The following is a 288358-nucleotide window of genomic DNA, read 5'->3' as shown; positions in this document are numbered from 1 at the left end:
GTTTGCGACTGACAAATGCAGGTTATGTATGACATAATGTACTGTAGTAAAAATGACACAACGCATACCATTTTGTCTGTGTGTTATTCTTCAAACATTTGTTGTGTGATCTGTTCCATAATGTAATGATATATGGGCAAGGTATTGGTGGAAGATGCTGTTGTCTCAAATCTGGCCCGTCCGAGGTTGTGGAACTACATATTTCACATATTTCCACATAGGCTGGTTGGTATAGGGCTATGTTGTGTAACATGCAGCAAGCCTGGACAATCATCACTACTTTTGCAGGTTGGTAAAGCAGCAAACCAGATGACCGGTCCAAACACCGGAATCTACTTTTCAACACTCCAAACGTACGCTCCACCACATTGCGGGTTGCAATATGGGCTTCATTATACCGGTGCTGTGCAGGGCCATCGGGGTGCGCAAAGGTGTCATGAGCCAGGAAAGACACCCATATCCTGAGTCACCTAAACCAAAGAAAGGAAGTTATTGCCTTATATGGTAAGGTATGTGCAGTGGGCAAATAGTACAGTATTTACTTGGACAAGAGTAGTCGGCTGGTGAAAATTGAAACACACACACACATTTCAGCAGGTACAAAGACGAATAGAGAGGGTAATATGTAAAAATGTACTTACCAAGTAGCCAGCCCTCTGGCATTTGTTGGGAAGACTGGGATATATATTTGTCTGCGCTAAGGGATTGCAGCCTGGTGTCAAAAAGAGATTAAAGAGGTGTCACCACACCCCTAGACAGATACAATGGAACAAAAAAGTAAATTTCAATGTCACTGACAGTAGGCGCTTCGGAAACAAAAGGAAAAATTTCTTACTCCCCTGTAAACGTCTTTTACGGTCCCCTCTCCTCTCGTGTGTTTTTTTCTCTCAGGACATATGAAAGATATAAGGGAACACAACGCATGTATCCTCGTGCAATACTGAATGGGGTAATCAGAGGGTGTATAATATGATTTTTATGAATACAATACAAGTATATGAACCACCAATATGTGGTTTTAGAGTGCGGAGGCAACCCTCCTACACAGTCTACTCACAGTGAATCACTGGAAAAACAGCAAGTCATGGGGGTCTTTTTTTCTCCACTCCACTCTTTTACTCGCAATTAATTTTCTACAGTAAAAAGTAGGTGCTGAAGTAGATCCTTTAAAATGATTTTTATTCATAAAATATACAGATAGACATGGATAAAAGTATGATGGGGGTACTTAGCTCCAATGGTTTGGTCAGGTATTTTCCAAGGTGTAAAGTTCAGGAAAAAATCGGGGCCCCGATGTCCTTCCCGCTTCCAATGAGAGCCAGTCCCCAACACTGCAATGGCAACAGAAGAGTCCCCACCAACGCGTTTCGATCTGTTATAGATCTTTGTCAAGGTGTGTAGGTACTCTTCTGTTAGGGGTTTATATAGCACACTAATCATTTAATGTGTGGCAGCTGTGATATAAAATGTATACATAATAACTTCCTCATAATAATGAAATATCCTGATTTAACTTAGGCATGCTCCGGGGTCCTGGCAGCCAACTTCCTGGGTAGTTATACTCAGTCCGATGTGTAAATAACAAGTCTCTTATGAAAAACAGCGTTCTGATTTGCTTTAAGCAGGTTCCGTGGTTCTTGCGACGTACTTCCGTATAGTTGCGATACGTCACTTCCAGTGACGTCATATCCGCCGCTGCTTTCGTTTCTAAGTGTATGCGGCTCATCACTTCCTAAATGCTGCGTTCCATTTCCAGATCACATGACTTTGTCCGGTCATGTGTTTGTGATTCTCTATTCTGGTGGCCATCTTTTTGTCTAGGATCGCAGCATTTAGGAAGTGATGAGCCGCATACACTTAGAAACGAAAGCAGTGGCGGATATGACGTCACTGGAAGTGACGTATCGCAACTATACGGAAGTACGTCGCAAGAACCACGGAACCTGCTTAAAGCAAATCAGAACGCTGTTTTTCATAAGAGACTTGTTATTTACACATCGGACTGAGTATAACTACCCAGGAAGTTGGCTGCCAGGACCCCGGAGCATGCCTAAGTTAAATCAGGATATTTCATTATTATGAGGAAGTTATTATGTATACATTTTATATCACAGCTGCCACACATTAAATGATTAGTGTGCTATATAAACCCCTAACAGAAGAGTACCTACACACCTTGACAAAGATCTATAACAGATCGAAACGCGTTGGTGGGGACTCTTCTGTTGCCATTGCAGTGTTGGGGACTGGCTCTCATTGGAAGCGGGAAGGACATCGGGGCCCCGATTTTTTCCTGAACTTTACACCTTGGAAAATACCTGACCAAACCATTGAAGCTAAGTACCCCCATCATACTTTTATCCATGTCTATCTGTATATTTTATGAATAAATATCATTTTAAAGGATCTACTTCAGCACCTACTTTTTACTCTAGAAAATTCATTGCGAGTAAAAGAGTGGAGTGGAGAAAAAAAGACCCCCATGACTTGCTGTTTTTCCAGTGATTCACTGTGAGTAGACTGTGTAGGAGGGTTGCCTCCGCACTCTAAAACCACATATTGGTGGTTCATATACTTGTATTGTATTCATAAAAATCATATTATACACCCTCTGATTACCCCATTCAGTATTGCACGAGGATACGTGCGTTGTGTTCCCTTATATCTTTCATATGTCCTGAGAGAAAAAAACACACGAGAGGAGAGGGGACCGTAAAAGACGTTTACAGGGGAGTAAGAAATTTGTCCTTTTGTTTCCGAAGCGCCTACTGTCAGTGACATTGAGATTTACTCTGGCATTTGTTGTTGGGTAAATCGGTTCCAGAGGCCGGAGTGTCTCAGAATATAGGCGTCATGGCAGTTCCCAGGGAAGCCTGCAACCACACTTAGGATTTTGAGATGAGCATCACATACAACCTGCACGTTCAGGGAGTGCTGCCCACTCCTATTGACATAGACGTGGCCCCGCACGTGCGGTACCCTAATCCCAATGTGTGTGCAGTCTATAGCTCCCAGCACGTGAGGGAATGCTGAGAGTCTATAGAAAGCAACCTTGTGGTCCTGCCACTCTGACTCTGAACTGGGGAATCTGATGTATGTCCGCTACAACTTCTTTAAAGCAAGTAACACTTGAGTCAAATGCTTTGAGAAAGTGGCTTGTGATACCCCCAAGGACCATGAGGTCACGGACTGAGTGGAGCCAGTGGCCAAATAGTAGAGGGTACGCATTCATTTCTGCAGCCCAGACACTGCATAGTTGCCCCCCCCCCAAAAGGGTCCAAATCATTTTCTCACTTGCTCATATAAGTTCAACAAGTTATTGCGGTTTAGCCTAAACATCCCCACAACCTGTTGATCCGAGAGGGAATCCAGGTACAGCCTAGCACGATACATACGTGGGGTATGTACTGTTTGTGGTGGTACCTGGTTCTGGTGCGCAGCTTCCTCCCTCCTGCCCAGCTCCACCAAATGGGCCAAATCCAAAATGAGCAACTCAAATCCACTCTGCACAATCTCCATGTCTCAAACCCTCACAGGTGTCCTTAATGATGTGGGGGTATATGTAGGAGTGTTTGTGAGTGAAATTAAGGACACCTGTGATGACATTAACCATGTGTGCACTTGACCAAATTGAGTTCTGGGCCAAATCGCCCAACAGAACCTGGTCTGAAAAAATGGCGATTATTAGACACCTTCAAAGTGCGATTTGCGAAATCTCATTCCATTAAATAAGCGAATTGTATACTTTTCTATTGGAAAACATCTGGATGCGATAAAAGTGCTAATTTTTACCGCACTTTCAGTACGCATGACTTATCGCAAAAAATATGCGATTTAGGGACCTTTTCGCATCAGATGAAATATGCGATTTCACGGTAAAATGCGAATTAGCCGTTTTTTGGAGGAAAATTCGCCAAAAAACACAACTCTCATTCCATAGAATGTCACCCATAGTATCTTATATCAAGAGGATGGTATACTGTACATAGACTTAGTACAATCTTAATACTGATATGTTTATAGGTAAAAATATAAGGATATATGTTTCCCAAGGTATTGCGTTTTGAGAGTGCGCAAACAGTATGAGAAACAATATTTAGGGTACACAATTGCAATCGGCGTTTGAAAATACACCAATCAATGAATTAACAAATAATTCAGCAGTTAGCCTTCCACATAACTCAATCTAAATAGTAATTTGCACTTATTCATATGCAGATACCAAGTGGCAGGTAATTTTATATACACAGATTTGCAGGAGTGTTAATGATAGGTAACGGCAGTGTATGCCTCTCACTCCCGCGGGAAGTAGGAGGGGGATTGGGAAAGGGAGGGAGAGGAAGCAAAAGGAGAGAGAAAGGGTGGGAGAGAGATAAAGTGGGTTGCAAAACTGGGGTAGAGGCCTGAATCTCACAGAATAGGCATGGGTGATCCCAACCGACTTTATATACCGGTGACAAGAGAAGAGGTGTCTGGTTAAAGATGAGGAAGTCCCCTTTCCTATTTAGCAGAAAGCCCCACTCCGATTGCCAGCTGCCACTCGGTTGTAGTGGGCTTTATGGGTATTGTGGGAGAAAACCCTTAGAGATCAGGGAAATGCTGGGAGAGAAAGCTATAGGGTCCCCTCTGTGAAAATATAAAGGTTTTAACATAGTACAGGAGGGAAATTTTCCTCAAAGGAAAAGAAGTAATAGAACACAAGGACATGCACTGAAACTGGAGGGAGGTAGGTTCAGGGGAAATGTTAGAAATAATTACTTCACAGAAAGGGTAGTGGATAAGTGGAATAGGCTCCCATCAGAGGTGGTGGAGGCTAAAACAGTAGAACAATTTAAACATGCTTGGGATAGGCATATGAATATCCTTACAAATAAATAAGGATCAAAAAGGGTTGAGATTACCTGAAGGATAAAAAAGGGGCAGACTAGATGGGCCAAATGGTTTTTATCTGCCATCAAATTCTATGTTTCATGAGAACTGATAACCAGTCCCCTGAGATCATCTTAAATGTGCTTGGAGAAGAAAGAACTTCTTTCTGTATGTTCCCATAGCATGAGCTCCAGAATGCAGGGTGCAAGGCATTCTGGGCGCAATTCCGGAAGTGAAGTCTACAATCAGAGACCAGGGATCCGGGGAGCCAGGTGCGGCCAAACACATTTTCACACAAATGGTTAAAGAACACTGCAGTTAATTGTCCATATGAGTTGTAAGCATGTCAGATTTGAGTTTTACATAACTGAAAATACAAAAATACAGAGTATAGGGTTACCACCTTTCCCCTTTAATTCCGGACACATATTAATTACACAGGTTCTGTGGAAGTTTAAAACCAGGTGATATGGAGTCTTGAAGTCAGCCAGCCACAGAACCTGTGTAATTAATATGTGTCCGGAATTAAAGGGGAAAGGTGGTAACCCTAACAGAGTACTATCTTGATGCTGTAGAACTGGGGTAGCCAACCCTAGTCCTCGAGAGCTACCAACAGTGCATGTTTTGCAGGTCTCCTCGCAGAATCACAAGTGAGCTAATTAGCTCCATCTGTGGATCTTTTAAAATGTGTCAGTGATTAATGAGTGCAGCTGTGCAGCAGCTAGGTTGTCTGAAAAATGTGAACTGTTGGTTGCTCTTGAGGGCTAGGGTTGGCTACCACTGCTGTAGAATATAGCAAAGTCCTTCATCAATGTGATGTTGATAAGTGTTGTATCTTTAATTATAAAAAAAATAATTAACAAAGGGCCGGATGTAATGATAATGTAACAAAACAATAGTATAGTCATACAGAAATCAACATCTCCCATTCCTCCTTGTCAAGCGGTGCATATGAAGCCTTTGTTGTGTATTCAACTTACCATTAGTCCATACTTGTTTACCTGACCCTCTCCATGAGGGACACAATGCTCTGTTAATGTATGATTGCCATCACCTGTGGTGAATCACCTTTCTTATCAATTACCTACTCTAGCTCCCCACAGGTGATGGTAATCATCATACATTACCAGGGAACTCCTGGAACAGAGCATTTTCTCCCTCATGGAGAGGGTCAGTTAGGCAAGTATGCATTAGTCATAATGACCAAAAGACATAAATATAAAAAAAAAAAAAATAGTGGTGTTTTAGAAATTACACAGTGGTACAGTATTAACACCTAATGGTATATTCTCCCACGTAGGTTCCACTCCCTTTAAGGTAATAGTGAAAGAGGAGACAGACATCTCTCTCTAAATACTCCTATACGCTTGGATTGAGAACAGATGGTGCTTAAGTATTGCTTACACAGAATGAAGTGTGTCCAAACTCATAAATTTAACTTTAGCGGTGAAAAACCATTGACCATCACCACATGCCAATTACTTCATACATTAATGTTGCGGAGATCACACTCAAAAAAGGCAATTGTGAAGCACATCTGGGTTTCTTTATGTCCTCATCTATGGTAACATATGCAATGGAACAAAAGAAAAAAACCATGGTGCAGTATTGCAGAGAAAACAGGGTTTAATGTAGTAATAATAATAATAATAATAATAATAATAATAAAAGCAAAAAAAAAAATTGAAACAACCCTGTTCCATTCCCTTTTTTAATTAAGTTGTCCAAATTGCTGAATCCCCTCGGAAACATGTGAGGGGATGTGTATGAGAATACATCCCCTCGCAAGTAACATCATGTGACTTCAGCCGCCCGCCCCCAGCAGTCATCGCCCACCTGTGTAGCCATGGTAACGCCCAGCGTTATCATAGGGATGCCCATAAAAAATGCTGGCCATTCCCATGGCCCAGAGCCGTCACCACCCCCATCCGCCATGGGCCCTCCCCGCTGCAAACAGTCCGGCGAGTGTGTAACTCACCACGGCCAATCACTGCCGGGGTTTGTACGTGCACAGAAATACGCATGCGCAAACTCGGACTGTCAGAGCAGGGACTGAATTTGGATCACTGTGATCCTGAATCAGACCCAATATTTTATTTGCAAAATTGGTTGCCTTTTATTCCTAGACATTTTGTTACTAAATGTATGTACTTCAAACAATATTTATTTTAAATTATTCAAAAAATTCCCTATTTGGTGTTTTATTTATTAGTACACTTTCCCAGTAAACAAGCTCCAATGCTTCTCTGAACTCATAACACATTGGGCGGTATTCAATGAGGCAGAATCGCCAAGTTTTATGGCGATTCTGTGTTTTTTTCATGTGTGCCGGTGATTTTTTGAGCTGTATAAGCGAATCACCCTATTCAACGTCTTCTATTCGCCGATGACGACCGGTGAATGAAGCACCAATCGCCAAATGTTATTCTCTACAAATCGCCGTTTTTTGTGTATAGGGATTTTCATGGGGATTCGCCGGTAGTCGACGGGAATCGCCAAAAGTGTATTCAATGAGAAGTTGGCGATTCTTATTTCTTGTTTCATATCGCCGTTCCTCACCGAGTGTCCCTCGTCATCTTTTTGTGGTGAACTTTTATCGGAACATGTGAAATAATTGGTTTTAAGTGTTCAATTTAACTCTGCAAGTGTAATATAATATTATTTGCTGCCCTTGTGTGATGTGATGGTCGTAGAAGTGCTATACAAATATATATTTAATTTTTTCTCGTTTTTTTTTTTCTCCCACAAAGCAATGTTCTTACCCATGGTGCACCTCACTTACCCATGATTCTCCTCCCCACCTCACTCCTTCGTTTGGCGTTTGCGGAGATTACACAGCTTTTGCAGTCTGCTGTATAGGAATCGTTTTTTCAGGGTAATTTGCATTTTTCTTGCATTTCACTGCAATTTCTTACAGTACTGAAGCTGTTTAGGGAAACGCCGGATTGGCTGAGAATCGCCGTTGGGGGCGGCGATTCTCAGCCACGTTGAATAGGGTGACACAGCTAGTCCCGGCGACTCCCTACGCTTGGCGAATCGACGTAAAAAACCGGTGAATGGCTGGCGAATGTAAAATCTGAATCACTGTGACCAACGATTCAGGTCATTGAATACCGCCCATTGTCTGTCTAAAATCCATCGTTTTTCTATCTCACTTTCATGATGTTTATTGAATCTGAAGTTAAAGTTACCATGTTGTGATCACTATTCCCTAAATGTGCCTCTATATGTATAGTAGATATTATTTCTAAACTATAATACACTTTAGATGCACCGAAAGAGGAGAAAAAAATACAGTGCAGCTGCAGCATGGTGTATAAAGTGACACAAACTACACCCATAAATATCAAAGGAGTTACTAAGGGAGTGTGGGAGTGCAGATTACATCTGGTTGTCACTGTTGGAGGGTACAACACCAAAATGGCAGCTCCTCCTCAGTCACAGGAAGCCTGGTGCTGCACTGTGCACTGCAGCATGCATTGCCCTACTGCTATCTCCGAGAAGGAACAGGTAGTGCAGGGGGAGTCTCCAGAGGCAGCTCAGCATCTCCAAGAATACTGGACATAGCCCTGAAGTGATGAAATTGGTGGTGTGCCATGATGACATGCCCATTCCCATGAGGTCACACCTCTTGTCAGCGCTCTCTTGCTGTACCAGGTATTACAAGACACATAAATAAACATAAATAAACAAAAAAATGTGACAAAGGTTTAGATGGTCTTCGTATAATTTATCAACATCTATAATTTAGACTACAGCATGTCAACATGTTAGGCATTAAGAGGAGAGATAGGGGTAGAGATTAGGGTTTGGAAAAGGGGAGAAGTACTGGAATGTCAGAGGATCAAAGGTCTGAACAGAAAGTGGTGGTCACATGACCACTGGAACCTGGAAGATTTAGCTGGTGCTAATTCATCCACCAGAAAATCATTGCTGAGAAAACATCCATTAGCCCTAGGGTGTACAGGCCCAGATTGCCCTGATAGTTGGGGCCCATTACTGACTCCACATTACCAGGCTCTGCACATACTGTATCCTGGGCTTGAGAACACCACCAATGAGCACAAGATGACTGGAAACTTTAAGAATGGTCAGCCAAGCCTATGTTTCATGCATATAGAGTCTACACAATTACACATGTGGGGGAAACCCCACAAGGCAATATTATGATGTAAGGTGTTTTCAACTGGAAAACATTAAGACCCATGATAAATCTGTGGACATTACTGGCTAGCGGGTGCAACATTACCTTTGGTTAACATTAGTTTACTACATAATAAGTGTCTTCTTATCCTTTTTTTGGTGCATGAGTGCATCAGTCAGCTCGGAACAAGCATACAAATAAATACACAATACATATGGGTTAATTTGGCATAGATAAGTGGAATAGTGGATAAGTGGAATAGCCTCCCATCAGAGGTGGTAGAGGCAAAAACAGTAGAACAATTTAAATAGGCTGGGGATAGGCATATTGATATCCTTACAAAAAATAAGGATCAAATATGGTATGAGGTAAAATGTTTAAAAAAGGGGCAGACTAGATGAGCCAAGTGGTTCTTATCTACAGTCAAATTCTATGTTTCTATGGATCATTAATGTGAGAATTTGCGGTTGACTGCAAGGAGACTGCCACTTCCCAGCTACAAACAGAAAATACCCCTTGCTAAATTGCTAGAGAATTGTAAATGGATCGCAAATAGCTATGCATTCACTAATCCATACTCAATTCCTGAACCATCGCACAGTTTTTGCCATCTGTGCAATTGTAAGAGTAACTCTGAGGCTTCCACTAATCTGCTACTGAGACAGGATGGAAGTGGTCAACGCTGACATCACAGATCCTCCTCAAAAAAAGCCTGGGCATGCTTGGGATTTTTTCAAACACACCCAGAAAACAGCAGGTTTCCACAACTAAATGCCGGCTTCCTGTCAGTCAAACTGTGGCTCCATTGCGTTTATGATCCATATGCATTTTCCATTGCTATTACATATGCAATGCATGCGCAGTCATTTCATAATCCATTGATCTGCGCACTAATCATAGTTAGAAAAATAAACACAGTAGTAGAAATATGATCCAATATTTCAATGTATTAACTAATGATATTCCTGAGGAGAATGTGATAAATACATTGAAATATTAAACTTAATTGTCGTTAATTGACTTTAATGACTGCATGCCACTGGGATTGGTTAAGTGCGGATTGCTTGGCATAATTTATATGGAAGTGCAATGGTTGAAGATCTTGGGCAATCTGTATTAGCCATGTTTTCTTTGGCACATTACATGCTATTTTCCATCTATGCGGGCATGTGTTATTTAGGTACTAGTATGGTATTCTTTTAGGCTCAATTCTGCAGATATGTCCAAACCACTTTAAACCCTGTCTTAATATAGTATTCAATTGTATGCTGATGTTGGCATAGTTTTCAGGTGTTTTAGTTTGTCTAACTGTATGTTAGTTGTACTTGTGATATGTGTTATAAGCATCTCACTCAGAAACATTCCAGCATTGTGAGGTTGTTTTTAAGGATTGAGAAATATAGTATTTAAAAAAAAAATAGGTCTAAAAATATCAGTTGACCGCTCCGATGTGTGGTACCAAGCTGCTGTCACTATACAGGGAAGTCACACCCATACATACTGTATACAGAAAATAAAAGGTGTGTGTGACTGCGCTAAGAGATCCAACATTAAAACATGGGGCGAGATGTAATTACGTGTGATTAGGGATGTGCGATCTTTTGGCCAAAAGCGTACATTTACCAAACATCGCACATGTAGTGTGCGATGTGACATGTGCGATTTTTTTTAGCTGTCTATAAAATCGTACATGGTGCAAGACTCACAATATAATAATAAAACACATGCACACATCATGCACACATTTGATATATATTGGCACATAAAATAATAATCACCAAATTGGTTGTTAGTCCCACTGTTGCGCTATGAAGTTCAATGAGTGTCCATTCCTATAGCGCCCTTTCAAAGGACATAGACCACTATGAGGGCAAGGTATAGATCAGTGATTTTCAACCTTTTTACCTTGCGGTTCACTAAATAAGATTTTGAAAATTGCCAAGGCACACCAGGAGATCCCCACAGGGCAAAACACAATGGCCCCTACAGGAAAAAAAAAAACCTATTGGCCCCCATATAAAAATCAATCACACTGGTCCCCACAGGTAACAAAATAAAATACATTGGCCCTTTACATGAAAAGAAGAAACAAGTAAATAACATTTGAACTGGTGGTGGCTGTAAACTGGTTTGGGCATCTCTAGATCTGGGGGCACACTTGAGAACAGCTCAAGGCACACTAGTGTGCCACGGCACAGTGGTTGAAAAACACTGGTATAGATGTTTGGAGCACCTGATGGCATTTGGTAGCCACTAGAGGTTTCTCCCAAGAATTAGGAGCAAATTCACTAAAAAGGGGGGTCCTCACATACAGTATGTGCTTGATTCCAATGTTAAGCTCTCAATAAACTGTTCCAGGGCCACATATGCAAGGGTCCAAGAGCTACTTACCAATCGGGTGAATATTATTTTATGTGCTAATATATATGGAATGTATGCATGTGTTTTATGATTATATAAATACATTAGTATATTGTGAATCTAGCACAATTTTTTAATATTGAATCTCCTTTTATTTTCGGTTTTCAAGGATTGTCCATGTTCTAACTCATGCATTGAATACCTTTATATTGTGGTGATGGAAATGTCCTGTTGGTTCCAGAGGCCTTTCTTCAGAGGCGCAAAGGTAGCTGTGACACAACCTATACAACTTATGAAGTCACTAGTAGCGGCTATCTGTTGACCAATCACAGTTGAACCCAGGTATTTAAAGGTATTTAGTTGTTCATTGATGTTTTCATCTAGGTTTAGCGGCACAGGTGTAGTTCCATTAAAAATATACTGGTTTTCTCTACATTAATCAAAAGCTAAGCTTTGCTGCATGTGTGAGGAGCCTATTTAGGATGCCCTGCATGTTTTCAGCTAGAAAGGCGATATCATCAGGGTAGACTATATCTGCAAGGGGTGTACAGTATGTTTGCCAGTAATGGTGCCCATTTAATTTCAAAAGTTTTTCCTGAGAATACAGTCAATCGTTATGTTGAAGAGCATTGACAAAATTATACATCCTTGCTCGATGTCAGTTGAGTAAGTGAAGGGTTGGGATATTTGGTTTGCATTTGCAACTTTGTTTGATTCATTGTTGTAGAGAAGCACCTTTGTAAGGATTCTGGGAGTATCCCCGGCAACCTAACTCCGTTGCCTCTGGCTGGGTTTGACGGACGTGTGCTGTGCTAGGCTTCACCTGGGCCCGTCTCGGCTGAAGGGCGAATTAGGTCCGCCCCACTCCGCTACAGGCAGGTCTTAGGAAAATACAACACATCCGCCGAGGCCAGGAGAGAGCAAGGGGACAGCCTAACTAAACCCCAGAACCGGGGAACTCCCAGAAACCCCAGGGGAGCAATACTGCTCAATAGGTGACACAAAATGGAAACAATGCTTATGAGATGTTATATATAGAAATGGCAACAATGCTTGTGAGATGTTATATAAAGAAATGACAACAATGCTGGTAAGATATTATAAAGAGAAATGGCAATAATGCTGACTGAAAAGCCCAATACGAAATGATGCCAAACAGCAGGGGGAGAAACACAAGGTGACCCCTGACTTATCTGGAAAGATGACAGAGATCCAGACAAGCCTCTGCAGACTTCTGAGGATGATGAGTCACAGCTGGGCACACCGACAGAATTCCAGACACCGCAGGACAAAGCAGGCAAGGCAGAGCAGGCGGGGAACAGCAAGGGAACTTCCGACATGGACCAGGACCAGGAACACGAACTTTAGCAAACAGCTGACAGAACGCTATAACCGGCGTCAGTGAGAGAAAGACGCCGGCTTATATTTGAAATAGCCGCCCCCTGTGGTGACATCACTTCCTTGTACGCTCTGCATAGTCTTCCCCCTGCAGGAGCGGCCGGAGCGGAAGTTCGGGGTGTTGCCTAGCAACATCCCTGAAGCTTCCTGATGACGCGCGTCGGAAGATGGCCGCCGTCCTAGCAGCGCAGATGCTGCCGAGGGACCTGGATGGCGGCGACGCCAGGTACGGTGCCTAACAACCTTAATGGTGTTATGTGGGATGTTCTCTGCCTTGAGGCCACATCAAATAGGTACTTGGTCCATAATGTCAAAGGCACATTACAATGTCCTTTAATGCTTCTGGGATATTATACATACTTTACCTGGTGCTTTTCTATTCTCCAGATTTTTATTTGCTTGTCTTATTTTGTCTGCATTTGGGTCTGTTATCCATTATGTCACTACAATATTGAAGATCATTGTTTTACAGTAACTTGGGGTTTACGTTTTGGGGTTCTGGGCAAATTAATAGGTGTGTAAAGTGTTTTCTCCATCTTTCCAATTTGCCGTTCATTGATTTAAAATGTTGGCCATTTAGATCTTTGACGTTTGTAGTGGAGGTTAAAATTTTTCCATTGTAGCTCTGTAATATGCTGTACAGAGTCATGTTTCTACTTGCCTCTTTCATTTCCATGCTCCTTTATTTGCATTGAGTTGTTTTTAATATGTGAAGGTATATTTTATGGTTATAGTTTTTAACATTCTTACACTAAGTCTAAAGGCCACACACGCTGCATTTTGTGGGTGCGATCTAGTCCAAACACATCCAATAATTGTACCATGTATGGGGACCTTAAGGTGTTGTTATAGATCCATGGTTTGATCTTTCTCCATTTAACTTGGCATGTCTGTGTGAGGGACTCATTTGTTGCCAGTTTTGTGTCAGTCCAGCAGTGCTTTACCTCATCATTTGGTGATGGGGTCTAAATCTATTTTTTGGCAGATTTTTAAAGCTGACCTGGGTATTAAGGTCTTTTAAGACGTTAAAGTCTAAAATAGGAGGTTTTCAAGGAGTTTGGCTATATTAGGTAAATTTTCTGCTCATACTAAATGATGATCTGATCAAAGGGATGCTCCACACATTGCTCTCATGTCATGGAAGACACTCTGAACCCATTTTTGGATAAGGAAATAATCCAGCATGCTTTTGTCTCTTCCATTGTTGGAAAACATGTTAATAGATGTCTTTGTGAGTGTTGGAACCAGGTTATACATATTGCAAGATTGTGGTTCACAAACGTACCCTAAGCAAAGACAATTATCATATATGTGACCGCATTCATATAAACCTAGTTTTCTTTCCCAGCCCAGTCAGGGCCAGTTTGTGCATTCAAATCACCACATACTATGGTTCTGTGATGTCCATATTGGTACCGGTCTGAAGTTTTCTGAAGGTGCATCATAGAAATAACTTTATCTTGCCCATTGTTTGGTTCTGTTGGTGCATAGACTCCAATAAACACCCTGGGTATGGAGTCAGAGACTTTGAAAATGGCAATATGGTCTGATATTGCCTGGCAACAGATAACTTCTTTAGTTTGGAATGTAGCATGAAGGTGACTCCTGTAATAAACTTATCTTTACCGAAATAGTACATATTAATGCTTATGGTTCATTTGGAATTGTGAACAGCTCATTCTCTTTGACTAGAAATTCTAGCTTCTATTAATGTGGCCAGATCTATGTTGTTTTCTCAAGTTTATCAGCTAAAAGGTTCATTTTGCCTGCTTGGCAGCCATACCAGATATTCCATGTGCCTAGAATTTCAGTTTGTTCTGCAATTGACAGCTTTTTGTTGCCAAGGGCCCAGCTGCCTCTGATGCTTTGGTCTGCCATATGCTCTAGTTTTTGCTTTGGTTTCTGAGAGTTATATTTCTATTGGTTACATAGCTGGGTGTTACGGTTCCTTCGCCATGGGACCATCAAGAGATGTACCTAGCCTGGGTTGGAAAACATCTTATACACGCTCCAGTATCTACTGCTCTAACTCTGAGTTCAATAGATTACAAATAAGTAGGTGGAACTGAAAGATAAGTGATTGAAGGTAGTGAATTGTTTTTTCCTAATCGCAAGAGAAGGGGTCCTTTTGAATACAGGAGGAACTGGGTGGATGTACCTAATGGATTGAGCCTGCATTGTTGATTTTTTATATTTTTTGCTTTGTTATATATTCTTATAACACATCATTTTGGTAAAGCTATTGTTCAATTACAGATTTGTATGTGTGATTATTTTATTGCACTTGTAAAATTATATCATAAGATATACTGTAAGTGTTCCGGATCTCTGAGGCACAATAAATATTTACCCTATTTAGTGGCATCTACAGTACCCTGTGTGGTCTATTTATTATTATGCAATAATAGAAAAGATTTTCTTCTTATCTCACTGACAGCCTTTTGTTGCAGATACACAAAAGGACCAGAATAACAAAGGGTTGGCCAGTGCAGTGGGGGTCCCCACAGTGGCATTTGGGAACACTGTGGGCATATGAAGGACATTTGTGGCACTGTATGTACTCATGGTGAACTCTGTAACATAATAGCAGACCTCCCAACTTGTGGCTTTCAATAAAAGGAAAATGGGGAAAACTGTGGCATATGTAGGGACGCTATAATGTTTTATAGGGGCCACTGTGTGACATAACAAAAAGTGACAGTGTGCAACATAACAGGTGACACCGGGTGGCATATTGGGATACTGTGAGTAGAATGGCACTGTCTGGCACAACAGAACTCACTGCAGCATGATTGTCATGATGTCATTCTATTGGCTAGGGCCCCTGCATTCCTTAATCCACCATTGGTCAATAAAAATCACCAGGTGACCGGCTTGTTGGGCCATTAAGGTGTTCTTCTTATTAACAGACAGGCTCCTATGATAAATAGTATAGTAAATTTAAAATTCTCACTGGTAATTTGATACATACAATGCAAAGAGCTGTCTGTAAACGTATACAAAAAGTCTGCAACAGACATTCATCTGGTAACATTCTCCTTTCCCAAACCTTTTGTTGGCATGGTTATCTGTTCTTAAAAAGATAGCCATGCCAGTTGGATTTAATGCATACACACATTAAAAATAACTTTACAAACATGAATTTCTTTTGACAGTAAAAACCATTCTGCTTGCCAGCAAGTGACTTATACAAGGCAGAATTGGCAGCATGGTCAATGCATTAAATGAAAACAAAAACTTTATTGTGTTTTTAAATTTGTGAGCAGTCTGATTTAGAGTTATTGTGTATTTTCTTCAAACCAGCTCATATTTGTTCAATGCTGCCAAGTGCAAATTTCCACAAATGCTTCCACATAATGAGAGCTTAATACAGAATAACTAAACCATGAATGTTACATTTTTTTTATCAGGCATGGAAGTATAATGCCACTTTTAGTCTTAAGTTACCACACACTTTACAATCACAATTTAAATTGCAAATGGTTTCAAATGTCCTACAATTTCCAGTGAAATTATGTTTTAGGCGCTCCCATCATAAATTATTTGATTACATCTAGAAAAATTAAAAGATTGCCTGATTTCCTGTTTTCATTGGCAAGACGTGTTCCAGAAAGAGAAATGCAGTAAGGTAAGCTTTTATTTTGCTTCCAAATACTATATTATATAATTTTATAATGTTTTATCCTCTAGGGGAAAAAATTAACTGCTGCCCCTGAAAATCAAGAAGAATCAGAAGAACAGAACAAGATGGACACGAAGAGAAGAGTATGAAGGAAGACAGGGTGGGTGGGTTGATGTTCAAAATCAATAAGGCTATATACTGTAAATGGGGGCACCAATTAAATATTTTTTTTCTAAAACTCACATTTCTGTCTTGCCAAATCTCCCTTAATACTCAGAGTGGCCCAATTAAAATAGGAAGCGGTACATCTGTCAGAATGAACTTAGGTCTACAGTCATTAGGTCGACCCCACTAGGTCGACTGGCAGGAAGGTCGACCTGACTTAAGGTCGACATGGGCCAAGGTCGACATGACTTAAGGTCGAATTTGCATAAAGGTCGACATGAGGAAGGTCGACTGGTCATAAGGTCGACATGGGTTTTTCACTGTTTTTTGATCCGAATGTCGAAACAGTCGACATGGACACAGTTGGCAATGAGAATCGGACCCTCGCATCGCTCGCTTCGCTCGCAATGCTTTCGGGCACGGTGCCTCGCTGCGCTCGGCACACTATTTTATTCTCCCACCACGCCCTAGTGGATGGTAGGGCATGAAATACCGCCTGTCGGCACATGTCGGCTCAAAAAACAGTGAAAAACCCATGTCGACCTTATGACCAGTCGACCTTCCTCATGTCGACCTTTATGCAAATTCGACCTTAAGTCATGTCGACCTTGGCCAATTGTCGACCTTAAGTCAGGTCGACCTTCCTTCCAGTCGACCTAGTGGGGTCGACCTAATGACAGTAGACCTAAGTTCATTCTAATAGATGACCGCTTCCCATTAAAATAATACCACTAACTTGCAGGGTATATTGAAAGCATGGTCTTTATTTATTGAAGCAATATAATTATTAGCCAAAGGAAATACCAAAAATATACGAAAAGGGAAATATAAAAAAAAAAAGAGGCATAAGGTAGCCTTTGAATCACTTAAGGAGCGGGCCTGTAAAGAGTCTTGAAATAATATTGACTTGAAACAGTTTTGGCTTGAAATACTGTAGTATTCACATTTGAGACTGCGGAACACAATATTTTCTCCAATATCCTCTTTTCTAAGCCTAGAGGTTGTAGCATCAAGCAAGGCATGGAGTTTACAGATTCTGCTAAGACTGTGATCAAACTCAGTCCTCGGGACCCCAAACAGTTCCCATTTTCCAGGTCAACCAGCAGGAACACAGGTGCACTCATTGCTCACTGACACATTCTAAAATGGTGGAGATAATTAGTTCCCTTGTGATTCTGTGAGGAGACCAGTAAAACTTGAATTGTCTGGGAGTTTGAGTTTTAGAAATGACATTTCAGTAGTCCACAAAGAAAAGAGTAAAGAAGCTTCTCCGTCCTGAAAGTCCGGATTAGGAAATAGTGGAAGAAACAGAGAGTAATGACTGGGAGTTTTAGGATTCTAGCATTTTTTGGTAAAATGGATAACTTCAACCTCGAGCTCCTGCCTATGAGAGTGGAGAAATTAAATTACATATTAGATTCATGGAGGGAGCTCGTTTGGGGGGGCTGCATTTACACGTTCGTTGAGCAGCAGAAGAACGCTGCTTAGCGAGAGGGTCTGAATCATGCCTGTGATTCACATTGTGGACAGTGGATATAATTTACTAAGTACTGTGCAGCTATTTATTTATTACCATAAGTTATGGGGGGGTGTTATATACAGTATGTATTAATTGAATTTTTAACACTCATCAATAAATAATCATTACTATTTTTATTCCATTCCAAATACTAATCTTCCAAAGCAATTACTCACACTCTCACAATCAGGATCGCCTTTCATCTTTTACTATTTTGTAAGGGCAATTATAGAAACCAAGGAGCCTCTCGTAAATGCTCAGCTGACTACATTTATGGAATCTATATCTGAAATCAGAGATTTCCCTGTATCATGGCTAAGAATTTGACAGAGGAAATATAAAAACATACCAAATACTAAGAGAACCTTACTACACTGGTCAATTTCAAACAGGCATTACTAAATGGCAGACACACTTCCCCAACCTAGATGAAAAAACTATTCTAAATACTTTATTGTATTCTATCAAAACAATTTCCGCCACATCTTATAAAGATATGGTTTTTAAAATATTTTTATAGAGGATATTTATCTCCTCATCGTTCTAGCTTGATAGGCCTTACCAACTCCTCATCATGCCCTAAATGTAACCATTCTGACGCAAATTTATACCATTTTTTTATGGGAATGTACAAATATCCAAAGATTTTGGATGATGGTGAGACAATTTGCAGGGGACCACTTGGTAAATTACCTATTACTAACACCAGATTGGCCGCCCTACTTCCAGTGTGTATACATACACAATATATAGTACATAGAAAAAGGCTGAACACTCTGCCACTACTGACTTAGTTCTGACTTACTGTATAGGGATAAGTATACGTATCCCTGCTTGATCAACCTATCATAAAATGCTTCAATGATACACCTTTAGCTTCTATGTTACTTTTTACAAGAACTAATATTATTCATCTTTACCCCTATGTTGTATGATCCTAGTTTTGCTATTATTATTTTTTAGGTACTTGTTTCCTAGCACGGCGCCCATCGCATACCATCGCATGCTATAATTAGTGGTATGCGATGGGACCCGATTTTCAGGTCCTAAGAGCAGCACTGTATAATTTTAAAATCGCATTGCATGCCATTAAAATGGCATGCGATGCAATCGATGCGATCAAAATGATGATTTAATTGTACATGCACCCTGATGGGTTATTAGTATGTTATATGCACCCCCATCGTTAACGCCACCGCCACTATTAACGCCAACCCGAAGTGTGGCGAGCGCAGGAAGCTCACGAGGGAAGGCGTTACGCGTCCTCCGACCTTTTCATACCCCCACTATCCACGTCGTCGTGGAGTTGATTTTATATAGCTCTCGCCACCGAGCCCGAAGTGTGGCGAGCGCAGCAAACCCCGCAAGGGGACGCGGAATACATGTGAAGTTATCCACGTCCCCTCAATGGCGCTCGCTGCGCTCGCCACGCTTCGGGTTGGCGTTAATAGTGGCGGTGGCGTTAACAATGGGGGTTATGGTCACATGCGATGCAATGCGATCAAGATGATGTAATAAGATTAAAATCGTGTACCGTTTTTTATATTACATACCTGATTGACAAGCCAACCTGCAGTGGTGATTGTTAGCCCTAGTAATTTGCCACAAATGCAGTCAATGTATTCCTAAAAAAAATACAAAACTTGCCATGTTATTACATAAAGTTTAAGCATTTGCATTCAATTTTTCAGAAGCTGCTATCCAGAATCATTTTGCAAGTAGCAGGTCACCATATTGTGGTTGATCTGTTTGGCCATTATGCTACAGTTGTTAAACAAAGATATACTGTATGATTGCCAATATTTATGAACACATTAATATTGTTGTTGTTATTATTAGAATATTTGTATTTACTAGGTGCTACATGGATTCTGCAGTGCCTATAAACAATGAGCAGGACAAGAAAACAATGACTTACAGTACAAGATCATGTAAGACAAGTACAGTACATGGTACTGTATATTAACATGGCTGCATCATGGGACAGGACACTGAAATAACCATGGGGGTGGCCAAAACCAAGGATTAGGAGCTGTTGTAGGGAGAATGGAGTAGAAAACAATGAAGAAAAAGCAGATGACGGGAGAGGGCCCTTCTCGTGAGAGCTTACATTCTGAAAGGGAGGGGCAAACAGACAGTGGTGATACAGATGGGGGGAAAGTGAGCATGTAGAAGAGGCTTAGGGGCAGATTTATTAAGCTTGGAGAAGAGATAAACTGGAGATAAAGTGGAAAAAAAAGGTAAAAGGAGATAAAGCACAGCCAAATCAGCTGTGTTTGAAAAAGACAATTGGGAGTTGATTGGCTGGTGCTTTATCTCCCTTTACCTTTTCTCCGCTTTATCTCCAGTTTATCTCTTCTCCAAGCTTAATAAATCTGCCCCTCAGTATGATAGAAAGAAGTGAGCATGTAACAGGGTTAGGATGAGAGATGGCTGGGTTTAATGAATAAGTGGGTCTTGAGAGCTTGTTTAAAGTTTGGTAGAGGTGGAAAATCTCATAGGGAGAGGTAGAGAATTCCAGAGATGGGGAACACCATGACCAAAATCTTGGAGGCAGGAATGCAAGAAAGAAAGGAGAGGTGGTATGTGTTTTTCGAAGAGGGCAGGCTGAATTGGAAGTAGTACATTTGGAGAACGACATAAGCCAGGCAGCAGCACTGAGGATAGATTGGTAAGAGATGTTTGTCAAGGAGACCAGATAGGAGAAGATAACAGTAGTCCAATCTGGAGATAACCATAGAGTGAATAAGGGTCTTAATAGTATTCAGGGTGAAAAAGGGTCTGTTGCTGGAAAAAATTTTGAGATGGAAATTGCAAATTAAAAATGAAAAACGTTCTCATTAAGGGTAATATTCTTACTGGCTGTGGAACTGGAGAAACTGTTTTCATACCCAGAACCCCAATGATTCCCTCAAATTTACTGTTTCATTTTAAATGAGTCCAGTTCCCGAAAACAGTTTGCTTTGCCATGACCATAACTAAAGCACAAGGTCAAACACTTAGGAGGTTATTCTAGATGCCTCACGTTCGCATGGGGGAGTGATGTTTGCTATCTGACCATGCGCATTTATGCGCATGTGCAGATGCCTGGTGCGAGCTGGCACAGGTAATTGCTAGTTTGCCTTCCAGTTTGCACCCACCAGTGTGGGCATGGGGTGGTGGCGAGGGGTGTTCCCATGAAAATGCTGTGCATTCCCATGGAATTCAGGAAATGATGCGGGTGCCTGCCCTATTCCCGTAGAGGGAACACACAAAACTAAGGCACCTGCGAGTGGCTTAGTTTTGAGTACTCATTCCAATTTATTGGAAACCATGCAAAAACATCCATTTACAGCCCTGCGGCTGAAATCAGCGAACAAGGGGGGGTGGACAGTTGTGCAAGTTTAATCCACGCGCAACGCTGTGAAATTCACAGGGTTGCGTGTGGACCAGAATAAGGTTCTTAATGTAGCTAGAGGCGAACGTCTTTCCCATGGCCAACTTCATGTGGCTCTTTCACGTATTACATCAAAAAGAAATAATTTCTTATTTTTTATTTACTAGAACAGAATGTACCCATGCGAAGCAATAATAATATAATCAAAAATAACAAAGTTATTGATATACTGTAGCATTTTAATCCTAGTTCATATGGGACAGGCATTTAGTAATCAATATGTGAACGTTTCTAACAGCTACAGTATATTATAAGAAAGGATATTGGATGGTGGCCACAGCATCTTGTTATCTTTATATCATATTAGATTTCCTCCTTAATATAATAACATGCTGTATTCAAATCTCACCTATGTTCTCTCCTATCATTTACTGTCTTCTGATTTTCTGATCCACAGAGGCATTGCTCTGGGCATTTGCCCATTAACCGCTAACAACTAATACTCTTTATTTTATACATTTAGGTCCTTAGGAACTTAAAGATTTACTTAATCCTGATGTCTGCAAATTTGCTAAATCTACTTCGCTTATTTTACATATTATTTAACTTTTTGGTTCTCATGCTGGTACAGAGTCAATGATCAGAAATCTGAGGTTCTCTCCATCTTCATAAGTGAAATTATATAACTGGGAACATGAAGTATACAGAACATTTGTAATCTGCCCCTTGTATTAGGGAGCTGCAAGTGACATAATTAGATGATATTTCTTTTTTTAGATGTGTTGATTTTGAGAATGATCAAATTAAGTTATAGGAAATGGGAACCTTACCTTCTCAATCCCTCTGTACAAACTTCTATCTGCAAAGTTTTGAAACAACAACTTGGTTTTCGTAACTCCCCATTTTCCCTCTGATTTTGCTCCGCAACCCTTTTTCTCCTATTTTTGTTTTACTTTATCTTGTTGTTTATTGTCATCAATTCTCCTCAGTTATATGTATATATCCCTTTTCCTGTAATGCACTGTTTGTGTTCTTTGATATGTCATTCTCTGTAATGTTCTACTGTGAGGTGCTTCAATAAAATGTTTTTTTTTTTTTTTTTAATAAAAAGCTTCAATAAGCTTGTCTGTCTCTGTCCCTTATCCCATTTATTACATTATTCAGATCATTCATGCCTGAAGTGTGGTTCCCTCAGAGCGGATCTTACTCAATAAGTAAACGATTGCCTGTCTATTTAAAGGATCTGGACCAGCATATGGAAATCACAAATGGCTATTTGGTGAATTACTGCACATTCCCCTGACATTAGAATGGGGTAATTGTTGGTTTCGTTCCTCAAGGTGCCAAAATATCTACAGGTGGTACAAAACTCTTCCTAGCATCAACTGAAAGAAAACAGTGCTAAAGATGTGTGCCCAGATCATCCCCTCTACTCCTGCTTTACTTCCAGAATAGCACTTTGCCATTTTTTGCAAATATTGAGTGAATCTCAATAAAAATAAAATCCCATAAAAATAGCCTCCTGATTGTTTTGCGAATTCGATATCGGAGAAGCTACTGTCAGAATCTATATATATATATATAACGTAGAAAGAAATGGGGCACTCACCGGGTTTTGCTTGCAGAAGCGATTTTTAATCACATACCGATCATAACACCATTGTGTGACAGTGGGTACAGGTCAACGTTTCGGTCCTCCCTGGACCTTCTTCAAGACCCCCTTTGCTGCCTCCTCTGCATGCAACTACCCATCTGTCCCCATGGTCCTTAAATACCCAAATCCAGTATCAGGTGGCCACTCCCCTTAATTCATACAGGAAGTCAATCAATTGCATAAAAAAGACTACTCTTTACACTCTCATACAGCCAATAATTGTGCTGTGTGTGAACAGCCATCAAGACACTGCGAGTCACATCTCAAAAGCAAAAGAACTCACCCACAAGCTTGTCTGTATCCACTTAATAGTATCCATCATGCGTTTCAACCATCACAGCGTGCGTTCCACGCCTCCTGTTGAATTGCCGCCCAGTAGCCTAGCAGTAGTAATACACACATCGTATGCGCCAGCTTCATACTGAAGGCGCCGCCCGGAAATAATACAGAAATATCTGAAACGCTGACTTCCGCATTATGCGGTTCACGTGCGTTCCAAATCGCCGCTGAATGACATCAGCCAGCGAGACAGGGCTCTTACGATGTTACCACTGCTGGTAAAATATGTGTAGCGCTAACTTCCGCATACCCAGTGCGGTTCACATGCGTTCCAAATGCCGTTAACCAGCAGAACTGTGTAGCGCTAACTTCCGCATACCAAGTGCGGTTCACATGCGTTCCAAATGCCGTTAACCAGCAGAACTGTGCTATTTAGATGTAACTATTACTGGGGAAAATGTATAACATAATAAAAACCTACTGTGTATAAATATAGATACTAATATATATCATTAGAGACGTAATGTAATATATAGACGCTAATACTCAGATGAGTAAGAATGCCTCAGAAACATGAGCGCTAGTGTCATCTATGGCTGAAACAGAAAAAATAATTTCTATTGCTTTTTTTTATTCCTTTAAAAAAAAAAAACGCCTACAGATACTGGATGTGGGTTATCCAACTGGCCATACATGGGACAGAATCCTATACAAGTGCTCCCATAAAATAAACATAAAAAATTACAAAAAGAAAAAAATATATACACAAAAATATATACATATACTACAAAATTCAATTAGCGCTATGTGTTGAAGTATTGCCAGGCGCAAAAAAAAACAGAAAAAATCTTGTCTACAAAAATACACTTAGTGTGTTAGACTCATTAAGGCCCTTTGGGGCAATGGTGTCCAACCTCATGATCCATTTAGCTTCTTTTCTTAAAAGCAAAAGGCCTCGATCTCCTCCTCGTTCCAAAGGTGGAACCCAATCGATTATCATATAAGACATGGCGGATATCTGGTGCTTGAGCCTGAGGAAGTGGTCTGCAACCTGTTTATGAGTCGCGGATGTTGCATATGCCAGTCGAATGGAAGACCGGTGCTGATTCATCCTCTCCCTGAATGTCCGTATGGTCTTGCCCACATATATGAGCCCACACGGGCATTTGAGGATATACACCACATGGTCCATAGTGCATACCAGATGGTGTTTAATCTGTATCTTTAGACCAGAGTGCGGATGGCAGAAGGTGCTTCCCGTGATCAGTGCTCTACACGTGGTACACTTAAGGCACTTGAAACAGCCGTTCTTGTGCTGAAGCCAACTGCCTGTATTGCTTGTGTGGCGCATATTCGGGCGCATCAGGATGTCTTTGAGGTTTTGGCCCCTCTTGGCTCCTATCAGTGGTGGAGCCTGACTCACTGATTTAAAGGCAGGATCAGTAGCCAACAACGGCCAGTGCTTGCGTACTGCTCTCATGACACTGTTGTACCCACTGTCGCATTTCATCACAACGGTCAGTTGGTCTGAATTGTTGCTTCTATGTCCAGTGGTGCCAGAGTCCTCATTGATCCTTCTGGCTTTTGTCAAGCACCGCTTAATATCCTTTGTCTTATAGCCCCTTGCTTTGAAGCGCTCAGCACAGTCTTTCAATTGTGCCTCAGCAAGTGCTGGCTCTGAATTGTTACGCATAACTCGCAAAAACTGCGAGACTGGTAGGTTGGACTTGAGTTTTTCAGGATGGTGACTCGTTGCCCATAATAGGGCATTTCTGTCCGTTGTTTTACGGTACAAAGTATATTGTAGCTGGCAGTCCTTTTTGATTACAGTTACATCCAAAAAATCAATTTTGGTAGCGTCCACTTTAGCGGTGAACTTAATCGGACTTTCAAGTGCATTCAACTCATTCACCATACCCAAGAAAGACTCCTCAGTGCCCTTCCAGACCATAAATAGGTCATCGATAAATCTTTTATAGTGTACTATATTTGCAGCATACCTGTCTAGGATATGGACCTCTTCAAATTCCGCCATAAATAAATTGGCGAACCCTGGCGCAAGGTTTGAACCCATCGCCGTACCAGACGTTTGCATAAAATGCTCGCCCTGGTACTGGAAATGGTTCAATGTTAATACCTTTGTGATCAAGTCACAGATAAATTCAATAGGAGGGCCACTATATGGACCACGCTGTAATGCTTGTCGTACTGCACACACCCCGGCCTCGTGCGGTATTACCGTATACAACGAGGCCACATCAAGGGTAGCTAGTAGACAGTCATCATTAATTTCCACAAGATCCCTCAGGCCCCTCAGGAAGTCCCCTGTGTCTCTGATGTAACTTGGCACCACCTGGACGCATGGCTGCAAATAAAAATCAACCAGCTGTGCCAGGGGTTGTAAAATGGACCCACATGTTGAAATGATGGGCCTTCCTGGGGGTCCTGAAGGGTCTTGTGGATCTTGGGTAGGGAGTATAGCAGGGGGCACTTCGGATGCTCTACCACCAAAAATTTATGAAGATGCTCATCAATCCAACCCATATTCAATGCGCCACTTAGCAAGTTATCAACTTCTCTCTTAACGCGAGGCATAGGGTTAAAATCAATCTTCAAATAGGTGTTAGTATCCCCTAACTGTCTCCTGATTTCTTTATCATATGCAGTGAAATTTTGGAGCACAATTGCACCCCCCTTGTCAGCACATCTGATAACTACTGACGTGTCTTTCTTCAAATCCTCCAATGCCATCCTCTCCAAACGCGTAAGATTATCAAAAGTGCGCTTATGGCTCATATCGGTTCTCACGTCCTGGTCAACCATGCGCAAATATGTTTTGAGACTGGCATTGGAGGATTGGGGGTCAAAAGTACTAGGTTTTTTAAAACAAGACAGTGTATCCACATTTTGAGCACTTTCCTTAGTTGAAAAAAATTCTTTGAGCCTTAATTTGCGCCCCATTTTGAAATGGTTAACTGTCCACTCTGTTTTATCAAAACCACAAGTCGGCACAAATCTCAGACCCTTCATCAACAGACTTTCTTCAGAAGCAGACAATGTACGGTCAGACAAATTAAAGATCAGTTGTTCTACCTTTTTCCTTTGTTTGCAGTACCTCCCCCTCCTCAGGTGCGGTCTCTGCCGCCTGCTCGACCCCCCTGGGTCTGGCGCCCTGGTCTAAAAAAGACGTGGAGGCCTGGTCACGCCCCGAAGGTGGGCGGCTGCCTGAGGTGTCAGACTCAGCCAATGAGTCAGAATTCTGAAATTGGGAATTAGAACCCTGGCCCCTTCTATAGTTTCTGGTCTTAGACCTGAATCTATTGGCCTGGGTATCACCACTTAGCCAGCGATAAACTGAGTGGTGCTGGTAGTCAGATTCAACAGTATCCCACTTCTTGCGTTTGAACGCAATTAAGTCGGTCCTGTATTTATCCACTAATGTTTGTATCTTAACCAGCCAATCCTCAGTTTTATCCTTAGCTAACGTTGTTTTATGTTTTTTCTCAAAATCCTTATTTTCAGTTTTTACTTTCTTTAATTCACTTCCCACCTCATCTATTACCAGAATTAGTAGGTCAGCAGAGCATTTGTTTAAAATGCCACACCACTTTATACAAAATGCTGAATTTTTTCGCCCAATAGTGGGTGCGTTGCTGACCCGGAACCCCCGTGGAATGCGCTTTTTCCTGTAATATTCTGAGAGGAACTGTCCATGAAGGATCAGATCCACCTCACGTTTTCTGAGTCTTGTTAATTTGTGGTGCAAATCCAGGGGGGTTTCAGCAGGCAACCGATCAAAGTCTATCTGATCAAACAATAGCGCTACACAGTTTTGAGTACTACACAGTTTTGAGTTAGCGCTACACAGTTTTGAGTACTCATTCCAATTTATTGGAAACCATGCAAAAACATCCATTTACAGCCCTGCGGCTGAAATCAGCGAACAAGGGGGGGTGAACAGTTGTGCAAGTTTAATCCACGCGCAACGCTGTGAAATTCACAGGGTTGCGTGTGGACCAGAATAAGGTTCTTAATGTAGCTAGAGGCGAACGTCTTTCCCATGGCCAACTTCATGTGGCTCTTTCACGTATTACATCAAAAAGAAATAATTTCTTATTTTTTATTTACTAGAACAGAATGTACCCATGCGAAGCAATAATAATATAATCAAAAATAACAAAGTTATTGATATACTGTAGCATTGTAATCCTAGTTCATATGGGATAGGCATTTAGTTATCAATATGTGAACGTTTCTAACAGCTACAGTATATTATAAGAAAGGATATTGGATGGTGGCCACAGCATCTTGTTATCTTTATATCATATTAGATTTCCTCCTTAATATAATAACATGCTGTATTCAAATCTCACCTATGTTCTCTCCTATCATTTACTGTCTTCTGATTTTCTGATCCACAGAGGCATTGCTCTGGGCATTTGCCCATTAACCGCTAACAACTAATACTCTTTATTTTATACATGTAGGTCCTTAGGAACTTAAAGATTTACTTAATCCTGATGTCTGCAAATTTGCTAAATCTACTTCGCTTATTTTACATATTATTTAACTTTTTGGTTCTCATGCTGGTACAGAGTCAATGATCAGAAATCTGAGGTTCTCTCCATCTTCATAAGTGAAATTATATAACTGGGAACATGAAGTATACAGAACATTTGTAATCTGCCCCTTGTATTAGGGAGCTGCAAGTGACATAATTAGATGATATTTCTTTTTTTAGATGTGTTGATTTTGAGAATGATCAAATGAAGTTATAGGAAATGGGAACCTTACCTTCTCAATCCCTCTGTACAAACTTCTATCTGCAAAGTTTTGAAACAACAACTTGGTTTTCGTAACTCCCCATTTTCCCTCTGATTTTGCTCCGCAACCCTTTTTCTCCTATTTTTGTTTTACTTTATCTTGTTGTTTATTGTCATCAATTCTCCTCAGTTATATGTATATATCCCTTTTCCTGTAATGCACTGTTTGTGTTCTTTGATATGTCATTCTCTGTAATGTTCTACTGTGAGGTGCTCAATAAAATGTTTTTTTTTTTTTTTTTTTTATAAAAAGCTTCAATAAGCTTGTCTGTCTCTGTCCCTTATCCCATTTATTACATTATTCAGATCATTCATGCCTGAAGTGTGGTTCCCTCAGAGCGGATCTTACTCAATAAGTAAACGATTGCCTGTCTATTTAAAGGATCTGGACCAGCATATGGAAATCACAAATGGCTATTGGTCAATTACTGCACATTCCCCTGACATTAGAATGGGGTAATTGTTGGTTTCATTCCTCAAGGTGCCAAAATATCTACAGGTGGTACAAAACTCTTCCTAGCATCAACTGAAAGAAAACAGTGCTAAAGATGTGTGCCCAGATCATCCCCTCTACTCCTGCTTTACTTCCAGAATAGCACTTTGCCATTTTTTGCAAAGATTGAGTGAATCTCAATAAAAATAAAATCCCATAAAAATAGCCTGTGTAAGTCAGGATTCCAACTGTCAGGCTCCTGATTGTTTTGCGAATTCGATATCGGAGAAGCTACTGTCAGAATCCCATAGTAAAATAATTATATACACTTTGTAGTTGTAGAATAGATTTGTATTGTACTGTGTGTGTATATATATATATATATATATACATATATATATATATATATACAGGGCAGCCGAGAGGAATTCCGGGCCCCGGTAAACATTTTGGGGCGTGGCCTAAGTGTGGGAGGTGTGGGCACCTCCCGCACTTAGGCCACGCCCCCAAAATGTTTTAAGGAGGGTGAAAGGAAACTCTAAAAACTGTAATCTCAGCAGCAGCACACATGCACAGCACATGCTGTAGAAGTGTGTGCTGCTGTTGCTACCCGGGAGGGACGGAGGGGGAAGGGAGGGGTCGGACCAGGGCCTCTGCGGGGCCCCCCCAGCAAGCCTGGGCCCGGGTAATTTGTACCCGCTCCCCCCCTCTCTCGGCTGCCCTGTATATATATATGTATCCCCAATATTCCAAATCGCGCTAATAGCCTATTTCACAAAATTCTGAGAAGAGGCGCGGAAGATGAAACATCTCTGCGCCTCTTCAGTCCGAGAGCGGGTACCAGCCGGGAGCAGTGCGTCTGCCGGAGAGGATGCCGATGTCGTCGCCGGGGACCAGGTGAGTAGGATTTCCTTCCTCAGGTACCCCTGAGGACTACTTCGGATCCTGGACCCCGGATTCTTCAGCCCAGGAGCCCCGGAACCCCGGACCAGCCCCGGAACCAGGACCAAGGCCCCGGAACCGGACTCTTCTGCCCTGGAGCCCCGGAGCCCGGACCCAGGATCCAGGGACCGACCTACGGGCTCAAGGTAGGTAAGTATCAGTATGTGTGTGTTATGTGTGTATTAAACTTTTATTTTTCAGGGTGTCAGTGTGTTTTATTTAACTATTTTTTGTACTGTAGAACTACAAGTGCCAGCGGGCCCTTTAATGCCCCGCATGCTGGGACTTGTGGTTCTCCAAGTCCCAGCATTCGGGGTAGGCTTGCTGGGACTCATAGTTCTACAGTAGAAAACAATAGTTTATATTCTTTTTTTTACACTTTACATCAGCCCGATGCCCACCGCCCAGGGGCATCGGGGACAGCCCCGGACTTTCAGCATGGGCTGGTAAGTCCGGGAGGGGGGGTCCCCACTTCCCCAGGACCCCTGCCCATGCTGACCAGCCAGGGGGTTAATGCTTTGGCCGTGGGACCTTATATAATAAGTGTCCCCCGGCTGTGGCATTACCCTGCTGGCTGGTTGGGTCTGGTGCTGGTTCTTAAAATACGGGGGACCCCTAGTCCTTTTGTCCCCCGTATTTTGGGAACCAGCGCCGGACCTTGAGCCTGGTGCTGGTTTCATTAAATCAAGGGGACCCCTATTTGTCGGGGACCCTGATTTCATGTCACCAGCACCGGCTCAATGAGCCAGGGGCTGGTTATGCTCGGGCAGGGGACCCCGCGCTCGTTTTTTTTTTTTTTATTTTAACTGTTTAATTTTTTTTTTACACCAGAACCCTGCACAGAACATTGCGATCTGTGCAGGGTTCAGGCTAATTCACCCATCAGAACCTGGTCTGATTTTTGGGCGAATTATAGACACACTTTATATAAATCGCATACCATTAAATATGCGATTTGTATACTTTTTCATGTGAAAACATCTGGATGCGATGTGCTGCGAAAAGCAGCCATCGCATTTCCAGTGTGTCCAACTTGTTGGCAAAAATCGCACTTTTTTCACATTTTCACAGCTCATTAAATATGCGAAAATGGAAAAAAATGCGATTTCGGCTGTTTTTGCGAAAAAAATCGCAAAAGTCTATTAATCGCATCCCATAGAATGTCACCCTATATCTTCATACACTTGTTATACACTTGTCAGTGAATTACATGCCTAAAATATTGGAAGGTAAATTGTTCCAGTTGGCCTCCTCTCCTTACAGATTTAATAATTATACCTAAATTAAAAATACATAATTTGGCACTTAATTGTCTTGAAGACTTAAAATAAAATAACCATGTGATATAAATCTTATTTTTTTATATTTTATTTTCTATATATTTATTTATTTTATATTACATACCTATAAGGTGGACAGAAGGTCATTCATCCGGGAAATGATAAAAACTATATAAATTAAAATATATAGCAATTAGTTTAAAACCTATCACATTTTCCAATTTCTTATTAAATGAATTAATGGTGGATCTTACCTCCAATAGTGCTTCTGGTCTCTCCAGAGAAGGCCAGCAGAATGAAGGCTACCTGGGCCTGTTCTATATTTATAGGGGATGAGGAGTGACATCACTTCCTCCTTGTTTCTATTGGCTTCTCCCTATAGTATTTTTTTATCAATATTTATAGTGCTATCCTCATTAATTTTATACTTACTACTGATGTCTTACTTGATTTTATATTAATACACTAAGTAGGGTTGTTAAATGAGGTTTATTATTGTTTTTTATGGGAAAAAAGGGTTCTACCCATGATCCACTGGGTTTACCCATAATGCATCCCGATGGCTTATTTATATATATTGGAGGTTTTGCGCTGTTAAATTGGGCTATTCCTATTTAAAAATAGTGTGTTTCAAATCATTGGTGGTAGTGGAGTTGCTGGCCACCTTCTGATTGTGGCCAGCATGTTTAGATCTTAAGTTTACCGGACACGCCGTCTCTTCAGCGTGTCCGGGACTCTCTGTATCCGGCTTCTGGCTTGCGTTCCACGCTAGCCGGAAGTGCATTCCAAACGGGCGCCATTTTGGATCTCGCATCAATCTCATGTTATCCTGCTTCCTAATCTTCGGTTTGCGTTCCAAATGGACGCCATTTTTAACCCTATTAATTTCTATGGTGTAGGGCTCAATTTTAGCATTCCATATCTATAGGGGCTATAATGTTATTAAGTGGCTTCTAAGTATCAATGGAATATCCTTAGTTTGGAGCTAGATTCCCCTAAGGCACATGTATATGTCCATTAATGTATATTTAAATTAGATTACTTACAGTATCTGGTTTTACTGGTAATTTTAGGAAGTCGGAATATAGAAAAGTATATAGAGAATTCATTACAGACACAGCAAACGTAGACTATCTACTATTAAAACACAACATGATATACACAATTTGTATATAACATTTTTTTTAGGTGGAACATTTGGAGTCCACATGACATTATTAACATAATGCTATCATACAAATTTATATGCGACATGAAAATAATTTATAATAGTATTATCATTATTTTACCACTATAGCGTTAATTACATACAATTATACCCCCAAAATATATTTTACAATTCCAAATAGTACATATAATAATGGTATACATTTCCCAACCCTCATTCAATGTATAGATATAAACCCTGAGGTATACCCTGATGTCTTCTATTTGCTAATTTTCAGTTGTATAGAGAAAAAAACTCTCATTATGTAAAAAAAACTCTTGTTATGTGAATGTACATTGATACAGTTTTTATACTTGTAGATTATTGTATTCCCTGATGAAGTCTCTGTGAGACGAAACGCGTTGGAAACTATCTACATGCTATTTTACTCTGATAATCCTGTGAAGACAAATAAATAAGTGTTGGAAGATATCTCCTATGTGCTTCATTGGATGTGGATCTATTATTTGGACATTTATATTCTAATTGTTGGCGCCATACCACTATTGGGTAAAAATTCATGGATGACGAAACGCGTTGGGGGTGTTCTTTCTGACGTGCTGTGTCTGAATCCCATCGCTTCTATCGTGGAGATGCTGACGCTTCCGTGATTCCATCCTGGCTGACGTATGATGACCGTCATGCTGCGGTTGCTGTATGAAGTGTCCCACGTCGATAAGTGCTAACTTAATTGTATGTGAGCCTTAATTATTTTAGTAAAAGTTCTGATATATTACTTGCTCATCTGTGCGCTCCTTCTTTTTTTTTTTTTTTATAGATATATATATATAAATATATATATATCTATACATAGGCGAATCTAGAATTATGGTAATGGGTGGTCCCAGATCTAGTCATAATAGAAGGGGGACCTTTGCACGGCTTAGCCGCGCCGCAAAAAGGGGGCATGGCCTCATGGGCAGGAGGCGTGGTATCACAAAAAGGGTGTGGTATTACACTTTAGACCAGTGGTATCCAACCTTTTTCGGGGCGTGAGCTACTCAGGACAAAATAAACCACCTGAAGAGCTACTAAAAAAAAAAGATATCAGCATAATAATTGGAAAATGCCCTTTACACATTATGCCACACACTGTAATGCCCCTGACACATTATGCCACATACCGCAATGCTCCAGACACAATACGCCACACACTGCAATGTCCAATATGTAGCAAACATACCTCCCAACACTGGAGGCAAAGGAGAAGGGACATCTGTGCGTGCCGAAGGCATGCACCCGAAATTAGGGTGCATGACCTACTATCGTGGTACTCCTACGAGGCCACATCCCCTATTTCTTCCACTATGGGGCATGGCCAGTGCTCTGAGAGCTGCTGACCATGCCCCCTAGCCTCTCTGAAAATACACTGTGCCATATATACCATGCCACCAGTTGTGCCAGTTACACAATGCCCCCAATACCCGCAGTTATGCCATTAACACAATGCCCCCCAGCAGTGCCAGATAAACAATGCCCACCCAATTGTGGTGCCATTCTAAATAAATACTGTGGCGGTACTGTGGCAAAAAAATGGGTGTAACTACATGGGGTGCGGCCAATAGTGCAGTGCCAGATATACACATGTCCCCAAAAGTGCCAGATACACATGTCCCCAATAGTGCCAGATACACATGTCCCCAATAGTGCCAGATACACATGTCCCCAATAGTGCCAGATACACATATGCTCCCACTGTGCCAAATATGTCCCCACGGTGCCAAATATGCCCCCACAGTGCCAAGTATGCCCCCACGGTGCGCAAGGTATGCCCCCACTGTGTGCAAGGTATGCCCCCACTGTGTGCAAGGTATGCCCCCTCTGTGTGCAAGGTATGCCCCCACTGTGTGCAAGGTATGCCCCCACTGTGCGCATGGTATGCCCCCACTGTGCGCATGGTATGCCCCCACTGTGCCAGCAGCACAACTAACCTTGCTTGTTGCACCAGCAGGGGGGAGGAGAGTCCGGTGTGTCCCCCTGCTGGCTGGCAAGTTGTCGCCTCCGTCGGCATCCGCGCTGCTACTCTTTAAGCTCTGAGCTGAGGACAGGAGAGCACACACAGCTCGGCGCGTGTCTCCCCTCACTTCCCTCCCTGTGACAGACTGGGTTGTCAGCAAATCAAAGCTCGTGGGCCGGCTCCTGATTGGCTGCCGGCCCGCGAGCTCTGATTGGCTGACGGCACAGTCAGTCACAGAGATACACGATGAGGGGAAGGAGAAGCGCGCAATGTGCTCTCCTCACCCCATAACTTAGAAGGGAATCGGGCAGCAGCGGCGGGCAATGGAGGGAGGGAGAGAGGAATGGGCAGGAGGGCAGGTGGTGGGCTGCAGTGGTCGAGCCACCCGCATCGCTGCCGCGAGCTACTGGTAGTTTGCGAGCGACGGGTTGGCGAGCACTGCTTTAGACCATACTCCGTAATACCCATTACACATAAAGCCGTACGCCGTAATGCCAATTACACATAAGGCCACACACCATAATGCCCATTACACATTGTGCCACACATCATGATGCCCATTGCATACTATATAAAAAAACGTAATGCCCATTACATATTTGCCACATAAGTGCTGCTTACCTACGTGCTTGCTTGATGGCACCATAGTACCCATTACACATGATGCCGCACACCATAGTACCCATTACACATGATGCCGCACACCATAGTACCCATTACACACCATAGTACCCATTACACATTATGCCGCGCACCATATTACCCATTACACATGATGCTGCACACATAATGTCCCATACACATGATGCTGCACACATAATGCCCCTTACACATAGTGCTGCACACATAATGCCCCTTACACTTGATGCTGCACACCGTAATACCCCTTACACATTAAGCCACACATTATGCGTAATGCCCCCACATACCGCCACTTGTAGCGTCCCTTAAGCAATGCCCCCAAAAGTGCCACTTACTGTAAATTTTTATATGAGCCTTCGCTGCAGCTGCTTCTATGGGGAGAGGAGCAGAGCGCAGTGCAGAGCACGCTCCACTCCCCTCCTGGTGTCCCCTCTAGCCGAGTGGACATTTGAAATATTGTGCGCGCTGTTGTTGTGCGTGACATTGGGGGAGCACGCCGGGCGCCGGCACCACATGATTAAAGGGGGGCGGGGGGGGCGGGCTGAGGTGAAAGCAGGAAGAATTGGAGCGGAAGCTGCAGGGGTGACAGTCATTGACAGCTGGGCAGAGAGCAAGGGGTTGCCCGGCTGTATTCAGAGCACTGCAGGTCACGGCTGTTTGAAATAATACCCCTTTCACAACAGAAAATGCAGGGATTTACCCGGGAATATGGTCCCAGGACCATGCAGGGACATTCCCAGGCTGACCCCTTATACACCAGCCTAGTCCCTGCATTTTCTGGTGTGAGGGGGCGAGACAACCACTCCCCTCTCCCTACCCCCTTCAACCAACCAGCTATATCTTCGGAACCAACTGACCCCCCCAAAAAAATGGTTTAACCTCAATATCCCTGGAACCAATTAACCCATATGGATCCAGCCTGGTATCAGATTGAAGGCCCAGCGATTTGGGTTCGACTGAGATCAACCTCGAGCTTTAGTGATGCCGAAGGGGGAACTGGCAGCCGTTGAACTGGGTGCGGGTCGGAATTAGCGGGTCCCATGTTATCCTATAGGGAAAACGTTCCAGCTTTGCCTGGCAGTATCTCCAGTTCCCAGGGGGCTAGAGACACGGGGCTGGGTTCGTTGGAAAGACCCCCATCCCTATACCTGTTACTATAATACAGGTAATGTACTCTATGCTGTTCCTATAATACAGGCGGCGCACTCTATGCTGTTACTATAACACAGGTGGCGCACTCTATGCGGTTACTATAATACAGGTGGCGCACTCTATGCTGCTACTATAACACAGGTGGCGCACTCTATGCTGTTACTATAACACAGGTCGCGCACTCTATGCGGTTACTATAATACAGGTGGCGCACTCTATGCTGTTACTATAACACAGGTGGTGCACTCTATGCTGTTACTATAACACAGGTGGCGCACTCTATGCTGTTACTATAACACAGGTGGCGCACTCTATGCTGTTACTATAACACAGGTGGCGCACTCTATGCTGTTACTATAACACAGGTGGCGCACTCTATGCTGTTACTATAATACAGGTGGCGCACTCTATGCTGTTACTATAATACAGGTGGCGCACTCTATGCTGTTACTATTATACAGGTTGCGCAGATTCCACTGTTACTATATCACAGGTGGCACAGATTTCACTGTTGCTATAATACAGGTGGTGCAGGTTCCACTGTTACTATAATACAGGTGGCACAGATTTCACTGTTGCTATAATACAGGTGGTGCAGGTTCCACTGTTACTTTGTCAAACTTGGACCCTATAATATATGTCCCATATTGTTCGATTAAAAAAATCTCAACACTATGTCCGTGCTATAATTTGTGTTTTATCCCTATTTGAGGTGATCACTGATAGACTATAACACTATAAAACAATGTAAATACAGATACAATTGTGTTCCTATTAAACCTCACATAAGTAAAGATTCATAGGGAAATCCTGCCATAACATAATAAATAAGATTTTGATGTGAATGTAATATTTAAAATAAGAAGTGGAATCACATTTCCTTTAGGTCAATTTCCTTTAGGTCATTTTTGCGCATATGTATACGCTGGGTGCGTGCGAACTCGGTGAGAACTCTGGCCGCCGAGTGCACACTCCCAGCCTTGCAAGCGGGGGGTGGAGAGGAGCAAGAGGGTGCTGGGCTGTGCATTAGCATATGTGTAGGCCGTGTGTTTCATGGGCGTTCCTTTTAAAATGCTGGGTGTACATATGCTAATGCGGTCGTGACGCATGTGCAGGGGGGCGGACAGATGACATAGTAGGATGACAGCTGCCCGCCCGATTCCCTGAATTTTTTCACTCATATGTACAAGTGGTCTGGGCCACCCTTACATATGCGGGCGCCTTCGACATCATTCGATGGTCGGCGACCATCGAAAGATGGGGGAGATTCCCACTGGCATGCAAATGGATGTTCATGTAAAACATCCATTTGCAAGCCTTGTGAACGAACTCAGCGTGCAAATGGGTGGTGCAGGCTAACCATTCGCAAAGTGGGGTTAGGTTCATTTGCAAGGGTGCATGCATGCATCCGAGCAAATGAACCAGAATAAGGCCCTGTGTGTGATTGAATTTTTATTCAGCCAGACCACACAAAGGATTTAGATGAGAAGCGCAGTTCCTCGTTACTGCAATCTTTACGTCTGATGACTCAGAATGTTGTTGTGGCTGCTGAGTCATGTACACTAACACAGACTTGTGATGTTGAGAGTGGAGACAAACTCAGTCAAACCAATAAGAGAGGTTTTGCATTTTTACAGTATAGAAGTAGAAGCAGCAAGTGCATTGTGAGGTGGCAGTAACAAAGGGTACTGTGGCATCTGCTGTCTCCAGACTGCATGTGAGATATTTCACTATAGCTCATTACTTTTTTTTTTACCATGTTTCACTGTAAGCAAGGTATGCACATCACAATGATGGTGCTTGTCTAAAGGTGGAGGGTCATTCTCTAAAGTTTAAAGAAACCCTGATAGGCACAAATCTTGCAATGTGTTTTTAACTATGTATACAGTCCACTCCTATACATGAAAATCTATCTTTCAAACAATACCCCGAGCATGATACTTCTCATGAACTGCATTGTCAAAAATTGGTTGGGAACCTATAAAGAAACCTTGATATGCAGGGAAACACATTGTTCTGATCAGATTTAAAGAAACCGCTATATGTTTTTTTCTATGCCATCTCATTTGTGAGTAAGGTATGCACAGTATAGCCATGATGTCTCTCTGAAAGGTGGAGGCTTTTTTTTCCCTTCTTGTAGGCATTTTATCTGGCATTGCAGATATCCAGGACATTTACTGTGCGTTATCACACAGTGTATGTCACCTGATATCAGTGCTCCACCCCAGGGAGGAGTAATTTCTCCCGTTCCTTCCCATGGCACTTTAAAAATATCAAATTGGAAGGACGTGCTAGATGATCTGGCATGTCTAACTGATAAATATTTTTGGAATGGTCGCCTGCATATACTTTGCAATCATCAGGTTGATCTGCCAGTATTGGGCATATCGGCCAAATAATCATTGCATGTATGCTCAGAAATACTCTATAACCTGCTAATTGTATTTTGATAGTATCCTGTGATATATTTTTATTAATGTGGTTTCTATACTTTTTACATTCAAATAAAATGTATTACTGTACTATTATACATCAGTAAAATGAAAGTTTCTAGTAAAAAAAAAATATTAAATAGCAATGATTATTTGCCTTACTCTTCCCTCTGTAAAATTAACTTGAAACATTTATTATAGATGCACCACTGAATCTGCTGACTTCTCAGCAAGGCTGAAAGTGAGTAAAGAGAATCATTACTGCACAGATGATTCCCAGTCACATAACAGCTGCACTAGAGTGAATTTGCCTTTAAGGCAGGTTTCACCTCAATTAGGATAAACTGTAATCTTTCTTGAGGGGTACGAACTATGGATTTACACTATGAAAAAATGAACAGATATCAATAAAATATCAAAGTTTGCTGATAACAGGAATGGACTGATGTTTTCTTTTGAAACATACTATCCTGGAAGTTACAGAATAATTACATGTGATACATAACTACAGCAAGTCTGTCATTTACATACAATTTATTGTCTCTGACATCTCAGATTCCACACATCATTCCATAGTAACCAGTTTACTATAAGGCATACAATTTATAATGGTTTTGATAGTAGTTCTGTCTTGAGGGTAGAGGAACTGCAGCATATTGTATACTGCATTGCCTCTGACAGCAGCTATGCTCCATGCAGCTCCACACCAGTGGTGTCATCATGGAGATGCGGGGTGGGCCACCAAAATGTATGCTTGTTCTCAGTGACAGGAACTGTGTGCTGCACTGCAACATTGCATGCAGCATCTTGCTCTTGGCAGTGTGTAGGAGCCAACATTTGCAAACCTCGCACTCCCCTTGTGAAACCCACCCGCTGGACTGCCAAAAATGGAGATGCCTCTGCTCTTCCCCATGATCTAATGCAGGCATTCCCAACCACGGTCCTCAAGGCACACCAACAGTGCAGGTTTTTACTAATATCCAGGCTTCAGCACAGATGGTTTAATCAGAATTCCTCGGCTACTAATTAAGTCACCTGTGCTCAAGCCTGGATATCACTAAAACCTGCACTGTTAGTGTGCCTTGAGGACCGTGGTTGGGAATGCCTGCTCTAATGTCACACTCCCTCATTACGATCCTCTTTCCATGGTGCTAAATACAAAAATGGAGAACTGCTCTGTTGCGGCTAGTGGAGGGCAGTCTGCAGTACCAAACAAGTCTGCTGATTGTTGCTGGGGGGTGGAGGCTGATTTCTTTCTTAGCTCCTGTTATAGGGCAGTCAGTCCCATGCCAGTCAGAAAAATGAGGGAGAAACAAGTACTTTTACAGAGAAGAATGTCCTAACAGAACTCTCAAAACTGGAAGTGGATAAATCAATGGGGCCAGATGGGATACATCCAAGGATACTAAAAAGAGCTTAAAGGGGAGCTGGTAAAACCATTAACATAATTTTACAACCAGTCACTAGCTACTGGCGTAATCCCAGAAGACTGGAAAACAGCAAATGTAGTCCCACTGCTCAAAAAGTGGAAGCAAGGAAGGGTAAGCAACTATCGACCAGTGAGCCTTACATCAATAGTAGGGAAATTAATGGAAACACTCTTAAAACAAAGAGATGTAGAATATCTCAAAACCAGCAATTTACAGGTTCCGAAACAGCATGGGTTTACTGTGGGAAGATCATTTTTTGACTGGGTGACTAAAGTAATAGATCAAGGTGGGGCTGTAGATGTAGCTTATCTAGACTTTAGTAAGGCTTTTGACACTGTCCCACATCGCAGACTGTTATATAAACGTGAAAGCTTGGGATGGTTGAATGGATAAGATCTTGGTTGCAGGAAAGAAAACAGAGAGTTGTAGTAAACAGAGTACATTTAAAGGAGGGAAAGGTTCCAAGTGGAGTACACCAGGGATCTGTACTTGGACCAGGACTTTTTAATATCTTTATTCGTGATATTGCAAATGGAATTGAGGGTAAAATGTGCAGATGACACAAAGGTATGCAACAGGGTAGACACACCAGGAGGGGTACAACAAATGATTTATGATCTAAGTAGATTAGAGGAATGATCAAGAAAGAGCATGGTAACTACAATTTAATCCCCAAAAATGCTAAATCATGCACTTGGGTCTCAAAAATTCAAAGACTAAATATAGTATAAACGGCATTATAATGGAAACTACTGAGGGGTCTAGATGTCCTATTTTAGAGGACTTAAAATGTAACAAAGCAATGAATAAGGCAAGTCAGATGCTTGATTGCATAGGGAGAGGTATCAGCAGTAGAAAAAAAAGAAGTAATAATGCCACTGTATAGGTCATTGGTACTGTGTTCAGTTCTGAAGACCATATCTCCAGAAGGATATAAATACATTAGATACTGTACAAAGAAGGTCAACTATAATGATGCATGGCCTACATCACAAAACATACCAGGAAAGAATAAATTATCTTAATATGTATAGTTTAGAGCAAAGAAGGGAAAGGGGGACATGATAGAAACTTTCAAATATATCAAGGGTTTTAACAATGTACAGGTGGGAGACATTCATCACAGGAAGAGGAGCAAAAGAACACGAGGACATGCACTGAAACTAGAGGGAGGATAATGGGGAAATTTGAGGAAAAATTACTTCACAGAAGGGTTGGTGGATAAGTGGAATAGCCTTCCATCAGAGGTGGTAGAGTTAAATACAGTAGAGCAATTTAAACCTGCTTGGGATAGGCATATTGATATCCTTACAAAGAAATAAGAATCAAAGGTAACAGGTTTAAAAAAGGGACAGGCTAGATGGGCCAAGTGGTTCTTATCTGCCATCAAATTCTATGTTTCTATGCTTCACTGCCAGTAATAACGTCATGCTGCAAGTTTGTTGCTGTTGTGTATGCTCCTGCCCCCATAAAACCATGGTCCACTGCTTCGATGAAAACTTCCGGCTATATCCTTGTGTGTACTTCTGCAAATGCCAATAGTGGTTTGACCTAAATTTAAAAAAAAAGGGAGCTGCTCTGATGCGGCAAGTGGGGGGCACTCAGCTGTTCCACACCCAGCAAGTGGCACTCCTCTATATGCATGTCTGCTGCTTTGATTGAACCTTCAGGCTATATCCTTGTGCGTGCTCCTTTTCCGAGAGTTCCAGCCTCCTACTGGGAACCTAAGCACTCCTGCACTAACTCTCATCCCCATGAGCTGGTTATAGAAATAGTAGTGTATGTGGGGAATCTTGTTCACATCCTAATCTCCACCTGTGGCTATTTTATTTTTATCCTGCAGAGTGACCCCTGTTCTAACCATGCAGTTTCTGTCTCCTTTTGCTCCAGCTATTAGCTAGTTATGACCTGACAATTATATAAGCCCCTACTGGTCTGTGTAAGACTTGGCGACATCCTAAGTACCAGTGAGTGTGCTGTACTCTATGGGAACAACGGGTCACTGTTATAGGCAGAAGACCTTGCTATTGGGACTCTAGGGGTCTTATGTAAGTGCTTGGGTGTTTCATAGGATAAATCGGCCAAAATTCTGAAAATGGCAATTTGAAAAGTTTGACCTAAATACAAAAAGGGAGAGCTGCTCTGATGCGGCTGGTGGAGGGCACTCATCTGTTCCACAGGCAGCAAGTGGCACTCCTAGACACATGGCTCATGGGTGATCTGCCACAAAGTTTTATTAATAGATATGAAATGATCGATAAGTGTTAGGAAGGACCCGCTCCCTAACTCTATTGCCCTGGCCTAGCGTCCATGGATACGTGCAGAGCTAGGCTTCGCCTGTACCCATCCCGGCTGTAAGGTCAAATTAGGTCCGCCCAGACTCCGTTACAGGCAGGTCTTATGGTGGGACAACGTATCTGTGGAGACGGACCAGGACCAAGAGGACAGACTAACTAACAAGGACAATAGCGGGCCACTAATCCCCTAACTGACAGGAGAGCCTAATGTGGCCCCAGGGGGTGACAGTACCTTGGGCAATACCGGTGTAACAATACACAAGGATGTAATAAGCAATATCGGTGTAACAATACACAAGGATGTGATAAGCAATACTGGTGTAACAATACACAATTGTGGAATATGAATAACTGTAACAGCAATACAGAATAAACTGCAAAAGTCAGAACCCCTGACTTAGCTGTGAGATGATATCCACAGAAGAAAGTCAGAGATCAGCAGCGCTAACAGGCAGGACTCCTGACCAACACTGGCACAATGATGATGAATGCTGGATACACAATCTAACGGACACTCTGGTAGCGGGGATGCGAACCAGGAACTGGCAACACTCTGAGACTAGGCTGCACACAGATCTATAACCGGCGCCATAGTCCTGGAGCAAGCCCCTTAAAAAGCAGTCACCCCGACTACAGGCATGGGTGACGCAATTGCCAGCAGGTGTGCAGCCCGTAATCAGAATAGAAGCTCTTAGCAACGCCCCTGACGCTTCCCCGTGCTGCTGCACCCTGAGCGGCGGAAGTTTGGGTCGTTGCCTAGCAACGTCCCAACACTTCCGTCCAACACAGCCTGACAATTGGCAGAGACACTGCTGTCTCTGCTCCCGCAGCGCCGGAACTGACAGGAGAGCAGGGGCACAGTGAGACCTCCCCCGGCGTCTGGCAATAAGCTTTATTAGCTATATAGATTGATAGCTAGGTGTATAGACAAACAGACTCATTGAACATGTATATATATATATATATATATATATATATATAAACACAGTTGTGGTGTGGCGCCTATATTTTGTAGATAATGTCCATAAATAAGATGAACTGTTGTCAAGTGAAGCAAATGGATACAGTTCGTCCAGTAACTTGTTTATTTTGTAGATCTTGTTTGTCAAAGATAAAACATGTACAATAGCCCCAACGCGTTTCGTCTATATAGACTTCATCAGGGGAACAGAAATGTATCTTCAATAAAGAGATAAGATCTCCTGAAGCTTCTTTCAATAAAGAAGAAGTGGGGACTCCTGAAAATACTTTTAGGGATAGATGTCCCTTCTTGGTTTCCTGTATGTTTGTGAATCAATCCGTAAAATGGTAATTCTTATCTTCAGAGGTGTATAAAGACACCGTTAGGTAAAAACAACCCTATATAGGTTGATAGACTGGGAGTCTTTCCCTGTACATACGAATCTCCAATAAGAACCAATACTGAAGACAGACAAAGATATTCCTTCAGTGAAAGGCAATTGGGTTTTCTCTAAGGGACTTTCTTCTCCTACAGGGAAATATGCATATATATATATATATATATAAACAAGACAATGTGACCTCCGTTCTGCGCTAATCCTCTTAAGTAATCAGCTGCACCTCCGATAAGGTTTTCCTTTTAGTGAAAACCCGAAAACAAAGGATAGAACAATGGGGTTACAGAGTGTGCTCTATATAGTATCACCTAGCCAATACCTACTGTATAGTTGTTAGATTAAACAAGTTACAATGATCACACTTTAAAAAAGTTTTCTTGTCAATTCCAGAAAATGAGGTGTAGATCTCTTTCAAATCAGTAATCCTTAATTAAAAACCACCCAACGCGTTTAATCGAAACGACTTCATCAGAGGCGTAGCACAACAAGAAAATACTTCACAACAAGGTCTGTACAGCGATGCACTTTCTTAGTATATAAAAAAAAATCAATAAGGACCTATTAATAAATGGTCATGGTGTCAAATACACCTTAAACCGGGATCTTGAGGAGAATAAGAGCTCTTTAGCCAAAGGAAGGGCCGTATTCCATATATCAAGAGAGATAGTAATTCTTGATACGGAAATGTAAAAAAAGAATGTGGCAATCTCCTGAGTGGTTAATACACCAGACAAAAATGATGGTATCTTCACTCCTCAATAGACTGATATATATATTTGTTGCTAACGGTGGCAAGTATAATTTTGGCCATATTTATTACAGTACGACAAGAAAGTTGGTAGTACACACTTTTCAAATATTATGACTCCACTTTACGTATTTTAAAGTCTGCCCTACTGCAGGAAACACATGTGAAAATCCTGCAAAGAGCATATATATCTCCTGCTCAAAGGAAACACTTCGTCCCTGAAGAGTCAGGAGCCTGCAAAAAATGCGGACTGTCTCCAGCCACCTTCTTCCACAATGTCTGGTCCTGCGGAAAAATAAAAAAGTTTTGGCACAAGGTAACCAATTACATCTCATCTATACTAAACACAAAAATACACATACACCCATTCCCCTTACTTTTTGCTAACTTTGAGGTATGGGACCTGCAAAACACAGATACCAAACTCATCCCCTTTTTGACGTTGACAGTTACAGCTGCAAAAAAGCTTATAATGAAAAATTGGTTGAGCAAATCATCACCCTTGCTAGAATCCCTTATTACTTTTCTAACACGCACAATGAATTATGAATTGTATGATGCTCAATTGCAAGCTGCTATGCGACCAACACAAACCGCAAGATGGGGACCACTCTGGGAGGGGGTGACGCCAGAAGAAGCCACAAACACCACAACTGAGGGACTCATAGCAATTGTATAGATAATATCATGCAACATTACCCAAAGGTAACAGCGCCTCCAACTTAAGCATCACCTTCCAGCATGATCTATAACTCTACTACCATGAAGTGATGCCACACCATGATAAGGTGCACTTCCTATGACACCTACTGTAAAATATAGACAAATAGCAAAAAAAGGTACCCCCCCCCCCACCCATCTCCACCCTCTGTTCCTCCCACCCCCCCACCCCCCAATATATATATATATCTCTGTATGCCATGTCTTTTATTGTGTTAAGTTATGTAAAACTAAAAGCAAGTTCCCACTCACAAGAATACTGGAGTGCGGGCAAGACGACGTTGGGCATGAATGACCCAGAAGATATCCTCCCCTTTTCGTGGAGACCATGGACTATACCCAGTCGTTATTGTTTTACAGACGATGCTCGTTCCGGCGTTGTTATTGCCATGTACGCCAAAAAGACACCTTGTGCTTAGTGAATTTTTGTAATACTTGCTAAAAAACCCAATAAATATATTTGAAAAAAAAAAAAAAAAATAGCATTCCTAAGCAGGGCTGTTTTTCAGCAGGCTCCAGCAGGAACTGAGGCCCTTATTCTAGTTCACTCTTTCTGACAAAATATTTCTTAGATGGACAAAACCATGTGCACTGCAGGTGAGGCAGGTGTAAAACCCCACCCAAATCTAATTATCTCTGCACAAGTAACACCTGCCTCACCTGCAGGGCACATGGTTTTGTCCATCTAAGAAATATTTTGTCAGAAAGAGTGAACTAGAATAAGGGCCTCAGTTCCTGCTAGAGCCTGCAGAAAAATAGCCCTGTTCCTAAGTATTATTTCTGCCTTTGGTATATCTAAGTGTCCTCCTGTGGATCTCTATGGCCTATTGTCTATATAAAGAGGTATATATTAGATTTACTACAGTATTTTGTATTAATGTATATGATCATAAATGTATAGCTAAGCAGAGAAGTTCATCGCTTCTCTCATGTAAACAGTACGTTTTTATACATTGATATAGATATTTCAGAACCAGCAATTATACAATACAATAAGCACTGTTAAAGAGTGCTTTTGTGAGTGTTTGCTTTTGCCCTTGATGTATAAAGAGATAAATTGCAGAGAAAGAAGCCATCTTAATATTCTCCTGTGGAACTCTGTTGCTAACTAGTGCTTGACATTAGCCCTGCTAGCTTAATGCAAAGCAACCACTTTCCGCTGGCTACTTGCTAGGAATTTATGCTAGGAAGCGCTAGTCTTGGTGCTATAGAAAAAAGCCATTAACCTACAGTATCCACTTTCTTTTTAGATAAAGATCTTGCCAATATTACGGTATTTCCATAGAGAGCACCAGGTTATATTTTTTTATAATGTGTTTTGAAGCATGTGAGAAATCCAGATTTTTTTTTATTATTCTAAAGTATATTATTTGCTATACCTACTAACATAAGACTTGTTTATGCTACAGCTAATAAAAATATATATATATTTTTACTTACTTTTGAAGAATTATTTCAGGGAGAAAAGTAAAAGCCAGGGGGTGGCCCTTGCGTCACCAGGGGGCGGGCCTTGCATCACCAGGGGGTGGGCCTTGCGTCGCCAGGGGGCGAGCCTTGCAATATTTTAATAGGCATGCAGCCAAAAAAAATGTAATCATGTGCTGTGCAGCTTCTCACTGGCCCATCCCTGTCCATCATCTGCCAGGCTTTTGCGGCAGAAGCCTGGCAGATGATGGACAGGGCGGGGGCAACGAGAAGCTGTACAGCACATGATTACATTTTTTGTAGCACAGTGAATGGGTGGAAGCCTGGCAGATTGATGGACAAGGCCGGAGCAGCAAGAAGCTGGAAGGGGCATGAATGATTTTAGTGGATGGGCACAAGCCTGGCAGATGGACAGGGCTAGGGCAGCAAGAAGCTGTACACTGTGTACAGCACATGATTACATTTTTCTGTAGCACAGTAGTAGATGTGTGGAAGCCTGGCAGAATCAGATTTATGGCTGGGGCAGCAAGAGGCTGGACGGGACATGTTGCACTGTGCACTTGGATTGGAAGGTGATCACTGAGGCACTGAGTCGAACTGAGGTCGGTGTAGGGGGAGGAGGGGGGCTTTGCATTGAACTATTCTGGGAGAGTGTCACAGATACTTACCGCACGACGACTAGAGGACCCCTAAAGCTTTCTCCCGCAGCCGACACTTTCTTCTCCTGCAGCCACCGGTCCGCTTCTCTCACTGACGCGTCTCCCAGGATGGCTACTGCGCATGCGCAAGATAACGGTGATGACGCCGCCAACGTGATGACGCTGCATCATTGCGTCATTGTGGTTATCTAGCGCATGCGCAGTAGCCATTGCGGCAGGGGCAAGTGGCCGCTCCGGGAGAAAGGAGGGCTCTTTTCGGGAGTCCGTGAGATGACCCACAATTCTGGGAGTCTCACGGACATTCCGGGAGAGTCGGCAACGCTGATATATTGTCATGGTATCCAGTTAATATAGTACACATTTGAAAGATGTTATATGGGGCCTACACATGTAGTAATTTTTGCCTATTTTCTAAGTGATCTGACTAGATTTGATTAGATCATTTAGAAATAAAGCACAAATCACTGTGGGATAGATTTATTATAGCGGCGCTAAGAGCGCCGCTATAACAGTTCCTGCTTCGCCTCATTAGCGAGGTGAAGCAGGAGGGGACACCGACAAGATGTATCAACATCTTGCCGGCCAAAGCGGGGGAGCGCTAACTCCCCCCTCCGGCGATGTCCCCTCCAGCTGAAAGCGCGTCAGTTAACACTGACGCGCTGTCTGCTTCTCCCCCGGCTGGCTCACTGCGCATGCGCGGGATCTCGCTACTCATGCGAGATCCCAGCGCAGCTCAGAGCCAGCAGCAGGGACAGCGCTGTCCCTGCTGTAGGCATAGGGCAAGGGTGGCCAAACCTGTCCTCAAGATCTACCAACGGTGCATGTTTCCCAGGCAACCTGTGGATCTATTCTAGGAATGAATGCAGCATGGGTACTTGTGTATTTTGGCGGCGCCCCCGATGTCCGTCGTACGACGATCAGATCGCATCGCATCGCATGCCATGCACCCGATGGCATACGATGCGATGCGACGCGATTTTGACCCCCTATACGACCAAAAATCGTATAAGCACCCTAAAGGGTGCTTTTGAGCACCCAAATGGGTGCTTACAATGTTAAATGCACCCCCACGCCACCCCCCCACTATAAATGTGAACCCGAAGCGGGGCGAGCGCAGCGAGCCCGCGAGGGGCGCAAGTACGCGTCCTACGACCTTTTTATACCCCCACTATCCACGTCGGCGTGGAGTTGAGAATAGAATAGTGTGGCGAGTGCAGCGAGCCACCGAGCCCGAAGCGTGGCGAGCGCAGTGAGGGGACGCGGATACCTTCACAGGTAAACGCGTCCCTTCGCGGGCTTCACAGGTATCCGCTGCGCTCGCCACGCTTCGGACTCGGTGGCTCGCTGCGCTCGCCACACTATTCTATTCTCAACTCCACGCCGACGTGGATAGTGGGGGTATGAAAAGGTCGTAGGACGCGTACCGCCGCCCCTCGCGGGCTCACTGCGCTCGCCACGCTTCGGGTTCACATATATAGTGGGGGGGTGGCGTGGGGGTGTATTTAACATTGTAAGCACCCATTTGGGTGCTTAACATTGTATAAGCACCCATTAGGGTGCTTATACAATGTTTAATCGCATCGTATGGCATTGTATGCCATGTACAATGGCATACAATTTCAAAATTGTATGCCATCGTGCACTATCGTACGATATCGCGTCGCATCGCATACCATCGTATGCGTTATGGTATGCGATGCGATGGGCGCCGCCAAAATACACAAGTACCGCAGCATGTTTTAAAATGTGACAGTTAGTAATGACTACAGCTGTGCACCAGCTAGGTAACCTGGAAAACGTGGACCGTTGGTAGATCTCGAGGACCGGTTTGGCCACCCCTGGCATAGGGCATCGCCGTTTGCAGCTGTCGAAGTCGACAGCTGCAGGCGGCGGAACGGTCAGCGATGCTGACCATTCATAAATTAGGCAGGAGGCAGGCGCACAGCACAAAATATCGTAGCTGCGCTATGCCTCCTGCCCCGCACCGCCGCACGAAAGACACCCGCTCGGCGGGTGTCATAGATAAGGGGAAGCGCTATCCCCTGCTTTAGCGCATGGGGATAGTGCATATGCCCCTTATCGTCCATTAATAAATCTACCCCTGTGTGTGTAGGGCCTATAGTGATAGCGATAGCATGTCGCTATCGCCGGGCTACATATTTTAAGCATATGTACGACAATGGTCGTATTATAAATAAACGTACTACTACTACTACTTGAAATATCTAGTCATCGCCCATGTTCTCTCTATTGAAAAAGTGGGCAGTGACAGATCTCTCAGCACAAAGTGCTGGTGCATTGATGTGTGCTAAGTGATCTGTGCTGAGCGATCTGAGCAATTCAGTGTTGCTCAGCACAAAGCTCCTGTTGCTCCATGTGCAGGCCCCAATACAGACAATATTGACCCATGCTCACTTGCAGCCACAAGCTATAATTACATACCACCACTTGGAAAAAATTCAGACACGATACCTGTGACATTTGGAATTTATTGAAAGCACACTGCAATTGCTATAAACTCTTACCGGTGATTGCAACAAGTTTTGCCAGTGCCATAGTGTATTGGCTGCCATTTATATGACTCATATGAAAGCAATTATTCATGTAGCTCAACTATAAGTTTGTTGCTACTGTACTTTGCATACATATTAACTTACCGATAATTACACATCAGGTAATTAGTATATGCTTTCCTTACCTTATATCAGGGACATGCAGTCGGGGGAGGCAGTGCCTCCCCTGTCATTAATGATTAAAATAATACAGTAACAGAGATACTTATGACACATATTCTGTGTCATAAATATCTTCTTCATATTAATTTAATCATTTTCATTACTGCATTATTTTGGAGGCACCAAAAGCAGTGCCTCCTGCTGCCCATTAGAATAGCTGGAAGCAGGGGGTGGGCAGGGGGCTGGGACATTCAGAGGGCTGTAAAAGTCCATTAAAAAAATCTATCGGAAGCGGCACCTTAACAGGTGCCTCAGTGACAGGGGAGTACTTTCAACCAATAAGAGAGCACGTCCCCGTCACTAAACCTGATGTGATTGGGCAGTGGCAGAACTACGGAAGAATAGCGGCTATCCCCCCCTCCCCGCTGTGGAGAGTAGTGGCTATCTCCCAGCTCCCCCCGTATCGCTGGGGTACCCACCGGGCAACAAGCTTTGAAGGGGCCTCTTCTCCCTTGCTGCTGTGTCCCAGCTGTCTCTGGTGTTCCACCCGCTGACACTTTCAGGCTTCCGTCGGGCTGTGAGTGCGCTGCACTGCGGGAGTGCAGATAATATGATCTGCTCATTGACTCACACAGACAATGCTGTTATGTGTGGGGGGAAAGTGATCTGCCCCAGCTTTAAGCTGACATGGAGGCAAAGGTGTCCACAGCTGGTGGTTGAGGTAGCAGTGTGCTGGCTGCTGCTGTTTCCCGACATGAAGAGGTGGATAGAGGTGCTGGCGGCTGCCATTGGTGTGGGCGAGGAGGTGATTGCTGGCTGATGCTTATTTTTCCGTGGAGGAGTTGTTCTGGCAACTGTACTGAGAGCTGAGGTATTCGAACCATTTTATATGTATATTGTATTGTGCAAGCTAGCTTTGTGTGTATGAATATACTGTGCCATCCTGTTTTTGTGTGTGTATGTTTTGTACCATTATATTGTAAATAATGCAGAATCCAATAGAAATAATGGCACTTTAAAGACTTGCTTAAAGAGGTTTGCATAATTGTTTGTCGGGCCTAAATTTGTTGTACAAAGCATTGTCGTGTGTGTGAGTGAGGGGGGCAGCATCTATTTTACCTCTGGCATGGGCAGCAGCTTCAGCACTGACAGAGACTGCATCTGGCTTTCACTGTCAGTACTGTTATAGGGAGAGGAGAGAGCAGCAGCACTGGTGCACAAGGGTGTCTGAATAGGAGCAGCAAGGGGGCAGCTCGCCAGCTAAACAAGAACGTTCTGTCACCCCTGCCGGTAAGGGCACTCAGCCGCTGATTTGCTGAGGGTGAAGTACGGGAGACTGGCCCGGGTGCCTCACCAGCCACTGACCTCACCGCACGCCACTGCCTTATATTAAAAACTGGTTTTAATATAATCTTGCGTTATTTATTTTAAAAACCCTTATTTTACACTTATTATCAACATGTTGTTTCGTTAAGATATAAAAAATCCTCTAACAACAATTGTTCCTGAAAAAAAAGAACATCCAATTTATTTGATGTGGGTATATTTTTTAGGGATGTGTGCATTTAATTATTGCCGAAAGATCCAGAAACTTATTTATTTCCTCAGTTTTGACAAATAAGACTTCCAAGAAATAGCCTGACCCACTTCCCTAATAGCCCCAGATTTTTGTGGACCAGGACTTAAGGCAGTACCACTAAAGGTGGGACCATTGGAAGCTATGGCTCTATGAGTTTACCTTGTGTTGCAACTACAGTATAGATACCACAGCTGGACAGGATGGCGTGAGTCCTTCAATGGAATTTTGTCCCATTAGAGGTATCTGGTCTTCATACATAACCATACACTTTACATGATCAAAGTAAGCTAGGGGCACGTTGTGAAGGAGACACAGCAGAAGACAGCCTAAAATCAGCATAAAATTATAGTGATCGTTTCCCTTAAGGGTATGTACAAAGCACATGCAGCTGATTCTGTTTAAATGATTTCACCCATGCCTAATGCAATGCTTCAGAGATCATAAATGTCAGGGTAAGTTGCCCAAGAGGTGGGAAAACAGAAATCCCTAGAAGTGAAATAATTTAAATATTCCATTTCATTTTTTATAGATCTTTTCAAAAAATATATGACTCCAGGCAGCAGCAGAGAGAACGAGAGTGGATAAAATGTATTTTATTGCAAGTTTTTGCTTCCTAGTCTATAAATCATACAACTTCCATAAAATTCATTGTCAGCAATACATAGAAAATCACAGTATACCTGCTGGCTCTATTTACACACATGGATGAAGTGTCTGAGACTTGCACCTATAGCAGGCAGACAGATACTCAGCAATGAGATGGAAGAATTACGTATGGAGAATAAAACAGACAAAGTTTAAGTCTTTATTTGCCACTGGAGCGTAGGAGCTTGAGAAACAACACCACTTTTTTATTTTTTGCTGTATTAAAAAGGTGACGAAGTAGCGAGGAATGGAAAAGACAAATCAGCACATAGAGCTTAAGTGCAAGTTAGAAGTCACCGTTAAGAAGTCACCACCTAAACCGGAGGCGCCATGAAATTCATGTACATTACAGCAATATAGTTACTCACCGGGTAACCGCTGAATTCTATTTTTAAATGCATTATTTTTAAAACTCTGCTCGGGTCACATTCTTCTGTCTTTTTTGCAGCACCATTAAAGAATTTATATAAATTTTATATTTGGACATATTTTTTTTTTTTTTAAAGATATTGGCACTAAAATTCTTTTTTTTTTTATATTTTAAAGAAAATAGTAATAATTCATCTTCTCAGACATTCAGATAAATTCAGCCTATTAAAAGTAGTTTCTTTTTCTATATTTCCTCGTACAACTCTGTCCATATGTAAATACATGTTCTGTAGTCAAACCTATTGTTCATCTATTCTAAGTCACATCTGATGGCAAATGAACTAAACCTTAAACACAACACACCCTCCTTCTCTAATGGGCAATCACTGTGTTCCTGATACATACGTCTATCCACGTGGAAAGGAATACTTTTGTTACAGAATAACAGAATGCTTTATGCATCTTAAATTACAATACTGATGTCAATGTGCTTGCAAATGTATGTAAGTTCCCTGGAACAAACACTCTACAGTGAAGAAACAATACTCTGAAGTCTGGATCAATACTCTTCACATGGTACATTTCATCGATTAGGAGCTTAATAAACTGATTCGCAGCGGAAGGTTAATTATTTAGCGCGAGCTGTTCAGGTGATGTTACCATGAGGAAGAGAATGAAAGAACTGAATTGTTACAAAGCAAATTGACATTATAAGGATCTTAGGTGTGATTTTCTGTCCGAGTGAAAAGAAGCACTAGGAACCCATTACAGAAGACAAACAATCGCTCTCATGGCTGCCGCACAGTCTCAGAGACAAAAGGGGCATAAACACCAATCTTGGTCTCTTCATATTTGCACCTCACACGTCCACAAAATATTTCACAAAATGAATCCAAAACCTTTGGAGAGAAATTGGGATGGAATATGACAGGAGAATGGAAGGAAATGTCAGATGTAAACAGTCAGAGTGAGCCGAAACCCATTACATACATATTGGAAAGAAATCTTTACAATTATGTTCTACTGGTGCAAATGCAGGAAACATACTAAGAATACAAAATAAAAAGACTATACATTTGGTCTGAAAATGTAAAAAGCAAGTTCCTGGAAAGCTCCAAACTCCAGCAAACCCGCGTTTTGTGGGCCCCAATTTAATCAGCAGCTTTTTGCCCTCACATAAACGTTGTTAGAAATAGAGATTGTTCATATCAGGAGGATTCCATTCATATGTTTCCTTTCTGTGTGCATCTCATTCAAATGTTCCAAATTCCCTGGTGTCGGACAGTATCTTTCTTGCTCCTATTTTCTCTTTCTTGTCTATGCTGATGTTATGCAAATTGCCATCAGACAGCTACAAGACAATGATAGTCCAAAACAGAAGAAAACCAAGGCTGGAGTGAGGGACCCTGAGACTTAGGCCCGAATTATTGCTGGTGAAGATAGGCTCCGGAGACTCATAAAGAGAATCATCTAAAGCAAAAGAAACCAGACAGATCAGTTATTAGGGCTAATAAACATATAGGCAACTCACATAGGTACACACATCTATACCGCCTATAATACAACAGAAAACTGAGTAAAACTATAATTGGAAGTAATTGAGATAAACCATAAAAATACTTTCAGAATTGGCAAAAATGTAAAATAAAAATTTCCATTTAAATAAAAGTTAGTGGAATTTTTTGAAAAAAAAAAAAAAAAAAATCACATTTATGGATTTTCGGTTACCTCAATCGTATGCAATACATTTGTACTGTATGCATACTGCTGATCCAGATGTTTTCCTTAACCAAATATATTTGCAAAATATTATGTAAATCCAAAAAGCTATCTTTACCAGAAATATATTTGATTTAAATTATATTATTTTATACATTTTATAAATTGATTTAATTATATCTCCAAAATTGGAAGAAATCCTTAATATATAGAATTCCTGAAGGATGATGACTTTTACTAAAAAATTCTCTAATTTGCTTTGACCACTTCCTATACTTGTGCCTTATTCAGCTCATGATTCTACATTCAAGTCTTGGCGCTAGATTTGGGTCCTTATGTTTAGTACTTTACCCATGAGATCAGAATGGTAAGGGGGCTATGATGACCTCAGTTTCCCAAAACAGGGTCACACAATAAATTGGGCTAACTCTTCTTTTTGATAAGCTTAGTTGCAGGCATAAAGGCTTCTGTACTAATAAGTGGATAACACACAAACGTCTTGAGTCCTGTTGAAGAACGTGCCCTATATAAATAAAACTTACTTACTCACATAGGAAACAAGGCACTTACTTGTTGGACGTACGTAAACTTTCAGCCTGAGGCAGGGTTTATCCACCAAGTTTGGAGGGGTGGATGCTGTAAAATAGAATGTCAATATTAATTACAAAAACTATTAAAACCACAAGTAAGATTCTGTCATTTTTTCAAGGTGCTGAATTATTAGCGCAAACAAGTTCTTATCTGTTGGGCAATATAGTACTTAAGATCAGACTGGAGGGGCCGTGTGGTTTTTATCTGCCGTCAAAATCTTCTATTCTATGTTGAAATGTTTTGTGACAAAAGGATATCAGCAATTTACAAAATATATTGGACAGGTGAAAACTAAAGGTGATGCTGTGTACACAAGAATTCATACAGAACCAAAATCAGATACTTTAATGACAGGAATAGTGGCATGACAACAATAGCAGTATGACAACAGTAAGGTTTAACAAATTGTTTTGTAAGGGAACAAACCTTTTAGGAAAAAGAAATAGTGCTGTTTCCCTTGTATTCTGAAATAGCGAAATTAATCGAAAGTTCGGCTTGAATGTACTGGCTGGATCAGTTAGCCACAGCTGGCTAACCTGGTATATTTTCATAAAGTAACGTGTTGAAAGAAACTAAGCTAAACAATAATACTGAACATTACCCTGGGTCGAAACTAGGATTTCTGTCACAAGTATTTTGCCCCCCCCCCCCCAAATAAAAATATAAAAATTACACCACACAGATGTGTCCCTTATTCATATTACACCACACTATAGCACCCCTTATGTATGCCACAAAGTAGTAAAGCCCTTTATAGCACATTATATCACACAGTAGCACCCCTTACATACATGTTATGCCATATAATTAGGGTTACCACCCATCCAGGATTACTCCGGACAGTCTGGTAATTAAGACTGAAAACCGGAGGGGTGGCCGGTACTTATGTATTATCTGGACTCCCATGTTAAATGCACCCCATTTTTTCATACCCCTACTATCCAACTACGCATGGAGTTGATTTTATATAGTGTGGCGAGCGCAGCGAGCCACCGCGCCCGAAGCGTGGTGAGCGCAGCGAGCCCCGCGAGGGGACGTGGTCTCATAAGAAAAATGGGAGTCCAGATATTACATAAGTACCGGGTGGCCTTCCTGGACTATACAATATCCAGGAATAGGCACCTACTAGCTGCCTATTTCCAGACATTGTATAGTCCGGGAACACCTCCCCTCCAGTCTTAATTACCGGACTGTCCAGAGTAATCCCGGACGGGTGTTGGCCACTAGGATGGGTGTTGGCCGATCCTGGGATTTGGCCCCCAAAATGCCGGGATTTCAATCCCCGGATTGGATTTTCCAACCCCGGTATTTCGGGATTAGACTGTGCATGTGCAGTCTAATGCCAGGCAGCATCTGAGCACTCGCTCAGATGCTGACCGGCTGTTCCCGATACCCGGCCTGCGTCTCTGCGCAGCATGATTGTCACAGGTCACACTGCGCAAGCCAGGCAGTCGCTCCTCCCGCCCACCCACAGCCTGTCACTCCCCGGACCTGCATCAGCTGCCTGGCAGACGCGCCTCAGCAGCTCTCCCTGGCCTGGCTCCTAGACTCTCCGCCAGCCTCACAGCCACCCGCCAGCACAGCTCTGGGCCACTACCATCTGCAGGTAAATATGTGGGGCACCCAGGGCATTTGTATTATTAGGGAAGCCGATCCCGGGAATCCGGGTATTGAGCAATTTTCAATCCCGAATTTCGGGATTGAAAAAATGCCCCAGGATTGGCTTCCCTAGTGGCAATCCTACATATACTGTAGTAGAAATGCCCCTTAAGCACATAATGCCACACAGGGAGAAATGAGAGGTGAAGGGGAGATAGAGGAGTTAGAGAGAGAGGAATGAGGGCAGATAGAGAGAAGAATGATGGAGAGAGAGAGAGAGAGAGAGAGATGGAGATAGAGAGCAGGGGAGGATCAAGAACATTATGGACCCCATGGCAACATACTGAAGGGACCCCAGCCCCAATGCTTCTAGATGACACTCTTGCAGTTCTTCATTTTATTCCCCATACTATATTCCAGTTAAATGTAAGCCCTAGTGAATGCCTCATAACATCCTATTACTGCATAGTGACCTACAGTAGTTAATGTCTCATAGTAGTGCCATACTGTAGGTAAAGTTATACACAGTGGAATCAGCTTCGACTGCAGGAAACTCCACTTTGTATGAAAAGTTTATTAATTTCATAACCATGTCCATTTCTGGGACAGTCCTAATCTCAGAACTCAATCCCCCTCAACTGCCTTCACAAGGACTTTCATCACAGAGAGGCCTACTCTCTGATACTACCGGGCTCATTGATTAGCACAGCTGTGCCCCTGATAGTGACATGGGAATGTGCAGCATGGATCATATTAGTGTGGGGCATTACTGCAATGCAGAGACAGCAACCTCCACCTACAGTATATGAGCTCTGATTCCTTGTACATAGCCGCTGATTCCAGGAACATGATAGATAACTATATGATCAGGGACCCTATAATCCTCTGGGCCACATAGCAATGGCACCCCTACACCCACTATAGCTGCGCAAATGATCTTACGTGGTACCTTAAGAATATACAAATACAGATGTGTCCTATCTTTGCTCCATACTTCATGAAGTGTGCCCTGCTATTTGCACCATGCTGTGTCGCTGCTTGGAGTATTACGTTGCAGTGAGTTGTATTGAACAGGAAAACCAAAGAGTGCAATAAAACTTTCTTTCCACTAAATGTTGCTTTACCTAAATTGTGGTGCGCATGCGTTAAATATCCAAAAAGCTGGTCTTTTATTATAATATGCAGTAGCACTGAACAGAATTTTGCCATGAATCCAGTTGCAGTTCAGTTTGTAATGAAGGATTAAATCTTTTTTTTTTTATGTCATGCCACCCAATTGCATTTCACTATAAACGGCTATACACAAATGATTGTACACATTACAAGCCATCCCTGATGTTTTTAAGATCCTATTGTAAGGGAAGATCATGTTATGTTCAATACTCTTAAAGTACTTAGTTCAACTTTATGTATTGCACCGCACTTTGCACCTTTCTACCTCTCGACATCACTCTACCCAGCTGCAATAGACTCTAAACCGCAATTGGCATTGCATTGTACATGGAGCAATAATAGAACTCACTATGTGAAATGCTGTGCTTGCGTACTTTAACCAGCATAGGTACGGTATGTGTGCTAGATTGCGTCCTTGCTACACTTCAAGGTCCAATGCAGATCGGGGTGTAAGCAGCATAGAAATGAAGCTTGGGAGGAGGTGTCAAGCAGAGCTTTCGCCACCCAACGATTCAGCTGTGTATTGCATTGTGGGTTCTCTTATGGTGTACCAAACGCCATGAAATGCTGAGACTTGGATGCCACACCATGCTGCAACTGTAAGGCTTGACTAGTGCGACATCTGTACGGGAAATAAGCCAGAAATGTGGGGATGCCAGCAAAGTATGGCACAATGAGTGTCTGCTTGATAATTCTCTCCAGTTTCTATACTATGTTGTTCAGTGAAGCCTTATTTTTACATGCAATGGTTTTACGCCCATCACGAAAAAAAAAAAAAAAGGAAATAAAACCATTGTTTTTTAGAACAAGGGGCCTAATGTATCACCGCTCAGTACATTTCTCCCTGTGTGTGTTCCATACAGGCCAGTGTAATTAGCAGCCTTGTATGTCCCTTGTGATTCTGCAGCAATCAAAGTACTTAAGTAGCTGCTGTGCTAATAACAAATTAGTATTCAAGTGTCTAATTTACACAAATTTCACCTTGTCATTGCTTAGTAATTAGTGACAATTATGGTAAAGCGTAAGCAAGTGGTGCTGGCTCCTTCTAAAACTTCCCCTATGGACGTGTGTTACTTAAAGTTCTGAGCTTGATGAGGAGTAATCAATCTTTGTAGGAGCCTTAAAAGAAGGGTCAAAACTATAATGAATCTAGTGTCTGTCTATTAATCATGACCTATCGCTTGCCTACAGGATCGTCCTGTGACTGAAGAGCACATACTGTATGGCAGGGCCGAGTCTGAAGGTGAGTAGCACTGCAACATGCTTTTATCATAAGCATCCTGACTAATGTTCCAAAATATCAATTTGTTTCTATAGCACAAAACTAGAGCAGGTGAGAATGATGGCAATGCCCTTTAGAATGTAAGCTCCCACGAGCAGGACCCTCTCTCCTTATGTGCTTTTCTTAGAATATATACAGTACTGTACAGTATATATGTCTGCCACCCTAGTAATTCCTTCTGTGTCCTGTTCCGATATGGAACTGTCTTTGTTTGCCATGTACTAGTCCTAAATTGCCTTGTACCTTTAATATGATATTTAATTGTTTTTTGCTCATTTATGTATTGTTATGTGCTGCGGAACCCTTGTGGTGCCATATAAATAAACAATATAATAATAACATGACTTTAAACTGGAATACAGCAATATTCTGTAAAACTCCTGTAATTAGGCATTACTTACAACTGGGGGACCTATGTCCCTTGCACATACTAAGGGGTATATTTACTAAGATGGGAGTACTTCTCAAGATGGGATGTTGCCCATAGCAACCAATCAGAACCTACTTCTTGTTAATTTAGCACCTTATATAGATAATATATATATTCTGATTGGTTGCTAGAACTTCCCTCTTAGTAAATTTACTCCTAACGCTCTACTTGTTGAAATGTATGGTTTCTGATCTGAAAACGGTAGCCCTATAAAACGCTGTCGCTTCACGCACCTAAACCTTCTCCGTAAAACTAAAAGGTTCCTTTCACCTACATCATTTTTATACTAATATATGCAATATACCCATCGTTATTCAAGATATTCTCTCCCTCTACATTTTGCTAAATATCATTTTGATCCAGCAGCCTTAAGTTTAATATACTGACTACTTTTCTATTAAGCACAATAATCTTTGGGATTTTCCACTCTGTCAGATACTGGAATAAACCCTTTACAAGCCCATTATTGTTCTGCAAAAATAGACTTCCCTCTCATATACTATTTTTTTTCTCTTTAACGCCACCAGTCAGAGCTTCTCTGAAAGACAGCTGGATTGTGAGCAAAGATCTAAATGCATTAGGAATATTATCGTAATGTTCAGTGTTCGCTGCATGAACAAGTGACCTTGTGTGTAAGTCTGTTTGGTGACGTTGACGTTTTACATGTCCTTCCGAGGCCTATCCTGCTGTGAATAAAAGCCTAATCTCTTTCAGCTGTAAAATTACACCATCTACTTAACCAAGTCTGTTTTATTTAACAGATCATTTTAATTGATCAGGGGTTGCTTTTGTGAATCCAGGAATACTAGCATTGGTTTTATTTAATGGTCTTACTCTATATTGCCGTGCTGACATTCTTTAGTAGTCTTCAGAAGAGAGGATTAAAACTACAAACATTTAGTTAGCCGCCACATGAGAATTGCACCCAAATATGGCAGCCTTGGTCTAAAATTTTAGCCATTCGCCATATGCCTGTAAGCTTTATTCAAGGACTAAACGAGGTGTTATTCGGCCCCTTTCATGTCTGCTAAATACATTTCTACCAAGCAGCCCTAATTTCTGATGTTCCAGCTGACTTGAATTCTAACTGGTCTAACAGCTGCAGTCTGTTTCACCATTGGCTTCCTTGTAATCTTTTAATATTATTAAAAAACAAACACTAATCTAGAAAGCGGTGTGTTGTAAATGGGTTTCTGTTTAATAGAATCAGACCAATCTCCAACTTGCAATTTTTTTTAAATTAGAGAACAACAGTTTTGAAATGATTGAGAGGTACAGAAATAATGCATTAGAAAGAAAGAGAATCCATATGAAACTGTTCCAACAAAATAAATATGGGAAAATAGCATTGCTGTCTATTGAATTACCCATGTAAGTGGAATCCATTACCACAATAATTTGCTGAAACCTGTTTATATTGTATCTCATTTGAGCATAAAACCCAATAGAACAATTTTCTGGTTAAGAACAATTGTCAGAACGGCTAAATGCCTCCTATCCCCATGCAGTGTGCTAATGGTCCGATGAGACCTTCGCCATAAGTAATTGGCTTACTGATTCAATAAAGTTTATTTCAGCAGTCTACAGATAATGTTTTTTTCTATTCAACCACAATCCCTTATTTATGTTTCAATAGAACCTTGGGTCACAGAGTGCATTTGTCTACATAGAAGGAATAGTATTTACTGTAGAACTAGAATACTATGCTACAGCCATAATTTTGGTGTTGGGTATGTCATGATAGGACTCTTCTGATGTTAGTAATCATGTGAGAGAAATATTTGGTCATAGGGATGTAACAAAATGTTTGTGGGCCCCAAATTTTGATAGCCCCCCCCCCCCCTGCCGTTGCAGCTACAATGCCCCTTTGACACATGAGAGTGAGAGACAGATTCTATTGGGGAGGGAGAGAAACAGCGCCAGGGAGAGAGGAGAAGAGAGACAGCGCCAGGGAGAGAAGGAAAGAGATAGTGTCAGGTTACTGCATTGCCCGGTGCTGGCTGGTGCTGAGGAGGAGCTCTCTTGCCCCCATATCCGACATCCCAGCTCACAGTGATTTACTCCTCCTGTGAAGGAAACCTCAGGAGCCCTCTGGTAAGCTTAGCAACTGCTAGGATTACAGAGAAGAAGGGTGCAGCGCCCTCTAGTGTGCTGCTTTGCACTCTGCACACCACTTCCTCCTTCTCTCCCTGCCCGGAAATATAACTGACTGCTCTGAATTATTACTATTTTAAATGAAAAAAAAAAAAGGGCTCAGGGGTTGTCTGCTGGGTCCTCGGGCCTCCCAAACGCCCATGCCCCATAGTAATTGCATTCTCTGCACCCTTTATAATTACCCCACTGTTAAGTCTCTTGACTTCAATGCATTGCTACAAGTTTTATTAATAAAGAAATGTTATAACTGCATCAGGTAGGTAATGAAAATAGGTGATTTTCATTACCTACCTAGTTCTCCTGTGTTCCAGGCCCTGCCCATTACCAGTCTGTTCCTGTGTGTGTGTTCCCATCTGGACCCATCCCAACTGCAAACATGAATTCCAACTCAGGACCGCCACCTGTGTGTCAGGCCCAGTGAACCTCAAACTTCCTTGCAGGGCTCCCAACCAGGTGGAAACCACTGGCACGTTGGACACTTTTCTGTGTGCCAAAGTATGGTTCATATCCAGTATCTGGGAGTTGAGACTCATGGGGCTTACTGTAGGAGGATACCCTTCAGCTTTAATACATGGAGCTATTCAATGTTAAGCCCATTTCAGTCTGCAGTAAGCTCACAACTAACGTGTGTAAACCCATACATTCTGGGTTTAGTGTCCAGAGCTATGGTTTGATGTGCTTGTGGAGGCCGCAGTAAGAGTAAAATGCCCTTCTAACTGTGGCTTTCTGTTCACATCTCCTGTAAAAGGAGCCTGTAACTGAGTAGCCCTGGGCACTGCCAAAGCCCCTGATAAGTTCCTCAGCTAAAGCCTCTTTATGAGTTATTTTCAAATTTTGCAATTGCTTTAATTACACTGGGGAGACTTTTCAACACACTCTTCTTCCTGTCTCTAAACATCCTCAGCTACACTAACGGACCAGTGCTCCGGGATATACACTCATACTACCATCTTGTTGCAATCTAAATCTTTGAGAATTTGTTTTGTAATGACAGAAGGAGGCTGATGGCGTAGCAATAATGGCTAATAGACTTGGATTCAAATCAGGCATCACTAAGCTGACAGCTGAACAACAGTAGTACCCATCAGCTATAGAAGTTTGAAATGAAAATGCTTCTCTGTAAGGGTGACCTAATGAAACTACTCAGCACAGAAAGAACCAATTAGAATTCTGAACATTGGGATAAAATAAAATTGAAATAGCCTTCTATTGCAGATAAAAAACAGGATTCATAGCACGACTTTAACCAAAGAAAAATAAAGATATACGGACAGTATTGTATAAAATGCATAGTAAAAATGTCATTGTATGTGTAAATCTGCATTTTAAAACTTGAAATATCTTTGAAGGAAATTCGAAAAGTTATGAAACAGTCAGTGCAACTTTAATACCAACTTTGGAAATTATCCTATGAATTCAAAGGATCGCTTGTGACCAATGTCTAAACATGTTTTTGAAGAGGAACTTTAAGACATGTGATCAGGAACAATTTTAATTGTTTCACATAAAATGTATCTTTTATAATGGTCTTTGCCTTACTACTATTTACATGTTTTATATTTGTCATCTTTTTTTAAGATAATTGTCTGTCAATTACCAATTATTGCAAATTAGTACTTTTATAATTCACCCTATATAAAGTAGATGTGGTGGCAGATACCTTAGAAAAACTTGCCCTGAGCAGCGTGACTTATGCCAGGCCAGTGGGCATTACTGGAATGAACTCCTTCACCATTTACTGGACACTGGGCTTCGCCACATACACCAGAACACTGATTGTGGAGCAGGATACCAAATATTATACTCTGGACACCAGTGCAATTTGGAACATTGCTAATGGGATCCTATTCACACTGTTAGTGTGCTAATACAAATACAAATGACTGTATATGCACAAGGCATTACATGTTGGATTTCCTTGATTCCCAACCCTGGCTATGTGAGGCTATAGCTGGGTACACAGCTAAAGATTTGTCTGTCCAATCTGTCTGGTGGGAATAAAAATCTGGTGATGTAAAGTTTGGGAGCATATGATAAATAACCATATGTTCCCAAATGGTGGAAAATGGACAAAAACTATTGATCACATAAATTTGTTAAATCAAATGGACTAATCTTTTTGTCTGAATGACTATTACCTGTTTTCCAGTGTTTGGGAACAAATGGTTGATTGTCATTTGCTACCATACATTACCAGATTTTTGTTCCCACCAGAAATCCAATTTTAAGAGTGAGAACACAGAAAAGGTAATGAGAGTGCACCAGTGTAAGGTCTGAGAAGGGCATTGTGGACATTGTAGTAAAGCTCATTTCTAGTGAAAAGTTCTGGCCATTGGAGGCCTTTTTCCATTTACAAGTGAAAAGCCACTTGCATTCCTAGCAGGGTCCACTAATAAGCCTCGGATTGCTGGCAGGCACAGAAGCATCTTTTGGGAGAATTTATAGTGAATAAATTTATCCATCAGGGTGTCTTTGGGAATAATCTACTCCTATCCACCTGTTTTAAATTATAGCAAAATAGATGGCAAAAACTTTTTAATTGCCAATTACAACAGTTGGTTTTCTTCAGGTTAATATCCAAACATTAATTCATGCTACTCATTTATCAACCGTTATTATTATTGTAAAAAAAAAAGGTGTTGGTGTATATTCAGCTAGTTAAACCTTAGATTGCTTTGTCATTGCCCTACTTTCTGTTGCTTGTCGTAAATTCGTTAAGTTCTTTAGAGTTTATTTACTAAAATGGAAGTTATATTGAAGAATCTATAGGCAACCAATCCGATTCTATATTATCTTCTAGAAGGTTCTAAATAAATAAGATGTAGATTTTGATTGGTTGCTATGGGCAACATCCCATCTCCTGTGTTGTATCCAAGTGTTGCCAGATAAAGAAGAGTCACGATATGGGATTGCAGGAAAGGGTTATGTTGATATTTGATAAAAACAGATTATACAAAAATGATCTGGTTAAAAGTGACAAACAGCACTGAGAAATGCTGATGACTGAAAAAATGCATGTGAGAAGCTTCATGCCGCATAGATGAGCCATAAACGTCAGAAGACTCTAATGTAAGTGTCAGCTATGTGTCCCTCAGGAAGAATCCCACAAGGGCTTCCAAGTCAAGTCAAGGACTCTGGCTGGACCTCTGAATAATAATGTTGGGGTTATCAAAAGTAATAAATCTGGTTTTATGTTGTTACCTCCTTTCATATCTAATGAATGATTGTGGCAATGTTCTAGAAGTAATTCTACATTATGTGTACATAACATTTCTTTGCGTATTAAAACTAAGGCAGATACTTTATCAAAGGTGTTTTTTTTTTAATTTGTATTTCAAAAGATTTCAAAATTATTTTTTTATTGAGATGTCACAATGCAGCAATATACAATATGCCCAAACATTGAAACAATTACATTTTCTGTGAAAACATTGGACACCATCTCACAATTCTCTCTCTCTATCTATCTATCTATCTATCTATCTATCTATCTATATATATATATATATATACACACACACACAGCCCCTCAAAATATACTTATTTAATTGTTTGTCCTCGATGGTCAATATTCGCACATTCATTTTTGCAATATTGTCCAAGCTCAGTTATTTTAGCTGGAGAGTGTCAGGTGCCAAATCTGAGGTTTCAGCACAGATTTTTTAGCCTCAGTATTCTTAGTGTGTACTTACAGACATATTAATTCTAATGTAAACCTGTGTTGCACTTGAAGAACTCTTTGGATCATTACCTTGTTGAAGTATTTGTTTATAACGTACATTATTGATCTTCCAAGTAAGAAGACATTGGCAGACAATGACAAAGGAAAGCAATGCCATTTCATAATGATACCACCACTATAATGTCACGTGATATAGAAATTGTTGAACCACAAATATTATCTTCCACATGAATAATTAAAATCTGTAGCTCATTCGGTCACAATTCCTCTCACAGGAGCTTATCTCATAGTTGCCCTTTTTGTCAATCTACTACCTATCAATCTAAGTTTAGGGGTACCCAGATCTAGGCAGTGCTGTGGTGTCGTACTACTGCCACTTCTTTTCTAATTTATGACACAGTGTAGACAGTTAACAGATTATCTTACTGATGACTATTCTATGCATATATCAGCTTGCAATGCCAAATGTATAATATCTGTAAACATTTTAGCTGGTGCAAAAAAATCTGACACATCTGAAGATGACAGAGACAGATTTGGAGACCCTTTCTTTGAGGCCATGTGCCAAATGTCCCACATGGTGCGGGTACCAGCTAACATCTTGCCACTGGTACCAAACTAGTTAGGTTCAGCCCTGAGGACTGAAAAGTTTTTTTTAAGGTTTTATAGGGCTTTTTATTTTTATTTTTTTATTTCTGCTTTTATTCCTCAAAAACAATCGGGATTATTACCCAATATTATGGGTATACTGAAACTCCAAACTCGATTATTTATCAGCATAGATAGTCCATAATTGTCCAGAGAAAGACCAGTTACCACAGGTTAATGTCTTTGGGTTACCAATCAGAATCGACTTCTTATTTATTTAGCACATTCTAGAAGATAATAGACAGTGATTGGTTGCCCATAACAACATCCCATCTGAAATAGAACTGCCATCTTAGTAAATTTCCCCTTGGACTTAGTTTTCAAATTAGCTTCAATGGGTGAAGACAGGGTTCAGTTTTATGGGCAGGTGCTCTAAACATTTCCCTTAGCACCCCAATGACAGGGGGTACAACTTTGATATTTGTAACAAGCTTAATGATTTTGAGCAGCCATGATTTTAAGATATATAAGGTGCAGTATAAGGTGGAGTTCTGTCTCAGAAGCAGCCGTCTGGCCCAAAGTTCTTTTTCTGTCAGGTGCACATGCATTGCTTCAAGACAGTGTTCTGTGCTGCCCAAGAAAAGAAGAGCTGCAAAGAGGAACAGAGGCAGAAGACAGGTAAGGTAAGTATTGCTTGCTGCTGAAGTCACAGAGCAGTGGTTCACAGACACAGAGGAAATAGCACTGATGGAGAATAGATGGGAGATGAGGGTTCAGAGGAGATTGTGTTGGGGGAACAGAAGAGATGGGGCTCGGGCACAAAGAAGTTGGCGCTGGGGGACACAGAGGAGGTAGAGCAGAGGCACAGAGGAGATGGCACTGGGGCTCCAGAGGACATGGCACTGGAGTTGCAGAGATGATGGAGCTGGGAGAAAAGAGAGGTTATGGTCCCTGGGACACAGAGGAAATGGAGTCGGGGGAAAACAAGAAATTCAGCTGGGATTATTTAGAAGATGGCGCTGAGGCACAGAATAATTTAAGATGAGGAGATGGCTCTGTGGGCACAAAGGCACACTAGAGATATGGTGCTTGAGACACATACTGTAACTTGGACCACTGGTAGGATTACAAGAAAAAGCTGGGGGACAATAAATCTTCAGTAAGGCACAGATTCTAAAGAAACCCTACTAATGATACAAACTATCCCAAATTGTCATATATAATTAATTTATATACTGTTACCATGGATTTTCTGCTTGAACCTCTATTGAATGATGAGGACATTGATTATATTCCTACACAAACAGGCATCTTCTGGACCAAGTATTCTCCTCCATGAATAGCGCATACCGATTTAAGACCATTTTTGCCGTGGGAGGATCAATTTCTTAAAAATGTTCCCTGTCACAGAGAAATCACATGGAATCTTCAAATAATATTGTCCTGTCCTGTGCTCGTTGTGCAATTGCAGCGTGTAACATTTTCTTGTAATTAAATTATTTTCATTTATATATTATTATTTCTAAACTATTTATACTACATTTAGCAAAACATCAATATAGAGGAGCATGAGGTACATTTTAACTGTTTGCACCAGGCGTCATAGTATCTAGAAACTGCCCTGGGTGAAAATAACAGTAATGAAGCTGGATTATTTATTTCTTTACTATCTGTCCAGGCTTTCAATGATGGACATGCTGAAGCTCCAGAATAAACTTCACAACTATTAAACTCATTATAAGCAATGGTGGCAAAAAAACTTATGCTGCTGGCTGAAATTGAGGCCATGGGTGTACAGCTGTCCATATGTTATGCTAAATAATAAAATGTTAGTGTTTTTGAAATATGATGTCAGGTCATTTATGCTCCATCACACCTAATGTGCATGGGCTTGCACTGTGAGAGCCTCAGTGTGGGTATCATGGGATGGGGTTGGGACATGACAGGATGGCTGAGGTCACTCAGCAGGTACTGGGTCCATTTACTAGTATGATAAAATAACTATAATAGAGTCATTAAATGTGTCAGTGCAGAGGCAGCTTCTTAGCTCATGACCAAGATAATTTTTTCTGCTGATTTTAAAATCCACACTGTAGCATGGCAGAGACTGTTGCCAATTAGGTTGGCTACAACCTGTGAGTTGGCGCACACATACAATGAAAACCACTCAAAAGACAGAACTTTAAGGGGCCTACACATGTAGAGATTGCTGAGCGTTCTGAAGGATGCTAGATCGCTCAGAACGCACAGCAAATAGAGATGTGTCAGCACACTGGTCCTGACCGATTAATATCCAGCATGCTGGATATTAATTACCGGGTGATCGTGACGCACGGGCCACGTAATACTGTCAATATAGAGCGATGTACGGGCATTTTCACAGGGAGCGATGTAGGGGCATTTTCTAAGTGATCTAGTGAGATAGCTTTGAAAATGCCCCTACAGTAAATCGCTATGTGTGTAGGCCGCATTAGACTACAGTGATTGACTTGATTAATCACATTGGTCCCAGGAAGTATTCTCTCCTATTAATCTGTATAAAGTATTTAATGAAACAGCTGACTGCACAAATGATCTTGTTTATTGTACAGATATCTTATCTTATCAGCTATTGACTCTTTGTTAAGCCTGCAGGCAAACTAGCATTTCAGGAAGAAAAGGGTAGGTAATTTAAAGTAAAAAAAAAAAAAACACATGCTAGTTAATTGGTTTAGGTTTCAATAAGTACAGCAGCATGTGACATTATCCACTCAACCACTTTCCTGCCAGCAGACTGTACTTCTAGGATGCATTTAGGCTCTATGCAAAACATTGTACTACTGCCATAGCTATTTTTTTCTTACACGATAATAAAGAATGTTCTTATTCTAGATGGTGTTCGCTCATGAATGTGACCCTGAAGAAATAAATCTGGTTTCAGTGGGTGCCAGACGGCTCCCCGACAGTCGGGATTCCGACAGTCATTCCTCCGATGTCGGAATCCCGACTGCTCCCTCGTGGAGGTCCGCGACCCCCATAGAGGGAGAATAAAATAGGTGGCGAGCACAGCTCGCCACCATGCCCGCAGCGTGGCAAGCGCAGCGAGCACGCAATGGGCTTCATTGCGCTCCCCACGCTGTGCAGTCGGGATTCCGACGTCTGACTAATGACTGTCGGAATCCCGACTGTCGGGATAATATACCACACCCGTTTCAGTAGGCGCTACCTGCAGTCACATTTGCCAGTTTAGAGCCAGATTATCTTTTTTTTTAAAGAGTTTCTATTCTCTAATTTGCTTTACGTCAAACTGTTGTTCAGTCTTTCTCCAGTGTGGATATCACAACCAGAGTTCTAGTCCAATGATGATTGGAATGTTATAATTTTTGAATCCACTTCAAAAAGATGTTTTGGGGATTATTTACCTCTACAGAACTTGGAAGCCATTGAAGGAATGATGAATTCATAATAATACAAGAAACTTAAAAGCACAAAGTTATTCCAGCAATGGAGAAGAACTTCTAAAACTATGATCGAAATTTCCAACATGACCTTGCTCCTGGCCATACTTCAAGAAAAGGGAAGAATGTTATTGAAGAACTGAAAGTAAACTTGCTTCAGAGGACTGAGAACATGACTGATTTATGCCCTATTAAGACCTTTAAGTGGTAAAGCGACATTAAGGCTTTGAAATATGGACTGTTCAACCAGTTCTAAAATGGTTTCAGGATGATTGGATCAGAAATGTAAGTGTGAAAAACTTGTACTATCAACCTTGTTTTATCTAAAACATAACAGCAAAAACAGCACTGTCCCAATTAATTTGAGTACAACATTAGTGCTCTATCTTGTAATGTGATTTTTAAAGTAGATGTTCCAAAAATGGATTTCCATTCCATGTTTCCTAAGTTAATATGAAGCACGGTTGCTATGTTGTGGTACAGCCAAGGCAGAAAAAAAAAAAAAAAGACAAGAAAAAAATAAAAATAAATCAATTATGTCAATCATTTTTTTTTTTTAGATTACTAGTATGAATTGATTAAAGGAGACAATAACTTATGGAGCACATACATAAGGGCAGTATCATCAAGGCAAATCACTGTATTCCCGGTCCCTGGGTCAGGGAAATCCAACATGTTACAATAGATTCACCAATTGGATAAAAAAAATTACTTTTCTCAACAGACTAGTGCATACCTCCCCACTGTCCTGATTTTCATGGTACAGTCCTGTTTTTTCATACTGTCCAGCTGCCCCACCCAGGGGCAGCATTGTCCTGCAGTGAGGGTAGGAGGGGCAGTTGGGAGTCTCTCTTTTTGGGGAGCACATGAGCCCTGCTTCACCTTTTACACAAAGTTGGCTAGTAACCCATATGATGTTATTGGGCCACTTGATCAATTTTTTAACATCCCTTCATATTTTCATATTTTCTTTTTAAATGGAAGAGTAGGTGAAAATGTGGCCTATTTTTAACCAAAGCTTCCAATGATTTGATGTTCTAGCTAATGGGTGCAGGGAGGTAAGAGGAGGAACGTAATTAGCCCTCATAATATTTCAGGTGTAAAACATGGTCCATTTTCTAGCTTTGGACAATTCAAAGGACCATATTTTATGCCCCAAAACAGATAATTTTGCAAGCTCAAATACACAGAACTCATAACAAGTTCATGGCTCTATCTGTTTTCACTGCCCAATTATTTAAATCAGGCTAATTGTCATTTATATTTTTGTCTGAGTCTGCTGAGGTCTTGATTAAAAAAAACACCTTGATAAGTGCTGCCGGTGACCATGCTTTGGGCATAATTGAATAGACCCAGGGGGTCATTTACACTATGGCACATTACAGCAGTTATTGTAAATTAATTCCCCCCTCAATGTGCTCACTCCATTCTCGGATTTCTGGGAAGGTGAAAAATACCGGTTTCTTTTACAAACCACTCCACCGCTACAGACCAATCCAAGTAGCAACTGTGCTAGATGCAAGCAGTAGCAGGTTGCCAAAGAACAGACAGGAGAAAGTTTGCCTGACTTATGTTTTTATTGATAGTCAGAATGTATCTTTGACATCACTTTAACAGTGCCCATACACTTATGCGATTGGATGCGATGCAACATCGGATTCTGGAAGATGGCGGGTAATAGACTAGCATTGCGCTGTGAAGGAGCCCTGGTGGGCGACGGCAATATTTGGAAAAATAGTTTAAAACACTGGGAGGCCCTCTGAGTGGCTGACAGAGCTCTAAGCCTATCAGAGGCCTCACATTTAGGTATCTGCTTATTAGCTCAATCAGTGTTTTAAACTGTTTTTTTTTTTTGTTTCAAATTCTGCCCCCGCTGCCAGGCCCCCGCCGCTCCTTCACAGCACTACGGTGCACCAATGGCTGCCTCCAGCGCTCCTGCCCACACTCCCTGAAGACGAAAGCGCTCCATCTGCCTGCCGATTGCATTCGAGCAATTGCATGTGGTTAAAAGCATGCGATCGCTCGAATGATACATATTCATCTATCTATCTATCTATCTATATATATATCTCCAATGACTGGCACTCCCGTGGTTCTCTGTATTATATGTGCCTCGGTGCCTTCCCTGTGTTTGCAACACTTACTATAGGGTCCATATGGGCAGCACTCGCAGGACTTGCAATACCAGAATTGATAAGCTCAAACAGGCTCGCACCCGGTATGGAACATATATATATATATAGTAGCACAAGGTCCTGCACTCCCTGTGAACCTCCAATACACTTTGCCCAGGTGCTCACCAACGGGCTTTGAAAATAACTGACCTCCACACTTAGAAGCCGTTACCCCACGTGTGGAGGTCAGTTATTTTCAAAGCCAAAACCCAAGCGTGCAACCGGAGATGTTGAATGAATATATATATATATATATATATATATATATATGCCTAGTGTCTGTTTGTGTGTCTCCGAAACACTACAGTCTGTTGGCAGCGAGTGAAATTATATCTCTTTCATGCACACACAGAGGCAATCACAAGGTAGCAGACTAGCTTTCAAATCATTTGCTTAAAGCAGGCTTACTAGTAGTAAAATAACAAGGCAGAAAAACGCTAACATCTTTTTACAACGTATTTTCATGTGACTGTGCTGCATCAGTGCCGTAAACCTAACAAGTTAATAACAAAGATGCACTGTAAACGGCTTTTAATTAACAGTGTATTTTTTTTTTTATCATATATACATTTTCGAGTACCATTGCTATCTGTGGTCTGCATGTACAGACTGCTCCCATTGTTTTGTACTCATTTACAATTATACAGAAACAGGGCGAGATGCACCAAACTAAAAATGCAGTAAAAACCCAGTTTTTGGGGGGTTTACCGCATTTTCATATGCAGCAAAGCCCCACCGCCGGGGCTTCGCTGTGGGGGGTTACGCCAGTTCTAGATGGCGTAACCCCATGTAAGTCTATGGGCTTCCCTTCGCGTCCCCGCAGATCTGTGCCGCATCCCCTTCACCTGTGTCCGGGCAGCCTCCTGTTGTGCTGCCCGGACCAGTGATCTCCTCCTCCCAGCACCACTTCCAGGTGCAGGAAGGAGGAAGCGCAGCCCTCACAGCCGGGTGAGGGTTGCCGGAGGGAGGGGGGACCCGCCGGCCATCGCCTTTGCGTTAATAATCGCATATGTTACTGCATATGCGAGTATTAACAATGCGGATGCCAGCCCAAAGCGTGGTGAGCGCAACGAGCCCCGCGAGGGGACGCGGTACGCGTCCTCCAGACTTGTTCAAACCCCCACTATCCACGTCGTTGTGGAGTTGATTTTATAAAGTGTGGCGAGTGAAGCGAGCCATTGAGCCCAAAGCGTGGCAAGCGCAGCAATTCCCGCGAGGGGACGTGGAATACACATCAAGTAATACGCGTCCCCTCATGGGGCTCGATCGCGTCTCAGACAGATGGAACGCCTCTCAGCTGGCACCCCCGCATGATCCCCTCTCCATCAGCGTCCGCCAGCGCAGGAGATCTGGCCATTACCGGCGCTGCGTGAGAGGTGCTCACTAGGCTTTCCAAGGATGCCGGGGACAGAGCTGCAGCTCCCGGGGACAGTACGGTGACTATGCTAACTACGCAGGGCTGCCACGGAGACACTACGCTTACTACGCTAGGCAGCCGTTGGGCTACGCTGACAACATAGCTTACTGTAGGCTGCCGCCGTGAAACTACACAAGTAAGGCAGCCGTTGGGCTACGCTGACAACGTAGATTCAAACGTAGCTTAGGCTGCTGCCATGAAACTACACAAGTACCGAATATTATTCCCTCTATGTATGCAGAGTAAAATTTATGATCGTTTTATCTAAATACTGTGTATGCTGTATTATGGAGGTGTCTTTGGAGTGCCAAGTCGGTATATATTTACATGCCAATTTCACCTACGTTACACCTAATGGGTTTACAATGTTGTATGTAAAACAACAAAAATCAGTGCTGGTCATTAAAGTGCTCCTCTTTGCTTTACCTCTAGGTGTTCTATCTGACAGTTTTACTACGATTCTTTGCCCAATTCAGCCACTGACTGCAGTGCCAAGATTGCTTACACCAAGATCAATTTGAATTTAAAACACTCAAGGCTGTGAGTGTTACTGTACCTGCAGTATATCAACTTTATTTTATGCTCAGTAGCTGATAAATCAATACAGAGCAAGGGTGCCAATATTTGTCATGCACTGTTAAGAACTGTAGACATACTGTAGCTCAGATATTAAAATAGAGAAAGTTTAGTTAAAAGACTTTACAGTGCTACAGTAGAAAGTTTCTCTGTTTAAACTTGCCACATAAAACACATAAATTACTGCTAAGACAAGAGAGGGAAGAACAGGTATATTACATTATACACATGACTCTCCGTGGTTATGTTTCCGGTAGAGCAGGCAACAGGGGAGTCAAAGGGAACACCTGTACGGGGCCCCAAGCTTGTGAGAGGCCCCAAAGTTTTGAGTGGCTCAGGGGCTATAAGCATTGCTGCGACAGTGCAGTGCCTAGCAATGGTTTGTAAAGGCACCCTTCTGGATTCCACATTCTGGAATACATTTAGTATGCAGTATACTAAAAATGTTCCTCTCAAGGGGATGTGGTTAGGGGGGGCAGAGGTATCAAAGTACCGGGCCCTAAGATTTCTGTTGCCGGCCCTGGTTTCCAGCCCTATTCAATGAGTGCTGGAAAGTCATGTGAGCAAATTAACTGTTATGTTACAGTATTAATTGTCATTTACTGAGGTCCAAGGGGTAGCACAGAAAGTGTAGAGCAGCACAGATGGTGTAGGGAAGCATGGATGGTGTACTTGTTAGCATTACTGCCTCACAGCACTGAGGTCATGGGTTTGATTCCCACCACAGCCCTAACTATGGTGTGGAGTTTTTATATTCTGCACATGCTTGCACGAGTTTCTTACATGTCCAACAAAACCCTATTATTACGTGAATAGCCAAATATTCTCTATAAAGCACTGTGGAATATGTGTGCGCTATATAAATAACTGGTAATGATTACTTAATTAACCCCATGGCATAGTTAGTAAAATGTTCCTCACAGCACTGAGGTAAGGGGTTTGATGCTGACTTGCGCTTTGTGTTGAGTTTTTTTGTTTTCCTGGTATACGAGTAGGTTTCCCACTCAATCCAAAGAATTGCTGTTAGGGACACACAACAATACATAATATGATACATATTAAGTCAATAAATGTCATGCTTATAGTAGGAACTAATTTTGTTAAACATTTTAATCCCTGAACTGTAGATTGGCTTAAAGCAGTGATAAATAGGCATTTGTTTCTTCTTGTGTCCTGTAAATTTTATACTTATATTGAAAATCACGAGTTGACCATAACAGAATATTAAATGCCACATGATAGAGAAAAACCTGCTTTTCACACTGAATTCAGCTAAATTAGGTTAAAACATATTCCCATGCCAGATGCAATGTATTTTTTAAAATTTGTTGAGTAGTCTGGACATACATTTTCTATTTTACAGTATTTCGACTGTAACACAGCATAACCAAATTGCTACTTATGTCTGATGTTTTTCACTTTATTTTTTACAGCACAAACAATACAGCAACTACTTTATAAGCATAATATAAAGATATACACCTATTAGCCATAAAACCAACTGCATAAGATTTAAGATTCGGTATGAAATCCCGACGGTCAAAATCCCGAATGGGTCATAATACCGACAAGGACAAAATCCCGACATTTAAAATACCGACAAGGACAACATCCCGACATTTGAAATACCGACAAGGTAAAAATACCGACATATAGAATGTACAGGTGAAACTGCCAACATGACAGGTCGCGAGGTCGACATGGGTTTTTCACTGTTTCTTGACCCAAATGTCGACACAGTCGACATGGACACAGTTGGAGGTGAACCACAGCCCATCGCTTCGCTAGTGATGCTTCGGGTACGGTGCCTCGCTACGCTTGGCACACTATTTTATTCTCCCACCACGCCCTAGTGGATGGTAGGGCATGAAATACCGCCTGTCGGCACATGTCGGGTCAAAAAACAGTGAAAATACCCATGTTGACCTCGCAACCTGTCGACCCAAAGTCATGTTGACAGTTTCACCTGTACATTCTATATGTCGCTATTTTGACCGTGTCGTCATTTTAAATGTCGGGATTTTAAATGTCGTGATTTTGTCCTTCTCAGTATTTTAAATGTCCTGGTCGAGATTTTGTCCTTGTTGGTATTATGACCCATTCGGGATTTTGACCCTGTCGGGATTTTGACTGCATCCCAATATTAGGTCTATATTATGTCTCCGAAACAGCTCTGACTCCAAGTCAAGGATTCCACATGTCATTTAGGGCCTTATTCTAGTTCACTCTTTCTGACAAAATCCTTCTTGAGATGAACAAAACCATGTGCACTGCAGGTGGGGCAGATGTTACTTGTGCACAGAGTGTTAGATGTGGGTGGGGTTTTATTTCAAAGTGAGATCTATATTGCAGGGTAAAAATAAAGCAGCCAGTATTTACCCTGCACAGAAGCAAAATAACTCACCCAAATCTAATTCTCTCTGCACAAGTTACATCTGCCCCCCTGTAGTGCACATAGTTTTTACCATCTAAGAAGGATTTTGTCAGAAAGAGTGAACTAGAATAAGGCCCTTAGTATCTAGTACCAAGACATAAGCTGCATATCCTTAAAGTCATGTAATTTACTATGTGCGGCCTGCATGGCCTGTTTTTGCAGCACATCCCAGATATGCTTGAATGGATTAAGAACTGGGGAAAACTAAGACCAAGTCAACACCTAGAACTCTTTGTTATGCAAGGCACAGAATCCTGCTGAAAGAGGCCACTGTCATCAGGAAATTATTTTGCCATGAAGCGGTGTGCTTGTTCTGCAACAATGTTTGTCAGGACCCAAGGTTTCCCAGCAGCACATTGCCCAGAAGAATCACACTGCCTCAGCCGGATGGCCTTCTTTCCACAGAGCCTACTAGGACTTTCTCTTCTCCAGGTGAGTGACACAGGTGACTCAGAACCAGATGTATCAAGCTTGTATAAAATGAAGAGTGATAAACAACCAGCCAATCAGCTCTTTACTGCCTTTTTTCAAACCCAGCCTCTAATATGGAAGTTAGAAGCTGATTGGCTGGTTGTTTATCACTCTCAATTGTATCACTTTTTGAAGCTTTATACATACTGTTATTGACATGATGTAAAATAAAATGTGAGTTATCAGACCAGGCCTACTTCTTCCACTGAGAATGTGTTCATACAAATCTTTGCTCTGCAGAGCTGGATGTAAGTGAATACATATAGCTATTTGAAGGTGGGATGTTTACCACCAAGAGTAAGTGAAAGCACCACTGATAATGACTTGTAGGAAACCAGGGACCTTATTCAGATCCTTTCGGTCCTCCGTGCACGGAGGAACGATGTTTTGCATTTGCGGGAGCATTTCTGCGCATGTGCAGACACAGGGTGTGTGCACCCAGAGCGAACATTTGGTTCGCTGGGTGCATGCACCCTACACACCGAGCAGGGGGGGCGGAGAAGGGCGGGGGGTGCCGGCCAGCCATATTAGCATATGGGAACACCCAGAGTTTCATGGGCATTCCCATGAGAACGCTGAGCATTCTCTGGATAATGAGTCAGTGATGGACATGCGGGGGGGGGGGGGGGGCTGCCGACATCACCGGATGTCAGCTGCCTGCCCTGTCCTCGCACAGGGCACCCGCAGTTCAGAGTGACTATATAGGTGTCTCTGAACTGGGAGCACTGGCAAAATCATTCGAAGGTCGGCGACCATCAAATGATTTCTCCCTGCCTGCGAATGGATGATTACGTAAATCATCCATTCCTAGCCAGTGCGTTGGCTCGTGCGAGCAGGGGGGGGGGGGGGATGCCGTCACTGCGTGCAGCGTCTGATGGACTCGCAAGGCAGCGAATTTCCATAATTATTGGTGTTTCTGTTAATATTGAGCATTATTACCATAACTTTATATCTAGTTTCCTGTGTATACCACCAGTGCCAAGTTATCTCTTTAGATACCACATAACAAGCGGCTACAGGAACAAAAATGAAATAAACATGGGCATCTTTTCTGTGTGAATGGTACAGCTGTGCTTTTCTAATTGCATAATTATATGTGCTAATCGTATTAGGATCTCTTACTAAGTACTTTCACATCCATTAGATTTCTTGTGGAAAGACAAATAGACATTTGAATGGTATTGTACTTGTATTCTTTTTGTAGCAGTGAAACTGGGCATGTAACTCTGGGCCCATATGAAACATTTAGCAGAATGACCAGCATTGCTGCAAGTAGGGGTGTGTGAGTGTTGCCTACTAGTCCTTAACCATCACTGCCTCACATCTGGTCCCTGCACCTGACTAGAAATGTGCCCGGAACTGCACTCTGCAGCCAATATCCCTGCTACTGTGATGCAGAATGCTTTGTTTGGATGCTTTAGTCATGCATACTGCAGCCCCCAGGAGAATCCTGAGGATGCTCAGCGAATATCGGTTCTTCCCTGCCACCTTGGTACGATGTCATGTACCTATGTGGCACGGGCAACAAAAGTTTACTGAAAAGCCCTGTTATTGCTCTGAACAGCAGAACTGTAATTACTACTTATGCATGTAGTATGACTATAAATTTTATATGTATTCAGATTAGCCTGGTTTGCCTGCAACTCTAATGTAAGGTAATAACAAATAATAATTTTTGTTAATCTGATCTAATATCCCAGTGTGTCCAGGCAGCTGATAAATTAGAGGAAATACAGGGGTGGGGTCCTGGGGTGCACACCAATTGAGAGGTGCGACCCTGCGGAGACCTTTCAGTAGAACTGCATACAAAGTCAAAGGTGCAGGTGCACAAATTAAACTCCCAATCTAAAAAAAATTTTAGATTGGGAGTTTAATTTGTGCACCTGCACCTTTGACTTTGTATGCAGTTCTACTGAAAGGTCTCCGCAGGGTCGCACCTCTCAATTGGTGTGCACCCCAGGACCCCACCCCTGTATATCTAATGCCGTGTATTTCCATACACATTAGAAGGCCAGAGACCCCTTCTGCGCCTGGTGGTAGCACCCACGCCCACCTGTCCTATATATTGGTGTTAATTAGGTTCCTGACATTTCTTAGACTGCATGCAGAGCAAGGTGAGACCTGCACAAATGTTTAATGGATTATCAGATGGGGGGGTGCATTTCTGGGTTGTGGGCCCCCCTGGACTGGTGTGGCTGTTTGGCCTCAGGAGCAACACAAATGAACACTTATTTTCATATTCACTTTCATCCCTATTGTGTGTTTTATTTCAATGTATTTCATTTCTCACCTTTACCTCTCACTACTTTATCTCTCATTTTTTTACCTCTCACTTACTTACCCCTGCTATCTTTAGCAGCCTCTCTCACTAACCTATCCTCACTTTGTTTCACTATATATTTCTTTCAGTCTTGTGTTGCCCTGGGGTCACTCGGCTGCACCATTTTGGGGTACCCTAGATTTGTACCCCCCAAAATGTTAGGGACTTGCCCGACTAATGAGGTCACCTGGACGCGGTGGGCAAGCCGTTACTTATGGCCATAAATAAGCGAAGAACCTCGCTAAAAATGCAAAATTTTATTTTTTAGATTGGGAGTTTAATTTGTGCACCTGCACCTTTGACTTTGTATGCAGTTCTAAATTAGAGGAAACCCTGGGGCCTCATTTACAAGAACAAAATTATTCAAGATTTGCTGTGATGACCTTATGGGCCTTATGCAGATCTGAGCTCAGTACAAATTTGTTTGGAAAATGGGCAAAACCATGTGCACTGCAGGTGGGGCAGATGTATAGAGAGAGTTATATTTGGGTGGGGTGTGCTGAAACTGAAATCTAAATTGCAGTGTAAAAATAATGCAGCCAGTATTTACCCTGCACAGAAACAAAATAACTCTTACAAATCTAACTCTCTCTATACATGTTAGAAACATAGAATTTGACGGCAGATAAGAACCACTTGGCCCATCTAGTCTGCCCCTTTTTTTTTTAAACATGTTACCTCAAACCATATTTGATCCTTATTTTTTTGTAAGGATATCAATATGCTAATCCCAAGCATGTTTAAATTGTACTACTGTATTTGCGTCTACCACCTCTGATGGGAGGCTATTCCACTTATCTACTACTCTTTCTGTGAAGTAATTCTTCCTCACATTTCCGCTAAATCTTCCTCCCTCTAGTTTCAGTGCATGTCCTCGTGTTCTTTTGCTCCTCTTCCTGCGAAGAATGTCTCCCACCTGTACCTTGTTAAAACCCTTGATATATTTGAAAGTTTCTATCATATCCCCCCTTTCCCTTCTCTGCTCTAAAGTATACATATTGAGATCTTTTAGCCTTTCCTGGTACGTTTTGTGATGTAGGCCATGCACCATTTTAGTTGCTCTTCTTTGTACAGTCTCTAATGTATTTATATCCTTCTGGAGATATGGCCTCCAGAACTGAACACAATACTCTAGGTGAGGTCGTACCAATGACCTATACAGTGGCATTATTAAATGTTACATCTGCCCCACCTGCAGTGCACTTGGTTTTGCCCATTTTCCAAACAAATTTGTACTGAGCTCAGATCTCAATAAGGCCCTATATGCCTTGAATTCTGTTTATATGTTCTATGACAATACAGCATGAAAAATGACAGCTTGTAACACAAAATTGCTCAGGGAAATAATGACAACCCCAACGTACCCTCACTCACGACAAATTCTGGTTAAAAATGAGACTAAAGTCTTTAGGCAAAAACCACTAAAGTAGGGTGATCATTAAGAGCTAAAAGGCTGAACTTAATGTGACTTATGCTGGCCACACATCAGACCAACTTTTCTCCAACCATCCAACTAGTTGCTTGGATGGAATACAAATCTGGTACTGGATGGAAGCAAAGGACAATTAGAAATGTGCTCACAAACCCAGGAAATGGACAAAAACATTCAGTCAAATTGTTTAATTAAAACAGGTTCAACTACAGTACCGTGTCTGAGCGACAGTTCTTGTCCTTTTTCAGTTTTTGAAAATTTCTGAAGTAAATATTAAATTTTCTCCCATCCAGTACCATATTTTTATTCCATCCAAGCAACTAGTTGGATGGTTGGAGGAAAGTTGGTCTGATGTGTGGCCAGCATTAGGCCTATTCAGAAACCTAGCCTTTTGTTTGGGTGCCAAAAAAAGTACAACAGATAGCAGGCGGGTATACACTTTGCAGTGCACTGGATGGAACATTAAGGTTAACTAGTGTTATAACAATGTGTGCAGCATTTCTCCACTAGCGCATTTCACAAATGAGGCCTACTACCTGTACATAAACAATTAATATAATGATGTGATCCTTGGAGCCACTGATACTTACAAATATAATAGTACTCATGTCCAGGACGAAACTCGAACCCCAGAGAGAAAGGCGTAAACAGCTGGAATTTCTCTGAAAACTTCAATGGTCCATTGGGAGAATCTGGTCGGTTACACTCCCATCTTTTGAACCCCTTCTGCCGATGGTCGCAAGAGGCATGGCCTTCAAAATTGACCATATAGAGTATATAACGCTCCATCCTGTCTGCTGGGAGTGGAATCTCGTAATTGGGGCAGTAAATATCCAGGTAATCATTGATGCTCACATCCACAGTGTAGTCACCATGATGAAACCTAAGGAAAAGGGATAGCAATATTAGACAGTCTCATTCACTTTTTTTTAAACAATTTTTTTAGCCCTATCTGGGATTTTCACATCAAACACACCCCAACAATTCCTAAGCATCTTTCCTGATTGTCCGCTTAAGTGTTATAAACGAAAACACCCATTTTCTAAAGGTTCCAACAGTCCTCAAGTAGAACAAAAAATACTAAACATGTACTATAGAGATCTTTTATTAGCTTTTCAGATTACTTAGATCCAAGTAAGACTGGCTCAGGAGGATTAGGATTCTTCTTCCAAATTCTATTCTCTTTCCCATTGCGATGTCTCTTTTATATGTCCTGGCTGCTTCACAAATCATCAATGCAAAATATTTTTAGTGTCGAAATACTGCGGAAATAGAAGCTATTATTTTTAGGCAGGCTTCATATTCTAAAGCTACACATGGGAATGTGCGTAGCCAAATCAGGTCTGTAATGCTGCAGATGAAACACATGCATAGTATGGCAGGCCGTCCTCGGGGGAACAGGCTTGGCATGGAACTACTAATCAGGTCAATGTTACAAAACTGCATGTCTTGTAAAGTTTATTCATGAGATCTGCAATTGCCGGGAAATGCACGCTGTACATTACGGGAAGTAAATCAGGGTTGTAAAAAAAGAAATAGCTTTCTTTTAATCATATAACATACAACAATAAATATCAGCAAGCCACTGCTATTTGCAACAAACACTGTATGTATTCTTTGTATAGACTTATGCCACCCGGTAAAAGCGCTAGATTAATCATACAAATGTATATCGCCTAGACTATACAGTGTAATATTTTCATATAAGAGCAAAATACAATAAATACCCATTTTATTTTCAGTGTCTTAAAGGTGATGGATAAGAAACAGGAAAAGTGGCAATGTTATTATGCAGGTTAATGGTTGAGTGGTGCTGAGTGAAACCTTTCTTTAATGCTCAGTGTTGCAGACCTTAGATGGGGTTCCCATGTCGAGGAACAGAAAACTGGATGTCAGATGTCACATTGGATTGTTTAGTAAAAAAAAAGAGAAACAATTCTATACTATTATATTGTACATCAATGATATGTTGTAACCAGCAACAGTCTATCATACTGTATACATTTATTTAAAAAAACCCACATAGGTTGCTAATCATATTATTAGGTACATTTGTTTGGGTGCCAAATGCAGTACATCAACAGCAGGCATCTAATAATTTGAATCTGAATGAAATAACTCAGAGAAATCTGGCCTAAAGATTTTCATTGACAAAAACAATAGTGTATTAGGAATGTCTATATTTAAAGGCCCTTAACTATACCTCCCAGCATTTGGAATCTTGAAGACAGGACTCCTGCAATTGCTAAAAAAAGAGGTGTGACCTAACTTCCTCTAGAACATGACCCCATGTATGATGCCATTTTGGGGTTGACCCCCTGTTGTGTACTCTGTCACTCTTTTACAGACTGTTGGTACTTTATCTCTCTCCTCGTTATCTATTTCCCAGCTTTGATATCTCTCTCCCAGCCCCGTTAAAAATCAGTAGTACTTATGTAGGTGCACAAATGCAGGTACTTACACCTAACAAAAGCATTGTACACTACCACAAAATGCAATAGAGCAGAGGTAGAACTACCATTGGTGCAACAGGCGCATGGCACCAGGTCCACAGAGGACTGCTGTGTGGCATATTGTGAACTTGAGTTGGAGTGGAGAATAGAAAGCCCAAATATTTTGCACCTGGAACAACCACTCACAAGTTTCGCCACTGCAATAAAGTGTCATATACACAAGAGACATGTCATAACACAGTAATATCCATTATTTACCCATTTAAAAATAAAGCAGAATCTTCTTTCCTAGTAACCTGTACAGTGTATGTACCAACTTCATTTAATATAGCCACAATGTTAATGGATTCAGTACCGCTGGGGAAGTCATTATTTAACCAAGAAATCCAACTGCTACCAAAAGTCATCATTATCATGTGATTGCTACCTATTGTTAGAACAAGAAATATGACTCCTACAGGGCAAGTCTACAGATGTGTCCGCGTCTCATTATGCAGCACTTACACTGTACTGAGAGTACAATTGCCAATCCCAGTTCTTCCCAGTATGAAAATGTGAATCTTAAGCAAAAATTGGCCCTAAGGTAACAAGGCAGGCATAGGCTTTCTTGGTGGACCTATTTATTTAATGGCAGTCATGTACATTAATTTGAAACAATACAGCAGATTTCTTTTAACTGGAGGAAGAACAATACTTCCAATAAAAGATGCCTTGTCTGTAATTTGTAAAATGCAAACCACACAGGTCCCTGCAAACAGCGGCAGATATTATTGCAGAGAAGTAATCGCAGACTCAACTGCGAGCTCAGCAATGTATTGTCATAAACCAGCTTTCTTGAAAATGCTCATTTCTGCTTACAGATAGCCCTAAGGAATTAATTTCACATGAATATTAGAAGCACCCATATCAGTCTATGAATATTTCATATATTTTACCCTTACAAACAGAGGGGTTAATTGTTTGGTTTTTCTCATTGCTCAATGAAGGTGAGAAGTGAAACAGTCGCAATCTCATACATTTTTCTCCCAAGTGCACACCTATCCTTTTTTACAGGGATTAATTGAAATATCTTGTAAGATTTTCCATGCATGAATTTGACAAAATTTCTGTGTCCCCCTGTAAAATCCCAGAGCGGGATGTTGACGTTTTTTTCACAGCAGGGCTTCCTCACCAATTAATTTGAGGTTTCTCCCCATTGCACTTCCAGTTGGATAAATCTGCCTCGCTGGCAGAGATGTGTCAGGCCTGTCGCAACAATTCTGTTTTGAGCCTCTGACAGGTAGAGAAGACATCCGCCCTAATTACCTGTAAAAACAATTGTTGACTACACACTGCAGCGGCTGGTACACTTAGGATAAAATGTTTTGCTCAGGGCTCTTCTGAATGGATTCCAGGCTGAGACAATGAAAGAACAGAGAAGTGAACACAGATGACTGGTGGGAATTGGGAGTGTGTACATACTTTGAGATCTCAGGATATGTGTGCTGCCTTTAGGACAGGTAGCGTGGGCGTGTTTGTATGGAGCTGGAAGACATTGCTTAAATTTACTTGTCAAACCCCAGAGGAGCCCTTAAGGGAATTCAGATCTCACAGAAATGTGTGCATGGGTACTTCTTTCTCCTTTAGGATTTCAGTTTTGTTTTACAAAAATCTAGAGTAATGATTCTATCAACTTATAACTGTATCTTCCACATTGTCTAAGGTTGTGAATTTCGATTCAACTCCTTCATAGTCTCACTTACCCCCCAAGTAAACTAGGGGTAGATGTATGAGGCAGTAATAAGGGAGACGTGATAAAGTGCCTGGTACTTTATTACTGGACAGTCAGCTCCCAACTGTCACTTTTTAAACCCAGTCTGTAACTTAACAGTCAGGAGCTGATTGGCCGTTGATAAAGTACCAGGCACTTTATCTCTTCTCCTCCCTTATCACTGCTTCATACAGCTACCCCCTAGTGAGGTCTGGCTCAGTAATATTTGTGCACATATAGCAGAAAATTAGCACGTCCTTAGGTCTATGGATGAGTTACCTGAGCATTTATTTTAAGCACCAGAGGTGGTTATGAAAAAAAAATGGCTCTCCAATTTGGGTAACAGATGGGACTACTGTATATGATACTGTGCCCATGAAATCCTCCTCACAATGAAGAAATACTGTATGAGTGCATCCAAGTGTGACCATGTGTGAAAACGCCAATTCCTGTGCTTTGCTTTGTTTGCCGATTGCCAGTCTAGGTAAACGGAACAAGAAACCTACAGTATGTAAAAGCAACTCCAATTGTTGCCCACTTGCATTTATTTGATTTTCCTTCATAATGAGATCAACTTTGTCTTAACTAGAGTAAGGGCAGTTGTTCAGTCAAATATGGGGTTTTACAATTTGAAACTTTTTGCTGACATGTTTTTTTTTTTTTAAATTACAGTAGCTATGTGTATGTGATGGTTATGCCATTGTGTCTTTCATGGAGCTTTAAGGTGCAAACACACTATGTATAGTATGCACTGAAAGATATTGGGAAACAAATAATTCCCTTGTCCTAGATTATTATTGTGCATACACACTAAATAATATGATGAACAACGAACAATCTAGCTAGACCCTATAGCTTTTAGAGAAAGACATTTGCAAATGACCTGCCTTCACAGTTCACAGTCGACAAACAACTTTGATTATAAAAAGCGGCGGGACCGTGCATCGATATTTGTCTTTCGTAGCATACACAATGGCTGATATTTTGACCAATATTGTTCGGAAGAGCCAAAATAAACATAAACGTAGAATTTGACGGCAGAGAAGAACCATTTGGCCTATCTAGTCTGCCCCTTAAACGATATTGGTTCCACCTCCCCCCTTTTCTCAAGACCACTAAGTTCTCTTTGTGGGGATTTTTACCAACCACCCCCACCTCAAGTACCAGAATAAACCTCCCCAATCTGGCATACCTACCCACCAGGTAACTTCCACTTCCGATTCTGCAAAGAACATCGGAGTGTGAGACAAGGGGGACTGATGAACAGTACTCCCTACTGCAGCCGAACTCTCCAAATGCAGAGATCAGCCAAACAGTGGTTAAGAGGTGGACCTAACCCTTCTTGCACTTTATCTTCTGAGGCATGATTTTGCCAATAGTGTAAGCAGTCACAAACTGCAACTTCAGTGCCAGCAAAGGAGGAGGAAATCTATTCAGCACATGTACACATGGTCACATGGTAAGAGACCATGGGCCCGATGCACTAAGCTTCAAAAAAGTGATAATGCGGATATTGATAAACAACCAGCCACTCAGCTCCTAACTGTTATTTTCAAACACAGACTGTAGCATGGCAGTTAGGAGCTGGTTGTTTATCACTCTCCCCTTTATAATTTTTTTGAAGCTTAGTACAGTACATCTGTCCCGATGTCAACAAAGGCCCAACTGGCTGCATTCGCAGTTTAGTGGTTAAAATCTTACACTTGCAGTAAACAATTACAAGTTTACATGGTCAGCCTTAATTCGGTCCAGAAAATAATATCATAAAACCTCCCTTCAGTTATTGTAACAGGAGTCTATGACACCTTACAACTGCAAGATAAAAACTGTGGTAACCAACACTATATGGCTGTGGCAAATGTCCAATCCGATGTCTTGAAAAATTAGAGGCATCTGAATGCTTAAATACAAAGTGCTTTTGCCTCCTATGGCTATAGAGCTGCTCACTGCTTAGGAACCTGAGATTAGTTTTCATACAGTACCAGGAGTCATCTAGCTTTTCTATGTGTTAGTGCTTAATCTCTAGCATAGCCAGTAACTCCTACTCCAATTTCCCATTTTTTGTACAATCCAATGCTTCTTTGACATGACCCCTGGACCGGAGGGGGTGCAAGGTTGCACACCAACTGCCATTCCAACCTGACTTGCTGGCAGTTAGTATGTCTCCCCTATTTGAATTTTGGACTGTGCTGCAGCCCCACTTCTGAAACCACCACTGGAAATGACGGAATTATTTCCATACAAATATGCTATTTGATCACATAACCAGGTACATATAGGCAAAGGCATTGTCACTTATGTTTAAACTGTTCGCACAATCTGTCACAAATGACCCACCGCTGAGTAGATGTGAATCCCCAAACCTACAGACTGGGATTTATCATACTAGAACCAGTGCTTAATGCCTTCCTGACTGCTGGGCTAGTCTAATTTATACGCAAATATAAACAGGAAATGAATTAACTGCATTCACTCTTCCAAAACTGTGCACTCCATCCCCCTCATATATTCTGACTAGATTGACAGGCGTAAATGGTACGCCTGTTGTAATATGTTTGCAAGGGGAGACAAGTGCGAGAAGCTCTACAGGAACGCTTGTCAGTTGTCAGTCTCTCCTTAAACAACTAAAGACAAAACAATGACAGAACCCCCTCTGTGAAGTCAAAGGCCGGGTCACTGACACTTCAGCTGTAAAGCATGGGGAATAATTCATGAATGTCTACAACACCGCAAAGTCCTTTAAAACACACGGAGCTTGATGGTGAATCTTGTAATGGCAACCGCAGTGGCCATGGAGGCAGCTTCCCATTGAACTGTGTACAAAAATTCAGTAGGTGAACACAACACAAAAGCAATTACTTTTGAAACCATACACCTAACTTTGACCCAGGTAGTGCATAGAATATGTCAGTTTCAGATATAAGTCTTCATTAAAGCATATACTAAGTGTGCAATGGATGACTGGTATAAAATACTGTATAAGCTTCTTGCGGCATCATTTCGATTTTTACATCTACAGTAACTGCTGATTTGGACAATCAGTGATGTGCGACAAATATTACAGCAAGATTTGCTGACCATCAAATGATTTCTAAGGCGTTGGCAAATCTAAGTCACTCTCTGGTGACATATATATATAGCGCCTTGTTATGGGAATAGGACAGGCAGCTGTCATCTGGTGATATCAGCTGCCCGCCAGCCGCATCATGGACGAATTACCATGGGAACGCCCAGCATTTTCATGGGGACGCCCGCTGGGCATTCCCATGGGCGTGATTGGAGTCTGCAGCCCCACGCCCCCACTGATCTGTGCAAACGGGCCGGCGACTATACAAGTCGTGACGTCAACAGATGGCATGCGTGTAAGTGAATATGCGCATGCGCCAGCCATCCACATCTCTCACCATTGCGAATTTGCAATGGTGAGGATGAATCAGAATGACCTCCATAGTTTTGACTAAAACAATTATTACAAAATAATACAAAGGAATATTTATAAAAATCCTATTTATATTATTAATATAATTGTTGTAGTCAAAACTCTGGAACAGAATGAAGAGTGACAGGAGAGGCTCTGCATCACTGCGCCCAATATGAAGAATAGTGGTCAAGAAATTAGCAATTCGCCATTCACAAGTCAACTACTAGATAAGCCACATTTTTTCTGTAACAATAAAAAATCCCAAGAGCATTATTAAAGTCATCTGATGCAAGGGGCAAGACTGGCAGCTTGCCTAATTTTATACGCTTCAATAGGCCTGAGCGCACTCTGCAAACAGGCACTTTTGGTAATGCCTGTACCTGAGTACAGCACGGAGCTGTGGATTATCACCTCTCTGAAACATTTATGCCAAAAAGTTACTTGTGTCTCTCTTCCATGTGAAGAATTCATCCGTCTGATCTCTATTTAAATGGAGATTGCTCCAGCTAACAAAGAGAGTCCTACTGGGCCTGTAAGTGGCAATTCAGCACGATGGGTAGGATCATATTGATGGCCCCTGGAAATGCAGCCTGATAGTGTGAGCAGATACTGCAGCATCTAATACAGATGGGGAGACTGAGAGCAGATGCAACATTTTAAAGGCACAAAATACCAATAGATATGACTATAAGGACCCGCCTAATGCTATAGCTGCAATAGATACTTTCATATGCCTTGTCTATGCACTCTGTATCGCTTATGTTGCCTAGAAATTACCATGTAGACATTTAAAAGAATAAAAAAATGAATGGGAATAATATTTCATTACTTGTGGGATGAAATGGCTTATTTGTTATAATACTCATGATATTACTGTTATATGATTTGCACTTTGAAGAGCTAGGGATTATAATATCACTGTACAATTGAAAATGTTCAAAATATTGTTCTTGTGGACTTTATTTATGTATTGTATTTATACACTATTATTATCATTTATTAGTACATTATTACTATACAATGAAGCAGATAGAGTGATTTTCACAAAGCTCCCCCTCCCACCGCGAAACAGTAATAATTACAATGTTCCCAACACTACAGTCACACCACGTACCGGAGTAATCCTCACACCACCCCATAGCACCACCATTTATATAACCATTAACATTATATTAAAATGTAGTTAGTCAAAAAAGAAGAATATCCTGACATTATCCATTTGTCTGACAGTGTTCCGTGCATACACTGTAGCTTGTAATGCATCACTCACAGTATGTCCATGTAACAGTTCATAACAATTCTCTCAGCAAGCATCTCTGCGGTGTCTCCAGCATTCCAAATACTCTCAGAAATATCTGTAAGAGTGGAACTTGGGTAAAAAAGAATAATAAAAATGAAAGCATCACGGCTGTTTTGAACTGAGTCTATGCAGATGTGTGATCAATCACATGTGAATAGAAGTGTCATCAGCCCTGGGCCTTTGGGGAGGAAAGAGTGCCCATTCAAAGGGGCACAGGCACACAGACTGGTACAAGAGCAGGAAGGGAGCTTCAACCAGCCTGACTACAGTATATCTGAAATGAACCTCCCATCTCATTATTACCCTCCTCAGCTCTCTGATCACACAGGGAAAAACACTAATTAAGGGCAGTTCCTTTTTATCCTCTCAATCCAGTAGTGCCAACCCTGCCCCTGGCAAGGTAACTTTTAGAATGTAAAATTAATACAAGAGAACAATTTACCGGGGCCCTTTTCAAAACTACTCTTCATATTAAAGAGAAGGCAAAGAGCAAGGATTAGAAATAATTTGCATTTAAATCAAAAACTCAGAGCTCCTTGCAGACTGACAAATTTGTTAAATTACCCTTTATTAGATATTGTAAATTGTACACATTGGGAAACAGATGAAAGCAGATAAAATGGGTGGTTGCACAATATATTTACGGGAACATATTTACTCTGAAATTAAGTGGATCCTTTTTATCTCATCGGAATTTGGGGGGGGTCTTTTGCTTATCTGTGCCTTGCCGTAGTAATAAAATATCACATAAATTCTTACTATTGCTATCATATAAAGTCTTGCTATTAAATGATGGAAACCAAATGCAGGTAATGCATGGGATGAAATGTATCCTAGTAACAATTTAAAATTGGAGAGTTCAGCATTCCAGCCATGTAAAAAAAAAAAAAAAATCATAAATACAGGTTAGAGGCTGAAAGAAACTTGGTCTCCAGACAGAGATTTTGTCCAACTGCATGTTCCTGCTCAAAGACAAATCACACAGATGACCGTAATAAAGCTACAGTCACGCTGGGCTTCTCACTCACAGGAAGCACAAAGACTAGATAGTCCAGGCGGGTGCGTCAGTGTTTCCTAGTGATCCCAACTTTATGTCAGTATGTACAGATCAGAAGTGTATTCATAGTGTGCATCCACAGCATCTCACCTTTGCCCTAAGACTTTTTCATTTCAGCTTCATGTAAAACACAAGATGAACATAGGAAATAGCTGAAATTTCTATGGCCTTTTGTTGAGGACCATTTAGCTGCCAGTCTCTATTTATCTGCTGCTGAATGAGTAATGCACATCCACAGCACTTTCTGCTCAGATAGGGTTCTCTATCTGAGAGATCTCTTGTTCCTTCTACCAGTCCATTCATATCCAGAGGAACGGGATACCGCATGTCCCCTTGGATGGATTACTGATAGGATTTTCCCTGTGAATGAATTGTTTTTATCTCAGAGATGCAATACACAAGCAGGCTGTTGTTAAACAGGGGGAATAGGGCATCCCAACAAAGGACGTTCCCTTTGCAAAAATAGAGAGGATGGTGTACATCACCATCATATCGCACAAGAGATCTTAAGCTTCAAATAATGCTGCAGCAAAAAAAGGTTTGGTTTGGATTACTAATGCTAGCCGACACGATTCAGACTGGCGTCTTGTCTTTCCGTGAAGCTTGGCTGGTTTGTCCGGGAGATAAAGGGTTAATATGGCAGTGGTCTGCAGTTTTCTGTTCCTTCAGACCACAGTGCAGGCAAAGCCTCTGCTCAGAATATCAGGGTGTGAGCTACTGTTGCACCACAGAAGTTTAATTGAGCAGTATTGGTTTTGGATGGCTCACAAAATAAATAGAGCCCCCAGGACTGTGCAATAAAGTACAGTATGAACTATTGATTAAACGTCATCACAAATTACACTACTGGAGCCCCTCAGCTTCTCTACAGATGACCTTAGTGATAGAGCCAGCATCTGCCTCTTTTACACATGCTAAAGAAATATTTTGTGTGGGATTTGATGTGTGTCCCTTGCTTCATTAAAGCTGTCAGCTCTTGGTGTGAAGATATATATCCGTGATAGCAGACACCTTGTAATTTGTTTAGGACCAAGTGCAACAGAATCCCTGGCTCTGGATGACTGGCTGGGGACCACCAGAGGGCTATTTTCCCACCCCTATGGGATCTGCTCTTAAAAATTAAATGATCAATATTATAAGTAGACCTATGAGACCGAAGGAAATGGAATGTGACTAGTACAAGATATGCTATGTTAGGGAACTTATACAAGGAAACCAGAGGATTTAGAAGGACAGCTGCCTCGCTAGTTACCAGATCAGACCCTGAGTGCATGTCTGTGAAGTTGAATAAATTGAATATATTTCCATACAAGTACTAAGTCCAATGAAAGGACCCTTTATAATAATGATTATTATGTTATTATTATTTAATATGCAGTACCTTTACAGTAATTTCAGTGGCAACCCCACTCCATAAATCTCCCGATCCGATGCAATCCTCTATGCTGAAAGATCATTGGTACACTGCAGTGTTTGCTTACTAATAGACTTTCAAATGATAAGTGGGAAAAGTGCATTTGTGGTTGTGGAGCCCCAGATCATGGCAGAAAGGAGGATTACAGGTACTTGCAGCCTAAGGCTTAGATATATAGAATATTATGAGTGCCAAGACTACCGTTTAAAACTCAGAAGATGGCCTCATGCCCGGATTGGGTTTAGATGGACTCTAATATCTTCATATGCCTGAAGACCAAAATGTACATTCTACAGGTATAGTAGATGCAATAAGACATAGGAGCATCAAGGTAACTACAGGAACATATTTATAAAATGCTCCTTGTGACAGATTGGCTGCACCATTCTTATTCCAAGCCAAACTGCATGCATATGCCAACATCTATTTGTCCCTTTCACAGAGAATGTGTATAATTGTACATTTAAAGTTTTAGTTTGTATTTTAAAGAACTCGAAGTGGCGTCCTTCATACTCAAATACAAATATTCATCAAGAGCATGCTTAGATGCTTCTGGGAACATGCTATTTATCTCAGTGAGGCCCTGCTGAAGGTAGCACTCCCAGAGCTGGATCTAATCAGCCAGTACCATTGTCCACAAGACAAGGTGTAATTACAGAGCACTTTGGAGAACATCTCTGTCACAGGTTCAGAAATACCACGCCATTTAGCAATTTTACACCCGCCGCCCTCCTTCCAAGAAAACATGGCCATAATTTCACTTGTGTAGCAATTTAAATATTATTTGCTTTTTCTCCCCCTATTTGCAGCCCACTTATGACTCTGAATTCCTTTCTGCTCTAGAAAATTGTTTTACTTTATAATTGACTTACTGTTTATTGATTCTAAAACTACAAAAAGTCATTGAGTGCCAGGACAAACATGCACAAATTCTGTTCTGCTGCCCACGGCTTGTTTCCATAAATTTCCATTTTACATGTAATTTCAAAAAGGTTTAAAAGAAATTATACTGCAAAATGTATTTAAAAAAAGAAAGCTAATTGGCGGACAATGGGGATTTTCAGTTATTATACTGTAATTAATATATATGTCTTAAAGTATTCAGTTATAGATTTGGCAACAGATACTGATTAGTTTTATATTAGAACAATGTTTTGCCTTTTAGACATGAAACTGATTTCCCTTTCACCAAATGATTATCCTTCTGCCCACATAGAGAAATGCACAACCTAGGATAGTGTATTAGTATAGTATGTTGCTTTGGTAGTAGAATTCCCAATAACTGATCCTATCACCCCCATTTTCCATGATAACAAATGGGTCCTTATCGCAGATCTCATATTTTATCGCCCACAAAAAAACGGATAATTTACCGCAAAGTAAAAACAGAATGTAATTGAAAAAAAAAACTGATAACACCATCACTCTAAAAAGCCTGTTTTTGCCATGCAGTAAATTAGCGCCAGCAATAGGATACTGCTACTAATTACATACAAATGATGTTAATACATGTGTACAATATATATCAGTATAAACTATGAGTTGTGATGTAATCTATTAGACTTGGTGAGTTGTAATGTCACCTATTCCACATTAATTAATAAAACATTCTGAAAACTTGCAATAATGACACAACCTTTGGTTTTCATATGGTCACAGAATACCTTGGTGACCTCTACTTTATATTATTCCTATAATATTCCAGGGTCAGGAACCAAAACACATTTATTACTTTATTTAGATGCGAGGGCAAGGTATCACTATTAACTTTTTTTTGTTGAAAAATCGTGTACATCCGTGCTATTAATTTTATATTGTGCAAGTACCATATCGTCTATTTTTTTAATGAGAACTAATATATAAGTTTATATATATATAAAAAAAAAAGATTACTACACCTGAAATTCAAACCCGCACCAAGGTTACCATTGATGACTTTGGTTCGAGTTACTCAAATAATATTGTCTCTACTTAACACAAGTCTCAGCAAAAACCCAAATTGTTTTCAAAATACTGAACCAGGTAATTTACACTTTATTTATATAGCAATTTAACAGCTACTGAGTGAGTTTTATCTTTAAATTAAAATCTAATTATTGTGTAAATTAAACAGAAAAGGTGGCAAAAGCATGCATAAATCTAAATATGTGATTTCATAAATGTTTGTCAATTATTCATTTATAATAATTACAGATTTTTTTATACTTTTTATATGGAACAGAAAATCTTCTCCAATAGTCTGATATATGGAAAACTCAATAGTTCCCCAGAATTTTTTATTTTTATTTAAGCACATAAACAGCCTTAGTGCATTTCACTTGTTATCTTAAGATTTGCGCATTTTCAATAGTTTTTCTGTTTGTTAAATTAAATGACTCCGCGGCCAGTCCTTGGCTTACAGCACAGATGTCCTACACACAGTAACAACAGTAAAATATTAGAGCAGAAATACTGTAATTTACAGTCATTTTACGTTTTAAGTCAAACATCCAAAATACTGGACACCACATGAATAGAAATCAGCACGTACTGGAGCACCAGATTAAACAGGTGGATTTTGAAAGAGAACACAGTTTGGCAGCTGTGTACGCAGCAGGTACTGGAAGAAAGATTATAACCGCAATAAGCTCAGCCATGGACCGACTGGTCACTGTGCTATGTGATGGAAGAGCATGAATAACAATGGCTGGTAGAGGAGACGCACCCAAAACCCTCAGCTCTCACACGGCTCTGTGCATGGACGATTTGAGTGTATGCCAAAATACTGCCACTCACACTGCCAACAATACCAGCAATGTGATGTGATGGAAATGCAACGGTGCTTTACACAAGGGTAGATTACACACAATAAATCATAAAATACCATTTATTTACCCTATACGAAATATGGATAGCTATTAAAAAATGTCATATGCCAAACCATACACAGACAGAATTCTGCTAGAAAATTAACCAGATTGAATTTGGCAAGACATTTATAACTCTTCTGTACCTATTCCATAGTAACGCCTAGTCCTGGCTGTTGTTATAAGTACGCTTATTGTCCACAGCAAAAGAGTCACAGTTATGTAGCTCATGTGCCTACTAAGTTCTTTGAGTCTTATGTTGCTGCGATGTGTGTAATACTATGACAATGATTTTAGAAAATAAAAGACATTCAGAAAATAAATCATATACAATCATCTACCACCACTGTAAAATTGGGAAAAATGCGTTTTCAATGTTGTTGCCTACAGGTAAAATAATATCTAATCTTGTTTCATGGTTGCTGTATATATAAAATAAGTGTTGCTTTATTTCTCAAATATGCTATAACACTTCATGTAAAACTGGTCTCTACTGTCCCAGCTATAAAGCACACACAAAAAAATATGTGCCAGAAAAATTCGCAGGGTTTGACACCATAATAATCTATGAGGAAATTACTTTAAAGAAAATCTTAGACTACTCAAGTCAATTATAGAGTGTAATCCAATGAACTGCCATAGAAAAAAGGTGTGTTGGCCAACACAGTTTTACAACATAAAACCATGCACAACATTTAGTCCTACATGATTCCACTAAGATAAAGGGCATTTGATATGACAGTAGTGTCATAAACCTTCAGGCTTGTGCACTCCTCATACAGCCTTGACACACACCAGAGTTCATTTGGGGAGGGCTTGAGTTTATCTGTGCAGCCAATGGGATTTTCCCCCTTTTGGTTGTAGGTGGGCTTCTAAGGACTCTTCAGTTGTGAATTTCAGGGAGGAAGCCTCTCTTTCATCTGACCATTGACCACTCTCTCACACTAGTTGTGTGCTGTGTTATGTCAGTTTTTAGTTGTTGTAGTGTGGCCAGGTTCAGAACAATTCGATTTTTAGGTTGTGTGCAGTCTCTTACCCTGCAAGAAGTCACTAGGCATGAGATCAAAATCAATAAGGAACACCATTAGTCCAGGTGAGTTGTCTTTCTTCACTGGATGGGTTAGCATCTTGTTACTAGCAATGGGACAGTTGGCCTGTTATGATGGTCACCTGGGTTGGGTAGATGACCTTTTAGTTTGACAAGAATGTTGGGAAAGTGGCCTCATTCGTGTCTATTTATGGGCAGTTGGCCCATTCTTCTCATCGCCACCATCCTTAAAAAAAAAAAAAAAAGATGATCCCTTTTACTGCCAATCTTGTAGTCTGTCGTTATTTCTTACGTTGAATGGAGTTCAGGATATGAATTAAATCATGTGAGACTTTAATTTAAAAAAAAAGTTCTACAAATGTCACTGTTTTATATAATTTCTGACTGATTACCAGGTCAAAAATCAATATATTTCATAAATAAATGAAATAAGCAAACCAAAATATTGCATTGCTATATTATGCCAAATAATGTAAGAAAAAACTGACAACAGGTCAACGCTGTCTAGATAGACAGCTCTGGGATCGACCACTCTCGGTCGAAGACATCTAGTTAGATGCCTAAAGATAATCGACGGGGTCTATAGCAACAGTGGCATGAGTTAGACGCAAGCAGGAGATTGATAAAGCCAAGGTCGATGGTCACCACGTGTCCCGAAGCATGGCGAGCGCAGCGAGCTTTGCAAGAGGACACTGTGCACGTATACAGTGTCCACGGGGACTTTTATGACATTCGGCACCAAAAAAAAACTGATAAAACTCATGGTGACTGTCTACCTTGTCTCTGTCTATCTCCTTCTTGCATCTAACTCCCATCAGTGTCAATTTAGATCCCTTCGACTATCTTTAGGCGTCTAACTACATGCCTTTGACCAAGAGTGGTCGATCCCGTAACTGCTGAGCTAGACAGTGTCAATTGCTTATCCCATAATCGATATGACTACTAGACAATTATCCATCTTTATTATATATTCACTACAACTTTTGTCATCTTCTTGTATCTGGTAATTTTTTTATTGATTTTAAAAAATGGAAGTTCAGAGAATTGTCAACTTTTTTTTTTCAGGAAAGATTTAAAATATTTTTAAATACAATCCTGTTTATTATTTGGAATATTCAGAGAATTAATAACACAATATCAGAAAGCTGGAGTGGACATATATGATATGTTATTTAGTAACATTAAGGCTTTAGATGTAAGCACCTTCATACCTTAAAACAAGACACTGGGCCGTATTCAATCCAGCAACCCTCGCCGCTCACCGTATTCAACATTCTGGGGGAATCCTCGCTGTCCCCCAAATGGTGAGGCTTGTGGCTAATACAGGGAGCCCGCTGCATTTAGCCACGAGCCTCGCTGTTTTAGCAGCCGCACACGCCGTTTACATGTCGCTGTAAAAACCCAGGGGTGTCAGTTGAATACTGACCATGTGAGCTGTGACAGCGAGCAGTCAGCACTGCTCGTTGTCGCAGCTCGCGAAAAGCATTGAATACTGCCCACTGTATATTACCTTATCCATACAGCATTAAGGAAAATGTGAAACTTCTGAAAAGTGTAAGCATGTGCTGTGGCGTTTTTGTTTATATACAGTAAATGTAGCTGAATTCCAGAAACCATTGTAAAAGAATATGCCAATTTCAGCAACACAAACCACCATACAGTTTTGCTCATTTTGGCCTGTCACCTGCACAAGGAGGGAGCAGATATGGTACTGAGGAGGCAATGGGAGAGTTAATATTTTGGACTTTACTTTCCTGACAGAGATGAATGGAGCTTCACCACATTTCACTCCAAAGGGATGTTGAACTTGACAATTGACTACTCAGAGCTTTCAGCTCCGTCAGCTACTATTAAGGCTCCGATCCCAGTTAATTGGGTGCTTCATTAGGGGCATTCGTTACTGCAAGCTCCATCTGACAACCTGAGCATCTCTTTCTCAGCTCTCTTGTAAAAAAGGACACAGACAAGCACCTGATTCCTCCAATTTCATCTCCACTCTCTCCCCTATGCTCCCTTCTATGCCTCGCTCCTCTTAAAACTGATGATTATGTTTTATACACTTGAGCCTGACAAACGAAGATTCCCCATGGGGTCAGAGGACGGCTCCTGGTACTGTTCATTTACCAGAAATTAACCCCCCCATTTGCACGCATCCGTATACTGTCATCCTGTCACCTTACACTTTGTCACCTGCTGGACTCCATCCTGAAATGCCTCCTGATGGGCACTTGTGCCTGGCTAGTTTACTTGTTTTTGGATCTGATCCAGGGATGAAGCTGTTTAATCACCAGGGGGCTTCTCCTTCCTTTGTTTCTTTCTTTTGCTGTATTGGTGTTTGCAGTAATAGGGAAATGGCAAAGTGAAAAAACGATCTATCCTCCTCTATTACTATCTTTTCTTTCTGCATTGTTCTTATGCAGGCTTTAAATCATTTTAGCAAACTCTAATAATGGGCTGTGTCTATCTTTATTCACAACTATAACCACTGACCCCCACAGACCCCTCCTAATATGTGTGCTAAAGATCTGTATTTAAACAAACATTACTATTCTTTCCTACTGAAGCTCTGGAGGCATATACAGTATGTACTAAGTATGGCAAAATATGTCTGGAGAACACCTCTGGCCAGCCGCTAATCAGAACAGAATATTTAGTTGAAATGATTAACCTTTGAATGAAAATTCTAGCCCTAAAATGCAAAACTAGTGAGCGTAGAGAAGTGATACCGTGGGGAGACGCTTACCCAGAGGACTGGGAATCAGAGTGTAAGCAGCAGGGTGCTGGATTTTATAAGTAGCAGAGAAATATTCAGAGAGGAGCGGGCCTGCACAAAGATGTGTAACTGGGTAGGGGGGGAGGGGGTTGGTAGAAATCTTAAAGAAAGCCTGGAATAAACCCTTTGGGGACCCTCCATACACAGCCATGTAAATTATTTAATTTTGCCAAACTGCTGCACCTTTCTGCATCATTAATGCCTCCTTTTGATCTGCAGTAATGATGTTCCCCGAGTGCTGAATTTGAATTTAGCTTGGTGTTAGTGAATCAGCTAATTAAAAAAAACACAACAGTGTTTTAAGAAAAGAGTCAGCCCCAAAAATTCTTGTGTTAAGCCAAATAATTATATATATATATATATATATATATATATATATATATATATATATATATATATATAAAAAATAAAATTGATAAATCCCAAGCTATTATTAGTTGCGCATCGCATAAAATGAGATATTTCACACTCGGAAGAGGAATGCGTGTTGTAGGGTGAGCTGTGCTCAGGTTGACAGCTAGGTCATGTTTGCAGGACCCATTAAATGTATTTGTGTCAGATCAAAACAAGAACTTTAATATATATTTATTTCACCTGTGAACTCAATTTCTATCTCTCGGACAACAGTGTCCAGCCATGTGGAAAGATTGTGAGTGATCCTATTGCTGTGAAGTAAGTTTGGAGCTGCAAGGCCTGTATTGCAGCTAAATATCATGGCGTATTGATGTTATCCAAGCCTGGAGAAATCCACTAACCCTGCCGGCCTGATCTGCTCCTGATCTAAACAAAAAACTATTGAACATCCCAGTCTCAACTTCCATTAATCATCCTGGGTTTCTAAAGTCACATACTCTTCACACCAGTTTGCTTCCTGTCCAAATCTTATCCTAACAGTCTATCGATTTGTATCATATAAAACAGACGTAATTAATAAAAGGAACAGACTAGTGACAGCTTACAAACTAGAACTATCTGCACCTTTTTCCTAAACTTCACCTTTATAACAGTTTGACAAACTTTGTAGGAACATACCATGAGAAAGATGTGTAATATTGAAACTGTGCCTTAAAAGGTATATACACTAAATAAACTTTATGTACAGTGGTCAAGCAAATAATGGCAATATAAAAATGTATTAAAAAAAACTGAAACAATTTTGCGAATGCATTCTACATTAAAAAAATAAATAAATCATAAAGCCATTAGGGCTCTATGTACTAAGCTTTGGAGAGAGATAAAGATGACATAGATAAAGTACCAGCCAATCAGCTCCTAGCTCATGTTTAATGTGCATGCAACTCTACATAGATGCATTTGTGTGCAAAGTAACGCAAACTTTAAACTATGCAGTCTTTCTTAAGTCCCTAATTCTGAAGCACTACAGGGCAAAATATATTGTCATATGAGAGGACAGAACATTTTTCAGGAGCCAATTAACCTACCAGTATATTTTAGGAGAAAACCCATGCTAACCATTACAACATCTGTATTGCATTAGAATATGGGGTAAGAGAATGCAAGGTGGGGCGGGAAGGGGGGGCGGCTCATGCGCTAGAAGATCGTTGGCACTTCGGAAATATCAATTTCTCACATGGAGGTGCTCCCCAGAGAGTCCATTTAGTGTAAGTTTGACACTTGCTCCTGAGAAAGCTGGAGGTACATAATCCGGGGAAACGCGTTGAGCTGTTGATTCCACACCTGCTGACACCATCCAGTCCACCTTTGTGACCTTTGATATGAGTTGTGAAATCACCACTGACCAAATTTCCGTGTCAAGCAACCGGGTGTTTCAACCCGGGTTACAACCAGAGTTAAACACGGCTCTGACCGTTCACACTATGGAGGAGGCAGTGTTTGGAGACAGCATTAGCTCCAACCGATGCCTCCGACCCCACCCCCAGTGATGCACTGCCGCTCTGCCCCATCTGACATCACCGACCTGGCTTATTGCTGGGTCACTGTGCTAGCTTTCACACTGCGGTACTTGTGTATTATCACGGCGCCCACCTTTTCCATCGTAGGGTATTGTACAACCAAAAGACGCGATTGGACCCGATTTTTAATCGCACAGGTACCCAGATGCCTGATTCCTATGTTAAATGCCCCCCCCCCCCCCGACCCGATTTTTAATTGTATACCCACCCTGATGGGTAATGACTGTGTTAAATGCCCCCCCATTTTTAACGCCACCCCACTATCAATGCCAACCCGAAGCATGGTGAGCACAGCGAGCTCTCGAGGGGCGGCTGTACGTGTCCTCCGACCTTTTCATACCCCCACTATCCACGTCGGCGTGGAGTTGATTTTATATAGTGTGGCGAGTGCAGCGAGCCACTGAGCCCGAAGCGTGGCGAGGGGACGCGGATTACTTCACATATATTCCGCGGGGCTCGCTGCGCTTGCCACACTTTGGGCTTGGTGGCTCGCTGCGCTCGCCACATTATATAACATCAACTCCACGCCGACGTGGATAGTGGGGGTATGAAAAGGTCGGCGAACGCGTACCGCCGCAGCTCGCGGGCTCGCCGCGATATTAAAATTGTATGCTCACACCCGGGGAAAGGCTCAAATAGGGTCCCATCGCATACCTTAATTAGTGGCATGCAATCCGTTGGGCGCCGTGATAATACACAAGTACCCATACTGCAAATGCCGGGTCGCTCCTGGGACGGACCCATGTCTAAATACCGGGTGCGACAAAGCATTTGCGGTGTGAAAGGGGTATTAATTGAAGTGATCCATTGGATCTCAGGGGATGTTGCATAAATAAGTCAGTAAGCATCTATAGGGTAATGCCTCACAAAGATTCATCACATTCTGGATCTTGGTACATATGGGATTTTTTTGAGTTTTATCACATTTTGGACTTAAATAATGTAACACAGTGGCGTATCTATAATGGGTGCAGTGTGCACGATGTACACGGGCCCCTGAGCGCCAGGAGGGCGCACTGCATCCATTTTGGTAATACTTACTCTCTGAAATCCAGTGGCAGCGGCAGGAGCCCTGCAGAATCACTGGAAAATGGTCACCGCGGTAGGATCTGAGCATTAGAGTGCTCAGACCCTACTTCTCTCGTCACCGCTCCTGGCAGACAAGTGGGGCCCGACTGAGAAGGCTGCACACGGGTCTCCTCCTCTCTTAAGACACCACTGATATGACATAATCATGAAGCAAACGCCATGACACACAAACTGCCCGCAGCCCGCTTAAGATTTTAAATCCTCTTTAGTTCAAATATAGTAACAACAATGATGCTCATAAATGGCACACAGGTGGAACAATGCTGAAGAGACCCCTCAAGGAATTTATTTGCCTCATTCAGAAAAATGATTATACTTTACACAGTGGCTAATCTATAATCGGCACAGAATGTTTGGTACACATGTGCCACTGGGTCCAGGGAGACCCACAATGTACACCCTGTTGAATCTGTTGAATACATAGCCTTTCTGGAGTACAGTATAACGTTTAAAAAAGCAAGGCTGCACAAATCATTGGAAAAATGGCTGCTGCTCCATTTTTCCTGGAGATCAGAAATATAGAAGTATAATAGTGCTCACTAGAGCACTGCCAGCTAGAGAGAATTGGGACCCAGATGGATACTACACATGGGTCCCTTTCTTTGTTAATGCACCCCTAACTATACTATTTTATGGGAGCTAACCCCTTCTATAAGTTATGGACCTAAAATGTGACCACTACCTCGAAATGCTGTGTGTCTCCCTTTCCTGAATACTATACAATGCTATACAAGTAATCATCAGTACTAGGTAAGCTTTATTTTTGCTACTAGTTAGAAAATTATATAAGATGTTCAGGCAGTAATAAAAATAAAAATAACATCAGCAAAATAAAATAGATTTTTCTCTACAAATATAGATATGCATATGTGTATATAAATATCTAATACTTAAGAACAAATATATCCAAAATTGTAACAAGTATTTAGTGGATTCCTGTCACGCTCACTCAAGGTCAGCGCCACAGTCTCAAAAGCACTGCTGTAGTGTAAACACTGGTGGTGCATAATTTTACGGACGACTAGACTCTCCACTTGTAAAACACATGTCTGGAGAATTTGGGAAATCCTGGAATTTTGAAGGGTCAAAAGATATCATCCATAATAATATTGAAAGGGGCTGATAAAAGCTCAGTTGCTTTGAAAAGACCACTGGAGGATCCATTGTGACTTTGCTTTACATTGCATGTTGGCTAGAAATTAAATCACATAACATCTTAGTAACCATATAACACTTTATGGGGCTGTTAAGATTAGGGGCCTTATTTTGGTTCATTCTTTCTGACAAAATCCTTCTTAGATGGACAAAACCATGTGCACTGCAGGGGGGCAGATGTAACATGTGCAGAGAGAATTAGATTTGGGTGAGTTATTTTGTTTCTGTGCAGGGAAAATACTGACTGCTTTATTTTTACACTGCAATATAGATCTCACTTTGAAGTAAAACCCCACCCAAATCTAATTCTCTCTGCATAAGTAACACCTGCCCCACCTGCAGTGCACATGGTTTTGCCCATCTAAGAAGGATTTTGTCAGAAAGAATGAACCAAAATAAGGCCCTTGGATAGGAATATGCATTTGGCATAATGGACAAAATTCTGCAAGTAGTGTAACTCTGATAGTGAAAATCTTTTGCAAGACAAACCGGCTTTGTATACCCAGCACACTTTATTGACACAACTATGCTTACATTTTTTTTTTTTTTGCCATGACTCGTGGATTTAACAAACAGAATGGAAATGTTTGAAAAGATGCACAAGTTTCCCAAGTTCCCATGCATATTATAGGGTGTTCAAATTGCTCCACAACAGTTCAGAAATAAACTGGTTTTGTGGGGCAATTTATTAAAAAGGAAGAAAAAAAGTGGGTGGGGCACATTTCTGGAACTGTTCCTTGCTATTCTGAGAGTCATTTAGTAATTTCCATTATACAAAATTACAAATGAAACATCAGCTCAGAGCTGATGGCCTTCAAGTCTCATTGTATAATTTTAAGTTTCCTCATACACTATGGGACTTCTCTGAGTGGAGAAATCACATCCGATGCCCCGCAGAATCACAAACGATATATAATGTATGCGGTCAGATGTGCAGCAGGTTCCATCTTCAACTCTTATCTGCACGGGACCGTACACCAGATTAGATGTCAAACACATGCTATTTGGCCACTATTCACCTGATTTCTTAGCCCGATCTGTCAGAATCGAGTGAAAAGTCATCAAATCAAACTAGTGTATGGCCAGTTTACATTGGAACAGTTTATGCTGCACATAAGTGATAAAGGGGCAGATGTATTAAGCCTGGGGAAGAGATAAACTTGAGATAAAGTGGAGATAAATTGGAAGGAGATAACGCACCAGCCAATCAGCTGTGTTTGAAATATGACAGTTGGAGGATGATTGGCTGGTGCGTTATCTCAAGTTTATCTCTTCGCAAAGCTTAATACATCTGCCCCAAAGTACCTTTCATAAGTCAATTCAAATGAATAAAAAGATATACCCAAAAAAATTGCTACACTTAATTCCGACAACATTGGTAATACTTTATCCCATGCAACTTAATATTTAAATCACTGTCACTTTCTATAACTCAGAGGCTATTACAGTTAGCACCAAAAAGGGTTTTATGAGAAAAATGTCCAAATGATTTTAATAAACGGCTGGGTACTTGTTTCCTATCTGGGCGCCCGTCGTGGTGATCGCGGGTACATTTATGTCTGGCCGCGACGCGACCGACGCGATGCCCGCGATTTCCCATTGAAACCCATGTTAAACATGGAAATCGGGTCGGTCGCGTCGCGGCCGGCCATAAATGTACCCGCGATGCCCGCGACGCGATGCACCTGATTTCCCATAGGAATCAATGTTAAATGGCCCGACCGACGCGATTTTACTGTTAAATGCCTCAATGGACCCGATGTGGCCATAGGAATCAATGTTAAATGGGCTACAGAGCCCAAATAGGCACAATTAACCCTTAAATGTCCCCCCAAATTTTTAACGCCACCCCGCCATCAACGTGAACCCGAAGCGTGGCGAGCGCAGCGAGCCCGCGAGGTGCGGCGGTACGCGTCCTCCGACCTTTTCATGCCCTACTATCCACTAGGGCGTGGAGTGAGAATAGAATAGTGTGGCGAGCGCAGCGAGCCACCGAGCCCGAAGCGTGGCGAGCGCAGCGAGCCCCGCGAGGGGACGCGGATACCTTCACAGGTAAACGTGTCCCCTCGGACACCTGTGAAGTCCGCGAAGGGATGCGTTTACCTGTGAAGGTATCCGCGTCCCCTCGCGGGGCTCGCTACGCTCGCCACGCTTCGGGCTCGGTGGCTCGCTGCGCTCGCCACACTATTCTATTCTCACTCCACGCCCTAGTGGATAGTAGGGCATGAAAAGGTCGGAGGACGCGTACCGCTGCCCCTCGCGGGCTCGCTGCGCTCGCCACGCTTCGGGTTCACGTTGATGGCGGGGTGGCGTCAACTACTTTTGGGGGGACATTTTTATGTTCAGGGGTGTTTTTGCCCCATTTCCCATTGTTCCCTATGATAATTTGGGGAAATTGATCCATTTAACATTGTTTCCTATGGTAAATCGCGGTCATCGCGGGTAAATTGAGGCATTTAACATTGTTCTCTATGGGAAAATCGCGGGCATCGCGTCTGGCACATCGCACCCGATTTTTTATCGGCCGCGATGCCCGCGATGGCCCCGATTTTACCCCCGATGCCCGCGATTAAAATCGTGGGCGCCCAGATAGAAAACAAGTACCAACGGCTGTAACTATAATGGTTGTTTCCACTTTAACTCAATGCGTTTCTGCAGCTTCCTCCTCCTACTGTATTTGGATGCATTTCTTGGTTGCAGAGAAAGAGCAGGTTGACCATGGTGTTTTGCAGTGGGCATTGGGTGCCCTTCGGAAATGTCCTTTACTGGCTGTTATGTGTAATTTAATAAAGCAAACAGAATGAAGTGTTTCAGAACATTCAACCACTCCAACTTCTCAGTCATTTGCTAGAAAAGTTTGTTTTAGTGGGAAAATATAGAATGAATAATCTTAGGATGCTATTTAAAATGTATCACCTTCAGTATAATGTGTTCATTAGATTCCCTATGTCGTTTAGTTTCATAGCATAATAGTGTTAGAGTGGGATGTGATGCATAAAGAAATCTAACTGCTGTAGAGCCTTCAATCCCCATCTTTCGTATCTAGCGCACGTATTAATAATGAAGAAAAATGTCTTTTAAATTGTGTTCACAAGTTGGAAGATGACAGCCCAGCTTCATGTATTTGCCCTTAGTGAATGTACTTCAGGGTATTGTTGTGTTTCCTGTCAGGCTAGACACACATGGATATGCAGGGAACCGGAAAATAAATACCTACCGCACCTGCACCCTACATACTACACCCGTATATTATACTAAACACTACCAAGTATGTTTCCAAGTCAAGCACTGGCTGCAGTAATTCACTAGCTGCAACTATTAGCACAGACACTCTTTAGCAGAGCAGGAAAGCTAATCAGTATTGCCATTAATGAACTAGTTAGAATTCATGCATTTTAACATGTCAAGGCCTGCAATCTTCAACATTTTATTGCTACACCTAGGGATTACAAAATCAATTTATTTATTTATAATGAATAAGGAATATATTAAACCAAAATGTCCTTTGTTTAGTTTTTTCCCCAGTCCTTTCTTGAATATATAACATAAATTGGTGAAGTGTGGGATGTTCTTTCAAGTGGATATTTTTTATTATTATTATTATTATTATTATATAACATGAGTTTACTATGCTCGGCAATTTACCTTGTGCATAGACTTATCGCTTACAGTTATTTGTAAATATTGTACACGATAATGCACCTCCTACTCCATAACTGAGGGACTTCAGAAATGACCATACAGTCCCATGACCGAGGCCGCAGTCTGTGCAATATTATACAAGTCATAGAACCCCAACATCCTCTCCTATAGTCAATAATTTGCTAAGGGGTTAAGTGATGATATAATAAATGCCTGATTATAAGGGGTGACAGTAGAATTCTTAATTTGTTTTAGAATTTATTTGGAAAAGCTAGATCCATATCACTCTGCTCATTATGAAATTATAAAGATCCATGGTAAATTGAGTTTCTTGTCTAACATTGCCCAGGTTAGCAAGATTAATTGTCAGTTCAGAGAGGGCAGTGCAGGCCCTATGGCACCATAAGCTAGAGAGCGATGTTTCCTTAGCTTGTCCCTCTGTCTGTCAGGGATCCCAGCTACAGACAATCATGCTCTTCCTTAACTCCCTCCCCTGATTTCCCATTCCCCTGCTGCCTCTCACTGCCTCTCAATGCCTCTGGCTAAACAAAGATCAGAAATGTTAGATCTTTCTTAGCATCTCCTGCCAGCACTGTCAGCGCCAGCCTCCAGAGGACCCACATTCTCTGTTATGTAAACACAGCACATACCCTGTCAAAGATTAAAAAAGAAACTCATTTCCACATAAAAGCTTTGACTGTGCCAGTCACGGGCTTAGTGGCATGTTAGAAAGTCTAGAGGTTAAACTTGGTAAGAGAAGCAGCACGAGAGAAGGTGGGGTCTGTTTAATCAGCTCAATGTTCGAATTTCCAGCAATTAATGTCTTGAGAGCTGAAGCTGCCTTATTACTGTCCATTACATCCACTTGCTGTAACAAGTAAAGTCATTAGGCAAGAGCAGAGGCCAATGCCACGATGGGCAATGAAATGATTGTGTATCCCTAGGTACTGCTGCTGTAGCTATCCATCTCCTTGTGGATGTTACATTCACCAGGGTGTCTCTAGACTGCGCTGTCATTGAGAACCAAGTTTCCAGCTGTAAGAGCAACATCTACTGCTTTGCAGCAAAGTGGGTGAGATAAATAGTGTCATACACTGAGTAGGCTGTGGAGCATGAAGAGCATGGAGGTGTCAAGCACTATAAAGCTGATGAACATATTCTAAATCCCAGTGCAACAATTCTTGTGAAGATAGCAGAGTGAATCATGAATTCTTATCATATGCAAAAATGGGTGTTGTAGCACCACAGAGCAATAGTCATTTTATATATTTAAATTACACTTTATTTTTTAAATACTGCATATAAAACATAATAATTAACTCTTTAAGTAGCAAAGTATGCAAGAGCCTAAGAATAGTCCAATGCACTGATTGGTACAGGGAATGGGGTAACTAGCTTTCTGTTCTGTTCAGCAGGTACAAATGGGTCCACTTACAAAGCTGAGCATGTGGATTGCGGCATAGCGGAAGTTGCACACTTATGCACTCACTAACCATTCGCTAAGCATGGGAGACCCATGCTGCATGCCACGGCATAGCGTTAACATGATGCTGACACATTGTAACAGGAATTGAAGGAACACTGATAGGAGACACATCTGCTGATTTTTTTTTTAAAGAATAAACTCATATCAAGCAACAAATTAGTGTTCATTCTAGCACCCGCTATCTTTGAAGACTCCTGCAGTTCCTCTTCCCTGCCTGGGTTGTCGCTGTCTGCTGTGATGTTTCTAGCACAGGTCTGGTTTGCATATCAGTGCTGATATACAGACCACGCTGTGCTAGAAGCACTACAGCAGACAGCGACACCCCAGGCATTGAAGAGGAACTGCAGGGGTCTTCAAAGTTAGCGGGTGCTAGAATGAACACTACAAATGTAAACTTTATTTGAGTGATGAAAATATTTACAAATTCATTCAAACACTTCTGTATTTTGTATTTTGGGTCCTTCCATCTGTGGCAGGTAATCAAGGTGCATTTTCATGAGTGATCTTGCTCGAGATGGGGCAATGTAGAGCATAGCATTAAGGCATGTACCAACCACCTGCTGTACATCCCACCACCCATTGCGATGATGTTAATCACATATGTACTAAAATATGCAATTAGCATCGCAAAGGTCAGCTCTACCAATAACAACTGCCCTTTGCAATGGCCGCTGGTCCATGGATTTCTATGACCCGGGAGTCCCTCTGCATAAGCAGACATACAGAGTTTTATTATTAGTATTGCATTTTAATTATAAGGCGCCACAAGTGTTACTCAGCACTGTACAAAAGGCATACGACAGAAGAGTACAGGGAGACAGAACTTAACATTACAGTAAGTAAATAAATAACAAAAACAAGTACAGGTAACAAAGAGCACCACAATACAATACAGCTTAGATGTATGTAGCGAGGGAGTAGTCAGCATGGTACTATGGGCTGCTGGCCATAGGCAGAAGACGAGCATTGACCAGCAGGAGATTATGCAGGTAAAGATAGTCGCTGAGTAGGAGAGAGCAGTAAGTGGATTGTGAGAAGAAGAGGGCTATGACGACAAGAGGGAGGAAGCCCCTGCTCTTAAGAGCTTACAATCTAGTGGGAAAGGAGGACAGACAGATAACATGAGGTGCAAGCAAGTGGGAGATGGTCTGATAGCAGGATGTAAGTGAAGCAGTGATGGTCAAGGCATGAGCCAGGGGGTTGGAGGAGCAGCATCAAGACTAGGTTATGTAGCAGAAGGGTAGGCTTGTTTTCAGTGGCCATTTAGGCTTTGCAAGGTCGGGAGAGACTAATGGAGCAGGGGAGCGCATACCACTGAAGGTGTGCAGCACGGGCAAAATCTTAAACTCGAGCATGGGAAGCAGTGACCAGGGTAGTAAGGCTATTATGTTTTTTTTCTGTCATTTTTCATATTAACCCTTTGAGTGCCAAGTGGATTTGTCAAAATTGGTGTGAAAATTTCCAAGCAATCATTTTTATTCTTCAGATTGACCTGTAATGTTACCTTATAAAGGAAATATAGGGCCAAATGTAATAGGGTGGGCGTTTCAGAAAGTGAGAGATTTTGGGAGAGTTTTCCCATGTTTTTTAAAGCATCCTTCTCTCTGGGTTACCTCGAACACGCCTTGCACCACTCCAATCCATTATTAACGCTGCTGCTAGGCTCATCTTCCTCTCCCGCCACTCTACCTCCGCCTCCTGGAACAACCTCCCGCCACCTACTGTATCAGGCTTTCTGATTCCCTTACCTCCTTCAGGTTGATTTTGCCATGTAATTGATTGCTGCTTTAAAAAACATGGGAAAACTCTCCCAAAATCTCTCACTTTCTGAAACGCTCACCCTATTACATTTGGCCCATAGTCTTTTATTTTACACAAAATGTTTATTTTACAAGTGTGAGCGACTTTGGCATTTTTAGTCGATATTTTGCACAGACCTGTTGGCACTCATATTTTGTGCATCTCATAGAGATGTTGGCACTCAAAGGGTTAAAGGGTAAGCATGCAATAAAGTATTTACTTAGTTTAACGCTGAACTGAGCACCTTATGCAGATAAGGGCAATAATATTCTGCACAAGGTAAACATAAACATATAAAGTGGATATTTTGGATCTAGCGGAGAAAATGTTTAAATTGCTCATGCATGCTTCCTGCCTAGACTTTCCATGGCAACTTTGCCTAAACCGTTGCCCCATTTTTCTTTTTGACTGGCACATCTACATGGTACAGGAAGTCCTTTACTTTGATGCCTCAACCATCATTTTCTGTCCAGCAGTATATATATATATATATATATATATATATATATATATATATATATATATATATATATATATATATATATATATATATATAGGGAAATTGAAGAGGGCACTCACCAAATAGTAAATCATCAACTGGTTTTTATTGTCATCTGATAACCAAGCGTATCGACGTTACGTTACGTTTCGGTCCAATATAGACCATCCTCAGGACAAGGTACAGCATTACAAACAACTGTAGGCAGACATGCGACCTGGCATCCTTCCTCCTAAGAGGACACTTAGGAGGAAGGATGCCAGGTCGCATGTCTGCCTACAGTTGTTTGTAATGCTGTACCTTGTCCTGAGGATGGTCTATATTGGACCGAAACGTAACGTAACGTCGATACGCTTGGTTATCAGATGACAATAAAAACCAGTTGATGATTTACTATTTGGTGAGTGCCCTCTTCAATTTCCCTATGCTTTGATGTTGATCCATCAGTAGGAGCACCCCCCTTCTCTCTACACTGAATAGAGTGCGGACTACCTCCAAAAATTATATATATATATATATATATATATATATATATACACATATATATACACACACACACACACACACACACACACACACACACACGAACACACACATATATATATATATATACAAATACTATACAAATTGGTAAATAAGCGCTAAATTGAGTCCAACCAGCTGGAATAAACACCCTTAGAGTACTAGACTCACTATATATATATATATATATATATATATATATATATAATCAAAATATTGGAAACTGGCACACCAAAAAGTCAAAAAATGCAAAAATGTATTTTTAAGTAGGCTTCAGTAAGTCAGCAAAGTTCAAGCTAAAAGTTTTCAAAGTCCATGCAGTGGGAAAAACAAGCAATTCAATGCGATACTTTACAGGGTCCCCTGCAAGCCTGCCATGGGCAGCCATCATGGGATTTACAAAATGGATATATTATTAAAGAAAATTAATATTAAATAGTACAGTATTTGCAGAATTGGGGGGCACTTGGTCATGGACATAAACTTGTTTATTTAGTCCCTAAAAGTCATCTTAAAAGAGGTCCTTCTTCATAATGGAAACACATTTCTACTTCTATCTACTGCAAATGCTGCAAACATTTAAAGTCATATCATAACATGAAGTTGCTTTTAGAAAAGGTTCAGTATAATACATATTACTGGAATATCTGAAGAGATCAAAAGATTATTGCACTTTAGCTAGGGTTTCAGCTAGGTACCACCAATAACTCCTGCTTTTTATGTGAGCGGGACAACAAGGACAAGTAAAATCACTACATCTGATAGAATAGGCAAAAGCATACCTCACTTGTTCCAAGCAAGATATATCTTGTAAACAGTTCAATTGATGACAAAAGGGGCTACCCACTTCCCATTTATGTCTTGCATATTGTGGTTTATCATTGGTAGAGAAGAGAAACCAGGTATCCTAAAGGCTGATCATTTTACACCGGTAGCACCCAAGTAGGGCCAACCTTATAGTTCAATTGTTGACTTTTGTACATAAAGCTTGAATTTATAAAAACGTTGTTAAAGTGATAAAAGACTGGATACTTGAGAAAAAAGTTCCCATCGATCAATGATCAGAATCACTTTATTGGCCATGTATACTCTCGTATACTAGGAATTTTTTGTGGATACAGTGCAGCTTCAAGCATGGTACAAGAGGGATAACAGGACATATATACATTGCATCAGTTGCGCATACAAATGACAATTCACAAGTTATGATTTGCAAGGTTAGATAGAGCAGTTAGGTGTTTAGATTAGCAGTATCTTAGAGTACATTGTTCAATAGCTGAATAGCTGTCGAAAAGAAGCTTTTTGCGGTTCTTGACGACTTAGCAGGGATGGACCTGAAGCGTGTACCTGATGGGAGAATATCAAACAAGTTATGGTCAGTGTGGAGATTGTCTTCCCAGCTCGCTTCTTGACCTTACTTAAGTACTGTTTCCTTACAGGGGGAGGTCCTTCCCAATAATCCTCTCTGCTGTCCTCACCACTCTTTGCAAGCTTCGTTTGTCAGATTCATTGGCCCCTCCATACCAGATTGTAATAGAGGAGCATAGAACGGACTCCACAATAGCAGTGTAAAAGAGCTGCAGCAGCTCCTGCGGAATGTTGAATTTTTTCAATTGCCTCAGAAAGAACAGCCGCTGTTGTGCCTTTTTGACAATGGAAGTTATGTTGGGCTCCCATCTGAGGTTGCGAGAGATTTTTGTCCCAAGGAATTTGAAGGTCTCTACCCATGACACCACTCTGTTGGAAATTACCAGTGGGACCTTGACATTTGGTTTTCTCCTGAAGTCTACTATCATCTCGACTGTTTTGATGGGGTTAAGGTCCAGGTTGTTTCTGCCGCACCACTATGAAAGTCTGTCCACTTCCCGCATGTGATGCCAAGATTAAAGAAAAAAATTTTGTAGGCCCTTAGATCAAAGTATTGGTAAACGATGGGTGATTTAAAGGAGAGTTGAATGAGGTTTAAAAGCCTTGTGGAAGAGATTCAAAAGTGTCTGTACAAACAATTAGGGGAATCGTGGAAGGCTATTCTAAAACAGCTCATATATCTTACAAATATGGGATGCAACAGGCTATTAAAGATACATTTCTTGGATTTATTTCCCCAGAAGCATGGAATGGATGCAGTTCAGTGGCGTAACTATAGAGTGGCAGCCCCAGCTGTGGCTTGGGGGAGCCAGCCGTCTCGGGGGGCACTGAAAAATGCCTGCTGTCCTGTATAAATACATAGTTTGCTGTCACTCATTAGTAGTGGTGGCGTTGGCTGTGTACTGTAGCTGTGTACCGTAGGTGACAGCTCAATCCCCTCCCCAATGTCCTCACCTCCTCTGCGCCTGGGGGCAGCTGGTTTGATTACCCGCACACACTTCCGGACGCTGATATCTCCGGTCGGTCCTTGGTGACGGAAGGCTTCAGTATGTCAGTAGATGGGATGTCCTCCCTGTTACATGTCACTCCTGGGGAGCTGCAGCACTACACATGGCGCACAGTTGCCCAGGTAACCAGTCCGCACCATTGTCATGTTTTACTAAAGAAGGTGGGGGGGGGGCACAAGTTTTTTGGCAGGGGGAGTTAAAGTTATAGTTACGCCACTGATGCAGTTAGCAAAGTTACTTTCTTAACATGCAATACATTTGTATTGCAGAAAAAGTAGCAGTACATGTTATATAATACTTTAAACATTTCCAAATAACAATTACAAGGTGCTGATTTCAAGAGAACTTCAAAAAAGGACAATAACTCCAATACAGAACAAAGGGAAAAAGGAAGGGGGGGTAGTGCAAATAATACTAAACAATAAAAAACAGTAAAAATGGTAATACACGCCTTCCAGGAACTAAAAAAAGGAAAGATTTGTGACCATAAGCACCCAAGCAATAAGTTTCATTCTTATGGCCTGAATAAATATTCAGACCATAAGAACCATTTAACTATGGGTGACTTGGTAGACGCAGATGGGATGCTGTTATAGGCAATCAATCAGAATCAACTTCTTTTTTATTTAGCACCTTCTAGAAGATAATAGATAGTATCTGATTAGTTTCCCATAGCAACATCCCATGTGAAGCAGAACTTCCAGAATATTGCAAACCTAGAGTTTCCATTTTGTGACTATAGGGGTTATTAAGACCTGATCATACAGAGGAGAATTCGCAGACCGGCGACTGATTGACTGTGCATGCATATGGCTCATATATGTGTGATATGAGCCATATGCATGAGCAGTCAATCAGTCGCCGACACAAGGCCTTCCTGTGATAAAATCCTGCTACTTCTTTTATCACTAACAGTACGCATGTTGCTTGAAGGGAAGTCTGTGTTTTGCGTTGGTAACCGGCCATTTTCTGGGAGTGACAGGGAAAGCGGAGGCGTACCCATGCATTTGAGGAGAAGGCGTGTGACTTCGGCTCCAGCGCCAATCACTGCACAGTGCTCATTTAGCGCAGCAATACCCTCCCCTTTTTCTGTATTTATTTGTATACGTGGGACTGACCCCCCACTTTTGCTGCAGCTTGACTAAACAGCTAACTAACAGTGCCCTGAACGATAGCTTGCTATGTCCCCCACAACCAGTCCCGATCCGACACTTGAAAAATAATTTGATGGCGAGCGGTTTCTAATTTCTTTTCTGGAACAACCTCCCGCCACCTACTGTATCAGGCTTTCTGATTCCCTTACCTCCTTCAGGTTGATTTTGCCATGTAATTGATTGCTGCTTTAAAAAACATGGGAAAACTCTCCCAAAATCTCTCACTTTCTGAAACGCTCACCCTATTACATTTGGCCCATAGTCTTTTATTTTACACAAAATGTTTATTTTACAAGTGTGAGCGACTTTGGCATTTTTAGTCGATATTTTGCACAGACCTGTTGGCACTCATATTTTGTGCATCTCATAGAGATGTTGGCACTCAAAGGGTTAAAGGGTAAGCATGCAATAAAGTATTTACTTAGTTTAACGCTGAACTGAGCACCTTATGCAGATAAGGGCAATAATATTCTGCACAAGGTAAACATAAACATATAAAGTGGATATTTTGGATCTAGCGGAGAAAATGTTTAAATTGCTCATGCATGCTTCCTGCCTAGACTTTCCATGGCAACTTTGCCTAAACCGTTGCCCCATTTTTCTTTTTGACTGGCACATCTACATGGTACAGGAAGTCCTTTACTTTGATGCCTCAACCATCATTTTCTGTCCAGCAGTATATATATATATATATATATATATATATATATATATATATATATATATATATATATATATATATATAGGGAAATTGAAGAGGGCACTCACCAAATAGTAAATCATCAACTGGTTTTTATTGTCATCTGATAACCAAGCGTATCGACGTTACGTTACGTTTCGGTCCAATATAGACCATCCTCAGGACAAGGTACAGCATTACAAACAACTGTAGGCAGACATGCGACCTGGCATCCTTCCTCCTAAGAGGACACTTAGGAGGAAGGATGCCAGGTCGCATGTCTGCCTACAGTTGTTTGTAATGCTGTATCTTGTCCTGAGGATGGTCTATATTGGACCGAAACGTAACGTAACGTCGATACGCTTGGTTATCAGATGACAATAAAAACCAGTTGATGATTTACTATTTGGTGAGTGCCCTCTTCAATTTCCCTATGCTTTGATGTTGATCCATCAGTAGGAGCACCCCCCTTCTCTCTACACTTAATTGAGTGCGGACTACCTCCAAAAATTATATATATATATATATATATATATATATATATATATACACACATATATACACACACACACACACACACACACACACACACACACACGAACACACACATATATATATATATACAAATACTATACAAATTGGTAAATAAGCGCTAAATTGAGTCCAACCAGCTGGAATAAACACCCTTAGAGTACTAGAGTACTAGACTCACTATATATATATATATATATATATATATATATATATATATATATATATATAATCAAAATATTGGAAACTGGCACACCAAAAAGTCAAAAAATGCAAAAATGTATTTTTAAGTAGGCTTCAGTAAGTCAGCAAAGTTCAAGCTAAAAGTTTTCAAAGTCCATGCAGTGGGAAAAAAAAGCAATTCAATGCGATACTTTACAGGGTCCCCTGCAAGCCTGCCATGGGCAGCCATCATGGGATTTACAAAATGGATATATTATTAAAGAAAATTAATATTAAATAGTACAGTATTTGCAGAATTGGGGGGCACTTGGTCATGGACATAAACTTGTTTATTTAGTCCCTAAAAGTCATCTTAAAAGAGGTCCTTCTTCATAATGGAAACACATTTCTACTTCTATCTACTGCAAATGCTGCAAACATTTAAAGTCATATCATAACATGAAGTTGCTTTTAGAAAAGGTTCAGTATAATACATATTACTGGAATATCTGAAGAGATCAAAAGATTATTGCACTTTAGCTAGGGTTTCAGCTAGGTACCACCAATAACTCCTGCTTTTTATGTGAGCGGGACAACAAGGACAAGTAAAATCACTACATCTGATAGAATAGGCCAAAGCATACCTCACTTGTTCCAAGCAAGATATATCTTGTAAACAGTTCAATTGATGACAAAAGGGGCTACCCACTTCCCATTTATGTCTTGCATATTGTGGTTTATCATTGGTAGAGAAGAGAAACCAGGTATCCTAAAGGCTGATCATTTTACACCGGTAGCACCCAAGTAGGGCCAACCTTATAGTTCAATTGTTGACTTTTGTACATAAAGCTTGAATTTATAAAAACGTTGTTAAAGTGATAAAAGACTGGATACTTGAGAAAAAAGTTCCCATCGATCAATGATCAGAATCACTTTATTGGCCATGTATACTCTCGTATACTAGGAATTTTTTGTGGATACAGTGCAGCTTCAAGCATGGTACAAGAGGGATAACAGGACATATATACATTGCATCAGTTGCGCATACAAATGACAATTCACAAGTTATGATTTGCAAGGTTAGATAGAGCAGTTAGGTGTTTAGATTAGCAGTATCTTAGAGTACATTGTTCAATAGCTGAATAGCTGTCGAAAAGAAGCTTTTTGCGGTTCTTGACGACTTAGCAGGGATGGACCTGAAGCGTGTACCTGATGGGAGAATATCAAACAAGTTATGGTCAGTGTGGAGATTGTCTTCCCAGCTCGCTTCTTGACCTTACTTAAGTACTGTTCCCTTACAGGGGGAGGTCCTTCCCAATAATCCTCTCTGCTGTCCTCACCACTCTTTGCAAGCTTCGTTTGTCAGATTCATTGGCCCCTCCATACCAGATTGTAATAGAGGAGCATAGAACGGACTCCACAATAGCAGTGTAAAAGAGCTGCAGCAGCTCCTGCGGAATGTTGAATTTTTTCAATTGCCTCAGAAAGAACAGCCGCTGTTGTGCCTTTTTGACAATGGAAGTTATGTTGGGCTCCCATCTGAGGTTGCGAGAGATTTTTGTCCCAAGGAATTTGAAGGTCTCTACCCATGACACCACTCTGTTGGAAATTACCAGTGGGACCTTGACATTTGGTTTTCTCCTGAAGTCTACTATCATCTCGACTGTTTTGATGGGGTTAAGGTCCAGGTTGTTTCTGCCGCACCACTATGAAAGTCTGTCCACTTCCCGCATGTGATGCCAAGATTAAAGAAAAGATTTTTGTAGGCCCTTAGATCAAAGTATTGGTAAACGATGGGTGATTTAAAGGAGAGTTGAATGAGGTTTAAAAGCCTTGTGGAAGAGATTCAAAAGTGTCTGTACAAACAATTAGGGGAATCGTGGAAGGCTATTCTAAAACAGCTCATATATCTTACAAATATGGGATGCAACAGGCTATTAAAGATACATTTCTTGGATTTATTTCCCCAGAAGCATGGAATGGATGCAGTTCAGTGGCGTAACTATAGAGTGGCAGCCCCAGCTGTGGCTTGGGGGAGCCAGCCGTCTCGGGGGGCACTGAAAAATGCCTGCTGTCCTGTATAAATACATAGTTTGCTGTCACTCATTAGTAGTGGTGGCGTTGGCTGTGTACTGTAGCTGTGTACCGTAGGTGACAGCTCAATCCCCTCCCCAATGTCCTCACCTCCTCTGCGCCTGGGGGCAGCTGGTTTGATTACCCGCACACACTTCCGGACGCTGATATCTCCGGTCGGTCCTTGGTGACGGAAGGCTTCAGTATGTCAGTAGATGGGATGTCCTCCCTGTTACATGTCACTCCTGGGGAGCTGCAGCACTACACATGGCGCACAGTTGCCCAGGTAACCAGTCCGCACCATTGTCATGTTTTACTAAAGAAGGTGGGGGGGGGGCACAAGTTTTTTGGCAGGGGGAGTTAAAGTTATAGTTACGCCACTGATGCAGTTAGCAAAGTTACTTTCTTAACATGCAATACATTTGTATTGCAGAAAAAGTAGCAGTACATGTTATATAATACTTTAAACATTTCCAAATAACAATTACAAGGTGCTGATTTCAAGAGAACTTCAAAAAAGGACAATAACTCCAATACAGAACAAAGGGAAAAAGGAAGGGGGGTAGTGCAAATAATACTAAACAATAAAAAACAGTAAAAATGGTAATACACGCCTTCCAGGAACTAAAAAAAGGAAAGATTTGTGACCATAAGCACCCAAGCAATAAGTTTCATTCTTATGGCCTGAATAAATATTCAGACCATAAGAACCATTTAACTATGGGTGACTTGGTAGACGCAGATGGGATGCTGTTATAGGCAATCAATCAGAATCAACTTCTTTTTTATTTAGCACCTTCTAGAAGATAATAGATAGTATCTGATTAGTTGCCCATAGCAACATCCCATGTGAAGCAGAACTTCCAGAATATTGCAAACCTAGAGTTTCCATTTTGTGACTATAGGGGTTATTAAGACCTGATCATACAGAGGAGAATTCGCAGACCGGCGACTGATTGACTGTGCATGCATATGGCTCATATATGTGTGATATGAGCCATATGCATGAGCAGTCAATCAGTCGCCGACACAAGGCCTTCCTGTGATAAAATCCTGCTACTTCTTTTATCACTAACAGTACGCATGTTGCTTGAAGGGAAGTCTGTGTTTTGCGTTGGTAACCGGCCATTTTCTGGGAGTGACAGGGAAAGCGGAGGCGTACCCATGCATTTGAGGAGAAGGCGTGTGACTTCGGCTCCAGCGCCAATCACTGCACAGTGCTCATTTAGCGCAGCAATACCCTCCCCTTTTTCTGTATTTATTTGTATACGTGGGACTGACCCCCCACTTTTGCTGCAGCTTGACTAAACAGCTAACTAACAGTGCCCTGAACGATAGCTTGCTATGTCCCCCACAACCAGTCCCGATCCGACACTTGAAAAATAATTTGATGGCGAGCGGTTTCTAATTTCTTTTCAGAAAAATCATCAATCCAGCTATTTTTTGCCAAGCCATGCCAAGCCATGCTATGCAATACTCCGGCTTGCACTGGGCAGAATTTCACTCTGTTTGAGTGGCGTATTCCTGATCACAGGGCTTTGCAAATAGGTAGAAAACTGATCAGGCCTGAATAACCCCCTATGCTGGACCATATTTAAGTTAAGACTATATTCATTCATTTTTATTGTGTATAGAAATGTATAGGCTTGTAAAAAAGTAATTGTGTCTTAAATACCTTACATAATAGAGAACTTTCATGTCAGTTATTTTTATTCATAGGACATACACACCAAGAAAAAAATTTTGTTCGAAAAATTCACAATATGGTGGTGCAAGTAAATAAGGATACATAAATTATATCAGGGTTGCCTACCCTCCGGGTAGCTTCCCGTGCTCCCCCCACCCCACCCCCGCCACGTCGGGTGAGCCTATGAGAGCAATTTATGTGAATCGCGTCTTTGTAGCCCTGCCCACCCTCCCCGTGGCCACGAGAATGCTATCCCGCCCCCATATTGCCCTGACAGTGGCCCCGCCCCTGTGCCTCACTCAACTGGCTGTCCTCTCCCAGCGAGGGCAGCCAGGAAGTAGGCAACCCTGCATTATATACCTTAAATGAACTATGTTCTATTGACAAGGCATATCAAATGTGCTGAGTGGACATAAAATAAATCAATTTTGAGGAACCGGTCTTGGATGCCCTCTTCTATAACATTATGAAGATCATCGTCATAATGTTTTAGGCATGTCCAGTCATACTACATTGCATCTTGAAGTAAAGAGAAAGTGCTCTATAACTTGCCCTGGCTTACATATTAGCATCCACAAAGTATTCCCCAAAACTGTTCTGTATAGGGATCAGTCAGGTAGGTGCAAGGTCTTATTGGAGCCTCATATAATTTGTCCCTGTGGGATATTATGGTGCTTAAAAAAATAAGCAACATTTACAGCGAGCACCCTTACATTACGTGAGGCAACTATAGGATCTTGCACTTAATTGAATTTGCCTCTATATGTTGAAGCACCAGTATCTATAATTCAAGTTTGGTTTTGGCTCTGTTCTATACTTTAAAAGCACAATAACCTAGGGCATTCAAATGAAAGTCGGCATTTAAGGGCAAGTAAACTTGACATTAATATACATTAAAGGTAGTGTATTACTAAGCTAAATAATATGCATGAAACAGCTAGAGTGTTTACATGTAATATGCATATGAACCTTTCATACCTATGAGGCAGGTCACACTGTTAGGAGAAAGAGTTTCCTACACAGGGGCACACTGAATTACACATGAGCTGTTGCCAGCAGGTGGTGCTGCAATGATAAGCGCCATTCCAGTATCTGAACAGTTTGGCAGACGTGCAGAAATGGGGATTGGCTGATTAATACTATACTATTGTATATTTATTATGATTACATGTTTCACTGCAAATTGCATCATTACGGCCCTTATTTTGGTTCACTTGCAAGGCAAATTCCTTCTCAAATGGACAAAACCATGTGCACTGTAGGTGGGGCAGATGTAACATGTGCAGTGATATTTAGATTTGGGTGAGTTATTTTGTTTCCGTGAAGGGAAAATACTGACTGCTTTATGTTTACACTGCAATATAGATCTCACTTTCAAGTAAAACCCCACCCAAATCTAATTCTCTCTGCACAAATTACATCTGCCCCACCTGCAGTGCACATGGTTTTGTCCATTTGAGAAGGAATTTACCTTTGCGAGTGAACCAGAATAAGGGCCTTCGTCCCTGTCATCCACTTAATTTGAGTGGGCACCCACAAGACTTTACTTTCCCTGGAGTCAGTGAGCGCTCACTGTAATGTAAGGGTCTATCAGACATTATGATTCATTTAGAGCAGGCATTCCCAACCACGGTCCTCAAGGCACACCAACAGTGCAGGTTTTAGTGATATCCAGGCTTCAGCACAGGTGGTTTAATCAGAATCTCTCAGATACTAATTAAGTCACCTGTGCTCTAGCCTGGATATCTACAAAACCTGCACTGTTGGTGTGCCTTGAGGACCGTGGTTGGGAATGCCTGATTTAGAGGGTCAGCACCAGAGCCGGATGAAGCCTTTGGGGGCCTGGGGCACTACAGAAAGGGGGGCCCCTTCCTACTTGTCATTACTGGCCACAAACTGCACAGGAGAATATTACACTGTCAAAACACAGAGTGAAAGCAGTATAAACTTGGTCAATGATCAACTGCAGGGCGGGGGGGGGGGGGGGGGGACACCACATGAAAGCCTGTGTTTATCCTTTTGTACGTTACTCTGCAGGAACCCTGACCGGCTCAGCGCTGCCTCTGATTAAAAGCCCTCCCATGACAAGGAAGCTGCTGCTGCTGCTATCCCTTAATGGGCCTGAGAAGCATATGATGAGCTCCACCAAGCAGAGCTCAGCACAAGCCTTTCAGCCTCTGACCTCTTTACTTAGTCAACTCCCAGTAATGCATTGCACACTTGTGCAGTCAGTGTGCCTTGACTCCTGATGCTCAGCACCATTAGATGAAGCTGCAGCACTGCCCCTCTCCCATGCACAAAACCTTTAGCTAAAAAAAATAATAGTTATTTTTTAAATACATGCCAACCACAGGGGGCCCCTAGATAGAGGGGGGCCCAGGGGTTCTGACCTCCTGTGCCCCCACTATAATCCGGCCCTGGTCAGCACCAATGATGTTACATGTTAATATAATTGCACAATCAGCTTATGACCTGTAGTAGATACTCTTAGGCCACTGTCCTGTAGAGTCTTGCCCATTTGTAGTGGAGTGGTGGTGCACGTTTTAAAAGCTACAAGGGAATGTCATGTTACGATTAAACAATCCATTCCAACCAAAATTTTCTATTTAGAGATTAGCAGCCATTAAACTTTTCTTTACTATTTTCCTTAAAACACCAGCTACGAATAGTGTATAATTTGTAGGGCTTCATATCAGTCTCACTTGCTCCTTTGGAGATGCAATAATGCCTAAACATCTAAAAAAGGAAGAACGTAACCGCTTTTCATCATTGGCAGTAGCAGCAATCCGAGGAGCCTATGCAGATCAATGTAGGAGATCAGGGGAGAGGTCACCCCTATGTTCGCTACCTTTGCCACTATACAAGCCTGGGAAGTGTCCTCTGACACCACAGCTGCAGCTGCGCACAGACGGGCACAGGAAATACTGCAGGTGAATTTTGAGCCCATGGTAATGATCTGCCGCTAGTCAATTATTTAACAGATGTGCCAGCTATGGGCGCTGAGTGATCTATCAGGGCCAGCGTTATATTGTACAAAAAATCATCAAGATTATTCAAGTAGTTGGAGATGTAGTCTGTAAAATGGCAGTTAGAAGCTGATTAGCCAGTGCTTTATATCTCTCCAATGTTTGATGTACCCCAGGTCACTGAAAACTGTCCTGAACTAGGCAAGATTTTAGTGTTGAGTCCTGCCCAAAGTCATGTCTGTCCAATTGTGGAAAAATTGCCCCATAGGAGTACGTGCCTTCCTAGCAGCAATGAATAGGTGTTAAAGGGAAGCATCTGAGGCCCACATTGCCTTCATTCCTGGATCTCAATTGGTGAGCTTACACCTAATGAATTCTATTAGTATGTACAGTAAAATGGCTCATGTCCTAATAATACTTTTGGGAATACACTTTAGTTCTCAGTGCACTTAAATTGCCATAGTTGACACAGTGACCATGGCAACAAAGATTAAAAGGTGCCATTTGGCAGGGATTACCATTGCAACAGGTAAAGATGTTAATGAATAATGAAGTCTACATTGGAACATTTTCAATTTGACAGAGAACAGCAGGACAAGAATTCTTCTGAGCCTTAAATTCACTCAAAGAAAGCAAGCATTACTAATGACAAATGGGAGGCAAACTACATAATAACGACTCTGAAAAATGCACATTAGTAATTAATAAACCTAATAATATGAAAAATGTTAACAAAATAAAAAACCTACAGGAAAAACACAGCAGAATGATCTTCGGTTACCTAAGAGAATAGGAGATGAGTTAGCAAGGTGCTTTTTAACAAGATTCATATATATATATATATATATATATATATATATATATATATATATATATCTCCTGAGCTCACAGTTGTGCAAAAAAAGATCTCTGCCATCTGAACACTGTCTGGTGGCTCAGCATGACCTGACAATTAAGACACACTACAGGGAAAAGTGAAATCTATGCTTGTAAAAGAGGCAGCCTAAAAGAGAGTTGAAGTAAATCATCAAATACATCTAGAATGAATCTGCCACTATAAAGCAAAGAATGGACCAGTTGTAAAGATGTTGTGCTTGTCATAATAGATACCAGCAGAATTTAAGAAGTATACAGTCATGTGTAAGCTCAACACATTCACTATACTGACGCCATAGGGAGTTTCATACAAGTCAGGTGAGGATGCCTTGTATTGTTTTCTGTGCAGTTCATTGATACAATTTATCACTAGACTGTATCAATGTAACGTAGGGGGTTATTCATACAAATTCGCAAGCTGATTCTTTATTGAATGATGCAATGCATTAGGCATGCGCAAGACCAAAACAGTGACATTATTCATTGATGAATCTAATTGCAATCACTTTGCAACTTGACTGACAGGAAGCCGGTGAATGGGGGTGGTCTGAAAAAACAAAGGCGTGTCCAGGTGTTTTCATGGAGGGTGTGTAATGTCAGCTCCGGCCTCGATCAGCCTGTCTCTGTCACAGAGTTGTGGAAGGTTCAAAATGACACACACTTGCCCAGAATGGGAAAATCATTCGATGGTGAGTGAGTTGTGTATGGTTTTGCAGCTGGACGGCAACTGATTTTTTGCAAATCATTCCTAGACTTACACAGTGTGAGGTTTCCCCCTGTCTGGGCGACGACTATATGATCGCAGTCTGTTGAAATTTCACACAGTAGCTTTCAGGTCTGAATAACCCCCATAGCTCATTGTGGTTAATAATAAGGCCCCTAATAGGGTCTCATCGCTACTAACCGAAACTAAACAGCTTTCACTAAGCGCTGACCATGATATAGTCAAAATGGAGATAATGTTGGCAATCACCATGTTGACGTTCACAATGTCAACACAGAAAATGTTGAAATGATTAAGTTGTCGACAATAAAAAGTTAATGTTAGTCTATGATTAGGCTTAGGGCTTGATTGCAATTACGGTTAGACTACATGTACTAAATGTGCAGACTTTGTATATTCTCCCCATACTTGCGTGGGTTTACTCTGGGTACTCCGAGTTCCTCCCACAATACAAAAATATACTGGCCACACAAAAAATAAAAAAATAATCCTAGCGTGAATGTGTGTGCGTCTAGATGTGGTAGGGGGTATAGACTGTAAGCTCCAATGGGGAAGGGACTGTTGTGACTGGCCAAATATTCTCTGTAAAGCTCTGTCTTTAACGAACCATTCTAGTTTGACATTTATCCAGGTTTTCTGTTAAAACGTTGCCAGTGCTGCCTATCATAGCCTGGACTATGGGGCATATGCACCTAGCCTTAGGGTTTACTGCTGGAGGATAGCATCAAGCATTAACACTGGGAGCTATTCAATTTTAAACCCCTTTCCTCCCGCAGTATGCCCATATCTAGCACACATTAACAATAAGACCAAAAAATCCTACTTATACCGCTTTCACACAGAAAATGAAATTCCCAGATAAACACTTTCTCCTGTGTGGAAAGGGTCAATCCTGATCTTAAACTCCAGGTCTCCAACCCTGGTCATTTGCAGGGTCGGAAACCCGGAGTTTAAGATCCGGTTGACTCTTTCACACAGATGAAAACCCGTGTAATAGAGAAAATCTCCGGGTCTACATTTTAGACCCGGAGATTTGCTCTCCTGTGTGGAGGGGGTCTCATAGCGCGTGGTCAAATAACCCAGCGCTTCAACAGCCAGGTTATTCGGCCGCCACTCTCTGAAAGCGGTATTACTGTGAATTTGTTTGCACGTCAAGAGGCTTATCCCATAGCACTGCAACAAGCCTTTGATAACTCCCCACACCTAATTAAATATACCTATATGAGCACTGGTACTTATTTGTTTTTACTTCCAACGTATTATGAAAATGATGATGATGACTGGTGCATCAAGAGCATGATGATACATATAGGAGGAAATTTACTAAGAAAAATTAGTAAACAAAAATCGTATCATATAGCGTAAAATTATACAAGTCCCCCCGGCCAATAGAATCATTCGGAGGAGAGGTGTGGAAGATTAAACAACTCTGCGTCTCTCCTCAGTCCGTGACAGGGGACCGCCGGGACACTCGCGTTTTTTGGTTTTTTTTTTGCGAAGACCTGGACTACTTCAGGAGAGATCTTCGCCAGAGGAGACTTGTAAGTATAATTTGCTTCCACAGGTCCCCTATGGATTACTTCGGACCCCGGACCCGGACGCCGACATGGACCAGGACACCGGACCAAGACCGAAGGCTACCTACAGGCTCAAGATAGGTAAGTATTAGTATGTGTGGGCTTTGGATGTATTAAAGTTTTATTTTTCTTGGGTGTCAGTGTGTTTACTATTTTTCATACTGTGGAACTACAAGTGCCAGCGGGCCCTTTAATGCCCCGTATGCTGGGACTTGTGGTTCTCCAAGTCCCAGCTCGAGGGGAGGCTTGCTGGGACTCATAGTTCCACAGTATTAAACAATAGTTTATTCAATTTTTTTACACTGAATCAGCCTGGTGGCCACTGCTCCAGGGCCACCGGGGACAGCACCAGGCTTCAGCCTGGTCAGGTAAGTCCTGGAGGGGGGGGATCCCTTTATTGAGGGGTCCCCACTCCCCCAGGGCCCCTGGCCAGGCTGACTGGTCAGTAGGGATGAATGCTTTGGCTGGGGGGACTTGTATAAAAAATCTCCCCCGGCTGTGGCATTACCCTGCTGGCTGGTTTGGCCTGGGGCTGGTTCTTACAATACGGGGGACCCCTAGTCATATTGTCCCCCGTATTTTGTGAACCAGCCCCGGACCTGGAGCTGGTTTTAAAAAAAAACCGGGGAACCCCTATTTGGTTGGTTTCCTGATTTTTTAATACCAGCCCGGCTTATTTTTTTATTTTTTATTTAACCATATTTTTTTTTACACTCTGCAGCCTGATCCATGCAGACTGCCTGCACGAATTCGTATTAGCGGCCGTATTTACAGCCACTAGTTACGCCATCGTGGGTGACAAAGCAATCGTATTTAACTACTTTGTAAATTCCCCTCCGGAACACAACTTTGCATACGGCTGAAACAGCTGTATGCAATCGTATTCATTCGTATTAAGAATACGAATACGATTTTTTGTATTCGTATTCTTAGTAAATTTCCCCCATAATGTTATGTCACCATGCTTTACACATAAATATATGCTGATATATGCTGCTCTTAATATATACTGTATTCATGTGCACTTGTTTTCTTGTTTTTTTAAATAAAGTAAATTATGCCCAATGTGTGCCAGCTACAAATGCAGCCACAGAATTCCTCTGATTTCATGAGTATATTAAAAGGGACATAGGGGGCTATGTACTAAAGGCCCATACACACTGGGCGATTTTGTGCTGAAAGCTGCTCAAAACACCAAGTTCGAGCAGCTTTCAGCTCAAAGCCGCCCAATGTGTACGGCCCGGCGATGAGCGGTGAGAGATGATGCTCGCTCCCACATCGGGAAAGCCACTCATCTGCTTGTACTGCCAGCAGATGAGCAGATTTGTGGATGGCTTTGCATAGCACTGCACTATGCAAAGCCCTCTGCCCCCTGCAGACAGGGGGAAAGCCGCTGAGTGTGTATGCACTGAGCGGCTTTCTCCCCAGCGATGACAGCGGTCATCGCTGTCCATACACACTGGGCATAAATGTCTAGTGTGTATGGACCTTAAGTATAGGAGAGAGATAAATTGGACGTAGATAAAGTACTGGCTCCTGTCAATTATTTATTACAGACGCCTCCTACAGCATTAGCTAGACGTTCATCGTCTGCTGATCCGCTCTGTCAGCCCCTCCATTGGTTGCCTGTATATTACCGGAATTCATTATAAAATACTTCTACTTACATACAAAGCCATTACTTACACTGGGGAGATTCTCTAACCTTTAACGCAGTGGTCAGCCATCTTTAACGGCGCCGTTGTCTCTACTCCATATGCTCTGTCACAGGCCTGTGGAAGTGCGCTCCCTGCGCTTCCGCATTATCTGGGTTTTCTCTCTGCACACGCTTCCCCATAGTTTAACATTGGGCGGGCGCGTGCAGCTTATTCTGTATGCCCCGCTGCGGTAATCTACACACTGCATTTATTCGCCTCCTCAGGCAATGCGGTGATGTATAAATGTTTGCTAATTTAAATAAAAGCAGCATCCAGAACGCTTAATAATAACTTAGGAGCAGCATACCTCCCACCACTGCCACAGCCCAGGAGCTAGAAGCGCGAAATGCACACACATACAAGATGTTACCACAGGACAGGCAGCACCCGGATGCAGCAGCTAGTGCGCATGTCCGCCCATCTCGGGGCGGGCGCATGCGCGGTAGAAAAAAAATGCAATAAAAAATGATCGCGGCAGAATGTTATTACCGCAAAATGAATGCGGAAATCAAAAGAACAGAGAATATGGAGAAAAGAAGAGGATAACCGTCGCAAAATTACGGCGGAAAAAAAAACGGTAATTTGATCACATCGCCGCGATTGTTACAGTATCTCCCCCTATATTTCTTCACTTACCTCAAAATATATCCCCACCTGACCTCTCCGCTCTGCACAAGATCTGCGTCTTTCATCCACACTCATTACTCACTACCACTTACACTTGCAGGATTTTGTCGGGCAGCACCCACCTTATGGAATGCTCTTCCACGCACACTAAGACTCTCCTCTAGCCTCCAAACTTTTAAGTGTTCCCAGAAAACTCACCTCTTCAGGCAAGCTTATCATATTCAAGAACACCCACATAACCTCCAGTAGCATTTATATCTAATTGCATCCCATCAGGACTTGTAGGTCTTGTAATCTGGTGGGACTGCCATGCTATGGAATTCTATCCTTATGTATCCCTCCTATTATCCCTATAGATTGTAAGCTTGTGAGCAGGGCCCTCCTACCTCCATGTCGATTTGTACCTACCCAGTTTGGTTAATCACTGTTGTGATGTATGGTATTGCACAGTTGCTTCCTAGTAGGGATGGCCATCGACCATCGATGATTCTAAATCATCGATTGTTCATGGCCAATGTCGAGTACTTTTGCCATCGATGGGGAGAACCAGATGGTTTCCCTCCATCGATGGAACAGCAAAACAATGTTTTGCTTTTTTTTTCAAAGTGCTGGGACACAGAGCATAGCTCCGCCCCCGACATCCACGAAGCCCTGCCGAGCAATTTGTTTGGCCCACAGGACAATCAATCAAAAACAATGCATGACTATCGATATGTAAAAATATTGATGTCAGCAATTACATAGTTTAGCACTATCAATGGCAATGATGGCCATCCCTACTTCCTAGTGACTGAGCAATACCAACCACATCAGAATTAGGACAGTAGCTTCAACACATAGGGGGTATCAAGTCATGGATCAATTATAAGAGTTATATACTGTAGCATCACTTCCAATCTAACACTACCACTTGCAGTGCTAGCATTTGTCTTGATTGCAGTGCTTCAAATAATGACAGCACTGGGTAACTGAGACAGCAATTTGTTGTTGTTATCATAATTAAACAATCATCATCTAATTGTGGAAACACAGCATCACAGGTAGCAATGCTCCTATTACATTTTCCAATCTTTCCACTTCAATAAATGGTTGTAAGATATGTTTCAATACCTTTCTGAAAGATAGTTGCTGTAACCAGCTGTAAGGAGCGAATACAGTCCAGGATGTGTATCACATTTTTCAACTATATATATTTATAATAAAACTTAAGAAGCCCACTTTTTATTATGAAATATGGGTACTAGTAACTAGTGGCGCTTACTTTTCTAGAACTGCAGCACAGACCATAATTAGCAGAGGGAAAACAGAGTTAAGGGGCCCATACATGGTACAATTGCTGGGTGCGATGAGATGTGCGCTGCCATCACATATCTCATCCCACAGCTCAAAAAGTATGTGCTGCACATACTTTTTGTACTAGATCTCATCTCATTGCATTGCAAAACCTATGAGATGCGATATTGTATACAACAATTGTACCGTGTATGGGCACCTTAAATAAAATCACTACCTGTACATATTTATACTTTCCTAATAAATGGTGGGTGTCTGTGGGAAGGGAAGTGCTGTGGCAAGGGAAGTGCACCGGGGATCACAGAAACATTCACCAAAACAGAGCAACCAGTGCCCATCTCCTGTATCTGACTGCCCCAAGACAAGCATTTAATAATTGACACATGAGGCTGGTGGGTGGCAGATAGCTGATCTCTGGTGCGCTTAGGCCTTATACACACTAGAGCAGTGATTTTCAACCTTGTCCAACTTGCGGCACACCAAGCAAGATTTTAAAAATTGCCAAGGTACACTATCAGACCCCCCACAGGAAAAAACAAACCCATTGGGTCACTAGTCCCCACAGGTAACAAAAATAAAATATATTGACCAGTGAATAACAGTTGCACTGGTAATGGTAAACTGGTGTGGACATTTCTAACTCTGGTGGCACCCTTGAGTACAACTCATGACACATTAGTGTGCCACGTCACAGTGGTTGAAAAAGGATGAACTAGAGCAGACATGTCCAAACTGTGGCCCTCCAGCTGTTGTGAAACTACACATCCCAGCATGCCTTGCCATAGTTTTAGCATTTCCTAATAGCAAAACTGTGGCATGGTAAGATGGGGCTTGTAGTTTCACAACAGCTGGAGGGCCAGAGTTTGGACATGCCTGCACTAGAGGAAATAGTGAGAAATATCACTCAGAAAAGTATTTCTGGGCGATATTGTTCACTATATCATCTAGTGTGAACACTCACTAACAAAGGGCAGACTAGATAAGCCAAGTGGTTCTTATCTGCCGTCAAATTCTATGTTTCTATGTGTTCCCGCACGTCATTGCTCATGATTGATGACTGCTGAACATGCAAGTCAATTTGGCTATATAGCCAAATGACCTGCATGTTAAGTGGGTCCCGGTGACATCACTGAATGATATTGGTGGCAGATACCATTTATTGTGTAAAATCAGCCGCACCCAATATTGTTAACTATATCGACCACAGGCAGGTCGGCTAATGTGGGGTACTACATGCACTATTTAAAAAAATAAAAATAAATTTAAGGTACAATTAGTGCTTTTATTTTATATGACTCCCCCTAAGTAAGCAACCGATACCACTAGTAACTACATCTACAAAAACAACTGTATAACTTCTTTTAGAATGTCCTAAATACAAGTCATGCAGTTACCATCTAATTCTGATTTTGAAAGCATGTACCTGGGAATGTTTGTCCCTGTTTTCTGATATATATTCATGTGTTTAAGCTGTAAAATGCAGAATAATGGATGCTATTCTTATATGTTGTGTTAAACAAGGCTACACTGCTGAGCGATCTCAGCAATTTATTTAACTCAGCAAGATCGCTCAGCACACAGCATTGCATAGCAATGTGTGCTGAGTGATCTCCAATGAGAACACTTGCCCTGCCCGGTGATATAAATAGATTCGTCCAGCATGCTGGATATTAATCGCAGGGCAAGAGTGATGCGCGGTGTCACTACAGAGCGATGTAGGGGCATTTTCTCGCTTAGATCGCTTAGAAAATGCCCTGAAATCAACACTTGTGTAGGGCCATAAGTGTAAGTGCATTTAATTAAATTTTTATAAAATGTATTGGTATTTATTAGTTATGGCATGTTCAGTAGCTTATAGTGTTTTATGTCTGTCTAATTTGCATCATACTATTTCCCAGCAGTCAAGCTATGTAGATGAAATGTCACATATCTGTAGACACATTATAGCCATTTATATAACCCATAATCATCTGAGGTAAATACAAACCTATGATGTAAATTACATACATTTTTCGGCTCAACTTTGGGCAGTATTCAATGAGCATTTTGGCGATGTGCAGCGAATCCTGTTTAGGATTCGCTGCACATTCGCCACTGCTCGCTGCGTTCCGGAGCCTTGCCAGCTCCAGTATTCAACGAGTCAGGGGCTCGCTGCCCCTGACTGGCGAATTTTAACTCCTGTGGCGATGCCGCAGGGAGCCCGAGGACGGTGGCAGGCAGGGAGATTGAAGTCTCCCTGCCTGCCCCAGAATGTTTGTGGGGGGGAGGTGGGCTCCCCGGGTGCCAGGCAGCACAGGCTGCCCCCCGGGGGTGCCAGCAGGGGACCGGGTATATTCACTACACCCGATCATGCATATGTAATGATCGGGTACAATACCTAGTGACTCTTAATAACAGCAGATCCATATGGATGTGCACTAACACATGTGGATATGGATGTGTACACAATTCCTCATCTACGGACTTTCAGTGGAAGTCCTGCAATCACTTCTTTACAAGCAGGGAATCCTTTATGGTGCACCAGTGGCCACTAGATGGAGCATGAAGGAGCTCTTTTCGGGCACGCGCACATCTACACCTACATAGCCCTGGCTCCTAGCAGCTCCATTATTTTGCCAGGCTGGCAAATAGTAATACAGGTCGGGTCTCCCTTTTCTGTGTATTCCAACAACCGAAATATTCCAAAAATTGTGGCTTCGTTTTTTTTTTTCCTACTTACCTCATCCCCCGATGTCCACAGCAGCCTTCAACAGCCTTCAACAGCATCTCCGGTCCCAGAGGTCCACCCACACACTCGCGCAATGCACCCCTGGGACCGGAAATGCAGCTGAAGAGGATCCTGATGGCCGCCGTGGGACACCGTGGACGTTGGGGGACCAGGTAACTATGGAAAAAAATATACCAAAATCTGGAAAAATCCCTTTTCCAAAAGGGATACACAACCTGTATATAATTATGTATATTTTTAAGTGATAATATAAAATCAGCTATCATAACATTGGGGATACATAAATAATATGTATACTTGTATTACTTTGCCTACAGAATTAAGTAGTCAGGTATGTGATGTTGACAATTAATCTACTTTGGAAAACGTCTTACAGAAGATCTGGGACATGATGAGCAGGATAATGCAATAATGCCTTATCCAAGAATAAAAGGATAGGAGAAGTAAGATTATACAAATACAGTAGGTGCAGACATACAATCAATGCCATGGCTGTACGTCTATGGAAAGCCCTAGCCTCCAATCATACAGGATATTGTTTAATGAGTATACACATACAGGGCCAGATGCACTAAACTTCAAAAGTGATAACATGGAGAGTGATAAACAACCAACCAATCAGCCCCTGCCTGCTATGTCACAGACTGTTTGAAAAATGTCAGGCAGGAGCTGATTGGTTGGTTGTTTATCACTCTCCATTTTATCACTTTTGATGCTAAGTACATCTGGTCCACAATCCCTATAAATTGTAAATTTGTTAACAATACTCTGTTGCCACTTTATCTGTTATTACCCAGTCTTGTTTTATTAACGTTTTGTTCCCAATGGTAAAGCGCAACATGCTGGTTCCATGTAAGTAACTGTTTTTATATAAGCTGATAATACTTAAAGAATATAGCAAACAAAATAAGAGGGTCGATATATATGCAAAAGTATGACGTTTATTTAGATTTTACAACAGTGACTCGCACTTTCCTTCAACTAGTGGGCTGGTGGTGGTAATATTATTTCTGTGATGCTGATTTCCGTATTCCATAGACCTAGGAAAGGCCTAGTAATTATACAAACATTGGCATGGGCATAGGAAATGCCAGTGGGATAAGGTATTCCCTGCCATATAAAACACAAGCTGGCAAAAATCTAACATTTTTACAATCATAACTGTATAGCGCTAGGCAAATCTGAAGTTTTCTTATTGGGTACCAAACATCCCATATTACAAGCCAATGTCTGGTGTGACATCACCATATGAAACATACAAACATTTATCAAGGTAATTGGCTTCACTGTCCTTTAAAGCTCAGGTTAAGTAAATAAAAGTAGGTATTCTCCAAAGTCTGAAGAGCGGAAAGTAAAAATGTGATGAGTAAAATGTAAAAGGGTGCTCAAATAACAAGAAGAAATAATACAATTAAATGCTGGATAATTATTTTAGGTCCTGCATTTGAAACTGATAAAAGAGTAGATGTAGATTGTCACACACACACACACACACAAAAATGTCCGACACAAAAATTGACATCTAACACAACAGAGATAAGCCTCATGGCAGAAATGAGGAAGGGATTCTTCCAGGAATTACATGTCCACTAAATAATGCAAATTGAAGACTTAAAAGGCAGTGATTAGCCATAAAGTGATATTCATAAATAGCAGGAAGGTGAAATGTGTCACACAGTACAATAGATGCACGGACATGTAATCAGACACAATATTATGGATTTATTTAATGCCAAGAAAAGACTTTCAAAGAATTGAAATTCAGGTAGTTTATGGCTAAATCATAGAATGGAATGTGTCTGTGCATCTGTGCTTCTCACTTGCATCCATTAAAACCGTACAGATTAGCAGATGCCTGGTGACTCATCTGTCAGCTCAGGTTTGCTGTATTACATGTCATTTGAGAATGCTTGCTGTCATTTATCCAGGGCTATGATCCTGATAGTCATAATGTCAAATATCAATCCCTGATATTTCTATGTATTGAGAAAGTATTCAACAGTACTGCTGGCAAAAGAGAATAATGATGCTTATTAGACAGACACATGAAACAAGCCATCACTTATTGTTAGTCAAGCCCTTTGGATATCAGGAATCACGAAGGGGGAGATTCAATTAGGCTGTAGATTTGCAGCATGGGAATACTGTAGCTCCAGTATATTCCCCACATGGTAACCCCTGGGTAAATGCAGGAAAGCCCACTGACTCCGCATAAAGGGCCTAATTCAGCATTGGCCGCAGAATAGAAAAAATTGCTCATCAATGTTTTTCCTATTCAGCAAAATGGCATCGTGGGGGAGCTACCCGGCATGTGGGGTGGTCTTGTCCTATTCTAGGTGGTGCTCCACTCATGCTGAATTAGGCCCCAAATGCAGACTTGTATAGCTTTTCCCTGTGCATTAAATGTAGAAGGGTTCATTTAATGCAAGGAAAAATCCTTCCTCTGGGGATTCTGGGTTCTGTAGCTACATGAATCAAGCCTAATTGAATCTCCCTCTAAGAGGAACACTAGTCTCTAGCATAACATCTGCCCAAAATGTTCTGCTTCCTAATAGTGTAATTTGCAGTGCTGACTACCTTATTGGTGTTGAATGTAGATGTTCCCAGTCTGGATCGTAATAAAAATGAAACATATAGGGGGATATCCTATTACCCGTGAATCGCTTATCGGGTGTAATAGGCTTGCTCAGGGCTATCTAAGTAGACCCTCTAATGCTGCGTACACACCAGAATGATTTGGCCACAATTCCCCCAGTTTCAATCCAATTCTGACCGATTGTATGTTGAATGTACCGTATTTGCCGGCGTATAAGACTACATTTTCCCCCTGAAAAACATGCCTTCAAGTGGGAGGGTCGTCTTATACGCCGAGTGCACTTCAGTTGGGATAGACATAGCTGCCCATAGTGGCCTCCCGATGCCCGCCCACCTCATTCTACATGCCATCCAGTATCATGCGGTATCCAGCGTGGCTGCGGTGGGTCATCAGCGTGGCTGCGGCTAGCATCAGCAGGGAGACCGGGGTGCCAGCCTTTTCGGCGTGACCGGCCCGTTCTGCTTGGCGGGAAGCAGCGGTGCTCCGGCCCGCCCCTTGTCTACGCAGAGCTTGCACATGCACACTAGTGCCGGTCACAGGAAGATGCAGTGGCGGGCCGGAGGTGCTGTGGTCGTGCTACGGCCGTACAATGGTGACAATGACAGGTACATGCCACAGTTTATCTAGGATTTCTTTCTCCTGCTTCAGGCAAAGAAAACAAAATTCCTGAACGCAACCCCATTTTAGGAAAAAACACACAGGTTTCACTGAACCTGTGTGTTTTAGCAGAAAAATGGGTATTTTTACAGGCGATCCAATCACTGAAACATTGGAGAAAATAGCGAAAAACAGATGGTTTGTATTGTACATGGGGTAATTGGATACCCCGAAGATTGAATAGAGGAAGCAAAAAAGAGCTATGTGGAACATGACAAAGGGGGATATGGGATTCTGACAGTCAGAACATCCCGACATTCGGAATCTTGTACCATTCTCGACTAACCTGCCTGCAACTCGACAGCCGGTATTCAATGATCTGGCTGTCAAATGTCGGAAAGTGGGCGTGCCGGCGAAAAATAGACGGCCAAGAATTCCACAATCCACAGCTTTTTCCAACAAAACAGATCCAATTTGTTTTAAAGTCGGATCTGTTTTGTCAGAATCCTCCTCCAATGCTGTCGAAGTCAGCAACATTGAATAATCGGCAGCCACTATATCCCTTGGAGTAAATAGAGGCCGATAATGAATAACCCCCTATAGTCCTTTATGCCAGTAAATCTCATAATGTTATCTGGCATGAGTAAAGATTATTTTACCACAAACATTTTAAGGGCTATTATATGCTCAATAGGGCACTAACATTATGACAATAAAAGAAGTATTAAGAGGTGACAAACATTTTCAGGCAATAAAAATGGTCAAGGCAAGATCCCCAGGAATACTGGTTTGAAGCAGCAACAGTACTGCTCACTAGGCCAGTGCAGAGGGATACCCTGCACATGTGTACTTGCAGGGAGTGTCATTGTGGCCCTGTCTCCTCCACACATTGCCTCAAATAGCGGCACTGTGAACCAAGGGTGAGGTCAAGATAATGTAATTAAGGGTACTCTTTACTTAGAAGGGCGCCCACGATTTTGATCGTGGGCATCGTTGGTAAAAAATCTCGGGCATTGAATGCACTAAAAAATCGGGTGCGATCAACCGACGAGATGCCCGAGATTTCCCATAGGGAACAATGTTAAATGTCTCAATTGACCCAATTTTCCTGTTCAATGCCTCAATTGACCCGATTTTTCCATAGGAAACAATGTTAAATGGGCCACAGAGGCCAAATAGGCACCCTGAAGTGTATAATGGCCACCCGAATTGTTAACGCCACCCCAGGATCAACGTCAACCCGATGCGTGGCGAGCGCAGCGAGCCCGTGAGGGGCAGCGGTACGCGTCCTACGACCTTTTCATACCCCCACTATCCACGTCGGCGTGGAGTTGAGAATAGAAAGTGTGGCGAGCGCAGCGAGCCACCGAGCCCGAAACGTGGCGAGCGCAGCCAGCCCCGCGAGGGTACGCGGACAGCTGTGAAGCCCGCGAGGGGACGCGGATACCTGTGAAGGTATCCGCGTCCCCTCGCTGCGCTCGCCACACTTTCTATTCTCAACTCCACGCCGACGTGGATAGTGGGGGTATGAAAAGGTCGTAGGACGCGTACCGCCGCCCCTCGCGGGCTCGCTGCGCTCGCCACGCTTCGGGTTGACGTTGATCGTGGGGTGGCGTTAACAATTCGGGTGGCCATTACTCACTTCAGGGTGCCTATTTGGCCTCTGTGGCCCATTTAACATTGTTTCCTATGGAAAAATTGGGTCAATTGAGGCATTGAACAGGAAAATCGGGTCAATTGAGACATTTAACATTGTTCCCTATGGGAAATCTCGGGCATCTCATCTGTCGCATCGCACCTGATTTTTTAGTGCATTCAATGCCCGAGATGGCCGAGATGGGCGCCCTTCTAAGTAAAGAGTACCTAATTAAGCACAGATCATGACAATAGCTGCCCGAAGCACCTTATTTTGCTAGGTAAGAAGGGAGCTACAGGCAGGTTATGCCCGGTAGATGCCATGTGATTTTTCTGGCTCTTCATTGTGGCTGGGAGTGCCAGACACCTCTGGAATGAGGGTGGCATGGATGCTAAATGCTGGTCTTAACAGCCTATGACAGTGTTGGGGCAATTTGTGGAGGTTTATGCTTTAGAACAAATCCCCTATGTTTCCAGTCTTCCCACCAACCATTTTCCTTGAGCATATTTGTTTTGGTGGTTTAGCACTGGTGTTTAGCGGTGGGAAAGAACAGCAGGTCACTAGTCAAGATGAAATTATTTTGTTAAGGTGTGCTCTGACTGGTATTTGGCTGTATCACCCTAACAAGGGGCAGTTTCATCATCTAAATGGATGGGTTGTTACACTAGAAGGTTGAGTGTATACTTTTGTTGTTTATAAGGGCTGTGTTTGTACACCTTAGGAATAGAGGAAATATAATAAAATAAAAGTCAATATTAAACAGCTTAAACAGATAGAGTGGGGTTGATTGTTAAGCTGCTTAGCAAGTAATGCTAGTTTTGATTAGTTTGATGTATGCAAAAAAAAGTGTATTTACATGCATATGCGCTCAGATGCATCTGCTCAAACCCAGTACTATATTGGCAGTCATATAAGCAGGTGGGGTTGTAGCACAGTTAAAAATTGAAATAGGGTAGGCAAACCAACTGCCATTCCAAACTGACTCACTGGCATGCATTTGAATTTTGCATGGACAATACTGCACCCCTGACTCCATACTTGCCTACTTTTGAAAACTAGTTTCAGGGAGAATAGTTGGTAGTAGAATTTTGCAAAGGGCGTGTCTAGTTCCATATATGAAGAGATTGTGAAAAGAGATTGTGAATGTGGCACCTAGAAGCGTGGGTGTGTACTGCTACATCTGAGAGGAATCTTGTAAAATTACTTATATCCAAATATAGATGAGCCCCAGAGCAGTTAGTAAGAGCTACTATACTTTCTAAAGTGCTGGAAAGTAGTACGGGTGATTCAATGTAACTGTATCTATCCCTCATTCCTTTTTTCCCCAAATATGTAACAGTGTACTTTGGGCTAGGTGGAATGAGGGAGATTGCTAGACTAATGAGGGAGAGAGGGAGATTGCTGTTATTTTAGGGAGTCTCCTGCAGAATGCAGAAGGGTAGGCAACTATGCCTATTTCTGGAGCTACCACTGCATATAAGTGTAAATTATGAGAAGATTTACTGAAGAATTTTAAACAGACCCATGGTGATGTCGCCCTTAACATTCAATCAGATTTTGTCTATTATATATCTCTATTGTATTCTAGAAAATGGACAGATTAGTTAAGTTTTAGCAACCCTACCCCTTACACTACAAAATAACATAAACAAGGATGCTGATGATTGGGTTTGGGGGTTGTATACTGATTACCCAGGCCTCTTTGGCAAGGCTGGGGCCAGACCAGCTGTACAGTGGCGTTCCGTGGCGTGCGGCGTTAAGCCGCTCGTTAACCAGCAAATGGCCGCTGCTTAACAAACAGTGTTCAATCACCCCCTTGTCTCCTAAAATACTGCTGGCTAAACAAATTAATTAAATGCCTTTGCTCCACCTCTTTAATCTTAGATATTTAGCCATGCAAAACCGAATGGTCTCAATGTTAGGGACGTAAGAGCATCTAAAAAGACATGGAGGAAATTATTTTCTGAAACACCTGCTGTACTTATGTGACAATGTGTAGTACAGGTTGAGTATCCCCTATCCGAAATGCTGGGGACCACGAGCATTCCGGATAGGGGAATTTTCCGGTTTTTGGAATAAATTTTTGTAGCCATACTTACCTTTCCCCTGATGGTGTCCGGTGGTCCCTCGGCGTCCACAGCAGGCCTCCGGCATCTTCTCCTGGTCTCCAGCAGTCCCAGGAATGCATTGCGCGAGTGTGCGCACGCACCGGTGACGTCACCGGCGCGCGCGCACACTCGCGCAATGCATTCCTGGGACTGCTGGAGACCCTGGAGAAGATGCCGGAGGCCTGCTGTGGACGCCCTGGGACTTGGTAAGTATGAAAAGAGGGTTAGGGGGGTTATAAAAAAAAAACAATTCGAATGATTCCAAAAACCACGGTTTTTGGAATAATTTGGATAGGGGATGCAACTCAACCTGTATTTACCACTGTGCGCAAACAGTGAGCAGCTAGAAAGGGTTTATGACAAAGAGGGTTTTTCTTCATTATCCCCAAAGACAAATAATTTTTCAAGCTGTGAAAAAGGATCCAGGCGGATCTGAAACGCGTCGGTGAGCGGTGACCTGGTGCAGACCTTGGAGGGCACTTTACCCGCAGACCTGCTGGCTGTATGTGACCCGGGACCCATATATGCTATACCCACGCCTGTTTGAACTGTATTCACAACAACGTTCAATACCATCTGGTAATTAGCCCCTTCAAAGCTGCTGCACTTAGTCACTTTATTTGTGTGCTATTCATTGTATACAGTATAATGATGTTTTTATTCATACATATGTTTTTATCTTGTTGACTCAAAATAAAATACATCTTATGCGATGATACTGTATTGTATATACTTATCTTGCATGTTGAACTGATTCCGAGGTTGGAATAAGGATTTGAAAGTTGATGATCCAACATAGAAGTGCTCTGGATATCTAATTAAGGGAAATATACCATTCCCCATTACCATTCAGCGCTGGTTGAAGGGTTTATTTCACTTTTTCTTGTACACCTGCTGTACTTACTACAACCCAGAAGAGGGCACGTTAAAGCAGCTTTATGAAAACGTGGGTAGCTTAATGGCTGGTGAAGCAATGTGCAAGTGGGTTGGTCAACCAGCAGCCAAATCTCTGTGTTTGTGGCTTTTAACTGGTCCTCCTGTGTGTGCGCATGCACACACACACACACACACACACACACACACACAATCTCTGCAAAGTAACATATCCATGGTTTTCAATTTGGGGCTGTGAAACTAATCACAAAGCCCCCATAAAAAACAGCTCCACATAGATACCACCAGAGCTCCACAGAGGATAAAGGCCAGATCAATCATAGGTGGTAACGCAGATTTAAATAGTAGTTTATCATGAGCAACTCACCAGTCTGACAAGCTGCACAATAAAACATTGAAAGTCTCATATAAACTTCATAAATTGCAGGGCTAAGTTATTTTCAATCTTAAAGATATTGTGCAAAATCATTTAATGTTCCCTGTCAAAAAATGTCACTATGATCAAAGGAAGAAGCAAAAAGAAAAACAGCTACAAGACATGGGTAAATTGCATAAGATGCTTCAATCTTTGGAAGAAAAAGTCTAGACTAGTTATATACTTATGCACAGAAAAGACTGTTTTTATTGTTTTCCTCTTTTGCATTAAATCAAAGCAAGACTTGGCTCATGTAGACCTTTTTATTGAAAAACCTGGCTGCTGAAACTGGATGACATTCTGTTTAGCTGGTTTTCCCTTAACTGGAAAAATAACCAGTAATGTTCTGTTCATTGTCCATTGCTAATGATATGATCATAACCTAGCCACAAATACTACACTGTTGCCCAATGATATCAGGCTACATGCCAAATAAAAACCTCTCCACTGTTTTAATTTGAGAAAACTATCCTGATTTGTGGTAGGTTGGTAGGGGGTTTCCCTGATGCATACAGTGCAGACAGGGCAGGCAGGGCTCAAAGTACAAACAGTGGAATTCTTACCATGAAACAAGGTAGATACATTACATCAGGCAGCAGAATTTGAACATGGTGCAGGGCAATACATGGCCAGAGGCGTACCTATATATTCGTGGGCCCCATAGCAAAAGTTTGTAAGGGCCCACTATTTAGCAACTGATGGTGATAAATGTATGTAAAACATATTACTAGACAGCAAAGTTGGACCCCCTTCAGCTCTGGGCCCCATAGCAGCTGCACCCCTTGCACCTATGGTAGTTACACCCTTGTGTCTGGCTTATATCATAGTTGCCTATCCTCCTGCATTCTGCAGAAGACTCCCTGAAATAGCAGCAATCTCCCTCATTAGTCTAGCAATCTCCCTCATTTCCTCTAGCCCACATCACACAGTTACAGTTTGTTTTTTTTGTTTTTGTTTTTTTTGGGGGGGGGGGGGGGGGGAGGAATGAGAGATAGATACAGTTACATTGAATCATCTGCACCAATTCCCAGCACTTTGGAAAGTATAGGAGCTCTTCAAAATTTATTTTTCACAATCTCTCCATATATGGAACTAGACACGCCCTTTGGGTGGAGCATGACACTTCCCCTCACTGGGTCGCTATGCAAAATTCTACTACCAACTATAATCTCCCTGAAACTAGTTTTCCAAAGTAGGCAAGTATTGCTTATATTTCACTCTCTATCAGCATATCCTAAGAAACAGTTACCCTCCACATCTCCTATTTTCACTGTGTGCTTCTAAATATAGGAAGTGGAGCACCTACTACTGGTGTTACAGTAGCAATGACAACAGTAGAGGAGAAAGGGAGGGCAAATGATAGGCTGCACCAGAAAGAACTGGGTCAGCTGTATCAAACCGTCAAAAGAGAACAGGTGGACACGTTAGCCTCAACAACCAATGAGCTATTATTTTAGAGAATGCACCTGACAAATGACAGCTATAAGCGTTACTATCAACCCCTTTCGCCTCCCCTAGTCACAAATTAAATTTTCTTGCTTACGGCCTATATGAAGAACTAGTGTTTGTAAACAGCTTTGGTCACGTGGATGTCTGATATTGCTCGACCTCAACTAATATTACATATATGTGTAGATTTTATATTGCACACAATTTCTTTGTAAAAAAATGTGTTGTTTTTCCTTCAGGGATTAACACACAAAGATGCTTGTTGTTACTAACGCCAGTCAAGATAACCTGCCTGATTTGTGATTGATATACTGTATACTGTAGTTGGATTTTCATGCAAACTAGATATATGCATTTATATATGCATACATAACTCTGTGTTTGGGGTGCACAATTGATTTATATGTTGTGTGTTTGTGTATATATATATATATATATATATATATATATATATATATACATACACACACACACACACAAACACATTTTTATATTTATGTGTGTGTGTGGACTTTGTAGAACTATCTGGAACTGGATAATTTAATACAGATTACACCTAGAATAAACTATACTGTACTTGTTACCTTTGTGTTTATCTCTTTCCCTTACTAGTTTGTTTTATGCATATTATATGCCTAATTCAGACCTGATTGCTGGAAAATTTGTTCTCAAAATGGACAAAACCATGCTGCACTGCAGGTGGCCATTAGGGTTACCACCTAGTACCTTTAATTCCGGACACATATTAATTACACAGGTTCTGTGGCTGGCTGACTTCAAGACTCCACTTCACCTGATTTTAAACTGCCACAGAACCTGTGTAATTAACATGTGTCCGGAATTAAAGGGACTAGGTGGTAACCCTAGTGGCCATACATTAGGTCGACCAGTATCAGATCCGATTTCCCTGGCAGCTTCCCAGACACACAATAGATCTTCGTAAGATCTGCAATTCCCAGCATACTGGTTGTTAGCAGTATCTTCAGATCTTAAATGTAGCACATAAGATCTGAGGATCCACCTGCGGGCCCACGCATCGTACCGAAACACCTCACGATTTGCACTCAAAACACTCACAATGCACCACATGACCCGTAGAAATCGTGCATTCGGGCCTGAAATTGTTCTGATGTATGGCCAGCTTAACATGTGCAAAAAATAATTAAATTTGGGTGAGTTATTGTGTTTCTGTGCAGAGTAAATACTGGCTGTTTTATTTTGACACTACAATTTAGATTTCAGTTTGAACACACCCCACCCAAATGTAACTCTCTCTGCACATGTTACATCTGTCCCACCTGCAGTGCATATGTTTGCCCATTTTGAGAACAAAATTGCCCTGCGATCACGTCTGAATTAGGCCTATCTAATTTGTTTTCTTTATGCATTATTTTGGGTATCTCTTATATATTTGCCCAGATCTGTCACTCTGTGAGTGTGTGTATAACACTTGGCGGAGTCAGAGTGAAACTCCGCCCAGTGTTACACACACAGATCTGGGCTACTATATAGGGGGGCAGTGGGGCACAGCAGCATGTACAGACAGTACATAGGGGCTACTGTGTGTGCCGCCGGGTGCCTGGGATTAGGCTGCTGATGCTGACAGGGCGCATGAGCATTTACCTCTGGCATTGAGCATTTAGCCCTGCCACAGCATGTTTACCCCTGGCACAGCATGTTAACCCCTGTCAATGAGCATTTACCCCTGGCACAATATGTTACCCCTGGCACAGCATGTCACCCCCTGGCAACGGGCATTTAGCCCTGGCACACATATTAACCTCTGGCAATGAGCATTTACCCCTCGCACAGCATGTTAACCTCTGGCAATGAACATTTACCCCTGGCACAAACAGAAAATATACTGACAGTTCCTCTGCTCAGATAAAATCTCTCTTTTCCTGGTACGCTTAGTTTTACCCAAAAAAGGAAAAGAAAGAGACACACAATAGTGTAATAAAATTAAGGACACCAAATAAGAAAAACATTTTTTCTCCAGGGTTTGGTTATGACTGAACTCGTACCCGTTAAGGTGGTCTACTTTTTTAGGGTAGACATATCGTGTATCCTTAGGGGGCGAAATCTTCACCGTGAGGATTCAATACTTGTCCAGAAAATATATAAAAGAAAAACTGGTATAGTGTAATACCGTTTTTATTCAGAAAAAAATATAACAATTTGGGTATAGCACAGCAGACTCTCACCGAGTGTATTGGTCCACCACACAAGTGCAGACAACAAAGCAAGTGTTTTAAAAACAGGCATCCCTGGAAGCTCCACCCGATGTAGGTCTGTCGTGGTCCACCCAATTTCCTCCTCGCCAATGCGTTTCAAGACCAATAGGTCTCTTTTTCAAGGCACAAGGAGGTGAAGCATATGTCCCTATACTTATACCCCAAACGGGGTGGTCCTAATGCCAGACATGGATTCACCTAACCAGCTAAACATAAGCATATCCCTATCTAAAACATGGAAGTCCAGTCCGTATTTTCTCAGGGTAAAATTTAACCAGCTGTCTTAAATTTTCTCCGTTCTCCTGCTCCTGCCGGAAACAGAAGTGATGTATCTGTCCTCTCTGGGACGGAATGTCAGGTCCGTCATTGCCAGTCAGCCGCACTGTGAGTACAGCGCGTTTCCACCTCTCCGGCTCCCGCCGGAAGCGGAAGTGACTTCCTTGCATTCCACGGACCCGGACTTCCGGTTCGGATCTCCGCGGTGTTTGTGTTCCATGGTGCTCTAATGCCAATTGTCCTCTGGTTAAGGAATCATCATCAGTTATATGTCTTCACTTATTTACCCCTGGCACAGTATGTTAACCCATGTTGACCCCTGGCAATGAGCATTTACCCCTAGCACAGCATGTTAACCCCATAGCAAAGAGCATGCAACACCTGGTATCAAGCATGAAACCCATTGCAACGAGCATGTACGTAAGTGGAACATATGTGGCATAATATGTAATAGGGATTATGGTGAGTTGTATTATATATAATGGCCATCACAGTGTGTGGCACAATCTGTAATGGGCATTATGTTGTGTGGTATAATATGTAATAGGTGTTATGTGTTGCATACAGTGGTATGGCTATTATAGCATGCTGTATAATATGTAATAGGTGTGTGCCATGTATTAGGCATTACAGTGTAAATTTTTGGCGCTCGACTTTTGTGCGCACTGTCCCTATTTGTTTGTCTAGCTCTTACACTTTCATCCTACTTTTTAAATAAAATTGTCAAGCCCTGTACTAACCTGGATGTGCAAGAGTATATTTTCCTATGTAATATGCTGCCATTTCCAAATGTTTATAGTTATTGTATATACTATAGGTGCTTAGATATATACTGCCATAGGTACATACTCGAGCCAACGCTTACAAGTTAAGGGGCGGAGCCCCTTACGACAGTGTGAAGAGTGAATCACCTAGTATTAAATAATATTCAATAACAATTATTCTGTGTGCCTCTTTGGTAATTTTATCGCAATTTCCTTTATTTCATTTTATTACTGTAAAGGTTATTTTTTTACTGTCATATTGATGGTTATTAATTACTATTATTATTATTATTATTTTAACAACAGTTTGTTAATAGCTGGGTAATAGCAGACACATGCTCGCAAGCTTACAATTATAGGGAAATAGGCAATGATACACAAGGATATAGGGCTGGGGAAGCCAACCCTAGTCCTCGAGAGCTACCAACAGTGCATGTTTGGCAGGTCTCCTCACAGAATCACAAGTGAGCTAATTAGCTCCATCTGTGTATCTTTTAAAATGTGTCAGTGATTAATGAGTGCAGCTGTGCAGCAGCTAGGTTGTCTGGAAACTGTGAACTGTTGGTAGCTCTCGAGGGCTAGGGTTGGCTACCACTGATATAGGGCCTTATTCTAGTTCACGCTTTCTGACAAAATCCTTCTTAGATGGACAAAACCATGTGCACTGCAGGGGGACAGATGTAAAATGTGCAGAGAGAATTAGATTTGGGTGAGTTATTTTGTTTCTGTGCAGGGTAAATACTGTCTGCTTTATTTTTACACTGCAATGTAGATCTCACATTGAAGTAAAACCCCACCCAAATCTAATTCTCTCTGCACAAGTAATATCTGCCCTACCTGCAGTGCACATGGTTTTGTCCATCTAAGAAGGATTTTGTCAGAAAGAGTGAACTAGAATAAGGCCCATAATGTGTAAATAAAGCTGGAAATAATGCATTTTATTTATTTTCCACGCTTTCATTTGACAAAAGGTAAGGGAGCACTGTACATACATTGCAACAGTCCCGATCTTCTCAGGACCACCCTGTTTTTTTGGGGCCTTTCTCGCTCATTGGGAGCAGTGCCCCTCAGTGTGTCTGTGTGTGGGATGTGTCAGTTCGGAGTCCCCCTGTCCCTCGCTGCAGCAGTGAGCAGACACTGTGCAGATGCACAAAGCCTTTATTCACAGGAGATAGAGGGTCAGGGATCATGGCCATCAGCCTGTAGAGCGCTGCCAATGCCCCCATAATCATTTAAACTGGTACCATGGTGCACAGGAGCGTCATTCTGCACAGGTGTCCCAACTAACTTGGCCTCAATGTTGGGAGTTATGGCCACTGTATACAATAACTTGCTTCCCAATATAATAAGTTGCTCGAAGTCAGTAACAGACCAGTGGAAACAGGGCTAGAATTAAGGGTGTGCCATCAATGCTGCTGCACAGACAGCAGGGCTCTATGGACAGCACTGTGCCTGGATGCCTGGAATGACATTGCAACCTGGGCACTCCAGACAATGATTGTGCAGTCTGTATAGCCAATTGGAATATCCTCAGTGCAGCCCTTTATGGTGGTGGCGGCCATGCTATCCACTCGTAGGGTGGGTCTGCATGGGGTTATTCAATATTTCTTACTGTAAATCGTGCAAAGCCCTTTCTACAGGTGTGATATACGGCTCTGTCCATTGGGATTGTAATGGTCACTATACCAACATTGGAATCCCAACCGCCGGTACTCCAACAGGAGGGCTCGCCACGCTGCGGGCTTGCTCTGCTCGTCACAGGTTCTATTCTCCCTCTATGGGGGTCATGCAACCCCTACGAGGGAGAATAGCCATCAGTCAGATTCTTACAGGTCAGACATTTTACAGTCAGTATTCCAAAGTCAGTATACTGACCATCGGAATCCTGACTGTCGGGACAGCATCCGGCAACCCTTTCTTGCTTAGAAACTCCATGAGACACTACCAGTGTACAATATTTACCTTTCACTCATTCATCTAACAAGTATCTTAAATTAGCTCCCACCATGTTTTCAGTTATAGCTCTGCAGCATTTTCTATCTACCCTAATATAATTTGACAACTGCTTGTTTATCCATTATTCCACTCCCTGGATCCCATGTTTCTCTGTGCGCTTGCCTAGTATTTGCAGCCATTCTCTGCTTAGTGCAGAGCTATAATAATAACTGAGCTATTACTTTGCGTATTGATATATTCCCTAGCTGATCGCTGGCTCATCCTCTGCCCATTCCAAGCAGCCTGTTAAGCTCCTTTAGTCAATAGCTGTTCTAGTTTTCATTACTCCCTGGAAATGTGGCTGCTGCAAGCTCATCCGTCATTCAATTACGTCCCATTTCAGTCCTATCATACACGTGTCATAAAGTTGCTTAGATCAAAACTTCTGTTAATTCTATGTGCATCCCTAGAGCCCATATACGTGATATGAACAGTACCTCCGTGCCTCGGTAGAGCTGTACTGCAATTGTTAAACGTGTCCTTTTGGACTGCTTAATGTACGTGTCACCACCCAGAGGAGTACAAGAACATGTGTAGATAAGAAGCCACAGAAGCACACACGTATTACCCCTGTTTTGAGAACAGACGACTAGGAATGATGTACAAAATGTCTTGACTCCAAACCAGTATTAAATATTATTCTATAGTAGCTACAGTAAGTGATGCAAACTCCTTTGCCTTCCCCCACAGACTGTCTTACTATAGCTATCTCCGTTCCCCTTTTTATTTCATATATATATATATATATATATATATATATATATATATATATATATACAAAAAACGTGCAACATAACATGGTGATAATACTGTGATAAGAAGCAATGCTGTGCCAAACAGATACTGCACAGCATAAGAAATAAAAGGCAATACTGGGGGTACTCTGAATAAATAGTGGGTATATCTTACTGTCTTATTTGCATAGACTGTCCATCCAAATTTGTGCTGTATATGCAACAAGCGTCTGTTGCTCTACTAGGGGTGTCCACACGGCCAGATCTGTCATGGCTAAATGGCTTATAATTACATTAAAGATTGGGGCAGCCAATGATTAGGGGGCATAATTGCAACGGGGGATCTGGGCACCTATGTGCGGAGGAGTAATGCACAGTCCTAGCTAGGACTTATTTGAGAAACACATTCCAGGGCATTCTTTCATTCAGTCCAAGTGGGTGGGAAGTTTTCAGTCGGAAGATCCAACCTGCTTCAGCTCGTAATAGAGCAGTGTCCCTGTCCCCACCTCTTAGTTGAGCTGGCACGTGTTCGATGATAAGATGTTTAAGGTCATTGAGCGTGTGATCTGCTTCGGCAAAGTGCCTCGCCACTGGATGTTCTGATTTTTTGCCTTTGATTTTATTACTAAGTGCCGCTTTGATAGTGGATCGATGCATTGCTGCCCGTTCCCTGAATGGTCTAATAGTTTTACCTACATAGCCCTTGTTGCACGGGCACGTGAGAAGGTATACTACGTATGCCGTGGTGCATGTGACAGTTTGGTTGATCTTGAAATGCCCTTTTGCTGAAGGTAGTGTGAATGAGGATCCTGTCCTCATAAACTGGCAGGTTGTGCACTGGACACATTTGTAGCAGCCGGGGGCTTTGGAGAGAAACGTACTGCCTTTCTGGGTTCGTTGGATTTTCCGAATGGGCCTCCAGTATTATTTCATACTGTCGCTACATAGACGATGTCTTCCTGCTGTGGCAGGGCAGGAAGACCAGCTTGGAAGACCTCATTCTGTTCATCAATGAGAGAGATTCTCCAATAAAAGTTACTTCTCAAATAGAAGATACAGCCATCAACTACTTGGATGTCCTAGTGACTAAAAGAAACGGAGTGCTCGATACCTCGGTATATCGTAAACCTACAAGCAAGAACACATTACTCAGGGCTTCTAGCCATCACCCAAGAGCCTTGAAGATTGGCCTTTCTAAGTCACAGCTCATCCGCAGTGCCAGGATTACCAGCAATCCTGAAAAAACGGAAGAGGCACTGGACCAAGTGGTACAAAGATTCACCTGCAAGGGCTATGATAAGAAGATCCTGAATAAGCAGAAAAGGGAAGTATTAAATACTCCCAGAAGCACCTTGCTGGTAAGCAACATCAAGCCAAGCAAAAAAGTCATTGCTTGGACAACTAGATATTCTACCACCAGCCCTGTAATACCAAGGGCAACACGTGCTCTCTGGCCCATAGTCAGCACCGATAAAGGGCTCCCGTGTTACAAAGACAAAAGACCCATGGCTTGCTTCACCAGGAATAGAAGCATTAAAGACATAGTGGTCCATACGGACATTACGGGTTTTGCCACTGAAATCCAACGAACCCAGAAAGGCAGTACGTTTCTCTCCAAAGCCCCCGGCTGCTACAAATGTGTCCAGTGCACAACCTGCCAGTTTATGAGGACAGGATCCTCATTCACACTACCTTCAGCAAAAGGGCATTTCAAGATCAACCAAACTGTCACATGCACCACGGCATACGTAGTATACCTTCTCACGTGCCCGTGCAACAAGGGCTATGTAGGTAAAACTATTAGACCATTCAGGGAACGGGCAGCAATGCATCGATCCACTATCAAAGCGGCACTTAGTAATAAAATCAAAGGCAAAAAATCAGAACATCCAGTGGCGAGGCACTTTGCCGAAGCAGATCACACGCTCAATGACCTTAAACATCTTATCATCGAACACGTGCCAGCTCAACTAAGAGGTGGGGACAGGGACACTGCTCTATTACGAGCTGAAGCAGGTTGGATCTTCCGACTGAAAACTTCCCACCCACTTGGACTGAATGAAAGAATGCCCTGGAATGTGTTTCTCAAATAAGTCCTAGCTAGGACTGTGCATTACTCCTCCGCACATAGGTGCCCAGATCCCCCGTTGCAATTATGCCCCCTAATCATTGGCTGCCCCAATCTTTAATGTAATTATAAGCCATTTAGCCATGACAGATCTGGCCGTGTGGACACCCCTAGTAGAGCAACAGACGCTTGTTGCATATACAGCACAAATTTGGATGGACAGTCTATGCAAATAAGACAGTAAGATATACCCACTATTTATTCAGAGTACCCCCAGTATTGCCTTTTATTTCTTATGCTGTGCAGTATCTGTTTGGCACAGCATTGCTTCTTATCACAGTATTATCACCATGTTATGTTGCACGTTTTTTGTATATCTAGGTTGCCTTGGTTACCCGGGTCGCGTGGGTCCGGCGGAAGAACCGGAAGCGCTACACCAGCGACTTCCTGTGAGACGCCGGCCACGGACGTGGGAGACGGGCTCCCGCCTCAGTCTTCTCTGATCCTATATAGGTAAGAGATCTTATGTTTTCCACTGTTGTTGTACATTCTGCACCTTGAAAACGGGGCTTGTCCCCGAAACGTCGGTCACTTTTTGCACGTGAGATGCTTTTATAAAGACAAGTTGATTTTTCACCCAGACTCCGAGTGCCGCTATTTCTTTATCAGCTATCATTCCAAGTATTGGAGGGCACCGCAGCAAATATATCAAGCAAGGAAACGAGTGCCGGTCCGCTTTTGCGCAGTATATATATATATATATATATATATATATATATATATATAGAGAGAGAGAGATATATATATATATCTATATATATATATATATATATCACAGGAAAAGTACCCCAACCGCGCCCAAGAATATAATAGGAGCAGCAACTCTAATGGACCCCTGTTAGCCGAGTCCAGATAGGCAAATAGAGATACAAATGTGGTTTAGAGTGCGCTAAAGGAAACTCAACAGTTTAAAATTGAACATTTATTACATAGTCTTCACAAAGACTTCAAGCTTTAAAAGTACAGCAGGTCTGTTACTGGTACAGATGGTGTAGTAGGCCCAACGCGTTTCATCAACGAATTGACTTCATCAGGGGCTTAGCGGACAATAAGTCAGCAAGTCGTATAAACACTTTTGTAGGTTATAGGATTTCATACAGTATCAAACACTTAAGGGAGTATATCTCAAATGGACCAAAATTGGTAGTGGACGTATATAGTCGCCGGATGTGGGCAGCTAATACAGCAGTGAGGTCTGAGACCAATACTGGCTGTTCACACAGTGGTCTGGTATATCTCAATAATGAGCCATAAGTGGCAGTGGAAGTATAAGGTCGCCAAATTTGGGCAAATAGTACAATAGTACGGTCCGAGACCAATATCGGTTGTTCATACAGTGGTCTGATAGGGTTCCTAAGTCACTTAAGAACAATAGGAGTGAAACCGGAAGTGTACAGCCTGGGATCCAACAACAGAATGTTTTCTGTTGGATCCCAGGCTGTACACTTCCGGTTTCACTCCCATGACCACGACGCAGCGTGCGTGTCACGCTGCGCTCCAACAGTACAGGAAACTTCAGCACTTCCGGTTAAGTCCACCGCGTCAGCACAGGGCGGCTCCTGGGACCGGACCGAGCGCGGGACAATGGGGGATGTGGCGTCTCTCTGTCCACCTTATTTAAGGTAAGACACCTATTATGCACTGTTTTCCCACCAGTTTGTACCTTGACAAAGGGGTGTAAGCACCTCGAAACGTTGGTCATTTTGTGAATACACCAGTTTGTTTGAAAGTCCTACGAGTGCCGTTGTCTTATTCCAGTATCTCTATCCCTACCAACGGGCACCGGGGCCCCAGGACCCACAATAGGAGTGCCGGCTCGCCACCACCTGCTATATATATATATAGATATATATATATAGATATATATGGGAATCTAGGGGGTGGCTGCACTCAACCAACAAAATAATACCAGGAGACTGGATGTATCACCGAGGTTTCTAAGCCGTTGCGGCTTTTTTATCAAGGTGCAAGCTGCACCTTGATAAAAAAGCCGCAGTGGCTTAGAAACGTCGGTGATACATCCAGTCTCCTGGTATTATTTTGTTGGTCGAGTGCTGCCGTCCCTTAGATTTCCATGTGTATAGCCTGCACCTGCAAACTATTATTGTCGGGCACCGAATTGTTTGGATCTGAATCATCTATTGCCGTAGTAGTGCCACTCCACAAAAAAACACACACATGATATATATATATATATATATATATATATATATATATATATACAGGTTGAGTATCCCCTATCCGAAATGCTCGGGACCACGAGCATTCCGGATAGGGGAATTTTTCGGTTTTTGGAATAATTTTTTTAAGGCATACTTACCTGTCCCCTGATGGTATCCGGTGGTCCCTCGGCGTCCACGCAGTCCCCGGGCGTCCACAGCAGGCCTCTGGCATCTTCTCTGGGTCTCCAGCGGTCCCAGGAATGCATTGCGAGGGTGTGCGCGCGCACCGGTGACGTCACCGGCGCGCGCACACTCGCGCAAGGCATTACTGGGACCGCTGGAGGCCCTGGAGAAGATGCCGAAGGCCTGCTGTGGACGCCCGGGGACTTGGTAAGTATGAAAAGAGGGTTAGGGGGGTAAAAAAAATAAAATAAATTTGAATGATTCCAAAAACCACGGTTTTTAGAATAATTTGGATAATGGATGCACGGATACAGGATACTCAACCTGTATGTATATATATATATATATATATATATATATATATATATACACCATATATACTCGAGTATAAGCCTACTTTTTCAGAACATTTCTTATGCTGGAAAAAGCCCCCCTCGGCTTATACTCGAGTGAGGGTCCCACTTGAGTCAATAAGTTTTCCCAGTTTTTTTTGTTGTACAATTAGGTGCCTCGGCTTATATTCGCGTCGACTTATACTCAATTGTATACGGTACCTCTTTTCGTACCTATACTTTATATAATGACAGAAAAGAGTGAAATGGAAATGCACAGAAACAAAAATAAATTGTAACATAATATTGCTAACAAGTCTATGTATACATATCTACTAACTATAGTACTGATTTGAGTACAGTATTCCTTTGTCCTGAGCAGATGGCTGGGCAATGGGCAGTATTGAATTGTCCAGTGGGGGGGTTAAATGGTGGGGATCGCAGAAAACAAGCGCCCCTCGCTGTTTAACCCCCACGCTGGCTACTCACCATATTCAATGTTGTGGGGGAACCCTCGCTGTCAGATGACGGCGAGGATTCCCCCAAACAGCGAGGTTCGTGGCTAATGCAGGGAGGCCGGGTATTCAGCCGTGAGCCTCGTTGTTGTAGCGGCCGCACTGGCCATTTCCACGTCGCTGTCCGGTACCCTATTACATTCCACGGTGGTGGAGCATGAGGGTACACCTACAACCAGCCATGATTGTTCTGCCCATGAATATCGCTCTACATTATTACCTAAATACATTGTTGCATTTAATTGGTTAATAAAACTGAAGACATCTCTACTCTATTTCTTAGTGCAGTCACTTAAAAAAAGAAATGTATTTTTATTTTAATAACAAAGCTCCAACCCTGGTTTTATCACCTATCACACAGCAGCAGGATGGGGAATGGAGATACTGTAGGCCCTTAATGAATTTTCTTGGCGTGAGTGGCATTTTTTTGTATTGGACACTGTGATTAATCCATTTGTGACAGTGAATTTATTCAGATGAACATATTATACATCTACACACTTATTGTTTGACCTTTTTTTTTTTTTTTTTGCAATCCCTTCATAAACGCTTGAGATTTCTCCATCTCATTTCCATGAAGCTCACTGAGTCATCAGTCATCTGCTGAGCTGTGTAGGACCCCTATTTACTCATACACCACTGCTAAGAGACTTCATAGTCATATACAGTACGGTGTCCAAAGTAAATACTGGCTGCGGTCAGGCCGATTAATGTAAGGGCTACAGTCTTGTATGTGCCAGGATCGATACTGGGATTATGTCAAGACTTTTCTGAGAAACACCTTTCTGAGTTCTCCTCTGTCTATAATCAGAGAGAGTCCGGGCAAGGAATAGATAATTAAACACCAAATAAAACGAACCAGCTGCTTCCCACACACTGCATCAGATTAAAATACCTTTGAAGATTACAATCCAGGCTACTAAATTAACAGAAAAGTTTGAAACAAGTTAGAACAGAAGCTCAAACTGGTCTATTTCCATGGTTGTTCTAATACAGTGTTTCTAGCTCATACTGTGCAGGAAGTTACGAGGCATATTGAGTAGCTGACTGCATTCCATCTGAAGAAAAGAATAATAATCTACTTAAAACTTGATGTGCTGTGTTGTAAAAATGAGTGGTCACTGTGCCAAGGATACAGGAAGAAATGAACCTGCTGGTGTGCAATAACCAGCATCTAGTGTTTGCGCTGCCTCTAAGAAGACTGCGATGAGTATTAGGTCAGAAGGGCAGGCAAAAACACACTTACTTCCTTATATAGGTTTTAATGTTCTGCAGATTAATGTGACCTAATATGGTGTGAGATATCAGGGTCTCTACTCTATGAGGCACAATAGCAGCCTGGGCTCCCCCTCCTTGCCCTTTCATCGCTATTTAATTCCTTTAGCTTTCTCCATTCATTTAAGGGACTAATCAGATTAAATCGTTTTCCAAAAGGTGCTCTCTGTCTCTCTCTCTGCCTGTGTCTCATCCTGCTCTGCCCCCTCCTCTATTGCCTTCTCAAGAAAACTGATTTTGGCAGCCAGATCGTTAGACTGTTTTATGCCTTTAAATTCTATTACCTCATCTTGCCAGCTATTATGCACCTCCACAAAACTAGCCTAGCTAGGCATACAGTACATGGCATACTTGCCACTGTTTTCTTTACCTGGTACCAGGCTCTGATGCCAGAGTGGCCCATCTCGGCAACCCTTTCTCTATAACTCAGCTTTGTAGCCTACTCTCAAACACACTCTGCAAACTTTCCCTGTGAGCTTGCTGCACTATTCATACTGTAACCAAGTGTTGGGTGTATTTTATGCAGAGTAATGGGCCCCATACATCAGCAATCACAATTTATGGATTTCCAGATCCAGTGATATTTTGGCCAGATAAATGGATTTTACAATCTATTTGACTTGCCCACACATTACAGATTTATTTCAGTGATCGGCAGATTTTTCCATCTAAAGATTGCATCTTCATATCTGGAAATTGCCCAATCGATTGTCATTTCAGCTGTTCATAATGTAAATAGATGAAGAAGACGAATTGGGAATGCCCACACATATAAAAAAGATCTGCAGATAATACCAGATTATTAAACATGTTTAAAAACCTGATTAAACAATCGATTGGCGATTTTGATTGGGATTGCCAAAAGGGGGAGCCCACACATCTAAAATTAATTGTGGCAATCATCTCCATATCTGAAAATTGTCACAATTAATTGCTGATGTATAGGGCCCTTAAGTTAGTTTTACTTTTCAATAATGTGGCCATACGAACTGGATATATAGGTTCCATAAAAGCTTATCTCCAATGGGTCTCTTCTTTTTGATTTTGCTTATAAAAAGCAGAATTGAATAGAAGTCATATCGAAATCGAAATTTAGCCACAATCGGTGCCGACTCAATCCCGATTCGAGGCCCCGCAGCTTCCAAATCGAATAAAAGATAATAGACTATGCAGTACACATCTGTACTATAAAGTCCATATCAAATACGTTTTGCTTGCCATTTGATTCGATCCCAATCGAATCTGGATAGAATGGTAAGCAAAATCATACGGTGTGAACACCCCTTGAAACCAGCTTTTATATTTCTGTCACTTGGATTCAATAAATTTCATTGTAATATAAAGGGGGGTATTCAATCGCCGGCGACCATCTCCCCACGGGGGAGATGGTCGCTGGGCCCTATTCAATGCTGTCTTCCCCAACAGCATTGAGCAGGGTATCTCGGCAGAACGAGCCTGACTTCCCTAGCTGTTGGGCTCGTTCTGCCAAGAATGGCCGGGAAGTGACGAGCTGCCGGCTGCAGCTCGCCTCTTCCCGGCCACGCCCCCTTCTCATTTCCCGGGCAGGCGGGACATTGAATCCCGCTTGCATGTTCTCGGTCGAGCTGTCCGAGAGCGGGACAGGGTCACGGCGGTCGAGCAAGCTCGACCGCCGTGACCTTAACACTGAATACCCCCCTCAACTACAGTGCTCTTGAAAAAAGGGGCTGGAGAAATAAATCTTGATGGTGTAGTACACAGCGCATATTTATCCTATAAATGCAAGGCATTAGGAAGCCTAATCCCCATACACCCCAGAGCAGTGGTTCCAAAACTGTGTGCCTAGGCTCCCTGGGGTGCCTTGAAACATTTGCAGGGGTGCCTCAGATTGGTGGTCCAGAACCAATTCCAATTATTTATGGTCCAGTAAATAGGCAAAATCAGTGCTTGTGGCTTCCAGTTATAAAATATGTGGGCAAACAGAAGTGAATCATGTTCCTCACCACATAAATGGACCTAAGGATAAAATGTATTCACAAATTATTTAATAAAAAAAAAAATTCTGAAATTCTCAGTAACAAACTTTTTTGGCATGGGGTGCTGTGAAAAATATTGGAATACTGTAGGTAGTCCTGATTCAAAAAGTTTGGGAACCACTGCCCTAGAGGATATAGTAAAAGATATATTTCAGAAATGGATTTCTGTACTTTATGTTTTACTATATCTTCTAGTGTGTACACTCAATATCATTAACTATGCGTGCTCCCGCGCATAGTTACCGACCTCTGCCATCTTCTGAACATACAGGTCAATTTGGCTATAAGGCCAATGACCAGCATGTTCAGTAGGTCCCGATGATGCCACTGAACAGTATCATTAACTGATATACATATATATTGTGTGTACACACAATATCCGCAACCCATGCCCGCTTTTGTTAACTACATTGACGCGGTCAAAATCACCTAGTGTGTATGGGGATTTAGGGGCAGATTTATTAAGTTTGGAGAAGAGATAAACTGGAGATAAAGCGGAGAAAAGGTAAAAGGAGATAAAGCACCAGCCAATCAGCTGTGTTTGAAAAAGACAGTTGGGAGTTGATTGGCTGGTGCTTTATCTCCTTTTGCCTTTTCTCCGCTTTATCTCCAGTTTATCTCTTCTCCAAGCTTAATAAATCTGCCCCCATGTCAGAAAGCACCTCAGTACTATACTGTATGTACCATTAAAATGCATGGAGTATTTACAATATTAGGACAAAACAATTTTATTCTAATTTTATTATGTTTTCCCCCCTACATTATATTATTTTATATAACTGTCTAGGTGGGTCACTCATGTGCAAATCCTCCCTGCCTGGCCCATTGAAATTGTTAGTTAACCCTTAACAAGTTGATGACATCAACCATCCTTATTGCTACATAATAATAAATAGGCCCTGCAATGAGGTATATTCACTTTAAACTGCTCTGAAAAGGTCTACTTGAATATATATTTTCTTAGTGTTCTGGTATATGTTAATATGTCTAATAACTTCTTGTAAAAGGGTCATACCATTCCAATAGGTGCCAAAAAGACCTACAATGTAAAATAACAATTTCCAAACATCATAATTTCCTTTCCAAGCATAACAAAAATATGACGCAGTATCTTCAAATCTAGCCAAAAGTAATGGGTAGGAGTGGCTGTGTGCTATAACATAGACTCTCGCTGTTACTGTTAGAAAATAGCAAATAGAGTAAGCAATAGAAAATCTGGTACTTGTTTAGTTCCACGGTGGCCGATATATCGAATGCAATATTGGGCAATATATCGGCTAATCCGATGCGATTCGATGCAATTTTTTACCTGTTCATAACCCCACTATCCACTACGCATGGAGTTCATTTTATATAGTGTGGCGAGCGCAGTGAGCCACCGAGCCCGAAGCGTGGCGAGCCCCGCGAGGGGACGTGGATTACTGTGCTCGCCACACTATATAAAATCAACTCCATGCATAGTGGATAGTGGGGTTATGAACAGGTAATCGGATCGTCCGATATATCAGCCGATATCGCATCTGATATATCGGCCGCCGTGAAACTAGACAAGTACCGAAAATCTGATAAACGATACTTTATCAGGGGTGGGATATTCAATTAGGTGCAAACATCGGATGGTTTGCAGGATTTTTTCAACGTATCTCCTATATTTTTTTATAAGGCTCTCCGATTAGATAGCAAATATAAATTAAAATAGATTTTCCCCTGAAAAAAACACAGGTACATTAAAACCTGTGTGACTGTATTCTCCAGTTGCAGTTCACCGTGCCTGCTCGCACCAAGCGTCTGCACGTACGCATACTGTAACTGCTGATACACTAAAAATCGGTCCCCTGTGCGAAGGCGCGGAGGATCGCTTAAACTAAAATAATCCCCCGATATCTATTGAACCGGTAGAATACTTTAAAACTCAGGTGTGGCGTTCTAAAAAGATATAATTCCCTGATAAAACTGTAAATCAGTGCTAGGAACGGCACCTTTCTGAAGCTCCTAGCAAGTTTTGATTGACCAGATCTTGCACTCCCAATAGTTTTTTACCATGTTATGTGATTAAACCATTATATTTATTTGCAAATGGATTTTTTTCTCTTCATAAATCTGACCTAAAGAAATAAATATTTTCTGTAAATAGCAGAATTGCTACCACATTAAAAATAAAAGCCCTTTAAAATTGTCAACTTGCTTATGGATGAACTAAATGCTGATCCGCATGACGCTACCAGGGAATTATGTCTTTCTCAGGTAGTGCTGAAAAGTGTCACTGTATCATAATAATGTCTATTCTGGCCCCTTGACAGAGGAAAGCAAATGAAGAACATATTCATAAGCCAGCAAAGTGAAATCTGCTGCATAATCAGTCCTTTCGCACTACACACACACACACACACACACACACACACACACACACACAGCAGCCCTCCCCTCGCACTACCAAACCCAGCCTTCTTAAACTAAACTTAAAAAAATGATTGAAATTCAATTGGGTCCAGATCTACTCACAAATGCATTAGACACGGCCCTCACTATAAACCAGGATTGTATGCAGAAGCAGTGAGGGGGTAATGAATTATTCATAAACCCCTGTCTTTAAGAATTATACTGTGAAGAAAATAAATGGGAGATTATACATGTATATACATACATGTACATTATATGGATATGTATATTTATGAATGGAAGAGAACATGTGGATCATAACAGTACACAGAAACGAAAATAAGAGAGGGGATAGCGGGTTATAAATGTTAATCTTGCATGATGTAGGGGAATTATCTTTAACATGCTCTTCAACAAATCTATTATAGGAAGGATTAAATACATACCATGTCCAGAGTAATGAAGCATTAGAATTTTAGGGGAAAACTGAGGAAAGGATTGGCTGTAGGGCCTAATTACTCTGATAAGCAAATTCACAGATTCAGGGCCTTATTCTGGTCGATGCGTAAATTTCCGCATTCTTTCGGATGGCGTTTTTTAGCCGTCTGAGCATGCGTGGGCAACGCTATGCGCATGTGCCACGCACGGTCTCCGTACTCGTTCTCACTAATACCGTACAGAAATGTGCACCACACACTCGGGAAATATGGGCGTAATATGGGCGTCATTCGGAAGTACACAGGGGAGTAGTTTCAAAGTGGGCTAAACTGGGCGTAAACATGGGCGTACACGAGGGAGTGCACTAATTCTGGTAGGCGTGCATTCGGACAGAACACCGACTGCAAACGAACCAAAAGGCAGAAAATATGCGGTCTTCATAAGCAAGTTTCACTTTGCGGATACCACTCGGTCATGCGCTAGGCATTCGGATCGCCCAATTAGTATGGCCGCACCTGAACCACTGTCAGCTGAACACAATACAATCCACTCCTCTACTCATTAGTCATTAATTACACTCTTTTCATTGCTTCAATTGGAACCATTGCATCCTAAATGGACCATTACTAAACACACAAATATATGCTGAAAGCACAGCTGCATTTTTTACACACATTTACACTGCAATTGATGACCAATAAAAACAATCCCTTTTTAATGAGGTAGCCTAATTGCATAAGTGTGTCATGTGTGTGATGTATGAGTTCCGATGATAGTAGTATGTTTTGCGGAAATACACCGCATCGGTGCGTACGGGCAGCTTCCCATCCATTCTGACGCTGTAAGACCGTGCAGAATATGTGTGTGTCCACCGCACACGCAAGGTTTGGATGTAGTCCGTAAACACGCCCTCTTCTTAAAGTGTAAGTCCGTCCGAATGCGGAGGACCTGTGGGCGTTTCTTCTTACAATGTCCGCACAGCGTGGCGTGCGGTCCGCTCCGAAAGAATTCGGAAATTTACGCACCAACCAGAATAACCTCCTAAGTGATTATCTAATGACTGAGCATGTGTATGGTATGCATCGCGCATGCCCAAATAGTGACAGAAAATAAGTATGGCTCATAAACACAATGTGTGCAGAGCAATCGTGTAGGAACTAGTAGCGCTACTAGTTGCCATCCGCCGCAGGGACCCTTCCTCTGACTTCCCATTTGCCGAACGGACCCCACCGCACACTGCCCATTCGCCAGACAGACCCCACTTCCCTCCCAGCTGCACACTGCTCGCTTCTTCCCCAGCATGGACTCCGCTGCCTACACAGCATGGATCCCTGCACAATAGCAAGAACCAGAGGAGGGGGGAGCACTGGCAAGGGGGGACACCGGTGTGGGATCCAATATACCGGTTCAGATCCGTTCACACTGCACAAATAATGGGTCTGAACCATGCAGGATCCTTCTTTTTATCCGTTTTGAATTACCGGTTTTCTTGAACCGGTAATTTAAAACTGGTGCTTTCACACTGCAACTCTAACCATTTTAAAAGGCTTAAAAAAAAAACAAAAACGTCAATATACCGTTTTAGAGCTGCAGTGTGAAAGGGGTATTAGTTTCCTCAAGATATAAAAAGTGGATTACAGCCAAGATTCCTTACAAAATGTAAGGAAATAAACCACCATTATACTGTACACATGATACAATGTTTCAGTGTTGTGCACCTTATATTTTAAAACAGGACACACAGACCTCTTAAATTATATTTTACCTGGCCATAAATATTGTCCACACTGTCAGTGAGATGTTGTTTGGCGAAAAACTGTTTTGTTGGTTTAGTGTTTAGCATTCAGCAAAGGCTTCTACTTTCCAACTGAACCATAACGCCATAATAATGCAATCAACACCGAAGGAACATTAAGACTCACAAAACCTTTTCTCACAGAATCTAGAGGGGCAATATTTATTTGTCTCCTATGCTACTAAAGTAGCAGTAGTGAAGTTTCTTAGGATAAAGGGGCCAATATATTACTAACAGTATTAATTATGCTAAAATGATCACTTTCCGCATGTAATTGTGACGATAATGAAAGGCTTTTCACCAAAATGCATCAAAGTGAATATATTTTGAAAAGTGCATGTTCCTTTGATAAATATAAAGTAGAAAAATGTACTTTAATCTCTGCATACTAAGCTTTACAAGGGCAATATGGCCTTGGGTTGCACATCCTGGTTTACTTATATACAATGCATGGATTCAGTATGAAATACCGATGGTCAAAATACCGACGGTTAAAATACCGACAGCTATTGACCAACGTTCAAAATCCCGACAAGGTCAAAATCCCGACATGGTCAATATACCGACATTTAAAATCCCAATAAGGTCACAAACAATACGGACATATAACATGTAGGCAGGTGAAAAAGTCAACATGACCTTTGGATTTTTTCACTGTTTTTGACCCAAATGTCGACACAGTCGACATAAACACAGTTGGAAGTCAACCACAGCCCCTCGCATCGCTCGCTTCGCTCATAATGCTTCGGGTATGGTGACTCGCTGCGCTCTGCACACTATTTTATTCTCCCACCATGCCCTAGTGGATGGTAGAGCATGAAATACCACCTGTCGGGTCAAAAAACAGTGAAAAAACCCATGTCGACCTGTTGACCGAAAGTCATGTAGACTTTTTCACCTGTGTACATTCTATATGTTGGAATTTTGACCTTGTCTGGATTTTAAATGTCGGAATTTTGACCTGGTCGGGATTTTGACCGTCAGTCAATGGTTGTCGGTATTTTGACCGTCGGGATTTTGACTGCATCTCCTATGCATACAGCACTACAAATGCAGCAGTGAAAACACTGATGTATGCAGCTAAATATTATATATATAAAATAGTTCCACTGCTACTACTACTAATAATAATATATGGTACTTATGTATTATCTGGGCGCCCGATTTTTTCATTGCATGCCACTACTTAAGGCATTCGATACAATGCGATTTTTCATTGTAAAGACCCAATTTTTAATTGTATAGTCAGTCATGGGTGATTTCATACCCCCACTATCCAACTACGCATGGAGACGATATTATATAGTGTGGCGAGCGCAGCGAGCCACCGAGCCCGAGCGTCCGCTCGCCACGCTTCGGGCTCGGAGGCTCGCTGCGCTCGCCACACTATATACAATCAACTCCGTGCGTAGTTGGATAGTGGGGGTATGAAATCACCCATGGGTGACTATACAATAAAAAATCGGGTCTTTACAATGAAAAAAATCGGGCGCCTAGATATTACATAAGTACCTAATATTAATAATAATAATAAATTTAAATTTGCAGACAAGGATATTGCTAACAAAGTGATAAATGTAAAATATGTGATTATTTAAATATAGATAGCAGGGGAGTGCAGTTCAAAATTCAAATAGGGGAGGCCCAACAACTGCCACCAACTGAGCGCATGCACTTAGACTGGAGGAGAGAAATTTTGGTACTTGTTTCCTAGCACGGTGCCCAGATTTGCTATGTACGCAAACGTAGTCAAATCCCATCACAAAACGCATAGTACTAGCATGCAATGTAATGCGATTTTCATGTTCCCGCTCCCTGTCAATCCCGCCCTCTGACACATCCTGACAGAAATCACTCTGAGGTGATTTTGTGTAGAGAGAGGAAGCATAGCTGAGAGCTGGTGATTTTTGTAGTGTTACGACTGATTTCTCACTATTATTATCGAGATGGTTGGATCGATTAATATGTTTTCGCGGCTGCAGACAGGAAGAGGCTGTGGCGTTTTTCCAAGCCCATGGTCTTCTTCCTGTGGCGATGAATTGCAAAAATGGGCACGCCATGCAAATTCTTTGAAGGAGTCAACGTGGCGCTGCCATGTCCGAGTGTGTCAGCTGAAGGTGAGCCTGAGAACGACACCCTGGTTTCCAGGGTGCCGCTTGTCGTTTGTGACAATGCTGTGGTTTATGTATTTGTGGTCACAGAAGCTCACCTCTATTGAGTACTGCAGCCAGCAGCTGGACATCTCTAAAAAAAACCACTGTCCTCTATAACCGGTGGATGCGCTCTGGATATAATGGCGTAGCCCCAGCGGCGGATTGGAGGACCGGGCCTAATCGTCGAAGTTGATGGGACCCTCTTCATGAACAGGAAGAACAACGCTGGCTGCATTCTTCCACAGCAGTGGATATTTGGAGGGATATGCCAGGAGACAGGCCAGTGTTTTCTGCAAAAGGTGCCCAGGTGGGATGCCACTACCTTGATGGACTGCATCTAGGAGAATGTAGAGCCGGCCATGACAATCTATACAGACTGTTGGAGGGCATATTCTACCGCCCAACTTGAACTGGCTGGATATCAGCACTTGACAGTAAACCACCATTTCAATTTCATTGATCCGGCAACAGGGATCCACACCCAAAATGTGGAATGACTTTGGGATGCGTGTAAGTGGCGAGATAAGCGCCAAAGAGGCACTGCACGTCATGAGCTGCAGTTTTACCTCATGGAGTTTATGTGGCGCAAAACTTTGGGGGCTGAGGACCCTTTCCTGCGTATAATTGAGGCCCTGAAGCTCCTACCAAAGGACGATTAACCATATACTCATTTATTATTATTGTTCTTTTTATTGTTGCTGTTCTGTAAGCATTCCTGCTTCTGAGTTTAATGTTATTATATTGTAATTATTAATGAATGTTCTTAAATTGTTTATGCTACATTAATCAAATTTGTTAAGTAAATTAGTTATTAGTTAACACATGTCGTCCTTACTGTGTCAGCTGTATGAATGTGCAGGTGTGAATGTGTTCCTAAAACACCAGCACTATCCACGCCACCCCGAAGTGTGGCGAGCGCAGCGAGGGCCACAAGGGGCGGTGGATCGCATCCTCCGACCTTTTCATACCCCCACTATCCACGTCGCGTGGAGTTGATTTTATATAGTGTGGCGAGTGCAGGGAGCCACCGAGCCCGAAGCGTGGCGAACGCAGCGAGGATTACTTTATATTCCGCGTCCCCTCACGGGGCTCGCTGCGCTCGCCACACTATATAAAATCAACTCCACACCGTCGTGGATAGTGGGGGTATGAAAAGGTCAGAGGACGCGTTCCGCCACTCCTCGCGGGGCCCGCTGTGCTTGACACGCTTCGGGGTGGCGTAGATACAGGGGGTGACGCAAAACAATGCCAGAGGTGCTTACACTTGTAAGCACCCATCACATGTAATCACATCACGGGTGACATTCTATGCTCTGCGATTTCCGTTTTTTTGCGGTAATTAGACCACAAAATGGCGATATCGCATTTTCCCATTAAATCGTTAATTTAATGGGATGCGCTAAGGGACTGAAATCGCATATTATGTGCGTTAAGGTATGCTGAGTAAAATTGCGAGATTAATTCGCATTTTTATCGCATCCAGATGTTTTCGTATAGAAAAGTATACAAGTCGCTTATTTAATGCAATGCGCATTTGCACATCGCATTATTTAGGTGCCTAATTTTCGCACTTATTTCAGACCAGGGTCTGTTTGGCGAATTAGCCAGAACCCTGCACAGATCGCAATGTTCTGTGCAGGGTTCTGCTGTAAAAAATAAAAGAAAGGGTTAAAATAAAAAAAAACCGAGCGCGGGGTCCCCCGCCCGAGTATAACCAGCCCCGGGCTCACTGAGCCGGTGCTGGTGACATAAAATCAGGGTCCCCGACAAATAGGGGTCCCCTTGATTTCATGAAACCAGCACCAGGCTCAAGGTCCGGCGCTGGTTCCCAAAATACGGGGGACAAAGTGACTAGGGGTCCCCCGTATTTTGGGAACCAGCCAGCAGGGTAATGCCACAGCCGGGGGAAACTTATTATATAAGCTCCCGCGGCCAAAGCATTAACCCCCTGGCTGGTCAGCATGGGCAGGGGTCCTGGGGAAGTGGGGACACCCCCAATGAAGGGGTCCCCCCCCCTCCAGGACTTACCAGCCCATGCTGATAGTCCGGGGCTGTCCCCGATGCCCCTGGGCGGTGGGCATCGGGCTGATGGCTTGTGTAAAAAAAGAAGTAAAACTATTGTTTTATACTGGCGAACTATGAGTCCCAGCAAGCCTACCCCGCATGCTGGGACTTGGAGAACCACAAGTCCCAGCATGTGGGGCATTAAAGGGCCCGCTGGCACTTGTAGTTCAGCAGTACAAAAAATAGTTAACAAAAACACACTGACACACTGTAAAATAAAAGTTTAATACATACAAAACACACACACACTGATACTTACCTACCTTGAGCCCGTAGGTCGGTCCCTGGATCCTGGGTCCGTCCTCCGGGGCTCCAGGGCAGAAGAGTCCGGTTCTGGGGCCTTGGTCCTGGTTCCGGGGCTGGTCCTGGGGTTCCGGGGCTCCTGGGCTGCAGAATCCGGGGTCCGGGATCCGAGGTAGTCCCCAGGGGTACCTAAGGAAGCAAATCCAACTCACCTGGTCCCCGGCGACGACCTCGGAATCCTCTCCGGTGACAGCGCTGCTCCCATCTGGTACCCGGATCGCAGGACTTTGACAGGCGCAGAGATGTTTCCTCCTCGGCGTCTCTGCACAGAATGATTTCTTGGCCAATCAGGAGCCGAGAAAGTCGGCTCCTGATTGGCCAGAAATCATTCTAACTAGAGACGCCGAGGAGGAAACATCTCTGCTCTAGATGCGCTGAGATGTTACTTCCTCGGCGTCTGTATTCAGAATGATTTCTGGCCAATCAGGAGCCGACTTTCTCGGCTCCTGATTGGCCAAGAAATCATTCTGTGCAGAGACGCCGAGGAGGAAACATCTCTGCGCCTGTCAAAGTCCTGCGAGCCGGGTACCAGATGGGAGCAGCGCTGTCACCGGAGAGGATTCCGAGGTCGTCGCCGGGGACCAGGTGAGTTGGATTTGCTTCCTTAGGTACCCCTGGGGACTACCTCGGATCCCGGACCCCGGATTCTGCAGCCCAGGAGCCTCGGAACCCCAGGACCAGCCCCGGAACCAGGACCAAGGCCCCGGAACCGGACTCTTCTGCCCTGGAGCCCCGGAGGACGGACCCAGGATCCAGGGACCGACCTACGGGCTCAAGGTAGGTAAGTATTAGTGTGTGTGTGTTTTGTATGTATTAAACTTTTATTTTACAGTGTGTCAGTGTGTTTTTGTTAACTATTTTTTGTACTGCTGAACTACAAGTGCCAGTGGGCCCTTTAATGCACCGCATGCTGGGACTTGTGGTTCTCCAAGTCCCAGCATGCGGGGTAGGCTTGCTGGGACTCATAGTTCACCAGTATAAAACAATAGTTTTACTTCTTTTTTTACACAAGCCATCAGCCCGATGCCCACCGCCCAGGGGCATCGGGGACAGCCCCGGACTATCAGCATGGGCTGGTAAGTCCTGGAGGGGGGGGGACCCCTTCATTGGGGGGGTCCCCACTTCCCCAGCACCCCTGCCCATGCTGACCAGCCAGGGGGTTAATGCTTTGGCCGCGGGAGCTTATATAATAAGTTTCCCCCGGCTGTGGCATTACCCTGCTGGCTGGTTGTGTCCGGTGCTGGTTCTTAAAATACGGGGGACCCCTAGTCACTTTGTCCCCCGTATTTTGAGAACCAGCGCCGGACCTTGAGCCTGGTGCTGGTTTCATGAAATCAAGGGGACCCCTATTTGTCGGGGACCCTGATTTTATGTCACCAGCACCGGCTCAGTGAGCCCGGGGCTGGTTATACTCGGGCGGGGGACCCCGCGCTCGTTTTTTTTTTTAAAACTTTGCGCTGTCCTGCAAATGTGCGATTTTCAGACATGAAAATCGCACATTTTCAGGACTAAATACAGCGCACCACTTCGCCGCAAATCGCCCCTCTTCGCACTTTTCAGCCTCCAATGCGCATCACATTAAATATGCGCATTTTGACTGAAAAGTGCGATTTGTAAAAGTGCGATTTGCGGCGATGTGGTGCGCGAATAAAACATGCGCATTTAGCGTACATCATAGAATGTCACCCCACATGTCATAGTAAGCCCCCATCACATCTCATGACATGGGTGCTTGTACAATGAAATATTGCATCGGATCGCATCGCATTTGGTGCCATGCCATCCTATGCGATAGTTCATTGTATAAGCACTCCTGTGCACTTAATATGGGCATCGCATCGCACTATACACAGTATGTGATATGATTTTCCTACGCAGAATAGCCCACTAAGCTATTTGCTTAGTGGCGCATTGCTAGGAAACAAGTACCGGAATTTTAGAACACTTAAGGGTGTGTTCAGAGCAACGCAGTGTCTGATAGACATGGAGTGACTTAAACATACCAGGTGGGTGTGTGCATAGGATTAGCATGTGACACGGAGCAGCCAATGGGTAGTTGGGCAGGGATCTGTTAGCTAGGAATATAGGGACAGGAAAAGGAGGAGTCAGCCTCTTTTCCTGAGAAAGTTCTGGTGAGTACACGTACTGTGGCTTGTCCAGGCTTTTTGTGTGGTAAAAGTAGGTTACTGTTGGCTCATAGCTGTATCCTCTGCTAGTGACCATGTCCAGAGCCCTGCGTGCCCCCTCCTGTCGCCCTAGGCGCTCCGCTGGGATGCCGGCTAGATATGCGGCTGAAAGCGGAGTAGGCCGCGGCGCGGCTGTGCGGGTGTCCCGCGACGCTAGTGTCCTGGCCGGCGGCGGGGACCAGGCAGGGGTGAGTGCTGCAGCCACGGAGCCTGAATTGAGGGCTGTGGCTGCAGCGCGAGCCTCTCGTCTCCCGGCCGCGAGGCGTGGGGCGGTGACGTCACGCGGGCGCCGGGCGGCTGTGCGCGCTTGTCGTGGGGACGGGAGAGGCGGAGGTATGCCGTCTCCCACGACGGTGAGAAGGGGAGGCAGACGAGCGGCGTCTGCCTCCGCACCTGAAGTGGCTGTGCCGCGTGCTGCTGCTGCAGCGCGGTCACAGCGCTCAGTCAGAGGCGGACATGCCTCTCGGAGCAGGCAGAGGCGGGGGAGTGGTTTACAGGCGGGGAGCAGCAGAGCTGCAGGCTATGAAGAAGATTACAGGGGGCATGTTGACGCTGCAGCACAAGAGACATCATTTGAGTGGGCAGCGGAAGGAGACTGGGGTGCACCCAGGGGGGCGGGGTCAGGCAGGCAGCGGGGTGGTAGTGCTGGCAGAAGGGTAGGTCGCCGTGGTGCAGGTCCTGGCTCCAGAGGCACAGGCAGGTCGGCGGCCACTCCAGTCGGTTTCAATCCAGCCCTGCTGTCTGCTGCCCTGTCCTCCATGGCGGGTGCTTTAGCCCCCCTGGTTGAGAACGCTTCTTATGATGAAGAGGAAGTTGCACAGGGGTGGGTTGATGAAGAGATACCTGGGTGCTCTGCTTTTGTCCGGGCCTTTAGGGACCCTCAGGACATGGGTTATATTGCTACAAGGGGGGCTCCCAGGGGAGCAATGGTTGCCGATCAGAACCAAGGAGGCTTACGGAGAAGTGGGCGGCGTGGGCGGCCCTTAGGGCCTTCTGAAGTTGTACTTGCAGGTGAACCTAACGTGGAGGATTTTGAAGAGGAGGAGCAGGGGATCGTTCCTGACGAGGAGGAGGAAGACGACACTGACGATGACACGTGGGCAGCTCAGCCGGAATCGTCAGGTGAGGCCTCTGGGGGCGAAGATGGGTCTGATTCCTCCTCGGTGGGGACTCATTCAACCCGTTGTTCATCATCATCCTCTTCTTCCTCTGCGGGGCGTTCTGATGCTGATAGCGTAGTTAAGGCACGCAAGCGTGCGGCAAAATATGCTAAGAAGGAGGCGGGGCGCATGGCACAGAGCAGAAAGCGGAGAAAGGTGGCTGCACTTTCCAAAAGAGAGAGAAAGAGGCGCAACCTGCCAGGGGTAGTACATTGCGACTATACTAAAGTGTTACGCGGTCTAAGGGAAAGTTGCAGGAAGAAAATAGAGAAAGGGGACTTTGTGGACCTTTTTAGTTTAACGGATGACTCTAAAAAGGCTTACAAGGCAGCGAAAGCAAAAGGGGGCATAGGGTCTGATGCTTTTAGATCATATGATAACTGGCTGGCTGGTTTCTGTGTGTTTGCGGCCTGTTACCTAGAGGACAGGCCCGACGAACACATGAACATAATACGTTACATACATATGGTTCATGATATGTATGTAAGGTATGGAGGCATAGCGTGGAGAAAGTATGACGAGCAATTCAGAGGTAAACAGGATTGTTTACACATCATGGATTTCGGCTGCAAGGACGTCGAGGTATGGATGGAAGTAGCTAGGACTCAGCTGGACCCAGTAGAGGGCGCTAGGCCTCCCCAGGCAGCGGGCACCGTTCCTTACCCCCCTCAACGGCCTGTGGCGGATAGTGGTAGCGCCAAGCGTTTTGCGCCGGGGGGTAGGTCATTCACCCCGGGTTCTGCGAAGGGTAAATGTTATGCTTATAACAATTCATCATGCCAATTGGGACAACGGTGCCGCTTTAAGCACATATGCATACACTGTTCGGGTAACCACCCAGCGGTGAGCTGCTTTCGCGGTACCCGCTCCTCCAGAGGGGGAGGAGCGGGCACGTCCACAGCTCAGAAACCCTCCAACGTTGGCCCCTCTCGTTAGAGCCCATACTCCGATCCGCGTTGAAGCCATGGCATCATGGCTTAGACGGTACCCGGATCAGTTAGTTGCGAAGTTCTTGTTTGAAGGTTTTAGTGATGGTTTTCAGTTGCCAATAAAAGCTGAAGTTAAAGGGGGTTCTTTTAGGAATTTACAATCCGCTCGCTCTCTCCCAGCGGTGTTGCGGGAGAAGGTGGACAAGGAGGTGCATCTGGGACGCATGGCGGGGCCTTTCTCGGTTCTTCCCATAGCGAACTTGATCATTTCGCCCGTGGGAGTTGTTCCAAAAAAGGACCCAGGAAAGTACAGGTTGATTCAACACTTGTCTTTTCCCTCGGGAGGGTCGGTCAACGACGCAATACCAGAAGAGTGCTGCTCGGTGACCTACCAGTCCTTTGATGACGCCTTGGAGATGTCCGATCGTTTGGGCCAGGGGCCCTTATGGCAAAAATCGACGTGGAGTCTGCCTTCCGGCTCCTCCCTTTGCACCCCGATGCTTTTAGGTTCATGGGCTTCCGCATAGGAGAGGAATATTTCATTGACAAATGTTTGCCAATGGGGTGTTCGGTATCCTGTGCCTATTTTGAGAGGTTTAGCACCTTTCTGCATTGGTGTGTTGAGGAGGGGGCGGGGGGGGAAGGGGGTGTCGCACACTACTTGGACGATTTCCTGTGTGTGGGCCCCCCAGACTCGGATCTATGCGCGTTCCTGTTGTCCACTGTTCGTTCGCTTTTTCAAAATTTTGGTGTTCCAATTGCTGAGGAAAAAACAGAGGGCCCAATTACATGCTTGCCTTTTTTAGGAATTCAAATAGACACAGTCCAGGGTCATTGCTGTCTTCCTCAGGACAAGGTGCGCAAGCTTAAGGAAGCAGTTTCAATTTGCGGGGGATCACGCAAGATTACCCTCAGGCAGGCCCAGTCGGTCCTGGGTCAGCTGAACTTCGCCTGTAGGGTAATACCTATGGGTAGACTTTTCTGTCGCAGGCTCGAAAGGGCCACCGCCGGGGTCGCCAAACCGCATCATTTGATTCGGTTATCTACTGAGATACGTCGTGATTTCTCCATATGGTCGACCTTTTTGGAAGACTTTAACGGAGTAAGGATATGGATGGCACCGGCGGTGGATAATTCTCGCCTGCAACTGTTTACTGATGCGTCTGGCGCATGTGGTTTTGGCTGTTTCCTATCAGGTAGCTGGTGTGCGCAAGCGTGGCCGGAAGCGTGGGTGCGGGAGGGTCTCACCAGAGACATGCTTCTGTTGGAGCTATTCCCGATCATGGTTGCCATGGAAATATGGGGGCCACGGCTGTCTAACAGAGGCGTGCTTTTCTGGTGCGACAATCTTAGCACAGTACATGCAATAAACAACCAAAGGGCAAAATCCTTGCTAGTTTTGCGTGTTCTTGCACAACTCACCTTGCAGTGCCTGCGCTTCAATATTTTGTTCAGGGCTCAGCACGTCCCTGGGGTCCAGAACGAGATAGCGGATGCTCTCTCACGCTTTCAATGGGGGCGATTTAGGCAGTTGGCACCGGGGGCTGACGATGTTGGCATTCTGTGCCCTTCTTATGTTTGGCAGGTCATCAGGCCGGACTGGAGGGCCTAGCCGAAATGTCGGTGGCTCCTGCCACTCTTAGGACCTACCGGCAGGCCTGGGAGGAATGGGAATTCTTTGCTGGAGGGTCTGATCAGCCAGGTAGGAGGAGGCAACAAATTTTGTTGTCCTTTCTTTGGCATTTATACAACACAGGCAGATCAAGGGCCGTGGCTGCACGTTATCTAGCAGGCATAGCCTTTTTCGCGCAGCTAAAGGGGTTCCCGGACTTCACAAAGGGCTTCCTCATAAAGAAAGCTTTAAGAGGGTGGTCACGAGCATGCCCACCTCTTCCGGATCACCGTCGTCCCATTGACGCATCACTTTTAGTGGCTTTAGTTAGCGCTGTTGTTAAAATTGCAAACTCCGCATATGAAACACTGTTGTTTCGCTTAGCTTTCTCTATGGCGTTTCATGGGGCACTTAGGATTCTCGAATTAGTTTCTCCCTCTAAACTTAGGAATGCAAACTTGTTAAACTCAGACCTACACATGGCAGATGGGGTACTATGGTGTAGAATTAGGCGATCAAAGACCGATCCTGCTGCTAAGGGCACATGGGTGTCCATGGGGCCGGTGGTGCCCGCTTCTGTTTGTCCCGTGGAGCTGGCAAAGCAGTATATGCAGGTGCGGCCCGAGATTGACGGGTCATGGCTAATTCATTACGATAGCTCGCCATTAACTAAATATCAGTTCGCATGGATGTTACGCAAATGCCTAGCTGAGGTGGGCCTTTCCCCTAAGGAATTTGGAACACACTCCTTCCGCATAGGCGCGGCAACAACAGCGGCGGGCACGGGGTGGACTACACACAATATCAAGAAACTAGGTAGATGGCGCTCTGCAAGTTACAAGACATATATCCGCCCGCACCTTCTGCCCTGATCTACTGTGTGTGATTGCATTTCGTGGTTTGATTGTGCTCCTGTGTTCACCCTTCCCTACATAGTCCTACTCGGGGATTAGCTACGCTCTGTTGTTGGGCCAGCGTCCGGAGTTTTCTCGCTTTTTTGCCTGACCTGACGGACTGAATCTGGCACAATTAATTCGGCTAATTCGGTTTCCAATTAAGAGTCCCTCAGCAGGTTCAGACGTTTTTTCTCCGGCCGAGTAAACCCCTGTTTTCCTTTATCCCAACCATCCCATACCCTACCTTTGTCTGTCTCCTTCCTTTCGTGTCTGGAGTGGCTTCAATTAGTATTGAAGCAGTCCTAATGCACCAAATTTGTGCTTCACAGACAGAATTTTTCTTTTTGGCAGATCCTCATATTATGTGCATTACCTGTTCCTCTAAATAAAATATTCTAACTCATCTCTACGCATTTCTATCCCATTATAGGTGTGGTTTACGATAGATGCAGGGTATGGGTTGTGGGTCACTCTTTCGTGCACTGGGCATCTAGGTTAGTGACAGACGGGGATGGGCCCGTATTTGCCATTTCCGACAGGGTGAGGTGGATCGGTGTGAGAGGAATGTCCTGGCGTGAGCTAAGGGCTTTACTCTTGGTAAAGGTGCTGAAGTACGGGTTGCCTGAGGTCTTGGTACTTCACTTGGGGGGCAATGATCTTGGGAAAATGTCCCAGTTGGAGCTCAGGGCCATGATTTTGAAAGATCTGACCGCCATTAAGGCCGTGAGGCCTTCCTGTACCCTAGTATGGTCTTGTGTAATTCCTCGTCTGTGTTGGAGAGGTGCGAGGAACTGTCGTGCAGTAGACGAGGCCAGAAAAAAGCTGAACTCAGCTGTGGCTCGTTGGGTAATGGATAATGGAGGTGCGGTGGTCACCCACGAGAGGTTTAGATTTGGGTTTAGTCATCTTTATAGACCAGATGGCGTTCACTTAGTGAGGGACGGATTATTCATGTTCATTGAGGATCTGCTGTCCATTGTAGAGTTGGTGCTTTAGATGTGGTGGCGGGGCGTGGTCTCCGGGATCGGAGGCCTCGCTTTGGCGGGAAAGAACGGCAAGTTGATAGATTTCAAGTCTTCAGTTAGTATGTTTGCTGCGTATCCGGTTTGTTTCGGTGCACTCGCCTCTCATTGGCTTAGGTCTTCGCTGTAGCACCCGACCGGGGTCAGCGAACCCACCCGGCTGGGTGGGCAGTCAATGCTGTAGGTGGAGTGGATACCGCTTGTTAAGTTAGGTCGGATTACGTATGATAGTTTGGGGTGGGGTTTAGTTTAAATAGCCGTTCTTTCTAGGCCACCAATAAAATCTCAAAAATAAAATAAAAATAAAATAAAAATTAGCTTAAAATTATTTTCAATAAATTCAGCTAACAAATTTCTGCCAAACTATGTCTCCGTGTCTTTATTTCTGAAGTAGTTGTATAAGTTATGCTATATTATCTGAATGCTAAAGGTCACACACACTCACCGATAGGATGTTTAATGATTTTTGCCCGCTGTGACAGCGAACAGTGCTGCCTGCTCGCTGTCACAGCTTGCAGGGTCAGTATTCAACTGAACCCCTGCACACGTCGTTTCCCCCTCACTAGGTTTTTGGAGCGAGGAGGAATCGGCATGTGTGGCTACTAAAACAGCGAAGCTCATGGCTAAATGCAGCAGGCTCCCTGCATTAGCCGCGAGCCTTGCTGTTTGGGGGAATCCTCACCGTCTTGTGACAGTGAGGATTCCCCCAGAATGTAGAATAGGGTGAGCGGTGGGCACGGGGGTTAAATGGCGAGGACCCTGCCGTTTAACCCCCTCGTCGGCTGCATTGAATACGGCCCTTAGAAGGAAGGGTTTTTTTTTACAATCAGGGCAGTAAAATTATGGAACTCTTCCATGTGAGATGGTGTTGGCAGATACATTAACATCATTGAAATTAAGCCTAGACAATTTATTAGTTAAAAACATCCAGACATACTGTATAACCGGCAGGGCTGGACTGGGACCAGAAATCAGCCCTGGCATTTTGAGCACACAGGCCCACCTACAGCAGACGGGACCCTTGCACGGCAAAGCTGCGTAGCAAAAAGGAGGCATTACACATTATGGAACACAACGTTGTGCCCATTACACATTGCCGCACACCATAATGCCCATTAAACATTTTGCCACACAGCATTATGCCTTGCCTATTATATATTATACCACACCATTGACCTCTAGCATCTCCCTCCTCCAATATGGTGGCCATATTTGGAGGGGAGCAGGTTCTTCCCCCCACCCCTCACCACTTGGGCTTCCACTGCCTCCCAGATCCAGTCTGGTCCTCTCAGGGCTGCCATTACAAATTGTGGGGCTCTGTGACTGACAAGATAGACAGATAAGTAGTGCACCAAACCTAATCCTGTTTCCGAGCCATACAATGAAATAGTCAGATCCATACAATTATAAAACACCTGGCACCCACGTGGCACAATGCAGTGACTGCCTGTGCAGAACAGCTTCAATGCACATTTTCACCCTGCAATGCCTGGGTCGCAACTTCAGTGGGTACAGCACACTGTCTGTCTGTCTACTCACCAGCAATATGCACACTGCTGACACTTGTTTCTTCTGCCCGTAATTCCTGTTCCCTCCTCTCCTGATGATCAGCCTGACACAATGGAGGAGGAAGTAGAGGGGCTGGCAGCGCGCCCTCTCTCCTCGATCATAGAGCTCATAGCCTCATGTTATGCTATGCTATACAACCCCAGCATCCCCACTGAGCACACCTATGACGGGGATGGGGGGGGGGGGGGGGCATGGTGCCGTACGGTGCGGGAGCGGGCTAAGAACTTCTAGGTTCTAAGAACTTTCTGCACAAAATCGGCCCACAGGGCCATCGGCCAGATGGCCAGTCCGGCCCTGATAACCGGTAATCAAAGGTTGAACTTGATGGACATAAGTCTTTTTTCAACCTAAACCACTATGTACTGTAACTGCCATTTAAAACTGACTCACTGGCAGTTGGTGTTTCTCCCCTATTTGAAATTTGGACTGTTCTTAAGCCCCTACCCTGAAGCCGCCACAGAAAGGTAGTGAAATCAAATCAATCTTATGTTTCCACCAAGTTATGCTCTCTATGCTGATGAAATGGAGCAACACAGGGGAGGGGATAAGAAAATATATCTTTCCCCAATGCTTTTTTATGAAATTCTACAAAATACTTGATATATTCTAAAAGACATCACTTTTCGAGAACAACAGCAATTCTTGTTAATATTTCTAAGCCACAAAATTTTCTTTGGTTATATTTGCAATTATTAAAGCTGGACATTTTAATACATGTTGTTAAAATTGACAAACAAAGCAGTTTTCAAACTACTTTCACTAGAAAGTATTGCTATATAATTCTCACACCCACCCCTACTGTTCCCATATAGTATTCAGAACCACGTTACACCGTGGATATAATTTTGAAGTAACTTCTTCCATCAGCCACTACCTGCGAGATCACCTTGCTAATAAGACTTTACACTGGTAATATCCATACTGTATATTTTGCTGGTTATTAATCCAGATCAGTTTTTACATTGGTCCTTATTCAGATCTGATTGCAGTACAAATTTGCTCTCAAAATGGGCAAAACCAGGTGCACTGCAGGTGGGGCAGATGTAACATGTCAGAGAGAGTTAAATTTGGGTGGGGTGTGTTGAAACTGAAATCTAAATTGAAGTGCAAAAACAATGCAGCCAGTATTTACCCTGCACAGAAACAAAATAACTCACACAAATCTAACTCTCTCTGCACATGTTCCATGCGCCTCACCTGTAGTGCACATGGTTTTGCCCATTTTGAGAACACATTTGTACTGGGATCATATCTGAATAAGGTCCATTGTGCACAGTCCTGACTTATTTATTATTGACCGATTTGTAACAAATCTATATAGACTTTCTGTTATTCTAATGATCTTGAACAGTCCTGGTGTTCAAACTTTTGATATCTTATTATTATTACCGTATATTGTTTTTACTGTTTATGTGTCACACCCACTTGTTTAAAATAAAAGGTTTTATTATTTATAGAACCAAGCTGTATACATTTTTATTTTTAATTATTATTGACACACACAGGTGCCGGACAGTTTCCCTACAGTCATTACCCCGACATCGGGATCCCAACAGTCAAAACCCCGACACTCGGGGTCCCGACGGCCACCGGCTATTCTCCCTCGTGGGGGTCCATGACCCCATAGAGCAGTGTTTTTCAACCACTGTGCCGTGGCACACTAGTGTGCCTTAAGTTGTTCTCAAGTGTGCCCCCAGATCTAGAGATGCCCAAACTAGTTTACAGCCACCACCAGTTCAACTGTTATTAACTGGTCTCTTCTTTTCATGTAAAGGGCCAATGTATTTTATTTTAGTTACCTGTGGGGACCAGTGTGATTATTTTTTTTATCTGGGGGGCAATAGGTTTGGTTTTTTCCTGTGGGGGCCAATGTGTTTTGCCCTTTGGGGATCTTATGGTGTGCCTTGGCAATTTTAAAATCTTATTTAGTGTGCCGCAAGGTAAAAAGGTTGAAAATCACTGCCATAGAGGGAGAATAGAAAAGGTGGCGAGTGTAGCGAGTCACCGTGCCCCGCAGCGTGGCAAGCGCAGCGAGCCTGCAAGGGGCTTTGTTGCGCTCGCCATGCTGTCTGAGTCCGACCAATCGGGATCCCGACGTCGGGCTAATGACTGTCGGGACCATATACAACCCCCCCACACACACACACACACACACACACACACACACACACACACACACACACACACACACACACACATTAATGCTGTTCATCCTTTTTTGTTCAACTTATTATCCTGCACCTCTTATAACAGATACAGATTTTCTGCTGAACAACTTCATACACTGTGAAGAGACCCTCACTGAGACTTGTCAGTGATACAATAGACATATTAATCTCTTTTCAAGGAACTCACCTCTTTAAAAATATAGCACAGACAACACTATAAAGAATTACCATGGAGAACTAGAACTCAAGTATGAAATGAGTACAGTACACTTAATTGTAAGGCAGGCACATCAAGCAAGGTGCAATCTATATGGGCCTTTATATCTTCATATAATATAATATAATCTTTGCCATGTCATGTTAACTGAACATGGCTATAATAGTAAGCCTGATCATACTGTAAAAAAAATGTCTATTTTGATTTTATTTATTTTTTGTGCAAAATACACATTACTGTTGTGCACATGCACACACAAAAAATGTGAACACATAACCTTCTATATGCAGAAATAGAAGCATTTTTCACTAGAGACTATAAAGGTCCACACACTCTGGGCGATGTTGCACAGAGTGTATGGACAGCAATGATGGGGAAAATCACTGGGCTGAAAATCGCTCATTGCATATACACTGAGAAATTTCCGACAGTTTTAACAATTTTCCCAGGGATGGATTTCGATAGTGGACGCTATGGAAAGCCATCCATCGCGTTGATTATTTGTTTGTAATATCAGCAGATGAATGGCCAGGCCAGTGAATCAGCACTCACCGCTCATCACTGCCCCGTACACACTGGGCTGCAATTGAGCTGAAAGCAGCTCAAACGAGAAAACTGAACTCAAAGTCACCCATATATGTATCTGAAGATGACAGCTGTCCCAACAGCTTCTTGTTACACATAAAATATATTATGAACCAATCACACAGAAGCATTTAACATGCAAAGAAAATCAGAATATACAGTTGTGCTCATAAGTTTACATACCCTAGCAGAATTTGTGATTTTCTGGCCATTTGTCAGAGAATATGAATGATAACTCACAAACTGTTCTTTCACTCATGGTTAGTAGTTGTGTTTACTCTTTTTAAATCATAATGACAACAGAAACTACTCAAATGACGATGATCAAAAAATTCCATACCCTGGAGATTTTGGCCTGATAACATGCACACAAGTTAACACAAATGGGTTTGAATGGCTACTAAAGGTAACCATCCTCACCTGTGATCCGGTTGCTTGTAATCAGTGTGTGTGTATAAAAGGTCAATGAGTTTCTGGTCTCCTGAAAGACCCTTGCATCTTTCATCCAGTGTTGCACTCACGTGTCTGGATTCTGAGTAATGGGGAAAGCAAAAGAATTGTCAAAGGATCTGCGGGAAAAGATAATTGAACTGTATAAAACAGGGAAGGGATATAAAAAGATATCCAAGCAACTGAGAATGCCAATCAGCAGTGTTCAAACTCTAATTAAGAAGTGGAAAATTATGGATTATTTGGAAACTGAATTAGGTCAGGTAGACAAACAAAAATTTCAGCCACAACTGCCAGCAAAATTGTTTGGGATGCAAAGAAAATTCCACAAATAACTTCTGCTGAAGTACAGGACTCTCTGAAAAAAAGTGGTGTGGTTGTTTCAAGATCCACAATAAGGAGGCATTTGAAGAAAAATGGGCTGCATGGTCACCAGAAGAAAGTCATTACTACGCAAATTCCACAAAACATCTCGCTTACAATGCTCCAAAATGCACAGAGACAAGCCTCAAAACTTCTGGAACAAAGTCATTTGGAGTGATGAGACCAAAATGGAACTTTTTGGTCACAACCATAAACGTTACATTTGGAGAGGAGTCAACATGGTCTATGATGAAGGTACACCATTCCTACTGTATCACTGATGTTTTGGGGATGTGTGAGCTACAAAGGAACTGGAAACTTGGTCAAAATTGATGGCAAGATGAATGCAGCATGTTATCATAAAATACTGGAGGAAAATTTGCACTCATCAGCCCAGAAGCTGCGCATGGGACGTAGTTGGACGTTCCAACATGACAATGATCCAAAACACAAGGCCAAGTCAACCTGTCATTGGCTACAGCAGATAAAGTGAAGAGTCTGGAGTGGCCATCTCAGTCTCCTGATCTCAATATCATTGAGCCACTCTGGGGAGATCTCAAACGTACAGTTCATGCGACAGCCCATGAATTTACAGTAATTGGAGGCTTTTTGCCAAGAAGTACAGTATGGGCAGCTTTACCATCTGAGAAAAAAAAGAGCCTCATCCACAACTACCAAAAAAATACTTCAAGCTGTCATTGATGGTAAAGGGGGCAATACAAGGTATTAAGAACTGGGGTATGTAAACTTTTGATCAGGGTCATTTGGGTAGTTTCTGTTGTCATTATGATTTAAAAAGAGTAAACACAGTTCTTTTACAATAAATGGCTTCACCAAACCACTAACCATGAGTGAAAGAAAAGTTTGTGAGTTATCATTCATATTCTCTGACAAATGGCCAGAAAATCAAAAATTCTTCTAGGGTATTTAAACTTATGAGCACAACTGTACACACACGTACATCTTTGTTGATGCTTTGTCAGTCAGCATCGGTTCTAATGTACTATAATTACAACTAGTTAATAGTTTTGTTTTCACGTAGTGATGTAGGGTCATTTTCTAGGCAATCTCACTAGATCGCTTAGAAAATGCCCCTACATCGCTACATGTGTAGCTCCCTAAATCATAAGCATCTTTTTGCTATGTGTGTATTTACAATTTGTCAGAAATTGTTATAAAACTGTTAATTAGTGATACATATTTTATTATAATGAGGGGAGGGGGGTCCAATTGTGTTCAATATGCCACTGAGCATTGCTGCAATAACTGGCTGCACACATACTGGCCAATTACAGTAGTGTAGGCAAATATTCCCTCATACCTGCATACTGCCCAACTCTAGAAGATTCGGAGGAGGGACATTCCGGTGCGCGTCCAAAATTTTGGGTGTGTGGCCTAGTGGAAAGGGGAGTGGCCTATAATTGTGATCCTTCTGTGAGGTCACGTCCTGTTTTTGCAGCTGTGGGGGGCATGTCTAGCGGCCATGTGAGCTGCTGACTCTGCCCCCAGCCCCTCAGGCTGCAGGAATAGATGCTGTGCGCATGCGCCAAGCTTCTGTTCACGAGTGACAGGGGGGACTCCCAACTGCCCCCCCCCCAACTGCACAGCATATCTATCAACATATGAGGGCAACCAGCAACAGTGTTTATCTTGTACCTGGCAATACAGATCTGATCTGACTTCTCAAGAAAAAGAAGCTTGGTAATTGTATTTTCTTCCTTTATTTGTGTTAAGGCCCCCATACACTGGTCCTATTTGGGCCGATTTTACCCGATTCTGACAGATCAGGCCAAGAAATCAGCCCAAATCGGATGCCTTGTTTGACATCCATTTGGGGCCTAAGCGTGGTCCAGTGCACATTGGACCAGAGTGGGAGGTCAGCCTTGCTTGAACATCTGACCTCCGACCCCCTCCCAGTGGCAGGGATTGGGGTCACATGTGAAAGGACTGCATACAGTACCAAGGTCCCGGGCTGCCCAAGGGGGATTGGATGGCAGTGTATGGCCACCTTTAGACTTGTTGAAAAAATTGTTTTCTTGCTATCTTTCCATGGTATCGGTCCACTCAATTACACATATTGTCCCAACATTAGTCCTGCCTCCTCTAATTAACCCTATGAGTGCCAATTTGTCAAAAAAGGGGTGTAAATAGCCAACATTTTTATTCATCATAATGACCTGTAATGTTTACCTTATATAGGAAATATAATCATTTTTGCACATTTTTATTTGAATTTATATAACAAATGTGAGTGACGCTGGCATTTTTAGCAGATATTTTGAGTCATGTTGGCACTCACAGGGTTAACGTTCATAGTCATTAACTTTTTTTCTATCTTTATTCACTAATTTTATAACATTCTCAACCTGCCACCAGAAGATAAAATCTCATGCATCTTACAATGATGTTGCTCTTTCTGATTCTAATAGCTGGCAATTTACTGTATCATCAAATCCACACACCCAACCCCACATCTCCTATACACATAATTCTTATCCACAACCCTACATCCTGCAAATCTCCTACATATCACCTACAGTATCTTCCATCACTTTAAAAACAAATTGAACAAATTGAACTACAGTATATCAATGAGATCCGATTCTCAATTTAGGGCAGTAATATATAACCTGCAAGCTCTTTCACATGGTGGTGGTCTCCACTTCTCCTTCACCTCAAAGTAGATGGGGCTGTACTACTCCAATCTTTACATTTACAGTTCTACTAAATATCCCATCTTTTTTAAGGTTTGGCTATGTACAATTGTCACTAACCGATTTACCTTGAACTGCCCAAAGCCCAGAACCATACAATATTGACTATATTTACTTGAGATCTTGACAATGGCTGCTTTTGACTATACTAGAACACTAGACTGTATACAATATAGTCAAAATTGTCTTGCCTGCACCGTCTATTTTTTCTTGCAATGCCAATCCCATAGAGGCAAGCCTCAGCACCACAAGCTGTGCACGGTGCAATTTGTGCTACCTTTTCTTCCAATTTTGACTATATAGTTAAAATCAGAGGCTCAAATCGCACCTGAAGACCATACTATCTGTATTTTCTCCCACCTTCATCCCCATCATCATCTTTGGCTATATCAACAGCAAAAACGATTATACGCCTGACTCCTATGCCTTCAAGCCTCTCTAATCTCTCACATTCTCACACACTGACTTTTCTACTCATGGGGGTGACTACTGCATCAATCTTGATTTTTCTACACTATTTTCTGTTTCTGATATCTTCAATACCCCTTTATCCCCTTAGTTCATCAGAATATCACCTGCAAGCTCCCAATGTCCTTAACCTTTCTGCTGTCCAGTTCTATTAAACTGTCTCCTACCTCTCGCCAGGTTCTACATACACCTTCCCTGATATTGTAGTGCCTTAACAAACCCTCGAAATAGCTTTTGATTAAATCACTCCAGGAATGCTTTACAAGTATGCTTTATCAATCACAGTGTCAACCATGGCACACTGAAGAAACAATATGCATCTAACAACTTTCTTGCAAAGTAAAATGACATTGTCCAATGTCTCCTATACTGCTATCAGGCACTCTAATTGAAAAATCCTGGACACTGCCAAACAATCATACTTTCAATTTCACATTTAAACTCAGGCTTCTAACACAAAATGCCTTTTTTAAACACATTTAAACAACTCTCCACATTCCATCAATGCCCAAGATCTTGCTTCCTACTTCAAGGACAAGATTGATCAAATCAGAGACATCATCGGCCAAAAGCCTCTTCAATTCCCTACACTCTATAGGACTGTATCTTCATGTGCGGGAACACATTTCTGTTCTCTTCTTATCTTCCTACTCTACTACTTGTCCTGATTGACCCTATGCCCTAACATCCATTGATACCCATTTATAATCACAGCCTTCAATAAAATCTGTAATCTCTCTTTATGTCAACTGGTATATGTCCACTATTTATTCAAGCCTGCAGTGTTTACGCGTGTTCTGAGATGAATATAAATACCTCGCGCCATGGGGCATGCTGGGAGGGATCCGTGACGAATCCCTCATATAGTACTGCGGCAAGAAGCCCATAGGCCAGTGGTTCCCAAACTGTGTGCCGTGGCTCCCTGGGGTGCCTCGGGACACATGCAGGGGTGCCGCGGCTTGGTGGTCCAGGACAAACTCAAATTATTAATGGTAATTATTTAGGAGCAAAACCAGTGCTGGTGGCTGCCAATCATAGAATGTGTACAAACAGATGCAAATCCTGCCCTTTACCACATAACTGACCCTAAGAATCGCATATAAACCCAATCTAATTAATTTTTTTGGACCTGGGGGTGCCGTGAAAAAAATTCTGATTCTCTAGGGTGCCGTGAATCAAAAAAGGTTGGGAAGCCCTGCCATAGGCTTCTGCCGGGAATCGCCAGCTTTTGCTGGCGATTCCCTCCACAGCGCTGACACTGTGGAGGGGGGTTAGAGCACACAGAAATGCGATAAAAACCCCAATAACGGGGGTTTTACTGCATTTCTGCTTTAGAGAATCCCACCGCAACCATGATTAGGCCTAAAGCTGAGGACTATACTTGAGTCCAATCTTACTCTTGGGACACAGATGCACAAAGTGACTCGCTCATTCTGGTCAATGGTTAAAGAAAGGAGAACAAAACAAAGAACAATGAGTAATTGCGCGACATACCCATCACTTTAAGCTACAAACATATGCACACATAACAGTATATCTGTGGAACAACAGAAGGACATAAAAGGGTAATGCATACATCATGCCAATTATGGTGGGTCCCGAGTTTTATACAGTATATTTTTTGTATACATATCTAATCAATATATATCTATTTGCACCTTTGAACATGCACCCTGCACGCCTTTCCAAAGGTCGCCTATAGGACCTAAATGTAGACATGTACTGTATCTGTCATTTGCTGCTATAAACTAATAAATATATTCAGCATATTCATCGGCAAACCTGGTAAGTGCTCTCAATATACCGATGTGTTTACAGAGAGAGTTTTATCATCATTATTATTATTATATACTGTATGAGTATTCTACACAGATATAACTAACACTTTCAATTTTAAAATAAACAGATATATTGTATAGTGGGAACTGCTGTAATCCTTCATTTGAATATTTTAATGTGGAGTACTGTATTTATAAATAAATATGGGTTAATGTGTTCACTGCAATGTGTGTGTTTTTTTTTCATTGTGTGTGCATCCGTCTGAATTGCTCTTTAATAATAAAAGTAAAAGAAGCTTTGAAAAGCCGGTGGAAATCCCATCGGACGACTTTCTAACTTCAAAGGCAGCTCAGTCATTCCCCTCCCTGTTGGCACTGAGTGAGCTTTGCTCTGCATCGGGACCTTTCTAATTGGCTGATGGCAGAAGGTTGAAAGGCCTGTGTACTTAACAGAGCCCCTTAAAATGGAATTCCACTAAGGATGTGCTACTGGAACACAGAGAGGAGACAATACCTATCAGAATTCATTTCCCGCTAATCACAGAGAATACATACATATAAATCTCCAGATAAGCATAAGGCTGGCATAGCCTACTATAATCATCTTATGATTTGTAATTTTGTCTAAGAACTGCATATTATTGCTACATTTTTATATATATATATATAAACATAATTATATGCTGTACCATTTTTAGTGCAATAATAATCATAGGAATAATAATTATATTAATAATAATAATAATAATAATACTTTAGTAATATTAAGAATGCAAAGTGCCTACTTTTACAGTAGCATTCATAAATTGCTTGGAGGTGGGAGCAGGCCTGGAGAGCCAGGCACCTGTACAAATACATCGGCAACACTGGCTGAATATATTATAGATCCTGTAACAGGGAAAGGCATGGTTTTGTAAGCCAAGGTGACTACTTCCATGGAAATGCAAAACGGATTGCAAAATTTGATGGAAACAGTTGGACATATCAAGGGCATTCATTGCTAAATGTGTGGAATATATTAGAAGCAGAGAACAGTTATTTATATAAATAGCGGCACACACATATTACGCAGCAATTTGCATCACTTCAGTTATTCACAACAGTCCCTGCCCCAGCGGATCTTATACACTATCAGTACCGCAACAGGGTGATCCTGTGACCTGTGCTTCCCCCGCCCCCCTGGACGGTGCTTACAGCGGCATAACTAATAGAGTATGGGTCAACCCATATTATGTCGACATGCATATGTTCGACCACTGACAGTCGACATAGCTTCCGTTGACACATGAAATAGGTCGACATGGCTACGGTTGACATGCATTTGGTCGACAATGGCAAGGTCGACATGTGTTTTTCAATTTTTTTTGTCCTGAGTGACAACATAGTAGAAATGTTCACCATCAACTTTTACCACTGTACTCACCATGCTTCGGGCACGGTGCGTTGCTGTGCTCAGTACATTATTCTGTTCTCTCTCCCATGCGCTTGTGGATGGTAGGGCATGTAATACTGCCTGTCAGCCCATGTTGGCTATAAAAAAAACCCTGGAAAACTCATGTAGATTTTTTGACTGTCGACCTTGCCAACTAATCGCCCACAGAATGGATGGAGGGGTCCATCTGCTTGGCTCCAAGCAGCAGAACTGATTCCATGACACCTGTGGAGAAGACACAGGGGGTGCAAGGGAATAGTGGCTTCCCTGTGCCCACACCCCCAGCGACCTGACCCCATACGCGTGAGCAGGCGGCGATGTGGGAGCGCAGGTTGTGCTGTGTGTGTGCACGCACTTGGTGCGTCTGGCACTTTAGCCAGGATATGGAGGGCAAAGTTTCAGAGGCAGCTCTGGGCAGCAGCGACACCTCCTCCATCTCATCACTCTCCTCAGTCCTCGGGCTCACAGACCCGAGGGGGCTGGAAGAATGCGCTAATGGGAGAGAACAGGAGAGAGGACAGCTGTGCAGAGGTAAGTAGGATGAGATAAGTGCTTTCATACTAGTGTCCTCAGTCATGCAGTATGTATGTTATTAGTAAACCCAGACACCCCTGCAAATGGGTCGGGGGGCAAAAATGTTGTGCCTATGGACGGCCTGAACCCTAAATTCAGCACTAGTTACGCACACTCATCTTTATAACTCTGCAATCTATATTCCCTATCATATGGACAACCAAACACACACACACACGCACACACACTAGGGTAAATTTCATTGTCATTACATAAGTCAATAAAACTTCCAGTATATATTTGGAGGATGGGAAGAAGAATCTGGAGTAAAACATATTTGCCTACTTTTTCATTCTCTCCGGGAGAATTTAACACAGTGTTTCATGAGGCAGTAATGCTAACCACTATGCTCACAGTGCTCCACCATGATGTTAAAGTCTAGGTCACAATGGGGAAACTATAGCATAAGATAAAGAAATGAAGTCAGTTAACAAGCCGAAAATGGAATGTATACCAGCACATTTATTTTTCAGTCTTTAACACAGACACTTTACTAAGCCAGCATTAAGCGAAAATACTGTAAAATGCTGTTGTTAAATACACACATGCGAATATGACCTTCATCCTGTACACGTCCCTGTGCGGATGTCTCTTAATTTTAAACAGCTCAACTCGTACAACAGACCTGCATTTTAATCAACACAGCCTTGTTCTGTGCATTATTGTAAAAGGTCTTATGCTGGGTACACACCAGGACGACTAGGGCACGATTCTGTCAATTTAGATCCAATTCCGACCGGTTGTATGCAGATTGTGTGTATTATCGTGTGTTTTTGCCATTTATTTGATCCGATTCCGATCCAATGCGCGTTCACGCCGCTCGTTTGGTCGCATCTTTGGTCCTACGTGCTGCAGGTAGGATCCGTCAATCCCAGGCCGACCGACCGTCAATCGTATGCAGATCGTGAGTGTTTTTTGCCGCCTCCGTCGTCCGTCCGTCGGTGCGTCCGTCGTTTGATCCAGCCTATTTGAGTGGCATTTCCTAAACACTCCCCCGGCGCCATGTTTTTCCACATAGCAAACAGCGCTGGCGCAGCAGTTGGACTCTCCTTCTTGTCTCATCTCCCAGAACAACAACCTGGTATGTTTGCACTCCCAATGCTCTTCTATGCATGCCCACTGATGCCACCAATGTATATAGTGTGTATAAAGCACTGGTTTGGCAACCGTGCACCCGACCATGTCACTTTTGTTTTTTTGGGTGGGCCCCATCTGTGTGTGTATACATATAACCAATGTCCACCATTGCAGTATTCCAAGCACTCCTCTCTGCTAGGCCCCATTCACCTGTGTGTGTGTGTGTGTGTGTGTGTGTGTGTTTGTGTATATATAGATATATATACATAAACCATTGTCCACCATTGCAGTATTCCATGCACTCCTCTCTGCTAGGCCCCATTCACCTGTGTGCGTGTGTTTGTGTATATATAGATATATATACATAAACCATTGTCCACCATTGCAGTATTCCATGCACTCCTCTCTGCTAGGCCCCATTCACCTGTGTGCGTGTGTTTGTGTATATATAGATATATATACATAAACCATTGTCCACCATTGCAGTATTCCATGCACTCCTCTCTGCTAGGCCCCATTCACCTGTGTGCGTGTGTTTGTGTATATATAGATATATATACATAAACCATTGTCCACCATTGCAGTATTCCATGCACTCCTCTCTGCTAGGCCCCATTCACCTGTGTGCGTGTGTTTGTGTATATATAGATATATATACATAAACCATTGTCCACCATTGCAGTATTCCATGCACTCCTCTCTGCTAGGCCCCATTCACCTGTGTGCGTGTGTTTGTGTATATATAGATATATATACATAAACCATTGTCCACCATTGCAGTATTCCATGCACTCCTCTCTGCTAGGCCCCATTCACCTGTGTGCGTGTGTTTGTGTGTATATAGATATATATACATAAACCATTGTCCACCATTGCAGTATTCCATGCACTCCTCTCTGCTAGGCCCCATTCACCTGTGTGTGTGAATAGCAATCTGCACAATAAAATGTATAGTGGTTTTCATAAAAGTTTATTAACATTTTAAATACTTAAAACATAAGAACTAGGTAAACTGGTAACTATAACTATAAAAATTTAAATATGAAACAAAACATGGGTTTTATCTTTTTACAGTCCCAATGTCCAACGCAAAGGAACAAGAGTTTCTTGAAGGGTTTATTGAAAAATATCGTGCACACGAATGCCTGTGGCGAACAAAATCCAAGGAGTATTCGAACAAAATGAAAAGAAACCACGCCTTGGAGGAGTTGGCACGCTACAGTCTTCCATTTCACCCAGAGGCCAATGTTGAATGGGTGAGGAAACGCATCCAGAATATGCGCACGGTGTTCTTAAAGGAACACAAGAAGATGGAGGCTGCAAAGAAGTCTGGTGCTGGAGTCGACGAGATGTATCAAACATCGCTCTGGTACTATGACCGGTTGACATTCACCCTCAGCCAGGAGTCGATGAGGACAGGAGTAGTCCTTATGGTAGAACATGAAAACCAAGAAGTCACGGCGCAGGAGGAGGAGGAGAATTCGCAGTCTGCATCGGTGAGTCTATTTTTTTGGCTATCTAATTGATTCCTCCTGCCAATCCACAGCGCCCTCCCCATTAAAGTAGGCCATGTACTCTTCCCTCACCTGTTTGGCTCGTGCACTCCCTGTGTAGTGTTGTGTTGGGGTTTGCAAGGAGGATATCTGCACTACCTCCTCTGGCAGTTCTTGGTCTTCTTGGAGTGCTGTGCCTGTAGCCCTTTGCTGTGTGGCTTTTCTGCGGAGCAAATTGTGCAGGACACAGCACGCCGTGACAACCCAGTCAATTTTGTCCACCCTCAGGTTAATGGCAGTGTGGAAAATGCGAAACCGGCTTGCCAGGATGCCAAAAGCATTTTCCACAACACGCCGTGCCCTGGATAGCCTGTAGTTAAAGATCCTTTTGTCATGGTTCAACCCCCTTTGCGCATATGGCTTCATGACATGCTCGTGCAGGCCAAAAGCCTCGTCAGCCACAAAAACAAAGTTAAGCCCCTGTTTAGTTTCCTGGACAGACGGCAAGTGAAGGGTGTTCGCTATGAGCCTTTCGTAGAACTTTGTGTCCTTGAAAGTGCCACCATCCGATGCACGGCCATTCCTTCCTACATCCAGGAAGATAAACTCATAGTTCGCATTAACAACAGCCATTAGTACAATGCTAAAATAGCCCTTGTAATTAAAATAGTAGGAACCACTATTGATAGGCTGGGCTATGCGGACATGTTTGCCATCAATGGCTCCACCGCAATTTGGGAAGTTCCATCGCTGTTCAAACTCCTCTGCGATGACTTTCCATTCATTCACGCTGGTAGGGAACTGAAATTAGAAGTAAATAGAATTGATTAGTAAACATGTTCAATTTTTTTACAGCTTGGTGACTACCCACCTGCAACCCCAGACCTATCTGTCCTATCTGAGAATGCATGTACATCGAACGAAGTTCCTACTCCGGCACGCACTCCGCCACCCACCCTGGAACCCACTCCACCACTCCCCCGTGCCAAAAAAATGCGTGGCAAAGGAAAAAAAGGAGAAGCAGCGGCACATGAAGAATTTATGATGCGGGCACATCAAGTCCTGCAAAGAAACCCCGACAAACATGACAACTACTTCACTTATGTGGCAGAGTGTGTTCGCAACATGGCTCCTGACCAGCAACTTACTTTTGAAAAGTTATGCATGGAGTTGGTGTATAATGGCAGTTTAGGGTATCTCAACAGTGGCACTAAAATAGTTGGCATTGGTAGTGCACCAGACACACCACTGTCATTAGAATCACCAGTGCCTACTCCGCCTGCCACCGTAGCAGGCCAGTCGAGCACAATTCCAACACATACCCAGTCAACACCTACACAGCCTTCTCAACCCCCCCAGTACCGTCAATTCTACAGTTCTTTACTGATAGAAGATCCAGAGTGTCCTGTTTTTGAGGATCTGTCTTAAAAAATAGGCTACTTTATCATTTACCATCGACATGGTCTCAGCTGCAGGTATGTGATGGCCACTGCTCACATGGTGTATGGCGCACATCAATGGGGCCGGGACCATTGCATCTGCGCCATGCGCCATGTGGGCCGCAGCCTTTACATATCTGCAGCAGACATCCTCTGCCACACAAGGGCCACAGTGTGTATTTTTGTTTATTTATATGCTGCTACCTGTACCTGCATTACCAGAGGGAGAACAGGATTCTCCTCAATCTGGATAGCAAACTCCATTTATTGCCCTTTTTTCTTTGCCAATAGTATGGGGTACTGTGCGGCAGACATGGTCTCAGCTGCAGGTATGTGATGGCCACTGCTCACATGGCGTATGGCGCACATCAATGGGGCCGGGACCATTGCATCTGCGCCATGCGCCATGTGGTCCGCAGCCTTTACATATCTGCAGCAGACATCCTCTGCCGCACAGTACCTTATCCCTACTGTTGTAAGGGCATGTTCCAGAAGTTACCAGAGTGTGTTTTTTTTGTTTATTTATATGCTGCTACCTGTACCTGCATTACCAGAGGGAGAACAGGATTCTCCTCAATCTGGATAGCAAACTCCATTTATTGCCCTTTTTTCTTTGCCAATAGTATGGGGTACTGTGCGGCAGACATGGTCTCAGCTGCAGGTATGTGATGGCCACTGCTCACATGGCGTATGGCGCACATCAATGGGGCCGGGACCATTGCATCTGCGCCATGCGCCATGTGGGCCGCAGCCTTTACATATCTGCAGCAGACATCCTCTGCCGCACAGTACCTTATCCCTACTGTTGTAAGGGCATGTTCCAGAAGTTACCAGAGTGTGTTTTTTTTGTTTATTTATATGCTGCTACCTGTACCTGCATTACCAGAGGGAGAACAGGATTCTCCTCAATCTGGATAGCAAACTCCATTTATTGCCCTTTTTTCTTTGCCAATAGTATGGGGTACTGTGCGGCAGACATGGTCTCAGCTGCAGGTATGTGATGGCCACTGCTCACATGGCGTATGGCGCACATCAATGGGGCCGGGACCATTGCATCTGCGCCATGCGCCATGTGGGCCGCAGCCTTTACTTATCTGCGGCAGACATCCTCTGCCACACAGTAGCCCGTACTTATTGGGAAAGTTTAAACTGGGTCATACATACTTAAATCTTTATATATAGTGTGTGTTTTTGTACAATATCTTTTATATATGGTATTATAATATATTTGTGTTGACACAATCTATTTACTATTTTACATGTTTTAACCATGAAAGGCCTAAAAAACCTGTTTCTGTCCTAGGCCTAAATTATAAATAAAAATATTTTGTTTGCACAATAAAGTGTACAGTGTATATTTCATCCTTACCTTGCAATACTGGTACTGCAGCACCTTCACAATGGCTTTGCAGGTCTCCGGGATGATGAGGCCCAAAGCTTGCGGGGAGATGAGGGATCCAAACTTTAGGTCAGCAAGAGACCGTCCTGTCGCCAGAAACCTCAGGGTCACCACCAGCCGTTCCTCAGCAGGGATAGCCATGCGATACTTGGTATCCTGCTTCTCGATGTGGGGAGTCACCAGACGCAGCAATTCCTGGAATGTGGCATCATCCATCCTCAAGAAGTTACGAAAATCGTCTGGGTTATTCTCCCTGATGTCCCTGAGCAGTGGCATGTGCGAACGAGTCTGACGCTGAAGTAGCCACTGCTTTGTCCAGCATGATCTTTCTCTCCTGCGCTGGGCTCTCTGACGTCTGAGCTTCAACACTGCATAATAGAGCAGGTACTGTTGCTGGTGACTACCCATCACTGCATTCTCCATAGTGCAGGGTTAAAAGACACTTTGTAATGGCAGGCAAAACAAAGTAATGTGTAAATAGCTATGTCCAGCGTTCAGCAGGTATAAACCAAGCCTCACTAGTAACAAAGCAGAAATACACTGGTTTAAAATGGCTGCTGCTATTCCTATCCCCCTCTGCTAGTCCTCCCCCTCTGCTAGTCCAGCCCCTTCATTCAAATTTCAAAAGCCAATCTGACGACGGTAGCATGTGTTCTTGCAAAAAAACAAAAACCAGCGATCCGACCGTCTTAACGACCATCGCGGGCGCATCGGGATCGGATCTAGATCGTTCCGCCAAAAAACCACAATTTTTGCTAATCGTTTGCTGGGGACTGCCTGGGAGCTCCCGGGAAGTCCAAGGGAAATCGTTCCATGGTCGTCTATCGGTCGTGAACGACGGTGGTCGTCCTGGTGTGTACCCCACATTAGTTAAAACAGAGCTCTGCCAAGCTTGATTTCTGGCAAAACAGCTGTTACTCGTTTCTTCTACTGTAAAATCAGAATTCAGGTATAACTAAAGAGGGGCATACTAAATACACAGTCTGATGCAGAAACTATGAATAGTAAGTATTTTATTTTTTGGACAAGTACTTCCAAACGATTACAAAATCAATGGGTTCCAAGACTAATACATTTCAGACTAGGTCAGGTTATTGGGCCTTTGCCTAGAAGTGACATTCCTCACAATGGGCCTAATTCAGCATGGATTGCTAATTCGAAAATTCACAAACTGTTCCATTATTATTAGAGGCATTTTCTGGATGTGTCAAGTGTGCCCAATCGTTTCTTTGGGTGGGTCTGTGATGTCAGCGATGACGACTTACAGCCTGGCTCTTAAGCAGATTTGTGGTTTGGCTTTTGCAAATTGACTTTTCTATCGCAGGCAACTGCTTTTTACTGTAACTAGCGATCCATGCTGAATTAGGCCCAAAAATAACCATTTAGAAAATGGGTACAAGTGCAGCACTCAGCCAACCACATCCACTTCTAACCTTTTCTGACTAGCCACACCCTTTTATGTCCCAGAAATCAGACTTGCCACCAAAAGACAGTTGGAGCTATTGGGATGGATTATATGGTATATTGCAAAGAGTTTCCTTACATATTCATTTTGAATGCACGTAACTAAGGGCCTAATTCAGTAAGGGCTGCAGTTTTGTGTATAGAGCTGAAAAGCCAGTTGCGGAGCAGTCATCTTTTGAGTCACAGCAGCTGCGTGTGACGTTATGTCTGCGCTGTTCTGACCTCACCCTGCAATGCTGATAATGCCACGTCGCCACTCCCCACACACACTTACACACACACTTGTCAATTTTCAGCAATTTACATTTGTTGCTTAATTAGGCTCTAAAGCTGTGGACACGCGGGCTGATGTGGGGTGCAGGCATCAGCTGGCAGGAAGGGAGGGGGGAGGGACAGCGTGGCGGGGGAAGTGGGGGTCATGCTGCCTCTGAGATAGTAGAAATTGATTTCTACATTCTATTTATACATTCGATTCTGATGCCGTGGGGCCGCACCTTGGGATCGGATCAGAATTGGGTGCTGTATAGCATGGTACGATTTGCACTATGTGCGATTTGATTTTGACAGTATATATATAGTCAAAATCGCTATTGCAAATCGCGCCATGTGTCCACAGTCCGGATATTTGCCTGTGAGCAGACTTGGGAGGAAAAGCAAAGCAAAAAATGGTAGTGCTTCAAAATATATTTCTTTATTTTCACTAAACAAATCAATCATATTAGAAAACTAAAATTGAGAAGAAAGCGCTATTAATGTTGTCTGTAGCTAATATTGGCCGAGCAGACTTCAATACTAGCAATAACATGTGTGTACACGAAGATTAAAGACTATTAAGATTTAACTGCTAGCTTCAAACAAAATGTTTCAAAGACTGAAAAACATAGTAACACTTGATTCCCAAGGTGTAGTATCAAAAAGCATATTAAGCATGTATGGAGGAAAAGGAATGAAGGAGCTAAGTACATGCCTACCACTGATACTAATATGGCCTTTACAGATGTTCTCAATTCACCACTACTGAAGAAGAATATCTAAAAACACACACACAAAAAAAAAAAGTTAAAATCAGACAAGGGGCGGTATGCATCAAATGCTTTTTTGCGCTCAAATGGAAAATGCCTACACATGCACAGACAGACTCCTGAGGCACCACATAGGATGGTTCTCATTGGAAGAGCTGTACTTTGCTAAAATCTTCATACTGTACTACTATAAATATAAATGGATGGATTGAATTCAAAATGGTTCCATCCTTTATTACCCTGCTTGGTGCCACATGCGATATTGTCGTATTGGGCTTGCAGCACGGCGAGTCCCGCAAGGTGACGTGGATTACTGCGCCCGCCACACTATATAAAATCAACTCCCTGCATAGTGGATAGTGGGGTTATGAATAGGTAAAAAAAATCGATTTGGATCGCATCGATATATCGGCCGATATCGCATCCAATATATCGGGCGCTGTGAAACTACACAAGTACCGGTTATCCTATTAGTCCTGATCATTTTGCCGCTATCCAATTGCCTGTTTTTTTTTTTTTTTCTGGCTGAAAAATGTGACGTTATACAAGGTTTTGGGTTGGTCAGTCGCACAGGGCAAAGATTAATGATAGTGGTTACTGAAAGGAGGCCCCCCGTTGGGTATGATAGTTATATTTTGTTGTAGGATCCCAGGGGGTGTGCTACCACTGGACAATTTTATATATAGGATATAGGAAGAAAGCAGATTTGTCTCGATAGTGGTGCACCACAGATTAATTATACGCTTAAAACTTAATAACTTTTATTAAATATGCTAGATAAAAAAAGCTGCGAAAATATGACAATAATACATATAACATGGAACAAAGACAAGTGAGAAAATTTGCAATTTAAAACTAGGGCTCATGCGGCGTCCCTTAGCACACTGTTCCCTTTAATTACAATTTTATTTTGGTTCTGTTTGTTTAGATGTCGTCTTTCCCTGCGTGTCGGCTAATGTTGCCTAGACCACGCCCAGGGGACAGATCTGTTCACAGTATTTTAACCAATATCCCCCTGTCTGTGCACAATATTTTTTAAAGGTACGCAACTGTGGTGATATTGTGTCAATCGGTTTTGATTAACACTACCTTGTTAGGTAAGAGGTAATAACGTACCCAATGCCGCAGCTAAAGGGTGCACACACGATATGGTTCGCCGTTCTTCGGGTTGCCCTGACGAAGAACTGCGAAGCGTACACCGGCCTCCATAGTCGTGCGGCCGCTCACTTAGCTCTCCCTACCCCTGTCTGACTGCATTTCTAGTCCTTTTCAGGACTCTAATGTCTAGCTTAAAACTGTGATTTGCATTGTGATTTTCAGCCTATTGCTATACTTACCTTGTTCCTTGGTGACGTCGCCACCTCACTGGCCAATCCGAGCTGGTGGAGCGGGTTAGATATAGCCCGGCTCACCCGCCTGATACGCACATATACCACCCTGTCTATACCCGTACTACCAACTAACGAGCATATATGAGGTTATTACCCAATGCCATACATCGTGGTACAGTGGTAACTACGGGAGGGAATGTGCTTATATAAGATTGGAAGTGCTACATCAGCCCAGTATACTTGCGTTAAACAGGATTAAGAGTACACACTAGGCCATATCTGCCCGTAATTTGTATAAAATCTTGATGACTGTGGAGGCTCACTATTAAGTGACCTATACGCTACACAGTGACCAAGATAACCATATCCAGTGTGTGCACCCTTTAGCTGCGGCATTGGGTATGTTATTACCTCTTACCTAACAAGGTAGTGTTAATCAAAACCGATTGACACAATATCACCACAGTTGAGTACCTTTAAAAAATATTGTGCACAGACAGGGGGATATTGGTTAAAATACTGTGAACAGATCTGTCCCCTGGGCGTGGTCTAGGCAACATTAGCCGACACGCAGGGAAAGACGACATCTAAACAAACAGAACCAAAATAAAATTGTAATTAAAGGGAACAGTGTGCTAAGGGACGCCGCATGAGCCCTTGTTTTAAATTGCACATTTTCTCACTTGTCTTTGTTCTATGTTATATGTAGTATTGTCATATTTTCGCAGCTTTTTTATCTAGCATATTTAATAAAAGTTATCAAGTTTTAAGCGTATAATTAATCTGTGGTGCACCACTATCGAGACAAATCTGCTTTCTTCCTATATCCTGAAAAATGTGACGCAATCAGGCGATAACACATGGGATCTGGGAAAAGGTCCCGGACCCATGTATTATCACAGGTCTAAAGGGCTGCTTATCAGGGATTATGCTTCGCATGCATGACAGGAAATAAAGCTGTAGCACTGGCAATAAGGAAGTATTAGGCTTATTTTCTCTTAAAGAATAGCACATATATTAGTTTGCACTGTAGTCAGCATGCGTTCTTTAATTACATCTCTAAGCATACACAGCATGTCGCCATAACCCTTAATCATTCTGTGAGATTAGCACAGAAATTTCAGCATGCGCACTTACTGCCACTCATACAAAAGTGATAGTCATTGAGAAATCACTGTCAAGCTGTCAATCATTGTCAGCGACTACGCATAAAAAGTAAAAATGACATGGAGTTGTACTTTAAGTAAACAAATAAAGCTCTACTGGCACCCTGGCAAATTATGAAAGGAAATAAGAGTAGTCAAAAAGTCAAATGTGTTTTAAACCAACAAATTAAAAATGTCAGGGCCTAATTTCAGAGAATATTTACTTAACCAATCAACAGAGATTACTTTAAAACAGTGGTTCTCAACTGGTGGTACAATTAGTAAAGGTAGGTAGTACTTAAATTTGTGTACCACCTATACAGACTTGGGCCCCCAAACAGATCCTCCTGACCTGACAGGAGCAGATGACTTCCATTTTATGTGAAAGGTCACACTGCTGCGGAGAACATATTGATTGGCCCATATATGTTCTCACAGGCTCTATCAGAGGAGGATCATCTGACAGCTGTCTCTACACTGCCAAACCAGAGGCCATCGATGATCGGCAATCTGTCAGGGTATCACTGAAATTCTACGTTTGCAAAAACTTGCAAAAATGTCTGCGAATGAAAATGCATTTGACACGCTCTTGTTGCTAGCATTATTACTAGTGTCTGGAACTCAGTTGGAGACATTGGAACAATTCTGACCAAAGCTCTAGGAGATTAATTTATGTTTGTACACAATTGCATTTTCAATTACGATTTTTTAGGCTACAGAACTGCTAATGTTAGAAAGTAAAGTTATTGCTTAGAAATGACAAGAGGGGCGAAATTTAATAGGGGGCGATTTTTAGGCATGTTTTAAAATCGCTCAAAATCGCATTTTTTTAAATCGCATTATTGGGCCGATTTTTGCATATTTGATGAGATGCGAATTTGCGGCAAAATAGCGCTATAAAATGCGATATAGAGCGATTTTTCAGTGAGGAAAATGTGCGATTTTCAGTCATGAAAATCGGCACATTTTCAGAAATGTGCGATTTTGGTTTAACCAAAAAGTTTAACCAAAAAACCTGCGTGGGGTCTCCCCTCCAGAGCATAACCAGCCCCGGGCTCAAAGAGCCGGTCCTGGTTTCATAAAATCACGGGGCAGAACAAATAGAGTTCCCCTGGATTTTACAAAACCAGCACCAGGCTCAAGGGCCTGTCCTGGTTCCCAAAATACGGGGGACAAAATGATTAGGGGTCCCCCGTATTTCAAGAACCAGCACCGGGCCCAACCAGCCAGCAGGGTAATGCCACAACCGGGGGGAGACTTTTTATACAAGTCCCCCCGGCCAAAGCATTCAGCCCTCTGACCGGTCAGCATGGGCAGGGGTCCTGGGGGAGTGGGAACCCCCCTAAAGAAGGGGTCCACTCCTCCAGAACTTACCTGCCAATGCTGAACCCCGGGGCTGTACTCGATGCCCCTGGGCGGTGGGCATCGAGCTGATACTGGTGTAGAAAAATAGATGAAAAACTATTATCTTATACCGTGGAACTATGAGTCTCAGCAAGCCTCCCCCACATGCTGGGACTTGGAGAACCACAAGTCCCAGCATGCGGGGCATTGAAGGGCCCGCTGGCACTTGTAGTTCCACAGTAAAAGAAATAGTTAAATAAACACACTGACACCCATTTAAAATAAAACTTTAATACATACAAAGCCCATACATACTGATACTTACCTATCTTTGAGCCCGTCGGTAGGTCCCTGGGTCCGGTCCGGGGGCTTGGTTCCGGGGCGGGTCCGGTCCGGGGGCTTGGTTCCGGGACTGGTCCGGGGCTCCAGGGCTGAAGAGTCCGGGGTCCTGGATCTGAAGAAATCCATGGGGGACCTGTGGAGGGAAATCCTACTCACCCAGGTCCTCTGGAGAAGATCCCGACATATTCTCCATCTTCTCCATCTCCGCCGCCGGTACACGCTTGGAATGAAAGGCGCAGAGATGTTTCATCTTCCGCGCCTCTCATCCAAATGATTCTATTGGCCACCTAGCGGCCAATCAGGAGACGACTTTCTCGGCTCCTGATTGGCCGCTAGGCGGCCAATAGAATCATTTGGATGAGAGGCACGGAAGATGAAACATCTATGCGCCTTTCATTCCAAGCGTGAACCGGCGGCGGAGACGGAGAAGATGGAGAAGATGTCGGGATCTTCTCCAGAGGACGTGGGTGAGTAGGATTTCCCTCCACAGGTCCCCCATGGATTTCTTTGGATCCAGCACCCTGGACTCTTTAGCCCTGGAGCCCCGGACCAGCCCCGGAACCAAGCCCCCGGACCGGACCCAGGGACCTACCGACGGGCTCAAGATAGGTAAGTATCAGTATGTATGGGCTTTGTATGAATTAAAGTTTTATTTTAAATGGGTGTCAGTGTGTTTATTTAACTATTTCTTTTACTGTGGAACTACAAGTGCCAGCGGGCCCTTTAATGCGCTGTGGTTCTCCAAGTCCCAGCATGAGGGGGAGGCTTGCTGGGACTCATAGTTCCACGGTATAAGATAATAGTTTTTCATCTATTTTTTTACACCAGTATCAGCTTGATGCCCACAGCCCAGGGGCATTGAGGACAGCCCCGGGCTTCAGCATGGGCAGGTAAGTTCTGGAGGGGGGGGGCCTTCTTTAGGGGGGTCCCCACTCCACCAGGACCCCTGCCCATGCTGACCGGTCAGAGGGCTGAATGCTTTGGCCGGGGGGACTTGTATAAAAAGTCTCCCCCCCGGCTGTGGCATTACCCTGCTGGCTGGTTGGGCCCGGTGCTGGTTCTTGAAATACGGGGGACCCCTAATCATTTTGTCCCCCGTATTTTGGGAACCAGGACAGGCCCTTGAGCCTGGTGCTGGTTTTGTAAAATCCAGGGGAACTCTATTTGTTCTGCCCCGTGATTTTATGAAACCAGGACCGGCTCTTTGAGCCCGGGGCTGGTTATGCTATGGAGGGGGGACCCCATGCAGGTTTTTTTTCACTTTTTGGTTTTAACTCTTTTTTTACACCAGAACCATGCACAGATCTCAATGATCTGTGCATGTTTCTGACAAATTCGCAAGTCAGAATCTGGTCTATTTATTTTGCGAGTTTTAGTAACCTTTAACTAAAACGCGCATCCCATTAAATAGACGATTTGTATACTTTTAATGGGAAAACATCTGGATGCAATTTTTAGTTTAACTAAAAATCGCACCTTTATAAGGTGAGAAATAGCGGGAAAAAATGCTCTTTTTTTTCTAAAATCGCACCCTATAAAATATGCGATTTTCGTAAAATGTCCGAAAACTGAAGTTTTTGCGAAAAAAATCTAAAAAAAAAAAAAACGACCCCTATTAAATTTCGCCCGAGATGTCCATTAGTGCCATCTCAAACTCATTGGTGCATACACATTTGCAGACTATTCGCAAAAACAAGGACCATTGAGGCAGATGTATGATCTAGCGTTAAGTGCATATCCGCACTTAACGCTAGTTAACTGGGGGGGGGGGGGGTTACGTTTTTCATATGTATTATCAGCGCACCTACGAGTGGCACTCAGGGGGCTGTCCCCTGCAATCCCTCCCCAGTAATTAGTAGCCGCTTAGGCGTTAAATCGCCCCAGCTGCTTCACCAGCTAAGGGCTAGCGTTGTCCTATCCCCACTGCTGGGACAATGCTAGCCCTGCTGCTGGCTCTGGCTGCGCACAAGATCTCGCGCATGCTCAGACAGATGTCCGGGGGGAAAGAAGTTTTTTTTTTAAATGCGCATGCGCAGGGCTGCCTGGGGCGCCGATAGGGAGGGCCGGTAAAGCTGGGCATAACGGCTCTCCTTATTGGCAGGAGGGGGGGGGGGGAATACATTCGCCCATAACGGGTGCCCGTTTCTCCTCGTTATGCAGGAGAAGCAGGACCTGTTATTTCTAAAATGTTATGGGGGTAATAATACATCTGCCCCATTGAGGTTTAGAGTTGCCTTATGGCTATGCTGACAGTCTGTGGCAGCGGTAATGCTGGTGCCTTATTTCTGTGTACATGATCGCTGTTGAAAATGGATACTATATTATAGCAGAACTTACTGTGCTGATATAGAACTTCCTACTTTGCCTCATCCCTATTACATAGGGAGTGTTATAGGAAATCTGTAATATACACCATTCATATAAGGTATTTGCAGTGAATGTATTACTGCTGGAGACCCCGTGTGACCTTGGACAAGTCACTTTGTCTCTGTGTCTCAAGCACTAGAATTCGATTTTAGGCTCAGCTGAGCAAGGAAACTGTGACTGAAAAATGTTGTGTATAATAAGTAAACCGGTATGGTCTATATAGAAATAAAACATTATTATCATCCAAAATAACTGCAGCTCCTAGATAATCAAAATATATAACATGTTTAAGCAGTCGTAAAATATATTTATATTCTATAACAGGAAAAAATGAAGAGAGAAACAACAAAGTAGTAGATCCACTGCTTTTATTACAGGCTTCTCGGAATACAGTCTACAGTAGCTCAGGCCCCAAACTCTGCTGGTAATACATAACAAATGCACTGAACTATGCATGATTCCGGGAAACCCAGCGCCTCTGATCGTCTCACACCAGTGATCGTGCTAAACTCTTCAGGATGTCAATAACTCTGCTTTAAATTGGTAAAATAATCAATAGGCTTGATAATGTAGAAAGGCATATAGGAGTCTGCAGAGACCAGAGCCATTAATTACACACACAGAAGTGTTTTTTATCAAACTGAGACTTCAATAACACATTTGCCATGCTGTGTCCTATCAGGTAGTGGGATCTGGCACAGATTCAACATGTCAAGAAGCACACATCCTTCAAGATACCACCTGTGTTACAAGTCTGTATGCACAGGAATATACTGTAGCAATACACAACACTGGCTTCAGGGTACGTTGATGCACGTGTGCTGGGAAAATGAGGACATCACAGGAAAACTATAGTTCTCTTTAGACACATTTGTTGATGTTTTTAGCGCACTCTTCACGTGCTTCACCTGACAGGAACTATTTTACCGCCAGTAAATATTACCATAACAGGAAATAGGATCCATCACATTTAATATGTTATAGCGGAATTAACATTTTAAACTGCAATAATGGCAACAAGCCCATCAAAAAAACATTCATCTTATTTTTAATGCAGTTTTCAGGCATTAGCCGCTGTAATGAACATTAATCGGCGTTAATCTAACACTTATAGTACAATCAGTTCTTCTGGTGTATATCACAATAATGCTATAAACATGAATTATATCACACTAACACAAAATATTTCAAACCACCACAATGATAATATCCTGATTTCTCTTACGTATTATTGTGTTTCCTTTAGGCATATTTTATTGTGCACACAATATACTGCTAAATGCTGCTCAGTTTTTTTGTACTGACAGAACTGTATTCCAGGCCTTATTATCTAGGGTATGGTATTTACAGTTAAATCATTATTACTGTATCAGTAGATATTTCCTTTAAATGTTAAATGAATATTATACTTTTTATTAAGAAAACAATACAAAGGAATACATACGAGTCAGAATTTGAAGGCGGCTAAGAACCACTTGGGTCATTTTGTGTGTCCTTTACATTGCTGATATGCAAGAAGTAGGAAGTCAAAGTACACATCTGTACATACCCATGCTCATGTGCTTATACAGGTTGAACATCATCAATTAACTCTTGTCCCGAAACCTCTATTAATCCAGACAAATCAAATGCTGGGGGATTAAGGTTCGAGTGGGAGGTTTGCAAGGGGCTGCAGGAGGGTTTAGAAGAGAAGAGTAGCGGAAAGGGTTTGGAGTGGCAGCAGGAGGGTTTAGTGAGGCAGAGGGGAGTTGTATTGTGGGGGGGGGGGCTGAGATATGATGCAAGGGCTGAGGCGTGCAGTGCAAAGGGAATTGTGCTGTGTGGGTCATACTACTAGGTGCTGCTAATCCAGCAAAATGTATAATCCTGTATACATGATTACTTCCATGCTGTATCAAAAGTTTCAGAAATACCATAGCAATCGTGTGTACCTTGCAAAAGTATTAACACAGAAAAAAAAAAAAGGACCAGTATTTTACATTACTACCTTTTAGTACAATGGCATTTCCAGTGGAAATTTTCAGATTTAAATCTGAAGCTGCTGCCTCCTTCTGTTGTCAGAGGCTGGGCCGCCTTTTTTGCACAAATCAGGCAGGATGCATCAACCATCACATTCTGCTTCCGATACATCCCGCCACTCTCTGCAAGCTTAATGACGTTTACTTGAAGAAAATCCCAAAGGACAGCTCTTGCAGTGAGACCTGTTCATTGCAATGAGGGAAATTCCAGGTTTATGACTTAAAACCATAACAACACATGCACCTAGTGACACGTGCAATGTGTGCGGTGCTGGTAAGGAAACAATTGGGGAAACGGGAAAGAAGTCCATAGGTTTCTATAGGGCAACACAATATAAAGATGGCGGTGCCCATTGCATCCAGCATCGGAATCTATCGCAATCTGGGGCTTAATTTATATGGTGGCCAAACATAGGTTTTGCTGGATTTTACAGCTTGATACATCCCACCAATTATGATTGTCTATCAGCACTGTCTAATGCTATGTCATGTGCATGTACAACCACCAGTCTGCATGTACAGGACTTCACCCAGTGGGGAATTGGCAATGCTCCACTTAAAAATGTATCTGGGTAAATTAAACCCATGTACCCCAAAACAACACACTCATAGGGGGAAATTTACTAAGATGGGATTTCTATTTCACATGGGATGTTGCTATGGGCAACCAATCAGATACTTGTATCATCTAGAATGTGCTAAATAAGAAGTAGATTGGTTGACCAACATCCCCCATAGCTTCATAGTCTGCCTTCTGTTCTTCTTAAATGTAAAATAAGACTTATGTTTCCTGTAAGATCTGAAGAGCTGAGAAAGAAAATACGTACACCTCTATCCTTACAGCTACAGGTAAGCAACTTCTCTAATGGGTGTTTCACATAGGATAAGCTAAGAAGACCTTGTAGTTGTGTAGGCTATTTATCAATATTGAGAAATAGGCCAAGTACATTATCATTCCTTATCACTGCAAATCACGGCACTAAGGAATGATTTTTAGTATCTAAGTTATGTCCCGACAATGAGCTTCATAGTTAAGTGAGTTATTGCTGTCACTACACTGCCTCCGAACTATATTTTACACATGATTTACTTTAAGTAAATCATGACTTGTAGGACTGAGTGGTACTGTGTGATACTTAGGTAGACTTGTAGGACTGAGTGATACTGTGTGATACTTAGGTAGACTTGTAGGACTGAGTGATACTGTGTGATACTTAGGTAGACTTGTAGGACTGAGTGATACTGTGTGTAACAGTAGCATGGAGATATTATGGAATGCATGTAAGGTTGCCACGTATCTTGTAGAGCAGTAGTTCCCAACTTCTGTTTTCATGTACCCCTAACAGTTCAGGTTTTCCATTTCAACAAGCTGGTGTATCAGCAACTGTCACATTTTTAAAATCCACAGGTGACCTAGAAAACATGGTGGTACTGGAGGACCGAGGCTGGGAACCACTGTGGTAGACAATCGGAAATTCACAATATTTTTCCAGAGATGGAGGGATGTTAACCTGCTATGGGAGATGTTCCAGTAACACAACTGTCATTGTCAACGCACCCACTTGATCTCATGGACTCCATCCCCATGGCAATGCCCCCACCTCCTTTTACTCCCTACCAGCCCAAGGACCAGATCTGCCCCTCCTTACATCCATAAACTCTGAAGTCTCACAGAGGCAAGATCGTCTTTTAAGGTGTCTGTGGGGGTCTGGGGACATTCTAATATTATAATGGTGGTTGCTTGGTGTAGTGAAGTACAGTGATGTAGCATATTGTAGTGCATTACAGTGATGTAGTGTGGGAAGGTAGTGCAGTAATGTAGAACAATGTAGTGTAGGGCACAAATGTATTGCAATGTATAGGGGGGTTAGTGATGGAGTGGTACAGATACTTTAATATGGCTGTGCAGGACTATAGTGTGGCAACTTAGTTTAGGCAATAAAAAGCTCTGGTACAATATGTACTACAGTATTGTAGGTTAGGGAAGTAGTGCTGTGTATATATATATAGGTATTAGTGAAGTAAGGTATAGGTGTCAACCGATACCTAAGCAAGGATTTAATGAGGATACAGTGCAGAGTACGGGGGGCTCAGGGATGAAGTGTAAAGTGAGAACAGAGATGTACTGCAGCATATGATATATGGACCTATATAGTTAGGTCATATACAGTTGGACACTGACAAAAATGTCCTAATTTTAGCTCCGTACACCACCACAATTGATTTGAAATTAAACATTGGAGATGCAATTGAAGTGCAGACTTTCAGCTTTCATTCAGGACGTTGAACAAATATATTGTATTAAAACTTTAGGAATTGCATCAATTTTTATACACAGTCCCATTTTCAGAGGGTCAAATGTAATAGGACAAATGAATCCAGTTATAAATAAAAAAAAATTACTATTTTTTTTTTTAGATTCCTTAGCTGGCAATGAAGTCTGGAACCCATGGACACTTCCTTTGTTATGCTTTGCCTGACAGATGTCAGCAGCTATTGTTTGTTCACAGGTCTTTATGCATTTGCTTTTGTTTTCATCAAGTCAAATGCATGCTCAGTCAGGCTGAGATCAAACCATTGACTCAGCCATTATAGAAATTACCACTTCTTTGCCTTAAAGAAATATTGGGTTGCTTTGCAGCAACTTTTACAGAAGATGTGGTTTGCTTCGACTCATGAGCCATTCCAAACCTTATCTAAACTTTTTTCTTTCCATCATTCTAGTACAGACTAATCTTAGTTTCATCGGTTCACAGATTGCCATTTCAGATCTGAGCTGGCTTTTTAGTGGTTCCTTTGGCAAGGTCTACTCTGGCTTTTCACTTTTTTCAGGAATGCTTTCCCCCTTGTGGTGAACTATCTGTATTTGTTTTTATTAAATCTACTCGTTATGGTAGACTGGGATTATAATATCCCTACGTCTGGAGAGAGTTCTTTACTTGGATGGATGTTGTGAAGTACTTTTTGTTTACAATGAAAAAGGTTGCTGCAATCCTCCACCACGGTTTTCTTCAGTGAGCATCCAGACCTTTTATTGTTTATGAGCGAAGTATGTTTTTTTTATTCTCATAATGTACAGTACTGTACAAAACTGTTGAGTTGGCCACTACTACAGCGATACATATGTCTGACAAATGGTGGAGATGCCGGCAGTCAGAATATCGATGCCAGTATCCCGATGGAGGGAATTCAAGCATGTAAATCAACCTACCCCCTGCCCCCCCCCACACACACACACACACACACACACAAACACCTACCAACCTTCCTTCCCTTCAGCCTAACCCTAACTCCTTTTGCTAGTGGCTACCCCTAACCACCATACTCCACTGCCTAAACCTAACACCCCCTGACCAGCAGCCTAACCCTAACAGTCCTTCTAAGTACCAAACCAGAGTTTATCAGTATCACCAAATGTAAATTGTCAACTATATGCAACATTTATCAGTATCAATATTATAAATGTAAAGAATGAATTGGGCAAGCGTTAGCTCTAGCCTATTTTTTTACCTATGGATACCAATGATAATTATGTTAGGCCAAAGTAACCAATACAGCAACTTGCGCTCTTAGAAAATCAAATACGCAACTGGAATGCCTGTACAGAATAGCATGTTCCCATTTTGTGGACCACAATTACATTGAAAATGAATCCTTCCTACATATAAGGAAAGATGTCATATTGAGAATTAGGAGCATTTCATAGATCATCTTTCCAACGGGATGTGGTGTAATATTGGTGTCAGGCCAGTATATGCAGGGCCATCTTAACAGCAGTGTGGGCCCCTGGGCAAAGCAATGCACCGGGCCCTTACCCATTCTCCCCTCCTAGGGGTGGGGGGTGCTATCAGCAGCAGCTTTGATGTCCCACTGTTGGCAGGGGGTGCTCTATCTTCCATTCAACATGTAGGACCTGGAGCAGTAACTTCTGCTAATTACTCCTTTACTGCACAGGTGGTGGAGGGAGAACACTAACATGTGGAAGGGGGCACTGAGCTGAATGAAGGGTCCGTTGTAAATGACTTCCAGGGAGGTAGGGGGTGTTTTATACGCAGGGGAGGGTTGGATAATGGAGTGGGCTTAATATTCGTCCTTTTCCAGTGGAGGGCAGCTTGTTTGACTGCAGATATCACCATTATCTGGAAATAGATTTCTTAGCCTTCAATAGTATAAACACCTAGAGTCCCAACTTTCAGGGGGTGCTGGGAACTTGGGGATCAGAGATCAGGAGCCAGAGCAATCCATTGACAAAAATATAAAACTGCACACAAGACGTTTGGAGCTGGAGCAGGGACCTGCTACTGGAAGGCTGATATCTCTGGTTCTGGGCATGATAGAGACAAGCTGCTAGTGTCGACAGAAAGGGGAGAGTCCCAGATTTTGGAATATACTCTCAGAAAAACTCTAAGTCAGAGAGAACCTGAGAAATATGACTGGGAAGTGCAATTAACAGGTCGGATGTGGACTGCTGCTTTGAAGTTGGATATCTCCAGTTCCCCAGGGCCGATTTTAAAAATACTGGTATCCCTGGAAAAAGGGGATCCTCAGCTATCAACATTGGGCCCTTATACACCTGGGGCCCCTGGGCAGGTGCCCATTAAGCCCATACGAAAAGACGGCCCTGAGTATATGTCTGTCCATGTAGTATTTTTGACAGTGTGGTTTTATTGTTACACAGACAGCACAGTGTTAAATGTAAGTGTTGTCATACTGACAGTAATTATATGTAGCACTGTTTTATTATTGTAACAATGACAGCCACATTACATGTAATATCATGCTGTCCACTGCAAGGAAGAATTTAGACTACGCATTTCAAAACAAAAGGTACTGATGTTATGTTTGGTAGTATGTAATTTTATGCTGACATAAATACCCTATTACATTGTAAATTGGACTGGCAAAGTAAAAAAAAAAAAAAAAAAAAAATGTAACCTATTTCAAAGATATGGAAATATATATCTTAACCAAAACCAGTTACTTTCCAAACTGAACTATATTGTACAATGTAATAAAAAAAACATTAAAGCAAAATAACTCAATTATGAATCTGATCTGCCATTCTTACAAAATGTATATTTATGCTTTATTTATACTTACTTTATCTTGCTCATTATGTGATAAGCATTAAACTGTAACTAATAAGTAGTAATTTGGTTAAACAGATGTTCGGCTGATTCGTAGCTCCCGGGTCAGAGGTTTAACACTAATTTCCAAACAACTTAAAATGTAAACAGTATTTTGTGCCAAGGGTTGAATACAGTTGATATGTCAGTGTAGGTCAGATGGATTATGAATAAAGCTGGGTACATATTAGATGATGGGTACACAGCACAACATCACAGGGGTGCCTAGGAGTACATGGAAACCCAGCATCATCAAGTGCATACACACATGCCACAGCAGGGAGCAGTATAACGCATGGAGTCACTAGCAGGATCATCCCATTGAGCTGCATGCACAAACATTCTGTACATACGACAGATAACCCCACATACAAACCATATGTTACTGCATACACACTGGATGATGTGAACGTTGTTAAAGCCCTGATCTGTTGGAATCGGTCACATCTTTCACAATATAGTCTAATGTCTCTACCCAGTTCAAAGGCTTTATCATTCTTTTCCCAGTATACTGTATTTCCCAATCACTGACATAAACCACTGTGGCACAGTCAGTAGCACTGAGGTCCAGTGTTCTTCCACAAATCTGGTAGATTGGCTGACCTGAATCTCTAAATATTTGATGGACATGCAAATGTGATACATATGTATTTATATAATGGGGGGAAAATCAGGATAATTACAGTTTGTATGATAGTAAAATTAGTGGATTTATGACTAATATTTAAATAAGAAAAATGATCAGGCAAAAGAGTAAATGTTGGATTTCTGAAAGTACAGGTACACCACCGATTATCACATGATCCGGCATTCTCTTTTAATCCCAGACACATCTAGGGGGAAGCTAGGCTGCAGGAAAAGTTAGGCTGTGGGAGGGCTCAGTTAGGCTGTATGAGGCTGCGAGGGGCTCAGTTGGCTGCCTGATGGCTTAGTTAGTGGGGCATAGTTAGGCAGCGGTGGGTAGTCAGGCTGCCGGACATTTAAGTACTGTGGGGGGAATTAGGCTGTGGGAGCGCTCAGGTAGGCTACTGGAGGGCTTGGTTAGGATGTGGGAGGGAGTCAGGTTGTGGAAGATTAGAGTATAGCTATTGGGGGATGGGTGGGAAAGCTGCTGTATGTACGACAGATAAAACAAAATTAATAATCCAACACAGTGGTGGAACTAGGGGTACCAGATAATCTGTAGCCTACCTGTATTTAAAGGCATATTTGTCGGGTATGGTAAAACCAGTGGCGCAAGTAGAAATTATTTCTGAGTGGTACTATAAGTGCGCAACGTAGGCACGTGCACCAAAAGTGGGCGTGGTCATGTGTCATGAGGGGATGTGATCATATGAAACTATGACGAGTTACATGACAATAAGGGCATGGCCACATTATGCCACACAGTGTAATGAATCTTACACATTATACCACAATCCGTAATGCCCATTACACATTATGCTCCACACGGTAATGCCCATTACACATTATGTTACACACCATAATGCCCACTTCACATTATGCCCCACACCGTAATGCCCATTACTTATTATACCACATGCCATAATGCCCATTTCATATTATGTCGCACACCATAATGCCTTTTACATATTATGTCACATAAGTGCAACTTATCTACATGCTAGCTGCCAGGAGCTGCGTGCTCGATGCCAGGAGTTTTGTGCTTGTTGCACAAGGGGTTTCATGCTTGTTGCCATTAAAGGATTAAAAGCTTGTTGCTTTGAGGGGTTCTATGCTTGTTGCTATGGGGTGATTACACGCTCATTTCCCAGGGGATGGGAGGGGTTTACATGCTTGTTACCCAAGGGGGGGGGGATTACATGCTCATTGCCCAGGCGGCTCTCTCCAACCATGCTGGCTCATGCACCTCTCCCGAAACAGCAGCACTGTCATGTTCAGGTCCCACTGGCAGTGACTCCCGGGCCCTGACCCCAGGCTGCGCAGCACCGCAGACTTCCCTCATCCCTCCGGTGGCTCTCGCCCATTTCAAATATGGCACCAATTCGTGAGCCAATTGGAGTTCGTGGACAAGCAAACAATCACCCTGGCTGCTTGTATGCAAGCTCTGATAGGCTCAGGAGCTGCACCGTATTTGAAATGGCCGAGAGCTGTCGGAGGGGTGGGGGGAAGCCTGTGGCTCTGCTCTGTGCTCTCCTTCGCCCCTCAGTGGCGGCAGCCACCAAAGGGGTGGGAGAAGCGCAGCAGGGGATGTGGGGTGGTACAGTGTATCGGCAATATATTTCTTAAAGGTACCCCATACCACGCAGTACACCTTTAGTTGCACCACAGGGTAAAAGCCTACGAACGTCGGGTTTCATCGGAATCTTGACTAGACCCTTGCAGTAGCCCAACAAGGCCCTTGCAAGATTGCTGCGCTTGCCATGCTGCAGGCTCGGTGGCTTGCTGCACTTGCCACCTATTCTATTCTTTCTCTATGGGGGTCGTGGACCCCCACAAGAGAAAATAACCCATGTAAATCGGGAATTACAACTGTCGGGCTCCTGAATATGGAGAAACGCCAATAGGAATCTCAACTGTCAGTGGGTCACCCATATTTGTCTACTGTCCCAGAATGTGTAGTCATGTGGAGAGGAACTCTATTGTTATCACTAATTTGCAAAGTTAACACTGTCCTTGAATAATGCTCAATCCATACATTGCTCATAGAAAAGTTTCTAAGTTTACTGGAGACTGAGTGCATGACAAAGACCCTATACCTGGTGGAAACCCCTGGACCCAAACTTTTTAGTTAAAGAACAATATAGAGACCCACTATACGGTAACATCCTTACATTACTGGACTTGCCTTCTTTCTAAAATGTTCCATAGAACTCAAAATACTTGAGATATAACAGTTTGTTTGGAGTGCTCCAACTTTGCCCCATCTAAAGCAATAATGGGAGACAATGCAGCAAGAACTCCTACTTTTTAGCTTTTAATCTTACCTTCTACACTCTATGCCACAGGTCTTCAACCTGTGGCCCTCCAGATGTTGTGGAACTACATTTCCCAGCATGCCCTGACAGTTTTGGCATGCTCTTATAGGAAAAAATGTGGCAATGCATGTTGGAACATGTAGTTTCAAAACATCTGGAGGGCCATAGGTTGAAGACCCATGCTCTACGCAATATAGAAGGACACAGTTTAAGGGGTACATTTATTAAAGCTTTTAAAAATGAAAAGAGGTGATGTTGAACATAGCAACTAATTGGATTCTGTCTACCATTTTCTAGGACGCAATTAAGAAATCCTATTGGTTGCTTTTCATTTTTTTTTTTTTAGTAGCTTTAGTAAATTTATGCCTAAATATCTCAATTATACAGGAAAAGCAGTCATACTGGTGTACTGGAAATCCATGGAACTTCCTACAATGAATGTTTTTTTTTACTTTTATTTGAATTTGGATGGTCCTACAGTAGAAAACTCTAAGAAATTGTATTCAACCTGCTGCAGATTGCTAGTTTACATATATTGATACATATATTGATCAATATGTTGCCCTTTGTAGGAAAGCCACTGACAGTAACCGAGTCAAGTCATTACTTACTGATATTTTTGCCCTTTTCATATTTTTTGTATATTAAGTACAACATGCTTGTACACAGTCCTAAATGATCTACTGCTGACAGATTGTGTCAATGGAGTCCACAATGGTCAACTGAAAAACCAGAACTACCAATCATGCAAGTGGAAAGTTAGGATGTTAATAGTAAAAGAAGGTATATGTGTGGCATATACAAAAGAGGCTAGATTTAGTCCTCTCCAAAATCATTGCTCTAGAAAGACCAAAGTACCATACACCTTTGAATAGATGATGATGATGATGATGATGATCAAATTATGCACAATTACAAATGTTAAACTGCTGAAAGTGCAAATTTCAACAATAAATTGTATTTTATTAGGAAGTGTTATCAAACTAAGGGGTTTATTCTAGTTCATTCTTTCTGACAAAATCCTTCTTAGATGGACAAAACCATGTGCACTGCAGGGGGGCAGATGTAACATGTGCAGAGAGAATTAGATTTGGGTGAGTTATTTTGTTTCTGTGCAGGGAAAATACTGACTGCATGATTTTACACTTCAATATAGATCTCACTTTGAAGAAAAACCCCACCCAAATCTAATTCTCTCTGCACAAGTTACATCTGCCCCACCCGCAGTGCACATGGTTTTGTCCATCTAAGAAGGATTTTGTCAGAAAGAATGGACTAGAATAACCCCCTAAGCTAGTAATCCAGGACTACATAAGGAGTACCTTAAAAATTTTAGAACACCTACATGGCTATGGAAAATAAATGATTATTTTTCCCATAAAACGGTGTTGCTACTCGTTGGACTTACTGACAGCTATCAAAGTGCTTGTGACTGTGCTTGAGGCTTGATCATACAATGAACTCACGTTATAATATGTAAAAGGAGAACTTGAGAATGAACAAAGGTAGAAAACTAGAGCAATCTGCTCAAAACATACAGTATTTAGTATAAAAAACACGATATTGAGTTAAGAAATATAGTGGCAGTTTGAAACACGTTTTGTATGCAAGAAACCTGATCACATAAAGGTCAACTGCTGCATTCTGACAGAAAAATGAATCAGCAATCAATGAAGAAGCAATCAAAAGAAGGCCAAAAGTCCTATATAAGTGGATGTCAACATTTAAGTGTTGAAGCTGTCTTTCTTAATACCAGTATAGTTGTGTAATAACAGCATACATGGTTTATTGATTCTGGAGACAAATTCACATTATGAATAATAAAGCTCTTCCTAATATAAGATGAAACCTTAAAAGGTATAATAGACTAAACTCATCAGAAAAGTAAATAGGTAAAAAGTAAATAAGTCTAGTCTTTAAAGGAAGCCATTCGTAATGGTGCCCATACACGGTGCGATAGCACTGTGCGATGCGATGCGCGCTCTTGCAGGCATCTCATCGCACAGTACAAAAAGTATGTGCTGCACATACTTTTTGTACTGCCCTCGGATCGCATTGCACGCAAATCGCATGCAAAACGCATGCGTTGCGATGTGATCCAGCCCATAATGGATGCAATCATGTCACCGTGTATGGGCATCTTAACATCTCGATAGAGGTGTGAGTATTTATTACATACTAAGTAGCCAATAGTGTATTAAGCACTGTGTTTAGGATTAGTTGTGTGAGCCACTTACTATAGAGCCTGTGTTTTCCCTTTATACCCAGATCACATACTTGTTCCTGAATTATGCATATTATTTTGTTAATAATGTACTAAGTACTTGCAAAAAAAAAAGTTAATTATGAATTGTCAATTATTTTTTGTACAAACTAACAAACCAAGTAGGGTTAATATATGAAGTGCATCCATGTGTTGCACTGATGTCAAGGACACAGGAACTCGAAAGCAAAAAGGGATTTACCGTTGCAGCAGACTTATGGTATAAAGACCAATCAGTGTAAATAAATCCACATGCTTAAATGAGAAACTGCCGAAGACTTTTGAGCTAAAATACTAGCAGTAACATATGTTAACAGCTTCAGGAGTGGATAAATATGATTTTTTTATGGACCAATGAGCAATGACATATCAATGCTTTATCAGAGAGAAAGAATCATGCCCTCTATTAGATCAGGTTTACTATGCAGCCAAAAAGCATGCTGTGGTGACGAAAACATGATACCCTGGTTATCTTAAGTGAACAGAATTAAGTCTGCATTTTTTTATATTTTAAATAAGACATAAGTACGTTCCAAAAGAAAAGCATGCCAAGAGTGAAGGAAAAGAGTGTAGTAAACTACAATTAGAACCAAACTCTAAACTAACTCAACAATTATCACCAGTCCATTCTCTTGGATATGTAACCGGATATGTTATTAAGTGTACAAAACATGACAATTTGTAAAGTAAACAGGGGTTATTCCGTGTCAAATCAACACACTGATTTTACTTCAGATTTTGATCTAATTTGGTATATGGAGAGTATATACAGTATGTAGAAAAAAATAAAAAATGTAATTCAAATATATCCTGCCGTTTTAAAAATTATGTCACAAGCGCACAACCTATTTTCGAAACGCAATAGCAACTGCCCTTTCCTATGCTATACAATGCAAAAGGCTTTGTTAGGAAAAACTTTGATCATGATTATCTCAAAGTGGCAACAAAAAAGTAAAAATATAATCAATACTATGTGTATACAATGTTACATGTTTGTCAAAATGTGAAAAAAATGGAAGGATAATGGGTTCATAGTTAAAATTGATTTTAAAGCAAGGTATTTATACAAAAAAGCTGGGTGTATTACAAGTAATAATAGATAATGATACATGTTATGGCTTCATTAGTTTGAATATATAAATCAAGTTGAATAGTAATACGTGACATTGTAATAGTCAGTCAACAATGTTAAGGTAGCCATACACTACTGCGACTCACAGCAGTGTATGGCCAGCTTTATCCCCTTGAGCTGCCGGGACCTTCCCGGGTGGCAGGATTGTATGCGTTATTTTCCACGTGGTCCTTTTGAACTTGATATATTGCTTGTGAACCCATTCCCCGCTGCCGGGAGAGGTCTGAGTCGGAGGTCGGATGTGCAGCAGGTCCAACCTCCAACTCGGGAGTGTGCATCGAATGGGATGTGAAACACATACGATTTAGCCACTTTTCACCTGATTTCTTGATTGGAATCGGGTGAAAAGTGGCCAAATCAGACAATTGTATTGGGCACCTTTAGCTGAAGATTGTTTGACAATGCCTCCTCAGTGGTTGCTACAGTTTCATCAGGATACATAACATAAATTCTTCCAAATTGAGTTATAGGGTGAAATTTTGCATAATTCATTTATTAGAGGTATCCATAGTACTGTACATCAGGCTTCCCTACATAAAAGAATGATGGTGAAGGTCCTTCTGGATGAAGAAAGGTCACATTCCTGTCCATCATATAAGCAAGCCACCATTTCTTGTTAAACACAATGGATATATATAGCCATTTCTATATGTCAACTAGAGTTAGTCTAGAGATTTTGTAACAAACACTGTAGATTATGCTGTAGCCTTAGAAAAGGTTTTCACAGATATTTTTTTGATGTACTTGAATCAACAGGTATAAAAGCATGATACTATTGTGTTCCCTGAATTCAAGTACATCACAAAATAGCTGTGAAAGCCTTTTCTAGCATCATCTGCTGGTGGGTTTTTTTGGGGGGGGGGGGGGGGATTGCACAAAAGTATGATCTGCACTGACTGCATGGCATTACTATCAGGACTGTTTAACGTGCAAGGATAGATGTATGTGAATACACTTGTATCCAGATACCGCAGCTGTAATATCCCAAAATATACTGGCAGGTTAAATGGTGCCCAACAAAATTAACCCTAGAATGTCTGTGTGTGCGTGTACATGTGGTACATGCTGTTATATTGATTGTAAGCTTCACTGGGGCAGGGACTGATGTGGATGTTCAAATATATACTCTGTAAAGCGCTGCAGAATATGCGTGAGCTACAGTATATAATAAACGGTTAATAGATACAAAATAAATAAATAATAATATCATAATACTAAACCTTACACAGACTAAATACATGAATCTCAGGACATTAGCACAAGTTAAACATATGGGAATAAGAATTTGGCGGTGTTCATTACTAAGTGATCAGCAAGCCTACCAGAAAGCTAGAGTCCTTTGCATGATCATCATATGTTTTAGCAGATCATAATAGCTAAGAGGTGATTTGGTTGTGCCAGCTGTTAGGGGATCTCAGAGATGCAACAGCGATTCACAAAAACAACCATTCATACATTGCAAATTGAGAGAAGATCAGAGAACAAACATTTAAGTGACCTGATGTAATGTCATGTGACTCCCTATATTAGAACACCCGACCATCTAAATTTCAATAGGATAGTCCCTATATAAGGGCTCTATCTCATTCTCAGGATCAGGACAAGACAATTGAGGAAGTATACTATTCCTTTGCTGCTCTTCATAGAGTAGCAGGTAATGGGTGATGTGACCCCCTACCACTGATGCGCTCTGCAGTTAGGTTTACATGAGTATGACTAGCATTACAAATGAGGGAGCCTAGCATTGAAACGTGCTTGGTACATAACAGGTGTGTGACAATGACTCTTCAATGATGCCAACATATTACATACACATTGTGGCTACGCAACCTCTACCGAGATGTTGACATGCAATGTTGGGAGTTTCGCTCAGCAGGTCAACAGTGGTCGACTCCAAAATGTCAACATGCACAATGTCAACATGGACAAAGAGTCAACACAAGTAAAATGTCAACATAAAAATGGTTTATACAGGAGTTCAAGGTATTTTTTAGGTGTCAATTTTTATCTTACAGCACATGGGTGCACATTAGTGTACCACATTCGCTGGCTATGGTTTGGGCAAGGTGTTTCGCTCCTCACACCTTACCATTCCCATACACGTGAAAAAGTTCAAAAACTATGCTGTGTCAACCATTATGATGTTGACCTGCTGACCAGTGAGGTACAGTATGCTTTGTATCTTGCAAGACTTAAGGTTCGCACACACTGGACAACATTCTTAAAGATTTGCCGCAGCATGGCCCCTGCTCTTCCCTGCCCCCACCCCAACCCTGTCACTCATTCTGGCATTGGCAAAGGTGTATGTACTTGCAATGACGCTGGGTACTTCTATCGCCCAGTGTGTACAAAGCTTTATAGTTGGTGTGAATCTGTTAAGGATAAACATGGATATAATCTTATAAGTGAGGGTGTAAAAATACATTTATTCATTCGCTTATTGCACAATCTTTTGTGTATTATATATTTTGTAGTTTAATATTACTTTATGGGGTACATTTCCTGCAGTTCTAAAAGTAGGGATGTTGCCCATAGTAACCAATCAGAATCTCGCAATCATTTCTCTACTGCATCCTAAAAAAATGATAGACAGAACCTGATCACATCACATTTTTAGCAGCATTTAGTAAATTTACTCCTATGTAGCCAGGGAAGCGGTCATCTATTAGAATGAACTTAGGTCTACAGTCATTAGGTCGACCCCACTAGGTCGACTGGCAGGAAGGTCGACCTGACTTAAGGTCGACATGGGCCAAGGTCGACATGACTTAAGGTCGAATTTGCATAAAGGTCGACATGAGGAAGGTCGACTTGTCATAAGGTCGACATGGGGTTTTCCACTGTTTTTTGAGCCGACATGTGCCGACAGGCGGTATTTCATGCCCTACCATCCACTAGGGCGTGGAGGAGGTTATTAAAGCTGTGGCGAGCGAAGCGAGCCACCGTGCCCGATGCATTGCAAGCGAAGCGAGCGATGCGAGGGTCCGATTCTCATTGCCAACTGTGTCCATGTCGACTGTGTCGACATTCGGATAAAAAACAGTGAAAAACCCATGTCGACCTTATGACCAGTCGACCTTCCTCATGTCGACCTTTATGCAAATTCGACCTTAAGTCATGTCGACCTTGGCCCATGTCGATCTTAAATCAGGTCGACCTTCCTGCCAGTCGACCTAATGGGGTCGACCTAATGACTGTAGACCTAAGTTCATTCTGACAGATGTACCGATTCCGTAGCCAGAACTCCCCTTCCACCGCTGCCCCAGTCGCCAGTCACAGCAGCGACCACAGGACTCGGGCTCCTGAACTTCTGAGTGCTCCCAAGTCCCCCCAAGCTGCCCGAACCTGCCACCTTCGTCACTGCTGTGAAGTGAATGGCGGCTGGGGAAGCGGTAGATGGGGGAGGTGATGGGGGATGTCGACAGAAGAGGGGGAGCGCCAGTGGTGCACAGCTGGAGGCACCACTTACTGCAGCATAGTGGTATGCCTGGAAATATTCCGGGACAGCCCGCTGCCGCAGCTGAGCCCGGAAGACTTCCGGGCATACCACCCAAAGAGTTAAAGAATATATAATAGGGCGGAGTGAAAAAACTGAAATTGAGAAATTCAAAATCGGCTAGTGTGGAAAAGTTGTGACTTGACTTGAATAAGAAACGTGCAAAAGCATTTTGATCTGAGTCAACATCTTCTGTTCTGGCAAGAGGCCTGAAGTTTCACTTTTTTGGTGAAAATGACGAAAACTATGAAGATGCTCCGTTCTAGTTAAAATTATGTCAGGATGTCTTAGAGTGGTTCATGAATATACTTTAGCATAGTAAAAGAGAGTACGAGATTGTCCTAGTGCAAAGTGAATGACTTTGGTGGGAGAAAAAATACCTAATAATTGACCCATTTTCATGGTCACAATTGTGAATATTGTGTGTTTTCTCCTGAACGTGTTTATAATAGAAGAAGCACAAATACTCTAAATGGAATTTCGGTGACACTGTGTGAAATATAAGACTGCATAATAGCCCTTAATCACAGCTGATCCCAGTACAAATTTGTTCTCAAAATGGGCAAAACAAATGCTGCATTGCAGGTGGGGCAGATGTAACGTGCTGAGAGAGTTAAATTTGGGTGGGGTGTGTTGAAACTGAAATCTAAATTACAGTGTAAATATAATGCAGCCGGTATTTACCTTGCACAGAAACAAAATAACTCACACAAATCTAAAGGTGGCCATACATCTACAGATCGATTGTCAGATTGGGGCGGTTGGAACAAACAGCTGGTAATATCTGAATGACAGTTTTTCAGCATTTCAAAGCAAATGGTCAACTGTCATTTGCTCTCATCTTTTAACAGGATTTTGTTCCAACCAGACAGATCGGACAATAAATCTGTAGATGTATGGCCACCTTAAATCTCTCTGCACATGTTACATCTGCCCCACCTGCAGTCCAGCATTTGTTTTGCCCATTTTGAGAACAAATTTGTACTGCGATCAGGTCTGATTAAGGGCCATTATGCAGTGTTATATTTCACACAGTGTCACTGAAATACATGCAATTGGATTTATGCTGCTCTCTTTGCAGTGCATATACAAAGATAGACAATCCTGTGTATATAAATAAGAAATAACTGTTGCAGTCTGTTATTGAAAAACAAACAGTAACTGTTACAATAAGTTTTACAAGTAACAGTGTAAACTGTCTGATGTATCATTTTACATATCACTTCTGTTTATTGACAGAAAAACAGTGTTGCATCCCCTATACTGGGAACATGATTGGGCTGCATTACAGCATATAATTATGCCAAAGATAAGCCAATATATTAACTGTTAAATACGTTGAAGTGTATTATGATGTAATAAATTGTAAGCTTGCAGCAGGGCCCTCTAACCCCCAAGTCTGTCTGTCATTACCCAGTTTGTTTTATCACTGTCTACTATTGTAAAGCGTAAAGGAATCTGCTGAGCTATATAAGAAACTGTAAATAAATAAATAAATAAACAAATACATCTAATGTTTAGGGGGAAAAAAACAAGAACATTGATTCAAAAAATAACAGGTTAATCATTCTGAGTGGTGTCCAGCAGTACATATATGCCAATCACTGTGTTCATTTCTAGGCAGCAGGGCCGTCTTAACAGCAGTGTGGGCACCTGGGCAAAGCAATGCACTGGGGCCCTTACCCATTCTCCCCTCCTAGGGGTGGGGGGTGGTATCAGCAGCAGCTTTGATGTCCCACGGGTGGCAGGGGGTGGTCTATCTTCCATTCACCATGTAGGACCTGGAGCAGTAACTTCTGCTAATTACTCCTTTACTGCACAGGTGGTGGGAGGGTGAACACTAACGTGTGGAAAGGGGCACTGAGCTGTATGAAGGGTCCCTTGTAAATGACTTCCAGGGAGGTAGGGGGTGTTTTATACACAGGGGACGGTTGGATAATGGAGTGGGCTTAATATTCGTCATTTTCCGGTGGAAGTGCAGCTTGTTTGACTGCAGATATCGCCATTATCTGGAAATAGATTTCTTAGCCTAGTATAAAAACCTAGAGTCCCAACTTTCAGGAGGTGCTGGGAACTTGGGTATCAGAGATCAGGAGCCAGAGCAATCCATTGACAAAAATATAAAACTACACCAGACGTTTGGAGCTGGAGCAGGGACCGGCTGCTGGAAGGCTGATATCTCTGGTTCTGTGCATGATAGAGACAAGCCGCTAGTTTCAGAGAGAACCTGAGAAATATGACTGGAAATTGTAATTAACAGGTGGACTGCTGCTTTGAAGTTGGATATCTGCAGTTCCCCAGGGCCGATTTTCAAAATTCTGGTATCCCTGGAAAAAGGGGATCCTCGGCTATCAACATAGAGCCCTTATACGCCTGGGGCCCCTGGGCAAGTGCCCATTAAGCCCATACAAAAAGACAGCCCTGCTAGGCAGGATTGATCAGCAATACTTATTACAGCATAATGCACTTTAATGTATTTAACTGTTAATATATTGGCTTATCTTTGGCATAATTATATGCTGTAATGCAGCTGCAGGTGGGGCAGATGTAACATGTGCAGAGGGAGTTAATGTGGCCATACATCTACAGATTTATTGTCCGATCTGTCTGACAATACTGGTAATGGATGAGAGCACTTTGCTTTGAAATGCTGGAAAACTGCCAAAAACTGTCATTCAGATATTACCAGGTATTTGTTCCAACCAGCCAGATCTGACAATCGATCTGTAGATGTATGGCCACCTTTAGATTTGTGTTGAGTTATTTTGTTTCTGTGCAGGGTAAATACCTGCTGCATTATTTTTATACTGCAATTTAGATTTCAGTTTCAACACACCCCACCCAAATTTAACTCTCTCAGCACGTTACATCTGCCCCACCTGCAATGCAGCATTTGTTTTGCCCATTTTGAGAACAAATTTGTACTGCGATCAGGTCTGATTAAGGGCTATTATGCAGTGTTATATTTCACAAAGTGTCAATGAAATTCCATTTAGAGTATTTGTGCTTCTTCTATTATAAACAGGTTCAGGAGAAAACACACAATATTCACAATTGTGACCATGAAAATGGGTCAATTATTAGGGATTTTTTCTCCCGCCAGTCAGTCACTTTGCACTAGGACAAGCTCGTACTCTTTTTTACTATGCTAAAGTATATTAATGAACCACTCTAAGACATCCTGACATAATTATAACTAGATTGGAGCATCTTCATAGGTTTCGTCATTTTCACCTAAAAAGTGAAACTTCAGGCCTCTTGCCAGAACAGAAGATGTTGACTCAGATCAAAATGCTTTTGCACGTTTCTTATTCAGGTCAAGTCACAACTTTCCCACACTAGCCGATTTTGAATTTCTCAATTTCAGTTTTTTCACTCCGCCCTAATATATAATATTAGGCAATAGGGAGTAAAATGAAAAACAATTCAAATTATGATAATACACAGCTGGGGTTATTCATTAAAGTAAGCATAAACTTACACAGTCTGATAGACAGTAGCAATCAACTGGACACGTAAGTTCAATAGTTCACACTAAATTGCTGATTGGTTGCTATGGCTTTTTTGCACTTAGAAAATAATCTATAATTATCTATAGTGGGGTCTGTGTAAACTAGTTCTGTAGTTTTTTAAATCAATAGCACAGATTATTATGCTCAACTTATTTTCATGGGATTTTAACTTTCCTTTGTTAAAACAAAGGGAACATTTAAATGTATTTATATTTACAGGCCTCAACAATTAGAGAGTAATCTTAAACTCCAGGGGCGAAATGTAATAGAGTGCGATTTTTTTAGACATGATTTTTGGTTAAAACCAGCCGAATTTGCACATTTTCTGAAATTCAGAATTGAATAGAGTGCGAATTGCTGTTTGCACATTTTGACATGCCAATTTTTGTCACACTTCAATTCGCATCCAGATGTCTTTCCATTAAAAGGTATACAACTCGCATATGTAATATGGTGCGATTTTTGTTAAACTACCAAAAATCATAAAAAATAGACCAGGTTCTAACTGGCGAATTTGACAGAACCGTGCACATATGATTGATATGTGCATGGTTCGTTCTTAAAATTTTTTAAAAGTTAAAATAAAAAAAGAAATGGCTTGGGGTCCACCCTCCTGAGCATAACCAGCCCCGGGCTCATTGAGCCAGACCTGGTTCCATAAATACAGGGGGCAAAAAGAGTAGGGGTCCCCCGTATTTCTGAAACCAGCCACAGAATCTTGGACCAGTCCTGGTTTCAAAAATATGGGGAAAAAACTGGGGGTCCCCTGTATTTTGGAACCAGCACCGGGCTCCAACAGCCCGCAGTGTCATACCATAGCCGGGGGACACTTCTTACGTAAGGTCCCCCGGCCGTTCCATGCTCACCATGGCATGCTCAATAAAGCGGTCCTCCCCCAGGCTCCACCCATCTAGGGCTAAAGCCCAGGGCTGCCTCTGGTGTCCCTAGGAGGTGGACGCTGGGCTGATACGTCCCAGCAGGCCTCCCCCACATGCTGGGGCTTGGCGAACCACAAATCCCAGCATGTGATTTTTCCCACATGATTGGCGGCCATATTTTTGGATGGAAGCGATACACGCTGTATCGCTTCCATCCAAAAATATGGCCACCATCTATAATGTGTTTCATCTCAATCCAAATATATGGCCGCCAATCGCGTGGGAAAATCATACAGAACACATTGCCACCTATGTATGTTGTTTCCATCCAATAAAATTGGCGCTAATCATGTGGACAGATCATGTAATGCATATCCGCCAACCAGAGGACAAAGCCACACTTGCCAACCAAGCGATGACGCAGTACCGGGAATACAGTAAGAACTTCCAGTCACGCGCCGATGATAATAACAACCTTAAAGAAATGCCTATTACAAGTTACAATAGCGGCGTCTCTTAGTATAATAACTATATAGAGACTAGATACTATGATAAACTATATAGATACCATATAAACTATATAATGTATGTAAATAAGCGTTTTTTTTTCTTTACCGGAAGTACGAGCACCAGGACCGGAAGTAACAGATGATAAATACAGACGATTCCAGTAACACCTCTTCACCTTGAAAAAAGGATTGATATCCCAAAACATGTTATTTGCATCTTTTACTATTTGGGAGAAGTTAAGGTAAGACCTGTGATGTACTGTTGATATACGTATCAGTGCTTGTCCGGATCAGGCCTGCTTTTGCCATTATCCACTCAGGACATTGCCCAACCTTTGCCCAACATTTTTACTTTATTTGGTTTTATATTTTTACCATTGTATAAATAAAACACATTATGATATTATCCCGGATCGTGTCGTGAAGGATGAAAGAAACCATTCAAACAGCAAATAACACCATGAGTACTGGTATGTCACCCACCTCAAACACTTTAAAGAAACCACTTACCTATGTGAGTTAGGTACACTTTATCAGTAAACGTACCTGCCCACCATAGTTAATATATACAGACATACACAGTGGGGGTTATTCTGATTCACTCGGAAAGGCACAATCGCTCTCTAATGGACAAAACCATATGCACTGCAGGTGGGGCTGATGTAACATGTGCAGAGAGAGTTATATTTGGGTGTTTAATTGTTTCTGTGCAGGGTAAATACTGGCTGCTTTATTTTTACACTGCAATATAGATATCAGTTGGAAGTACACCCCCCCACCCAAATCTAACTCTCTCTGCACATGTTACATCTGCCCCACCTGCAGTGCATATGGTTTTGTCCATTTGAGAGTGATTGTGCCTCTCCGAGTGAATCAGAATAACCCCTATTGTCTCCTTCTCTAATTCCCTATAATATATGTGATACCACACCTCGAGAGCAAGTTCAGCACCATCAGAAGAAGTACATCCCGAGCTACACCTGTTTGGGAGGAAAAATACATTTCACCTCCCCCTACTCCATACTATCCATCCACTGTGCCTTCATGTCCATAAGGGAAGCTCTTATTGCAGTATTACAACTTTACAGCTATACAGTATTCCTTTGAGTCATTATGGGTAGACTCTTCAGTAGTACCATTGAGCTGGATCCCTGGGATTATATAAAAATCCTACTTTCGTAATCAGTATTTCATGCCCTACCATCCAATAGTGTGCAACGCATAGTGAGGCACCATGCCCGAAGCATGGCGAGCACAGCGAGCCATGCGAGGGGATGCTGTGCACTTTTTTAGTGTCCATGTCGACTGTGTTAACATTTGGGACAAAAAAGTGAAAACCCCCACGTCGACCTTTTGACTGTCGACCTTCCCCATGTCGAATTAATGACACTGTCGACCTAATGTACCTGTCAACCTTCAGTTATATTGACCTTCATGCATGTCGACCTAGTGGTGTCAACCTAATGCTTGTCGACCTAGTTGCTGTCTATCCAATGATCCATACCCTTGCAGCCTTTGGGTGGGGGAGGCTGACTTTGGATGCCAGTGGCTGATAATATCATCAAAAGCAAACCAGGAAGTGTTGTCCAGTGAATAATGCTGTTTCTGCCATGGCCGGCAGCCTGTAAGGTGGACTGCTGCAGCTAATTAAGGTATCATTTTTATTCTAATTGTTTCGCCGGCCGCGACCATCGAATAATATCTCCAGCATGCGCAGATCAGAGACACCTCTTTGGTGTCTCTGATCTGTGTGCACCCTGTGCGGTAAGCAGGTGGGCAGCTGACATCCGATGACATCAGTTGCCCACCCCTCGCACCCACGTCACCTGCCGGGAACACCTATGAAACACATGGTGGGAACGCCCTGTGTTTCATAAGGCTTGTGCCCTACGCCACTCGGCTGCACTGCTAGGTGCGAGCGGGATGGAGGACCAAAGGAACCAGAATAACCCCCACAGTACACTATTTCTCAATGCGCTCTCTCCCCGCACCCACTACATTACCTCTGCTACCCTTCAACTCCCTCCCCACACACTATGCTACCACTTTTCTACCATGACCCCCCTCTCCATACACAGTACATAATCCTATACTTACATACACTGGCCATGTTCTTATTTTCATGCAGGGGAAAGCGCAAGAGCCGGTCCAGTGGTCGGGAATGCAGCAGATTAGCACAAATGTCAGCGGAGCATCCAAAGAAGGTATTTATTAACAGATATTTATAAGGCGCACACATATTTGAATATTATTATTAATATTAATATTATTTATATAGCGCACAAATATTTGAACATTCACATCAGTCCCTGCCCCAGTGGAGCTTGCAATATATATTCCCTACAACATATACACACACACACACACACATTCATTCTAGGGTTCATTTTGTTGGGAACCAATTAACCTACCAGGATATATTTGGAATGTGAGGAAAGCGGAGAATCCGGAAAAAACTCACACATGCACAGGGAGAATATACAAACTCTGTACATTTAGGACCATGGTGGGAATTGAACCCCTGACCTCAGTGCTGTGAGGCAGTAATGTTAACCACTACACCTTTTTTTTCTTTTTATCTTGCTCCTGGTATCTGGAGCCGTGGCAATCCAAAATTGGCACAAAATTCACTTTTTTTTCGGGCAAAACCTTGCACCTTATCAGATATGGCTCTATGAGTGCATCCCTGCTCTGTTATCACAGTAAAAAAATGGCAGTTTCTCCCTGTTGCCCTTTAAATACACTGCCATTGGCAGCACACAAGGATAACAGAAAGTCCAGTTAGAGTATGCTACCAGCATAGTAACTGCATGTATATTTATCTGACGTTTTCTTTTCTTGCATGGATTTTTTTTAATTTGAGTAGTTATACAAATGCCAGGAAATATCCAATATTAGTCTAACATTCTGAAATCACAGTCCTCTATGCCAATATTGACTTGATGGAATCTCCTGCCTAGAACTTTTGACAGCTTAGCAATAAGAAAAGTAAGACATACACAGTCTAGAAAAAAAAAAGACAGCACTGGCTGGACAGACAATACAAAAGAGTAGACAGACAGGCACCACAGAGAACAGATGGATACACAAAAAGGGGCCCATATGAGAAAATATGTCATTAAAGTTTGAGCACTTCATAGTAGAAAAGCAACAAAGATTGATAGCACTTCTGTATTTATACAGCTCTAAGAAAAGATACTTGTCATCACTATGTAATGATACCTTTCCATTATGTACTGTAAGTAACATTACAAAGACCTATAACACTGACTGATACACACAAGAGTATGGTGCTGCCAAAGCTGCATTTACCACATTGGAATGTCTAGCTACTTATTATGGGCCAACATAGGCGTGCGCACAGGGGGTGCCAGGTGAGTGCTGTGTGCACTGAGGAAATGGGGGCTGGTGTATCATGTGTGTGTACTGCGTGTAATATGGGGCAGCTATGTATAATTGAATATGTTGTGTGCAATGTGCTGCATGTATTAGCTGTGTGTAATGTATTAATATGGGGGAGGGGGTGCTGTGTATATGTAAATACGTGTAATATGGGGGGGAATCTGCATGTAATATACTATAGTGTTTTGTATAGTGTTTTGTGCAATGTGCTGTGTGTACTATACAGGGTGTAATATGGGGGAGGGGGGTGCTGTGTATATGTAAATATGTGTAATATGGGGGAATCTGCATGTAATATACTATAGTGTTTTGTGCAATATGCTGTGTGTACTGTGCAGGGTGTAATATGGGGGAGGGGGTGCTGTGTATATGGTAATATGGGGGAATCTGCATGTAATATACTATAGTGTTTTGTGCAATGTGCTTTATGTACTGTACAGGGTGTAATATGGGGGAGGGGGTGCAGCAATTACAGTGAAGAGAGTGTGTTGACTTATCAATGTGTGTGTGTGTGTGTGTGTGATCTATAGATAGATATCACACACACACACACATACTGTACCTGTATGTTTATATGTAAGGGCTGAGACACCCACTTGCATTGACTACAGGAGCTGAAGTACTAATTGGTGCATCTATAGACACAATTTCAGCTGACCAATTGAAACTTGCACCAGCCCCAGAATCTGTCTAAATATGGCCTCCTGTGTGAGCCCCATGGTGCATGGCATTTTGTGTGATGGGCATTACTATGTGTGGCGTTATGTGTAATGGACATTACAGTGTAAATTTTTGCAGTGCGTCTTCGCCGCGCACTGTCTCTGTTTCCGGTATGTGTGTGGGGGTAATGATTTCAGTGTGAAGTGCTTATACATAAATAAGTCCCCTTCTATTTAGTTTGCATTAATGGCCAATAGGCAGCGATGGACACATCCAGTAGGCGGTGATGGACACGCCCCTTCAATGGTGCACCCCCAAAGAAAATGGGCTGCGCACGCCTATGTGGGCCAATGCAATGTTTTCTCTATTGGGCAAGTGCAGATGATGATTAGCAACAAAAGAAGGTACGTACAGTATACTGTATGCATATGTTCCATCTGCATTTATTTGGAGGACATGTGAGAATTAACTGATATAAATTAAGTAACTAGCAATCAATTGTACATATTGTACAATTATTTTAGGTGCATGTTTATACCAAATAATCCATGTAAATCCTGAGACATCAGAAACATGAAGGGGAAAATTTGCTAAGATGGGAGTTCTATTTCACATGGGATGTTGCTCCAATCTTAAATTTGCCCCGAAGTGCTGTCTATATACGCATGTGTATACCTCCTAGTATAGGCCTACTGGGAATTACCACGCCACTTTGGGATTATGCTTGTGTCACTGAAGACATGGACCATGCCACATGGAAGCATCAGGCCACTCCCAACGTGAACTGTTGTGCCGGGTGGCCGAGTGATTTACAATGTCGAAAATGATGGTGACATCACAATATCAAAAGTTATACGTACATTGTTGAAATGTCAAAATTCTGCACGGTCCAGAGGGCCTATGGTTGGGCTGCAGCAGTGAAGGGTTAGGCTATGGAGGGGAGATTAGGCATTATGGGCAGGGTTAGCTGCAGGAGGAGAGGGTATGGTTAGGCAATAAAGAGAACTACGGTGAGGGGTTAGCGCAACTACTCACAGCAAGAAGCTCTGTAGGATCAGCTAGATCTCACTGTCAGCGGACCCCTGGCATCGGAAAACTCAGCTGGAACTGCCAGACCCCCCAAAAACTACATACATCAGCGTTAAACCACTGAAACACTGACCCACATTTTGTCATCATTCTTATCATGTTGACCTTTCATCCGTGTCATCATGATGAATGTCAATGTGTTCAATGGGGATCAGTATGAAATCCTGGCTGTGGGAATCCCGACACTCGAAATACCGATGCCGGAATCCCGACCGCTGCAATGCGCCCCCCCTTGCAGGCTCGTTGCGCTCACCACACAGCAGTCCCGGTGACTCGCTACGCTCGGCACACTAGGTTATTGTGTCATGGACACCCATAGAGGGACAAAGTGCCGGGATTGCGGCAGTCGGGATTCCGGCGTCGGGATTTTGACCATCGGGATTCCGACCGCCGGGATTTTGACCGCATCCTGTTCAATGTTGAATTGTCTAGCATTGATGACAAAATATATCACCCCCACACACAACACCCTTTCACTGTTCTGGTAGTTACAGTGCTGATCTGGTAGTTACAGTGTATACCTTCATAATAGTAATGCAGTTTCCCTATTGTGTATGTCAAGCATATAAATGGCTGACCTAGCCATTCTAATTATACATAGACTTTATGATGACGGGTATATAATAGTAGACTATAAAGTTATGGATGAAATACAGTATATTATAATTATGATATCATTCTAAAATTCCTCCACTTTGTACAGTTTAAAGTACTTGACATTCATGTATTTTTTCTGTTCATAGGGACAAACAATAGAGTAGTGCTTTGTGTTATTATTGATGCATTTTCCCAGAGACTGGAGAGTGACAGTTAATGACTGATTGTGAAAACTCAATAATAAACCAAGAGAGAAACAAAATGATTTACATTTTCTGTTATCCCAAATGTAACTTTCTTTTTGATTGGCTACTTTGACTTTCAACATATCATTTGAATAAAATATGTTTTATCCAATGCACTAGCTATTCTGTAAGCAAAGTACATTCTGTGAAAATCCCTAATAATTTGGCATAAAAAAAGGTTTATGCATCATACATGCAACCGACCAACACTGACTTTGTATGCCACTATACTGTTTGCTTCAAACTTGCAGCTACAATTATTTATTTGATGCAAGTTTATGGTATGTATTGAAGTTAATTTAGTTAAAAACAAAATACTGTAATTTATTTTATTTACTTGTTTTTTTATATTGTGTGACAAAAAGTATGCATTATATATATATATATATATATATATATATTTTTTTTTTAACCTTAATTTGACAAAAGAGTATTTATTGAGGAAATCGTAATCTATATCATAACTCACATTATATGTGTGCATCTAGTATTTTAGGGACTAAAAGGAATCAGTAATGGTCAAACTTGAAGGAACTGGCCACCAAGCATAGTATGAAAAACCATTACATTTATCGCATTCTAAAATCCCATGAAGACGTTCGTAAAACCAGTTCCCACTAGCAGTGCAAAGGATGCAGTGCAGAGTATACATCCTTATTGCCTTGATTCCTACTGATGGGGGCATGATAACATGATATAAGGCAAATTGCCTTATCACAAGTCCTGATGGATCACTTTGCTTCATAGTCCAGGAGAGCACCCTATGATTGGTAAAGGCCCCCATACACTATGCGATTTTGGGACGATTTCATCCGATTTCGGCACTTTGTGCCGATAATCGGATGAAATCGGCCCAAAATCGTAGGTATGTGACATTTGATCCGATCCGATGCGCGGTCCCGTGCGCATCGGACCGGATCAGGGAGGTCGGACGGTCTGTACATACGATCACGTCCGACCTCCCTGTATGCATATGCCTGCCACCTGACAGGCATATGCATACAGACACCGGGGGAGTAGTGGGGGCGGCCAGCGGCAGCGGTGGTGGGGGCGGGCAGCGGCGGTGGGGACGGGCGGCGTGTGCGGTGAGCGCAGTGTACTTACACATAGCAGCAGCGGCGGGGACGGGACGCGCAGTGGCGGCTATTATATTTTTAAAATACTTGTCAAATGACCGGCCGCTCTCTGAATGGCCGGAGAGCTCTCAGCCAATCAGAGAGCGGCCGGTCATTTGACAAGTAGGTACTTATGTAGTATCTGGGCTGCCGATTTTTTGATTGTATGCCTTAAGTTAAGGCATACAATCAGATGCGATGCGATGCGATATCGCATCGCATCGCATCCGATATCGGATGCGATATCGGATGCGATGACCCGATTTTTCCATAGGAATCAATGTTAAAATGATTCCTATGGAAAAATGGGTCCTTTTCATACCCCTACTATCCAAGTGGGCATGGAGTTGGATATAAACCTGTGGCGAGCGTAGCGAGCCACCGAGCCCGAAGCGTGGCGAGCGAAGCGAGCCCCGCGAGGGGACGGTATTCGTCCCCTCGCGGGGCTCGCTTCGCTCGCCACGCTTCGGGCTCGGTGGCTCGCTACGCTCGCCACAGGTTTATATCCAACTCCATGCCCACTTGGATAGTAGGGGTATGAAAAGGACCCATTTTTCCCATTGAATTCCATGTTAAAATGGACTCAGTCCATTTTAACATTGATTCCTATGGAAAAATCGGGTCATCGCATCGCATCGCATCGAATCGCATGGTCGCATGCGATGCGATGCGATCTCCCGATCCGACCCGATTTAGAAATCGGCAGCCCAGATACTACATAAGTACCGACAAGTATTTTAAAAATATAATAGCCGCCACTGCGCGTCCCGTCCCCGCCGCTGCTGCTTTGTGTAAGTACACTTCGCTCACCGCAAACGCCGCCCGCTGCCGCTGACCGCCCCCCCCCCCCCCACCGCCACCGCCGCTGCCCGCCCCCACTACTGCCGCTGCCCGCCCCCACCACCGCTGCCCGTCCCCACTACTGCCGCTGCCCGCCCCCACTACTGCTCACCGCCCTGCAGCTCCCCGGGGTTTTTTTTACATGGGATAAATCGCATGCGATTTATCCCATGTAAAAATGGCACATCAAGTGCCAAATTGTATGTGAGCCTCCCGGGGAGCTGCCGGGCGGCTCGCAGGTAAATTGGGTCCGACTTGTCCCTAGGACAAGTCGGCCTAATGTATGGGGGCCTTACCTCTCCTGGGCACAATAGATAAAGGAACTAAGGAGAAAAAGATATACGCAAATTGTTGAAATACGAGCCACTTACGGAGTATCCCTCCTCCCACACACTTCTTAATGCACCAAGCATCAAAAAGTGATAAAGTGGAGAGTGATAAACAACCAGTCAGCTTTTAGTCATTTTTCAAACACAGCCTGCAACAAGGCAGTTAGGAGTTGATTGGCTGGTTGTTTATCCCTCTCCACATAATCACTTTTTGAGGTTTGTGCATCTGGCCCATTGTGCTGCAGGAGTCAAAGCCTAATGTGAAGCTCCCAGCCCCATCTCAAACAGATATTAGCTACATAACCCCTCTAGGAACTCTCACACAGTACAAAGATCAAATGTTGTTTACAGTACAATTACAGGTACTTGCAGGTGTCTGGTAAACTTCTCCTGCCACAACGGGATACGGTCACTAGGTCTACACAACTAGGTCGACAAGCAATAGGTCAACATGCATGAAGGTTGACATGACATTAGGTTGACATGGGGAAGGTCAACAGTCAAAAGGTCGACATGGGGTTTGCAAGGGGACGCAGTCCGCTTTTATAGTGTCCATGTTGACTGTGTCGACATTCGGGACAAAGTGAAAATCCCCATGTCGATGTTTTGACTGTCGACCTTCCCCATGTCGCCATAATAACCCAGACGCCCTTCGCGCATGTTGACCTAGTGGTGTCGACCTAATTGCTGTCTATCCAATAATCCATACCCGCCACAACCTCTATGCCCTAGATACCATTAAATAGAATCTAAAAAGATCCTGCACAGCTATCCATAAGCAGTCTTTTTCCATTGTGTTATGTTTTTACTAAATTAACCTGCCGCCTTAATAGCAGGAGATATAAAAGGTATAAAACGAAAGGGTGGGTATGAATTGACTATGCAATTTAAGTTATCAAGTGGTCTAGAATAATGACTCCATCACACCCCTGCTACCCAGTGTTTTCATAGTTAGTGAGGCTTAACCTTTTCACTGGTATGCGTGGAAATTTTCCAGGCTCAGCTGCGCTGCCACAGTGGGCTGTCCAGAAAAAATTCTGTGCACCAGTGGTGCCTGCAGCTGTGCACCACTGGCGCATCACCACTCGGGGCACCCAGTGGTCGCTCCCCCTCCTGTCGCCCCGCCCCTCCAGTGATCGTACCAGAGCTCACCTGCCGCTGCCCCCCCCCCCCGCCATTCGCTGCATTAAGCATGCGCCGTGGCAGGCCCTGCTCGGGAAATTTCGGGTCTGCTCGAGAGTTCGGACGCTTGAGTCCTCCCGAACAACCCCGAGCCTGAAGCCTGGTCACTACTGTGAATGGCGGCGGGGGCAGCGGCAGGGAAACTCTGGTGTACGATCGCCAGAGCGAAGGGGTGGGGGGGGGGAGTGGTGCCCTGTCTGTGGTGGGTATTTCTGGGGCAGGAAAAACCTGCCCACCACTCAAGATGGCAGTTACAACCTCTTGGCTCATACACACTAACCGTTCAGATCTTCTGGAAGAACTACATACTGTACTTTTCCTAGAATCCAGGATGTTTCACTCTAATCCGGAGTCTCCCGTAGATTCTGGATTGGTCAACAACTAAAATATATGTATTTTCAAAAACAATTTTTCCTGCTTATTTGCATTGAATTTTTATACTGCAAACAATTAATTTAAATGTTACTGGCATTACTGCATTGAAATCAGATTAATGGCCCTGTGAGTCAGATGGCCTTTTGTAACCTCAGTCTTCCAGTTAACCACCATGCTCTTTAATTTATACACCATTTTGTTGAGAAAATCCAACATACTGTAGTAACATGTATTGGTGGTCATATGAAAAAGAATGTGTAAGCTACCGTATATACTCGAGTATAAGCCGAGTTTTTCAGCACATTTTTTGTGCTGAAAAAACCCAACTCGGCTTATACTCGAGTGAGGGTTACCTTGCAGGGACACAGGGAGAAGGGAGGACGCAGCTGCCACTGCCGGAAGTGCCGGGCCGGGATGTGCGACAGCCGGGACGCGTAAAACAGCACGCCCACTATTAAGAACAGGCCGCACACAGCCCAGACCAGCAGCAACCTCCGTGGGAGCCCGCCTCCCTTCCGCCCACCTCCCGCAGCACGTCGGTCGGGGTGACAAAGATGCTGGAGCATCTTCTCACTGGCCTGCTCTTCCTGGGGCTCAGACTGCCTGCGCTTCACACCGTCTTGACATGGACGTCGGCGGTTGTCTCCTGTGCCAGGTGGGTGCTGCCGGAATCTGTTCTCTTAGTGCTGCTGATCCCTATGTCAGGGAGATGGAGGGGACTGACCCACCTACTGTCCCCAGCTGGGCTCTGCTCCCTGCCCTGTGCCCCAGGGGTCTACTGTGGTGCTGCTCCCTCACTGTCTGGTTTTTGGGGTAAAATTAGGGGCCTCGGCTTATATTCGGGTCGGCTTATACTCGAGTATATACGGTATTTTAAAAAGGCATTGATACACAAGGATAGGTGATATCTACTGCGTAATGGCCCACCAGATTGCACAGGGTCCTGGTGGGCTGTATGTTGACCCAGTAATGTTGGCCAGGGGACAGGGATTGGAAAACTAAGACAAAGGCCAGTATTCAATGCCTCTGATTCGCCATTTTTTTCAGCGAATCTGGCAATTTGCCTGTTTTCTGACGAATTTTCAATGGACACAATTCGCTGCAAATGAAGAGCGAATGTCTGGCAATTCGACGTTTGTGATTCACCGCGATTCGCCGGTGGTTTTCAATGGGGTTTTCAGTGGAATTCGCCGAGAGTGTATTCACTGCTGAAGTGGAGAACTGCTTTCTCCAGTGATTTTCCCCGGATTCTCCATTTTACATTCGTCATCTTTTTTAGGTAAACTGGAATGTGATCTTTGAAAATAAAGCGTTTTTATTTTTATTTTGGTGTCAAAAAATCAGATTTTTTTTTCTGTGAAGGAGCATGCTATTTTTATTCATGTCCTTGCAGCACATGAATATATTTGAATTTATTTTTTTTTTACAATATTTTTTTTTTACACATTCGCCAGCAGGGGGCCGAGCCGGGAGCCGCTCATTAATATTCATATATTCACTGCACAATGGTCCCGATCATTACATATGCACGATCGGGACCAGTGTGTAGCGGCTCCCTAACACAGCCCCCTGCCAGCTCTGGGGGGCTCTCCCTGTGTCCCCGACCTCCCTCCTTCACCTCCACAGTGTCCGGCGCAGGCAGGGAGGCTTCCATCTCCCTGCCTGCAGCCGTCCTCCGGCTCCCTGCGGCATTCGCCGGGGGGGTTAAAATTTGCCACCAGGGGCAGCAAGCCCCTGAGGCGTTGAATAGGGGGTGAGGGAGGGCTGGCAGCGAATGCTGCAGCCCTCCGGAACCCGGCGATTGTGCAGCGAATCCAAAACAGTCCAAAAATATGTGAGGATATGTTTTGGACTGTACAGTAGGGATGTTTTGGATAGGAAAGGTTTATGGAGGTTATGGGGATTACTTACTAAGATGGGAGTTATATTTCAGATGGGATGTTGCTATGGGGAACCCATCAGATTCCGTTATCTGGACCTGGGTTAGTAGGATTTACTTCCACAGGTCCCCCATGGATTTCTTCGGATCCAGGACACCGGACTATTCAGCCCTGGAGCCCCGGACCCTGGACCAGCCCCGGAACCAAGGCACCAGCAGCGGACCCAGGGACCTACCGACGGGCTCAACATAGGTAAGTATCAGTATGTATGGGCTTTGGATGTATTAAAGTTTTATTTTTTCGTGTGTGTCAGTGTGTTTATTTGACAATTTTTTTTTCCCTGTGGAACTAAAAGTGCCAGCGGGCCCTTTAATGCCCCGCATGCTGGGACTTGTGGTTCTCCAAGTCCCAGCATGCGGGGGAGGCTTGCTGGGACTCATAGTTCCACAGTAAAAGACAATAGTTTTTCTTCTATTTTTTTACACTTCAATCAGCCCGATGACCACCGCACAGGGTCACCGGGCACAGCACCAGGCTTCAGCCTGGTCAGGTAAGTCCTGGAGGGGGGGACCCCTTTATTGGGGGGGTCCCCACTCCCCCAGGGCCCCTGGCCAGGCTGACTGGTCAGTAGGGATGAATGTTTATATAATAAGTGTCCCCCGGCTGTGACATTAACCTGCTGGCTGGTTTGGCCAGGGGCTGGTTCTTAAAATACGGGGGACCACTAGTCATTTTGTCCCCCGTATTTTGGGAACTAGCCCCGGACCTGGAGACTGGGGCTGGTTTTAAAAAATCAGCAAAGCCCTATTTGTCGGGTTTCCTGATTATTTAATACCGGCTCTTCAGCCTGGTGCTGGTTACAGCCGTGGGGGGGGAACCCCACGTCGTTTTTCTTTTTTTTTTATGTGACAATAGCCCAAATCGAGACAGTGTGTACGGTGGTACAATTTTTTTCTTGCGACTGTTTGGACGGGAGTACATCGTACGTCGCAATTAAAATTGTACAGGTATGTACGCGCGTGATCGGCTGTTGTTTGTGGACAGTCCGACGGGTGTACGGTCGGGCGAACGGTCGCAAGAAACAGGGATTGCATATATGTGTACCCAGCTTTAGTCTGAGCCTTGCTACTACTGATAGAGCATGTGGACTTAGAGAAGCAAACAATGAAATAGCAATTAGATATGTAGGTTCAGAAAAAAGAAAGGCTGTGTCCTGAAGACCTAGAGATTTTAGTGTTAGTTTGAGAAGAGAGTTGTCAAAATTGTCAAAAGCAGCAGAGAGATATAGAAGAATAAGAAGTGAGTAATGGCCTTTAGACTTAGAAGTGATCAGATAATTCAATACTTTAGTTAGTGCTGTCTCTGTGGATTGTTGAGAATAAAGCTTGACTTACAGTAAGTGGATACAATAAATTGGGTGAGTTTAAAAAAAGGTGTGGGGTGAGTGTATGCAAGTCTCTAAAATATCTTCGAAGAGCATTGGAGCTGAGAGATGGGCAGATAGTTTGACAGTTAAAGGTCAGAACTGTGTTTTTTTCAGAATGGGAGTAATCACTTCCTGTTTGAACATTGAAGGAAATATGCCAGTAGACAGCAAAAGATTACAGATTTTTGTTAAAGTTGGGATGAGCACAGGAGACAGAGCTTTACTTAATTGTGAGGTGTAGGATAAAGGTGGTAGAGTAGGAGGAAGATACTTCATCTTCATTTGTGGGATCACAAGAAAATAAAGTGCCAGGGGTTTAGGTAGGGAATTGAGCAGGTTACTGACTGAGGAAGAGCATACTATTTCATTTCAGATTTTGGAGGGTTGAAAAATTATTTAAATGTATTAAAAAAACACTTGGGATTCGGGGATTGAGCAGAAATGTTTGGAAATATCTTTGTTTTGGCAGTCTCCAGGGCATTATAATAGGAGTGGTAGATAGACCTAAATGTGAGGAAGTTACTTGGAGTATGAGATTTAGGTCACTGACATTTAACTTTCTGTGAGTTTTTGGAGCTGTCTTAAGTTAGAGTGCCATGGTTGACATCTAGGCCTGCGTGGAGTATAATGGGTAGCTGGAGCCACTTCCTCAGGACTATTCCTAGGGTCTGGATCAGGTGTGATACAGCCATCTCAGGAAAAGTGAATGCAGAAATAAGGGAGAGCAGTTGTTGCAGAAAGGTGGAAAGTTCTTGGAAATTAATAGCATTAATATTTCTACGAGTTTTAAGTAATGGAGGAGAGCATGTGGATGATAAGGCTATTTTCTGAGAGAAGCAAAGGAGTGTTAGTGAATTCAGAAAAATTGGTATAGTCTGGTAAATACAATATCAAGGCATCTAACGGTATGTGAAATATTGGAAATGTAAATGTAGACAACAGTGTGACAGTGCTGCAGGGTAGGCCGTGTCTGATTTCAGAGCTGTTTCTGATATAATTAACAATCATCTAGTCCTCACCATACTTTTTGGTCCTCCGCATTGGGATCTCTAGTAAATGGGCTGCCATTAATGCAATTTGTGACATTATGTACGGGGTGCAGGGCTATGAGGACCTGTAAACAAAGCATCTTAATCTGCTCTCAACATAAGAAATCATCTGAGAGGGTTGCCTACTGTACAAACAGATAGTGGTAGATGCCTACTGTGCCAGAAGTCTGACAATTTGGGGAAACCAAGATATTCTTGTATCGAAAGCAAGAAAGATCGTCACTAACTCCACAAAAATCTGACCTAAAGTTCTAAAATCTCAACCTAATCCAATATAATATACTGTATATATCAGTTTTACTTTCCCATGATTTATTCAATACAACATAACCTGTACCAACGTGAAGAAGCCTTACTGCTTCCATATCAATAAAGTACTGTTAGCCAAGAGATTTAACTCAAGTGCACTTCATTATTTGATCATTAGGATATGTTACCAATTGTATATAAATGCTGAGACATTGGCAGTTTTGTCTGGAGCATTTGAGTTTGTGTTAACACAATGCCAAGAATATATATCTGCAATGATCTCAGGGAAACATTTGTTGCTGCCTATAAGTCTGGAAATGGTTATAAGACCAAAAGATCAGACATTATGCTTCAAGTAATAGCAGAGAGCTCATAAAAATATATTTGGGTCTTTATAGTCTACTGAGGACACTGTAAATGTTAATAATCATGACTATACTATTAGAAAATAACTAAAGGGTTGATTCTGAGTTGCACAGATCTCTCTGTTATGGTTTTCGGGTGTGAAACCACAGCTGTGACCGCTGTTTAGGACAGCCACAGCGAACCCTACTCTGCCACTTTTGACCTTTCCTAAAGGATGGCTGGCACCTGCAAAAACAAGGACTGCTCCTTTAATAGCCACGTTTGATGGGGCAAATTATGTCCTCCCCAACTCTGGTGCCACCAGGTCTTGTGTACGGACAAAGTACTGGAGATCTTTAAGGAAATGGTCAAAAGGTGAAACTAAATAAAGGGAACTAACTGCAATATAAAAAACTAACTAACAGCACACCGCCGACAACAGACAAACCAGGGAGCAAAACACAGAAGCATGGTATGTGACCTAGTCACATACCATGGGCCACCTCGTTGCATACATAAATGGCCCCACACAAAACACGATATTACACCACACAAAAGCACTGCAAAACCACACAAAGATATGGAGAAATACCTTAAACAGGAAATCAACCCGCTGTGGTAAATATAAACAAATGGCGCAGACCTGCGGTGAACTCAGGAGATCCCAAAGGGATAGGGACCAGCAGGGACTATCTGAATAAAGAAAAACACAGTGCACCAAATAACAACAGGACAAATGTATAGTAATGAACCCGGGTCTCCAGTGTGGAGAACGTAGGATTACCTGGAACCGGACCAGGAATGGTTATGAGCGATACCACGAGCAGATGAACGAAAGAAGCCAGGAGCAAGTGGAACCTGAAGAGAGGCAGGAGATTTCCTAGGATGGAAGCTGCATGTACAGGGAATCCAGCCAGGAACATTAGGCACCAAATGGACCAAACTGACCAGACTGCTGAAAATAGTAAACAAGCAAAAAAAACAGACAAAACTGTGACTCCAGCTTGTAACAGTGCTCCCCCCCCCCCTTTACAGTGGCCATAGGACACAGGACAAGAACATTTTGTGACAAGCCGGGTGAAGGAAAAAGATCAGTTCTTATTTCTCTTCTTTTTCTTCATCTTCACTTGATGACATCTAGGGCCGCAAGGACGGATCAGAATCTCCTGTGTGGATTAAAAAGGACCCGAATGATATTTCATTAAAAATTGGTCTCACTCCCCTAGGAGCTGAAATTTCAGGAGACTGACCATATGGAGGTAGACAGTAAAGTGCATCTCATTGTCAAAACAACGGGTTGCTGTGGATGCTAAGCCAATGACTTAGATCCAGAACCCTTCCCTTTGGAACCAAACTTCTCAATGACAGCCTTATAGAATGACAGGAGATCTTGAAGACAAGTGTCACCAGTAGTGATCAGCCCATGATCCCATTCAAGAGGTTTACCTTTAAAGGCATAGATGAGGAGGTCAACAATATTAGACAAAGTGATCCCTGTAGATGGTCCTGACTTTAAAATGGAGGCATAGTGATTGTCAGAGCAAAAAATTGGACTAGATCTCCATCAGGTTATTGATGTGGAGACTGAATCATCTGGGACATCAAGACTGGAATCCTTTGAGACTTCTTCTGAGGCTGTGCCTTTATGGACCCTACCAGAGGCTATGACTTTTGGTACCCCTTCTGAGGTTGTGGCCTTCAGGACCTTTACTGAAGCTGTGGCCTCCCCTTCTGGGGACACAGCTTCTAAGATCCCTCCTGGGGCCGGACGGACAGAGCCCTCCTCTGGGGCAGGACAGAATGAGCCCCCCTCAGGGGCCAGATAGACGGAGCTCCCTCCAGGGGCCAGACAGACGGAGCACCATCCTCGGGCTGGACAGACTGAGACCCTCCTGGGGCTGGACAGACTGAGACCCTCCTGGCGTTGGACAAACTGAGCCCCTTCCTGGGGTGGAACAGACAGAGCCCCCTGCTGGGGTGGAGCAGACAGAACCCCCTCCTGGGGTGGAGCAGACAGAACCTCCTCCTGGGGTGGAGCAGACAGAACCCCCACCGGGAGTAAATCCACTCGTGACCCCTCTCAAGGTAATGGTTTCTAGGACCCCCTATGGGTCCAAGCCATACAATACCCCTCTTGGGGCAATAGTCTGAGACTCCCCTACTGGGGCCAAGCCACTCGAGAACCCCTTCTGGGGTAAAAGCCTGAGACTGTCCTACTGGGGTTAGCAACTCTAACAAAAAAAGAACATTGATTACCCTCTCTGAGAATTCAGCATCCAATGTCTTTCTTTCAGAAATCTTGGTGGAAGAGGGAAATGACAAGGAACCCCCCCTAAGCCTAGGACCTCGATTATAGGTCAGCGTGCTTTGTATGGGTGGTTTACGGGAAAGTTCCTCCACCACAGCTGGCTCAACTTGGCTGGAGGAAAAAACTTGTTGCCACCACCAGATTTGTGCAATTCACAAACCTGGAGATAATGGCATGAACCCCCACAATATAGACACAGATCGAAGTCTCTTTTCTGTTGCCACTCCTCCTGTGAGAGCTTTTGCTTTAGAAAATTTCTATGCCTCTTCTGAACCTCCTGGTCTGAGGACTCACTGGCTGACAACATTTTAGCCAGTGTCACATTTGGAGCAGATAGAGCCCCAATAACCCCAGGAAAGTTTGTAACTGCAGTATGGACTGCTGCAAAACCTCCAACCGCTCAGGCGTTAAGGCCGACAATGCCGTATTAAAATGACTATTGTAGGGCCTGCATAATTATACACAGCAAGGAAACAAACAAAGCCAGGCAACCTGGACAATGAAAATGCTGAGCTGAAACAGACAAATGCTGGACTGGACCAGACAAGACAAATACAGGGACAAGTTCGCCGTCCCATTTGCACCCATCAGTGTAGACGGGGGGCAGCAGCGGATGTACATGCCCATGGGAACGCCCAGCATTTCATAAGTGTTTTTCTGAAAACACTAGGCATTTCCATGGTAATGAGGCAGTGACGCAGCTGCCGAGGGCGGGCAGCTGACATAATCGGATGTCAGCTGCCTGACCTGTCCTCGTACAGGGTGCACAAAAAGCTAAGGCACCTGAGAGTGCTTTCGTTTTGAGTGTACACTCCACATCATTCGATGGTCAGCAACCATAGAATAATTTGGTCCTCACCCCCAAGGCTGCGAATGGATGTTTAACGAACTTAGTAGTGTTGTGTGTGGATCAGAATAACCTCCATTGTCTACAACCGCCTTACTGCCTCTCTTTCCTACCACTTCCTGCTTGATACATTCTACCCTGGCTTCTGTCCCCTTCACTGCACTGAAACGACTCTCATGAACATCTGCAGTGATCTTCATGGTGCCAAATCTAAGAACCGCTACTGTCGGTTTGTTATTATTGACTTCTCTGCGGCTTTTGACCCCTGTAGACCACCCTGTCCTTCTCCAAATCCTTCACTCCCTTGGTCTGCATGACACTGCTTTCTCCTGGCTAACTTCTTACCTCTCTGACCACTCCTTTTTTGTCTCCTATCATGACTCTGCCTCTCCTACATTTCCACTGACAGTAGGCGTCTTCCAAGGGTCTGTTCATGGTCCTCCCCTTTTATCTCTCCATATGTCATCTATAGGTGAGCTCAGGGCCTGATTAAGGGTTCAAGTTGCCCTAGGCTAATACAGTAGCTGGTGGCCCCCCTTCCGCACCATCAATTTTTATTTTTACTCATATTTAGCTAAAAATCTGTAACAGGCTCGTGCCTCAGCCCATTCATATTGCCACTCAGTGGCATAACTACTGTAAGGCAGCCCCAGCAGCCGCTTGGGGGAGCAAGCAGCAGTAGTTCCTGTGTGGGCGCTGGCACCCGCTCCACGCACTGACATGCTGCTGTCTGCCGCTGCCCACTGACTGAGCACTGGAGGCGAGTCAGCCGCAGCGTGGGTGCGGCCATGGCAGAGACGACAAATCCCCCCACTGATTCAATTGACTGTACACAGAGCTGGTTATTGGCTACTGTGTACAGGATGGGTGGGCGGATGGGCGTGCAGGGGCAGCCTGAGCGTCGGAGCCAAGGGAAGCAGCAGTGTATGCTGGTTTCTCATCCTCTCTCCTGCTTCAGCTTCTCCGTTATGTGTGTGACATCATCACGTCACACGCTGGGGAAATATGCTGGAGAGGAGCCTGGAGGGGGCACAAACTTTTTGGCAGGGTGGAGCAAAATTTATAGTTACGCCACTGTTGCCACTTATGGCCCTAAAAGTGCTGGCAACTGTGGCTGTGGCATCAATCACAGCACTCTCACAGGATTTCCTATTACCGGCTTCCCTGCCCCGGTGATGCTGTCAATCCCAGCAGGCACCCCTTCTCTCGCAGTTCCCGGGAGAGATCTAGTGTGTTCCCCAGATGCAATGATGATCATTAACGAAGTGGATACAACAAAATGCCTTGGTTTTGGATTGCCACATTTCAGTGCATGACCATTCTGCAGTCCACAAAATATTCACAAATGGCATGTTGTGCGAAAGTGTAAATGTTCTATTAGTCCATGCATTGATTCCAAACTAGTGTAGGTATTTTTGTAGATAATAGGATACATGATAGAAGAAAAACAACATTCAATATAAGATAACAATCTTGGACTAAGTACTTTACAGTTGTACAACACTGTGGCGCTAAAAATAACACAGTGTCAGGCTTGGGCATATACCAACCATTTTATAGAGCCAAGTAAACAATGTGCACCTGCCGTCTAATCAGCCAGATTTCTGTTGATTCCGACATGTGATGTTATTGTGGCTAATGAGTCATGCAAAATAACACAAAGATAATAGACATGTACAAGTATTATTTGACCATTTAACTACAAGTCAATAGAAATATCATGTGTACTATAGTAATACAAAATAAAGCTCAGTAGTAGTACAAGCCAAAAGGCACCAGTTCTAAAAGTACTGTGAAATTTCATTATAATACCATACATGTGTTAGGGAATATAGACTGCAAGTACACTGTGGCAGGGTCTAATGTGAATGCCAAATATTCCCTGTAAAGAACTGCAGAATATGAATAAGGTATATAGATAACTTGTAATAATACAGTGCTCTGTGTTTCTATGGGATATACTATTATATACTGTAGGTCTCTATTTAATAGAGAGCAAAAGGCCTTAAATCCTGTGCAAATTGTCAATTTGATAACAAAATATGGCTTCACCCTATACACTAAGATTGACCACTGGGTCTTGCCAAATATAAAATACCTATTTTAAAAATGGTCAAAATATATATATTTTTTTTTTTACAATTATTATTATTATTATTATTATTTATTAAGCATTCCATTTCCCTGCATATGGCTTATCACAGCAATAGAAGATAACCTATTTCTGTATATTAATAAATAGACCACTATAGTGCTATATGATAATACAAGATAGTTTATGCTTCATACTTTCTTTCAAGCAAGAAATAGAATAAAATTTACTGGTAAGGAAAACTGTTTCGGTAATATGGTACCGCACCTCTAGACTTTAAATTTCAAAACTACATTGGTATTTATCAAGAGAAGCAATAAATGAGTCCTTGGTTGGCAGGGTAATAAAAAAGTTACTAGAAGATAAAAGTTATCTGGGTATAATTAAACCATTAACCTTATTTTTCTGAATAATTGGGGCTTTGAAACTATCAGACATGTCTGTTCAGTGGAGTCTGTATCCAGTCAATTGCTACACAGAGTGTACAGATAACACATTCATTAATCTGCCAGTCTAACCAATAAACCTTCTGAAAATTATGTATGTTTAAAAAACTGCATTGCAGAATATTCCTGCATCAGAAAACAGCTAAGGGAAAACTCCAGTCACACGTTAAGAAAGAGCTATAGGGTTTTCCATGTATAAATATAACAGGATTTCAGTGCTTTATTTTGTAGCAGAATAAATTCAAAACAAACTACAGCTGTCGCTTGCAGAGGAACGGTGCCAACTGTCTTTCTACAACACTTTCAAATAAAAAAGAATTGGTAAAATTAGTATTTCTATATTTTTGGATGTCACATTAGAGAAACATTTTATAACAATATCAACATGTAGTTGCATGACCTGATTCTAATGGACTGAATTAATTATATGTAGATTAGTGATGCAAGAAATCTATGGAACCAAAATAGGTGCCAATCACTAATTATTTCAATCAGGGCTGGCCCAATAGCATCCCTCAAAATTAATGTTCTCTTACAGTCACAGGTTGAGCATCCCTTGTACAAAATGTTCCGGACCAGAAGCATTTTGGATAACGGATTATTCTGTATTTCGGAATATTTTTAAATTTCAGAGATGTATCTTGAAGTATCTTGCATTTATGTTGTACAAACACATCAAGCACATGAAGTACACAAAAATATATTTTATTTGTGCATTAAACAAGGTGTCAAAACATGAAATAAAGTTTGTGTACTATCTTAGGCAAAAAAATTGAATGCTAAGCGGCAAAAAAAAAAAAAAAACCCATACTGGAAACTATGGTTTCGGAATAATATGGATAATGGATATCTGGATAAGGGATACTCAACCTGTATAATCTTTCAATTTGATCTACCCCCAAAATATATACTTGGAACATATCAATGTATATTAAACTTATCTATGCATTTCAATCCAAAAATTGTCAATCTCCTCAATCTTGATGACAAATAGTATTTTTACCAATTCTGTATTTAAAAAATCCCTTAACATTGTCAGTTAGCCCAAAAAAATCTGACATGGGCATGGAGTGATACTTCACTAGTTGCCATGGTGATACTGGCCCAGAGATGTAAGCGTTATAGTACTACTTTATTAAGCCTACTCTATTTACCACCCCCCCCCCCCCCCCACCCCCCCAAAAAAGCAAAAAAACGTAAAATTCTTTATTTGGAAACATTTGTTTTTGTAAACATTTTTGTATAAAAATAACTTTTGATTAATTGCAGCGTATCTATTATACTTTTGATCTGGTTTTGTATCTTGACACTTCACTTATGCCGGGTACGCATGGTCAGATAAAATGGCTGTCAGACCGACAGACATTTTATCTGACACAGTGTCTGTGCCCTGATATCGGCACTTCTTCCCTGGGTAGAAGTCATCACCCCATTCCTTCCCATGTTAAGGAACAGGATATATACACTGCCCTACGAGGCTGACATGAAACTTTATAAAACTCGATTCAAGTATTGAATGGAAAGTACATGCTGGACCATCTGCATGTCCAACCAATAACCAATATAGGGTGAATTTGCCAGATAATCCTAGAGTATATGCCCTGAATAACAGGCACCGTGATGGTAAAAATGCTTCTGCTCCACTAATGAGGTGTTGAATTGTTTGCTTGTAGCTGCCACCAAATGTTAGTTCCAGTAAGTTTATAGTTATTGATAACAATGGGCCTGATTGTGGGCTGGTGCACGCAGTTGCAGAAGCGGGTGCAATTTCATATGCAGCAGGCTTGCAAAAAATGGTAATGATTCTGATGCTCTCTTTTGCATAGAGATGTCCACTATCTCACATCTGCCGTTTATGTTCAAAAGCGGAAAAAACGGGCACATTGGGCATGATTCAGATACGGTTTTAGCAGGATTCATTTTCATCAGCTGCAAAACTCTGTGGCAACGCAAGTGTATCAGCTACCCACAAGTGAACAGAAACCCTCGAAACCATCGCAACTGAATACTCTGTTGCAAAATTGATGCAGAAAGCCTGAGTTTCCCCATGGCCATGCAGAATGGCCACAGCAGCTGCGACACTGGCTCCATGTTTTATGCATACGAGATACTGTATGCCCCCTGAAAATTGGGAACTGTGAGCAGAATCTCACAGTTACATTGGCACCTGCACACTGCAACTACAATGAATGTGCAGTCTACTGATAATTGCTCAGTTTTGACACCACTGAAGTTGCAACCACAGGTGAATCAGGTACATTTGTCGCAATACTGAATGTCTGATATTTCAGAGTGACCTAAGACACTGAGGACCGGATGTACTAAACTTGAAAAGTGATAAAATGGAGAGTGATAAGCCACCAGCCAATCAGCTCCTACTTGCCATGTAAGAGGCTGGGTTTGAAAAATTACAGGAGCTGATTGGCTGGTGGTTTATCACATTCCATTTTATCACTTTTCAAGGCTTAGTACATCTCGCCCCTAGTCCTCTCCAGCTACATACGAATTTGTAGTGGCTGACTATAGCACGGACAGAAGATGGTCCTGACATAACTGCAGTTTTCTAACCCCCTTTGTTACCTCCCCCAAACACAATGCTGACTGTCACTCACTATGTAAACTCTTTGTTAGCATGCCACTGCTAATCCATTGCTATGCGTGTACATTACAGCTTTGGTCCATACACAATAATAAAACACTGCTCCACTGTATCTGCAATCTAAATCGCATCCACCTCTGAATCAGGCCCCTTATTATCACAGCCATTAAACCTTGACATGAATTGGGAAAAGTAGGCCATGCTGCAGTCAAAATCCCAGGTACTTATGTATTATCTGGGCTCCCATGTTAAATGCACCACATTTTTTTATACCCCTACTATCCAACTACGCATGGAGTTGATTTTATATAGTGTGGCGAGCGCAGCGAGCCACCGTGCCCGAAGCGTGTCGAGCGCAGCGAGCCCCGCGAGGGGACGCGGTCTCATAAGAAAAACGGGAGCCCAGATATTACATAAGTACCAAATCCCAATATCATTGCAATAAAGCTCTCCGCATTGTATATTTGCCCTGTGCTTTCTCTGATAATGACAATCTACTGTGAGCCCGAGGCAGTAGTTGAATGGAAGAAGTAACCATACTGGGCACTTCCTGTAAAGCTGCATACCCAAAAATCCTCTTCTGCATATTAATATAACATTTTATAGCTTAGTTCTGGTATAGAATACAGCTCTTTGACTTCCAAGAGCAATGCAAATCATGAGACCACATATTATATAATCATACAACGCTTAAGATATCCATGTCACAGGTAATACATAGCAGCATTATACATCATTAGACACTAAACAATAATTATTTAGAAGCCGCATTTAAAATATCTAAAATTCTTGACAATTAAGGCTTTGAACATAGGTAAAGGTATGAGATCTCTTACTGGAAGCCCATTATTGAAATGCCTGAAATACTGGAAGGGGGGGGGGGGGGGATGAGGACTCCATTTGTTTCATCCTGTATGACAGCTCTGCTATTTAATGAGGGGAATTCCATAATATCATATTTCAGATTTTAGGCATGGTGCTCGAAAGTAGGGAAAAAAATCCTCACCTGAATCCCAACTCCCCAGCATTCCAGATAATAGTTCTTATACTGTCCAATATATATATATATATATATATATATATATATATATATATATACTTGTCGACGGTCCGGCACTCCTGCTTAACTTCCAACTGCTCCCGTGCCCTCCTTTTGATAGTAGATACAATTGGTGAAATAAAGCGGCACTGGAAGTCTTGATGCGAATATCCGTTTATAGCAGATCAAACATACACAATGTCCGACGTTTCGGGGATCAACCGTCCCCTTTTTCAAGGTGTGTGAACAAACAATGTAACAACGTGTCTTACCTTATATCCCTCCTAGTGTGCTCCCGTATGACCGTCACCACCCCCCCGGTGGGCTGGCGTGCAGGGCAATGAGGGCGGAAGTTGTCACAGTTACTACCGGCTGTGCCACTTGTCAGAGCACAGCCGGTAGTAACTGTGACAACTTCCGCCCTCCTCGCCCTGCACGCCAGCCCACAGGGGGGGGCGGTGACGGTCATACGGGAGCACACTAGGAGGGATATAAGGTAAGACACGTTGTTACATTGTTTGTTCACACACCTTGAAAAAGGGGACGGTTGATCCCCGAAACGTTGGACATTGTGTATGTTTGATCTGCTATAAACGGATATTCGCATCAAGACTTCCAGTGCCGCTTTATTTCACCAATTATATATATATATATATATATATATATATATATATATATATATATATAATGACAATCTGCCTGGCAGGAGACAATGGGCCTGATCAGATCCTTTCACTAAGCAGTGCTGCCTCCCCACCCCCATCGGCGCTCCCTTCTCAGACGCCATCAGCAAGTGTCCCCGCCACCATCAATATCAGCATCACCAAGGATCGGCTAGTGTGTGATGCTGTTTAGGGCCCGATTACAGACAAGGCGATACAGTCGGCAGCCTGGGCACAGTGAGACTCTAACGGGCCCATCTGCCACCCGCCTAAGGTATGCAATAATGCCCTTGCTTTTATTCCGGCAGTAAGTTGTGCCCAGCAGGAGGTCACAGCCAGGGTCACTTCATAGATAGTAGAAGGGAAGGAACAGGGGATATACCCCCCACAGGGGTCAAAGGTGCATTAGCTGAACGGTAGATTTCATCACATGCTCCTCTGACCAATGGAGACCAGCAGCATCTGGGAATAATCTGAGATGCATGGTACGGTTCATTTTTATCCAGCCCCCAAAAAAGTTTAACACAAACAGGAACTATGCACAAAACTCTCCTAAATTAGGCCAACAGTCGCTTACCCGATACTGTGAAAAGGCATATCAATTATCAGCAGCAGCCTAGGTGGGCTATCAGTGCTATATATTTTAAAGCGAGTTGGAAATCAGAACAAGCAGCAGTAATTTATTGGGGGCCATAACAGCAAATCCTCTTTAGAACTGCCATAATACATTATGTGCCCGAGTCAATTTTTAACACCGCATTAAGCCCTGAGGAACTAACAATTTTTATATTTACAGTATGTCATCCCTTTTTTATCCATGTCATATAAAAGGTCATTGTACACTTTAACATGAAGGAAAAAAGTGTCCTGTCTGGGTTATTAGACACAACAAAGCTCTCTGCGGAGATCTCTGGGATTTCTCTACCAAACACTCATGAGGCTGACTTCTTAATGTATTAGGTCAATTGTATCAAGATCTGTATCATGTTAATATCCAGAAAAGCTGTAGAATGGATATATTTTCCATAGCACATTATATAGAGTTACACTACAAATGATCAAAACATTTTGTGTGATCTTTTTTAAGCTGACATTACACAGCTTTAAATATAAAATGAATGCCGCACTGGTAAGTACACAATGTTACATGTAATATTAATATCACTGACAGAATTCCGTGTTTAATGTAATATTAATGTTGTGCTGACAATAGTGTTATATATGACTGCTAAGCAGGCAATACAGAGTTACATAGTCTATAAGTACCATGCTAGCAATACATAATTACTTATTAACCAATACTAGAAAATACACTAATTCCACATTTGACTCTGTTTCTGTATGTTCTTGGTAAAGATGGATAAAAAGCTACACTCCTTTGCATGACAATGGCATCATCAGTACAATCATTTTAATAACCTGAGCTTTGTGCTGCATTGATAGCGCCTTCATTTAGGATTTTTAATTATTGACTTGCCCACAACTTTAATAACCTATGTACTAGGTTCCTTCGTTTTATGAATTTTGATTATTGATTAACTACAATATCCTCACTTTCTTCTGTAAGAAGTACATGAGTAGCAATAAGCAGTACTTTTGGAGATTTGATTTGAGTGAAAATGGGGCTGTTTCTCACAAAAACATATACGTTTCACAGAACCTGTGTGTTTTTGTAAGAAAATGTATTTTTTGATGGGTGACCTAATAGGATAGCCCCCTAAAAAAAAATAAACGGAAAAAAAACCTTTTTTTCGTTCCCAATGTGTCTTCTCCGATAATTGAATTCCCCCATTAATTATGCCATTTCCAGTGGGACCAACAATCCAGTAAATGTAACACTTTAGATTGAGTGGGAATGTTAGTATATAGCAGTACAATTTATTTTATATCCTAGGGGTAAATTTAGTAGACATCAGTTTTTGAAAAGGTGATAGTTATCAATGATTATCAATGTCAGATTGCAGTCTAAAAAAAAACCAGTATTTAACATGCATCTGTTCTGTCATTTATAAACCAACTTTGATCCCCGATGGATTTTAACCCCCCTATACCACAGCAGATGCTAGACCAAACCGGCTTTTCACCCCCAGGCCAAAAAAACATAAATTAGATGTGATGGTGGTCCTGGACCCCCAAAGGATGGCACATTGCAGTCCCCACCTAGGCATGCCCATCGGGTGTGCCTGGTGAGCCCAGACACACCCTAATGTGTGAACCCCTTCACTAGGGCAGGCGCTAACCATTCAACAGAGGATACAGAGCAGGAAGGCGCTGGGCAGGCTCATCCTGCTCTGCACCCTACTGCTGCTGTCCTTTTGCTTGTCACGCCGTCACTGTACCTGTCACACTGTCTGACAGGCAGCAGCAGCTAGAAGCTCCTCGCACCCCCCCTGTGACAGCGGCTGCTAAAAAGGGCGGAGTTACCAGTAGCAGAAGGGGCAGTGCTAATGGCAGTAGAAGGGGCTGGGCTAAACAGGTCCAGGCCACAGGAGCAGAAGTGGCGAGTATTACATAGGCCATACATATATGGCTCTACAGGGGCACTAGGTATAAAGCAATAAAATAAAAAGCAATTCAAACCAAAGTGCGCAATTCACTTAGAGTACAGCTCCATTTGCATGTACAATGTAATTAATCCCAAGTAATTACTTAAGAAACATGGATAGTAGGGTAATAGTACACACACATAAGCGCTCAAGGAGTTACTCCTTGAGCGCTTATGTGTGTGGGCATTACTTAAATGGAGCAATGGGTGGGCATTATGTAAATCATGCTACTGGGGGCATTACGTATATGGTGCTACAGGGAGTATTATATAAATGGCACTACTGGGGCATTACGAATATAACACTACAGGGGGTATTACGTATATGGCACTATAGGGGCATTTTGTACATGGCACTACAGGTGGGCATTATGAAAATGGCACTACTGAGGGCATTACGTATATAACACTACAGGGGGCATTACATATATAGAACTATGGGGAGCATTACATCCAGTTTGGTATTCCGTATATGGCACTATGGGGGCATTATATACATGGCACTACAGGTGGACATTATGAAAATGGCACTACTAAGGGCATTATGTATATGGCAATACAACGGGCATTACGTATATGGCACTATGGGTGGCAATACGTATATGGAACTACGGCGGCATTATGTATATGGCGCTATGGACGGTCATTCTGTATATGCCACTTTGGGAAGGCATTCTGTATATGGCACTGTGAGGTTCATTATGTATATAGCACTACAGGGGGGGGGGGGGGGCATTATGTGTATGCATCACTAAAATGCCATGAGTTGGGCAGGCGGACACAAAACTTATAGTTATGCCACTGCAGGTATAGTGTTACCTGGAAGTGCTCAAAACTATGGCGCTGCCGGGAGAAGATGCAGAAAGCTGCATCTTCTGCCATGAAACCCCTGGAAATGAGCAGGAAACCCCTGATAACGGGCGTGTCATTTAAAAGTAGTTAAAAGCCTTACTGTGGACCATAGTTTATAAGGGGCAGTATTGTGTATACATACAGTAAAATGGTGTCAGGGCATAACTGTGTGTGGCATAATGTGTAATTTTGTTATACCTCCCTCAGTGGAATATTGTTTTATCAAGGTATAAAAGTGCACATTCTAGCTGTATTTACTCGTAACTATAAACTAATATGCAGAAGATACAGTTACTTTTATTGGGTAATACATCATTTGCGAGGTGTGCAAATATTATACAAGATCGAGGAAGGATTGGGTTGTTCAACGGTATCCTAAATTCTAATGTCAAAAGTTTCAGTATGTGGTTGGATGGATCACAGTAGTGATATATTGTCTCAGAATTTGGGTGTTTGGCTAATTTATTCCAATTTCAAATATGCAGGATGATATGCTAGGAGGCCTAATACATAAATTGAAATTAGTCAGTGCTACAATGAAAGTTTCAAGAATATAAGCAGCAGATTCAATTAACTCATGAAACTACAACAGAGTCTTGCACAATGTGAGCTGCATTGGAACTAGCAATTACATGAATCCGCCTTTGCTTGTTTCTGTTTGCACATAATTACTTAAGCCGTATAATCACTGAAGCCGCTAAATTCCATTGATAATTGAATTTCCCCCTAAATGGCAAAGGTAGTCTTGAGTTATTCTACTTTTATTCAACAGAATAATTTGTTAAAGTTGTAACACAAAAAAAAAGCTACAATGCTAATTCTATTGGCAGATGTTAAAGCAATAACATATTTTAGAACAATAAGATAGAGTATTACAGTGCATCCAGAACGTATACACAGCATTTCACTTTTTCAACATTTGGTTATGTTACAGCTTTATACTAAAATGTAATACATTCTTTTTTTCCCCCTCAAAATTCTAAAAACAATACCCCATAATGACAATTTGAAAATTATTGCTAGTTTATTGAAAATCAAAAACTAAGAAATCACATGTACATAAGTATTCACAGCCATTGCTCAATACTTTGTTGATGAATCTTTGGCAGCAAATACAGCCTCAAGTATTTTTGAATATGATGTCACAAGCTTGGCACACCTATCTTTGTGCAGTTTTGCTCATCCCTCTTTGCAGCACATCTCAAGTTCCATCAGGTTGGATGGGAAGCATCGATGCACAGCCATTTTCAGATCTCTCCAGAGATGTTTAATTGGCTGGGCCAATCAAGGACATTCAGAGAGCTGTCATGATGCCACTTCTTTGATATCTTGGCTATGTGCTTAGGGTTGTTGTCCTGCTGAAAGATGAACCATCGCCCCAGTCTGAGGTCAGGAGTGCGCTTGAGCAAGTTTCATCCAGGATGTCTCTGTACATTGCTGCATTCATTTTTCTCTCTATCCTGAAAAACATCCCCACAGCATGATACTGCCACCACCATGCTGCATTGTAGGGATGGTATTGGCCTGGTGATGAGCGTGGTCTGGTTTCCTCCAAACCTGATGCCTGGCATTCATACCAAAGAGTTCAATCTTTGTCTCATCAGACCACAGAATTTTGCTTCTCATGGTCTGAAAGTCCTTTAGGTGCAGTTAGGCAAACTCCACACATGCTACCATGTGCTTCTGTCTTGCCACCCTACCAAACATGGTGATTGGTGGATTGCTACAGAGATGGTTGTCCTTCTTGAAGGTTATTCGCTCTCCACAGAGGAATGCTGTAGCTCTAACAGAGTGACAATCAGATTCTTGGTCACCTCTTTGCCTAGGGCCTTTCTCCCCCGATTGCTCAGTTTAGATGGATGTCCAGCTCTGGGAAGAGTCCTGATGGTTCTGAACTTCTTGAATTTAAGGATGATGAAGGCCACTGTGCTGATTGGTACCTTAAAAGCAGCAGATATTTTTCTATAGCCTTCCCCAGATTTGTGCCTTGAGACAATCTTGTCTTGGAGGTCTATAGACAATTCCTTTGACTTCATGGGGGAGATTTATTAGGATTAGAGATTCAGAAAGTCAGAGATTTGGTAAGAAATCTCCAGGTTTTTTTAAAGCGGCAATAATTTACACTGCAAAATCAAACTGATTTTATTTCATACAAATCTCTCACTTTCTGAAACTCTCATCCTATTAAATATCACCCTATGTTTCTGACATGCTCTGTCAAGTGTGGGACCTTAGAGGTGTGTGCCTTTCCAAATGATGTCCAATCAACTGAATTTAGCACAGGTGGACTTCAATTAAGCTGTAGGGACATCTAAAGCAGGCATGTCCAACGTTGGCCCTCCAGATGTTGTGAAACTACACATCCCAGCATGCTTTGTAATAGTTTTAGCATTCTCTAATAGCAAAACTGTGGCAAAGCATGCTGGGATGTGTAGTTTCACAACATCTTGAGGGCCAACATTGGACATGCCTGATCTAAAGGATGATCAGTAGATGGATGCACTTGAGCTTAATTTTGAACTTCATGATAAAGGTTGTAAATACTTATGTACATGTGACCTTAGGTTTTTTATAAATTAGCAAAAATCTCCCAAAAACTTTTTTCATGTTGTCATTATGGGGTATTGTGTGTAGAATTTGGCACTGTACATTGAGTACAATTCTAAATACGCAGTCCCCGTCGGCTGGCTCCCCCAAGCCACCACGGTGGCTGCCTCACTATTGTTCTGCCACTGTGCCAGGGGCATTCACAGACTCCCCCTTGATAAAACTGACTCAAGACAACCCTTAGATGTGGAGCCACTCGTCACAGGAATCAGCTGTCGATTTACCCGTAGGTCTGCATCAGCCGACCCGCCCTCACTATACAAGGAGATATAACACTTGGACAGACCGGCTGCATGAAATGGTCTCCCACAGTGGAGAAGCAGAGTAATTACAAACTAATACAAATATACTGTGGAGTGTATCTTTCTAAGCACATTGCGCTTGCTGGGATTGTTGTTAACGGGATACTCATCCTATGCCGTACTTGCCATAGGTTGCCTTACTTCTCACCTTTGCAAACACCATATGAAAATTTATTACCAATATCTTGCCATATGATCCACCTCTCATATTGTATTAAATACGGACATTTTATTGAAATGGAGTGTAAATATTAAAAATCATATTATCTGTACTTATAGATCTACTAAATACATTATTATATTATAATTGATAGTATGTTGGTTTATCAAGTCATGTCAGCCCTGTCCTATACTAATTAGTGCAGAGTTTCATCTCTATGTATTGTTATATTGGCACTTTCCAAGAGAAAGTAATATTAATATGCGATCACTGGCATACTGTATAAGTTATTCTGCAGCTCTAATGAAGATTTAATATTTTATTACATATATATATATATATATATATATATATATATATAGTGACGGAAGGAACAGGCGGCACTCGGAGGTCTTTTCAAATACGTGTATTTCAAGCAGAAAGGCTTAACGTTTCGGAGCTATGCTCCTTTATCAAAAGCGTGCGGTGAGACAGTGAGGTAAGCAAACATCTTACCTTATGTAGGGTGCCCTCCATTCCGTCCTCCGTCCTGGTCCCCGCCCGCCGCCGGCGCCGTTTGTCAGTGGCCGGATGTCGAGGCTGCGTTGCTTCCGGAAGTGGCGTGGGGAACTGGTCAGAGCCCTGCGTGGAACGCAAGCCCTCGCTCACCATGGTAACCGTTCCTCCAATACTGTCTGACGCGCGTCACGGCTGGGTTGGGGACCTGGAGACGGGGATAGAAAGTGCAGGGGCTTAGTTACAGTGCAAACAATATACAAAAAACATGAAGCATGAATTAATGGTGTCACAATGTTGAACAAGTCTATTAGTGTATGCGTTCCTTATGCTGTGCAAACAAAACCGTGCTGTGGAAAAAAACGATAACGTGAAACCTTATGTGGCCAACAAAACATACTGTGTGGGGGCATAAAAGGAATGGCTATACATAAATGTGAGTTGTGGTATGCTGGGATTTAACCCAGATTATAAAAGTGATGAAGTTTAAAATGCGCTGTACTTACATGACAGCGGGGTTTAAAAGGGATGCAAGATTGGCATGTGTGACTCTTAATTGAGTCACATCTGGCTATCACGCTTACTAGCCCGTATACTATTTTGTGTAATTGTTATTGCGGGCTGGATACAACACTCGCTTAAATTCCTAGTGTTTATATCTATTAGGGAGAGTGTTGGTTTGAGCCTACTGCTTGCTGTTGCTGAAGCGGACATCATGTGTACAACTATATGTGTCACTAGTGTCTAAATGGACATTGGTGCAGTTTCCTGCTGGTCCCACTTCTTCATAGGGGATCTGCAACTGATAAGGGTTTTCATGTGTCCCAAGTTTCTGAATCATTCAGGTGCCGGTGGTCCGTGGCAAGTCATAACCTGGAAAAGCATGTTCAGGGTCCCTTGATGGTGTCATGTTAATAAAGTCCCCAGTGGTAGCCTCTCATTGAGGCCTATTGGTTTGGACGCATTTAATTTATAGATCCACTTGGTTTCGAGCCGGACAAGTTTGCCACCTCGGTCTCCTCCTCTTATGGATTCCGGGACGTGGTCGATGGCCATGTGCTTAAGGTCGCTGAGTTTATGCTTGGCCAGAGCAAAGTGTCTGGCCACCGGCTGCTCATTGTCCTTGCCGTCCAGTGCTGCTTTTATTGCGGACCGGTCCGATTCAGAAACTTGGGACACATGAAAACCCTTATCAGTTGCAAATCCCCTATGAAGAAGTGGGACCAGCAGGAAACTGCACCAATGTCCATTTAGACACTAGTGACACATATAGTTGTACACATGATGTCCGCTTCAGCAACAGCAAGCAGTAGGCTCAAACCAACACTCTCCCTAATAGATATAAACACTAGGAATTTAAGCGAGTGTTGTATCCAGCCCGCAATAACAATTACACAAAATAGTATACGGGCTAGTAAGCGTGATAGCCAGATGTGACTCAATTAAGAGTCACACATGCCAATCTTGCATCCCTTTTAAACCCCGCTGTCATGTAAGTACAGCGCATTTTAAACTTCATCACTTTTATAATCTGGGTTAAATCCCAGCATACCACAACTCACATTTATGTATAGCCATTCCTTTTATGCCCCCACACAGTATGTTTTGTTGGCCACATAAGGTTTCACGTTATCGTTTTTTTCCACAGCACGGTTTTGTTTGCACAGCATAAGGAACGCATACACTAATAGACTTGTTCAACATTGTGACACCATTAATTCATGCTTCATGTTTTTTGTATATTGTTTGCACTGTAACTAAGCCCCTGCACTTTCTATCCCCGTCTCCAGGTCCCCAACCCAGCCGTGACGCGCGTCAGACAGTATTGGAGGAACGGTTACCATGGTGAGCGAGGGCTTGCGTTCCACGCAGGGCTCTGACCAGTTCCCCACGCCACTTCCGGAAGCGACGCAGCCTCGACATCCGGCCACTGACAAACGGCGCCGGCGGCGGGCGGGGACCAGGACGGAGGACGGAATGGAGGGCACCCTACATAAGGTAAGATGTTTGCTTACCTCACTGTCTCACCGCACGCTTTTGATAAAGGAGCATAGCTCCGAAACGTTAAGCCTTTCTGCTTGAAATACACGTATTTGAAAAGACCTCCGAGTGCCGCCTGTTCCTTCCGTCACTACCTACACCTAGAGAGGGCACCGGGGCAGCTGCTTAAGGGACCGGAGAGTGCCAGGCCGCAACTCCACTAACTATATATATATATATATATATATATATATATATATATTTATTCCATTAGTGCCTGAAACCTCCTTTTTCCACAATTCTAAACATATTAACAAAACAATATATTTAGTAACATAGGGCCTCATTGAGAGTTGTATGCTATTGCACATCTGCAAGGAAGCAGCTGTGCAGCTAATATGGTAATACAGCACAAGGCATCCGGGGCAAATAGATGTCTCCTGCCTGCTTCCATGATCCGCTTTCGCATGTGCAATGACCATTGGTCATCTGAGTAACCTTCAGCTAGATGCAGGCCTGACTTTGGCATTCCTACATAACTAGCTCCTCAACATATGCAGTGTCCGCACCATCAGACTTGTATGCTAACCATTAGGTCAGTGAACAAGTCTGAGTAAGGCCAAAAGGGAAATCAACAATTATAACCCATAACAACTAATCAGCATCAACTTTCTGCAGTCTAGGGTTCAACAAGAATCTATGTGTAACCACAGATGGCCTATGGTTTTGCCATCAATGATGAATATTCAATGTGTCTCTGCCATCGATGGCACAGAGCACTACAAACATTTTAGTTTTCTCCCCGGGACTGGGGCACAGAACATAGTCCTCCCCACCTGGTGCCCCTTTGCCATGCCTGGTGAGTAATGGAGAAGGTATGACTATCAGTGGGAAAACAATTGATGATTCCATATCATCAATATCAACTACCAATGGTACCATCTATGGTGGCTATTGACAGTTAGCCCATCGCTGGCCATCCCTAACTCAGAGTAATAAAGCAGATGTGGGAAATATAACAAACAGTTAATATTGTTGATTGATACCACAGGTTTAACAAATATTTACATTTCATTACTGGTGTGCATGCCATGCTAGGAGATAAATCTCAAAACTGTTGTAAGACAACTCCCTAAACATTTCCTCACAAAACAAATTCATCAAATGCTATCATCAAAGGATACCGTATGCAGGTCACATTTTCTATTGAAGTGAAAATAATACTTATTACAAACAATTCCAGGCCTTGCTCATTGCTCCAAAATGTTCAATAATGTTTTTTCATAGTTTACTTAGATGGTGGCGCCAGTGCTGCTGTTTGGTATTGATTTAACTCCATATGGCAGAACGCCCAGGAAACACATTAATATATATACAAATGGATTGGTTTCCAAGACTTGTATGGCATATATCTTTAGAACTATATAGAAAATTAAAATAAATGTTATACAAAAGAGTCTGTGAGGTTCTGAGTGTGGCCAAAGGGTCAAAACTAACCACTTTGAAGACTTGGTGTAGTCTACAAAGTGGTGGTTAGCTATGCTGGCAGGCTGCCAGTTGGCTATGTTCAATAGAATTACATTTCCTTTATACATTAAAACATGGCCATTAGTTTTCTTCTGCACCTGTAGGGGGAAGTTAAGCTATGCTTATATAATTATAATTGGAAACATTGTTCCTTATAATTAGCAGATGATCAAGTTGTCCTAATGCAGGCTTTTTACTGCCACATGCTTTATAATGTTTGCGCTGTTTTCTCAAAGTAAGGCCTAACTACAAATCCCAAAGACCTCAGAAACAAAGATTACATTTCCTCTTGGGAACAAGATTTCGATGAAATAGGGACAGAGCAAGTAAGTGCAGATGAAATTCAGTATGGGTGAATGCAAAGTAATGCATTTATGGACTAAGGAATATTTATGTATCCTCCACATAAAATTAGCCTGTATTATCAGAATTGTTGATGGAATAGGATTTGGAAGTAATTGCAGATAATAGAGTTTACAACAGCACACAATCTCAGTCAGCAAAAGCCGGAATAGTTTCCTGCACTACATTTGCAAGAGGCAAGTATAATTTCCTCTCTATCTTCACCTTTAATATGGAGTACAATTTCTAGGCCGCAATTAACAATAAGAACATTGAAGCATTGAAAAGGAAGAAAGGGCCAACCAAAATAATCCAGGATAATGGAAGATAGTTCTGAGGAAAATCTGTACAAGAATTACATCCTCTAAGACCCACACCTGCTTTTATATAAATTAACCTATATCAGGGGTATTCAACATGTGTCTCTCTTGCTGCTGTAGAACTACACATCCCAGCATACTCTGGCAGTTTTAGCAGGCCCTTATTGCAAATTGTGGCATTGCATAATGGGATGTATAGTTCCATAGCAGTTGGAAGGATGTATGTTAGAAACCCCAGGCCAACATGTTATAGAATAAAACAAATCTATGGCCTTCTAACCAATATTATCAAACAGCTGGTAAAATACAATTGTGGGTGAAGTTCTTGGGGCTAAGGCCCTTATATCTGATCGCAGTACAAATTTGTTCTCAAAATGGGCCAAAACCATGTGCACTGCAGGTGGGGCAGATGTGCAGAGAGAGTTTAATTTGGGTGGGGTGTGTTGAAATCTAAATCACAGTGTAAAAATAATGCAGCCAGTATTTACCCTGCACAGAAACAAAATAACTCATACAAATCTAACTCTCTATACATGTTACATCTGCCTCACCTGCAGTGCACATGGTTTTGCCCATTTTGAGAACAAATTTGTACTGCGGTCAGATCTGAATAAAGGCCAAAGTGTGGGCTGCAAGGGGTGAGTAATATGGTTACAATGAAAAAATCCATTAGAATTAGGACAGCCTGCCTAAATCAGCACAATAATTAACTACGGCTTAGATATACATTGAATGAATCTTTAAGTTAATATATAAAGAAAAATCTTACTTTGTCTCACATGAATTAATAATAGCCTTCAGCATGGGACCGTAGGAAACCAATATATAGAAACTGAAAGAAACTGTAAATAAATTATAAATAAATAACTATAGGGGCCAGATGTATCAAGCTTCAGAAAGTGATAAAATGGAGAGTGATAAACAGCCAGCCAATCAGCTTCTAACTTCCATTTTACAGGCCAGATTTCTAACATGAAAGATAGAAGCTGATTGGCTGGTTGTTCATCACTCTCCGCTTTATCACTTTTTGAAGCTTGATACATCTGGCCCATAATGTGGAAAAGAAAAAACGTCAGACTGCCCTGCCCGTGGGAGGTCTTACATTCTCATTGAAAATTTGAACAAGCTGTGGCGTACAGCGGAGAGTGGGACGCTTGTGAGGGGCACTAGTGTGGGTTATATAGGTAGAAGCAGTGTAAAAGTTAATAAAGAGATATAAAGTTTTCAGGCAGAGTTTAAAGATGTGTTGTCTTAAGAAGAGATTGATTGACATGGTATAAAGTTCCACAAGTAGCAATCATGTCAGAGAAGTATTGTAACATAAAAACATAGGATTTTACAGCAGATAAGAACCACTTGGCCCATCTAGTCTGCCCCTTTTTCAAACCATATTTGATCCTTATTTTTTTGTAAGGCTATCAATATGCCTATCCCATGCATGTTTAAATTGCTCTACTGTATTTAACTCTACCACCTCTGATGGGAGGCTTTTCCACTTATCTACTAATTCTTCCTCATATTTCTGTAATTCTTCCTCATATTTCCCCTGAATCTTCCTCACTCCAGTTTCAGTGAATGTCCTCTTGTTCTGCTGCTCCTCTTCCTGTGAAGAATGTTTCTCACCTGTACCTTGTTAAAACTCTTGATATGTTTGAAAGTTTCTATCATGTCCCCCCTTTCCCTTCTCTGCTCTAAACTATACATATTTAGATATTTTAGTCTTTCCTGGTACGTTTTGTGATGTAGACCATGCACCATTTTAGTTGCCCTTCTTTGTACAGTCTCTAATGTATTTATAACCTTCTGGAGATATGGCCTCCAGAACTGAACACAGTACTCTAGGTGAGGTCGTACCAATGACCTATACAGTGGCATTATTACTTCTTTCTTTCTACTGCTGATACCTCTCCCTATGCATCCAAGCTTCTGACTTGCCTTCTTCATTGCTTTGTTACATTGTTTACCTGCCTTTAAGTTCCATGAAATAGTGACACCTAGATCCTGCTCTTCCTCATTGTAAGCAGGACTAAGAGGCGGTTAATAGAGGCAAGTCATCTGAACTCATTTTATTTTCACTAATGTGTGCATGGAGAAAAAAAAAGTTTTTTTTCACTGTGTTTTTTTTTTGAACACAGGGTATAATAAATTGAATTTCTTAAGATATAGTAAAATATAAAATACCTGGTTATTAATGGAATAATAAAACTATTAGTATACTAGTATTTTGACTTAGAGGTGAAAACAATGGAGCACACATTCAAATGGTGCTTTCCCTTTAAATGACAAATGTAAAATCACCAATGGTGTGAGAATTACAATAATGCTGCTTTCAGACCACATAACTGGCTTTTTCCCTGTATTTGAAAACGTTTCCCCTGCTCCTATTTGGGGAGACCCGCCGTGCAGTGGCCGGCAGCGCTGGCCGGGGGACACTGGGGACCAGTATACAGGTGTGTGTGTGTGTGTGTCCCCGAGAACCCCCAGGCAGCAGCATGCACCCCCCCCCCCTCGCAGCCCAGCCTGAGCCGCCCGTCCCCGCTCACCTCCACGGCTCCCCCGTCCATCCAGCTCCCCCGCCGGTCACTGCCCATCATGCGCCCTCACACGGAGCTGGGGGGCGGCGGCATACTGGCCACAAGAGGAATCTTCGCCCTGCCCAGGGGGGGGGGGGAGCTTTTCACAGGGGCTGCTGCTACTGCTGGCGCCGAGGAGGTGAGCGGGGACGGGCGGCTCTGGCTGGGGTGCAGGCGGCTGTCTGCCCTGACTCACCGTCAGCCTGCAGGTTCCGGAGCGGGGCAGCAGCAGAGTGTGGGCAGCGGGAGCCCGATGTGGATGTCCCGCTGCCTCCTCACCCTCTGGGGGGGGGGGGGTACCGCTTTTCACTATGCTCAGAGAGACACAGGCAGCAGCGCAGGGTGTGCTGATGATGAGAGGGACGGAGAGCAGCCAGCGGTGCTGCTGATGGAGAGCGGGCGGGGGGGGGGGGGCATCACCTCACCATGTGCCCCCTTGCCCGCTCTCCGTCAGCAGCACCGCTGGCTGCTCTCCGTCCCTCTCATCATCAGCACACCCTGCGCTGCTGCTGCTTGTGTCTCTCCGAGCATAGTGAAAAGCAGTACCCACACCCCCCCCCCCCCCCCCAGAAGGTGAGGAGGCAGCGGGACATCCACATCGGGCTCCCGCAGCCCACTGCCTGCACCCCGCTGCTGCCCTGCTCCGGAACCTACAGGCTGATGGTGAGTTTTTTTGGAAATGGTAAAATCACTCTGCACCTTTCAGACCGCACACATTACCGTTTTGAAACGGTAAAAAAACTGCAATATAACGGTTAATATGTGCGGTCTGAAAGGGGCATAAATACATTGACCTGATGTTTCCTCTTTGTTCTTTATAAGGGCGAGATGTATCAAATGGAAAATGCGGTAAAACCCCGGTTTTACCGCATTTTCCAATGTATCAAAAATGATACCGCAGTGTAGGGTATCCCCACCTTTGGGTGGCGATACCCTATAGAAGCCTATGGGCTTCTTTTCGCCGACGCAAACCCGCCGCCTCGCCGACCCCCTCTTGCTTACCTTCCTGAAGGGTCCTCCTGGACCCTGGAAGGTAAACCCCTCCTCCCTCTAGTGACGCAGCCGGACGTCCTTCCGGCTGCAGGGGGGAGGAGGAGGCGCCGGAGACAGCTTGCTTAGCTGTCCCAGGCGTGAGGGATGCAGGAGCCGGCTGGGAGATGACGGAGACCCCCCGCACACCACATTCCAGGTATCGCGGGGGGAACCTGCTGCACTCTTTTAGGGTGGGATGTATTAAAATACATCGCCGCCCTTCGCGGGGGGGGGCCGCGAAGGGCGGCGATGTATTTTAATACATCCCACCCTAAAAGAGTGCAGCAGGTTCCAAATAGTTTTTCTGGAAGAGACTGGTCTTATCAATCCCTCAGCGCAGGGTATTAATATTGACCATAAAACAGAAAAAAAATCATAGTGCAGCACGTTTAAAAAGATAGACACTTTTAATGTACATTGCACTTACAAATTGTAGACGATAATGAAAGCATACAAGTTATTCCCAGGGGCAAAGCAGCAGTGGGTCTCTAATTTTGAATGGACACAGGAATTGAGGTCCGTCCCCACGGGTGCGCCAAGTCCCGGAACAGGTGTCAACCACAATTTGAGTGCAATGTACATTAAAAGTGTCTATCTTTTTAAACGTGCTGCACTATGATTTTTTTCTGTTTTATGGTCAATATTAATACCCTGTGCTGAGGGATTGATAAGACCAGTCTCTTCCAGAAAACTATTTGGAACCTGCTGCACTCTTTTATAAAGAACAAAGAGGAAACATCAGGTCAATGTATTTATTGTAATTCTCACACCATTGGTGATTTTACATTTGTCATTTAAAGGGAAAGCGCCATTTAAATATGGGCACCATTGTTTTCACCTCTATGTCATGTTATTTTTGTAGTGGTCGACAATAACACTACAGGTGTATATTTTAGGCTGCAAATCCTGGGAACGCTATATTCATAAAAAAAACCATTCCCCCCTCCTCTAGTATTTTGAAATAATTTTCCATTCATTAAAAAGTATGGTAAAATATATTACAGGATAAGTATCCCTTATCCAAAATGCTCGGGACTAGAAGCATTTTCTATTTAATACAGTCTCAAAGGGCCTTATTTTGGTTCATTCTTTCTGACAAAATCCTTCTTAGATGGGCAAAACCATGTGCACTGTAGGTGGGGCAGATGTAACATGTGCAGAGATAATTAGATTTGGGTGGGGTTTTACTTCAAAGTGAGATCTATATTGCAGTGTAAAAATAAAGCAGTCAGTATTTTCCCTGCACAGAAACAAAATTACTCACCCAAATCTAATTGTCTCTTCACATGTTACATCTGCCCCCCCCTGCAGTGCACATGGTTTTGTCCATCTAAGAAGGATTTTGTCAGAAAGAATGAACCAAAATAAGGCCCCTAGTACTGTTGTGACCAGTACATGCAAGGGCGTAACTACCACAGCTGCAAAGGGTGCAGCTGCTATGGGGCCCAGGGCTGAAGGGGGCCTGTCTTTGCTGTCTAACTAATATGTTTTACATACATTGATCACCATTGCTTGCTAAATAGGGGGCCCTTACAAACTTTTGCTATGGGGCCTACTAATATTTAGGTATGCCTCTAAGTACAGGTTTCCAATCGTTACTTTCAAGATTATGACACCTGACAGAGACTATGGGCAGTATTCAATGAGAAAAATTCGCTGTGATTTCTGGAGAGTTTGTGCTTTTCACGCGGTGGAGAGAGGTTTTGTTTCTCCAAAGGCGAGCCACCCTATTCAATGGGAAATATTCTCCGTCTTTCTAAGTGATTCTCGCCGTCTCTCTCCGTGTAGAAATTCTCCATCTTTTGATGGAGAGCAGGAATGTGAACTTTTAAACTAAAAGGGTGTTTTTTTTAATTTTGGTGTCAAAAAATCTGGTTTTTTTTTCTGTGAAGGGCCATGTTATTTTTATTCATGTGCCTATAGCACATGAATATATTTTTAATTTTTAAAAAAATATTTTTTTACATTTTTTTTTTTTTTACACAGTGCAGCCAGCAGGGGGCCGGAGCGCTCGAGCCGCTCATTAGATATTCATATATTCACTGCACCCGATGCACGTTCGGGTACAGTGAATACTGGGTCCCCCGCTGGCTATAGGGGGGGCAGCCTGTGCTGCCTGGGTCCAGGGGAGCCCTGCTCCCCTCCCCATATCCCCTGCAGCAGCCAAGAGAGACTTTAATCTCTCTTGGCTGCTACGTCCCCCGGCTCCCTGACAGCTCCCTGCCGCGGACGCTCGTCCGCTGCAGGGGTTAAGACTCGCCGCGAGTGGCGGCGAGTCTTTAAAACGTTGAATAGGGGGAGCAGGAGTGGCAGCGAGCCCTCCGGAACACGGAGAGTGCACGGCGAGCAAAAAAAAATGCTCGCCGTGCACGGAGAATATTTTCATTGAATACTGCCCTATGAGGGAAATGTATTAAAACTTCTCAAGAGGGCAAGAAGAGAGATTGCCCATAGCGACCAATCAGATTCTACCTATCATTTATCTAGTACATTGTATAAAATATTAGCTAGAGTCTGATTGGTGACTATGGGCAATATCTCTACTTGTCCTCTTTAGAAGGTTTGATACATCTACCTATGGGTAAGATGTATCAACCCTTTGAGAGAGATACTGTAAAGTAGAGAAGTCATCCATTGTAAACACGTTTCTAGCAGAGCTTACTGTCCTTATCGCAGCAAATATATTAACCCATAGCTCCCACACATAATCTGGAATCTATGGGTTGTTGCAGGTAGGACTGCAATAAGCACCCTGGCTAATTTAATCTCTATTGAAGGTTTTACAGTACATCCCCTCATACTATGAGAGCTGCAGTTGCCCTGTATGAAAAATGAATAGGAAGTGGAAGCCATGTTTTAAAATGTCATACCTCCCAAAATTAAATTTGCTAAATCCAGACTTTCACACGTGAGCGTCTGAAAAAGGAGCATGGCCGAGGCAGAATGGGGCATGGCATCACAGGAATTCCCCCATTTTTGCCACTGTTGGGGCTTGCCCAGTGATTTGTGAGCTGTTGCCCATGACCCCAGAGCCCCTGTCTCCGAACTGCCCCACCCCTACAGGACACTGCTGTCCACGGGTAAGACAGCGGGAAAGTCCCAAAATAACAGAACTGGCCAACAAAAATTGGGACAGTTGGGATGAGGTGTCGTTTATTAATAAATACATCTGTGCACCAGCTAGGACATCTGAAATGTATGTTAGGGGTCTCTGGTTCCATCCCAGGTCTAAGAGATCAGGTAAAGAAAGAAGAAAAGGGCAGTACGGATGGTGTAATGGTTAGCATTACTGCCTCACAGCACTGAGGTCATGGGTTCGATACCCGCCATGGCCCTATCTGTGCGGGGTTTGTATATTCTCCCCGTACTTGCATGGGTTTCCTCTGGGTACTCCAGTGTTCTCCCACAATCCAAAAATATACTGGTAGGTTAATTGACTCCTAACAAAAATTAACCCTAGAATGTCTGTGTGTGTATGTACATGTGGTAGGAAATAGATTGTAAGCTCATCTGGGGCAGGGACTGATATGAATGTTTAAATATTCTCTGAACAGCACTGCGTAATATGTATGCGCTATATAAGAAACTGTTAATAAATAAAAGAAAGAAAAGAAGGCCATAACATGTGTACAATAATAATCCAAAGACATAGGAAAGTCACAGTTTGTCTTTAAACATCTTGCATAATAATAATGGATACTGAGAACAATGTCTATCATTAATAACAGAAAAGTAATACTGTGCATTTTGTTGATACTTAATAATATTGAACTGTTGGGTATAAAAAATCTTCCAGTTATAAAGAAAAAGAAAAAATGGATTGGCCTTGCAAATCAAAAATTGGCAACAATAAAAGCATTAATTAAAATGAACTGAAAATATAAATAGTAATTAGTATGTTATTTCATTTTGCCAAACACAAAACACTAGGAAAAAAAGTATATTTTTGTTTACAGATGTCACTGACAAATTAGATGTGGAATACAACTGAATTCTGCCAGGACATTATGTGCTTGGCACAATATTAATACAGAGAACAGCACCAAAAAAGTACAGGGACTCAACAGCCCTCAAATATTGTCCTATTTTTATCACTATAAAATAATAGCTAAAAGAAACAAAAAAACAGGAATATACCCATACTACAAGCAAACGACTTCTGCTAAGGCAGTTTTTCCAAACCGCAATGTAGAATCACATACAGCTATATTTTAGGACTAGCTAAAAGCTTGTCAAACTGACGGCTTCTGCACTGTAGTTTTATTTTGAGCTGTGACCATTTTTACTTTCTCTCCACCCAACCCCCAGTCCCTATCTGCTCCTACCTCCCTTATTTATTTATTTATTTATTTATTTATTTACAGTTTCTTATATAGCGCAGCAGATTCTGTTGCGCTTTACAATAGTAGACAGTGATAAGACAAACTGGGTAACAACAGACAGACTTGGAGGTAGGAGGGCCATGCTGCAAGCTTACAATCTATAGGGATACCTTCTGTCTACACAGCTCGCTCTCTAAATTTAGCAAGTTTGAAACAGAGGCAGTGGTCACATCATATATATATATATAAAACGATTTGTATATCCGACACTCACGCTTCCAGCGGATTTATTTACCCGGTGCCATCTGCTGCAAATGTGTAGAGTAGGATAGATGGCGTCTCACTCAAGGATTTGGTAAATAAAGAAAAGGTTCTTTATTTTTATGGCATACGGTTTGTTCGCATTCCTGATGACGGTTTGCGATCAAACCAAAACGTAGAATGCCATAAAAATAAAGGAAATTGTCTTTATTCCCCAAATCCTTGAGTGCCGCTCCATCTATCCTACTCTCTCTCTCTCTCTATATATATATATATATATATATATATATATATATAGATGAATGCAGTCTCGGCACTCGAAACCTTCAATAATAATCAGTGGTGCTGGGTACTGCAGCGAAGATACAGTCTGTAATAGAGAGGCGGCACTCTCGGGCTTAGAATAAATTCAGACCTCCAGAGGTAACAGTTGAATCAACGATTCGGTTTATTAGAAAAACTTTGTCTTATACTGACAAAGGTTTTCTAAGAAATTGAAACGTTGATTCCCCTGTTCCTTCTGGAAGTCTAAATTTATTCTAAACCCAAGAGTGCTGTTTCTCTATCACAAACATATATATATATATATATGCTATTTACCGTGATAAGGCTGTCCTCTACGGAAAAAAATATATTTCCCTTTAGCCAGTTGGCAAGAAAAGGAAACGCTATGCAGATGCGAAGCTACCTCAGGGTACTCACTCAGCACTGTGATCCAGTGGTGCTGGATCCAATGCTAAAGATAAGAAATGCCATCCTACTTTGCTCTTATCCATTTAATACTGTAAACTGCATAAAGTACCGTGATAGACAACCTTCTTGTAATATAGATGCAATAGTGAATAGGAGGACTTTCATAAAAGTTCCCTTCACCAGGCAGGATGATTAAGATTCATTATTTTAGCTAAATGTCAATATCACTATCACATCAGCAAATTGTACCATCAAAAAACAAGTCTGCGCCATCTCTAGTATGAGGCACATTAAATTCTTCAACCTTCAAGTAACTGAAGGCCACTTCTGAAATAATCCCGTTTGCTCAGCTGGAAATATAGCATTTTCCCTTGCTCTGTTTCCATAAGGCTATCAGCAGTTGAACGTATCTGTATATATTTTGTATACCCATCTTGCGGCCTGTTGTTTAGAGCACTCTGGAACTGCTGCAGTTTAACAAAGAACCAGTGTCCATTCATTCAGTTCCCAAGTGCTTTCGCTGTCCGGGTAAAGTCCTGCATCTTACAGCAAGATCCCGGTTATTTTCCAGTCTGTACTTCTTGTATATCACTTGAGATCCAGCTGAGCTGGAAACCTCATTAACAGATAATTAGCAATCATGAACAGGCCTTACACTGCGCATCGTAAAAGGACATTCTTAACACTTAACGATAAATAATTATCAATTGAAAGCTAAGGGAATGACAGGCTTTTATGCGAAAAAATGCGGGTCAAGTCTGTAACAAGTAAAAGACGTTGTATTTAGAAGCCTCATTATTGTTTTCATCTGTATTCCTCCTCCGACCAGACTCTGGAAGGGGAGAACTTCAATGTCTCTCAAATTTTACCAAATAAAATACTTCACAGACAGTTTGTATGGAGGTTGAGAAGGTTTTATTCAACGAGAAACTCAAGAGGCCTGAGAAAGGTCTGGTTGTGAACAGGACATTAATGCACTCTGTCGATCTATGTATCCCGGTTGTCTTCTTTTCTCAAAACAAACTGCTGCTTGGGGGTAAGGGCATCTATGAACAGACAACTGAATACTGGATGAGGACCAATGAAAAGTCAGCCAGTGCAAATGGTGAAAGAGTCACTTTTGTCTCAACCAACTTTTATTTACCATAGCACAATCTTGTTTTCCAATACAAATTGCAATAATTAGGCTTTTAATATACAACTGGCATTCACAGCCCACGTGTGTGACCAGGGCAGTAATGTAATGAAAGGTTCTCTCAGTAGCTGCCATGCACTAATTCTTTCACAGAATTCTGTGCATGCATTTTTCGTTACCTAAAGGAGCAGATAATGTTATACTATGGTGAAAGCAATAATGATTAGCAAATACTTTATATTTCTTTATTCCATTTTTTAAAAATTCCTCACAGCTTCTTGGAAATGGCAATCGTGGCCCCGACTATCTGAAAAACAGTACATGACCGTGTCAGAGGGCATGGCTTTTCGGGAAATGCCGTAACAGCGAATCTATGGAAACAGATTTAAAAATGCATAAAGTGCGTTTTCCAAATATTTTACCATCTAGTTCTCATGCAATTATGAAGAATCATGCAAAGCATAAGAACAGGGCCTCATAAAAATGCTTTCAATTTCAGAAGACACACAGTCTAAATGCATTCTTTTCTACATATAAACGATTCATTAGATTGGCAAAAATGACAAAATAATCAGTCTTATGGTCCAGAAGCATTATGGTCCTTAAGTAGAGATGGCCCCACACTTGTTCTTATAGCGTAATATATGAATTTCCCTAATGCAAATGGCCCAATAATTTCAGATACATTTGTCAATATACAGATTTGGAGACCTTTTATACTTGAAAACATGCAAAAAATGGGATAGAAATAAGACATATCTTTAATATACTATATACAAATAGGAATTTCTAATTAACAATGTCAAGCTACATCTCTATACTTTCTGTAACCACCAATAATTGCTCCTGGCATAAACCTGACACATATGCTAGCAGTGGCATGCACATTGAGGATGAAGAGTGAAGGTACTGTATGTGGAAGCAGACTGGGAGCATGTAAGGGGCAGATGGGAATGGCTGATGGCTCTATGGGGAGCGCCAGTGGGCATGTCAGTAGTCCTACGGGCATGTGGGTAGATGTGAGGGATGTGTGGCCATAAATGGCTTTTCTTTCTTTTAGTCCAACAGTTCTTCCGTAGCAATTATGGATGCAGTTGTGGAGCGAGCGAGCGAGCATGATGAATCCGTATTTGGACACTGGGCACAGCGCGGAGATAAGAACTGGACTCTTTTGATCATTTGAGTCTGTCCATATTTTGAAAGTGTCAATCATTTCCAATTGTATATAATACAGACAGACTCAGGAAATTACTGAATAGCCTGCACCTCACAGGCTATTACATATTGCCTTGGATACCAATCTAGTAGGCAAACACCTGGTGGTGATAATGCTGAATATTCCCTAAGTCTGTCCTCCAAAAAGAAACGGAGTGTAATATTTTGGGGAAAAGAAAGTTGAGAACCATTTAAACAAATTGAGGTTATAGCACTACAACCAAAGCTTACATGTGATAGGACAACTCCTATATGTGAGGGAGCAGAAAAGCATCCAACATGCAGGGAATGTACAGGCAATACCGTAATGCATGAAAAAGCCACATGGCGTGCCTCCAACCTGTGACTGTCTCAAATGAATTAAAAATAACACACCAGACCCACATATAACACAAATAAACTTTATCTTAACACATTCATACGTGATTTATCATAATGAGGGCGAGGTGTACTAAGCCTTGAAAAGTGATAAAATGGAGAGTGATAAACCTTCAACCAATCAGCTCCTACTTTTTCAAACCGTCTGTGACATAGCAGTTAGGAGCTGATTGGCTGGTTGTTTATCACTCTCTGTTTTATCACTTTTCAAGCTTAGAACATCTGGCCTTATAAGAGTGCAAATAGTAAAAAAAATAGGAATTTGGTAAGGTTGTTTTTATTAGGGGTGGAGCATTGGTGCCAGGTATTTGGTTGTTAAGCTGGGTACACACTAAGCGATATGCCATCCTGTCAGATCGCTCAGTGTGTGTGCACACTATGCTTGCTCCCACAGTCGCATGCTACTACGCTAGATTTGATGTGCCGCACATCAACCTAGCAACACCATGAGTGTGAATGAAGGACAGAAAAGTGATCATTCTGCCCTTTATTAACATCGCTCCAGTGTGCAGACACAATCTAGGGCTGACAGGGATCATTCCGATGTCGGAACAAATCCTCAAGGCTCCAGTGTGTACCCAGCTTTAGGCTTTACTTTGAGCATCTATACCTAGATGGCACCTTTTTTGTAATACTATTTTAGGCAAGACTATGAATATGTATGTAGATACAGGCACCTACCTAAATCCAGATGTAATGCACAAAAGTAGATGTACATTTCAACAGTTCTTTTTTACATCTCTGAAATGTACCTTCTTCATATTACCTTACCACTCAGTTGGTATCAGCAGGGGGTATAAGTGATGAACGCTGCACAAAAACATGTAACAAAATCGTAATCGTTGCACATGTATTATTATTATTTTTTAATTTTTTCCTAGAGTGGAAATGTCCCCAGGTGTGATGTGAATGAATCTTCCTGCCGGAGAAACATGATTGACAACTTCCTATACTGAAGCTGAGAGCAAATAATGCTGGCAGCGGATCAAAGGAAAGTGTGCGCCTACAAAGACAACAGATCTACAGAGGAAAAGAAAGAGCAAATTAGAGAGTGTGACTATTGTGGGGTTACAGGGCAATCTAGTAACTAATTGTCTTGTGTGTGTGGGTGTGTGTGTGTGTGCGTTTGTGTGTGTGTGGCTTGCAGACTATGCTCCACGTCGCACTCAATCTAGGCAAGATAAACTGAAATATCACACATGTAAGAGCTACACAGTACGTACTGCAAGGATGAAATGTTTTTTACTGTTTATATAGCGCAGCCTTTGCCTACAATCTAATAAGACATTTGTGTCATCCAATAAAGGTAATCAGTGAAAAGTTAAATAATGCACACACTGAACAAGGAAAATATAAGACACATTGTAAATCCCCCCGCCAGTCATCTATTTACAAGGTGTGATCTGATCATTTGGTCTGATAATCCATATGAAGAGTCACTGACCCAGCATCAGTAAGTATCGGCAGCCAACCATACTTTCTATCCTGCGTGTTAAATTGAATCAGTCTTTTATCAAACCATATGGCCGCCTGATTAACCATACTGCAACTGCTATGGTGCACTGGTAACTCTCAACTCACATAATCTGGGTGAATATAGCCTTTTATTAGAAAGTGTTTGAGCACAAAGCTGTGGAGTAATAGTAGATGCTATGAATTAAACCAATATGATCTTCAAAAATACAACACTTTCCCTTTCTATGGAAGAGGAAAAATTCTATTAAGATGTTATATTAGGCATACTTTTACCTACAACACAAAGCATGCCCACTTTCTCAGCAGAACTATAGGGGACAACATTAGCAATTTTACCTTGCACCCATAATAGGGTCAAACATATACTGTATGCAGTATATTTGTGACAGACTATCAGTGTTCTATCTTTTTTGAATAACGGCACCCTAGAGTATCCAAATTTTTTCACGGTACCCCAGGGCCCAAAAAATTGAAACAAAATTGTAGAATAAATATAAAATTGAGTATATTGTGTTCAGTTATGTAGTAAAGATGAGAATTTGCGCCTGTTTGTACACATATTTTATGATAGGCAGCCACCATAAATGGTTTGTTTAATAAATAATGGACCATAAATAATTTTAATTGCTCCTGGACCACCAACCCAAGGCACCCCTGCAAGTGTCCCAAGGCAACCCAGGGAGCCATGGCACACGGTTTGTGAGCCACTGTTCGAGGGAATAACATTGAAGTAGTACTCTTTTAATGGAAATAAACTCCATATGGCAATGAGTGCGTTATAAGGGAAATAAATGAAACTGTGGACATAAAAGGACATCATGCATGCAAAATAGAACAAGCAAATGAACAGATAGATTCAACAGAGTGAAAAAGAAACAACAAAGAAGCTCTCAATGATGTCTATAACCAGAGTATTTGGAAATCTGAAAATCTACATGTTAAGGTGCGTACACACGGGGCAATGTGATCGCTGGCAATATATTGCTAGCAATATATTGCTCAGTAATCATATTGCCCCGTGTCCCGTTTTCATCTGCAACCAGAGATGGTCGCAGATGAAAATTTAAACACTGCTGGGTGAAGAGGCAGGGGATGTCGCTGGTCGGAGGAGCATGTTCCTCCGACCAGCGACCATTCAGGGGCTGAAAACGGGAGCGCGCACCCGGCGATTTATCGCTGGTGCACACTCCAATCACTGGCAATATGGTCGCTCAGCGACCATATTCCCAGCTATTTCAGCCCCTATCGCCCCCGCGTGTACACAGCATTAGAGATCAAGTCAATGAAGGTAACATTTACTACGCTAAATTCTAAATAATAACATGTCTCCTTGTGTGTTTGGTTATTCTCATCCCTGAAGCATGTGCAACTGAACAAAGTTTATGGCAAGGGATTGTCGCAAAAATGCAAGTTCTGCTTGTTTGTGAGGTACAGTATGTGCTCTAGGTATACAAGTACCATCTTATGCACAACTAATCTGTACTGATACAGATATGTCCTCATACACCTTGCTTTAATATGCCATGCAGCAGGAGATGCCTGGTGTGAGTGAGCTGGCAACTACTTTAGCATTGGGAGTCTTTTGTTTTCAAAAACTGAGTTTTATTCGCATTGCTATATGAATAAGACACATAAGCATACTCTGCTGATTAAAATGATATGCACCATGCCTAAATTATGTACAAAATAGTTTTCTAGGAGAACATTGCAACGTAGTATTTCGTATACAGATATAGCTGCAGTCACACTGAGAGTATAGGCATGCTCCATATCACTTTCACCAAGATAAACTGCATTTGTATCTTATCCGCATTGTTTTGCTAATAAGATGCATTTTACACAGGAAAAAGTGACACAAAAAGATGCCCGGCGCTACTAAGCTACGTCATGGCATGGTGTGACTAGAAAGGCTTTTTACAAGGATGCTAGATGCACGTGGACACATCTGTATGCTTCATCAGTGTAATAAGGGGATGCTATTCTATCATCTCACATGCATGTTAAGTGATTTTTCGGTACTTGTTTCCTAGCATGGCACCCATCGCATACCGTACTTAGTGGTGTGCGATGCGATGCGATATTCCCGTTAAATTAACAGGAGTGCTTGTACAATGAAATATCGCATAGCATTGCATGCCAGCAAATGGCATGCGATGCAATGCGATTTTTAATTGTTCAAGCACCCTGATAGGTGCTTACAATATTAAATGCACCCCATTGTCAACGCCACCCCCTCTATCAACGCCAACCCGAAGCATGGCGAGCGCAGCGAGCCCCACGCGGGACCGCGGAATACATGTAAAGTAAATCTAAAATCAATGCGGAATACATGTAAAGTGAATCTAAAATCAACTCCACGCCGACGTGGATAGTGGGGGTATGAAAATGTCGGAGGACACGTACCGGCGCCGCTCGCCACGCTTTGGGTTGGCATTGATAGTGGGGGTGGCGTTGACAATGGGGGTGCATTTAACAATGTAATCACCCATCTGGGTGCTTGTACAATTAAAAATCGAATCGCATCGCATGCCGCTATATTGCATGCACTTCGCTCAAAATCGGGGGCGCCGTGCTAGGAGAAAAGTACAGATTTTTCTTGTACCTTGAGCCGCACAAAACATCCCCATCCACTATCTCAGTTTATACATGTACAAATCCAGCCAGATTGCGCTCTGAAATATAGCTCAGTGGCCCTGTGCAGCAGAGTACCTCACCGCTAAGGTAGCATGCAAAGAGTCAGGTGCACTAAAACAATGAAAAACATATGAGGGAACACTTCCATACCTACTAACTTTCTATTTATAAAAAAGGTACTGTGTACCGTACCAGTGTGCACACAAGAAGGGGGCATGGCCACACTCCACAGGTCACATACTTCCTGTTGCAAACCACTTTGGAGTAAAATTTAGTTTGTTTTAATTAAGATGGGAAAGTTGAGAAGTATGAATTCTAGAACGTGGAAAAAATTGTTCCAACTTTCTTCCTCTTAAATTAAAATTGTCTGTAAATCTCCTAAAATACCACTCAGTTTTATTTTAATACAACTGACATTAATAACGAGAGAGGCGACATCAGCATTGTATTTTGTATAAACTCCACTAATGCTGCCATCATGCTTTACAAACTAAACCATTACACACTGGTGAAAATGTAGGCGCACCAGAGGTGTATAGCGTGCGTTTAGAGGTGCGTAAACAAAGAGAAGTTTGTGCCCTGGCCATTTAGATTTTTTAAAATGAGGTTCAGGTACTGTTCTACTGGTAATTCCTTTAGACACATGTTCAAACACCTCAGTTTTGCTGTTAACGTGTTCTACAAGCACGGACCGAAGTGTGGTGATGCAGAGGGAGTACTAGGTGCAGGATGCAGCAGTCCAGCATGCACAGTGACACTCTAAACACTAGTACTTGCTGAGGTAATGTAAATGCACCGGTATGTCATCTCTCCTTGATCAGCCTGCACCGTGTTAGCTGTCAATATCTCTTCAATAATCAATGAATCAAGATGAATACATTTTGGGGGTAGAGCAATGGATGTCACACAGTCCATCAATGGTAACATCTCCTATGTTGGGGTTGAATAAAGAGACCCCTAGCAGCCCCTAATTTATGCCACAGCAATGTTATCAAAACAGCATGTTTCACTCACAGCATATGAATCAATTTAATTAAGGAACAGTATCAAATTGAGGACATTTCTGTATCTGTGCCCTTACCTCCAGTGCCTGCAACAAGCCAGATTTGTAGACACTGGTAATTAGTGAATCCATTAAATAAACTGGACAAGCCAATATCCACCATATTCTAGCACAAAGGAGTCTCAAAATTGTTTGGGGCAATAGAGGACAAAGCTAAGAAACTTTGCTGTGCATGTCGTGGATAACTAAGAGCCGCTGCCTGTAATCACTGAGTATAAACCGTTCTCTAGCCTAACAGAAACTTTATCAATAGTCAACTGATTGTCTTTTCTCTATAAATCTTCTTTTCATCATTTATGTTCACAAATGCCATTTCATTCAATAAGTGATCCAGTGCAAATATGCACAACTATGAATGTGTACTATGTAAAATGAGTAATACAACACTTTACACAATGCAAAACAGGTTGAAGGTTAACATATCGGGGGAAATTTACAAAGATGTGTATTCTACTTCACATGTGATGTTGCTATGGGTAACCAATCAGAATCTACTTCTTATTTATTTAGCACCCTCTAGAAGATAGTAGACAGGATCTGATTGGTTGCCCATAGCAACATCACATGTGAAGTACAATTCACATCTTCGTAAATTTCCCCCATCGTATCAACAAGATTTAACATACTGAAGAATATGCAGAGCAAAAAGTCTCTCATGTGCTTAAGCCATGAAGCTGTCCATGCACACTGGAATGTCTACAGCCAAATAGTTTGGTTATGTGTGCCCATAATCTGACTTGGACCAGCAGTTTGCTGATGACTGTAACATACCAGTATATTCAGTCATTATGGAGCCATGGTTATTCGGCACTACAGGATATAATGGATTGGATAAGCCAGATGCATCCAGCATATATGTCAAATTTGTATACTCACCTGTGGATTAAACTGGACTGATATCTAGATTTGTATGAGCATCTTAACTGCATATAGATAGATAAGGGTTGTCTGTGTTTATCTGACCTGCTATACTGTAGTTATGCAGACATACATTTTGGGGCTGAAAGCTCATACACAGAAAGCTATGATGTTTGGAGCGCTCAAGTAAAGAAATGAGGATGAGAGCTGAACTGGATAATTATAAGAAAATATAATGTCATATTGCTTTTGACAACTATACGCCCAAATGTAATGTGCAGTTCCCATACAATACTGTTTCTATATCTACCCATTGTATTTTTTGGGGCACAACGTCTTCTGATGAGTGGATTGAGCTACTGCACTTTGGGTTAAGGAGATGTGTTAAAGTGACTGAAAACACGTACTGGCATACTGGAGCAAGAATCTCAAGCTATTTGTACAGAGTCCCACTGGGTACTGAGCTTCGGATCTAAAACTTACGCATGGCAGTCCGATGTCTCTACATCTACATTCAGCACACACTATGGGTAAATTAGGAACTCAAGATATATAGATTAGTGTATAATCTATTAATCTGAAGAGGTAGATTCTAAAACTGTTACCTAGATATATAATTACCATAAGACAAAGTCAGACAATTGGAACATTTTAAAGCAGGGATAATTGGACTAGATTAAGTATGTTCCACTGGCATAACCAGCAAAAAGGACTTTATATGCAGATAAAACTGTTATTTGTTTGTTACTGCACATAGTTTATAGTCTATCTATTGAATCACATTAGAAAAAAAAAAAGTTTTGAATGTTTTAACCAACGAGAGGGAAATAAAATAATGTTACCATGTGTTCTCATGCCCAATAAGAGGAAAATAAAGTAATGTTACCATGTTTTCTCATGCCAAACGAGAGGAAAGCAAGGTAATGTTACCATGTTTTCTCATGCTCAACTAGAGGGAAATAAAGTAATGTTACCATGTTTTCTCATGCACAACGAGAGGGAAATAAAGTAATGTTACCATGTTTTCTTATGCACAACGAGAGGGAAATAAAGTAATGTTACCATGTTTTCTCATGCCCAACGAGAGGGAAATAAAGTAATGTTACTATGTTTTTTCATGCCCAATAAGAGGGAAATAAAGTAATGTTACTACGTTTTTTCATGCCCAATAAGAGGGAAATAAAGTAATGTGACCATGTTTTCTCATTCCCAATACGAGGGCAATAAAGTAATGTGACCATGTTTTCTCATGCACAACGAGAGGGAAATAAAGTAATGTTGCCATGTTTTCTCATGCCCAATAAGAGGGAAATAAAGTAATGTGACCATGTTTTCTCATGCCCAATACGAGGACAATAAAGTAATGTTACCATGTTTTCTCATGCACGAGAGGGAAATAAAGTAATGTTGCCATGTTTTCTCATGCCCAACAAATGTTTTTTCATGATAAAGTAATTCTACCATGTTTTCTCATGCCCAACGAGAGGGAAATAAAGTAATACGACCATGTTTTCTCATGCACAACGAGAGGGAAATAAAGTAATGTTGCCATGTTTTCTCATGCCCAATACGAGGGCAATAAAGTAATGTTACCATGTTTTCTCATGCACAACGAGAGGGAAATAAAGTAATGCGACCATGTTTTCTCATGCCCAATACGAGGGCAATAAAGTAATGTTACCATGTTTTCTCATGCCCAACAAGAGGGAAATAAAGTAATGTTGCCATGTTTTCTCATGCCCAACGAGAGGGAAGCAAGGTAATGTTACCATGTTTTCTCATGCACATCGAGAGGGAAATAAAGTAATGTTGCCATGTTTTCTCATGATCAACGAGAGGGAAGCAAGGTAATGTTACCATGTTTTCTCATGTCCAATAAGAGGGAAATAAAGTAATGTTACCATGTTTTCTCATGCCCAATAAGAGGGAAATAAAGTAATGTTACCATGATTTCTCATGCCCAATGAGAGGGAAATGAAGTAATGTTGCCATGTTTTCTCATGTCCAACAAGAGGGAAGCAAGGTAATGTTACCATGTTTTCTCATGTACATCGAGAGGGAAATAAAGTAATGTTGCCATGTTTTCTCATGCCCAACAAGAGGGAAGCAAGGTAATGTTACCATGTTTTCTCATGCACATCGAGAGGGAAATAAAGTAATGTTGCCATGTTTTCTCATGCCCAATAAGAGGGAAATAAAGTAATATGACCCTGTTTTCTCATGCCCAATACGAGGGAAATAAAGTAATGTTACCATGTTTTCTCATGCCCAACGCGAGGGAAATATAGTAATGTTGCCATGTTTTCTCATGCCCAATAAGAGGGAAATAAAGTAATATGACCCTGTTTTCTCATGCCCAATACGAGGGAAATAAAGTAATGTGACCCTGTTTTCTCATGCCCAACGCGAGGGAAATATAGTAATGTTGCCATGTTTTCTCATGATCAACGAGAGGGAAGCAAGGTAATGTTACCATGTTTTCCCATGCCCAATAAGAGGGAAATAAAGTAATGTTAGCATGTTTTCTCTAGTCAAACATGTGTAACGTTTTGATATCCTAGCCAGGGGTCACCTGGTAACTTAGGTTACCAACTAAAAGTAGACAGCAAATAAACTGATTATAGTTCTAAAGTTGTGGTTTGCATCTTAGATGCTAAATGTAGAGGTCATTAACAACTGTATACTAATGATAACAAATAGCAATTTCAAAGGACGATTACATTAATCAAGTTATTGTTGCATTGCAAGCAAAAAATACAATTTGCATTATTTTATATCCATATAGATTTTGCATAAAATGTTCATTCTACTTCACATATAAAAGAAAAGGATGTTGATGATGACCTTGAGACTGCAGGCAGTGTTTTTCTTTGTACAGTAGGCTCCCTTGGTCTCAGTTTCTGAGATACACATACATGCACAAATGCAGGCACGCACACTCACACAAGGAGGGAAATTTAGGGTTGTACGTAAAATAAAATTAGAAATTAGCCACACATTTTTTTTCATGGACTCCTAGGCACATATAATTCTCAAGTGGCTTTCAGATACAAATTATAGTAATTCATAGCACAGCTATAAACACCACAAAACACTAAAATACATAATATACAGGGTGGACTCAATTATGTGTAATACAGCAGACATAAAAGATGGACAATAAGGAAGAAAGAAAGACTATGGATATATGAGTATCCATGTATATAGATATATATACCATTATGTATGTATCGCAGAGCATAGATAGATAGACAGATAGATAGATAGATAGATAGATAGATAGATAGATAGATAGATAGATAGATAGATAGATAGATAGGATAGCGCCTTGAGTCCTATTGGAGAAAGAGTGCTATATAAATAAAATTATTATTATTATTATTGACAGATAGATAAAAATAATAAAAAAAATATAAAAAAGTAACTATGTCTCTGATATCAAGATAACACGAATGTTGTAGGACTGTAAGCGATATGCAGTTATGAAATGTATCTTTTAAAAGTAATATACGGTAATAATGAGGGCCTATGAACAACAAATAATGTATAGCAAAAAGTATGCAAGAAAGGTCATAAATTTTAAATAAAAAAAATGATGAATTAAATTCTGTACTATGTGACTTTGATCCCAAAATTCTACATCTCAACCTTTTAATTGTATTAGAGATAAGAACCAGTTGTTCTCCATTTGTAGAGCACATTCTTTATGACATGTAAGTATACTTACGTAATAGAGGTCAAATGTTTAAATAAAGTACTTCAGCCAAGCAGTATTATAATCAGAAGTCTGATTATAAGAGGAAACAATGATAGCTAAAAGCAGATATATAAAGCATATAATACAGATATTTCCTGAGTACATATATTTGCAATTATGGACATTTTTCATACATGGACCAAAAAACCGACTAAAAAAATTTTAAGTGTATTTTAGAACTGATACACTTAGAAATTACAAATGCACTCTAAACTATTACACAAAGCACTTCTAGCTAGCTATTACAAATTTCAGAATTTCCCAATGGAGATCTTAGCTGTAATGAAAGACTGTAGTAAAAAAATAACATTTTAGGATGAAATGTTGCTTTTTTGTCTGATTTATTGGATTTTTTCCTGAAAACTTGTTCAGAACACTCCAAGTAAGTAAGCAGTGCTATTTTTACAGATCGCTATCAGTGTGTTAAATTATGTGAGGTGCTTAATCCTCTCAGACTGTTCTCTTTCATTTAATAACTCAGGCGCTTGGAAAGAAGCCGGTCGGGTCTGGAAACGCTGAGCAAAAAAAAAAATGTCGATCCACGCCAGACCAGGGATCCTTTAAGAATTTTAACATATGTTGAACATTTAACTGAACAAAAGAAATATCTTCGGCCAGAATCAGAAATGCAGGCAGAAACCCAAAACTGGGGAAAAGGGACTAAAAAAATGTGGAGTAATGCATGTAATAAAATCCATATGTAGAGTAATCAACAGAGGAAGGGGACGGCTTGTGGACAGAAAGGCAGAGACCACAGTCCCTCAACTGGAACATCACATTATTCTGACCTGAGCTTTTTATGTATTTTATATAATGCATTCAGAGCTTTATAGAACATGCCTTGAGACTTATATATTGAGAATACATTTTGGAAAGTTAATCTTCCTACTGTAGTTTTACACAGCAGATGGAAGTGTTTATATAGTAAAAGTACAGTATATGCAACACAGTCTATGTTGGCCCCCAAAAAGTTGTGTATTAAGTAACAATGAATTTTAAACATTTTATAAATATATGTATATACATATTTATATACCTATGTGAAATGCAAAGCTACTTATCTATTACAATACGCAAGTGGGGTGGTAGATTAATAAGCTGGTAAAGTAAAGCTGGATGACGAAAAATTCTGCATATAAAAAAAAAAACTTATAAATATATTGAGTTAGTATTTCCAGGCTGGATATGAGCATTTAAAGTGCTGGATTTTCTGAAAAGAAGGAGGTTTGTGTACTAAATTGAAATGTGAATTGTTCAAAGTGAATAAAGTCTTTGAATGTTAGCATTTACTGCACAATAAGTTCAAGAAACACAGGTATAGTGTAATGCAGCTATGGGAATTTAGAGGTGCTGCAGTCCAGCTGCATTTAAATGTTTGGTCTATGGATGTACTTACTCAGGGATCATTTATCCGTCCTCTATTTTCATAGGATAGTTTGACAGATTAGCAAAATAGCTTTGAGCTCTTCCTTCTACTGGTTTAAAATAGTGAATTGTACTGATGTTCGAAATGGCATGCTAGAACAATAATCACAATATATCTGAATACAGAATGATCATACCCCCCCCCCCCCCCCCCCAAATAATGCCGTAATGGCTTACTCACTTTGTACTGCCTGAAAACTGGGCACTGTCAGCAAGCACTCATTCGTAGCAGACTTTATTTTCTTTGATGTTCATATTATTGAGATGGTACATAAATCACAACTCTTACTTTTGACCATTTTTAAAAAATATATATTTTCTGATGTAATATCCTCAATAACAGTAATATGTTAGATTCCATAGTTAACACATCAATCATGTAAACATATTACACAATTTACATACAAGAAGTATGTGAGGCAATTACTTTTTCACAATACATACTATTAAGGATGATAGTGAACACGCAAGCTTACAAAACACTATTACACAAAATGGGCATTACAACATATTATAGCCATACCAATATATTACATGCATATTGTGTTTTCAAAAGTAATTTTTTTTTTTTTTTTTTACAGCTTGGACAAGCAAACATGTTCTCGCCACTAGTTGCCATTATTTTCTAAACTGGCACGTAAGGAACTTGAATGCGTACACCAAATTCATGCAGCGTAGTCATGCCACCTCTTGCGCATGATAGCAGACAATTCGCTGCACTTTAAGATCTAGAAATATTGCAATATAAAATACATAGACCACACATACTATTGCACAAAAATGAAGTATGATGACCAGTGATGTATGAATGATACAATGATCATGCTAACTGCTATTGCATTACACATACAATTAGATATGCACTTGACATGCAATTACACTTGCTTTTATACATGCAATGGAAGACAGAGCTTAACCATGCATACAACTATTATAGCAAAATGTGCTGTCCTGTAAAAAGAACAATTTAGTGTACTGGTTGTATTAATGTGTACTACTACATTGTACATGCAACAACCGATTGTGAACACTGTACACACACCAATTATGCCAACATGCTACCTTAACATATAATGATTACAATAAATGTGCACTAGCCTGTACATATATGGTATTGTCACTCCCAACAGATACTGTACACTGTATACTACACCTATGTGTACTGCATGATACTGCACACTGTGAACATGTTTGCACTGTAAATACACTGATTAGCAAATAGTTGGCCATTTTACCAATATGTACTACAATGTTCATGCAGCTATCGCTCCTAACCAGGATGCACATACAGTGATCATGCCAACCTGTACTACAGTGTGTGTGTGCAATGCTCAAACTCATCTCTGATCATAGCCCATACACTCACTGATCACTCAGCACTGTTCTGCAGTATGCACATAGTAACTTATACTGCACTCTGCTAGTGATGGCAGATAGTACTGTACCATACGGTAGAGTGACAGCCTATATCATAGTAACCATGCAATGATCGTGTCATGCCTACTAATGTACATACATGTGTCACACTTATGTGTGCCAGATAATGCATGCAATAAACAGTGTCCACTGAGCATATTCATATAAAGTTAACCTCAACTGTAGTATACATTTAATTAACATGCCAAGCAGTATTCCATTATGCACAGACTTGTTGTGCCAGCACTACTCAGATCATGCTAGCTTGAATCCAATATACATACAAACGTCATTCAAATTCGTATTGCACAAGACACATACATCATGAAAGTACATACTGTACTAAAATAACAATTGGGATTTGAACATGCAAACTTACTACATGAACACAATTTAATCCAAGTCATAAGAGATGCCAACCTTAACTGCAACACTAACACTAAACATGTCAATAAGTAATAAGCAATACATATAATGCGTGCCTTAATATACTGCATATTATACAAATTAAGTTAACTTGTACAATAAAAGCAAATTACAAAGCAACACACACATATATATATATATATATATATACACATACAAAATTACTATGTGTTGCTCTAACCCTAATAGCTGCAAGATGCAGTACACATACTACACTAAAGCACCGTTATACATATAGTTCTATTTATTTTAAAATTCAAACGGCTTGTTATGCAGCACTGCTATTGGCTGGCTACATTTTGATAAGTAGATTTTATCACATTATACTACTTAGTAAGACCACTATGACAGCTTCTCTCCTGCGTACTGTTACATTGTGGAAACATGTTTATTTGTTTTTCTTATAAATAAACTGGTACAATTTATGCCAGATAACTCATACTGTCAACTTATAGAAATTCATTACACACTGATTATGAGAACTTCTTCACACTACATATACTGATAATAACTAATAGCACACCTTACTAAAAGCATGTCAAATTCTAGTATGACCTAAGAACACAATAACAATGAAACTATATACCATATGAAGCAAATGTGCTGGGAAAGGCATTATGAACATTAAACATACTTTCTGGCATATTTTACAATTCAAAACACATATACTAGACATGCAAAGCAATACTGTATAATATATTGTGAAAATCAACCAGAACATAATATGTGCAAAGAATGACTTCCAATTCTAAATAATATACAATACGTATGCTAAGTAATACTACATAAGATGCACTAACCATGCCAACCAATACTATATAAGATGCACTAAGGCATGCCAACCAATACTACATACGATGCACTAACATGCTAACCAATATTTCAAACTGTAAGATGCACTAAGGCATGCCAACCAATACTACATATGATGCACTAAGGAATGCCAACAAATACTACATAAGATGCACTAAGGCATGCCAACCAATACTACATAAGATGTGCTAAGGCATGCCAATAAATACTACATAAGATGCACTAAGTCATGCCAACCATTACTACATAAGATGCACTAAAGCATGCCAATAAATACTACATAAGATGCACTAAGGCATGCCAACCAATACTACATAAGATGCACTAAGGCATGCCAACCAATACTACATAAGATGCACTAAGGCATGCCAATAAATACTACATAAGATGCACTAAGGCATGCCAACCAATACTACATAAGATGCACTAAGGCATGCCAACAAATACTACATGAGATGCACTAAGGCATGCCAATAAATACTACATAAGATGCACTAAGGCATGCCAACCAATACTACATAAGATGCACTAAGGCATGCCAACCAATACTACATAAGATGCACTAAAGCATGCCAATAAATACTACATAAGATGCACTACGGCATGCCAACCAATACTACATAAGATGCACTAAGGCATGCCAACCAATACCACATAAGATGCACTAAGGCATGCCAACAAATACTACATGAGATGCACTAAGGCATGCCAACAAATACTACATAAGTTGCACTAAGGCATGCCAACCAATACCACATAAGATGCACTAAGGCATGCTAACCCTACATAAGAAGCAGTAAGAATGCCAACCAAAACTGTACTAAGGTATGCCCCCCAATTCTACAGAAGATGTTTTAAGCATGCCAACCAATAATTCATAAGATGCTCTAAGCATGCCAACTTATACTACATAAAATGCAGTGAATATGCCAACCAAAACTACATAATATGCACTGTGCATGCCAACCAATTTAACATAATATTCATGATGCTTGCCAGCCAATCCAACATAATACGCACTATGCATGCTAACCAATAGTAGAGAATATGCACTAGCATGCCAGCCCTGCTTCCAACGCAGACCACCATCTCGTAGAACAGGTCTTAGTATTAGAAAAGAACATTATTAAAGTACAGACTAATTGCTACTAGACATCACTCTAAAGTTAACTTGTTTTGTAAAATGACTGTTTGTGCTAAATAAACTTAAACCAAAGAACATTAAGTGTATGTCTTCTTGTGAGTCCCTCTCTGATCATCATATCCACTTGTAGCCTATAATGATCCTGTGCATTAGGGGGAGCGTCATGTCCCTGGAGTTTCGGCTTGCAGCATCTGGAGCTGCTAAGGAAAGCAAATATTCTGCTCAAGTGCAACACAGCATGTCACATACAGAAACCAACAGAGCTGGTTCTTTAGCTAGACAGAGTGCTAAAGCAGATAATACAACACAAATGAAAGGTCACTTGCTGAACATAGAAAACTTGAGGTAAGTTGAAGTGTAAATAGCTTCGAAGCACAATTTAAAGCTTATGAAGTATAGAATTCAGTTTGCCCATTGATTTTCCAGATCAGTTACAAGACTGCATGCAGATTGAGGAACTGGAAAATGACAATGTGGGCTTTTCATACTCTCTGTAATCATCATGTGTTACAACTCATATCATTATGAAGACATGTCACTTTAAAATATATATAGAAGTTATTTCTTTAAAAATCAATTCCAGAAAAGTACTTACCATGCAACTGCATGTATAGTTCTTTGCCATACCCCAACCCACACTGCCCAGCAGCTCTCCCCATGTCCCACTGGCTGCTTTACAGAAACTTTCTACATACTGTACACCCTATAACCCACCTCCTGAGCTCTAGCACACATGTAGCCACATTGGCATGCACTGCAGGGCCTTACCTGGGATTACTCTTGTTCCAGTAGACTGCATAACGGTCTGATATCACTTTGCTGGGGTCATCTGTCCAGACACAGACCCAAATCAGGGCCCCCAGGAGCAATGGGACCAGGGGCCCCATACTCGGGGTCCAATTTTTTTTGTTCCACTTACAGCGGACACCGTGGTCCCATGTCCGGACACTATCCTGGGTAAGTGTTCAATTGGGTAGTGCTTGGCAGCAGCGCTATGGGAAGCTGTCACTCTGGGGCTGTCACTTTGTCTCTCTATCTCTGGCCACTTCCAGAGCAGCTCTCAGCTCCATGCCATAGGGGGTCTGACTTGTGCCCCAGTAGCGGATCTGGCTCTCTCCCTTGCAGGACAACGTTATCTCTCTCTGCCCAGATGCGAGGAGCAGGCTCCGGCTCAGCTCAGTCTCTCTCTCCGCTTTCATGGTCCAGAGCCCAGGAGGGGACAACTCCTGAGCCCGGGGTAAGGGACCAGTCAGGACATCCTGAGGGCCAGAGGGGGTGGGAAACAGATCCTGAGTGCAAACAACAGGTATGGAGAAGGCTGAGTCCAAACTACTAAATAGACTGATATAGGTAATTATGACTGCAACGGATACAAAGCCCCACTACTGCCAGATCCCCCTCGCCTCACTCCATCCACACATCTCCCTCCCTCCTCCTCCCTCTCACGGCTCTCTCACTCCGGCCAGCCCTCCTCACTCCTCCCTTACGCTCAGTGCTGCATCACTCCCTGCTCCCAGCTCCCTCTCTCTGCTGCCGAAATCTGAATGGTGCCTCCTGTGCTCGTCAGATCCTGTGCGACACCTACTGGACGATAGGCAAAGTGCACTCTGTGCAATACCAAAACTGTTCACTACCCCCCTGTCGGGAGTAAATTACATTTTTAATTTCTCTGTCAATAAGCACATAGTGCATTTTTTCATGGAATGTTATTATTTTATGTAGTTGTAATGCTATGCAATGATTAACTGAGTACTTAAGAACAAACAAAAGATTATAGATAAATAGGAATAAAGACAGGCTTGCGGATAACATTTTACTAGTGGGAATACTCAAAATGCAATCTCATGATAAAAAAAAAGTGTTTGAAAATAATAACACGAGTAAATTATCTAACAAATAATTTATCTACCAATAAATAATAAAAAATAAACACCATTTTCCCAAACATGGAAAATAATCCACAATATGATGGGTTCACCTCAGCAATGTGCAGTAAGGCAGTGGAACCCAAACCTTTCAGAAGGGCCGCGTCCTATAGTGTTTTTTTCAAGTACCCTTAGGTTAAAAATTTTGTATTTTGATATTCTGGAATAAATATTAAATTAAGTAAATTGTACTTATATGTCATCCTTCGGGTCAGTTATGTTGTGATGGACAGGATTGCACTTCTGTTTGTCCATAGATTTTATGATTTTGTAACTACCAGCTCTGGTTTTGCCGCCTCAGTGATTATAGATGATTTGATCCTGGACCACCAAATCTGTAGCACCCCTATGAAAGTGCCCTGCAGAACCCCAGGGTGTCACAGTATCTAGTTTTGCAAACACTGCAGAAAGGTATGAACAAAATAGCCTTTTTGATGCTTTTTTTGTGAAATGGATATGGAGGTGAAGGCAGGCCTGCTAAGTTGTTGAAGGATTCTGTGTAGAGCTGTTTCTGTGTTATGCTGCTATTCGACAAGGTGTGAACACACTTGTACAATTTAGACTATATTACAATATATACAATTTAGACTATTTGCATACAATTTAGACTACATAGTGCAGATTTGCACTATATAGTCTATGCAGCCAAGACTTTCTGCGCATCGGGATCGCAAGGGTTAAAACCCATGCGATCTGCATTCGATCCAGATGAGATTTTGACTATATAGTCAAAAATCTCATGCACATTGTACAAGTGTGTACACACCATTAAGATTCGAGTATATGCAATCTTTGATAACTCTGTACTATTTACATACAATTCATGCTATCTACATTCGATTTGCACTATATAGTCATTGCAGCCCTGTCTACCTGGTTTTCGATTTGTGCTGTCACAGGAGCGCACAACGGGATCGCAAGGTAAAAGTCCTGTGTGATCTACATGTGATCTGCATGCTACCCCGATGCGATTTTTACTATATAGTCAAAATCTCATGCTGATTGTAGCTGTGTGTACAGCATTAGTGTTTTGTCTGTCAATGTTATCAAGTTTTTAAAAAATGGAAGTGATGGAGTATATCACTGCATCATCAACTACAGTGTAAGGCAGTGGTTCCCAAACTGTGTGCCATGGCACCCTGGGGTGCCTCGGAACACTTGCAGGCAGGGACGTGCAGGCAGGGGAAGCAGTACCTCCTGTGTCATAAATAATTTTAAAAAATACAAAAATATTTACAACACATATACTGTGCTTTTAATTATCTTTTTCTTATTTTTTTATTATTTATGGAGGTGGGACACTGTCAGAGTCTAGGAGGCAGCAGGAGCTGTGCCTCCCGCTGACAATTGGAAAATGTCAGCAGCGGGGGGCAGGGCTAAGCCGCGGGGAGAAATGAGGCTGAAAAGCCCATTAAAAAGCAATGAAAAGGCGGCATCAACACATCTGCCTCAGTGACAGGGACGAACGCCCCTGTCACTGAGGCAGATGTGATAGGACAATGGATCAAGCTGTCACACACTGACAGCCTGTATCCGCTGTCATGCTAAGCTGTGGTGGCTGCGCTGTCTCCCGAGACCCCACCGACAGGCATGGCTCCCCTTCCTCCCCCAGCTGCCAGTGGAGCCCCGGCATCGGCCCGACTCACCTCCCTCCTCCTCCTCCTCCTCCTCCCGCCGCCGCCTGGCTCCACCCGCCACGGCTGGCGGCCCAACTTAGGCATTTCAGGGTGGCCACTGGCCAGGCTCACCTCCTCCTCCCGCCGCCACATGGACCGGCTTTCCTCCCTCCTCCTGCCGCTGCTGGAGCCCCGGCATCGGCATTTCAGGATGGCTCCTCCTGTTGCGGCCCCGTCGAGTGGCCTAGCTCTCCTTTCCACTGCTGGAGCCCAGGCATGGGCCAGGACAGTGACAGCAGGCGATGGCTGTACCCCGGTCTCCGCCGGGTGGCCCGGCTCTCCACCCTCCAATACATGAACGACATAGAAAATACTAAGTGGGACTGCCTTCCATATTGGTGAGATTATGTGTGTTCTATTCATACTGTATAACAGTGAACAGTAAATGTATTAAATATGTATGCATTTAACACATGTGCCTACCATCATTTTTGGAAGTGTCATTGAATATACCTAGACTTAATATCTAGATATTGATACTTGTTATCTAACTTACCATAATATACTAGGTCAGACATAGTATAAGTTAGACAAAATCCTAACATTTATCATTATAAAAGGAACTACGCATTAAATCATTCTGAGGCAACACCCCCGCCAAATTGAATAGAATCTCCTAGAACTGAATAATAGTTTTTTTTCTTCTTTTATCAAATATGATAAATAAGTCCTAGTGCTTTCGCTCTCTTTGTACTTCTCCTTCAAAAGTAAGTAGTGCTTCAGCCCTGTGTCCCCACTGTCACTCTCCCATCTATCACTGTCCCACGTCCCCCTCTGTCTGCCTGCCTCACCTGACACTTACCTCACCGCACGTCACTGCTTGCAGTTGTGCCTGGCTTGGTGGTGCAGGACCAATTAAAAATAATTTATTGTCAATGTAATAGGCAAAACTAGTGCTGGTGGCTTCCAATCATAAAATATGTGGACCAAAATAAGCAAATCCTGTCACTCACCACATAACTGACCCTAAGGATGTCATAAACACAATTTACTTCATTTAATATTATTTTCTAAATTACTCCATAAAACATTTTTGGCCTAGGAGGTGCTACAACAACATTTCTGATACTATAGGGAGCCATGATTCTAAAAAGTTTGGGAACCACTGGTGTAAGGTGTTTTTTCCCCAGTGGGTTGGCATTACAGTAGCATACTGCAGTCCTACCCAGGGGCAGATTTTACCAAAAAGCTGCAGGACAGCAGCCCACCCAATAACCTCGGTGAGCCAGTTTCAGTGACTTTCCATCGAAAGTGCTACCTGTCAGGCACATACACATAAACACACACGCACACAACAGGCAACAGCTGGTAGGGAGTCACTGCCTGGCCTATCATCAGCGCTACCTGGCTGCTATGCGCTGCAGCCGGTGCAGGTCATAGAACCTTTTTATTTTG

General features: G+C 42.3%; 2 protein-coding genes across 4 annotated transcripts; one reads left to right on the top strand and one right to left on the bottom strand.

The window, feature by feature from the left end:
• Positions 1-51723: 51723 nt before the first annotated feature.
• EFNA2 (ephrin A2) lies at positions 51724-284815 on the bottom strand. Of its 3 annotated transcripts, none has more exons than XM_083182711.1 (4): positions 284131-284815; positions 80230-80522; positions 54450-54515; positions 51724-53630 (listed from the first exon to the last, which is right to left on the bottom strand). In XM_083182711.1, the coding sequence occupies exons 1-4, from the start codon at positions 284247-284249 to the stop codon at positions 53512-53514; spliced, it is 597 nt and encodes a 198-aa protein (XP_083038837.1). In that variant the 5' UTR covers positions 284250-284815; the 3' UTR covers positions 51724-53511. The 3 variants fall into 3 exon arrangements, with proteins under 3 accessions (XP_083038837.1, XP_083038856.1, XP_083038847.1); XM_083182730.1 differs by lacking the exon at positions 284131-284815 and adding an exon at positions 279535-279560; XM_083182721.1 differs by lacking the exon at positions 284131-284815 and adding an exon at positions 88534-88808.
• Positions 186695-189357, top strand: LOC146074518 (uncharacterized). The gene is made up of 2 exons (XM_083182696.1): positions 186695-187112; positions 187965-189357. Exons 1-2 carry the CDS (start codon positions 186696-186698, stop codon positions 188535-188537), a joined length of 990 nt encoding a protein of 329 aa, XP_083038822.1. The 5' UTR covers position 186695; the 3' UTR covers positions 188538-189357.
• Positions 284816-288358: the final 3543 nt, after the last annotated feature.

The sequence above is a fragment of the Crinia signifera genome, chromosome 1 (assembly GCF_055691185.1).
Source record: "Crinia signifera chromosome 1, ASM5569118v1, whole genome shotgun sequence".
NCBI classification, from domain to species: domain Eukaryota; kingdom Metazoa; phylum Chordata; class Amphibia; order Anura; family Myobatrachidae; genus Crinia; species Crinia signifera.
The sequence above is the reverse complement of the archived record's forward strand: the minus strand, read 5'-3'. Positions and strand labels throughout refer to the sequence as shown.

Excerpts from the sequence above, each read along its gene's own strand:
- EFNA2 (XM_083182711.1), bottom strand. The coding sequence starts at position 284,249 with ATGGGGCCCCTGGTCCCATTGCTCCTGGGGGCCCTGATTTGGGTCTGT. Across the intron at positions 80,523-284,130 it reads TGGAACAAGAGTAATCCCAG|GTTTCATCATGGTGACTACA; the intron begins GTAAGGCCCTGC and ends CCTTTTCCTTAG. Across the intron at positions 53,631-54,449 it reads AGTTTACGTACGTCCAACAA|ATGATTCTCTTTATGAGTCT; the intron begins GTAAGTGCCTTG and ends CTTTTGCTTTAG.
- LOC146074518 (XM_083182696.1), top strand. The coding sequence starts at position 186,696 with ATGTCCAACGCAAAGGAACAAGAGTTTCTTGAAGGGTTTATTGAAAAA. Across the intron at positions 187,113-187,964 it reads AGAATTCGCAGTCTGCATCG|CTTGGTGACTACCCACCTGC; the intron begins GTGAGTCTATTT and ends ATTTTTTTACAG.